At 43.1% G+C, this 236,378-nt stretch overlaps 1 protein-coding gene across 3 annotated transcripts; it reads right to left on the bottom strand.

Annotated features, from left to right (window-relative positions):
• Positions 1 to 19,737: 19,737 nt before the first annotated feature.
• On the bottom strand, positions 19,738 to 228,710 carry IL16 (interleukin 16). 3 transcript variants are annotated; one of them, XM_077472002.1, is made up of 20 exons: positions 228,445 to 228,710; positions 185,214 to 185,296; positions 150,951 to 151,334; positions 142,670 to 142,772; positions 128,666 to 128,808; positions 128,047 to 128,157; positions 125,980 to 126,094; positions 123,361 to 123,434; positions 121,550 to 121,757; positions 109,167 to 109,284; positions 102,315 to 102,447; positions 91,387 to 91,459; positions 78,027 to 78,445; positions 68,945 to 69,068; positions 52,210 to 53,272; positions 49,329 to 49,518; positions 43,709 to 43,810; positions 38,895 to 39,132; positions 32,233 to 32,364; positions 19,738 to 27,232 (listed from the first exon to the last, which is right to left on the bottom strand). In XM_077472002.1, the coding sequence occupies exons 3-20, from the start codon at positions 151,290 to 151,292 to the stop codon at positions 27,057 to 27,059; spliced, it is 3,864 nt and encodes a 1,287-aa protein (XP_077328128.1). In that variant the 5' UTR covers positions 151,293 to 151,334; positions 185,214 to 185,296; positions 228,445 to 228,710; the 3' UTR covers positions 19,738 to 27,056. The 3 variants fall into 3 exon arrangements, with proteins under 3 accessions (XP_077328128.1, XP_077328129.1, XP_077328130.1); XM_077472003.1 differs by lacking the exon at positions 228,445 to 228,710 and adding an exon at positions 188,043 to 188,242; XM_077472004.1 differs by lacking the exons at positions 185,214 to 185,296; positions 228,445 to 228,710 and adding an exon at positions 181,248 to 181,381.
• Positions 228,711 to 236,378: the final 7,668 nt, after the last annotated feature.

Genomic DNA, 236,378 nt, shown 5'->3' with positions numbered 1-236,378 from the left:
TGATGGGTCGTAAGACTTTTCACCATTTTCAAATGATTCCTGCTCCACCAGGAAATCCTTCCCAGATTTGCTAATCAATGAATGTGGCATGCGTGTGCTATAAAAAGAAATGGCTGGTCTCAAAATAAATTCCAATATGTTAGAAAATCTCTAAATTTTATTACAATATCTAATAAGGTTCCAAAGTGCTTGTTACCACTGCCTGCTTTCATCAGGTCATATTTGGCCAACCTTTGTTTATAACTTGTCCATTGCTTGTTTTCGTGAAATTCCAGTGGCAACCCAACCCATGATGTGCCTGAGAGCAAACCATTGCCTTGGCCTTGCAGGGAAAAGTAACATATTCACTCAGGTCCCCAGGTTCATACTTTTGCTATGCTCCTTTATCACGTCCTCTAAAAAAGTATACAGAAAATACCAGGTCTTCTGAGAGTGGGTTTAATGTGACTATCTCAAGAGAAGGCACTGGTGCTGAGTGATTGGACCTTGTCGGTGCTGAGAGAGTTGTCAGCCTCGTGTAACCTATGACTAGATTGAGTGGAAGCTTACACAAGCTTTCCTTTCCTCATTCCCCAGACACGAATGTAACTGTGGGACTATATGTAATGAAATAATGGGGGGCAGCAGAAGTTTGCTCTATAAGGGCACTGCTCAGGTTCAGTTCAAGGTTGATGGACAGAGCTGTGATCTTGTAGACTAGACTTGTAGACTATAGAGTTTTTTTTGTCATAATTGCCCTGCCTGCCTCCTCTTTTGGGTCAGAGCGAGTACATATCACTGTAATGTTGTTATCAACCACAGGTATAGTGGTGGATGAGTTCAATATATAGGCATTCCCTCTACGGATGAGGTTCGGGTTCTGGTCTACCATGGGTTTGATCCTGCATGTTCACACAAAGTCGCTTCGCCAAATGCTTTGTAAACATAATGCACTTTAAAGCGCTTTGAATTTAAGTCAGGTGGCTTAGAAGGCCAATAATGGGAGTTTTGTTATGTGCTCCCCCACCCCACCTCACCATAAAAGGGTGGGCACAGAACAGCCATAGTGACAGCTGGAAGCTGCTATGAAGAAAGGACAGGGAAAGCTGACAAACTGCATTATCATTATTATAATTTATTGTACAGGAGTTTTATATATCACCAACAGTTTGCACAGCAATTTACAAAGTAAAGGGAGACAAAACAGTTACAATATAATTCAAAAAGAGAGGATTTGGAGGGCTCTACCCATAATCTTACAATCTAAAAGGGAATGGGGCAAGTGATGCAAAATATAATAACTTTGAGAGATGAGCTGAGGAAGTAGAAATGCAGCTTTTAGGTTGAGTTGAAATAGTTTGCTGAGAATATTTTTTTTTTAAGGATTGCATAAAGGCAGACACAGTAGAAGATAGATCATGGAAGGTCGTTCCAAAGGATGGGAGAAGCTCTGGAGATGAGCATCGGAGGAGGTCATGATGGAGCTGAGGTCCTGGGAGTGGACAGTTTGGAAATTATTTTGAAATGAGGTTGGCGAATCAGCTGGGGGTAGAGTTGACTTATTGGTAAGGTGGGTAGGTCTAGCAGCAACATTCATGATAGACAGAAGGAGAGATTGCCTGTGTAAAAGTAGGCCTATAAGAAGGCAGTTGCAATAGTCAATGCAAGAGATAACCAGAGAATTAGTAGTGTTGTGGTCACTAATTAAGAAGGAGCAAATTTTGAAAAGCTTATGGAGGTTGGCAAGATTTGGACAGCAATTGGATATAGGGGCCTGAAAGAGAAGTCATAGTTCAGGATTACACCTAGCACTGATAGGAACGAATAGTTGTGCAATTGATTTTGATGGAGAGGTCGGGGGAGGGGATATGGGGGTGAACTATTATGTGCCCAGTTTTTGAATAAGTGGTGAGACATCCATACTGATATTAGAAAGTAATGCATAAGGAGACTCCAGAGTTGAGCTGAGGCATAGCAGATAGATTAGAGTGTTGTTGATGTAAAGTAGGGATGAGCTTGCGGTTCGAGTTGAACATAAGTTTGAGTCAAACATCGGGTGTTTGTTCTAAAACAAACAGAATATATGGGACAATAACAGGAAATTTGAGCGCCATAGAATACCCCATAATGCACTGCGGGATCGCTGTATGATGATTGGCCAAAGCATGCACCTTACCTGCATGCTTTGGCCAATCACAGCGCACTCTTCTGTGAGAGCCATAATTGGCCAATGGCAGGGTGCCTTTGGTCAATCAAGGCTCAGGAAAACTAAAGCCGCATACACACGTAGCCGTCTGTCCGACGTACTTAGTCTGGCGGACGTCCGCCAAATTGTCCGTCGGAATTTTCGAACGGGCTACTTGCCCACACACGGCACTTTTTCAGCGGACTAATACGGCGTACTAAGGCCGCGGTACTAAGTCCGCCGTACTTTAGAAATGAACGGACTCGCCCACACACGCGGAGGAAAGTCCGCTCATTTCGAGCGTGTCTCCAGGTAGACGGGGCCCGTGAAGGAGACGTCGCTGGCCCCGCCGCCTGGTATGGACTTAAAGGGGAACCCCCAACACCAAAGAAAATCGGCGTGGGGGTCCCCCCAAGTCCACAACAGACCCTTGTCCGAGCACGCTACCCGGCCGGCCAGGAAAGGGGGGCGAGCGAGCGCCCCCCCCCTCCTGAGCCGTACCAGGCCGCGTGCCCTCAACATGGGGGGTGCCTTGGGGAAGGGGGGGCCGCGCGGCCCCCCCACCCCAAAGCACCTTGTCCCCATGTTGATGAGAACAAGGGCCTCTTCCCGACAACCCTGGCCGTTGGTTGTCGGGGTCTGCGGGCGGGGGGCTTATCGGAATACGGGAGCCCCCTTTTAATAAGGGGGCCCCCGGATACCAGCCCCCCACCCTATGTGAATAAGTATGGGCTACAATGTACCCCTACCCATTCACCTGTAAAATAAAAGTACAAAAAAAAACACAACACACGAGATAAAATACTTTATTGCACAGCTCCGGGGGTCTTCCGTCTTCGGGGGGTCTTCTCGCCGGACTCCTCCGCTATCTTCTTGTAGCTCTTTTACTAGCGGAGGAGCCCGGCATTCTTCTTCGTCGCCGCGGCCTCTTCTTCCGACTTCGGGGGTCTTGTCTCCCTCTTCGGTTCTTCTGCCGGGCCACCGCGCCGGTCTTCTGTCGCCACTGCCGCCTTCCGTTCTTCTCCTTCTTCTCCTTCTTCTCCTGGAGATGTTGACTCGACGCTCTCTCCGGCCACAATGCCAGGGACGCCCTGCGCTGCCACTTATATAGGGCTTAAGGCGGCGGCGGCGACAGAAGACCGGGCCACCGCCTGTAAAAGAGCTATAAGAAGGCGCGGTGGCCCGGCAGAAGAACCGAAGAGGGGGGACAAGACCCCCGAAGTCAGAAGAAGAGGGCGGCAGCGAAGAAGAATGCCGGGCTCCTCCGCTAGTAAAAGAGCTACAAGAAGATAGCGGAGGAGTCCGGCGAGAAGACCCCCGAAGACGGAAGACCCCCGGAGCTGTGCAATAAAGTATTTTATCTCGTGTGTTGTGTTTTTTTTGGTACTTTTATTTTACAGGTGAATGGGTAGGGGTACATTGTACCCCATACTCATTCACATAGGGTGGGGGGCCGGTATACGGGGGCCGATAAGCCCCCCCGCCCGCAGACCCCGACAACCAACGGCCAGGGTTGTCGGGAAGAGGCCCTTGTCCTCATCAACATGGGGACAAGGTGCTTTGGGGTGGGGGGGCCGCGCGGCCCCCCCCTTCCCCAAGGCACCCCCCATGTTGAGGGCACGCGGCCTGGTACGGCTCAGGAGGGGGGGGCGCTCGCTCGCCCCCCTTTCCTGGCCGGCCGGGTAGCGTGCTCGGACAAGGGTCTGTTGTGGACTTGGGGGGGACCCCCACGCCGATTTTTTTTTGGCGTTGGGGTTCCCCTTTAAGTTCATGGCAGGCAACGGGGCCAGCGACGTCTCCTTCGCGGGCCCCGCCTACCTGGAGACCCGCTCGCAATGAGCGGACTTTTCTCCGGGCGGGAAAAGTCCGCTCATTTCAAAAGTACGGCGGACTTGCATACACACGGCCGGATTGTCCGCCGAAATGCGAGTACGGCGTGCAAATTTTTGTGCAAACCGAAATTCTAAGTCCGCCGTACTGTCGGGTCAAAAAAGTATGCCGGAGGCTACACACGGGGGGATTGTTTGGCGGACTTGAGTTTGCCGGACTTTTCCACCGGATTGTTTGATCGTGTGTACGTGGCATAAGTGCACGCCCCACACTATATAAGGCTGCTTAAATAGTGGCTGTTTGTAGTGTTGTTGGCATGGACAGAGAGATAGCTTGAGTTAAATTAAGCAGGCAGGTTATTCAGTTAGTGGCAGTCTATTTAATATATATATATATATATTTATATATACCCTGTGCATTTAGCATAGACTTTATATTCAGTGTTTATATTTAGTCAATAATATATCTATATCTATATGTGTGTATGTATATATATATATATATATATATATATATATATATATATATATATATATATATATATATATATATATACAGTGCCTTGCGAAAGTATTCTGCCCCCTTGAACTTTTCAACCTTTTGCCACATTTCAGGCTTCATACATAAAGATATAAAATTTTTATTTTTTGAGAAAAATCACCAACAAGTGGGACACAATTGTGAAGTGGAACAAAATCTATTGGATTTTTTAAACTTTTTTAACTAATAAAAAAATGAAAAGTGGGGCGTGCAAAATTATTCGGCCCCTTTGCGTTAATACTTTGTAGAGCCACCTTTTGCTGCGATTACAGCTGCAAGTCGTTGGGGTATGTCTCTATCAGTTTTGCACATCGAGAGACTGAAATTCTTGCCCATTCTTCCTTGCAAAACAGCTCGAGCTCAGTGAGGTTGGATGGAGAGCGTTTGTGAACAGCAGTTTTCAGCTCTTTCCACAGATTCTCGATTGGATTCAGGTCTGGACTTTGACTTGGCCATTCTAACACCTGGATACGTTTATTTGTGAACCATTCCTTTGTAGATTTTGCTGTATGTTTGGGATCATTGTCTTGTTGGAAGATAAATCTCCGTCCCAGTTTCAGGTCTTTTGCAGACTCCAACAGGTTTTCATCCAGAATGGTCCTGTATTTGGCTGCATCCATCTTCCCCTCAATTTTAACCATCTTCCCTGTCCCTGCTGAAGAAAAGCAGGCCCAAACCATGATGCTGCCACCACCATGTTTGACAGTGGGGATGGTGTGTTGAGGGCGATGAGCTGTGTTGCTTTTACGCCAAACATATCGTTTTGCATTGTGGGCAAAAAGTTTGATTTTGGTTTCATCTGACCAGAGCACCTTCTTCCACATGTTTGGTGTGTCTCCCAGGTGGCTTGTGGCAAACTTTAGATGAGACTTTTTATGGATATCGTTGAGAAATGGCTTTCTTCTTGCCACTCTTCCATAAAGGCCAGATTTGTGCAGTGTACGACTGATTGTTGTCCTATGGACAGACTCTCCCACCTCAGCTGTAGTTCTCTGCAGTTCATCCAGAGTGATCATGGGCCTCTTGGCTGCATCTCTGATCAGTCTTCTCCTTGTCTGAGCTGAAAGTTTAGAGGGACGGCCAGGTCTTGGTAGATTTGCAGTGGTCTGATACTCCTTCCATTTGAAAATGATCGCTTGCACAGTGCTCCTTGGGATGTTTAAAGCTTGGGAAATCTTTTTGTATCCAAATCCAGCTTTAAACTTCTCCACAACAGTATTACGGACCTGCCTGGTGTGTTCCTTGGTCTTCATGATGCTCTCTGCGCTTTCAACAGAACCCTGAGACTATCACAGAGCAGGTGCATTTCTACAGAGACTTGATTACACACAGGTGGATTCTATTTATCACCATCAGTCATTTAGGACAACATTGGATCATTCAGAGATCCTCGCTGAACTTCTGGAGTGAGTTTGCTGCACTGAAAGTAAAGGGGCCGAATAATTTTGCACGCACCACTTTTCAGTTTTTTATTTGCTAAAAAAGTTTAAAATATCCAATAGATTTCCTTCCACTTCACAATTGTGTCCCACTTGTTGGTGATTCTTCACAAAAAATAAAAATGTTATATCTTTATGTTTGAAGCCTGAAATGTGGCAAAAGGTTGAAAAGTTCAAGGGGGCCGAATTCTTTCGCAAGGCACTGTATATACTCTGCATCCAGTGTAGCCTATATCTACAATGCATTCGGTGGTGTATTGTTTCTAATACACTTCAGGCAGTGTATTTATATATATATAAATATATATAGTCTATCTATCTGTTATTGCTGTCACAAGTATTCCTTGTGACAGCAATAACAGTGATAAAAATAAAAAATTTAATATATACATTTTTTTTATCACTGTTATTGCTGTCACACGGAATATTAACATCCCTTGGTGACAGGTACTCTTTATGGAGAGATCTGGGGTCTCCTCTGCACTTGAAAGTATTCAAAATGGCAAGATCGTCATTTTTGAATACTTTCTATTTTTTTTTAAACCTGGCACCTTTAAGATGCCAGTAATCCGGGAAGTGATGTCATGACATCACTTCCAGGAAACTAGAGCCGAGACCCGAACGGAGCATTGGCTTTGTTCGGGTGTTCGGCCAGCCAGCGGACGTGACGGCTGGTTTCTCTGGCCTCCCTGTGGGACGGGAGAGCCCGGGTTAACGGCGGTAGGAGGGTGGGGGGGGGTCCCCTCCCACTGCTTGTAATAACAGCTGAGCCACATCAGTTGTTGTTACAAGAAAGCCGACCGTCCGCTCTAAAGAACGGTACCAGGTTGATCCCTGCAGCTGCAGGCATCACCCCAGTAAAACCCCTTGAAGCAATATCGGGTACATTTGTGACTGATGCTTCAAAAAAAGTGAATAATAATAATCGGTTGATCCCTAGTAAAAATGCATTCGTGCGAAAGCTGGAATAGGGCTTTTTCCAGAGGGGTGGTAACAAAAGCTGGCCGACCCATGCTTTTATTGCCCCCACAGCCATCCACCCAAATTAAGACATGGCAAGTCAGTCTGTACACAACCTTTGTGGCCACAGTATTTTTGACTGGGGTGCAGAGTTTGATAGGTGGCAGTACTTGTCAAACTCCACCATTGAGTTCAATAGGTCTGCATCACAACTGTAAGGTGAATGCTCGGTTCACAGTTGCAGGACACTGCATTCAACAATTTAAAAACAAAATAAACTGTTTGGGAGTATCGCCTGTAGAACAACTGTCAGCCACTGCTATATTGCTCTTTGAAAAGTAATCCATGACTCACTTTTCAGAGGGTGGTAAGCAGCACTGCAAATGTGAAAGAAGCCATATGCACTCACCCGCCACTTTATTAGGTACACCTATTCAATTGCTTGGCAACACAAATTGCTGATCAGCCAATCACATGGCAACAACGCAATGCATTTAGGCATCTAGACATGGTGAAGACGACTTGCTGAAGTTCAAACTGAGCATCAGAATGTGGAAGAAAGGGGATTTAAGTGACTTTGAAAATGGTTGTTGGTGCCAGATGGGCTGGTCTGAGTATTTAAAAAACTGCTGATCTACTGGGATATTCACACACAACCATCTCTAGGGTTTACAGGGAATTGGCCGAAAAAGAGAAAATATCCAGTGAGCGGCAGTCGTGTGGACAAAGATACCTTGTTGATGTCAGAGAAGAATGGGCAGACAAACATGTTTATTATTTTAATAAAAAAAACTTTACAGTCACTTTAAGAAGCAAGCAATTTTAAAATTTAGAATTTTACAATTATATTGGAGACTGTATGGGGGAGGGGCTTACTGGAACACCACAGAGATCGCTGTTCCTGATCACTGGGAACAGCAGATCTCCATGAGGTCATCTGACAGAATGGGGATCCACCTTATTGTAGCGTTGTATAATGGCTCATTCCTGCTATATGTGTACAGTATATGGCTCTGACATATGCCATACCATTGTACCATGGCACATTGCTGCTATACATGCATATGGCTCTGACGTATGCCATAGCATTGTACAGTAGCACATTCCTGCTATACATGTACAGGATATGGCTCTGCCGTATGCCGTACCATACCGTATGCCATACTATTGTACAATGGCACATTCCTGCTACTCACGCATATGGCTCTGACATATGTCATAGCGCTGTACAATGGCACATTCCTACTATACATGTATATGGCTGTGACATATGCTGTAGTGTTGTACACAGGCACATTCCTGCTACACATGTATATGGCTCTGACATATGCTGTAGCGGATAGGTACTTGGTTGAGAATCCTACTTCCTATGTCTGGCATCATGTAGAGAACTCGGTGTTCTGCAGTGGCAGTGTGTGGCCAGACTGGGGTACAGTGACATTGGAACGGCCTGGTAGGTGACAGTGGTCCCTAGGCTGGAAGGGGACTGTCCTCCCCTCTCTGTCCTGCAGATGGCAGAATGTAGCCAGCTTTGGTTGTGCACCCCAAGAACTCACAAATGCACATTCAGCATCATGTTCTACCCACGCATGCACAGTCCGCTTTCTCTTGCAGCTCAGCTTTCCATGAGAATGGATTGTGCATGCGTGGGTAAGGAGCAAAGCTGAGTGTACAGTTGTGAGTTTTCCGTCATTAGCAGGACAGAGAGGGGAGGACAGTCATATCAACATCTGAAGAAGTCAGAATTTATTTACAAAACAGCCCCACAATGTTAACCCCTTGCTGACTAAGTATATGGTGTGATATGGGGGGAGGGGCTGTATTGTGTGATATGGGGGGAGGGGCTGTATTGTGTGATATGGGGAGGGGCTGTATTGTGTTATATGGGGAAGGGGCTGTATTGTGGGATATGGGGGAGGGGCTGTATTGTGGGATATGGGGGAGGGGCTGTATTGTGGGATATGGGGGAGGGGCTGTATTGTGTAATATGGGGGAGGGGCTGTATTGTGTGATATGGGGAAGGGGCTGTATTGTGTGATATGGGGGGAGGGGCTGTATTGTGTGATATGGGGGAAGGGGCTGTATTGTGTGATATGGGGGGAGGGGCTGTATTTTGTGATATGGGGGGAGGGGCTGTGTTGTGTGACATGGGGAGGGGCTGTATTGTGTGATATGGGGAAGGGGCTGTATTTTGTGATATGGGGGAGGGGCTGTATTGTGTGATATGGGGGGAGGGGCTGTATTTTGTGATATGGGGGGAGGGGCTGTGTTGTGTGACATGGGGAGGGGCTGTATTGTGTGATATGGGGAAGGGGCTGTATTTTGTGATATGGGGGAGGGGCTGTATTGTGTGATATGGGGGGAGGGGCTGTATTGTGTGATATGGGGGGAGGGGCTGTATTGTGTGATATGGGGGGAGGGGCTGTATTTTGTGATATGGGGGAGGGGCTGTATTTTGTGATATGGGGGAGGGGCTGTATTGTTTTGATAGTGGAATCCTGAAAATAGTATGAAGCAGGACAAGATGAGGGTTGCTCTAATGCAGGGGAAACCCTTTGGGCATAGTGTGCCGAAAAATGTTTTCAAAGAAATTGAGAGTGCCAGATACATTAAAAAAAACAAAAACAAAAAAAAACTGTCATGTGCACACGGAAAGGAATCTTTATAAAGTAAATGTTGTAAACCACTTGAATAATAGTAAGAAATCAACTGAGCTTTGCACCTTCACACCTCGGATCGGCCTTGAGGCTGGGTTCACACTGCTGCGGTGTACGAGATCGGATGTAATTCGCACCGCACTGCAGTGCAAATCACATGCGATCTCTGTGCGATGCGATTTCAGCCATACAGATAGTATGGCTGAATTTGCATCGCAGCCGGCCCAATCTCGTACGGGACCCTTTTTTTGGGCCGCAGCAGAATCGGATTGCATGGGCGTTCACACCATGCGATCCAATTCCTGTCCGAGTTTGCAGATTGCACTGCAATATGCGAATTGATTTGGAGGTGTCATTAACTTTTCACTGACACTCTCAGCAGTTCGCATAGGGCAGTGTGAACTGCCGCTGGGAGGTATGCGATGCGGGAAGCCGCAGCAGATTCGCGGCGTTCCCGCATCGCTGCAGTGTGAACCCAGCCTGATTCCTGCACTTTCAGAATACAAAAACGGTAATGCAGCTAGACACTCACAGGTGTCAAAAACAGCAGTAGTTTAAAATTTTCCAAGTTTTGGTCGTGGCAATCATGGTAGGAGGTAAACCAAGAAATACATTGTGAACCAAATATACCACAAATATCGATCCCTATCGAATCTTTACACCATTTATCACATGACCTATCACTACAACATTGGTCTCAAAAAGGCATCAAATACATAAATCAACTTCTTATAGGTACACATACGCAACCCTTTTCTGTCCTATAAAAACAATTTAACTTACTACATTCAGACATCTCTACATATACCCTAATACAACAATGCCTCAATAAACTCAAACTTCCTTTATCCCTTTCATGACTAAGCCTATTTTTGGAATTTGGTGTTTACAAGTTAAAATCCATATTTTCTACTAGAAAATTACTTGGAACCCCCAAACATTATATATATTTTTTTAACAGAGACTCTGGAGAATAAAACGGCGATTGTTGCATTATTTTATGTCACACGGTATTTGCGCAGCGGTGTTTTAAATGCAACTTTTTGGGAAAAGGGACACTTTCATGAATTAAAAAAAAAAAAACAGTAAAATTAGCCCAATTTTTTTGCATAATGTGAAAGATAATGTTACGCCGAGTAAATAGATACCAAACATGTCACACTTTATAATTGCGCGCACTTGTGGATTGACGACAAAGTACGGTACCTAAAAATCTCAATAGGCGACGCTTTAAACATTTTTTACGGTTACCAGGTTAGCGTTATAGAGGAGGTCTAGTGCTAGAATTATTGCTCTCGCTCTGACGATCGCGGCGATACCTCACATGTGTGATTTGAACACCGTTTACATACGCGGGCGCGACTTCCATATGCGTTTTCTTTGCTTCGCGAGCTCGCGGGGACGGCGGGCGCTTTAAAAAATTTTTTTTATTTTTTTATTTATTTTATTTATTTTAAAATAACTAAATTGTTTAAAAAAAAATAATAAAATTGATCACTTTTATTGCTGTCACAAGGAATGTAAACATCCCTTGTGACAGTAATAGGTGGTGACAGGTCCTCTTTATGGAGGGATCGGGGGTCTAAAAGACCCCCCACCCCTCCTTTACACTTCAATGTATTCAGATCGCTGAAAACGGCGATTCTGAATACCGGATATTTTTTTTAAACCGGCTCCAGGTTAGCGTTATAGAGGAGGTCTAGTGCTAGAATTATTGCTCTCGCTCTGACGATCGCGGCGATACCTCACATGTGTGATTTGAACACCGTTTACATACGCGGGCGCGACTTCCATATGCATTTTCTTTGCTTCGCGAGCTCGCGGGGACGGCGGGCGCTTTAAAAAAAAATGTTTTATTTTTTTATTTATTTTAAAATGACTAAATTGTTTAAAAAAAAAAAAAAAAGTTGATCACTTTTATTGCTGTCACAAGGAATGTAAACATCCCTTGTGACAGTAATAGGCGGTGACAGGTACTCTTTATGGAGGGATCGGGGGTCTAAAAGACCCCCCACCCCTCCTTTAGACTTCAGTGTATTCAGATCGCCGAAAACGGCGATTCTGAATACCGGATATTTTTTTAAAACCGGCGCCATTGGCAGCCGAGTAAACGGGAAGTGACGTCATGACGTCGCTTCCGTGTTTACTATGAGGAGACTGGAACGAAGCCGATTACGGCTTTGTTCCAGTTCCTCCCCAGCGGCCGGAGGCATCGGATGGCGAATCGGTGCTCCCGATCGAGCGGGAGCACCGGTAACAGCGGCGGGAGGCGGCGGGAGGGGGGGACGTCCCCTCCCGCTCCTCCGGCATAACAGCCGAGCGGCTTTGTTATGCCTGGATAGCCAATCGCCCGCTGAACAAAACGGTACCGGGATGATGCCTGCAGGTGCGGGCATCATCCCGGTATACCCCCCGGAAGCCAAGTACGCACATCTGCGTACGCTCGGCGGGAAAGGGTTATACAATATCTCGCCAACAATATGGGAGTTTCTTAACTCTTCCTCACCCCACAAAAAAGGAATCTCCTTAATATATAATATCTTACAACTCAAAAGTATTTTCACAAAATCCACCTCTCATACACATTGGGAAAATGACTTACAAAAGTCCTTTACAGACCAACAATGGGAACAAGCATTAAAAAGTGTTTACAAAACTACTAAAAGTTCAGAATTATGGGAACTTACTCAAAAAATTTCACTTAGATGGTATTTGACTCCATCAAGATTAACATCCTACAATTCAACTTTATCGGACTTATGCTGGAGATGTAACTCCGCTAAAGGTGACATGTTTCATATTTTTTGGAGTTGCAATAAACTCTTCTTATATTATCAGACATAACTCAAATACAAATTCCTTTTTCAACTGGATTAGCGCTATTGAACCTGACCGTAGAAGACATACCCTACCCTTTTCGTCATGTAACGACACATGTCTTCCTGGCAGCCAGACTATCCATAACCATATTATGGAAATCAGCAACACCTCCAACTATATATCAACTTCTGGATACCGTATCCTTAGCCCTTGTACACACGATCGGAGATTCCGTCGGAATGTGTCCGATCGGAGCGTTTTGTCGGATATTCCGACTGTGTGTGGTCTGCATCGGACTGTTTCCGTCAGAATATCCGTTGGACCAACTTTTCCAACATGCCGGAAATATTTTCCAACAAAATGCTCCGATCGGACATACTCCGATCATGTGTAGCCTACTCCGACGGACAAAGTGCCACGCATGCTCAGATCAAATTCCTAGACCAAAGCTATTGGCCACTAGCCTGAACGTAGTCCCGTCGTAACAAAATAATGTCATCACGTTATGTACAATCGGATTTTCCGACAACTTAGTCCGACCGTGTGTATGCAACATCACTTCCGGACCTCTTCCGTAATTAATCCGTCGGAATAACTCCAACGGATTTGGTCGTCGGAATCTCCGATCGTGTGTACAAGGGCTTACACTACAGCTATGAATTAATGATGGCCTCCAGTGCAGGTAATTTACCAAAAGAAAAATGTAGGTGGTCACCATGGGAAGGATGGTCAAAATCCGCTGATTTTCTGAAATAATCTTAAACCATATTTTAATATACTTTTACTGTGTTTTCAATTTCTTGTTGCATTTTATTTGGATGTATTGTAGCTATAAGTGACTAAACATACTCAATTTTGGCGACATTACCCTCCCCAAAGACACAGTTGAGCACCCATCGGGGTGTCTAGGGGAGGCTAACATTTACAGTGCCTTGCGAAAGTATTCGGCCCCCTTGAACTTTTCAACCTTTTGCCACATTTCAGGCTTCAAACATAAAGATATAACATTTTAATTTTTTGTGAAGAATCACCAACAAGTGGGACACAATTGTGAAGTGGAACGAAATCTATTGGATATTTTAAACTTTTTTAGCAAATAAAAAACTGAAAAGTGGTGCGTGCAAAATTATTCGGCCCCTTTACTTTCAGTGCAGCAAACTCACTCCAGAAGTTCAGCGAGGATCTCTGAATGATCCAATGTTGTCCTAAATGACTGATGGTGATAAATAGAATCCACCTGTGTGTAATCAAGTCTCTGTATAAATGCACCTGCTCTGTGATAGTCTCAGGGCTCTGTTGAAAGCGCAGAGAGCATCATGAAGACCAAGGAACACACCAGGCAGGTCCATAATACTGTTGTGGAGAAGTTTAAAGCCGGATTTGGATACAAAAAGATTTCCCAAGCTTTAAACATCCCAATGAGCACTGTGCAAGCGATCATTTTTAAATGGAAGGAGTATCAGACCACTGCAAATCTACCAAGACCTGGCCATCCCTCTAAACTTTCAGCTCAGACAAGGAGAAGACTGATAAGAGATGCAGCCAAGAGGCCCATGATTACTCTGGATGAACTGCAGAGAACTACAGCTGAGGTGGGAGAGTCTGTCCATAGGACAACAATCAGTCGTAAACTGCACAAATCTGGCCTTTATGGAAGAGTGGCAAGAAGAAAGCCATTTCTCAAAGATATCCATAAAAAGTCTCGTCTAAAGTTTGCCACAAGCCACCGGGGAGACACACCAAACATGTGGAAGAAGGTGCTCTGGTCAGATGAAACCAAAATCAAACTTTTTGCCCACAATGCAAAACGATATGTTTGGCGTAAAAGCAACACAGCTCATCACCCTCAACACACCATCCCCACTGTCAAACATGGTGGTGGCAGCATCATGGTTTGGGCCTGCTTTTCTTCAGCAGGGACAGGGAAGATGGTTAAAATTGAGGGGAAGATGGATGCAGCCAAATACAGGACCATTCTGGATGAAAACCTGTTGGAGTCTGCAAAAGACCTGAAACTGGGACGGAGATTTATCTTCCAACAAGACAATGATCCCAAACATACAGCAAAATCTACAAAGGAATGGTTCACAAATAAACGTATCCAGGTGTTAGAATGGCCAAGTCAAAGTCCAGACCTGAATCCAATCGAGAATCTGTGGAAAGAGCTGAAAACTGCTGTTCACAAACGCTCTCCATCCAACCTCACGGAGCTCGAGCTGTTTTGCAAGGAAGAATGGGCAAGAATTTCAGTCTCTCGATGTGCAAAACTGATAGAGACATACCCCAAGCGACTTGCAGCTGTAATCGCAGCAAAAGGTGGCTCTACAAAGTATTAACGCAAGGGGGCCGAATAATTTTGCACGCCCCACTTTTCATTTTTTTATTAGTTAAAAAAGTTTCAAAAATCCAATAGATTTTGTTCCACTTCACAATTGTGTCCCACTTGTTGGTGATTCTTCACAAAAAATAAAAATTTTATATCTTTATGTTTGAAGCCTGAAATGTGGCAAAAGGTTGAAAAGTTCAAGGGGCCGAATACTTTCGCAAGGCACTGTATACAATATCATATATACCAGCTAATTTTGTACTTCTGTTTATGTACCGTATTATTGATCTATTACTTAATGGATGAACTGTACGCCTATAAGAATGTTCATATTTTTTACCGGATATCTTCTGTTCTGTTCTACTCGTTTTGTGACATTTATTGTACGATGTATATCTTATATGCATTATATATTTTTTTTTTAAATCAATAAAAATCGATTGATCAAAAAAATAAAAATAAACAGTAGTAGTAATCAGCAGATTCCTGCCCCGGCCATTTACATTGTGCCTCAACATCTGTGCAAATGTAGCCTTAGAACGGGTTGGGAGCTACTACCCAAGTTACCAAACCCTGTTATGAAGTGCCGTTCCCTTGTAAAACTTCTTAAGTAGTGCTCACAATGCCAGCTACAAAGCATGACACATAAAGCCAGATATAATGGAGTACTCACAAAGCCAGTTATTAAGCAAAACTCCTTTTATAACTGGCTCTGTGAGTAATGCTTAGTAACTGGCTTTGTGAAAACTGAAAAGCCCGTTATAAAGCGTTAAGCCTTGTACACACCACTAAACTGACAGCTCAGGTCAAAGCCGCTGTACTAATAATCTGATGTTGGTACAGCGATCTCCCCTGCTGAGCTATTGTGTTCTGACAAGGAGACGCCTGTAGGTAGCCTCTTCACATACAGTAAACTGTGACAGGACAGTCTTGCTGGCTCAGAGGAGAAGTGGGGCTACAATCGTATCATACTTACTTTCTCATGTAGAAATGTCATATTATATTCAGCATGTGTTTGTGTTTTCCTGCTGTTTTGTGAAATCCTGTTCAGGCTGTAACTGTTCTCCAAGTTGTCTCCAGCAGCCATCTTTTAGAAGCCCCTTGTTCTGATTGGTACCAAGTTATCACGATTTTGTCTACCATTTTCTGTTAGCTTCCATATAAAAGAGAGCCCAGCCACCATTTTGAGAGACATTTGTGTGGAATGAGTGAGGGAAAGGTATACTGCCTGTGAGGGAAAGCTAGGCCTTACTCAGGGAGAATGTTCTAGCCTGCAGGGACAGAACAGGGATCCTCAGGAGTCCAGCCTATCAGCACTGTGCCTGTGCTTGTGATAGAAGATTGTCTGAGACGGTGTATTTTATTGTTAAATCATCTCTGCTGCATCTGTGGAACCTGCTTATGGGCTCCAGCCTATGGCAAGTAATCGAAATGTGCCTTGTATACCACTGATGTGCCCGTGGAGAGGAATAATGACTACAGTGCCAGTAAATTCATTCTGCATCTTTGGTGAATGGACTGTGAATCTGTGCCTTATATTATAACAAGAGAATTGTTTACTCCACTTTTGTAAATATAATTTTCTACTGCTGCTTATCCAGCAATTAAAGTTACTTCATTTACAATATCATGCAGTGTGTTTCCCTCTATAAGACCCCTTTCACACTGGGGTGCTTTTCAGGTGCTACAGCGCTAAAAATGGCGCCTGCAAAGCGCCCCGAGGGCTTTCACACTGGAGCGGTGCGCTTACAGAACATTAAAAAAACTCCTGCAAGCAACCTCTTTGGAGCGGTGAAGGAGCGCCGCTCATAAACCACTCATGCCCATCGAAATCAGTGGGGCAGCGTGGCTATACCGCAGGCAAAGTGGTGCTTTGCGGGTGGTTTTAACCCTTTTCCGGCCGATAGCGGGGGTTTAAACCATCCCGCTAGCAGCCGAATAGCGACGCTAAAACAACGGTAAAGCGGCACTAAAAATAGCACAGTTTTACCGCCGACGTCGCTCCTGCCCCAGTGTGAAAGGGGCCTAATACAGCCACGCTAATATCCCCCGCTTACACGCCCCTTGCCAGAACACTCCGGTCAGTGCTCTCAGCCATTGGCTAAGAACGTTGACCTTTTTCGGTCACAAACCTTCGACAGAAGCTGGGCTGAATGCACTGAAATGCACTGTTAAGCCCAGGTTCACACTGAGCTGCGGGAATGAAGTCGTGCGAGTTCAGCTGAACTCGCACAATTTTAGCCGCAATTTCAGAGACATTTGCGCAGGTGCAAGTAGTACAGAAACTACTTTTTGAAATCGGTGCAGCACCGCAGATGCGGTGGCGCACCGATTAGGACGGTGCCATTGACACCGATTTGACATGTCAAATCACACGTCAAAACTCTCCAGTGTGAACCAGGGCTCACTGTGGGACCTTATATAGACAGGTGTGTGCCTTCACAAATCATGTCCAATCAGCTGAATTTACCACAGTTTGAAGAAACATCTCAAGGATGATCCGTGGGAACATGATGAACCTGAGCTCAATTTTCAGTGTCATGGCAAAGGCTGTGAATATATGTACATGGGATTTTTTTGTTTTTTATTTTTAATAAATTTGCAAAGATTTCAAACAAACTTTTTTCACGTTGTTATTATGGGGTATTGTTTGTAGAATTTTGAGAAAAATAATGAATTAAATCCATTTTGAAACAATGCTGTAACATGTGGAAAAAGTGAAGCGCTGTGAATACTTTCTGGATTCTCTGTATTTTTAGCTGCCCCTTGTCTATGATCTATATGGCTTGCTGGTGACATTCTCTAGGATGCTGCTGTGAGAAGTCCATGACTTATTGCTGGAAAATCCACATAGAAAAGTGTAGCGCCGGTACTCCTAACGAGTACACACTATATATTTAAATTTAGTTTTTGCTCAAAACTGTAATGAGTTTTGGGACTAATTGTGCTAAATTGTACTTTGGCATCAGTTTGGCTGGGCTGTATAGAAGTTCTGCTTGGTCATAGGTGGGGTTGTACACCTGTTGGAGGCCATAGAACGCAGTCTGGTTGGACACATTGGGTACCAATCTTTATCTCAGAACCAATGAGTGGGCGTGTTTGTCTCACTGTGTAATCCGGGAAGGGGTACTTAAGGTGCCGAAGTCACGTGGTTCTAGGTTCCGGTCCAGAAGGTGTTGCTGACTCCGTGATCCTGGTCCTCCTGACCAGCCCCCAGGGGCCTTTATGGCCTGGGGTGCGAATCCATCCGTTTCCAAGCCTCGGAACTGGCTAGTTCGAGGCGCAGTAACTGGAAGGAAGATTCTAAGGTGTTCCGGTGACGTCTCTGATTTTGGAGAGGCCCAGCAACTCTACACGCGACCAGGGGAGGACTCTTCGGTAAGAGAGCCACGCACAAGGCTGGCTGCTCGGTAAGAGCCTGGAAGCTGAGCTGCCATGGACATTGATTGAATCCACAATTCTTACGGTATTGAAAGATTCTGGTACAGTAAGAAAAGTTCCTACTTCTACCCTTCCAGTTGTAACCAAGTTTCCAACCAAGTCTGTGTGAAAGACTTTGAAAAGCTAAAATTACCTGTTGGCTGCTAAACCCAAATTTAAGGATTTATCCAACAGTTAAAGAGTCCAGTTGCGAGCGGCTGTTCCCTGGATTGTGTACATAGAGAGAGACTTTTGTTGAAGTCAACAGTTCCAAGCACCTGAGCTAAACTCTACCCTGATACTCTCTATTCCCAACTTAGAGACTGAGTTTGTTCAACTGTTTTATGCAAAATAAAAATCCTAACAAGGAATTCAACTGTCGGTCTGTACAGTTACTGGGTCATCAACCCTGGGAACCCCTAGACAAGGACAACGAGTACGAGCTGGAGGAGGTAATCGGTAAGCCCAGAAAAATTCAGCAGCTCCTTTGGGGGTTAGTGCTACAAAAGTGTACCCCGATGACGTCATACCTTTGACGAAATGATCGTCGGGTAGCCATTCTCACACCTATTGCGCATATGCGATCGCATTTTAAACTCTTGTTGAGGAGTTTTTTATTTTTATTTTGCTAGCATTTTGTTCGTTTTTAAACGGCACTTGTATGTTTTTCCTGTGACTTGTTGGAGTCGTTTCATGTGTGCTTGAGCATTTGGCTCTAATAAATTTTTCGTTGAAACTATATCACACGATTCGGCACACTTTTTTCATGGTGTTTTTTCATGGTGATACTTCATTTGAGAGCAGCTGTGTGAATCCGAAGATTGTGTAACATCCGAACAGATCGGGACAATCTCTGGCATCCGCATATCTGGACGTCTATGGTGGGATCTGAGATTCAATTTGCACAGTTTGACCTCCCCTAGCGGGGGGGGGGGGGGGGTCACTGGGGATCTGGTAAGCCTCCATCTATAAGCGGTGTTTTAGAGGTGATGGGTACACGTGGTCAAATATAATTTGATTGAACGATCAAGTCTCAGATAATACTACACATACACTGGAAAATTTATATATATTTTTTGCAATTATATTTTTTTGGAATATATACATTTTTTGCAATATATATGGACACTTGAATATATAATTTTTTATGTTTGGTTTATCTTTAATTGTATTTGTGCAGTTACTTTCACAGGTTTTTTGGCACTTTTTTTGCACTTTTTTTGCTCAATGGTCACAGTAATATTTATAGATTAAGCGTTGCACTTTTTTCTTTCATTCTTTCTACAAAAGTGTTGCTCAGTTATAATAAAAAATACTTTTTAATTTTGGCCTAAAATATCTGTCATCATTTGCTATACGCAAAACAGTCCCGATTGAAATAAATGCTTATTTGTATTTCATACTGAGTTTCCATGTTATCAGTCCAAGACCTAATACAGCTGCGAGAAATATAAGAGGAGTGAGAACACTATGAATAATACAGTAATGATAATTCGATGGCTTCCTCAGTCGCAGTGGACGTGAAAAGAGTTATGTTAGCTAAAAAAAGCAAACCTCCTATAATTTACCAAACGACAAGAGTTTGTTAGAATTTTTTTATTTGCATCTGCAAAACAAAAATACAGAATGTATTTACATATTCCTCAACGTTTTTGCACAGGAACAATGCCATATTTACAGAAACATTCTATTGCATAAATTTATGTCTGCTGTTATATAAACCTTTGCAGAGGTTATTAATTTGGCATTTTTATTTGCATTATTAATGCTATTTGACCTTGTACATTCCTTTGCTCATGTATCAAAATAAATGAGCCAATCTAGAAAATGGTCCAGCTAATTGCATTGTAAGCTTTAAGCTTCAATAGGAAAATCTCTACTCTATGTAAAGTATACATAATTACATAAAAAGACACACTGTATTGCCTGAAAAGTGGCCTATGGATTGCCATACACAAGCTGATCTCTCAATGAGAAAGCCAGAGTGACAAGTCACTTCATAATTGTTTTGAATCAGTGCAAAACCTGGATCCAATGTAATTCGTCTCTGCTTGTAAGTTAAATGCACATGGTGGGACGAGAATTTATGTGAAAACAAATTGTGTCTAGCCACTCTAAAGTACACTTGTTATGTTACAGTAGAGCTGCACGATTAATCGTCAAGAATCGTTATCGCAATTTTTTTTTCCCGTTGCGATCTTGACAAAAGTGTTTCCTGATTCTTTCAATGCAGAGAATTCTCTCTGCTCTGCTGAAGCCACAGCCATCAAAAGAAAGGGAGAAAAAAAACGGGCAGTCTGCCAAGAATCACAACATTCTTTAGCAGTGGAACTTGAGTATAAACATTGTAACAATTTGTCAAAGGAATAGACTTGTGTGTAAATGAAGGAAGTTTAACCACTTAAACACTTTTTCTGACATTTGTTGGTTTCAAGTTAAAATCATTTTTATTTATTCTTTATTTTTTGCTAGAACATCACTTAGAACCCCCAAACATTATATATATATATATATATATATATATATATATATATATATATATATATATATATATATATATATATATATATATATGTATATATATATATATATATATATATATATATATGTATATATATATATATATATATATATATATATATAATCACACTGTATTTGCGCTGCGGTCTTTCAAATGCAATTTCTTTGGAAAAAAACGACTTTAATGAATTAAAAAAAGAAAAAAAAGCTAACCAGTAAAGTTAGCCCGATTTGTTTTGTATAATGTGAAAGATTTTACGTCGCGAGAATCGTGATCTTTTTATTCTAAGCAAAAAAAACGTGATTCTCATTTTGGCCAGAATCGTGCAGCTCTATGTTACAGCTCCGATTTTGAATCTGCATTTAACATGTGCTTAAAGTTTTCATCTTCTAAATGAATACGTGTGAATACTTCAAAAAGTGTAATCATGTCATACTGGCACACAATACGCTCACCCTGCTTCTAAACCTGCTTGGACGAAAATGCCCCAATACTACCATAGAACATTAAAGAGGGATTTCACTGTAAAAAAATTATTAAAAACCAGCAGCTACAAATACTGTAGCTGCTGACTTTTAATAAATGGACACTCACCTGTCCCAGGATCCAGCGATGTCGGCAGCCGAGGCCGATCGATCGCTCGGCTCTTGGCTGCTGCCGCCGCCATTCTAGGTGAGGGAATCGGGAAGTGGAGCGCTGCGGCTTCACTTCCCGGTTCCCTACTGCGAATAGGAATGGTCCTCGCTGTCTCTGGGACCCGTATGTGTCCCAGCAGACAGCGCGCTGGGGCAGGAAGAGGCATAGACTTCCGTGGGAGTCTATGCCTGAAAGTGGGTGCAAATACCTGTCTTAGACAGGTATCTGCACTCCCCTCCCCCCTGAAAGGTGCCAACTGTGACACCGGAGGGGGGGAGGGTTCCGATGAGGGTGGAATCCCGCTTTAATAACTTTAGTAGAGCTTTATGTCCAATGTCCCTTACCAGTGATACCAATAGCACCATAGCAAAAATATAATTAGTATTATCTAATCATGGTCAAATGCCATTATGTTTTAGCCTAAACCCATTCATACTCGAGCACAGAAACTCCATGCAGATAGTACTTTAAAAGCACCTATGTTGCAAGGAAGCAGTGACAATTCCTATGCCTTCATGCTCCCTTTAAAGTGGCTTTTCACCCTTTTTGCACTCTTCCCTCCTCTCCACTCCTCCTTTCCTCCTATCCCTAAAGAGTGGAAATGTGTTTGGGCCCCCCTCCCATGTAAGTCATTCGCCTAGACAAATGGAGTGTACTGTGCACCCTTTGCCTCCTGGGATGTGCACGTGACATATTTCAGGAGGTGTTGTCTCTCCATTCAGAAAAGGAGGAGAGGGCTGGTCAATCGGCACGTCATCGGTAGACCAGCCAGCTGAACCCGGAAAAGCTGATGCCTACCAATGACCTTACAGATGAACATGGTGGCTCAGGACTGAGCAGAAGCAAAATAGACGTGGATCTCAGCAGAAAAACACCACTGGATCGGCTGGGTGGGTGAGTATCTGATTTGTGGAGAAGACAACCCATGGTAAGCAGGGGAAAAAAAAAGAAAAAATTGGGGGAGGGAAGGGGGGGGGGGCAGGGAAGGGGGGGAGGTTGAGGATCCGATTTAAGTATTCTGTATATGGTGGAGTTTGTCCAGAGTTCGAGTGATTTCACTCAACCTTAGCTGTCCTTGCAACATCTGGCTCTTACAGATAAGAGGGATGAGAGGTCCTACAGGAATAGATATATCCTGTCACTATCCTATCATGTTGAAACTGGGTACTAGATATGTTGTTAGTTAGTAGTTTTAAATGTAGTTAGATATTTTTCGTTTTGAGATACGCTGTGAGTTGTATGCTGTTATGTACATGGCTATGTGCACCAATTGGCCGGGGTATGCCCCAATGGCATTAAAGGAAACAACAGATATCCACTCACATGAGGGAGGAAGTATACAGGCACATCATAAATAGAAGGTGTTTCCGTGGTGTTGGGGAAGTTGGTACAGGGCTTGGAGAGCTTGGGAGTTGCGGCCTCTCTATGGGCTACTGCACATGCTCTGAAACACGTTGCGTCATTTCCTCCCAGTGATCCTCTTCCGAGGGGCGCTACGTGTCACGCTGCACTCCAACACTTGCAGACTGCCATCAAGTCCTCCCACCCTGGCTCCATGGGTCTGACCGCTGTTACAGTCTTTGCTGACCGCAAAATATTTATCAAAACTCCCACGGCACACCTGCAAATCTCTTGTGGCACACTGGTGTTCCACGGCACACAGTTTGAGAATCACTGCTCTAGTCAATAGTAGAGAGTGATAGGTGTCCTGGGAGCCGCACATCAAGTCAAAGCCTGCTATGTGATCATGACTGGCAGTCTCAGCATGGACCCCCGCCAAGCCTTGTCCCAATGCTTTTCACCCCATCCACTGGAGCTTACTCATGGGTAAGGTCAAATGGGCAGAGTGAAACACATTGGGGGCATGTCTTGGCAGGGGTCCAGACTGAGACTGTCATTCACTATCACGCAGCAGGCTTTGACATGCTGTGCTACTTTCAGGACACCTATCAGTCTCTACCATAATCAAAGCAAACTCCCCCATCCATTCACATCTCTGTGCTTTATTTTCTTGAGAAATTATTTTGAAAAACACCAGCATTTCTAGCTTCAACCATCTTGGGTAAGGGCAGACTATTCATGCAGCATTGGCTTTCTTCCCTTAGCTCAGGCATGCAGACAGGAGGGTGTGCTTACTTGAGAAAACCCCTCCCCCTTTTCCAGGTAAAATAAAAAATGCCCATGAAGTTTCCTGGGATGTATGACATAATTTTGGCCTAGGCCAGAAACCGGGAAGCAACTGAAGGAATGTTTAAACAATTTTAATACAAGTAAATATAATATACCTTCCTATTTATTTACTAAGGCTAGCAGCATAAGGATTAAATTGATTTAGGGTGATTGAGAGTTTAGTTCGACTTTAAAAAGCAGGTTGATGCAGCTCAGAAGAAAGTTAAATGCAGATCACATGCACCTGCCAATGAACTGTAATGATCTCAGAATGCCTCAAACTGATATCAAACATAAACAGAATGCACCTTAGAGCAATCTGAGATTTGCCCATAGACATAAGCACTTAAAATGCCTTCTCTAAATAGCATTTTTAAAGCAGAGTTCCACCCTATTTTTTCACTTTGGCCCCAGGCTTTGCTTATGCCCTCAAAGTCACATCCTCCCACCTGTTGGACCCTGGGATATACGTGTCATCAATCCCAGGAGCCAACGGGCATCCTCGGCACCCAGTGCGCCTCACTTTATTTACACTGCGCAGGTGCAAAATCGGGAGGTGCATGCTGGGTACCGTATCCTGGAAGAAAGTTTGACCAGGCTTCAGATGCCCACACTGAAGACAGAAGCTTGGGGGATCGAGAGGGGGACAGTGAATAACATTATATTTACAAGGAACACAACGATTGCATGTGCAGCTTATTCCAATTTGCATGAGATAAGCTGCAACTATCAAGGGGGTGCTTTTAAAGAAAAAAAAAAAAAAAAAGACTGAAACATAGGCTGAAAACTGTTTTTTTTTTGTTGCCCTACATTCAATCCACATCTATCCTTCATTACAAAACTATAGCTTTTTCTGATTGTATTTATTACAGACACTATTGCATACCATCTATAACACATATTATACCTACTGGCTTCCAGACAGAAAAACGATATCCCTTTATGTAATTGTACACAAAGCACAATAGTATGTGCCTAACTTGGTTTGCAGCGGAACATTCAATGGCGCCAACTGCAGCCATGTAAAAATAATTCATATAAAAACATATCCATTCCAATATTTTGGCACTCTTAAACTCGAACTCCAAGGATTTAAAAAAAAAAAAATTGGATAGAGTAAGAGAGGGTTATAACCCCTGTCAGATTTTGTTTTCCATCTGTGTCCCACTGGGAAGATTTACCTTCAATTCTGTGACAGAAAATCCCTTTAAATTAAGGGAATACCTTGGGGCCCCCAGGTCACCAAAACTTGTGTCCCAATTCAAAGTTTCTTCTCTAATAATTCTGGGGGACAACCCAAAGTTTGGGATTTTCTTTTAGTTTCACTTTCAATGAAAACAGTAAACAGGACAAACAGAGAGGGTGAATCTCCCTAAGACCCCTTTCACGTTGACACAGTTTTCAGGTGTTTTAGCGCTAGAAATAGCGCCTGTAAAGCGCCTGAAATCTAACTCCCATTCATTGCAATGAGTTCTTTCACACTGGGGCGGTGCGCTTGCTGGATGTTAGAAAAAGTCCTGCAAGCAGCATCTTTGGGGCGGTTTGAGAGCACTATATACAGAGCTTCCAAAATGCCCCTGCCCATTGCCGAAGCGCCACAACATGGGAGTTTTTACCCCTTTTTGGAGTTAAAAGCACCCTGCTAGTGGCCAAAAAGTGGTGCAAACGTCAACGCATGGGCCCTGTGTGAAAGGGGTCTAACAGGTACTCAGACAGCAATAAAAACCTAGTGGGTGTTCTAATCCCCTTCCACTCTATCCAAAACTAAAAAAAAAAAGTTTGGCCTTTAGTTATACTTTAAGTTATTATTTTATACACTCAACTCTATACAATTCAATGAAATGTGACAGCTGCTAATAAATTCTGATACATTCATTCGTTCGCTGCTTTAATTTTTATTGATTTATAATTTTTTAGCTGAAATGTTGAATAAAATATAAGCAAACTTTGCTCAACCAAGTAAATGTGTCTATGATTTTAGATCCCAATAACCCTTAGTTAAGAGTACCTACAGTATCTCATGGGGAATTATCCAAACTGGATGTGATCCATATACAGTAAACAATGTTAAATTGAGTGGAGCTGGGTTGGATTAACCATTATTTTTTTTGCATTGAAAGGATCAGAGATATTAGCAACTATTAGGTTTGTTAGTTTAGTTAGTTATCTCTTATTTACTGTAATTAAGGTGAGCCCCAATCAGCATTTGGGCCACAAGCCAGTGTATGCTTCAGAGGCCTAAGGCGGCTACCAAGTGACAAAGGCATATCCCGCTAGTGAGTTTTCTGGTCAAATGGGTTACTACTAGATTGTAGCACCAATGTCCATCCACAGTGTTTTTAGGACTGGTTCATTATGAAATCTAAATGTAGGGTGTGTAAAATTAGTATTGAAGTTAGAAAAAAAGGTTTACTATTTAAAGAGTCCCAACATGTTGTCTGATCTTACCATTTTGACCATTTTAGGCCTACCACACTAAAATAAGATGACAGACATTATAATGAAAGATGATGACTATCTAAGCCAGTCTCAAACTTTTTTACCCCAGAAGAAACATTAAAATAATTCTCAGGTCTCAGGGAACCCCTGCTGAAACCAATTTGGTAGGGGTCAGTAGGAATAAGTTCCATTACAATGGTAGAGGTGGAAAAAATGCCCTTTTTGCAGTGGTGATCAGAGTGCCACCCTTACAAACAGCTAAAAAGATCATGGGTGTCAAGCAGCTGGCCCTGCAGAGTGGCATATTAGCTCCGTAACTATGCGGGCACAATTAAATGGGAGGTCAATCAGCCACAGCTCAAAGAACCTCTACTAGCCTCTATAGGGAACCTTCCATGAAACAGTGGTGTGAATGGCTGGTCTAAGCATTGCAAAGCTCTTTGTGGTAGCATGACATTTTGCACAGTGTTTGGTCACAGAACCCTATAAAGACCTTTCTATGGTACCACAGTTTCAATTTGTAATACTAGCTACAGTAGTCTGATTTTCGATTCAAAGTAAAAGTCTACTTTTAGTAGACTTATACTTGGTGGCCTCAGGTGCCCTCCCCCAGCACCCCTGACATGGTACATACTTACTTGTACTTGGATTTGTATTCTTCTGGGACAAGAGCAGTAGTAACTCTCCTTTGGAAAAAATCAAGTGTGTGGCACCTGCATGTTCATATGGAGCAGGACCACCACCATGTGAAGATCTCAGCTAATGGAGGGCAGGTAATTATGTGCCTTCTCTTTCTTGTTAAAAATTATGTGCCTTCTCAGGGGTGCTAAGGGAAAGCATCTTTGGTCACTGAATGTGAGTCTGCTAAAAGAACACCTAGGTGGATAGGAACAGGGTCAGGACTTGTGGCAGGATGATCTTGCTGTTGCGTGCATCCGAGACATATAAGAAACCAATGGCTTTTTTTCAACCCACCTGGCTCCATATACAACCAAAATATCATTATGGGTTTAACTGGCCCCAGTCATCTTTGGGTCATGTTTGTTAAAATTCTGCACTACCACAACAACAAAATGCTAAGATGCCAGTTGAATATGGTATGTTAAGCAGAAGCTCCATCATCCTCCATGGATTCCTATTGGTTGACTAAGCCAGCATTGCTGCTCCTTCTAATAACAGCCTGAACTGGCCCACTGGGTAATGTTTTAATGGCAGTCCACGCCTCAAAGCGAGTGAGACCTTGTAAAGAAATATTTCCCAACTGCAGCAATTCATCTCCAGGCTGAACAGCATCATTCTTGTCTGACACACCTACAATACAAATATCAAGTTAGTTCTGCTGTAAATGTCGAAGTTCACGTAACAGATTCAACTATGTTTATTACTGATAGCATTGGATGAGGAAAAATGCTACTCTGCAAAACTGACATACAATAATAAAACTAAACGTAAACTTTGAACTTGGCTAATAATTCTGTTTTCTAATATCATTGATCCTATTGATCGATATATGAACATATTCATGAACAAAGTATATTTGTGTTGCCAACTGATGCAAAGCAATCAATAATATTCTGATATGATCAACTCAGTTTGATCTTATTAGATTAACATTTGAAAGTTATAGCTATTTGATTGGAATTCATAGCTACTTGATTGTTTGCAGATTTGATTGTTTTGATGAAATCACACATCGATCAAAAATTTAAGTGTGTGTGGCCACTATTAAACCGCCAGATGGCATTATTGAAAACAAATTACAGCAAACTGACTTTACTTCCTGAGCACCTATACTGTTGCAATAAATACAATTCTGTAAAGGAGAGATAGACAAAGTGATGTGAAAGTTCTTCCAGAAAGTTTTAATGTATCTTTGTGGGTCGATGCTTCAGCATGTTCTATTCCTGCCTACATCCATACTTGTGCTTTAAGCAGCTCATAGATTACTCAATTTTTCTTTCCTTCCACTATAGGGCAAGGAAAGAAAATCGCTCAATTCCTCCATCAGCACATTCAGTGTTGATGGGACAATGCCAGCAGTGCTATTGTATTCTGCCGGTGGGGACCTTCCTGGCTGGCAGAATACAATGATTAATGCTAGCAGTCATGTGATTTCTTTGGTGCCCAAGTCATTGCCTGAGTAACTTGGAAACTTCTCTTTGGGTGCCCATCGGCAAGGTCTCCAAAGGCTGCAAAAGACTGCAATGGCTTGATTAGGTCATTACAAGAGAAACAATTGGGCATGAGGCTTGGAGTGCAGTGCTTGATCACTAGTTTCCACTTTTGGAGAAGGCATTATGGTGTGATACTAGTGATCCAGCACTGCACTCCAAGCCTCATGCCCAATTTTTTCTCCATTCATACGACGTCAGAGCTTAATTCTGGGCGAAATAACCATACAATGGGTACGCCTGGGAAACTTGGATGTAAGCACTGCAGGTTTCGTCTCCAGCTCGGTGGTTGTTTTTCTGCCCCCCCCCCCCTATCTTCCTGACCATTTACTAACTGAAGCCTGGTGCTGTGTGATTTATATATAAGGCTTACTCCTAAAGGAGCCACTGGAATTTTGCCCAGGTTCTTTCCCAGTGGATTGTCCCACAGTCAGGTACAAGATCTCAGCCACATTTTCCTCAAGAACCAGTTTAGTTATTTTGTTTTGAGGACAATAAACTCCTTTCTGAAAAGGTGAAGCAGAAGTCCTCGCATGTAGCAAACTGTGGACTTGGCTTTGTAGTGGAACCAGTTAAATGTACAGCTGAAGCAAAAGTCCTTGCATGTAGCAAACTACGGACAGATAACTGTGGAGCAGATAATAGCCTTTAAAGCACTAAGAACATAGTCCCTTTACACAGAGCTTGGTAGGTTAAGCTATTCAGCAAACCAGCAATGTCCCTTTTGAACAGACACACACAGCTGACTCTCTAAAATCTCTCAGCAGTCTCTATTCACAAATTGTCCAATGAAAGCTTGCTCCCTCTTTCCAACATCCATGCAAAACCTTTTTCCCTTTATACCAGACTAGTTTTTTTTTAGCAGACAGCCCCTTAGTCAGCTCTCTGTATCTTTAGCATCCAGTCCCTCAGGTCACCCAGCTGAGGCCTCACAAACTGCCCTCCAAGCTGGACTGATCCTCTGCTGAAAAAGACCCAGAAACTCGGCTTCTCAGAATCTTTATGCAGTTTGCCAGCAGCTTTCAGGGCCCTGCTCCCTGGGATTGGCCAGGGCTGCATACATATTCATGCTGCCATCTGCATGTCTCCACCACTTTGTTCCAGAGAATTCTACAACTCTCTGGAAGGCAGAGGGATCAAACATACCAGCAGCATTGTGAGCACCGAACCAACCCAATCAACCAGCTGCACTGGTTACAGTGAGCCTAGCTAGATTTACCTAACACAGTAATTACAGCCACACTGGTTACAGTGAGGCATGCTAAATTATCCTAAGAAAAACACACCCAGCTCCACTGAACACGGTGAGCCAGCACTAAATCTAACTAATCCTAGCATCTATCTAGGAGGGTGCAACATGTATATGGCCTGGAGGAGAGGGGAAGTGGTGACATGACTACAGCACTGGGGACTATCAAACCTGCAGCACTTAATTCTGAGTGACCTGGAAGTACAGCCGAAATGCATCATCTAGCAATGTTTTACTGCTTTAACCTTGGTAAAGTTTTTGTGCTCAAAGCTATATATAAAGTGAGCAAAAATAGATTTTACATTTTTCATTTAAAAACGCAATGGTGAGTGGTGGTGGGTAAAGGGATTAGGTTCAGCTGGTGCTGGAATTATTTAAGTTATCATTCCATGTTTAGAATTTCTGTGATAAAAATTGTTTCCCGTAAACATGGGAATAAACCAACTTTACCTTTTCTTGAAACTGAATATTGGCTATAAATCGGTTTAATTATTTATAAGAATATTGTGATGGAATGCTTGCCACCCCGCTTGGGTGCTTCCTCAAAACAGTGCCTCCAAACCTTTCCAGCAGAGAGCTAATACCAGCCTTTTTACCACAAGCATCGTACACAGACAAGATGTGGAGGTATAATCCAAAGGAATGACTGCTTATTGAACAGAAATACAGGCATTTATACACTTCAAAAGTAGGTCAGTCACCACATGAAAAATAAAACCAAATATTTACCCAAAACATCACACAATGGTTAGATAAGGAGCTAAAGTTGACACAAGGCTGATCCTATCATAAGAACCTCCAAGACTTAGCCAAATTAGCCAACAGACAGAAACAATAGGTGACTCAAATAACTATAGGAATGCACACCTAGGAGGCATACAATTGGAGAGACACACTTAATAAACATATAACACTTTAATAAACAGACTATAGCAGGCGACCTCCAGCATCAGGTTGCATGAGCTGATGATATTAACATCTGCTCTGAGTATCACAATCTAAAACAGTCATTGACAGGACAAACATCTCACAAAGGGTTTTACTCCAGAAATTACCCGTGAGCAAAATAAGATAATTTAGTAATTAGTGTACTTACCCTTTGATATCTATCTATTATCACCACCTATTTTGGCCTATGGTTTACATGGATTCTTTGTCTGGCTTGGGGATGCTCTTATCAACTGTTAACTTATTTCTTACCTCAACATATTTCATCTATGGGCACTCTATCGATAACCGACAGACTACCAATTGTAAACTCACATGAGAATTATTGTATCCTGTCTTTAGTTGGCCTCTGCTCCACCGTGCTCTGCTCCCCGTATCTGCCCCCAGGGGGTCACCCCAATGGAGGGTGTCTCATTTTCTGCCGTCTTTGTTGTCAAGGGTTGATTTCGGGTGAGTCACCGAGACCTTTTTTGTAACACTCCAGATGTTAATATTTTTTAAAAATAAATAAATAGTTTTTTGCTATTGTGATGTAATTTGAATATGTAACATATTTATATATTGTTTAAAGAAATTTTCCTTTATATACTAGATATTGTAGGTGACGCCTCCTGATGAAGTGGCAATCAGCCGCGAAACCGGTCGAGGAACACGTTCACTCTATAGGATTATGTTCCCCCCATGTGAGGTCTTCCGCAATTATTGTAAACCCTATTACTATGTATGACTTATTGTCTGTCTGATTTATATATGTTTTTGTCCTTTGCTTTTTTTACAAATTATCTAATAAATGTTAATTTAAATTTCACCACTCATGATTATTTCAGTTGGGTACCGTAATAGACCTTCTTATTTTGCTCACAGGTAATTTCTGGAGTAAAACCCTTTATGAACTTTTTGTTCTGTCTATGTTAATATGGGATGAGGGTACCCCCCCCCCCCACCTTTATGCACCAATACCTACTGAGGCAATACAACTTCTAAAACAGTCATTGCTGGTTTCGGATATAGAAGCCCTAAATATGGATCTTTGTCCTCCAATTCCCAGAGCCTGTGTGTTTTGGGGAGACATGGACTTGTATCAGAAACAAGACCACTCCAAGGGTCCCCCAGGCACCCACCTCCCAATAAGTAGTGTGTTCCCTTAAAAGCCAGGGCCCATAGTCAGTAAGCAAGAGAGTAGCCTGCAGTCCCCTCCAAAAGTCCTCTGTCCTGGGTGGATCTGTCATAAACATAAACAGACTTACTATCTAAACTTCAATCAAAACTTCAAATTCAACTACAAATTTTCCCTTTTAATTTTTCTCACATAGATACTTTTGTTGTTGAGTTGTGAGTCCTGCCTGTCTCTTGGCCATCTCTTTCCACAACTTCTTGGATTCCTTGCATGCATGCTTTACAGCTTCTCCTCTGCTGTTTACTTTCAATTTCTAAGGACTACATATCCCATGGTACCTCGCTGCCTGCAAGCAGTGATTCCTGTACTGACACCACCTCCTGAAACTCCTCCACTCAGCTCCTCTTTAGTTCAGAAGGCAGACTGTGTGGAATGTGTGACACAGCAGTGCATAATCACAGGGCATAGCAATGACGTGATTTCACTTGATTAGTATGTACATTTAAGGTGTTTTAATAAATAGTATCATTACTGTAAGTATTAAACGGTTATACTCTCTCCTCCTCTAGTAATATGTTGGCTGCCAATCACAAAGCAACACCAGCACATGTGCTGTGATTGCAGTGTGCTATGGGAAAGAAATAAAGAACAGGATAGGGAGAAGGGGTGCCTTCATAGAGGACAGCATATTGGCTAGTTCCTCAGAGGAGGAAGTAAAATCATTAAATGGTACAAAATTGAAAGTAAAAAACAAAAGAAAACTCATATTCTGGAAATAATCCTTAATAGTTAATACAAAGCTTAAAAAATGTTAATGCATATTCACCTTTAAATATTCTGTTGATGACAACTGGCTTGTCTCCATGTATGGAACCTTTTCCTCCATCTAAGCTGAATCCTAAACCAGCCAAAGACTTCTCCAGAGTTACAGACATTATAAAGCCCCCCACGTCCATATCTGCCAGGAAGTTAAAACACTCGTTTTACATTAAGCAAATAAAATGCAGATAAACATGTATAATTTTTAATAAATGATTGCAGAGCTAGTAAACATAACTAACAAGGCAAGTGAGGTTTGATGGACAGAGATGGGCGTTGGATAAACTACACTCACTGTAATGTTGCTAATCCTGTACTCCACATTAACTTCTTCAGATCCGCGCTATAGCCGAATGATGGCTACAGCAGGGACCTGCTTTGCCGGGAGTACGTCTATTGACATCCTCCCATGCCCGAGCAGCCTGTGCGGCGCACGCGGCACGCTCTGTGATCAGCGAGTCTGAGACTCACTGGATCACAGATCGTAGTAAGGGTTCGATCCCGGCCCCATACCACATGATCAGCTATCAGCCAATGATCACGCTGACAGAGTGAGGAGAAAAAAAAATATGTGAGAGGGACATCAGTCCCGAGCACGGAGAGCTGCTGCCAGCTCCTCAGTGCCCACCTATGCCATCTGCCAGTGCCACCTAGCAGTAAACAGTGCCACCTACCAGTGCCCACCTGTGCCACCCATCAGTGCCCACAGTGCCACCCCTCAGTGCCCACAGTGCCAACCATCAGTGCCCACAATCAGTGCCACCTATCAGTTTCACCTACCAGTGCACATCAGTGGCATCTATCAGTGGTACCTATCAAGGCCCATAAGTGCCATCTTATCAGTGGTCATCAGTGCCGCCTTATCTGTGCCCATCAGTACCGCCTTATCTGTGCCCATCAGTACCGCCTTATCTGTCCCCATCGGTGCTGCCTTATCTGTGCCTATCAGTGCCACCTTAACTGTGCCCATCAGTGAAGGCTATCATTGCCCACCAGTGCCGCCTCATCAGCGCATATCAATGAAGGAGAAAAATTACACGTTTGCAAAATTTTATAACAAACTACGAGGCTGGGTTCACACCATAGCGATGCGGGAACGCCGCGAATCCGCGGAGTTTTCCCGCATCGCATGCCTCCCACCGGCAGTTCACACTGCCCTATGCGGACTGCTGGGAGTGTCAATGAAATGTTAATGACACCCCCAGATCCGTCCGCATATCGCAGTGCGATCTGCACACTCGCACAGGAATCAGATCGCATGGTGTGAACACCCATGCGATCCGATTCTGCTGCGGACCAAAAAAAGGGTCCCGTGCGAGTTTGCGGCGGGAGCGATGCGAATTCAGCCATACTATCTGTATGGCTGAACTCGCATCGCTACGGAGATCGGATGTGATTTGCACTGCAGTGCGGTGCGAATCACATCCGGATCTCCCACCCGCAGCAGTGTGAACCCGGCCTGAAACATGATTTTATTTTTCTTTCAAAATTTCCCATCTTTTTTTTTTTTAGCAAAAAATAAAAATACCAGCTGTGATTAAATACCACCAAAAGAAATCTCTATTTATGTGAAAAAAAAAAGATAAATATGTAATTTGGATACAGTGTAGAATGACTGCGCAATTGTTATTCAAAGTGCGTCAGCGCTGAAAGCTGAAAATTGGTCTGGGCAGGAGGGGGGTTTAAGTGCCCAGTAAGCAAGTGGTTAAAGTGGTTGTTAACCCACTGTAATGCCTTTATATTATCCTCCTTCTCTCCTAAGGATATGTGCTCCTGTGTTTTATACAAAAATGACAATTATACCTAATTTCAGAGCGCCAATCAGCACGCATGTGACCCGCCGGCTCTCTCCTCTCCCCTGCTGACATCAGTCTGGAGGGGAGGAGGAGAGAGCCGGCAGGTCACGTGAGTGCTCAATACTTTGTTGAACCACCTTTTGCTGTAATTACAGCTGCAAGACTTTTTGGGGATGTCTCTACCAGCTTCTGCACAAGAGAATGACATTTTTGACCATTCTTCTTTGCAAAATAGCTCAAGCACAGATTCTCAATTGGATTTAGGTCTGGACTTTGACTGAGCCATTCTAACACATGAATATGCTTTGATCTAAACCATTCCATTGGAGCTCTGGCTGTATGTTTAGGTTTGTTGTCCTGCTGAAGGTGAACCTCCGCTCCAGTCTCAAGTCTTTTGCAGATCGGATCGGACTTTCTGAGAACAAAACCGTGGAATTTTGTTTGAAGGGTGTTGGCTCCAACTTGTCTTGCATACACACAGTCACACAAATGTTGCCCAACAATTAAGAACATAGTGACCTACAAGACCTACGGCGAGCCGATAAAAAGGAAGTTCAATAGTCATGTGATATCTCCATTACGAATGCTAGTTTTACAAGACCAAGCGCTTCTGTCTCGTCTTCGATTCCGAGCATGTGTGTTTGTACTTTGGACTTTTGTCCGACGGACTTGTGTACACACGATCGGAAAGTCTGAAAACACATGTTTGTTGGCGGAAAATTTGAGAACATGCTAGCCAACATTTGTTGGCAGAAAGTCAGACAACAATTGTCCGATGGAGCATACACACATACATTACCGCCAACAAGTTCACATCCAACATTTGGACTCATCTGACCAGAGCACCTTCTTCCACATGTTTTCTGTGTCCCCCACATGTCTTCTCGCAAACTGTAAATGGGACTTCTTATGGTTTTCTTCTTGCCACTCTTCCATGAAGGCCAGATTTGTGGCGTGCACGACTAATAGTTGTCCTGTGGACAGATTCTCCCATTTGAGCTGTGGATCTCTGCAACTCCTCCAGAGTTACCATCGGCCGCTTGGCTGCTTCCCTGATTAAGGCTCTCCTTGCCCAGCCTGTCAGTTTAGGCAGATGGCCATGTCTTGATAGGTTTGCAGTTGTGCCATACTCTTTTCAGATGTTGGATTGAACAATGCTCCTTGTGATGTTCAAAGCTTGGGATATTTTTCTATAACCTAACCCTGCTTTAAACTTTACAACTTTACACCTGACCGGTCTGGTGTGTTCTTTGGCCTCTGTAATGCTGTTTGTTCACTAAGGTTCTCTAACAACCCTCCGGGGGGCTTCACAGAACAGCTGTATTTATACAGAAATTAAATTACACACAGGTGGACTCTATTTACTAATTATTTTGAAGGCAATTGGTTCTACTCGATTTTAGTTAGGGGCATCAGAGTAGAGGGGGCTGAATACAAATGCACACCATACTTTTCAGATATTTATTTGTAAAAAAAAATTGAAAACCATTTATCATTTCCCTTCCACTTCACAATTATGTGCCACTTTGTTGTGGTATATCTAATAAAATCCCAATCATATACATTTGTTATTGGTTGTAACATGACAAAATATGTCAAGGGGTGTGAATACTTTTTCAAGGCACTGTATTACGGTCACCAGGACAGTAAAAACCCCATGGGAGTTCTTCCTTCCCCACTTTATCCAAAACTTTTAAAAAGTTTTTTTTTTCTGGGCATACACTTTTATGTGTATTTTTAGGCAAAACTTTTTTTTTAATTTACAGAGAGTTGGGAAAGGTTAGACTCAAATGTCAAATTTTTCTTGTGGCCTGCGTCCCCACTGGGGAGACTCAACCCTCTGTTTGTCCTGGTGACCATTGCCACTGAGAAAGAAAATGAGGGTAAATCCAAAATGTTAAAATTGTCACTAGAACAATATTATAGAGGGAGTCTTCCGATGGGAACATCATTTCTAAGAGGATAACTACCATTCCTTTAACTTCCTGTTACATCTTTATGATTGGTGGTAAAGGGACATTTCCCCAATGGTACACAGACAGCAAAAAAAAAAAGAAAAAAATTACAGGGGTTTTAACCCTTCCCTACTCTATTCAAGACTAAAACAAACATTTACACAAACATGTACACTTTCATTTCTCATACAGGAAATGCATGTAAATTTCATCTCCAGTAAAAAATTCAGATTAAGCATCAATCAATGATTGCGCCCACTCGTTTCCTGTACCTCTTGTATGACTGCAGCTCTACTACTTTAGGCCCCCTTTGTTCTCCAAACAAAACCAGCTACAGAGTTAGAATATTTTTTTTTTTGGATCTTCTGATATTTCTACTGTGGTTTGTTTAGTAAAATGAGACTAGGACTGGAACTTAATGTGGAGGAGTGGGAAACTATCTTGACTAATGTAAGTCTTCCATTTGCACCTTTAACAAAGAGAATCAGTACAAAATGTTGTGCCACTGGTACCACACCTCTGAAGTGTTACATTTGTTTATCCCTTCCACCTGTTGGAGAGGGGTGTTTTTTCACATATTCTGGCCATGTCCTAATAGTCAGTCCTTCGGGCATGAAGTCCAGGATGTACTAAACCATCTCACAACATACTGTATGCTCTTCCGCTCACTCCTCGGACAGGTTTATTGGATTTATAATTTTCCATGAAAAATATCATTGTTAGACTCTATACCCATTTTCCAGAAGGTGTGGGAACCATTTGTGACTTCAAATTTCCAATGGACGTTGTTGGGTGGCTACCCTTGGAAGGAGAATTCCCTCGCCATTCCTTCCATTTCTTCCCTTCCTCTTTTTCTTCTTTAAGACCTCTTCCTCTCTTAGGCCAGGTTCACACTGGTATGACACGTCAGTTGTACTACTTAGGATCCGACTTTGCTCTGCGAATTGAAGTCCAACATGCATCCAACTTCAATGAACAGGGATCCGACTTTGATCCCCGACAATACCAGGCGCTGTGTCTGGTATGAATCTTTAGGGGGAACTCAACGCAAAATGGTAAAAAAAAAAAAAAAAACGGCATGGATTCTCCCTCCAAGAGCATACCAAGTCCTTCGGTCTGGTATGGATTTTAAGGGGAACCCCCATGCCGAAAAAACTGTGTGGGGTCCCCCCCAAAATCCATACCAGACCCTTATCCGAGCACACAGCCTGGTAGGTCAGGAAAGAGGGTGGGGATGAGCGAGTGTCCCCCCTCCTGAACCATACCAGGCTGCATGCCCTCAACATGGGAGGGCGGGTGCTTTGGGGCAGGGGGGCTCTGCCAAGCACCTTGTTCCCATGATGAGGACAAGGGCCTCTTCCCAACAACCCTGGCCATTGGTTGTCGGGGTCTGCGGGCGGGGGGCTTATCGGAATTTGGAAGCCCCTTTTAACAAGGGGGCCCCCAGATCCAAAATAAAACACATTACACGTTTTTAAAGTAATTTATTAGGCAGCTCAGTCATCTCTTCCAATCTCTTCTACCCTCTCTGGCGCTTCTGTGTCCTCTGTTGACGTCTTCTGCCTCTGTTGGTTCTTCACCCCCTCCTGTTCTTCTCTGATCTCTCTCCAGTTCTTCTCCCTCTGTACACTGTCTTCTGGAGAAGACTTTGCCTCCTCTACTTCTCATTGGTGGATCCGCTGCGGTGCAGCATTTGAATGCCACAAGCCACATTTTAATTTCTGACTTCCCACCAATTGTGCCTCATGTGTCTCTGCCTGTCTCTACCTATTATGGATTTCCTTGTTGCTGACCTTGGCCTTGAACTTGGCAGTGCCTTTTGGCTTGCCAGTGCCACAATCCTTGACCTCTGATTGCTTACTGGATTTTTTTGTGCCTGCTGCCTGACATGAATTTGGAACCATTCTATGTAACCAGCTGCAGCCTTCCCAGATCACCACCAACCTCTGGATTTTGGCATGGATGCTGCTCACACAACCACAACCCTCACCTGACTTACCCAGACTACAGCTACCCTTTTCTGTCCTCTTTGAACAATCCTGGTGCCATCTGGCCAGGCACTGTAGAGTTGTGTACTGAAACCTGGGGCCAACCAAGTACCAGAAGGCCTGCTTGAGTAAAGGGGGCTGCTGAGGGTAGAAGAAACATTCACCAGCTATAGTTCTAGACCTAGGCATCAAGCTGAGCATAAGCTGCTGGATAAAAGTGCTATTCAGGGCTGTCTTTAATATTGATTGGACCCTGGGCAAACATTTTCTTGGGCCCCCCATGCAATTTCACTCTCCACCTGCTCTGAGACATACCTGTACAATATATAGCACCTAGACTTAAAATCAGTTTACTGTATCAGATCAGGCAGCAATTGTGATTGGTTTCCAGCAGTTACAGCATATAATTACTGCTTACTGACAGGTTGCTAGAGGTTACAGCATACATTACGGCTCACTGATTAGTTGCTAGAGGTTCCAGCACATCATCTCCTCACTGCAGGGGAGCATGATATATATATCAATGCCGCCTGCCACAGCTATTTACTTAGTATTGCCACTGCTATTTACATATGAATGCCGGTTATGTACATGTAAACACAGGGTCTGCAGGTGAGTCATCTGTACCCAACAATAGGGCAGAGCTGGGCAGCATTAGTACCAGCGCTTCCCACTGAGGACACAGCACAGGACTAAAACTTCAAGGGACAAGGGGATTTAAACCTGGATAGTTGGCAAGTATCAGGCAGCTGTTTTGGGTCCCACAACAATGACAGGGCCCATGGCAGCTGCCCCTTTTGCCCTGCCTTAAAGGCGGCCTCGGTGCTATTATTTTTTAGGACACAGTATAAGACATGGGTACTAAGAAATAGTTTACAGGTCGTAATATATTTCTGTATAATTGGGCTATTATCATAACATATCACTTACTTCCAGTTGTATGTTCATCAGTCCCAGTAAAGTCTGATGAGCTGGAGCTTTGTTCACCATCCTTTTCTTTCTTTATCACTATAACAGCTTGTCTAGGTAGACGTGCCTCACGTAAAATCCCCAGTGCTTCATTGTGAGTGACACCTTTCAGCGACTTTCCATTGATTGACAAAACTTTGTCTCCTTTTTGAATGGTTCCTTCTTGAGAGGTAAGACCACTGGGGAACACTCTGTGGACCTGCAGAATTAAAAGCAAGCATTTATTAGGACAACTTCACACAAATCAATAATGCACATAATTTGTGGGATAGAAATAAACACAAATGCACCAACAGGGTGCAGGAAGATGTACTATTTGTAAATGATGTCTGTTTATAAAAATGTTGCTGTTCAAATGCAGCAAGCATTTCGCAATGCAGATACAAATAATTGCTGCTATGGGGGTTGATTTACTAAAACTGGTGAGTGCAAAATCTGGTGCAGCTCTGCACTGAAACCAATCAGCTTCCTTGTTTCATTGCCAACGCTTAATTGAACAAGCTGTAGTTGGAAGCGGATAGGGTACCATGCACAGCTGCACCAGTTTTAGTTTTACCCCACTGAGCAAAATTATAAACGCAACAATTTTGTGTTTGCCCCTACTTATCATGAGCTGAGCTTAAAGCAGAGGTCCACACAAAAATGGAACTTCCGCTGTCCAGATTCCTCCCCCCCTCCGGTTTCACATTTTGCAGCTTTCGAGGGAGGGGGGAGCAGATACCTGTCTAAGACAGGTATTTGCACCCTTTTCCGGTCATGGACCCCCCGCATTATCTGCAGGAGTCTACGCCAAGTCCCGTGCTCCCCTCCCTCCCGATGTATTTTGGGAGACACACGGGTCCCAGGAGACGGCAGGGACCAGTGGTATTGCACAGCACCAGGCACAGTAAGGAACCAGGAAGTGAAGCTGCAAGGTTCCCTTACCGAAGATGGCGGTGACAGCATCCGAGAGCCGAGGCAGAGATCAGCTTCGGGTGCCAACATCGCGGGCTCGCTGGACAGGTAAGTGTCCTTATTTTAAAAGTCAGCAGCTGCGGTATTTGTAGCTGGTGACTAAAAAGTTAAAATTTGGCAGAACGCTTTAAAGACCTACGACTTTTTCTATGTACACAAAAGGCCTGTTTCTTGCAAATATTGTTTACAAATCTGTCCAAATCTGTGTTAGGGTCCTTTCACACGGGGCGGATCAGTTCTGATCCGCCCCGTGGATATCCGTTTGCTCAGCGGGGATCACTCCGTCGATCCCCGCTGAGCAGGGAGATGACAGCTCCGTCTCTGCACACTGCGCAGGGACGGACCTGTCACAGCGCCGCTCTCCCCTATGGGAGATCGGATGACGACGGACCGCAGTGCCCGTCGTCACCCGATCCGATCCGCAGACGGATGGAAAAATAGCTTTTTCCTCCGTCACACTTTTTCGGATCGGAGCGGGTCGGATGTCAGCGGACATGTCACCGCTGACATCCGACGCTCCATAGAGCTCTATGGAGCACCCGTTCAGGTCCGCCTGAAAAACTGACAGGCGGGCCTGAACGGGACATCAGTGTGAAAGGGGCCTTAGTGAGCACTTCTCCTTTGCTGAGATAATCCATCCACCTCACAGGTGTGGCATATCAAGATGCTGATTAGACAGCATGGTTATTGCACAGGTGTGCCTTAGGCTGGCCACAATAAAAGGGCACTCTAAAATGTGCAGTTTTATCACACAGCACAATGCCACAGATGTCGCAATTTTGAGGGAGTGTGCAGTTGTCATACTGATTGCAGGAATGTCCACCAGAGCTGTTGCCCTTGAATTGAATGTTAATTTCTTTAGCATAAGCCCTCTTCCAAAGCGTTTCAGAGAATTTGGCAGCACATTCAACAGGCTTCACAACCGCAGGCCACGTGTGACCACACCAGCCCAGGACCTCCACATCCATCGTTTTCACCTCCAAGATCATCTGAGACCAACCACCCGGACACCTGCTGCAACAATCGGTTTGCATAACCAAAGAATTTCTGCACAAACTATCAGAAACCGCCTCAGGGAAGCTCATCTGCATGCTCATCGTCCTCATCGGGGTCTCTACTTGATTGCAGTTCGTTGTCGTAACCGACTTGAGTGGGTAAATGCTCACATTCAATGGCATCTGGCACTTTGGAGAGGTGTTCTCTTCACAGATGAATCCCGATTTTCACTGTACAGGGCAGATGGCAGACAGTGTGTATGGCGTTGTGTGGGTGAGCGGTTTGCTGATGTCAACGTTGTGGATTTAGTGGCCCACGGTGGTGGTGGGGTTATGTTATGGGTAGGCGTATACTATGGACAACAAACACACATGCATTTTATTTATGGCATTTTGAATGCACAGATACCATGACCAGACCCTGAAGGCCCATTGTTGTGCCATTCATCTACAACCATCACCTCATGTTGCAGCATGATAATGCTGCAAGTATCTGTACACAATTCCTGGAAGCTGATAACATCCCAGTTCACACTGAGGCATGGGGGCAGAGGCGTTAAAAGGCTGCTAGTTTTAGTGACACTTTACCATAGTTTTAGAGGTGCTTTTTGGTCGCTTTCAGGGTTAAAAGCTCCCCGATAGCAGCCAAAAAACGCCTCTAAAATGAATAAAGGGTTAATAGCGACACAAAGCGCCGCTGCCGTGGTGCTTCGGCGGCGCTGCCCATTGATTTTAATTCTAATGGGGAGGGGCTCTTTAGGAGCGCTTCTAAAGCGCCTCAAATATGCCGCTTGCAAGACTTTTTGTAACGTCGCACAAGTGCACCGCTCCAGTGTGAAAGCCCGAGAGTGACAGGAAAGCCTCTTTACAGGCACTATTTTTTAGCACTATAGCGCCTGTAAAGCGCCTCTGTGAAAGTCGCTTTAAACTGATACAATAAAGTAACTTGATGTTTGTAAAATATGATGACTTAGATTGATCCCTAGACACACCATAATACAAATTTCAACTGGTGCTTCTGACGTGTCTTTTACTTTCTCTCCAATGAGTACATCACCTCTTGAAGTCCCTTCTGAGGACCTAGTACCAGGACCCCTAAGGCATCGAGAGTGACTAGTGTATCATGTATGAAGACAGGGGTATTCACTACTTGTGCCCACGAAAAGGTTGTTCAACCCGGGCTGGGTTACCACAACCTCATTGCATACCTCTCAACTTTTTGAGGTGGAAACGAGGGACACCTATTAGCAAAAGCATGTAGACATAGGACACCCCCCCGCCACACCCCCTTAAAGGAGAATTATCCAAAAAAAAGATTAGTTAAACCCACAAGTGCCTTTTTTTTACCACTACTGTTTCTTTGTACTGGCTTTTGACATTTACAAATTTAGCAATTTAGAAATTATATGAAAGGTTTAGCACTGGGAAGTACTTTTTGAAATTTAAAAAGTGTATTTTATATACAACTATATAGACCAGACCAAAATGAGGGACAAATGAGGAGGAAAGAGGGACAGAGGGCTTTTGTTCAAAATCAGGGATAGTCCCTCAAAATCAGGGTCAGTTGGAAGCTATGTCATTGAATGTAATTTACCTTGTTCATTTTTCATATCTAAACCAGCATGTAAGTGGGGCTCAGGTTCACTGCCTGCAGGGGAAGAGAACTCACACAGAGACTAGTTGATACGGTAGAGTGAATTAACGTGGTAGTATTGAGAAGAACAACAAACTCTGTGGACAAGGCCACACAGAACCAAAACTCTTACAACAAGCCAGGTAAGGGATATATTACAACACCAGCCTTACAGGGAGGCCAAACTACACATGCCCACAAAACCGCTTGGATTTTGTAGGCTGGGTCATTAGAACATGGGAAAAACATTTCACTCCCAGGTACCACTAACAGGCCCTAATTTCACATTAGTGTGAGTCCTCTCTCCCAAATAGCTTACATTTACCAGTCCATGTACATTTCCACGCCCTACATCTCAACCCGCAACCTTCCCAATTAAGCCAGGTACTAGTTCCAGAGATGGGCCATTAGTAGCAAGAAGAGGTGAGTCCAATAGACTCGTAAGGTGAATTACCACAACTTCAAGGTAGACAACTTGAGGGTATACAGCTTCCCTCCAATTAGGATAGCAGTCATTGGCACTTTCCCAGATTGGGCCACCTATGTCCTGTTCCCAACACCCTGCTATCCAGTACTCCAGGACCTCTCAGGTATTCGCCAGCTGAGGAATTCCAATCACTGTAAGCACTACATCTTTGTAGAATAGGCCCCACTAAGTCCCAAATTTCAGCTCCAGGGTCCCAGTTCTTTTTTCTCAAGTCCTTGCCTGAATTTCTCCTACTCTCTAACGCAGTGTTTCGCAACTCCAGTCCTCAAGGCACCCCAACAGGTCATGTTTTCAGGATTTCCATCAGATGAAACAGCTGTGGTAAGAACTAAGGCAGTGAAACTGATCAAATGGCCTGTGCAAAACAATGGAAAGCCAGAAAACATGACCTGTTGGAGCACCTTGAGGACTGGAGTTGAAAAACACTGCTCTAACGTAACTTTCTATTTCTCTACAGGAAGGGTGCCACCTTGTGGCCAAACAGGAAATTTTACTTTTTTATACATATGACATGATAAGGCTCTCCCACCTCTCCTCTTATTTTTCCAGTGGACACCCCAAGTTGTTCTTTGTACCCCCACTTTGCACTCCTGGCACCACCCTGCAGACCACTGCAGACCACCACCATACGAATACTATTCTCAATAAAATATGCTTGTTTAAAAAATGATAGAACTGTATAGACATTATTGATTAACCTACTTACAGTTATTGCCTTGTTTTCCAGATCAAGTCCTCCAGCAAGGCTAAAGCCTAGGCCAGCATTCTCTTCCTTGTGCAGGACCACCACATGAATGTCATCAAATTCCTGGATTGGAGACATAGATAAAGCTGCTTTCATCAACAGACAGCCATTGATAAAGTTACAGAATGAAGCTTAAGTAAAAACGGAAGCAAAGTAATCTGGACTGCTACCTGCAGCAACAAACCAAGACTCACATTACCTATCCTTCACTGCGCATATATACAAGAGTTCCTTTTCTGTCCACAAAGTAGTGTCTTGTACCGTGTTAGCCTTGATCACAGCAGAACGTTTGGAGTTTAAGTGATATCCTCTACTCGCTAACTAGCATTTGGGACTCATTAGGTCCCTGCTTCAGGCTTTATATACTTTTGTATAAAGCCAGAAGAGCCTAATCTGATTATATTTTGCTTTTTTGCTTTTTTTCGCTCTCCCCTGCTTATCAACATACTAATAAATTTTTAAAAAGAAACCTTTTTTTATATTACATACCTTTTTTTTCCAGAGCCAAAGATGTAATCTTTGGGTCTCTGTGCTTCTCTATGCAACGCAGGCAGACCACAGATGGTTGGAGGGTTCAGCACAGCGGTGTACATAGTTTCCTGAAAACATCCCCCACCCTGCCTCACTACTCTTCTCAAGAGATCTCAGCTTTCTGAAAAAGCTAATTGCCTGTCTTTCTCTGGCTTCATCATCTACACCTATAATACTGCACTGGAAGAGCATACACCAAAGGCTATTAAAACAAATAATAATAATCTGCTTAGTAATTTGCCCTATGAATATGTCAATGAGGCAAAACATGAATGTTATTAGGATATTTCCTATGTTGTTGGAATTTTTTTCCATTGATTTAAAATTGAAAATACCATAGGTGGCCACTAGATGGTGATAAGTATCATACAGATTGCCTAACTTGTACCCAAATGCAGTATTATCCACTAATAGATTTGGCCACTAGATGGAGCTAAGTATCATGGACATTTCCTATGATGCTTTCCTAGAATACTTAAAGTAAAACTAAAGGCAATTGATTTTGCATAGAGTAGGGGAGTGTTATAACCCCTGCCAGTTTTTTGTTTTTTTGGCATCTGTGTTCCATTGGGGAGATTTACCTTCACTTCAGTTCCACAGCCAAAACAGGAAGTGAAAGGAAATCCCTCCAAAGTGAGAGAATTGCAGGGTGTCACCAGAACTATTGGAAGTTTACCCCTCTATCACTGTACTGGTGTCAACCCAAAATGTGGGTGTCCTTTTACTTTCACATATGATGGATCAAATAGAGAGGATGGATCTCCCTAACGGGAGCACAGAGAGCATTACAAACTTTACAAGTTCTAACCCCTCTCCACGCTATCCAAAACTAAAATAAAAACTTTTGCCTTTAGTTTCACTTTAATTACATGGAAAATACTGCTGTTGGACACTAGATGGAACTAAGTATATTAGGAATTTCCTATGGCACTTAGCACCATCAAGTGGCTAAATGCAGTATTTTTCATTTAAAATCAATGAAAAACTTTGAAACAGCATGGGAAAAAGTCTAATAACATTTGTTTTTTGCTCCATTCACTTGAAACATATGTCCATGGACTTTTTACTGACTGAATTCCTATGCATTTACTTTTTTTTTTTTTTTTATAAATCAGATTGAAGTTATAGCTCCTAATCTGCACACTTGTCCCTGGTCAAGCACTCTTAAATCGGTATGGAATGCAGACAGCTTGCATTTTTAGAAGGTAAGTTCATCAATAGCTGTCTACATATTTCCTTCTGCAAAGATTTCTTTAAAGCCCACAGTGCTTGTTTAGTGTAAATAAGGAAGAAAAATTGGTACAAAAAAGGTAACATTTTTTCATATGGACTTCCCATACATACTGTAATAAGCACCCAGCATTTACTTATGTGTGGCTTTTAGCAACTGTAACTAGTTTGGCAGTTTTTTGTTTTTTTAACAGTTGCCAGTTTTTTTTATTCTTCATTTTTGCACTTGACATGACCATGTGCTTTAAATATGACACTTTCATGTACACCATTTTTATGCAGCTTGTAAATCCACTATTATTTCCCCACAGTAATGCCTGTACACACAGTCGGACTTTCCGATGGAAAACGTGCGATCGGATCTTGTTGTCGGAAAATCCGATCGTGTGTGGGCTCCATCTGACTTTTTCCGGCGGAATTTCCGACACACAAAGTTTGAGAACTGGATCTAAAATATTGAAACAACAAAATCTGATCATTTAAATTCGAATCGTGTGTAGACAATTCCGTCGGACAAAGTGCCACGCATGCTCAGGATAAATTATGAGACGAAAGCTATTGGCTACTGCCTTCTTTATAGTCTGGTCATACGTGGTTTACGTCGTTCTGAACGATCGGATTTTCAGACAACTTTGTGCGACTGTGTGTATGCAAGAAAAGTTTTGGCCAAAATCCATCAGAAGAAATCCGGCGGATTTTGTTGTCGGAATCTCCAATCGTGTGTACAGGGCATTACACTGATTATGAACACTGGAGGTGCCCTAAAGACATTGGACATATGTTGAGCTTATCAGTCAGCTGATGCTACTTCAGGGTCAATTCACATCAGCAGCCTCTAGTGTGCGCTGTGAGAGGAGTGGTGCCGATGTGTCATAAATGAGGCATTGTACTGTTTCCTTTTTTTCTTTTCAACTTTTTATGATATTTAATTCATCTTATTTCACTGCAGCGGCTTGAGATTTACTAGACTGTGTCCCAAAACACTGTGCTGGAAAAAAGTCCAGCACAATAGTATGATCTTTATACATTGAACTCAAGAAAAATTGCTTTGTCTATAGGATAGCTCAGAAGCACCATCAAACTACATGGATTCAACCAACCATGAGGGTATCGCTGAACATGCATGATTGGCCAGACCCTGATGGTTGTTTGATGGTGTCCCTGATCAATCCCAGGCTGGACACAGTCCTTCGTCCATGGTAGACCATGTCCTTCTTCCTTTCTCACCCTGTCATGAGACTTGTCACATGAGCAAAGAGAGGAAGGAGGCGCTGTCAGTATCAATCTACCAGTACAAGGTGGAAAGGGAGAGGCAACAACTCAGCACCATGGGGACACCTGATGTAAAGAGGGACTCTATTAGGGAAACTTGATGTAAAGGGGAACTCTACTGAGGACACCTGATGTAAAGAGGGACTCTATTGGGAATGCCTTATGTAAAGGGGGACTCCACTGGGGACACCTGATGTAAAGGGGGACTCTATTGAGGACACTTGATGTAAATAGGGACTGTATTGGGGGCACCTGATGTAAAGGGGGACTGCATTGGGGAGACCTGATGTAAAGGGATACTCCACCCGGCGGGGGGGGGGGGGGGTCGTGCAATTCGCCATCTTCACCCTGATCTTTTTGCGCCCTCTCACTAAGACTGTTGTATACGGACTTCAGCTAATTGTTATACTGTGAGGAACGCAGTGTTTGCAGTACACACCGCTTGCATATACTTTTTATATTTATTGTCTATAGAGTGTTTCCCAACCTTTTTTGAGTCAGGGCAAATACAAATCTCAAGGTACCCCGTTCTAAAATGGAAAAAACGAAACTAATAGTTTTACATAACTTAGCAACATCCTCCCACATAGGACACCCAACGTAGGAGGTGATTTAATCTTCAAAAGTAAACACACCTTTGCACACTGGTACTGACTAGAATTCCATTGTTCCTTTTCAACCGAAGGTTCTCTCCCTCACTCAGCTAATGTGACCCCAGTGCTGATGGAGAGGGGGAGGGGGCAAACAAGGATGCCATGCAAGCACCCAACATCCTTCTTATCAGCCTAGGACATCACTGGTTGTTTCAACACTAGCGGCTAGAAGGTTGTAATAGTGTACAATGAAAACCCATGGATTAGGGTAACCAAAAGGCAGTCTTCATCTAACTGCTGACTTGTATACAATTTTTGGGCAATTTATAGGCATTTTTCCAAGGCGCCCGAAAACCCGAAGGCATCCTGGTTGAAAAAGGCTGATCTACTGGTTGATACTGTGTAGGACAAGGCACATCTAAATGCATAAGGTGTGCATGGGCCCTCTTTTTTACAGCCACAAGCTGAGGGCAAGGAGGTGACCAAGCTATAATGTTTAACTGTATTATAATAAGTGAGGACACCAAGCTTGCTGTCTTGTCTGGGAGAACTGTGTCTATGTAATGACTGGCTTGGCAAAATGATACATTTTTTGCCAAGTAAAAGAGCTCTTTATGTGTATTTCAAAGGTCTATTTCATACTTCCCTTGAAGTCCAGCATTAACCAATCCAAATGTGTTAACAACATGTATTTGTCACCATCTTATTACATTTGATATTTTGGGGCTCAGCTTCAAAAAGTGAGCATATAAAAGCATATATTTTCACTTGTCGGGCATCATCAATGCTGTGGTGTCCACTTTTATTTTGTCTAGAAGGATTAACCCAGGAGTTTATCCTATGCAAGCAGAGCCGGGCCAAAGTCATCCAGCGCCCAAGGTGAAGGTGCCAAACCTTGTAATGAAATGGGGGGGGGGGGGGGGTAAGGAGGGAAGTTCTGGAGGGAGTAAAAAGTGAGTAGATTGGATGTGGTATGAGGAGGAGATGTTTGAGTTTAGAGGTGCTATGAGAGGTAAGGTAGTTGGCAGAAAAGTACAGAGACCATGGAGGGAGGCGGGTGGTGATGTGACTGGAGGAGAAAAAGTCAGTTGGTATGGGGGATGGGGGAGGTTTAAAGTGGTAGGGAGTCTCTGTGACTATGAGAAGTGGTGTACTGTAATGAAAGGGGATTGAAGGGAGGCTCTTTGACCAGGGAACCCCGCCAATGTTGCCATTAGCTTCCAGCAGTACCAGTAGTAATGCCTGTTGTTGTTGTCTCACTTGCTGCAATATCACTCCCAGCACTGTGGCTATAGTGTGGGATAAGGACTCAGTGCATTTGCAGCGGTTTCATTTCTGAAGCCAGCAACACTGTAGTGCAAGGTGCCTGGACCGAGGTATACTGCCAATTTCAGAGATGTCACCACACCTCCAACAGGGAGCTTGCTAGTAGTAAACTGCAGCAACTAAATGTCACAAAGAACCCCTCCTCCCTCAATGCAGCAGAACAGTGCAAGGATTGATCGTGCAGCAGGCAGGCCTATGAGGTATAGTGACATGCTCTGTTACTTGCCCAGGCTGACCAGCACTTATTAAAATTGCAGGAGAGGTTGGTGGATTTCTTGACATCCGCTGTAAGGGGCAGGATCAACAGCTTTAGATTGGAGATGAGCAAAACTGTTATTGGGCTCATCTTGTCCTGCTGGTAAAGAGGGCACAGCACGCTAGGGTGGCATTCCACCCTCCTCACATGAAAACACTGCACCCAGAACACATACCCCTTTTGCCCTCCCCTTGTCTCAGCCCTGCATGCATGGATATATCAAGCAAAATGTAGGATTTCCAGGCAGCTCTCATTCTGAGCCACCCGCCTGCCTTATCTATATGGGCTTTTCTAGTGCCTGTCTCAATCTATACACTTTTTGAGGAAGATACGCAAAAGTTAAAAACGAAAATATTTTCAGACAATTTCAGACCTTAAGTGTTTCTTCATCTAGAGCTTGAACTTCCTCTATTAGTTGGCTCAGTTCTTGAATGGGAAGTAGAGATATGACAGACTGGCTGTTAGTGGCTGTAGATGAAGGCAGAAAGATGGACTGCTCACTGATGGTCTCTTCCTTCTCTCTATCTGGTTGGCCCGTTCCATAGCCCTTTAACTCAGAGAGGCTATAATAAAAAGAGTTACTTTATTAGAGGCTTCATACTGGAACTCCATTGTCTGCAAACCATTTAGTTAGTCTGTTTAAACAAGACAGGGGTATCCAACCTGCGGCCCACAGAAAACTGTAAACTTACTTAAAAATGTAGACGTTTTTTGTAAAATTTTGTTTACACTTATACTTTTATACGTTTTATCTTCCCCCCAAAAAAATATCCCGCTGTTGACAATCACGCCTTATTCATATCATCAGTTTTCGGTACCATCTATATTTGTGAGAAACTACTTTCAAGGATGAAACGTACAAAGGGCAAAATTAGAACCAAAATATCTGATGAGTGACTTGAGAATTCATTGAGAATTGCTACTCCATCCATCCAACCAGATATTGATGCGTTCGTTTATAAAAAACAGCATCAAATATCGCACTAGTTTTGTCGCCCTCTTTTACTTTTATAATAAAAAAATGACAAAAAAAATAAGTTTTATTACTCAGATAAGTACATTATCTTTATCAGCGATCGTTAAAGTGATATTAAAGTCTTCTTTGTTTTTTTGTGTAAAAATAACAAACATGTTATACTTACCTGCTCCGTGTGATGGTTTTGCACAGAACATCCCCGATCCTCCTCTTCTCGGGTCCCTTGCTGGTATTATTTGCCCCTCACTCCTGCAGAAGGTCCCCACAGCAAGAAGCTTGATATGGGGGCACTTGAGCAGAGCTGCTGCTCTGTGTGTCCATTCAGACACGGAGATGCAGCTCGGCCCCGCCCCCTCTCTCTGGTTTACTGACTTTGATTGACAGCAGCAGGCCCCAATGACGCCTGCTGCTCTCTCAGCCAATGAGGGAGAGTCCCCGCACAGCCGAGGTCCTTGTGCAACATCGCTGGATGGAGATGGGGCTCAGGTAAGTAGGGGGGGTGCTGCACATGGAAGGTTTTTTATCTTTCATAGAATACATTAAGATAAAAAAACATCTGCCTTTAGAACCTCTTTAACTTGTGATCTGCTGTACTTTTTTTTGCTCATCGGCTATCCTTATTGTTGGTGTAATTTATGTGTGGCCTGAGACAATTCCTCTTTTTCCAATGTGGCCCAGAAAGTTCAAAAGGTTGGACACCCCTGAAATAAGGCATGGCAAATTGTCATTCACTGAATATTTTGTACTCAAAGTAACTAAGAGTTCTAATCTGAATTAAAAATGGATTTAATTAAAAGTATATTTAAAAGCACGAAAGGGTGAGATTCTCTCACGCTATTTTTTCAGCGTTCTGTCCCCCAAATGACAAAGCACATGTAGTACTTTGTCCAGTGTTCCTACATGCTTTGCATGCCCAACTATGAGGTTAGACAGAGTGCCACTCATGGCCATAGGACAAGTAGAATGGCTGCTTGATAATTGGTGCTTGTCTTGGCTCCAAGCACTTACCTGAAACAAGCAGTGGCAAGAAAAAAGCAGGTGAATGGGAGGCTAACACACCCTACCCCATCCTTCTGCATTCGTCTTGGCCAAGCCATCTAGCTTCTCCAACTCACCCCCAACTGATTAAATTGTTTAAACAGTGTCTAACAATACACATATTAACTGCAGTGAAGCAGCTTATACAAATGCAATAGAAGTAATCTAACATTCCCTCTAATATGGAGGGCTAGTTGAAGGCATTGCTACATAGCCAAAGAGCAAATACAGCAATTTCAAAATGTTTGTAGGATTTTTTTTGCAGTGCAGAGACATGTTTCTCAACGTTTGTTTGGTCAAGGCTCCCTTTAAAATTATGAAAAATCTCGAGGCACCCCATTCTAAAATGTGAAAAACAAAACCAACAGTTTTACATAACACAGCAACATCCACACACGGGATACTCAATTTTACAGGTTACGTATTCTTCCAAAGCAAATACACCTTTGCACACTGGTACTGACTTGTACCCCAATGTTTCTCCTCTCACTCAGTTTCCCTCTATCTCTCATCTAATGTGACCCCATTACTGACAGAGAGGGGCAGGGAAGGGGTAAACAAGGATGCTGTGCAGGTATTTGATGCCCTCCTTATTATCTTATGATATCACTGGTTGTTAGGATGCTGGTGGCTGGAAGGCTGTAATGGTGCACAATGAAAACCTAGAGCTTTGTCTAACTAAAAGTCAGGCTTGATCCACCCACTGACTTGTATACAGTTTTTAGGCTTTTGCCAAGGCACCCCTGAAGAAGCCTGAAGGCACCCTGGTTGAAAAAGGATGGTGTACTGTAGAGTATCAAAACTTGAAGAATTATGAAGAACCAAGGCTCCTTCTTCCTTGTCCATCTCCTTCCCAGTTTGTGTTAAATGGAGTAAACTCCTCCTGTTGCCAACGTATACTTCATGTGTACCCCCTGGTCAACCTTATCTGTTTTTCTCTGATTATTAATATCTCAAAATGTAACTTTAAGTACTTTACATCTTTGCAGAACCTCCATTTGTAATATGTACAATAGCTATACAAGCACATATCGAAAGTATTTGCTACATAAAATAATTATTCTGTTGACTAATTTTCTTTTACTAAAGGGAAACCTTATTGATGTTCTTTTACAGCTGTAGTACCTTCTGTATTGTATTATATAATACATTATCTTTTGTAAATAATAGAAAATCCCATATTTATGACACTTCTTTATGCTTTCTCACTTTTTTAAAAATCATTTAAATATTGTCTTACTTTACAGAGAATCCAGTGTCCAGCAGGTGGTTTTCAGTGAAGGAGCTGCAAGGGCTTTCCTCTGTTGCAGTGGTCTCAGTCTGCTGCCATAGGTCTTTGCTTTGCGGAAGTGGAGACTGAGGAAAAGCCAGAAAGGATTTCATCAGAGCAGAGGACACTTGGTTGCTAATAGAGTATATTTTGCTGCAGTTTTCACTTTTCTTTGTAGTATCAGTTGATATATTGGAGGAAAGTGGGTAGCTCCTTGATCTTTGGCTTGGAGTCTTGTATGGCAGGGGCTCAGTGAACTCTGTATATGAAGAGCAGAGCTGTGACTCATTACTGGTACTGCTGCTTCTTCTAGCATTTAATACATTAATCTTTGGTGGAGAGCAAGAAACTCTGACTTCTGTATTGTCCACAGGTTCTGGAGATACCATTTGAGGTTCAATTACTTTTTCAACTTTACTTTCAACTGAGTTCACTGAGACCTTGTTGAAAGACACAGTAACACATTCTACTTCAATTTCCTTTTGAACTGTTTTTTCATGTTGCACTGGAGACTGAGAGCAAGGCCTATTGTTCACTTTTGTTACTGGTTGTTGGCTACTAAAAGTTTCAAATGAACTTATTCTCTGCTTTATTGATGATGTTCGGGTTGAAACCTGTGGTCTAGAAATGTAACTGGGTTCTTTGGGTTTATCAGAACCACTATGGTCCCAGGAGCGATTTACATTGTTGGTTCCTTTTAAACTCTGACGAAACCAGGTTGGCTTGGGTGCCACAGGAGGACCTTTTTTCAGGATCGTTATATCTTCACTCTCCCCTGTCTGAGAATTGCATTCACCACCATAAGTTTGCTGGTGTCTTTGTTCTGTTTGTGTAGAGGAGGAGCTATCTTCCCCTGTGCTTATATTTCCATCCATGTCCATAAGGTTATGGTCTTCAGTTATGATGGGGCTGAACAAGTTTTTAATACAATCAGAAATTCTAACCCACGGGTCTTCAGCAGTTGTATCAAAGCTGTAGTCAACGTGTGCCTGTCTTCTTAACAATGGCTTGTGATGGGACGCAACAGAATTTCCTATGGAACATGAGAAACAGTTGTTTCAGAACTACATTTTTGGTCACAGACTCTTGAGGACCAATATAGTACATCAGTGCATTAAAGTAAACTTGGTCTGGCCTAAAAAATTGTAACACAAAAGTGAAGACATCAAGTATCTAGGCTAGGCAAACTGATCCTCGTAGTTCCCCTTGGAATTCTTGGTTCAGACTGTGTGCCATGTTCTGCCAATACAATTCATATCTGATATTCAACTTCTTAGCTCCTGAACTGTAAATGTACCCTCTAGGATTTGAAAGCTGAATGTCAAGTAGTGGAGTTTACTGGCATACAGAGTGCAAGACTTAATCTTGACTTTGAGAGACCATGTGTACAGCCTGGACCTAGGGTCAAAGGGGCTACACCAGAAAAGCTTTTGCCTGCAGCTCTCCCTGTCCTCATGCCCCCATACCCCCCCTAAAATACTTACCTGAGCCTGCCCGATCTCTATCCAGAAATGTGCTTGACAGCAGCAGCTCTTTCTACTCTCTTTCATCTCATTGGATAGAAAGGTAGCAGTGGGAGCCATTGGCTTCTGATGCTGTCAATCACAGTTAGTAAATGGGGGGTAGGGCTGTGCTTTGCTCTATGTATCAATGAACACACAGAGTCAGCATGGGAGCAAGTAGAGCACACACATAGGCTTACTATGGGGTAACACGGCCGGGGGGCAGGAGAGCTGGTGCAGGACCCCAGAAGAGGAAGATTGGGGGTTGCTCCGTCCAAGCAATTGCATAAAGCAGGTAAGTATGACATGTTTATTTTTAAAAAAATAAAATTTTTGCCTATATAATCACTTTACCTGAAGGCTGACATAAGTACTTGGTGCTAATACTTAGGTACTTTTGTATTCTATGTCCAGCTTACTTTAAACGAAGATTTTTTTCCTTACAAGTTTTTATATACAGTAGTTCCCACAATTGATGTAATGCTTTACATATTTTGTGCATTCACATCATTCCCTGCTCTCCAGAAGCTTACAATCTAATATCCCTGTCTCACATGCATACATAGACTTATTGGGGCCAGTTTAAACAGGACTTAATCATGTCTTTGGATTGTGGGAGGAAACCCATGCCAGCACAGGCAGAACATGCAGCTTGTGTTGTGGTTGTGATTCAAAATGATTACACTATCGCTGTAATGCAAAGTTACTAACCACTAAGCTACTTTGTTGTCCACCAGAGAAGCAGTGTGAGGTTTTCAATCTTTGTCACTGTGCAAACTTGTGTTCCTGTCCAGCTGTTATTGCTTTTTATTCTGACTTTGTATCAGTTGATGTCTACTTCTAGGCAAGTGCAGTTAACATGCCTTCCAGTAGGTGGCTCTTTTCCCATTATGACATGGTAAAGGGAAGATCATGAGCAAGTTCTAGCTTTCCTTTTAGAAAATGCTCTCCTGTAGTGATGCCATAGGTGGATATACATATATATATATATATATATATATATATATATATATATACCAGCTGTGGGTGGGGCTCAGTAGTTCAGGGTATATGAGCAAGATATCCCTGGTGTGTCAAGATGGAGCCCTGAGCTTCAGCTGCCATTGTCAAGGCTGACCTCTCAGGGGGAGTGGTATAGAACATATGAGAGCCAACTGGAGTCACCTTGTCTACCCCTGACCTTCTTCTGCAGGTCTTATAGATTGGTGCGTATGGCCTCAGGGCCTGTGCAAGAGTCATTTAATGTGTGTGGGAACAGACAACATAGGAGCAGATAACATTGGAGAGTGTGCATGGCTGGGCTGGAATAGAAGGAGGACATTGTAACAGTAGAAGTATGTACAGGAGAGACTATGCAACCCCTGACCCTCAGCTGGGTCCTGTGGCTTGGTGTACGGTGGCCTTGGGCACAATGATTTGCATACTAATGAGGAATTGCTTCATCTCCGTGTTACTTCCTAGAAGAGGGGTAAAGGGAAGATGGCTAACCTTGATAAATAGTGTTCTGCAATGATGATAATCCACTGTCAAGATGTCGCTTTTATATTGCTGCTGTTCTGCACATAAGACTCAGTGATTCTGTGAAGATATGATGCTGTGCTGGAGTTATACAGTATATGAGACATGTTGCAGTAAAGTGTTGAAATGGCACCTGTGTGTGGACATTCCTTTATTTGACAATGGGCCTCTGGCTGGGGATGTCCTGAGGGGGCCTATGGCCGGGAGAAACGTGTCCAAGATGGTAGACCCAAAGACAGGTATGTGGTGGCTCTATCCAAGATGACGCAGAGTGGGACCTTGGGATGGCATGGCACCTATTGCTGTCCAATCCAGGGCCCCTACATACTCATTGCCACAAAACTAGAATCACTTTACAGTTGTTGCGCCAGTCTACCGCCCGCGACCTAATCTATAAGTGGTGAAAAGATGGCTCCATCATATTGGAACTGTACCTTACTCCCTAAAGCAATAACTCAAAGAACTAATGAGTGCACAAACTATAGTCACTTGTGAACTGTTCAGTGGTCTGCCTTCAGGTATGTGGTTGGAAAAGGTGACAAGTGACATTAACACCCTAAAAATTAGGAAAGCGTCTACAGAGATTGTGGACAGGTTAACCTTTGTCAAAATGAGTCAATGCTGGCTAAGTTTACATTTTCAGACTATGCTCTTGGTTTTTCCTGAAATATTCTCAGATCGAATACAGGACCACATCTTTTGAAGCTTCAGACTAATGGCATAAAGCATAAATTATATTTGGGGACCAAGAGTCGAATTATTAGTCTAATATTATGGGTTTCAGTTTGAGAAAGTCAAGCACCACTAAGCAGATGTAGAGGAAATTCATTTCCCCTTTTCTGTGTAAAGGCAATAGCATGAAGTAACCGTAAGATTAGAAATCTAAGACTATACTAGTAGTGCAAATTCCTTGTAAAGAACAAAAACTGTCACCCACATAATGATATAGAGACAAAGGGGGGTGATAGTTATATGGGGTTCGCCCAAAAATTATTTTTATCCCCTGAATCCTGTGAAACCTGACGGGTATCGATCGTCAAATCAGTCTTATAGGTAAAATGATTTGAGCTGTGAGTCACAATTTGACATCTTATACTTTTGGGGACTCCAGCACAGGCATGTACTGGCCATAGGGACTATAGGGAGTTTCCCGGTGGGCCGATGGCTCAGTGGGCCAGTTTCAGTGATAGCCAGTGGCATCGCTGGGGGGGGACTTTTGGGGCTATAGCCCCGAATCTGGGGCCCATAGCCCCGAGTCAGTCCAGGAGTCCCCAACCACAGGGTCCCAGCCCACTACCTGCCCTCTTTCTGGTGACCCTGATGTAAGGAGGGGCTCTCTGGGGACCCTGATGTAAGCCGGAGGCTCTCTGGGGAACCTGATGTAAGAGAGAGGCTCTCTGTGGACCCGGATGTAAGGGGGGGCTCTCTAGGGACCCTGATGTAAGGCGGATGATCTCTGGGGACTCTGATGTAAGAGGGGCTCTCTGGGGACCCTGATGTAAAGGGAAGGCTATATGGGGACCCTGATGTAAGGGGAGGCTCTCTGGGGACGCTGATGTAAGTGGGTGGCTCTCTGGGGACCCAGATGTAAGGGGGGCTCTCTAGGGGCTTTTTTGCCCAATTGCGTATAGTTTATATACTGTTTTTTTGCGTGTTTGCAAAATTAAAGTGGGCCGGTCTGGATGAAGTCCAGGGCCAAATTTTTGTCCCAGTCCAGCCCTGCTCCAGCAGCGATATCTTCTCACTATGATATCTAGTTCATTTGGCACAAAGATTGAAGTGTTGGAATTGTAATTGATTTCATATTATGTTGAATGGAGCATGAAAGTGGGAACACTTCAAGGTGGACAGGAACACCCAAAACTCCAAACTGAGTAACTACTGAGCTTGGCTCTCCAGTTAGGACTAATTTCCAATGGCCTAAACAGTTCTGCAAGGTCTGGGAGCTAAGATACAAAGTTATAACCACTAGAATCATGGAAAGATTTAATAAACATATGGGTTTACCAGCATCTTTCAAAAACTAAAATATATTTCAGTGGCCTTTTTTTCTTTTTTTTTTTTAATTTATAGAATCATAATGTATTGAAGCCAAGAAAAAGAACCAAACAAGCAGTGGCATATTTATACATGATTCCTAGCTGTAAAATTAGTAAAAATTTAGAAAAACGTATTTTCTAATTGGTTGTTCCAATGTGTAAAACCCTCCTTTATACCAAGCATTGAGTTCAATTAGCTAACTGCACATTATAAAGTGCACTGAAATATTTTAAAAACACATTTTAAGCTAAATTATATGAGCTCTCATAGGCTGGCCACAGATATTAAAGAATCTTTTCATGCTTTTTTGTTGCACAAGCATTTTTGTTTTGGGTAAATGATGAACAAGCTGTGTGTAGACCGGAAAAAAAAACACTGTCTAAAGCCCCGTACACACAGGCCGAATGTTGGGAGACACTCAACCTTGTGCATGCCACCCTGTCTAACAGAGGGCAAGCTGCTTGGCCAGCTTCTGTCAGATGAGCATGCTGGAAAACCAGCAGCCAACTGACTCCCAATCAGCCAACTGACTCCTGATCAGCCAATGATGGAGAGCGCTGATCTGAGTGTTCTGGCGAGAGGGGGGGGGGGCGACCCCCCTGTCAGAACACAACAGCTCAGCAGGAGAGATCACTATACTAACTTCCCATAGTTAGTACAGAGGCTCTGAAATTACACTTATGCCGCGTACACGCGGTCGTATTTTGCGATGGGAAATGTTCGATGGGAGCTTGTTGTAGGCTCCATCGGACATTTTCCATTGGAATTTCCAAAAACCAAAATTTGAGAACTGGATCTCAAATTTTCCAACAACAAAATCTGTTGTCGGAAATTCCGATCGTGTGTACATAATTCCGATGCAAAAAGTTCCACGCATGCTCGGAATCAAGCAGAAGAGCCTTACTGGCTATATGAACTGCAATTTTCTTGGCTCATCATACGTCACCACGTTCTTGACTTTTCGAAATTTCAACAATGTTTAGCTAGGTGGACCATATCAAGTAACATCTATATGAATGGCAGGGTCCAAGGTTTACCCAGCAGAACATTGCCCAAAGCCTCCGCCGGCTTGCCTCCTTCCCATTCTGCATCCTGGTGCCATCTCTTCCCCAGGCAAGTGACACACACACACACCTGGGCATCCACAAGATGTAAAAAAAATGTGATTTATCAGACCAGGCCACATTCTTCCATTGCTCTGTGGTCCAGTTCTGATGCTCACATGCCCATTGTAGGTGCTTTTGGCTGTGGACACGGGTCAGCAAGGCCACTCTAACCAGTCTGCAACTATGCTGCCCCATACACAACAAACTGTGATGCCCATTTTTTTGCTTTCAACACATCAACTTCAGGGAGAAATATGTTGACCTTTTGCTTAATATATCCACCAACTTTCAGATGCCATTGTTATGAGATAATCAATGTTATTCACTTAACCTGTTAGTGGTCATAACGTAATGGCTGATTGGCTGATTGGTGTATATTCTATGGATGATGTCACCACTCAGAATTGATGCTCTCCATCCCTTTCTTTCTTTGTTTTTTCTCAATATTGTCTTATTATATTATGAAATTAATTTTAAACTGTGGAACTATAACATTAGGATTTAGATGGAAACAGAGAATAAATTGTTTCTTTTTTTACTGATGTTCATTTGATAAATATTTTGTTAATCTGGAGAAAAAAATATATTTTTCAAACAAAAATTGAATAAATACAAAAAACGTAAAGAACAAGTTAACCACTTGCCGACCACTGCATGCCAATATACGTCGGCACAATGGCAGTGGTGGGCACATCGCGTATACAGTGTATACAGTGTGACCGTGTCTGTGGGTCCCATGGACTCGATGTCCACCTGTGTCCCGCAATTGAATCACGGAGCCGCAGAATGGGGAGATGCCTATGTAAACAAGACCTTTCCCCGTTCTGCCTAGTGACATGACAGAGATCTACTGCTCCCTGTCATTGGGAGCAGTGATCACTGTCATGTCAGTGGTAGCCCCCCCCCCCCACAGTTAGAATCACTCCCTAGGACACACTTAACCCCTTGATCACCCCCTAGTGTTTAACCCCTTCCCTGCCAATGTCATTTACACAGTAATCAGTGCATTTTTATAGCACTGATCGCTGTATAAATGACAATGGTCCCAAAATAGTGTCAAAAGTGTCCGATGTGTCCGCCATAATGTCTACGATAGAAAAGTCACGATAAAAATTGCAGATCGAAAGAAAATGTATGATAAAAATGCCATAAAACGATCCCCTATTTTGTAGACGCTATAACGTTTGCGCAAACCAATCAATATACGCTTATTAGGATTTTTTTAACAAAAATATGTAGAAGAATACATATTGGCCTAAACTGAGGAAAAAAAACATTTGTTTATATATTTTTGGGGGATATTTACTATAGCAAAAAGTAAAAAATATTGCTTTTTCTTAAAAATTGTCCCTCTTTTTTTGTTTATAGTGCAAAAAATAAAAACCGCAGAGGTGATCAAATACTACCAAAAGAAAGCTCCATTTGTGATAAAAAAAGGAGGTCAAATTGTTTTGGTGTAACATCGCACGACCATGCAATTGTCACTTAAAGCGAAGCAGTGCCGAATGGCAAAATGTGCTCTGGTCAGGAAGGGGGTAAAATCTCCCGGGGCTGAAGAGGTTAAAGTGTCTGTAAAGGCAGATGGTATTTTACCCTAATGCATTCTCTGCATTAAAGGACTTGTAAAGGCAGAAGGTTTTCTATCCTAATGCATTCTATGCATTAAGATAAAAAAAAAATGTTTGTGCGTAATAGGCCCCCCGGCACCCCTTAATATTTACCCGGAGCCCCTTCTCTATCCAGCTATGTTCACGATTCCCTCAGCCATCTGGGACTCTCCTCCTGATTGGCTGGGTCCCAGCCGTGGTGCCATTGGCTCAGGCTGAGGCTGAGTCAGTTAGCCAATCAGGGGAGAGAGGGGGCCGGGCCAGGTTGGGGCTCTGTGTCTGAATGGACACAGGGAGCTCTGACTCGGCTCGGGTGCCCCCATAGCAAGCTGCTGTTCTATGGGGGCACTAGTCAGAAGAGAGGGGCCAGGAAGCACCGAAGAGGGCCCAGAGAAGAGGAAGATCCAAGCTGCTCTATGCAAATCTACTGCAACAAAGCAGGTAAGTATAACATGTTGGTTGTTTTTTTTTTTTTTTTTTAAAGCGAGACTGTTTTTTGTTTAAAGCGAGACTGTTCAGCTCCCCCCACCCCGGGCCCCCTAAATACTTACCTGAGCCCAATCTTTTTCTAGTGTCTCTCTCAAATCTCTCTCTCCTCACTGGACATAGAGCCAGCAATGGGAGCCATTGGTAATTGTCATTCATAGCCTGTAAAGAGAAAGCAGGGGGTGGCACCGAACCATGCTGTGTGTGTCATTGGACACAAAGTGCAGCTCAGGATGGCACCAGGACAAGAGCCCCCATAGCAAGCTGTTTGCTATGGGAGCACTCAGAAGGGGGCAGGAACGCTGGCAGGGGACCCCAGAAGAGAAGGATTGGGGCTGCTTGTACAAAACCATTACACAGAGCAGGTAAGTATGACATGTTTGTTATTAAAAAAAAATAAAAAAAATTTACAATCACTTTAAAAATAGCTACTCCATTGCAGATATGCTCAAAGAGAAGCTACCCACAGCAATTAATAACATTATACCTTTCATTTTTACAACAGTAAGAATAATGAAAGATAGATCGTTACTATGGGGTTGATTTACTAAAACTGGAGAGTGCAAAATCTGGAGCAGCTGTGCATGGTAGCCAATCAGCTTCTAACTTCAGCTTGTGTAGCCTCCCTGACAGTATGATCATGTCAGATTTTTGCATCTCAAAGCGGTACATTGTTTTGCATAGAAATTTGGTGTTTTATATTGTAGGCCTGTAATTCTTAGTAATAACTCACTTAAATCTGCCCAAACAAGAGTCTAGTAGACATCCCTGGTATGATAAAATTTGAAACACGAAATCATAAATTATAATACAATAAATTACTATAAATAATTATAAATAATAATAAAATAAATTTCCCCATGATTCACTATCACTCAATTCTGCAAGTGTTCTAATTTACTATTGTTTTCTAGGTGGTCTAAAACCACTTTTGATGTAAAGGGACACTTTTTGGTTGCCATGGACAATCTCAAGTTTCCAGACAGAAAGGACAGTATATATTATTATTATTATTATTATACAGGATTTACCGTATATAGCGCCAACAGTTTGCGCAGCACTTAACAAAATGAAGGCAGACATTACAGTTAGAATTTGATACAAGAGGAATCAGAGGGCCCTGCTCGTTAGAGCTTACAATCTAAAAAGGAAGGGCCAATTGATACAAAAGGTAATAGCTGTGGGGCATGAGCTGATGGAGGAAGTAAAACAGTGTTAGTTAGAAGCAGGATAGGCTTCTTTAGCCACTTCCCGACTGGCGCACGGCGATGTACGTCGGCAGAATGGCACGGGCAGGCAAATTGGCGTACAGGTATGTCCATTTGAAATTGCCGCCCTGCCATCGCGTGCGCGCCACCGGCAGCGCGCGCACGTGCCGGTCAGGACCCCCATGAGTCCAGTTGCGGGTCCCATGGACTCGATCGCCATGGGGATACCCACGATCGTCTCACGGGGAGGCTGAATGGGAGATGCCGATGTAAACAGCATCTCCCCGTTCTGCCTAGCAACAAGTGACGCTGATCTCTGCTTGGAGCAGAGATCAGTGTTCACTAACACACAGCCCAACTCCCCACAGTTAGTAAAAAACCCCTAGGACAAACTTAACCCCTACACTGCCACCCACTGGTTAACCCCTTCACTGCCAGTGTCATTTACACAGGAATCAGTGCATTTGTATAGCACTGATTGCTGTATAAATGACAATGGTCCCAAAAATGTGTGAAAAATGTCCGATGTGTCCGCCTAATGTTGCAGTCACAATAAAAAATCGCTGATCGCCGCCAATACTAGTAAAAAATAAATGATTAATAAAAATGCCATAAAACTATCCCCTATTTTGTAAACGTTATACATTTTGTGCAAACCAATCAATTATCGCTTATTGCGATTTTGTTACCAAAAATAGGTAGAAGAATACGTATCGGCCTAAACTGAGGAAAAAATATGTTTTTTTTATATATTTTTGGGGGATATTTATTATAGCAAAAAGTAAAAAATAATGCGTTTTTTTGTCGCTCTATTTTTGTTTATAGCGAAAATAAATAAAACGCAGGGGTGATCAAATACCACCAAAAGAAAGCTCTATTTGTGGGAAAAAAGGACATCAATTTTGTTTGGGGGCCACGTTGCACAACCGCGCAATTATCAGTTAAAGCGACGCAGTGCAGAATCGCAAAAAGAAGTCTGGTCTTAAGCCAGCAAAATGGTCCGGTCTGAAAGTGGTTAAGGAGAAGGCTTTTCATTGATCGTCTAAAGATGGATAGATTAGGGGACTTGGGGTAGGGAGTTGCAAAGGATGGGAGAAGCTCTGGAGAAATCCTGGAGGCGAGCATGGGAGAAGGTGACAAGGGAGCTATAGACGGAGGTCTTGGGAGGACCGAAGAGAGTGGCTTGGTTGGTATTTTGGGACTAGGTTAGTGATGTAGCTGGGGGCAGAGTTATAGATGACTTTGTAAATTATTGTTAGTACATGGAATTTTATTCGTTGGGTGAGTGGAAGCCAGTGGAGGTATTGGCAGAGAAGGGTCGAGGACACTAAATGGTTGGTAAGGTGGATGAATCTTGCAGCAGCATTCATTATGGACTGATAGTCTATGTAAAGGTAATCCAATGAGGAGGGAGTTGCAGTAGTCGAGGCGAGAGATAACCAGGAGTGAATTAGAAGCTTGATGTTATCATTAGTTAAAAAGGGGCGTATTCTGGAAATGTTGCGGAAGCTAAGGTGGCATGATTTGGGCAGGGATTGGATGTGGGCTTGAAAAGACAGTTCAGAGTCTAAGGTTACCCCTTGCACCCTGGCATGTGGGGACAGACTGATAGATGTGCAAATGATCTTGACAGAGAAGTCAGGGGAAGGGGCACGTGGGGGGAGGAAATATTAAGAGCTCGGTTTTAGATAGATTCAGTTTGAGGAAGTGGTTTGACATTCAGGCTCATTTATCTGTTAGTAGATCAGTGATGCATGAGAAGACTGATGGGGTGAGCTGAGGGCCAGAGATATAGATTTGGGTGTCATCAGCATATAAATGGTAATGGAAGCCATGGGAGGTTATCACCTGAGCCAGGAAGGATGTGTAGATTGAGAATAGTAGAGGCCCAAGCACAGAACCTTGGGGGACCCCAATGGTAAGAGGAGTTGGAGAGGAGGAAGTGCAGTTGTAAGTGACACTGAAGGTGTTATGAGATAGGTAAGATTCAAACCAATGGAGAGTGCAGCCATGGAGACCAAGCACATTGAGTTTTTTTGAGGAGAAGGGGGTGGTCAACAGTATCAAAGGCAGCAGAAAGGTCCAAGAGTTATGCCCTGTACACATGGTCGGAAAATCCGACGGAAAAGGTCCGATCGGGTTATATTGTTGGAAAATCTGATCGTGTGTGGGCTCTATCGGACTTTTTCCGTCGGAATTTGAGAGCAGGATCTAAAATTTTCAGTCAAAAAGATCCGATCTGACTTTTTCTGATCGTTTGTAGAGAATTCCGACGGACAAAGTGCCATGCATGCTCAGATTAAATTACGAGACCAAAGCTATTGGTTACTAGCCTCTACGTAGTCCTGTCATACACAACAAACATCACCTTATTACGAACGATCGCATTTTCCAACAACTTTGTCCGACCGTGTGTATGCAACACCAGTTTAGACTAAAATCCATCAGAAGAAATCAGACGGATTTTGTGGTCGGAATGTCCGACTGTGTGTACAAGGCATAAAAGTACGAAATAATGACCATTGGTTTTGGCTATTAGTAAGCCATTTGTGAGTTTTAGGAGGGAAGTTTCTGTGGAGTGCTGTGGGCGAAATCCAGACTGAAGGGGATCAAGAAGGTTATTCTCAATGAGGTGGTCGCTCAGTCAGTTGTAGACTAAACGTTCAAGGAGTTTGAGGCAAAAGAGAGTAAAGAGATGGGTCTTAGGTTGTTAAGATTGAGGGGGTCTAGTGAGGTATTTTTTTTGGTATGGGAGTGACTAGCGCATTTTTTAGAGGGTTGGGGAAGATGCCAGTAGAGAGTGAGAGGTTGAAGATATGAGTTAAAGAGTGTAGGATAGAGCCAGATGGTGACCGTAGTATTTGAGAAGGAAAAGGGTCCAGGGGCAGGAGGTTAGGTGGGCATTACAAAAAAGTTTAGTGACTTCCTCTATAGTAGCTGGGTTAAAAGAGGGAAGTATTGATAGTGAAGGGGGACAAGTGAGGGAGATGTCTGTAGAGTGGAGATCTTGGGGCGAATTGTCTCAATCGTGTTTTTGAAGTGATTAGCAATCTCCTGGGCAGTGAGTAAGTTAGTGGGTGGAGGTAATGGAGGACGAAGTAGAGTGGTAAAGGTACAAAAGAGTTGACAGGGACTGTGTGAGTGGGTGTTAATGAGAGTGATAAAGTAGGTCTGTTTGGCAGTGTGGAGGCAGGAATGGTATTTTTGGAGGGCAGATTTATATTGTCTGAAATCTTGCTGTGACTTAATCTTACGTCACAGACGCTCAAGAACACCCCTATGTTTTTTGAGGCTTCTGTTATTGTCTGTATGGCAGGGTTGTAGCGGTCAGGGCCTGATTCTGTGTGTAGTGAGGGGGGCGAAGGTATCCAGGGTGGATGACAGTTATATATAATATAAACGCTCTCAGGGAACGGAGCCCGAAACACAGAGCATCGGACAGATGATCCAGCAGAGGACACAGCAGGGGGATATCACAGGATCCTGGTGACAAGGTAAGTAAGCTGTACCAAGCTCGGGGTTACCACTAATGGTACTGAAATTTAGCCACACTCAGGAATACAACAAGGGTATTCCCGAGTCTGGCTCGGGGTGAAAATTCAGCACCATTAGCCAGACTCAGGATCGCATCGCAGGATCCAGGATGAGTTTACTTACCTTATCCCCTGGATCCAGCGATGTCCCCCCACTGTGCGAGCGAGCCATCCTCCGCTCGATCTATCACAGAGCCAAGCTCAATTCCCTGCGAGCGTTGCGACGCCCAAATTAAAAAAGTGAAACACACAATATACATACAGTATAATGTAATCTTACAGATTACATTGCTGTGTGCAATTATTTCACATCCCCTTTGTCCCTAGTGTTCTGCCCAGTGCTCTGCATGAAGTTTTATAATATAAAAACTGTTCTTTCTGCCTGGAAACAGGAGATTGTCCATAGCAACTAAAACTGTCCCTTTACATCAAAAATGGTTTTAGATCAGCTAGAAAACAGCGATAATAAATTAGAATCACTCGCAGAATTGAGGGATAGCGATTTGTGGGGAGATCCATCATCAAATATTGAAAAGTAATGACAGTGACAATTCTGCAACTGAGCAAATTTCAGTGTTTTTGATATGATTACATTATTGAATCAATTTTATTATTATTATATTATTATTTGGTATAATTCTTTATAGTTACTTATTATATTTAAATTTATGATTTTGTTTTTCAAATTTTATCATACCCGGGATGTCTACTAGACTTGGTTTGGGCAGATTTAAGTGAGTTATTCCTAAGAATTACAGGACTACAATATAAAACACCAAATTTCCATGCAAAATAATTGTACCGCTTTCAGCACCAAAAATCTGAAATAATCATACCGCCAGGAAGGTTAAGCTTTGACAAAAAAATATGGAAGCTGATCGGTTTCTATGCAGAGCTGCAGCAAATCTTGCACTCTGGTTTTAGTAAACCAACCCAACCTTAAGTCAAGTACTTTGTTCTTCTACTATTAAAGCTGAAACTTTAGCTGAGGCTGGTATAAAAAAAAAACACCATTCAACTACATATTTTTTTTTTATCATTAAATTAATTCTACATGCAATTAGTATATGTGCCTTGATCTGTCCTGAAATCAGACTTCCACAATACTTTGCACAACAGTACTCTAGACTGGAAAAGCAAGGGACAGCACTTTGAATTAATCATAACTCCACTACTTTACAGTGTTATCAGTCTAACACAAGAACACGCTTCCAGGAGACTTTACATATTTGTGATCTCATCAGTGTGCTGCTGTTCCTGCATTGTACAGATCCAGGGTCAGATCCTGGACGAGGCTGCATTGCTTAAAGTGGGGTGCGCCCTAAAAAAAAAAATTAAAAAGTCAGCAGCTACAAATACTGCAGCTGCAGACTTTTAATAATCGGACACTTACCTGTCCCAAGGTAAAGCGATGCGGGGGAATGAAGCCCTCCCTCATTCCCCGCTCCTCTTGCGGTGCCGACATTCTTACTGTGGGCACCCAGTTGTGGCTTCACAGCCAGGCACCCACTGCGCATGCGCGCCGTGATATGCCGCACAGTCATCTGGGACACGTGACAGGTCCCAGATGACTGTGCGGCGCCGAGGGAAAGTGATGTCACCAGCCCGGGTACTGAAGGAGGCAGACTACGAGGGACCCCCTAGCAACAGGCATTTAGAGGTGAGTAAAACTTTTTTTTTTCAATTATTTAAAAAAATTTTTTTTTTAGGAATTTTAAGCTATTTTTTTTATTTCTTTTTTTGGTGGCAACACCACTTTAAATGCATTACAGTGTGCAGGTAGGTCCAAGACCTTGCCTTAGTGTCTAACGAAAGTTTATGAGTCACAAGACTTGGCGGACAGAATTACACATAATTTGACAGCTAAAACTGTAAACATATATGTACTTCAACTGCATTACCCTGAGGATTCATTTTAACTAATGGCCATTGCAATTTGACCTAAATTTAACACATAAGACTGATTCCTATTAAAGCATCCTATGGGGCTGATTTACGTAACACAAACTGGCTGTTCATTTTGCAAGGGAATTTCATACCTCCCAACTTTTTGAGATGGGAATGAGGGACACCTATCAGCAAAAGTATACAGGCATAGGACACACCCCTTTAAAGGAGAATTGTACAAAAAAAAAATATAAGTGCTTTTTTATCACTACTATTCCTTTATATTGGCTTTTGGAATTTACAAATTCAGCAATTTAGAAATCAGATGAAAGGTTTAGCACTGGGAAAAACACTTTTTGATAGATACAAAGTGCATTTTATATATATCTATATAGATCAGACCAAAATGAGGGACAGAGGGCTAATGCTCCAAATCAGGGACAATCCCTAGAAATCAGGGATAGTTGGCAGCTATGGAATTTTAACTAAGCTCAGCGCATGTACTAAAAATTCTGTTTGCAAGGAATAGCCAATGACATGCAAGGGAAGAAAAAAACAAAACAGTATTTATGCTTGCACATGATTGGTTGATGGAAGTCAGAAGAGATTTACTTCATTTACTAAGCTAAGTGAAAATGACCTTGCAAAGGGGTTTATTTACTAAAGCTAGAGAGGGCAAAATTTGTAACAATTCTGCAGAGAAACCAACCAGCTTCTAGCCTCAGGTTGTTTAATTAAGCTTTAGCAATAAAACCTGGAATCTGATTGGTATCTGCAGAATTGTGACTAATTTTGCCCTCTCTAGCTTTAGTAAATAAACCCCAAAGCGACCAGCCTATTTGACATTAGTAAATAAACCTATGCGTCTCATTTATCGGTTTAAATTAAAAACAAGCAATACAACAAACGGAAAAATACACAACATAATAAATGTTATCTACAAGAGGAATGGATCGCACATGTGAAAAGGAGCCTAAGGACGTTCAAATGTTATATACAAAAAAATATAATTTAAAAAAAATATTTTTTATTCTTGTGCAAATGATCAAAACCAAAGCAATTTTAAATATAAATGATCTTGCACGGTTGATATTCACTGATTCATATAGTAGAGCAGGTTTTTCAAAAGTGAATAGCTGGATTCTGGAGCGGGATATCTCTAAAAATAAAATAAATAATAAAGGGTAGCATTAAATGTGTAAGTAATTAATAAATGCATCCTAACCCGTGATTTCTGTAAAGAAATATCTATCTACTTGTGTATGTGCCTAACGTGCCTTAACTGCAACTTTTTTTTTTACTCATGATATATTCTTTACACCATTTCCTCTATCATGTCTAATTAACACATTCACTGAAACTATGTATTAAATTATAATGATTTCACTAAAGTTTCCCATACAGGTATATGCAGTGCACAAGTGTTTCTCTAAGAAATGGTTTCAATATAATTAAAATCATAGTTACATAGTTAGTCTGGTTGAAAAAAGACACACGTCCATCTAGTTCAACTAATAGAAGGAAAAAAGATTATACAATCCTATATATATAATCCTATACCCACAGTTGATCCAGAGGAGGGCAAAAATATATAATCAATTCAAAGTGCAATGCCAGCATGCAAACAATGGAAACCTACAGATCACAAGCAGGTGACAGGAGCCAGCACCGTTTATGTATCTTTTCTATTTAGTTGCTGTGAGTTCTTGCACTTTGAACGTCGCCATTGCCCTTTGCTTTGCCCCAACTGAATAAGTCCTGTTGCAGGGAATCATTTTGGGAGCGCATTGGCCAAGTTTGGGTCGGATGATGACATACCTGAGTCCGGAGATATCTGATCAGCAGTTGTTGTATGTGAAGAGTCAGCAGAAGATAAGGATGTATCTAGCACACTGTGGGCTGTCAATTGCTGGTTTCCCTTTAGAATCAAATTTCCTGCTTCCTGTTTAACAAAGCAGACATGTCAAAAACAACCCCGGCCACATCATTTTAGTTCAGCGTTAACCATTCATTACAGCACATCGTGGGCACAGGCGTACAGTACTACGTGCCAATTCACTATGTGTTTTCATTTGCAAGTAAAGATGCAACCAGAATTAAAGCTGAACTCCAGGCAGATACAACAACACACGTTTAGGAAGCTCTGTGTTCATAAATTAAAGTGATTATAAAAGTTATTTTTTTCTTTGTTTTTAATAACAAACATGTTATACTTACCTGCTCTGTGTAATGGTTTTGTACAGAGCAGCCCCAATCCTCTTCTTCTGAGGTGCCCCGGCGGCGCTCCAGGCTCCTCCTCTTCATCGGGTGCCCCCAGGGAGACACAGCAGGACTTGGCCCCGCCCCCACGCTCTCGTGTCACTGAATTAGATTGACCACAGCGGGAGCCAATGGCTCCTACCTATCAATCTGTCCAATGAGGACAGAGACAGTGGCTGGAGCTACTAGGCTGGTGCTCGTCACTGGAACGGACGGGATCAGGTAAGAAAAAGGGGAGCGGGAGCTCCAGGGGCAGGTGCAGCACAGAAGGTTTTTCACCTTAATGCATAGAATGCATTAACCTCCCTGGCAGTATGATTATACCTTTCTTTTTTTTTACGTTTACAGCAGTAAGAATAATGAAAGATAGATCATTAGTTACTATGGGGTCGATTTACTAAAACTGGAGAGTGCAAAATCTGGAGCAGCTCTGCATGGTAACCAATCAGCTTCTAACTTCGGCTTCCGTAACCCCCCTGGTGATATGATTATGTCAGATTTTTGAATCTCAAAGCGGTACATTGTTTTGCATGGAAATTTGGTGTTTTATATTGTAGGCCTGTAATTCTTAGTAAAAACACACTTATATCTGTTCAAAAAAAGAGTGTAGTAGACATCCCGGGTATGATAAAGTTTGAAACACAAAATCATAAATTATAATATAATAAATAACTATAAATAATTATCAAAAATAATAACATAATAATAAAATGTATTCAATAATGTAATCAAATAAAAAACACTGAAATTTTCTCAGTTGCAAAATTGCCGCTGTCGTCGCTTTCAGTGTTTGATGACAAATTTTCACGCAATCACTATCGCTCAATTCTGCAAGTGATTCCAATTTACTATCGCTGTTTTCTAGAGATCAATTTTGCTATGCTGTGATGCAAACCATCATGGCTGCTGTATTATATGTATACTTCCATACAGCTGCCTTTGCAACTTGGAATGACGGTAAAATGAACCAGTTGAGTCGCTTTTTTACTCCCTTCAACCACAAGTATAAAATTAGGCTTTACTCAATAAAATAAAATGTTGGTGTCTCCTGTACCCATCTACCACAGCCCTGTGGGTTAAAGAAATAGATGGTGGCTGAGGTTTGTGGACATGGGTCTTGGGATAATCTATCCAACAAGTTTATACATAGATAAAATGCTCTGTTACTACCAGATTTTCTACTTCTGTGCTTCATTTTCATAATAAAGAACTGGCAACGTTGTTACATTTGTATTTAGTAATACAGCTTAAGAAGGGTTGTATATTTATTGCATGTTCTGTAATTATACCCCGCCTGTCATGTCTGTAATATTTATTGTGATATGCCACACAAGCGCATACTTCCTATGCTAAACCACATCCTGTGCTGCTTCTCTCTCTCTTTACACTGACTGTGTACCATGAATAAAAGTGTCTATAGATCTTTATTATTTCATGTTTACTTCTCTCTCTAGATTAAGAGGAGCAACCATTAGAAAACAACTTCTAGAAGTTGATGTGTCCTCGATGATAAAACCCTCCTTTCCCCCAGAATGGAATTGTCTCTTGTTAGAGTTCCTCTATATAGCAGTTTATTACATATCACTCATCTGTACACTAAGGTCCAGTTCACACCGGAGTGATTTGAAGCATGTTTCCTGAAGCACTTCTAGATTCTCATTAAATTCAATGGTCCCCATTCACACCTGAGCATTGTGTCACTTGAGCAGTGGCGGGTGGTGCTCAAAATGTTTGGGGTTGGTGCAAAAAAAACATCAGTTGCAGCCTCACTGTGCCATTAATTGCAACCTCTGTACCCATCATATGCAGCCTCTGTGCCTGTCATATGCAGTCTCTGTGCCCACCATATGCAGCTTCTGTGCCCACCATATGCAGCTTCTCTGCCCATCATATGCACCTTCTGTGCCTATTATATGCAGCCTCTGTGCGCATCATATGCAGCCTCTGTGCCCATCATATGCAGCTTCTGTGCCCACCATATCCAGCTTCTGTGCCCATTATATGCAGCTTCTGTGCCCATCCTATGCAGCCTCTGTGCCCATCATATGCAGCTTCTGTGCCCATTATATGCAGCTTCTGTGCCCATCATATGCAGTCTCTGTGCCCATCATATGCAGCCATTGTGCCCATCATGTGCAGCCTCTGTGCCCACCATATGCAGCTTCTGTGCCCATTGTATGCAGCTTCTGTGCTTACCATATGCAGCTTCTGTCCCCAGCATAAGCAGCCTCTATGCCCATCATATGCAGCTTCTGTGCCCATCTTATGCAGCTTCTATGCCCATTATATGCAGCCTCTGTACCCATCTTGTGCAACTTCTGTGTCCACCATATGCAGCTTCTGTGCTCATCATATGCAGCTTCTTTGCTCACCATTTGCAGGTTCTGTGCCAAATATTTTGCAGCTTTTGGCTCACCATATTCAGTTTTTGTGCCCACCATATGCAGCTTCTGTGCCCACCATATGCAGCTTCTGTGCCCATAATATGCAGCCACTGTGACCCAACCCCCGCCCCCCCCCCAGCTTGCCATAAGACCGGCACTTACCCCATCCGGGTGATGGCAGCAAGCTGTGGGATGGGCAGGCGATGGATCCTGCATCCTCCATGGTTCCAGCGCGTCCCCTCCTCCATTCAGCGCAGTGCAGGGCACGCACATCGGCAGTACTACCCCCCTCGCGGGAAGAGGTCCGGCACTTACCTGGCTGTTGGGTCCCCTACGCCTGTGTCTCAGTGTGTGGGCAGCAGCTGCGGTGGAGGAGTCTCTCTTCCGCCAAAGCTTTGGCCAATCAGGAAACAGGTCTCACTGACCTGCCTCCTGATTGGCGGGGAGGCATTGTGGTGTAAAAATAGCGAAAATGTATTCGCTATTGTCAGACATCAGGGTGGGATCAGGGCGCACTCTCTGGGCCCCCCGAGCCCACCCTTTTTTGAAGCCTACTAGAGACTCAGGCTCTAATCAGGTGCTTCAAAAAACAAACAAAAAAAACCCCCCTCCCATGCTGCCATAGGAGTCCATGCGTCCTGACAGGGGCAGGGAGGTGGCAGGAGGGACAAGGGGGGGCGATGCCTGTGCTTCCACAATGCACGGGCCGCTCCTGCACTTGAGGCTCGTTGCTCAAAACTTGATAAAGTACATGAGCTTCTTTGAGTCATGTCTTTTTGGACTTAGACTTTAGACTTCAATAGGAATGTCTAAAATGCCTCAAAATGCATGTTTTTTGTGTGTTTTTTTTTTTTGCTTCTCTTAACCCCTTCAGCCCCGGAAGAATTTGCCCCCTTTCCTGATCAGAGCACTTTTTGCGATTCGGCACTGCGTCGCTTTAACTGACAATTAAATGCGCAGACGTGTGATGTGGCTCCCAAACAAAATTGATGTAATTTTTTCCCACAAATAGAGCTTTCTTTTGGTGGTATTTGATCACCTCTGCAGTTTTTATTTTTTGCGCTATAAACAAAAAAAGAGCGACAATTTTGAAAAAAACACATTATTTTTTACATTTTGCTATAATAAATATCCCCCAAAAATATATAAAAAACGTTTTTTTTCCCACAGTTTAGGCTGATTCTTCTACATATTTTTGTTAAAAAAAAATCACAATAAGTGTTTATTGATTGAATTGCGTAAAAGTTAGAACGTTTACAAAATAGGGAATAGTTTTATGGCATTTTTATTCATTTTATTATTTTATTTTTTTACTAGTAATGGCGGCGATCAGCGATTTTTATTGTGACTGTGACATTATGGTGGACACATTGGACATTTTTGACACATTTTTGGGACCATTGTCATTTGTACAGCAATCAGTGCAATACAAATGCACTGATTCCTGTGTAAATGACACTGGCAGTGAATGGTTTAACCGCTAGGGGATTTGTATGGGTTGTGTGCCCTGGGGAGTGTTTCTAACTGTGGGGGGGGGGTGTGGCTGTGTATGACACATCACTGATATCTGCTCCCGATCACAGGGAGCAGAGATCAGTGACACTGTCACTAGGCAGAATGGGGAGATGCTTGTTTACATTAGCATCTCCCTGCTCTTCCCCCCTGTGAGGCGATTGTGGCTATCTCTTAAGGGATCGAGTCCGTGGGACCCGCGACCTGACTCACGGAGTTTGCCGCCGGCCGGCCGCCTCTTAAAGGGCCATATACAGGTACGTTAGTTTGCCTGTACGAGCCCTTCTGCCGACGTATATCGGTGTGAGGTGGTCAGCAAGCGGTTAATAACTAGCTTTCCATTGGCAAAAATGCATAAGTCTGAAATCACCTGAAAATGCCCCCCAAAAAGAAGTGTAGAAGAATCTCTAACCTCTTCCAGTCTAATGAGAACCATTGAGGCCACGGACTGCTGACATCCTTTAATATGTAGTGGTTTGTGAGGCATAGTGGGTGCAAAGATGGTGAAAGTCATTGGGCGCCAGACACCTCTTGGATGCAAAAGAGGTTTTATTTCTTTTAACAGTCCTTTTTATATTTTGCAAGGGAAAGAGGGTTAGGGCCAGGACACCCTTAAAGTGGTTGTAAACCCTTACAACCAACTTTGACCTACAGGTAAGCCTAGATTAAGGCTTACCTGTAGGTCCAAGAAATATCTCCTAAACCTACACGGTTTAGGAGATATTTGCCGAAAGACAGGCACTGCTGTCTACGGGCGCAGGCGCACTGAGTGTGCCACGGTCAACGTCGATATGCCGCGAGTGGCGGCTCCCGTGCGCATGCGCGGGAGTGACGTCATTGCGGCTTCGCCGAATCACAGCGGCGGAGCTACGAGACCCACTGAGAAGATGGATGCGCCGGACTACAGGGGACAGCGGTGACTTCGATGGCTCCTGTGTCAGGTAAGGGACACATAATGGACTACTATGCGATGCATAGTAGTCCATTATGCTTTACCTTTGCAGGGAATGAAAGAGGAAGTAAACCCATCAGGGTTTACTTCCTCTTTAAAGTGGTGTTCCCACCAAAAAATAAAAAAGTGTTTAAAATTCTTAAAAAATAAAATAAAAAAAATTATTGGAAATTTTTTTTTTTACTCACCTCTAAATACCTGTTGCTAGGGGGTCCCTTGTAGTCTGCCTTCTTCCTTGCCCGGGCTGGTGACATCACTTTCCCTCGCGCCACACAGTCACCTGGGACCTGTCACGTGTCCCAGATGACTATGCGGCGTATCACGGCACCCATGCGCAGTGGGTGCCCGGCTGTGGAGCCACAGCCGGGTGCCCACAGTACGAATGACGGTGCCGCGAGCGGAGCGGGGAACGAGGGGGGGCTTTGTTCACCCGCATCGCTGGACCCTGGGACAGGTAAGTGTCCGATTATTAAAAGTCAGCAGCTGCAGTATTTGTAGCTGCTGACTTTAAATTTTTTTTTTTTTTAGGGGCACCCCACTTTAAGTGGTTGCAATTTCAATTGGCAGACTCTGACACTTAAACAGGAAGACAGCCATACAGGGAAGGCCTCCAGCAAGGTGCCACTTTGCACGTGCAGGTTTGCTGTCTCCTTTGGCAACAGTATTTAACCGTTCCTAAGGCACAGTTATCTCAGCTTCACTACAATGTCCACTTGTAGCTCTTCAGCCCCTTGAGCTCCTAGTCTCTCACTGGACTCTCTGATTCACTGACTCTGAATCCCATGAGCTCCTCTAGGCTTTTGCGGTGGTATCTCCCACAAGTGTCACCCACACTTCCCTGCTGGGTCCCTAGCTTGGCACTCCAGATAGCTTTCAAGCTTCACCCCTGCTGACTGGCTCAGTCTCTGACTTGACAAACAAGGCTGCTTTGCAAGAATCACCTCTGCTGGTTGGGTCTCTGCCTTGATCGCCGACTGAAGTTTCTCGATTCTCCACCTGGCCCATTCGGTAAGAATGTTACTCCGGTACTTTCTTCCTTTACTCACTGTGGTCACTGGTAAAGGTGGTTGGCACCTTAGTGGCGACAGCTTCCCCTTTACCTCCGACCATGGCAAGTTCTCCGGCCGGCAGAACCGTAAATTTTTGGTTGGACTGCAAGCCGCAGTTCCAACCCCGCGCTGCCCTCTTACTTTTGGATAGGCCCTCACGCAGCCTGGCAGCCAGATGCCCCCAGGCTAGGCCCAATCTCTGGCATAGCAGCCCAGGGCAAGTGACACACGTCCACCCAGTGCCATCTGGGTGGCACAGAACATAGATCACCTGACTCTACCCAAATATATATAGGCTTTCCAAGCAGGCCAAGGGATTCAAGAAAACCCCCCGTCCATTCCCTGAGATATCGCATATACACATAACTTGACCATGAAATGTCCTTCTTACATCTAATACCACCAAGTGCCCGGCCACCTAGTGGCAGAAGAGAGAAGTACAACAAGGCCAAACTTAGGGAGAAATCAATGGATCTCTAACAACTATTCACAGTAGCTACTCCTGACAAGGAATTTGGTGAGATGTTCCCTGGCTAAATCCCAGGGCACTACAAACATGTGCATAAAAAACACTTCAAAAAAGCTTGCAGAAATTCAAGCTCACGTGTGAACCCAACCTAAAGTATGAGGATAGTGGAGAGCCAACTGTTATTTTTCAACTCTCTTAATGTCTTGACTTTGTCTGTTGTGGTTGCATTTACACAGCAATGTATACAATATACTATTTGACTGACATCCAAATCTGCCCAGACTATGGACACTGGACAAGTTAATATCAAAGGCACCCTGAGGTCGATTTACTAAAACTGGAGAGTGCAAATTCTGGTGCAGCTGTGCATGGTAGCAGATCAGCTTCTAACTTCAGCTTGTTCAATTAACCTCCCTGGCGGTGATCCCGAGTCTGGCTTGGGCTGGGATTTCAGTACCATAAGCGGTAACCCCGAGCCAGACTCAAGATCGCATCGCTGGATACAAGGAGACTTACTTACCTTGTCCCCTGGATTCAGCGATGTCCCCCTGCTCGATTCACACAGTGCTCCGCTCGATTCACACAGTGCCCAAATGCCGCCAAGCTTCATTCCCTGCGACGTTACGGCGCACGGGAGCGGAGATCGGCGCCAAATTCAAAAAAGTAAAAACACACACAGTACTGTAATCTTACAGATTACAGTACTATATAAAAAAAAGACACACCCCCTTTGTCCCTAGTGGTCTGTGCAGTGCCCTGCATGCACTTTTATATTATAAATACTGTTTTTTCTGTCTGGAATTTGGAGATTGTCCATAGCAACCAAAAACTGTCCCTTTATGTCAAAAGTGATTTTAGACCAACTAGAAAACAGTGATAATAAATTAGAATCACTTGCAGAATTGAGCGATAGCGATTTGTGGGGAAATTCGTCATCAAACACTAAATCTAATGACAGCGACAATTCTGCAAATGAGCAAATTTCTGTGTTTTTGGATTTGATTACATTATTGAATAATTGTTATTATTATTTATTATCATTATTTATTATATTATAAATTTTATCATACCCGGGATGTTTGCTAGGTTTGAACAGATTTAAGAGAGTTATTCCTAAGAATTGCAGGCCTACAATATAAAACAGAAAATTTCCATGCAAAATAATTGTACCGCTTTCAGCACCTAAAATCAGAACTAATCATATCGCCAGGGAGGTTAAGCTTTGACAAAAAAACTGGAAGCTGATTGGTTTCCATGCAAAACTGCACCAGAGTTTGCACTCTCCAGTTTTAGTAAATCAACCCCGCTGTGACAAACTGATACAAGATTATGAGACAAAACAATGGAACAGATGTAAGGTGGGCTCTGATGAGCATTCCTGGTTGTAAAGCGGGCTCTAATGGGCACTCCTAGATGTAAGGCGGGCTCTGATGTGCATTTCTAGATGTAAGGCGGGCTCTCATAGACAATCCTGGATGTAGGGTGGGTCTCCAATGGGCACTCCTGGATGTAAGGTAGGCTCTAATGGGCACTCCTGGATATAAGGGTAACTCTGCTGGGCACACATGGATGTAAGGGGTACTTTGATGGTCACACTTAGATGTAAGGCGGGGCTCTGATGGGCATTCCTAAATGTAGGGAGGGTCTCTGATGGGTCTATTCTGCATGTAAGGGGGAAATCTGCTGGGTATACATGAATATAAGTGGGATTCTGATGGCCACAATGGATGTAAGGCAGGCTGTGATAGGCACTCTTAAATGAAGGGTGGGTTCTGATGGGCACTTCTGTATGTAAGGGGGATTCTGATGGGCACTCTTGAATATACGTGTGGTTCTGATGGGCACTCTTGGATGTAAGGCGGGCTATGATGGACACTCCTGGATGTAAGGTAGGCTCTGATGGGCACTCCTGGATGTAGGGGGGGAGTCTCTGATGGGCACTCCTTGATGTAATGTGGGCTCTAATGGGCACACATGAATGTAAGGCGGGCTCTGATGGCCACTATGTAAGAGAGAACTCTGATGAGTACTCCTGGATTGAAAGTGGGGCACTGTACTGGGCACTCATGGATGTAAGGAAGGACTTTTTTTGCACCAAAAAAATGTGGTTACCCCTGGTCTTTACAGACAGCTGTGTGTATGATTGATCAAGTAAATCATTTCTCTATTGCAAAATAGGACTCATGAGAAATAAGAACTAATGTGGCGGTAGTTGTTGCACTTTTTATAGATAACAATGACACCAATATGTTTTGTAATGATATACTGTACTTACACCATCCTTTGTGTCTTGCTTATAATATTTCCTAGGTGGTGGAGCTGGTTTTGATGTTAACTTCCTAACGATGATCTCTCCTGTGTGGTTACTAGTTTTCTTACAGAGGACCTGAGTTGAGGTTAAAGCATCACTGGCAGTAGGTGAATAATCTCCCAGCTTTACAGGAGCAGAGTAATGAGTCTGTATGGGCTCTGTTCGCACAGGCACGTCCACACTGTGCACTCTACCCTTCAGACCGTACAGTTGGCAGGAGTCTGGGTTCAGGCTCATTGACCTGGGATTATAGTTGCTGTCACTGCTGGATCGAACCATTTGCCTCTGCTCCCTCCGGCTGTAATACAGGTATGCAGCATGCTTCTCGATGCAGCTTTCACATTGATATTTCCCATGGCAGCACGAGGCCATCTTCCTATCACCTGCAAAATACATTATAAATAAATCCACAAAAATAATGTTAAAATATCAAGAGCAGAGAACACAACACAGGGCCCTAATGCAGAGAACAGAATACCCCCCTCTCCTGAGTTAGGTGGTAGTATCCCTATCCCCCGGACCAATTGTATTGCAGGTAATGCCAATGAGTTTTATTGTCTACACCAGGGGTCTCCAAACTTTTCAGTGCGGGGGCCATTTTGAATATTTTACAAATACATACAGAGTATCCTTCTTAACTCAAGGTCCCCATCTAGGTCTCCCCTTACATCAGGGTCCCCATCCAAGCCCCCCTTAGATCAGGGTCCCCATCAGAGTCCCCCTTACATCGGGGTCCTCATTAGAATTTCCCCTTGTCGGGATCCCTATTAGAGTCCTTCCTTATGTTAGGGTTCACATCTTATTTCCATTTACATCTAAATCCCCATCAGAGTCCTCCCTCACGTCTGGGTTCCCCTTATATCCAGGAGTGCCCATAAGAGTCCCCTTCTACATCTGAGTCCCCATCAGAATCCCCCTTACCCCAGAGTCCCGATTTACATCAGGGTCCCCATCATAGTCGCCCCCTCAACATCAGAATTCCCATCAGTGTCCCCATCAGAGTCTTCCCTACAGAGTCTGGGTGTGAGTTGGGGGGATTAAAGCAGAGACCATAGGCAGCCTCCGCTGACCTTAATCCTCAACTTGTGCACATTCTGGATATGCCAGTGACCCTAGCCATAGGCTGGACAAAAATTTATTTGGTTAATTTGGTTGGTCAGCAGACTGGTTGGTGAGTTGAGCTATGGAATTGTTTTTGTCTTACATGTATATGCCCTCCATGTGCTCCTTACTGTGAAGGCCAGTTATGGGTGTGGGCATTGGCCAGTTTTTTGTTACTGTTTGTATATATGGTCGGGGGACACACTGGGCACCTTCGCTACCATTGAATGAATGAATGAATGAAATACTTGTATAGCGCACAATGCGAACTGAATCGCCTCTAGGCGCTGTGGCGAGCTTTGATCATCTGCTAAAAGAGGAAGGTCTTGAGTTTTTTCCTAAAAGCCAGGTGATTTTCTTCCAGGCGGATGTTGATTGGTAGAGCATTCCATAGCCGAGGCCCTTGGACAGCGAATCTCCGATCACCCTTGGATTTATACCGGGCTTTGGGCACGAGGAGGAGGTTTTTGTTGGCTGATCGAAGACTGCGGTTTGGTGTGTAATGATTTATTTTCTCCATTAGGTATTGCGGAGCTTCTCTATGCACGCATTTGTGGGTGAGGCAAAGGGTCTTGAACGTGATCCGATTTTTTACGGTTAGCCAATGTAAGCTCCTCAGTGAAGGAGAAATGGATTCCCAGGGTTTTTTCCCTGTTATCAGCCTTGCCGCCGTGTTTTGGATCAGTTGTAATCGCGCAAGTTGATATTGTGGTAATCCTATGTAAAGCGAGTTTGCGTAGTCCAGTCGTGAATTAATGATTGTTCCAACTACCACTGCTTTGTCATTCTTTGGGATAAAAGGGATGAGTCTGTGAAGCATGCGCAGCAGATGGTGAGATCGACTGACTACAGATCCTATTTGCGCATCCATTGACATTTGTGCGTCTAAAATAACCCCGAGACTCTTCGCTTTGGTCTTTGGGGAGATAGTCTGCCCAAAGACGGTTGGTGGAGACCAGGAGGTTTTGGTTGCGGGCTTATGATTTGGGTGTAAGATAAGAAGCTCTGTCTTTGATTGGTTCAGCTGGAGGGAGTTGGTGGTCATCCAGTCCTCTATTGATTTGAGGCAGTTTTCAAGTTGTTGTTGGTGATCTTTTTTTCCATTGATCCGGAAATAAAGTTGTGTGTCGTCAGCGTAAGAGTGGAAGCAGAGATCTGAGCATCTGATGATTTGAAGCCATTGTGCTCTTGCTGGGTGTCCAGTGTGCTCCTGTTCCTTTAAGAGGGCTTGGGCAGCCTCCAGGCTCACCTGTCCCACATCTATCCATTCCATGCATGCACTTCCACTGTGGAGACACTTATAAATTTGTAGTGTTAGGACTGCAAGCAACGCAGAGTGCTGTGATGAGGCCTTACAGCTTTCACATGCGTTTGAAAATGTGTGCTAACTAAACCCCTGCTTTTAACAGACGGTTAGGCCCCTTTCACACATGTGGACATTATGTCCGTATTTCATCCATCCATTTGCGGATGAAATACGGACATACATGCATTCCTATATCCGCAGACACCCGCTATCTTCCGCCTCCACTATTGTCCGATTCTGCAGACGGAGGAAAATTCTATTTTTCTATCAGTCTGCAGAGTGGATCGGATGAACACGGACAGACAGTCCCTGCTCATCCGATCCCCCATAGAGGAGAGTGGAGAGCTGACAGGGCAGTCCCTACACAGTGTGCTGGGACCGCCCTGTCCACCGCCGGCTCAGCGGGGACAACGGAGCGATCCTCGCTGAGCAAGCGGATCATCACGGGGCGGATCATTACTGATCCATCCCGTGTGAAAGGGGCCTTAGACAGGTTCATTTTGTTGGTCAGCAGACTAGTTGTTTTTCAATAAATATATATTTTTTAAGTTTTGGATAGAGTGGAGAGGAATTGGAACAACTGCCAGTTTTTTTGTGTGTCCCCTTTAGGAAGGATCACCCTTACTACGTATCCTGTTTACCATTATCACCCAGAGTGAAAGTGAAGGAAAAAAATCACACATTTTGGGTTGCCACCAGACCAGCAATAAAGCAGACATTTTCCAATCGAAACACTTTCGGGGGATTTCGTTTTTACTTCCTGTTTGGCTATGGAACAGGAAGTGAAGGAAATCTCCCCAATGGGACAGATGGTAAAAAGAAAACCCTCCTTTACCCTATCCAAATTGAAAACAAGTTTTGCCTTCAGTCCTACTTTAAATATGAACTTTTACAACGTCATGTTGGATAAAAAAGAGGAAATGTTTAGTGAAACTTGCTGAGCCTTTAGCCTTTGTGTTAAATGTATACATGCAAATATTTAAGCGGAACTTTAACATTAACTGAAGTTTCACTAAATACCAGTATAGCCCCCTCACGTGTAGCCACTAAAGAACTATATGTGACATTATTTTATTATTGTATTCTATATATTTTTATTTTTTTTAACAATGAACAGAAAAAAAGAGGAACAAACTGCCTGAAATCTATAATAGGCTATTCTTTTTATTGTACTAGCTCTAACAGGCAGGACGCTCTGATTCCCCCCTGTATTGAATTGTATTGTAACTGTACTATCTGCCCTCATGTTGTAAAGCACTGTGCAAACTGTTGGTGCTATATAAATTCTGTATAATAATAATAATCAATCAATCCACTTTAGTACAACCAGCAGTGATAACTGTGTTCTGCCGGCAGGGAAGACTCCCTGCGACCAAATCCCCCTCCCCCAGAGCAGGACATAATAGCGCCATGGGAGGGATTCCTCCATTAATACGGACTGTGTTGATGGGAGAATTGAGCGATTTCCTTATGTGTATTGGGGTGCTTTTTAAAATGAATGCATCCATGTGCATACCCACGATGCATAGTTGTAAATCCACTCTCAAGGTAACTTTAACAGAACAAAGCCTGCCTGCATTGATGGTAGCTAATATGAACAGCACGGCTCTGCTGCAAGGTCTGACCTATTGTCTTACTTTTCCTCCGCTGGAAATATCTGACAGCAAAGGAAGGTGTGGTGGATCACAAGGGAGCAATCCTGTTGGAGTCCTAGGGCCAACAGCCTTAATGGGCTCAGTAGTGTATTTTAACTTCCACAAGAAGCAACAAAAGCTTAAGGCTGGTTTTACACTTGTGCAAATATATATATATTTATATATATATATATATATATATCTCAAATACACTGCCGCTAACTAACCTGCCTGTCTAATCTAGCTCAAACTATCTCCGTCCACACACTATACACGGCCACTATGTAGGCAGCCTAATATAGTGTGGGGGCGTTGACTTAGTCCCCCTGAGCCATGATTGGCCAAAAGCACATTGCCATTGGCCAATTATGGCTCTCTCAGCAGAGCACGCTGTGATTGGCCAACGCATGCAGGACAGGTGCATGCTTTGGCCAATCATCATATAGCAATGCACTGCAATATCACAGTGCATTATGGGGTGTTCTGCGCTGCTCAAATCCCCCACGAATGCCCCATATGTTTGGTTGGTTTGAGAACAAACGAACACCCGATATTCGAGTCAAACTTATTTCAATAGCCTAGAATAAATCATTATTCTAGCCAATGAAATTAATTAACGCCCGAGTGCTTAATACGCCTATACGAGTCTAAACGTACCTCAATGGCAAAGGGTGTTTTTGGTGCTGCTTTTCTGCTGCTAGGAGAAAGGTGTTCAGGAGAGCTGGGCAAACACCATTTCTGCATGAGGTCTTAAAAATACCATATGTTCAAAATATTTCTTGAGTTTTACAAAATCAGAAAGTCAGATGGACAAATGGACAGCCTTAGGCCCCTTTCACACATGCGGACATTATGTCCGTATTTCATCCATCCATTTGCGGATGAAATACGGACATACATGCATCCCTATGGGATAGCGGGTGTCTGCGGATGAACATCCGCAGACACCCGCTACTGTCCGCCTCCGCTACTGTCCGATTCTGCAGACGGAGGAAAATCCTATTTTTCTATCCGTTTGCAGAGCGGATCGGATGAACACGGACAGACGGTCCGTGCGCATCCGATCCCCATAGAGGAGAGCGGAGAGCTGACAGGGCGGTCCCCGCACAGTGTGCGGAAACTGCCCTGTCCGCCGCCGGCTCAGTGGGGACAATGGAGCGATCCCCACTGAGCGAATGGATCATCACGGGGCGGATCATTACTGATCCGTCCCGTGTGAAAGGGGCCTTAGGCGATGGTTATTTTACCGAATGCAAATACTGAATGCAAAACAGGGACCAAAGAGTAATCTCTTACTTTAAGCTGTCAGAGTTATATCAGAAGATACAATAATTACGAGAAAGGCTGATAAAAACAAACAAGCGATCATAAATACAAAGAAATTGGATAGAAAAAGGCAGAAGAAGAAGGCCAAAAGAAAAGGGAAGGAGAAGAGAAGTAGAGGAGATGAAAAAGACAGGAGACATAGCGATCACAGGTAATATATGCGTCTGGCAAATCCAGTTGGCAAGAAAGTAGAGGTACCTTCCAGGGACGTGCGGTGAGGTCAGTGGCTGGTGAGGCACTGGCTAGTATTAGAGCCAGATACACACAGGTTACACAGGAGAGCAATAATTCTATCTCTAGACCTCCTCTTTAACGCTAAACAAGTAGCCTGTAAAATTTGTCAAAGCGTCTCCTATGGAGATTTATAAGTACTGAAGTTTGGCGCCATTGCACAAGTGTGCGCAATTTTAAAGTGTAACATGTTAGGTATATATTGGCTCGGCGTAACATGTTTCATATTATATAAAAAAAAAAAAAATGGGCTAATGTTAGTGTTTTTTTTTTTATTCACAAAACAATTTTTCCCCCCAAAAAAACGCATTTAAAAAAATTGCTGCACAAATACCGTGTGACATAAAAAGTTGCAACAACCATCATTTTATTCTCTAGGGTGTCTGCTAAAACAATATATATATATATATATATATATATATATATATATATATATATATATATATATATATATATATATAACAAGTACTAGTATCACTGGAATGAACACACAAAACACAGAGTATTGAGAGTGTCAACCACTGATCCCAGCGCCCTACGAAGTGAGTCAAAATGCACCCTAACAAGCTGCTATCATACAAAAAGACAAATCACAAAGATATATAGTATACCATATCCGTACCCTTGTTACCCCATATATACCATATTGACAGCGCTAGAACAAAAAAAAGAAATAATCAAAAATAAATAAAATGTAATATATATATGTGCACCAAAATAATGACATATATAGAGGATAATAACTCTATGTTTAGAAAGAGTCACTAGCAAGTGTCCATAATATTTCCAAACATATAAATCTCAATTTTCAAATGAGCTATCACACTTCGGAAAAGTTCAAAAGAGAAGATCCATCTCCAAGAAAGAGAACACCAGTGTGCGAAGAGTCTGACGGCCGGTGACACCCCTTATGGTAATTCACTCACCAGAACCCAAAGGGTTAACAGGCACTTCACTACGACTGTGAAAGCAATCCCACTAGTGTCCCTCTGGAGAATCTTCTTATCACACCACCATAGGTTCCTCACTCTCGGGTTCCCTGATCTCTCATCGATAAAAGTTCACTTGATTCTCATTGACAGCACCAGATCCACATATAGAAAACAATAAAACATAGATTCCATAGTGCAAAACTGTTTTATTAATTAAAACCACTCATGTGCTTAAAACCATACGTACACAGTGTGCACAGCAAAGTTTCACATTTAAAATGTCACTGGCAGCGATATCGAGGTAGTCTCACCGCAGTCCTGAGTGTGTTCGATCTAATAACGCCTCAGCTTCCACGGCGGGTCCCGGGTAACCACTCCAATAGCCTGCTCTTTGGTGACGTGTAGCTGCCTGGTCACGCCCATACGCGTTTCGTCATCACGTCTTCGTCTGTGGACATCATCCCCTTTGGCTAAGGGGGATTCCGAAGGGACAGTTTCTCCATGTGAGGAGAAACTGTACTTCTGATGATGATTACCTGACACAAGTGTCTCTAGTCAGAGATAAATTTGTCGAAAAAGGGTATTCAGTTGAGATTCTGGATCAAGAATTACAACAGGTTCTTCGGGTACCTCAGGAACAATGTTTACGACCCAAAGAAGGCAAAACTGGAAACACACAAGAATGGGGTTTTATTAGTACGCTGCATACTCAATATAAGGAGGTGGAGGGCATTATCCAAAAACATTGGAATATTCTTAAATTGGATAAGACTCTCAGGGATGTTATTCCGGATAGACCCAGATTTATATACAGGCGGAATTCCACCTTTGGGGATAAATTAGTTAAAAAGGTTCTGGATCCTCCCTCTAAGCCTCTTATGTTTTGGGATAGAGCTGGCTTTTATGCCTGTCGCAACTGCCGAGCTTGTAAATCAGTACACAATCATTTGCGAGGGTTGGACCAGTTCACCTCTACTGGAAATGGACAAAATTTTAAAATCGACCAATTCATCACATGTGTAACTACGCATGTGGTATATGTTCTCCAGTGCCCATGTGGGCTCATGTATGTAGGACGTACTAAAAGAAAGTTATGCACTAGGGTAGCAGAACATATTTATAATATCTCTATTGGTTATAAAGAGCATAGCGTTTCCCTACATTTTAGACGTGAACATGGTAGGGATCCAACAGGACTCAAGTTTTGGGGAGTTGATAGGGTCTTTCCTGATTGGAAGGGCAGTAATTTAGTCCGGGAGATATCGAAACGAGAAACGGAGTGGATTTTTCGTACAAACACTTTGAGTCCCTACGGTTTGAACATAGAGGTAGACATTAACTGCTTTATTAGCGACTATTGATTTTATCCACTATAGAAGAGTTGAGATTTTTGTTTGAGCGCATTTTATACTATATAATGCATGGGTTCTAACATTCGGTAATTCTGATATTATTTTATTTTGTTTTTTCATTTTTAATTTTATTTTTATTTTTATTTATTTTTTATTTTTTATTTTATTTTTATTTTAATTTTCATTTTTATTTTCATTTTTATTTTTATTTTTATTTATTTTTATTGTTACTGCTATTTTTACTTTTTATTTTTATTTTCAATTTCAATTATTATTATTATTTTTATTATATTATTTCGGACTACAGTTTTGTTTGTTTTTTGTTATTATTATTTTCTTATGGTTCTTATCTCTGGTATAAAGACCGGATAATGGGGAAATTGTGCTTATTGGTTGCATATATTTTGAATATAAGTGATTTTGACATATTATAATTTGTTTTGATGCAGATTTATAATATTTGCAATAATATGCCCCGTATTTTAGACGATTATTTGGATTATAGTAATGACATGCCCTGTTTAAACTAATATAGGTGATGGGGTGGGCATATAGATATTTTAGATAGGCTATAAGGAGAAGCTTTTGTCATTTCTATATCAGTATCCTTGTCGGTACGCTGATAGCTTGCACGGCGGGACCTAATGACGTAACAACAAATGAAGCGGAAGTCTTTCTTCCTTGCCTTTTCCTTAGGCTAGCGACTGATTTGTATTAAGCTGTTGTCATGACGATCGCTTACACGGCGATGCCATGACATTTTTATATTGAATGCGGAGGTCAGGGGGCCGGACGTGGGCGTTATCTCGATCCGTCTTCCCGCCCCGCAAGGTATTTAAATGTATTAGCTGCGTTGCCTGGCCACGCCCACAGACGAAGACGTGATGACGAAACGCGTATGGGCGTGACCAGGCAGCTACACGTCACCAAAGAGCAGGCTATTGGAGTGGTTACCCGGGACCCGCCGTGGAAGCTGAGGCGTTATTAGATCGAACACACTCAGGACTGCGGTGAGACTACCTCGATATCGCTGCCAGTGACATTTTAAATGTGAAACTTTGCTGTGCACACTGTGTACGTATGGTTTTAAGCACATGAGTGGTTTTAATTAATAAAACAGTTTTGCACTATGGAATCTATGTTTTATTGTTTTCTATATGTGGATCTGGTGCTGTCAATGAGAATCAAGTGAACTTTTATCGATGAGAGATCAGGGAACCCGAGAGTGAGGAACCTATGGTGGTGTGATAAGAAGATTCTCCAGAGGGACACTAGTGGGATTGCTTTCACAGTCGTAGTGAAGTGCCTGTTAACCCTTTGGGTTCTGGTGAGTGAATTACCATAAGGGGTGTCACCGGCCGTCAGACTCTTCGCACACTGGTGTTCTCTTTCTTGGAGATGGATCTTCTCTTCTGAACTTTTCCGAAGTGTGATAGCTCATTTGAAAATTGAGATTTATATGTTTGGAAATATTATGGACACTTGCTAGTGACTCTTTCTAAACATAGAGTTATTATCCTCTATATATGTCATTATTTTGGTGCACATATATATATAACATTTTATTTATTTTTGATTATTTCTTTTTTTTGTTCTAGCGCTGTCAATATGGTATATATGGGGTAACAAGGGTACGGATATGGTATACTATATATCTTTGTGATATATATATATATATATTATATATATAATGTTTGGAGGTTCTGAGTAATTTTCTAGCAAAAAGAATTATGATTTTTACATGTAGGAGAGAAGTGTCAAGCCGCGTACACACGTGGCGGACTGTCTGGCCAACTTAGTCCGTCAGACAATCCGACGGACAGTCCGTCATACTTTCGAATGAACGGACTTGCCCACACACAGCACTTTTTGAGCGGACTAATACGGCGGACTAAGTCCGCCATACTATCCGCCCTACTTTTGAAATGAACGGACTCGCCCACACACGCGGAGGAAAGTCCGCTCATTTCGAGCGCGTCTCCAGGTAGGCGGGGCCCGCGAAGGAGACGTCGCTGACCCCGCCGACTGGTATGGACTTAAAGGGGAACCCCAACGCCGAAAAAAATCTGCGTGGGGGTCCCCCCCAAGTCCACAACAGACCCTTGTCCGAGCACGCTACCCGGCCGGCCAGGAAAGGGGGGCGAGCGAGCGCCCCCCTCCTGAGCCGTACCAGGCCGCGTGCCCTCAACATGGGGGGTGCCTTGGGGAAGGGGGGGCCGCGCGGCCCCCCCACCCCAAAGCACCTTGTCCCCATGTTGATGAGGACAAGGGTCTCTTCCCGACAACCCTGGCCGTTGGTTGTCGGGGTCTGCGGGCGGGGGGCTTATCGGAATCCGGGAGCCCCCTTTAATAAGGGGGCCCCCGGATACCGGCCCCCCACCCTATGTGAATGAGTATGGGGTACAATGTACCCCTACCCATTCACCTGTGAAAAAAAAGTACAAAAAAAACACAACACAGGGTTAAAATATTTTATTGCACAGCTCCGGGGGTCTTCCGTCTTCGGGGGTCTTCTCGCCGGACTCCTCCGCTATCTTCTTGTAGCTCTTTTGCTAGCGGAGGAGTCCGGCTTTCTTCCTCGCCGCCGGCCTCTTCTCCCGACTTCGGGGGTCTTGTCCCCCTCTTCGGTTCTTCTGCCGGGCCACCGCGCCTTCTTATAGCTCTTTTACAGGCGGTGGACAGGTCTTCTGTCGCCGCCGCCGCCGCCGTCGCCGCCGCCTTCCGTTCTTCTTCTTCTCCAGGAGATGTTGCCTCGACAATCTCTCCGGCCGGAATGCCAGGGACGCACTGCGCGGCCACTTATATAGGGACAATGGGGCGGTGTCACATGGCTTTATGTCACATGGGTTGGTCACATGGGTTGATGTCACATGGGGACTATGACATCATAAGGGGGCGGGGTCACCATGTGACCAACCCATGTGACATAAAGCCATGTGACACCGCCCCATTGTCCCTATATAAGTGGCCGCGCAGTGCGTCCCTGGCATTCTGGCCGGAGAGAAGAGCTACAAGAAGATAGCGGAGGAGTCCGGCGAGAAGACCCCCGAAGACGGAAGACCCCCGGAGCTGTGCAATAAAATATTTTAACCCTGTGTTGTGTTTTTTTGTACTTTTTTTCACAGGTGAATGGGTAGGGGTACATTGTACCCCATACTCATTCCCATAGGGTGGGGGGCCGGTATCCGGGGGCCCCCTTATTAAAGGGGGCTCCCGGATTCCGATAAGCCCCCCGCCCGCAGATCCCGACAACCAACGGCCAGGGTTGTCGGGAAGAGGCCCTTGTCCTCATCAACATGGGGACAAGGCACCCCCCCATGTTGAGGGCACGCGGCCTGGTACGGCTCAGGAGGGGGGGCGCTCGCTCGCCCCCCTTTCCTGGCCAGCCGGGTAGCGTGCTCGGACAAGGGTCTGTTATGGACTTGGGGGGGACCCCCACGCCGATTTTTTTCGGCGTTGGGGTTCCCCTTTAAGTCCATACCAGGCGGCGGGGCCAGCGACGTCTCCGTCGCGGGCCCCGCCTACCTGGATACCCGCTCAAAATGAGCGGACTTTTCTCCGGGCGGGAAAAGTCCGCTCATTTCAAAAGTACGGCGCACACACGGGCGGATTGTCCGCTGAAATGCGAGTCCGACGGACTGTATTACGGAAATTCCGAAATACTTAGTCCGCCAGACTGTACGCTGAAAAAGTCCGCTGAAGCCCACACACGAGCGGACTGTCCGCTGAAATGTGTTTCGGTGGACTAAGTAGGCCAGACAGTCCGCCCGTGTGTACGCGGCTTCAGAATTGGCCTGGGTGGCAAGTGGTAAATTACCATAAGTAATATACAAATAATTATTATGTATTGTTTTTAAGGTAATTTACTATATTTTCAAAATCTGTACTCAATCTGTACTCAAGCAGGTGGCTTAACTGACAAATTACTGAAGTTTTTAAGTTATAATTTCCAACCAGTAATTTCACAGTAAATAGATAAATAATAAATTATTATGTTATAACATATACATATATGATTTAGCTTGATTATAACAGTACCTTTTCAGCAGGCAGCAGATTCTCATTCTCCCTCTTAAAGGGGTTGTAAGGGTTCGTTTTTTATTTTCTACATAGGTTCCTCTAAGCTAGTGCATTGTTGGTTCACTTACCTTTTCCTTCAATTTCCCTTCTAAATGTTTTTTTTCTTTGTCTGAATATCTCACTTCCTGTTTCTCCTCAGTAAACTTCTCACCATCATCTGAGCTGGTGGTTAGTCAGCCAGAACAGCTTACTGAACAGCTTACTGAGGAGGAACAGGAAGTGAGAAATTCAGACAAAGAAAACAAAGAAAAAAAACATTTATAAGGGAAATCGAAGGAAAAGGTAAGTGAACCAACAATGCACTAGCTTAGAGGAACCTATGTAGAAAAAAAAAGAACCTTTACAACCCCTTTAACTGTGTTAGAAAAACATGGGATTGTGGGTAAATCTTATACCCATAAACTCATGCTTTTTCCTTGTAGTTAAGAGGGCTGGGCTGGAGGGAACATTTGTCTTTTAGACACATGCCCCTTCTATGACACTGCAGTGAGAGGCGTGCCTCCACTGCAGAATTTTTATTGGACAGCTGGGACCAATGATACTTTACCATTGGTCCAAGACTCCAAGCTGTTTATTGAGCTCATTGCCTCTGACAAGATGTGGGGAGAGGCACTGTGAGCTCATCCTCTCAGTCTGCTGCAGAGTGTTCCAGCTTGTATTTAAAGTGGCCGATCTGTATTTCGTTTCTGACAGGCTGTGCAAGAAGCCCCGTATCTCTGGAACCATAGATCGTAGCTACCCCAGAGGGGGTAGGACTTAGGCTACATACTCCCAAAATTTGGGGTCTCTATGACCCCAGGTCACTGAGCTATGACCCTCGAAGCCTCGATTTTGTTTCTTTTAAATGTTCATGGCCCTGCCTCCCCTGACAGCACATCCCTGGTACCTTCGTATAGGACGCCCATTGTTCCAAAGTTTGGTTGAACAAAGCTTGTTTATCATCACACTAGCAACCCGCTCATGGACCATAATCCAGGAAACCTTGTGTATGAAACGGCAAATTGATACAGAAGATGACTTCCTTAAAACACCTTAATTGTGCTTTCCCCTTTGATTGTGAGCTTTCTATATTTTTGGTGAAATTTCCAGGAAATGAAAACTCTTACTTTCTTTAATTGGTAGAGTAGAAGGACCACCAATTAGGTGTACATTTTGCATTCAATTCCCAGTGGATAGATGTGTCCTGAAAATGGGACATCATGTTGTGACAGATGTCCTTCAATCAAACATGGGATGCCAAATAGGGCAAGGTGATAAATGCCCTTTGCACCACCAGTTATCAAACATAATAATCCATATCTATTTATTTACAGTGCAAGAATATCGTGGCACAACCTCCATTAAAATGTTGTCAGACATTACCTTCCGAATTCCAGTGTGGAAATTCTTTTTCCATAGCTTCAGCCATAGCTTGCTGGAGCTGCTGCTCAGAGACCTGTAAATGAAGAATGATGGTAACAATAAAGATTACTGCAATTTCTATATGAAATACAAACAAATATATGTTTCCATTTCTCTAAATCAGCCTTTCTCAACCTTTTCATCATGGAGGAACCTTTGAAATAACTGTAGTGCTACCCCCGAAGGAGCCATTGGAATTTGCCCTCGGCATTTGCCTCTCTGCCAGGAACAAGGAAGTTGCAGGTTTTTATGCGATTTGTTGTATTTCCATCTTGTGAGGTCCTATGGTGGTGTCTTCCCTATTTTCTCTCATTCAAGACTTTCATACCCAGGAAATTGTCATGGGGGGGGGGGCTGTTTGCCCTAACCGACTGTGGGGAGCCATCCCATTCCCATGTGGGCTCTGATGGTGGGCCTATATGGCCTTCTGGGGTTTTTAAAAGTGAACATTGAACAATTTCACCTGTTACACTGAGTTTGGTGTACTCCTTTTACCCCCTGATGAAGATTGTATATACTAATCGAAATGCGTTAGGTAGCTGTGGCAAAAAAGTGTTTTAGAATTTTTTTTTGTACTTTTCAGTACATGCCTAGAAATTAGGGGTATATATTCTTTCGGATGTACTGTACATCATAGTATCCCTGTGTATAAGCATTTATTATGTGATTTTTATGAACATAATGTTTGCACAATAAAAAATGATTTCTTTTTAAATATTATTGTGACTTTTGGCTGCATTAAAGTTCCATGGGAGACCATTTTCTTTGCAAGTGTATATGCTATGTTATTTTTTTTTTATTTGCTATTTTTTTCTCAAGTTAAAGAGGTTGTATACCCAAATTTGAAATTTTTACCTACAGGTAAGCCTATAATAAGGCTTACCTGTAGGTAAAATTAATATCTCCTAAACCTGTATGATTTAGGAGATAATCCCTTTGCATGCAGCCGCTGACGTCAGTATGCGCTGCATATTAGCTCATTATGCCTTTGCCTTGCAGGTTTTTTTTTTAATGTGTAGTTATACGACTGCTTTAGGCTGGGTTCACACTGCAGCGGTTTATGAGAACGGATGTGATTCGCACCGCACTGCAGTGCAAATCACATCCGATCTCTGTGCGATGCGAGTTCAGCCATACAGATAGTATGGCGGAATTCGCTTTGCACGCGGCCCAAACTCGCACAGGACCCTTTTTTTGGTCCGCAGCAGAATCGGATCGCATGGGTGTTCACACCATGCGATCCGATTCCTGTCCGAGTTTGCAAATCGCACTGCGATATGCGAACTGATCTGGGGGTGTCATTAACGTTTCACTGACACTCCCAGCAGTTCGCATAGGGCAGTGTGAACTGCCGCCGGGAGGTATGTGATACACACTGCCCTATGAATTCAGCCATACTATCTGTATGGCTGAACTCGCATCGCACAGAGATCGGATGTGATTTGCACTGCAGTGCGGTGTGAATCACATCCGTTCTCATAAACCGCTGCAGTGTGAACCCAGCCTAAAGGTGGAGTCCAGCTAACATTTTCTAAACAATAAAATGTTTTGCTTTTGGGATAAAAGTTTTACATAAATATATAAAGCCTGACCATTGTAACTATCCCGTTCAGTGATAAATAGTTTGTCTCACTCCTCTAAATGCTACTTTTGATGGACAGCTTTTTCTGTTAAAGGAACTTGAAAAATCCACATCTTCTGGGAGTGCGCAGTGCTGACACCCTTCTGGAGTCAGGTACTAGGAATCATCCATAAACTCACTGATATTGATCTGAAAGACAACTCAGCGGCATTACTATTGAATTTGACCCCAATGTCCAGTATGCGTTATCGTAAATCTTTGTTGAAGCACCTCCTCAATGCGGCCAGGGCATGTATTCCCAGTATGTGGAAGCAGAGGTCCCCTCCGACAGTGATGCAGTGGTTTGCCAGGATTAGCAATATACAGCATATGGAACGACTAACGGCTGCTATAGGGGAAAGAGAGTGCGCGGTGGTCACACTGGGATCTGTTTCGATATTCAGACGACTACAAATCTTACACATAAACAGGCAGTCCCTTAGGGGCAATGGGGCCTTGGGTCAGCGGCCTCGCCGGGGCCTCACCTTATCCTCCTCCCCTCCTCCCTCCCCATCCTTATTCTTTCCTATAAGCTACCCCCTCTTTTCTCTCGCGACACCATGGGTGTCGTTCATCTTTCCTCCTCATAAAAACGAAAATCCTCCCGAATGCGATACCCCAGCTTGGTGCCGCCCCCAGCCTCATGAATGCGAGTTCCATAGCCTAACTAAGACGACAGTGACTTGCTCCAGTCAATTATACTAAGTAACCTGGTCACCGTAATGCGAGGGGCACGATAGTCCTCCCCTTGGGGGGGCCCTACTACACGTGACCGTCCAGAGCACGAAGGCAGCACAGATATATGTGCACCATGTTTAGGGTACCTAGATATTCCCTCCCGGTCAGTAGATAGCATTATTGGTTAGATTGGAGCTCTTGGATACATATAGTTGATATCGGCTAATCGAATCACTCCATAACAGTATGTCTGGATAGATTTCAGTAGTTTAATTTTAACAGTATATTTGGACTGGTGTGAGTTCTCATACTCCATTATTGTAAGTCCCAGCTGATTGTCATGTCGTTTTTTATATGTTTGTTTGTATAATCTGCATTCTTTAAATAAAAAAAAAAAAAGGAACTTGAAAAATAACAGACCTGGATTCAACCTGGACCTCCATCTGTCTGAACATGGATTCAGATGTTGAATCGGGTTTTGCCTTTTGAAAAACTAGTGTACAAACAGAGGTTGCCCTAAGAAATATAATAAAATATGGGATGTATGGTGTTCCTCCACTCTTACTATTCCAGTAAAATGGAATTTCCACTTTTTGGACTCCTCCCCCCCTCCGGTGTCACATTTGGCACCTTTCAGGGGGGAGGAGGGAGCAGATACCTGTGTAATACAGGTATTTTGCTCCCACTTCCATGCATAGATACCCGAGCCATCCGCGGGTTTCTGGCGCCTTCTCCGTCCCCCCCCGCTGTCTTCTGGGAGACACACAGATCCCAGAAGACAGCAGGGACCAGTGGGATCACACAGCACGAGTCACACATGTGCAGTAGGGAACCAGGAAGTGAAGCCGCAAGGCTGATTCCCTTACCAAAGATGGTGACTCCACCCGAGAGCCGAGGGACAGATCGGGCACCCTGGACAGGTAAGTGTACTTATTTTGAAAGTCAGCAGCTGCAGTATTTGTAGCTGCTGACTTAAAAAAAAAAAAAAGATTAGGCGGAACTCCACTTTAAGAACACATATGTTGCCAAGTCTATTGGTCCAGAGGTATGGTGCATTGAACTTTCTGGAAACTAGTCCTTTAAAATCAGTTTCTAGGTACCCAGGGGTAAAATGTTGGCTTGATTTATGTTTCCATTTTTTTTAAGATCCAAGTGCAGCTGTATCTGTATTTCCAGCAACTTGTTATATGATGGCTTACTTGTATTACGTATACCATGGTGCTCATAACATAATTGCTGAATATGTCTAATGTTTTGCACACTTGTCAATAAAAAAATGAAAATAAAATGGAAAACAATCTAAAACAAAAAAGAAAACAAATGCAGCCAACATATCTGGGAGTTGGTAAGCTGGGTTTCTTAATTGATCAGTGCCGGCGCATTGATCGGAGGGTCCCCGCCATCAGAACACAATAGCACAGCGGGGAGGATTCCCCATCAACATCGAATGCGCGGATGTGGGAATATCTTTTTTTTTCTCTCGTTCAACCAGCTGGTTGAATGAATAAAAAAGATGAATATTTGGGCTCCCTAGGCTGACAATGTCTCCGTTGCTCCTTCAACCAGAGTGGAAACACCCTAAGGGTCCTTTCACATGGCCGGTCCGCCCGATGGACTCTGCTTGGCTCAGCAGGGATCGATCCGCTGGTTCCAGCTGAGCAGGCGGATGACAGGTCCATGTCCCCTCACTGTGCTGAGATGGACCTGTCAGAGTTCCGCTCTCCTCTATGGGGAGATCGGATGAAAACGGACCACCCGCTCTTCCCATCCGATCCCCCAGATGGATGGAAAAAAGGACCACCAGCCATTTGGTTTTGGCAGACAGGATTGGATCAGATATCGGTGGATGTCAGCGGACACATCACGCTGACATCCGCTGCTCCATAGAGGTGAATGGAGCGTCTGATCGGGTCCTCCTGAAAAACTGACAGTCGAACCTGATCGGACAGCCTGTGTGAAAAGGGGCCTAAAGCCTCATACACACGATTGGATTGTTGGCCAACAAACCCATGGAATTTTGTCCAAAGGGCGTTGGCCCAAACTTGTCTTGTATACACACGGCACACAACTGTTGGCCAGCAAACATGAACGTAGTGATGACGTACTACGTGGTTTTTCAGCTCTTTAGCGCCACCCTTTGGGCTCCTTCTACTAATTTCATGTTAGTAGAAGTTTGGTGAGTGTTGATTTGCGCTTTTCATTTTGTGCTTTTCAGTTCGTTTCTGAACAGCCGTTCGTCAACCAGACATGTTGCGGAATCGGAGGAGATAACGTGTTATTTATTATTGGCCTTGCAGTTATTTCTTTGACATTATTTTTTTGGTTGAATAATGATTTGATTTGTTACATTGTCTATATTTTTTGGAATGAATAGAATGCACTTTTTGGTTAAGTTCTATTGGCAGATAGCATGTCTAATTTAATTTGTTTTCTTTTTTTTTAATGCACAATAAAAAAAATTGTGGAGAATAATACTTGGCTATGTGTTTTACTTCAAATGACAGTTTGGGAGTAGGCAGTTACATTTAAAAAAATACAATGTAAAATTAACAACGGACACCAACATAGTTGTATCTTTGTTCTTAAAAACTACGGATAATGGTGTTGTGGTAACTTGCCCAAATAAATAAATAAAAAAACATAATAATATTATTCTTGATATCACTAGAAAAAAAATCTTTTGAAAATTTGTTTGCAATAACTCCATCAGTATCACCAGCAAAGCAGCTTTATTATTATGCCATTAAAGAAGAAGAGAATGTGCGCTGTATTTGGAGATTTCATAATTTGCCACGTCACGAATGTTAATTCTCCATTACGAGCGCTAGTTTACAAGACCAACCGCTTCTGACTCGTCCTTGCTTCCGAGCAAATCCGACAACACACATTTGTCCGTGGAAAATTTTAGAACCTGCCATCCAACATTTGTCCACAGAAAATCCAACAACAATTGTTCGATGGAGCATACGAACGGTTGGATTTTCCATCAACAGCCTGTCATAACACATTTCACATCAGAAAATATGATTGTGTGTACGAGGCTTAAGGCTTCCTGCACACGGTATTGATGTATGAGCATGAGAGATTTCTGGCAGAAAAAAGCGTGAGGGTGGGCTGTATATCAATTGTGTGTATTCTGTATGCACATACAGACAGAAAACATGGGATTTGCCCGTATTTGCAAGTAAACACACAAATATACTGACCAGCAAGTCAGATTTGTATTTTTTATAATCAGTATGCAGCATGTTGTAGGCCCCTGTGTGTACACACATCAAAAACAATGGACTACAGTTGGATCAATAAAAATAAATAAAAATGCCTGTATGCCTGAAAACTGAGCATTTCCAGGCAGCAGTGTGCAAGAGGCCTAAGACAAGAGGTGTGTCACTGGCCAGACCACCAGGTGATAATAAAGGGGGGAAAAAAAAACTAAAAAGGAAAGCTAATGCAGCCACCAAATTTAAGGTCTGGTAAGCTGCAATACATTATTTTGTTTGGGGCTAAAACCACTTTAATAAAAATCTGTGTGGGCTTTATGCAGCATAATCACTTCTGGACTAATGACATAGTGACATACCGGTGTAGCGCTGGACTTCGGGTGATGATATCAGGATGATGCCCCGGTACCGTTTTTTTTTAGAGCCAGCGGTTAGCTCTATTGTAAAATAAGGTGACCAGATTTTTTTAATGAAATCCGGGGACATATTTATTTTTTTACTAGTAATGGCGGCAATTAGCGACTCTCTGTCCATCGCCACTGCCGCCCTGCTCACAGCCTGTCAAGACTTGCTCTCCGATCCCCGGCTACTACTGGGTGGGGAGCGGAGGAAGATCACTCCGCCAGGGAAGGCAAGGAGATGGGCAGGTGGCTGGCTAGGACTTGAGCCAAGGCATAAGAACATGCAAGCAGGAGCGTGCACCTGAAACTGAAGAAATATTCTCCCCACTCTGACCAGCACATGATCATCAGAAAGGGGCATAGAATAACTACCATAATTCTAGTAGTACTAAAGCTATTAGGAGCGGCAGAGCATGGGGGTGGGGGGGGGATCTGGGGTTGGGGGTGTAATTCAGATAATTATTTTTTTTATTCTGCACTGACTGTTTTTGAAATTGCCCTAGCCCCTGCCCAAATTCAATCTGGGGAAAAAAAACAGGGACAGACTTGGTTCAGGGACAGTGTCCTCAATCTGGGGACTGTCCCCAGAAACCGGGGATGTCTGGTCACCTTATTGTAAAAGCAATCTGGACTAGCTGGACTGCTTTTACACGCAGTGGGAGGGGACAACCCCCCTCCTGCCGCCTTCTGCGGCTTTCTCAAGCTCCCCCCGCCCCACCGGAAGACCCGAGCAACCAGCCCACGTGTCCACCGGCTGGTTGGACAGCCAAACAAAGCCGGGGCTGCGATGGTAAACCAGAAGCGTTGACCTGACATCACTTTCGGTTTACCCAGATGTCAATGGTGCAATTTTAAAAAAAAAGGAAAGCATTCAAAAACATTGATCTTGGTGTTTTGAATGCTTTTATGGGAGGGATTTGGGGTCTTATAGACCACAGATCTCTCCATAAAGAGTATTTGCCACATACCTATTGCTGTAACTAGGATGATTCCATTTCATGAGACAGCAATAAAAGTGATAAAAAGAACATTTAAAGCAGCAGTGTAAAAAAATAAAAATAAAAATAAAACAATAATAAAAAAATAAATAATTAAAGTGCCCTTGTCCCCCCATGGTCGAGCACAAAGGCAAAGGCGTGTGTCGGTCCCATGCGCATGCAAACAGCAGTAATTCTAGCACTAGACCTTCTCTGTACATCTATAATGGTAACCTGTAAAGGCTTTTAAAGTGTCGCCTATGGATAGTAAAATATACCTAATTTCTCGCCATTGCACGGGAATGTGCAATTTTAAAGCGTGAGATGTTTGATATCTATTTACATGGTGTAACATCATCTTTTATATTTTACAAAAAAATTGGGTTATGTACTGTATTGTGTTTGAAACACCGCTGTGTAAAAATCATTTGACATAAAAAATTGCAAAGACTGTAATTTTATTGTCTAGGTATATATTATATAATGTTTAGGGGTTCTAAGTAATAATCTAGCAAAAAATACTGGACTGGAAGTGGATAAAAGTAGTCTGGCTATAGTTTAGTACAATAACACTATGCTCGGATATATACAAACCTCTCTTATCAAAGACCACCCCCTCGATTGCTTCCTCATCTGTGGCAAACTGGGGGAAAGACTTTCCTGACCCAGACTTAGTGGCTAAGATCCTTCAAGGATATAAAAATTCCCTCCAGCTGACCCCCAAAGAGGTCTGGAGAGTGACAAATCTTAAGATCATGCTCCGCGCTCAAATTCCCTTCCTATCGGATAAGAAGGTCCAAGGCGCAGGCAGCTGCCCCATGTGTCGCCAGCCAAAACCATCCCTCTCTCACCGATTCCGGGCTTGTGCCTCTATCTCCACCTTTTGGGACCAAGTTATCTCCTTCATTTTCGACATAACACTGCTTAAACTACCTAAAGACCCCTTACTTCTCATCTTTGTATACTGGGGTGATATGCTTCTACCGTGGCCCTCAACCACCCACCCCCTCTATAAGGATTGGGCATTGATCTGTCTCTTACTAGCCAGAAGACTTATTTTAAAAAACTGGACTTCATCGCATAGCCCACGGATCTCACAACTCAAACGGGAGCTCCTAAACTTGCTTCATAAGGATAAATTGAATACTGACTTCAAACAAGGAAACTCCCATACTCATTTCTCTTCCAGATGGTGGGCTTTTATGCAAGCGACCCTGACTCAAACAGAGCTGCAGTCTTTCGAAAGCTTCTCATTCTCCTACTATGGGACTTTCACTACTATTACCCCTGAGGATGATGACATATCCAGCTTTGACCCCACAAACACGGATCTAGAGGCTCCAACTCCCATCCAACCTGTCCACCCTCTCGTATCTCCAGCTACTCCAACAGCCTCTGCCCCATACGTGGCCATTCGACACATATCGTCCCATTAACTCTAGATGGTATCTTTATATTTATGGTCTTACTTATTTTCTTTTCATTGGTGCACAACGTACTGGTGTTTGATCCCCCCCCCCCCCCCTTTATCATCCTCTTTTCTTCTCCCACACCCCCACTTTTCTCTCTCCCTCCCCTCCCTTCCTTCCTTCCCTATCCCCCTGGTTACCGCCAGTAGTCTGTTTTTCTAGGGACCCTACGTGTTGATCCATCCAGTTACCTCGTTATGGTAAATGTATCTGTGATACCTGTTTTACCCTACACTTGTTATTTGTTTCTTTTTTACCCATGTAAGTAAGAGCCTAGACTACGGCTTTTGTTTTACACATTATTTCCTTTTTGAGAAGACTTATGCAACCTCTGTTTTCTACTTTGTAACGTTTTCGCCTTCAGTAAAATCTATTGAAAAAAAATAATAATAACACTATGCTCTGGAATAAAGGCTGTTTTATATTTTGCATTTTACATTATTACATAAAAAATTTAATATAATAATAGTTCATTGGTGTTAAACACCACAACAACAATCCTAACTATAAATCTGTTATAAATACAAAAAGAATTCACTGCGTATGTGAGAAGATTATTTAGAGTGAAAAAAAAAACCACACCACAAATGTGAGATATTACCACAAAAAACAAGAAACAAAATAAAAGTGTGTTGCATTACAGTGATTGATATTAAAAATACTGAAAAAAAACACAACATTTTATAGATAATTAAACAGTCCAGAAAAATCAGGCTCTTAACCGCTTCAGCCCCGGAAGATTTTACCCCCTTCCTGACCAGAGCACTTTTTGCGATTCGACACTGCATCGCTTTAACTGACAATTGCGTGGTCATGCGATGTTGCACACAAACAAAATTGACTTCCTTTTTACCCCACAAATAGAGCTTTCTTTTGGTGGTATTTGATCACCTCTGCGTTTTTTATTTTTTGCGCTATAAACTAAAAAAGAGCGTAAATTTTTTAAAAAAACACAATATTTTTAACTTTTTACTATAATAAATATCCCCCAAAAATATGTAAAAATATTTTTTTTTCCTCAGTTTAGGCCGATACGTATTCTTCTACATATTTTTGGTAAAAAAATCGCAATAAGCCTATATTGATTGCTTTGCGCCAAAGTGATAGCATCTACAAAATAGGGGATAGTTTTATGGCATTTTTAGGGTTAATTTTTTTTTACTAATAATGGCGGCGATCTGCGATTTTTATCAGGACTGCGACATTATGGCGGACACATCAGACACTTTTGACACATTTTTGGGACCATTGGCATTTATACAGCGATCAGTGCTATAAAAATGCACTGATTACTGTAAAAATGCCACTGGCAAGGAAGGGGCTAACACTAATGGGCGATCAAGGGGTTAATTGTGTTCCCTCTCTGTATTCTAACTGAAGGGGGGAGGGGACTGTCTAGGGGAGATGACAGATCTCTATTCATACTCTATGAACAGATGATCAGTCTTTTCTCCCCTCAGAGAACCAGAAACTGTGTGTTTACACACTCAGATCCCGGTTCTCATGTGTCACAAACGATCGCGTGAGGTGAAAGGATCGCGTGATCCGTTCACCAAGTGACTATGCCACCACCACAATAGGTTGGACTCTTACCAGAGAGCCTGGACCCTTTATTATGAAGGGTCAAACAGGCTTGATGAATATGTCCCGGTAGGGGTCATCAGCAGGGGATGAACAAAGGAACCAAGTCAGGAACAGCTCCAGAGCATCCAAGGGACTCCACCCAAACGACAATCGTGTAGTCAGATCCAAAAAAAACATAAAACGCTGGATAGTATAAAACCTCTTTAGGGCTGCATTTCATATAAAGTATGAACTTACACATATCCATAGTAAAAACAGCATGGCCACCTTCCTTTTTACCATGCAATGCTGTTTTTATTATGGATACGTGTAAGTGCAATAATTTATATTAAATGCAACCCTTAAGAGGTTTTACACTGACATGGTTCCTTTGTACATCCCCTTCTGATGACCCCTGCTGGGCCACATTCATCAAGCCTGTTTGACCCTTCGTAATAAAGGGTCCAGGCTCTCTGGTAAGAGTCCAACCTATTGTGGTGGTGGCGTGTTCACTTGGTGAAGGGATTAGATAACCTTATCCACAGTTGAATCATGGAGTTTACCATTATGGTCCATTTGAGAGACTGATTTTTCTGGAATGTTTATTTATATATAATTTTTATTTTTTTCAGTATTTTTAATATTAGTCACTGTAGTGCAACACACTTTTATTTTGTTTCTATAAATCTGTTATAGTGACACTAATAGAAAGTATGCCATACAGTTACAATTGGTTATGACGCACTAGTATAGAGTCGGTTGATGTCCATATTTATAAAGTGTTTGTGTATAGAGTTCAGCAGGTGTAAAGTTCTCAGATGGAAACTCCAGGGTGAATTCTTTGCTGATCTCCAGTCTGTGCAGTCTGCAGCACCTTTATGAGACTGAAAGACCTCTAGGAGTACAAATAAAAACGGCAGAGGGCGCTATCTGAGTGTACTTCATAAGGTTACAGTTACCTGGGGGTCTGGGTGTCTACTAATCAGGATAATGACCGCTCCAGGGTTACAGTGGCTTAGAAGAGCATAGACTTCATTCAGTGGCTTGTTGGTGACAGTGTGTTCATTTACTTCCACAAGTTCATCGCCTTTTCTGTAGATAAAGCAAAAAAAATACTTTTAGCTGATGTAAAAAAAATGACTTGAATCGTTTCAGCCTTCCATTGTTCTACACAATGTTTTTTGTTAGGATCGCCTCTTTTCCTATTAACCTAACAGGCAGGTCAGCTCATGTTCCATGCTTCTGCAATCTCACATAATGAGCTTTCACATCACACAGGGCGAAGATAGCAGAGAGAACTTGGCAACGGCTAATGAGAAGTCACCTTTTATCAGTCTTACTATAATAATATGTTCTCTGCTATGAATGATCACACTTCAATACACACATTTAGGGCTACTTTACACTAACGGTTAAGCATGCCGCTAAGCTGCGTTTTTACCACCATTCTATTGCTCTCTCTTTAGCTGCAAAGACAGCGGGCAGGGGTGTACACATACCAGGGCCATGATGCTCTGCGGCAGCAATTACACCTCCTGTCATGTTTGTCAGTCCCCACCATCTACTGAACATGACCCATTTAAATGACTAAGCTTGTGCTGCAACAACTCTGGAAATGCACGTAGTCGCGGCGTGGTAGTGTGGCGCCTCCTCACCACCTGTCAAATGCTCTCTGGAGAGTGATCCAAATGGGGATCTCTGTTTGGAGTGCAACACTAGTATAAACTAGCCCTTAGGAGTCTATATATGAAAAAAAAAAACTCTATGCTAAAGGGGAGGTCCACCCTAAAAAAAAAAAATGCATAAAAAGGCTCCAAAAAAATAATAAATAAAAATAAATACATATTTTTTGTCACTTACCAGAAATGGCTGTTGCTAGGCAGATGGTCCTAATCTGCCTCTTCATATTCCGTGGTGATCTTCGGTCTTCTCCTCCTCACGTTGTTTTCTGGTGAATGGGGTGCAGGGTGTTGTGGGAACTGTGTGTGTCCCACAACACAGCGCGCCCCATTCATAAAGCGCTGCGCTATTCAACCATGCGCAGTAGGAAATGGGCAGTGAAGGCTCTACTGCGTGTTTCCCTTATTTTGAATGGTGGCGCCGGGACCCGAGAGCTGAGGGATAGGTTGGCCTCGGGCGGCCGATATCGCGGGAACCCTAGAAAGGTAAGTGCTTATTAAAAGTCAGCAACCACAGTGTTTGTAGCTGCTGACTTTTAATTTTTTTTTTTTCGCTGGCCCACCCCTTTAAGTATCCGCACAGCTGCCATAAATAGTCCCTGTAATTTGTCTTATATCATATTCCCTATTATTGTCAGTTCCATCTAGTGGCTATCTAGTACCTCAATCAAGAAAATATTACATTATGATCATTAGTTGGAGCTAAAACAAGAAGAGGTGGAACAAATCTGTCCCTCAAGGAATAATGGGATTTTCACGGATGCATATTTCTGTCACAAGGTAAGCACACCCACAAAGGGATAATTCAAAAAAATATAGAATTTATTACATAAAATAGTAACAGTGTTCAGTCATATCAAAAATGACCAAGAATGATACTTAGTTTCACAAAATTTGTACAGATACTTGTGTATATTGGATAGCCGACGCGTTTCACAGACTAGATTGCTGCTTCTTCTGCGCTGTTCACCATGCATCTGCATTGTCCAGGTTATAGAAAAATAACATTAGTATCAAAAATAAACAACAATTTTTAACAATCATTTTAGCAAAATGTAAACAACATTGTTATTATTAACTACTTTCTGACCGCCGGCAGTTAAATGACGGCCAGGCGGCGCACCTATTGTGGCGGGAGGCCGTCATATGACGGCCTCCCGTTTAAACCGATCGTGTGTGAGGAGGAGATTGCGGTAACATCTCGTTACCGCCTACAGTGTACACCAATCATACTGATTGCCCCCCCAATAAAGAGGACCTGTCACCACCCCTCATAGTACCTGTCAATCACAGTCCATCAGAGTATTTGAGTACCTGTCACAGTCCATCAGAGTACCAGAGTACCTGTCACAGTCCATCAAAAGACCCGAGTACCTGTCACAGTCCATCAGAGTACCCGAGTATCTGTCACAGCCCATCAGAGTACCTGAGTACCTGTCACGGCACATTAGAGTACCCGAGTACCTGTCACGACCCATCAGAGTACCTGAGTACCTGTCACGGTCCATCAGAGTACCCGAGTACCTGTCACGGTCCATCAGAGTACCCGAGTACCTGTCACGGTCCATCAGAGTACCCGAGTACCTGTCACGGTCCATTAGAGTACCCGAGTACCTGTCACGGCCCATCAGGGTACCCGAGTACCTGTCACGGTCCATCAGGGTACCCAAGTACCTGTCACGGTCCATCATGGTACCCGAGTATCTGTCACGGTCCATCAGAGTACCTGAGTTCCTGTCATGGTCCATCAAAGTACCCGAGTACCATCATGGTTCATCAAAGGACCCGAGTACCGTCATGGTTCATCCGAGTACCCGAGTAGCTGTTACAGCCCATCAAAGTACCCGAGTACCGTCATGGTTCATCCAAGTACCCGAGTAGCTGTTACAGCCCATCAAAGTACCCGAGTACCTGTCACGGTTCATCCGAGTACCCGGGTACCTGTCACAGCCCATCAGAGTACCAGAGTACCTGTCACAGCCCATCTGAGTACACGAGTACCTGTCCCAGTCCATCTGAGTACCTGAGTACCTGTCCCAGTCCATCTGAGTACCCGTCACAGTTCATCTGAGTACCTGAGTACCTGTCACAGTTCATCTTAGTACCCGAGTACCTGTCACAGTCCATATGAGTACCCAAATACCTGTCACCAGGCCATCAGAGTACCTGAGTACCTGTCACCAGGCCATCAGAGTACCCGAGTACCTGTCACCAGGCCATCAGAGTACCCGAGTACCGGTTACCAGGCCATCAGAGTACCCGAGTACTTGTCACCAGGCCATCAGAGTACCCGAGTACCTGTCACCAGGCCATCAGAGTACCCGAGTACCTGTCACCAGGCCATCAGAGTACCCGAGTACTTATTTCCAGCCCATCAGAGTACCCGAGTACCTATTTTCAGCCCATGTCTCATAGAATATACATTGGGGTGTTTGCTTTCCAAAATGGGGTCATTTTGTGGGTAATTTCACTGTCCTGGTGGTCCAGGACCTTCAAAAGTGTGATGGGTAGGAATGAAATGAGATGTGTCATTTATGCTCCTAGAACGCCTGAATGTACTACTTCAATGTTCGGCCTCTCTATGTGACCAGGCTGTGTAAAAGTCTCACACATGTGGTATCCCCATACTCGGGAGGAGTAGCAGAATGTGTTTTGGGGTGTCATTTTTGCTATATACATGCTATGTGTTAGAAATATCTTATAAATTGACAACTTTGTGTAAAAAAAAAAAATGCGTTTTCATTTTTTTCCACATATTCCAAAAACTTCTGGAAAAAAGTAAACCCGTTCAAAAGACTCATTATGCCTCACAGATTATACGTTGGGGTGTTTGCTTTCCAAAATTGGGTCATTTTATGGGAAATTCCATTGTCCTGGTACTCCAGGGCCTTCAAAAGTGTAATAGGTGGTTGAGAATTGAGATGCGTCATTTTTGCTCGTAGAACGTCTGAAGGTACTACATCAATGTTGGTGCTCTGCATGTGGCCAGGCTGTGTAAAAGTCTCACATGTGGTATCGCCGTACTCGGGAAGAGTAGCAGAATGTATTTTGGGGTGTAATTTGTTGTATGCATATGCTGTGTGTGAGAAATAACCTGATAATATGACAATTTTGTAAAAAAAAATAATAATAAAAAAATCTTCATTTTGCAAAGAATTGCGGGAAAAAATTACAACTTAAAAAAACTCATCATGCTACTTACTTAACCCCCCTGACGGTATTCCCGAGTCTGACTCGGGGTGGATTTTTTATACCAAGAGCGGTATCCCCGAGTCAGACTCGGGACTGCATCGCTGGATCCAGGAGGAGGTTTACTTACCTTCTCCCTCGGATCCAGCGTTGTCTCCCCGCTGTACGAGCGAGCCGTGTCTCGCTCGATGCATTACATCGCCGATCTCCGTGCCCTGCGAGCGTTGCGACGCACGGGGACGGAGATCGGCGCCAAATTCAAAAAGTGAAACAAACAGTAAACATACAGTATAATGTAATCTTACAGATTACATTGCTGTATGTAAATATTTCACATCCCCGTTGTCCCTAGTGGTCTGCCCAGTGTCCTGCATGCAGTTTTATATAATAAAAACTGTTCTTTATGCCTGGAAACTGGAGATTGTCCATAGCAACCAAAACTGTCACTGTACATCAAAAATGATTTTAGACCAGCTAGAAAACAGTGATAATAAATTAGAATCACTCGCAGAATTGAGCGATAGCGATTTGTGGGGAGATCCGTCATCAAATACTGAAAAGTAATGACAGTGACAATTCTGCAACTGAGCAAATTTCAGTGTTTTTGATTTGATTACATTATTGAATAATTTTTATTATTGTTATATTATTATTTGGTACAATTATTTATAATTATTTATTATATTATAATTTATGATTTAATTTTTCAAGCTTTATCATACCCGGGATGTCTGCTAGACTCTAGTTTGGACAGATTTAAGAGAGTTATTCCTAAGAATTACAGGACTACAATATAAAACGCCAAATTTTCATGCAAAATAATGGTACCGCTTTTAGCACCTAAAATCCGAAATAATCGTACCGCCAGGGAGGTTAATACCTTGGAATGTCTACTTTGTAAAAAGGGGTCATTTGGGGGGTATTTGTACTTTCCTGACTTGTTAGTGTCTCAAGAAATGAGGTACACCTGATGTACTGAAGGCCTGATCAGATGTGATCAATTTTCAGCGATTGGCACCATAGTTTGTAGACTCTATAACTTTCACAAAGACCAAATAATATATACTAATGTGGGTTATTTTTTTACCAAAGATATGTAGCAGTATAAATTTTGGCCAAAATCTACGAAGAAAAATTACTAATTAGCAAAAATTTATGACAGAAACAAACAAAATGGCATTTTTTTCACAAAATTTACGTTTTATTTTATTTATAGCACAAAAAATAAAATACCTACTAGTGATTAAATACCACTAAAAGAAAGCTCTATTTGTGTGGAAAAAAGGACGCAAGTTTCATATGGGTACAGTGTTGCATGACTGAGTAATTGTCATTCAAACTGTGAGAGCGCTGAAGGCTGAAAATTGGTCTGGTCAGGAAGGGGGTGTAAGTGCACTGTATTGAGGTGGTTAAAGTGCTCACTGAAATGTCCTGACATTGATCCAGAGAAAAATCTTTGATTTTTCTCTGGATCAATGTCAGGACATTTTGGTGAGAACTTTAATATAAAAACGTTGTTTAAATTTTGATAAAATGATTGATTGTTTAAAATTGTTATTTATTTTTGATACTTATTTTTCTATAACTTGGACAATGCAGATGCATGGAGAACAGCCCTGAAGAAGCAGCAATCTAGTCTGTGAAACGAGTCGGCTATCCGATATACACAAGCATCTGTTCAAGTTTTTTTAAGTATAAATCTTCGTCATTGTTGATATATACATTTTGCAATAAATAAAGAAATATCCATCCGTGAAAATTCCATTATTACTCGGGGGACAGATTCATTCCCCTTCTTACCTCTTCTTGTTTTACTATACATCAGGGATGTGGATGCAATACTCTGTCTCTAGAATCTGTCCAAAAACGACTTACATATATTCCATTGGTTGGAGCTAATCGTCATAGCTCTTATTTACTTATCTCCCACTAAGTGTTATGTGAATGGGGCCTAATACATACAAGCACGGACTGTGCAGAACATAAATGTAAGTGCTCTGGGCATAGTTACTAAAGCAGAACCTAACTGTTTTTATTTATTTTTAATATTCAAAGGAAACTCCCCCACCCATGTCTCCATGCTTTATTTTGTTGAGAAATCACTTTAAAAAACACCCCCCTTACATTTCTGGTAGCGGCCATCTTGAGTAAGGGCAGATGATTCATGTAACATTTACTTCCTGGAATCCATCTGCCCCACGCAGGAGGGTGTGCTTAGCTCAGAAAGCCCCTCGCATTTTCCAAATAAAAGAAGAAAAAACAATGAAGACTCCAGGGATGTATGCCATCAATTTGGCCTAGGCCAAGAAGAAATGTAAAACAAAATATTAAAGTGGTTGTAAAGGCAGAAGTTTTTTTTTATTTCAATGTATTCTATACATTAAGATAAAAAAAAACCCTTATGTATGAAGCAGCGCCCCTCAGCCCCCCTGATACTTACCTGATCCCCATCTTGATCCAGCGATGTTACACAAGAGACTCGGCTGTCCAGGACTCCTTCTCTTTATTGGCGGAGACACTCAGCGGGCATCATTGGCTCCTGCTGCTGTCAATCAAAATGAGCGAGCCAATGAAGAAAGAGAGGGGGTGGGGCTGGGCCACAGCTCCATGCCTGAATGGACACACAGAGCAGCAGCTCGGCATGCATGCCCCCATAGGAAGCTGCTTGCTGTGGGGGCACTCGACAAGAGGGAGGGGCCAGGAGCGCCAAGGAGGGGCCAGAGAAGAGGCGGATCCGGGATGCTCTGTGCAAAATCACTGCACAGGGCAGGTAAGTATAACATGTTTCTTATTTTTAAACAAAAACAAAATCAAAACTTTAGTATTACTTTAAAACAAGTAAATATGATACACGTTCCGATTTACTAAGGGTATCAACATAAGGATTAAAAAAATAGTTGATTGAGAGAGTTTAGCTTTTTGGTAAGATATCAATATTCCTACCTGAGCCGTCCATCCATGTGGGCCACAGAGCCCGGGGAAAGAGTATGGATGAATATCCCAGAAATGCCTCCACAGTTTGGAACACTGCACAAGCCGATTCCCAGACCAACGCCGGACTCTAGGAAAAAAGATTAAACAATAGGGTTGTAAATTGACATAAATCGGGGTTAATTTACTGAATGAGTAGACTATTTTCACACTGCAGAGCCAATGTTAACCTAGCTTAGTAAATACAATGAAGCTGTGTTCAGCTCAATCATTCAATTATGTGGAAGAATTTTTTTTTTTTTTTTATTGAATTTCCCTTGCAGATAATTGGGTTTTCACAGTGAGCGCAACTGCTACTTCATTTACAAGTCAATGCCATTGGGGTTGATTTACTACAGGCATATAGGCTGTTCACTTTGCAAGGGAATGTTCCCTTAGTTTAGTGGATGAGGTGAAGCTCTGCTGACTTCTATTCATATGGAGACTCTAATTGGTCAATGAGTCAGAGAGGTGGGCTGATGATATCACATCTCTGATTCAGCCAATCAGAGGAAGCTTTGTATTCATTGCTCCCTCTGAACAGCCAATCATGGCTGCTGTAGACTCTCCTGTGTTGCGAATATGAGACAGAAAGTCTTGGTTCGCACCCAGAGCAACCTGAGCGATATGCTGCATGTGGCCGCGGCTACCTACAGTTTATACCGCACATCCAGCACACTCACAGGTTAGTGAGGGACATAGTTTGTCTGTGCCAGCTTGGCCCAAACAAACAATGTAAATTGCGTGAAAACCTGGAGTTCTTCTTTAACCCTTTCATACCTCAGCCTATTTCTAACATTTGTTGCTTACAAGTTAAAATCCCTATGTTTTGCTAGAAAATTATTTACAACCCCCAAACATTTTATATATATATATATATATATATATATATATATATATATATATACACACACACACACACATATACATACATACATACATATATATATATATATATATATATATATATATATATATATATATATGTATGTGTGTGTGTGTGTATATATATGTGTGTATGTATATATATATATATACACACACACACATACATATATATATATATATATATATATATATATATATATATATATATATATATATATATATATATATATATATTAGCAGAATCCCTAGAGAATAAAATCGGCGATCGCAATATTTTATGTCACACAGTATTTGCACAGCGGTCTTTCAAACACAATTTTGGGGGAAAAAAGACTTTCATGAATTAAAAAAAAAAAAAAAAAGCTAAACAGTAAAGTTAGCCCAATTTTTTTGTATAATGTGAAAGATGATGTTACGCTGAGTAAATAGATACCTAACATGTCATGCTTTGCAATTGCGCACACTCATGGGATGGCAACAAAGTACCATACAATATAAATCTCCATAGGTGACACTTTAAAAAATGTAATGATTACCAGGTTAGAGAATTATTGTTCTCACTCTGATGATCGTGGCGATACCTCACATGTGTGATTTGAACAACGTTTACATTTGCAGGCGTGACTTACGTATGCGTTTTCTTTGCTGCACAAGCACGCGGGACAGGGGCGCTTTAACACCCCTTTCACACCAGGGCGTTTTGCAGGTGCTATAGCGTTAGAAATAGCGCCTGCAATCCGCCCTAAAGAAGCTGTACCATTGTGTGTAGTGTGAAAGCCCCAAGGGCTTTCACACTACAGTGGTGCGTTGGCAGGACGTCAGAAAAAAGTCCTGCCAGCAGCTTCTTTGAAGCGGTGAAGGAGCGGTGTGTTTACCGCTCCTCCACTGCTGCTGCCCATTGAAATCAATGGGGCAGTGCTGTAATGCCGCCGGCAAAACGTCGCTATTGCGGCGTATTGCCGGCGGTTTTAACCCTTTCGCGGCCGCTAGCGGGGGTAAAAGCGTCCCGCTAGCAGGTGAAATGCCCCGCAAATCCACCGCAAATCAGGAGGTGAAACACCGCTAAAAATAGCGGCGTTTTACCGCCGAAGCAAAGGGAGGTGTGGTGTGAAAGGGGTCTTAACATTTTTCTTTTTTTTCTTATTTTTTATTTTTTTGCATCGTCCCTTTAAAAAAAAAAATTCTGGGAGTGCGCATGCGCGGCGCCCTGTGATGGCCGCCTGAACACAGGGCTCCGCAACGTCCCAGCCCTTCCGCTCGCCCAGCAGCTGAACGCCGCCGAATAACGCGGCGAAACGAACGGCGGAGGTTCCCACCGACACCAGGGCACTAGCGGATGCCTAAAGGGAAAGCGAGGAGAGGGCTGAACACCCGTCTCGCTGTCCTCCCCGGAGCGGCCGAAATAGCTAAGATGGCGGCGGAGCAGCCGCCTCACGAGGCCCTCACTGGAGTGACAGGCTCTTCTCCCTGGAGGGACATACTTCATGCAGAGGTATGTGGAGGGGGCCTCCCACAACAGCCCCAGGGATGTCCACAGTCCCCTGCCTCCACAATATCGCTCATCCAGCACACACTAGAAGACTTTCCTATCCTAGCTTCTGAAGGGGAACACAGATCACCACATACAGATGGTTTTTTAAATGCAGCACAGCTCATACCTCAGCCATCCCAGTCCCCTCAGTCACAGGACATGGCTGCTATGTTCTCCAAATTTGCAGAGCTACTTGATAAGGGACTAGCGCAAACGGCTTCAAGAATTACCTCTGATATTAAATCTGATCTCCACATGCTAGGCTCCCGCATTGAAAGTATTGAACTTAAGATGGATGCCACGATCGATCGAGTGAACCAGAATTCCGATCGTTTCCAGGAACTTCACGATCAACTTGAGGGGGCTTACGCCAAAATCGACGATTTGGAAAATAGATCCCGCAGACTTAATTTCCGCATCAGGGGGCTCCCTGAATCGGTAACAGATGTACAAGAAGCTGTTCATTCACTCATTAAGACCCTAATCCCTGATATCAGATCACACCGATTAGAGCTGGATCGCGCTCATAGAGCATTGGGCCCCACTCGCCAAGATGGGCTCCCACGCGATATAGTGGTTAAACCGCACTACTACAGCGTCAAGGAAGAGGTGATGAAGAGAGCTCGGTCATCACCCCAACTACAAATTCTGGGTCACCAAATTCAATTATATGCTGACATTTCTCCCTTTACTATCCAAAAAAGGCGATCACTCAAACCATTGCTGACGATCCTGACTCAGAAGAACATTAAGTACTGGTGGTTATTCCCATTCGGCTTGAAATTTGATTTTAACGGAAAACCTCACCGCTTCACCTCATTCCATGAAGGAGAACTGCTGCTCCGCAAGCTAGGCCTCCTCCAGGTGGATCCACCGTCCCCCATGCAGACTGCCTCTTCTGGGATGGCCAAACGCCCGCCACCCTCCAGCCCTCTCACCTCTCTCTGGATCTCCCCCAAACACAAGAAAGCGAAAGACGGTCTTCCTCCTTGATAAGGACATAGTCCTATTTTTGGCTCAAAAATTTTCTTTTTATATGGGACTCCATGTGGTTTTTTCCTCTCTTTTTATGGAGTCTGAACCTTGTTAGGTTCTTTGGTTGCTGGACCTTCAGTTTATTGTTTTATATCGTTTTCCAACCTTTACAACGCCTCAGTGGTGTCCAAGTCATACATCACAGTCTTTAGTTATGCTTTGCTACAGGTGTTCAGTTTTTTTTGCTGATTTTGTACTGATTGTTTTTCAAAGGGTGTTGTGGGGGCTGGGACGTTCCTACTGCGCACTCTTTCCTTTCTGGGTGGGACAGTCCCTGAGGGGCCTGTTGCATCTAGTCTGGACGTCTCCTCCGTTGTGAGGATAGAAATGACAACTTCCTTCGGTGGGAGGAGCCGATATTATCCCCCACCAGGGAAAATTGTGTCTGTTTATTTTTTTTTTATTGTCTGTTTCATTTTCTTCTTTTTCCTTCTTTCTCTCCATGAAATAGCCCCTGAAGCGGTCTCTCTTTCCCTTATGGTTCCTAGGAAAGCATGGTGGTTGTCCCCGGCGTTTCGCAGTCTGCAGCTGGTAACAAGCGAGAAGGTAGGTCATATGGGTATCCCTACCTTCTATACCTTTCTGCTCCATGGCTAACATTCCCCACCACAAACCAATATTGCGACTAGCCTCCCACAATGTGCAAGGTCTTAATTCACCAATCAAACGTAAAAAGATTTTCCAGCATTGTCACTCCCTAAAAATTGATATCCTCTTTCTTCAAGAAACACATTTCCCGATATCTTATCAACCCTCTTTCATTCACGCAAAATTCCCCAAATTTTACTTAGCTAATTCTGACAACAAAACCAAGGGAGTTGGCCTCTTCTTTTCCGGAAGGGTACAATTTTCTCTAATTTCCGAATTTAAAGACCCAGAGGGTAGATTTCTTCTTCTTAAAATTGTTATCGATGATCAAATTTACTCTCTTATTTCATACTATGCTCCCAACAAGGGGCAAGCAAAGTTTTTCCAATCCATGCTTAGCACCTTATCTCCACTAACCGAAGGAACCGTTGTTTTCGGTGGTGATTCTAATTTAGCTTTTGACTCTGGGGTGGACAAATCACGACCCCACGGAAGGGATAGGGTTCGTCCGACTAAGCAGAGCCTTAAGGTAGCCAGACAATTATATCACTATGGTCTGATCGATGCCTGGAGGGAGCTTAATCCCAAGGTTCGGGATTATACTCACTACTCTAGTCCTCACCAAACTTTTGCAAGAATTGATCATTTCTTTATCCTCCAACAACATATCCCACTAGTGAGTCGGTCTTACATCAGGGACTCTGCTTACTCGGACCATTCCATGGTCCTGCTCTCCATTCAGGGAGGCTCGATCCCTCGTTCAGAGTTTCATTGGCGCTTAAATGCCTCCATTCTCAGCAACCCTGTACATGTTACGGAAATAGAACAACATATCCAAGACTACTTCCGTCTAAATGATGTGGCAGACATTTCCCCCTCAATGCTATGGGCAGCTCATAAGGCCACCATAAGGGGAGTCCTCATCCAAATTTCTTCTAGGTTACGCAAGGCTCGTAAAACAGAAATTCACAATCTTGAAAGGGAATTTTCTTCCCTTAGCAGAAGTCATAAAGCTAACCCAACACAACTCTCGTTAAATAGGATGGAAGTAGCCCGTAACGCTTTAAATCTTGCACTTACTGCGGTGGCTGAAAAAGAACTCAGATGGGAGGGAGGTCGCCATTACCAACATAATAATAGTATTGGTACCCGTCTGGCTAAACGTCTTACCCCTAAAACCAAAATGTTTTCACTTCCCAAAATCCGAATGAAGGATGGTTCACTAACCCAGAATCCCCCTAAAATTTTGGATGCATTTCATGATTTTTATCTATCCCTCTATGGCAAGGCAGATAGTGGCTCGCATTCCGACGCCATTCATTCTTTCTTACAGTCTATTCAAATCCCCACATTGAAGGATCACCACAGGGACGATTTGGAAGCTCCAATTTCTGCAGAAGAAATAGAAGGGGTCATTAAGGACCTTAAGTCAACTTCGGCACCAGGGCCAGACGGATTCTCGGTGCCTTACTATAAACACTTCTCGCAAACCCTTGCCCCATATCTAGCATGCTTCTTTAATCACCTCAGATCTGGCTCTCCCTTGGATAAAGCCCTCAATTCAGCTTTTGTCACGGTTATTCCCAAACCTGGGAAGGACCCCAGTTGCGTTTCTAATTATAGACCCATATCTTTGATCAACAACGATCTTAAAATCTTAACTAAGCTCTTGGCGAATCGTCTCTCTAAATTCATTAGCCTTTATATACATGCTGACCAAGTGGGCTTTATCCCGGGGAGACAAGGCCCAGATCAAATAAGGAGGGCCGTGGACATAATCTCACTGATGCAGTCCCAGTGGGACGGGGGTCCTTCTCAACAGGGTTGTCTCCTATCACTGGATCTAATGAAGGCGTTTGACTCAGTTTCCTGGTCGTTCCTGTTCCCCACTCTTGAAAAGTGGGGTTTTGGACATTCTTTTTTGAACATCATCCACGCACTTTACTCGACTCCAGAGGCTCGAATAAAGATGCAGGGATATTTCTCGAACCCCTTCTCGATCCTCAGGGGCACAAGACAGGGATGCCCCTTGTCTCCATTGATTTTCGCCATGATCATTGAAACATTAGCCATATCAATTAGAGCGAACCCTGATATTAAGGGTATAAGCTGTGGACCAAAAACTCACAAGTGTGCTTTATTTGCTGATGATGTTTTACTATTCATTTCCTCTCCGGCCACCTCGCTCCCTGTGATATGCAAACTCCTTAAAGATTTTGGCGATATCTCTGGGTTAAGGGTCAACTATGCCAAGTCCTTAGTGCTTAATGTCAACCTACCACCTACTCTAGTTTCTCACCTTAAACATTCTTTCCGCTTTGATTGGTCGGAATCGAACCTCCCTTATTTAGGGATATACCTTACGGCTTCCATTGACAAATTGTACTCAGCTAATTTTCCACAGACATTCCGAAAGTTGGAGGAAGATCTGGCCTTCTGGGATACCCTTAAGTTATCCTGGCTGGGAAGAGTCAATTCAGTTAAAATGACGCTTCTTCCAAGGATATTGTATCTCTTTCGGTCGTTACCTATCCCTGTCCCTAAGGACCGCATTCGTAGTTTTCAGTCTAGAATCCTGAAATTTATTTGGGGATCCAAGGGTCACAGAATCTCAAAAAATACGCTTTTCCGCCATAAAAAACAAGGGGGTCTAGGGGTCCCAAACATCCTCGCATACTATCAAGCGGCGCAGCTTTCACAATTATCTACTATTTACTTTAAAACTTCTGTGCCAGATTGGGTACACATGGAGAGACAGGCGGTTCCTAATCATACTTTAGATTACCTCCTCTGGAGCACACCTAAGTCCAGACCAGCAGTGATGGCACCTACCCTTTCCCACTCCATAGCACTTTGGGACTCTTTGAAAAATAATCATAATATCACTTCACACTGGAAACCACTCTCCCACATTTTTAGGAATCCACTTTTCCTTCCGGGGCAGGATATTAGGGCCTTCCGTTGGTGGCTAGATAAAGGTTTATATAGGATTGGCCACTTTATTTCTCCCTCTGGTCCTTTCTCTTTGAATCACTATATTAAAAAGCATCACCTGCCCGTTACTGAAAGATTCCGATTCAATCAAATTTACCATTTTCTAAAGTCGTTACGGTCTTCATCTGACCCCCCTCTTTCTATCACTGAATACGAACTTTGGTGTGGACAAGCCATGGAGCAGAAGGGAGGGATATCGGTGATCTATCGTGCTCTTGCCAGGGCGGAAGGTAAAACACTTTTCATGCGGGCATGGGAAACAGATCTACAACAACAATGGTCCTTAGAGGAGTGGCATTCGGCGTCTCTTATGGCCTCCAAAGGCTTTCTGAATGTAACTCTCATGGAAGCTAACTTGAAGGTTCTTATGAGATGGTATATGGTGCCTTTGAGACTAGCCACAATCTATCCGAATGCCTCTCCCCTTTGTTTCAGAAATTGTGGCCATATAGGTTCTATGTTACATATCTGGTGGGATTGTCCGAAAATTAGGCATACATGGAACAAGGTTTTCCAAATCATACGGAAGATCACGACCTTCCCAGTTCTTCAAACACCTCAAATAGCTTTACTCAATTTCCCCTTGCATGGGGTCCCGAAATTAACTCAACAACTCATTAGATTTATTCTGGTCGGAACTAAAATCACGATTGCCAGGGCTTGGAAAAAAACGTCGGTTTCCCTGAGAATGGTCAAAAGGAAAATTTCTTGGATCATGGTACAAGAAAAAACAGTAAGCATATTCCTAGATACGGTGGACAAACATACAGCGATATGGGATCCTTGGATAAATTATACCTCCAAGTGTCTATCTTGACCAGGGACTACAGGTTGCTGTAGGGAGAGAGAGACCCGCTTCCCTTTTTTTTTTTACTATCTTTTTCCTGTCTCCTTTTCTTTTCCTTTCTTTTATTCTTCTCTTTCTCTTTTCTTTCTTTTGGTTATATTTTACCTATGATTTAGTGCCTCTTATCAGGACTAGTATACGTACATCAAGAGGTTTAAACCCTCAATAAGATCATAAACCGCTAGCTTCAGTTATGTTTCTTGATTTTTATTATCATATCTGGTTCACTGGGATTAGTTATATTTAGATTATTTTTATTCATTGTCCTCAATTTCGGAGCATTTATTTTCCGATTCTTCTTTTACAGTAGGAGGTTTCATGGAACCCAGAGCCTGGATTGGGTGGGGTCTCGGGGGTCCCGACACAGCAGTGTTCCCATTTGGGGTGTTGGATCCACGAGACTCGTTCTTAAATTTCATTTATGGGTTCTCTGGAACCATGGGCTCTAATGCTAGGAAAATGTTGCTATGGAAAAACTCTGTGTCTATTCCAAGTTTTGCCTGATTCTTAACAGATATTTTTTATTGCTCTGTCTCGATCAATCACTATCAGGGTTTATTTTCTGTCGATTCGGTTCTCTTTTGACTGTTTTAATACAAGAGTGCACTGTATTAAATTATAAGTTGTTATTGTTTTTAAAACTTTCAATAAAAATCTATTGAAATAAAAAAAAAAATTCTGATCACTTTTATTGTTCATCCCTGGTGAACGTAAACATCCCTGGTGAATGTAAACATCCCTGGTGAATGTAAACATCCCTGGTGACAGTAATAGGTGGTGACAGGTACTCTTTATGGAGGGATGAAAGAACCCAAATCCCTTCTTTGCACTTAAAAGTATTCGGATCACCAAAATCGGCAATTCTGAATACTGTAATTTAAAAAAAAATCTGCGCAATTGGCAGCCGAGTATTTTACATCAGAGACACCGATCAAAGCTGAATCTGGCTTTGTTTGGGTCTCAGCCTAGGAGGCGGATGCGCTGGCTGGTGGCTCGCGTCTTCCGGTGGCACGGGAGGCCAGGGGAGAGCGGCAGAAGGTGGCAGGAGGGGGGCCTCCGCTCCCACTCCTTTAGGATAACAGCTGAGCGGCTTTAGCCAAATCGATTGTTACCACTTAAAAGCCAACCGCTGGCTCTAAAAAATGGTACCGGGTTGACGCTTGCAGCTACAGGCATCACCCCGGTTTAACCTCTTCAAGCCATAAACACAAATTTGCGAACGGTCAGCAGGAAGGGGTTGAAGATTGAAAGACACAATGAGGGAGATTTACTTAAGCTGGTGCACACAGAATCTGGTGAAGCAGTGCATAGTAACCTAACCATCAGCTTCTAACTTCAGCTCGTTCAATTAAGCTTTGACAGTAAGCCTAGGTTCACACTGGTGCGTGGAAAACACTGCATGTGATTCGCACAGGAATCACACTGCATTCCTATACACATCACATGCGATGTCTGTGCGGTACGATTTGCACCATACATTTTGTATGGCTCAAATCGCATCGCATCTGTACCAAAATGTTGCAGGACCCTTTTCTTCCCGCACCTGAATCGTGTTCACACCCATGTGATGCGATTCTGGCAATTGCACTGCGCTTTGCGATCTGTTTTGGTGTGTTGTTATGCTAACATTGACACAGATTGCATGGATGCCATGCGATTGTCAAGCAGTGCGATGCAATGCAGGTAACACAGCAAATGTTGTGCGTCTCCCACATCGCATCCGTGTGAACCAGGGCTTAAACCTAGAAGCTGGTTACAATGCAGAGCTGCATTGGATTCTGTGTGCACCAGTTTTAGTAAATATCCTCCAATATCTCTGGTGAACAATTATTTAACAATGCAATAGTTTGTTTATATTGTAAGCTCTCACAAGCATGGCCCCCTTAACCCTCCTGTGTCTCACTGTCTGCCGGTCCACTGGCACTTACCCCATCTAGGAGGCGAGCACATCGGTCAGCATTGGGGATCGGGCATCGGCGGGCACATCAGGCAGCGGCGGGGATCGGGCATCAGTGGGCACAGCGGGCAGCAGCAGGGAATCGGGCACCAGGGGCCACGTCGGGCTGTGGCGAGCATCAGCTCTTGTGTCTTCTCCTCCTCGCTTTAGCAGTGAGTCTCCTTCCCTCCTCCTGGGTGTCCAATAGGATTGCATGTCCTTTCAGTCAATCGGGTGATGGGTATTAGACCCGTTTCCCGATTGGCCAGGAGGAGGATCATTGTTGCAACAGCGAATATTTATTGGCTGTTGCAACACAACTGGGTGGGCTCCAGAAGCAATGCCCTGTGCCGTGAGACCACCCTATTTTGAAGCCCATTAGAGCCTCTGGCTCTAATCAGGTGCTTCAAAAAACACCCCCGCCCACCCCACCATAGGAATTTATGCACTCGGCCTCCTGAAAGGGGTCAGGCACAAGGATAGGGAGGGCCGCGGTGGACAAGGGAGGCAGCACCTGTGTGCCCACAATCGACGGGCTTCCCCTGGTTGTAACTGTACTGTCTCCTTTAATTTTGTAAAGTGCTGTACAAACTCTTTGCGCTATATAAATCCTGTATAAGAATATTAATAATTTCTTGGTTTAGGCAAGATCAGTAAACCCATGAATAACATAATAAACAATGGACACATACAGTCCAGACTTCTTATAAGGCAAAGAAAAGTGCTACATCTAACGAAGATCTGTGAAGACGGTACAGACAGGCATAATTATGTTAAACTTAATTCCACAGCCCCTTCTAAACATTACAAAGCAGGGAGAGCTTGTACAAAGCAAGTAAAAAAGCACTTAAAAAGAAATTTGTAAATATTACTACTATAAGGGGAACATGTAACAAATATAAAGTAGGTGTTATTCCAAATTGCCAGCAAATTTGGAAATACACATTATATAATACTGAAGCTAAAGTGTAAGCAAAAAAGCCAGGTGTCTAGCATTTTTAGAGGCTATCAATGGCTCTCTCGTGACAGGTTTAAATATAAGAATATTTGTGACATCTGACATGTGTAATACACATATGTAATTTGTTATACAATAAATATTAAGGGGAAGGGAACAGATGTGGCCCCTGTAGTTCTGCTTTCTGGCCACAAGATGGCACTACAGTTTATAGAGTAGGCTCCATTTGAATTGATAAGCAGAGTAGGAGCCTAAAGCCTAGTATTGTACATGCTAGAAGTTTTCCGTTCAAACCAGCAGGCTGAACAAAAAAACCCTGAAAAGCTCAGGAGTTATTGTGTTTTGACAGGGGGATACCGCCGCCCCCGCCAAGACGCACTGGTCATTGGCTGAGAGCACTGATCGGGTGCCAGTCGGCAGACACTTTTCGGTCATGCCCCTTCGACAAAACCCAGCTTCTGTCGGACTGGGCGCCATACACATGGGCTGAACATTAGCCAGTTTCTATTGAACCAGCCGACATTGCCCAATATTCAGGCCACGTCTACGGGGCTTTAGAAGCATCTAGAGGTCCCCATTACCAGTAGTAGGTAGGCGTCACTACTAAGCCCTTGTACACACGGTCGGAGATTCAGTCGGAATGTTTCCTATCGGAGCGTTTTGTCTGATATTCAGACTGTGTGTGGTCTGCATCGGACTGTTTCTGTCGGAATATCCGTCAGACCAACTTTTCCAACTTGCCGGAAATATTTTCCGACAAAATGCTCTGATCGGACATACTCCAATCATGTGTAGCCTACTCCGACGGACAAAGTGCCACGCATGCTCAGATCAAATTCCTAGACCAAAGCTATTGGCTACTAGCCTGAACGTAGTCCCGTTGTAACAAAATAACATCATCACGTTATGTACAATCGGATTTTCCGACAACTTAATCCGACCGTGTGTATGCAACATCACTTCCGGACCTGGACCGGAATTAATCCGTCCGAATAACTCAGACGGATTTGGTTGTCGGAATCTCCGACCGTGTGTACAAGGGCTATGAGTCCAACTTAAGGTGACTTGAAATTTCCCCCTTACAGTGGGTGCACCCGCACTGCATGGGTTACCTGCTTGTTTGGGTATAAGATGATCCTCCATGCTGCTAGACTTGTCATCACACCGTCTTCTCCCACACACCCTAGTGGTCTAAGGTCCTGGCATCATCAAAACCAATGGAGGGTCTTTAGCTCTGCATTGGATGTGATGATGCTGAGGGAAAGTCCATTGGCGAAGCAATGGGTGGTGCCAAGTGTTTCTACTGTCCTTAAGTCCCAGTTAACCCCTGCAAGGGAGGATTTTCAGATATCCTGGAGTTGGGCTTTAATGCCAGCCCTGCCTCTGCCACCACTAGCTGTATAAATGGCATACTGGCTACGGATGCAGGATTCTGGGCAACCCCTGTAAGGTTGGGCTTCTCCTCAACAAACATACATACATATACCAGATTGGTTTACTATCATATATGTTTTCCTGACCAGTTATATAGTGTTCCATTGCTTCTGATTGGCCAGTACATAGATAATCTTGTCAATACCTTTTTGTAATGACACCTCAATAAGGACTCTGTCATTGGGCTTGGAGCTGAATAAAGCTGAGGGATTCTCAGGATGAAGAGGACTATGATCTCTCATGGCACAGGTGCTGGAGCTTTTAGATCGGACCATCTGAGAATTGCATCCTTTATAATCTGGAGGGCTGAGTCCAGTCCGGACTGTTAGGGTCAGAACTCCTTTCTTCACTTGCTGAGGGAAAAGCACAGAAGATTATTATTAAAAAAAAGTGCTGCAGAAATGATAAAAGGCAACAAGTTAAAATAGAACTTTACCTTCTCAATCAACATTGACTATTTTTAATCCTTATGCTGCTAACATTAATAAATAGATGGGATATATTATATGCACCTTTTTACTAACATTTCTTCAGTTGCTTGCTGGTTTCTGGCCTAGGCTAAAATTATATCATATATCCCACATTCTAGGAAACTTCGGGAGTGGAAGAGGAAGATAGGAAGGGTTTACTCAGCTAAGCACACTCCCCCAACTGCATGCTTGAGCTAAGGGCAGATGGATTCCGGGAAGTAAATTCTACATGAACCATCTGCACTTACTCAAGATGGCAATGGGCAAAAATTCTGTGGGAGGGGGGGGGGGGGATCAAAGTGATTTCTCAGTAGAGTAAAGCATGGAGACATGGATGGATGGGGGAGTTTGCTTTGAATATAAAAAAAAAATATTAAATAGGGTTTTTGGTGCTCAGATGCAGTGTACTTCCAATTTAATTGTACAGCATTTTTGTATGGTGCTTCACCTTATCTTCCCCTTAGTGTCGTTATGCCTCATTAGGTATCATGATGGAGCCCTGGTTCACATTGGAGCATTTTGACATGTCAAATTGCATGTCAAATCAGCAGCAATTGCTGTCAATGGCCCCGCCCTAATCAGTGCAATGCCGCATCTGCGGCGCTGCACCGATTTCAAAAAGTAATTTCTGTACTACATTTTGCGATTTCAGGCTGCGATTTAAATTGACATCTGTCTTTGAAATCGCGTCCGAAATCGGGACTGACATGCGGGAGTGAAATCTCTGAACTGGCACAGCTTCATTCCCGCAGCTCGGTGTGAACCTGGTCTTACTGAGGTTTTTCTGGAGTTGAATCAATACATTGGTGCCATGGTATGGAGATAACGGTAATATTTTAGCTTCTGCACACGTAAATATATATATATATATATATATATATATATATATATATATATATATATATATATATGTATCGTGTAAAACCTGTAAAGTAGGTTGGGTCCTTGAATTAATTTAGTGGTGGGTTCTGCATACTGCACTCTGCATTGCTATATACCAGTGGTCTCCAAACTGTGGAGTGGAGGCCGGATTGTTTACTTTTATCCAGCTCTTGGGGACCATTCATCCACTGATACCAACAATGGGGGATAATCCCCCCCACTGACACCAATATAGAAAAATTCCTCACAATGAGACCAACGATGGGGCACAATGCCTCCCAGTTACATCAAAGCTGGGAGACAATTCCTCCCAATGATACCAACAATGGGGCCCAATGACACCATCACTGGGGTGCTGTTCCTCCTACTGACACCAAAGATGGGGCATTGTTTATTCCCACCAATATCCAGACCTTTTCTACTCCCAACAACCACAGTCCGCCCCCCCCCCCCCCCTTAAGTCTGAAGGATAATAAACAAATGGCTTTCTCCATTTGAATAGTCATTACCACTCACCACAGGAAAACACCTCCCAAAGCTTTATCAGGGCTCACAAAATAACAAAAGAACAACAATAGTAACAATAACATGCATGAATTCTCACCTTAAATTTTTGCAGTGCCTCGTTATGCATTAAGCCGTACATCGACTCTCCATTCAGTTCTAGAATTTCATCTCCTGCAATAAAATAAAAGTTAGTTGTCTGATCTACAAGACTTGTCATAGCTTGATTACTTTTACAACTTTTACAACAACAACAACATCACATTTAAATCATTGATGATATATTTTAGTAGCATTCCCGATTTTCAGTGTAGGGCACTGCTTGACATGTTATGCTGTGGGGCTGATTCTTTAAATCCAGAGAGAGGGGAAAATAAGCGCGCACACAGGTCGGGTGGCCTTTCACCTTTGCTATTTTATAGAAACAAAACACTCTGATTATTGCTATTTACAACAATCAAATTTTTGCTCTCATTATGTCTTTTCAAGTTGTAACCACTTGACCTTCGGAAGAGTTACCCCCTTCATGACCCGGACATTTTTTGTGATATGGCACTGCGTTATTTTAACTGACAATTGCTCCAGTCGTTCAACGCTGTACCCAAATAAAATGTATGTCGTCCCCCCCCTGCAAATTTCTTTTGGTGGTATTTGATCTCTAATGTTTATTTTTTATTTTTTGCAAAATGAACAAAAAAAAGGCTGACAGTTTTTTTTTTTTAAAAACAATATTTTTAACTTTCTGCCATAAAACACATCCAATAAAAAAATTTAAAAACAAATGTCTTTGTCAATTTAGGTCAATGTGTATTCTGCTACATATTTTTGGTAAAAAAAATAAATGCTAATAAGCGTATATTGATTGATTTGTGCAAAAGTTATACCGTCTACAAACTATGGGGTATATATTTATTTCTTTATTTTTTTTTACTTATAGTGGGACTGCGATATTGTGGTGGACAGTCAGGACACTAACTGACACTTTTGACACTTTTTTGGGGACCAGTGACACTAAAACCCAGTGCTTTACTACTGTGGGGGAGGTGCTTGTACTAGGAGAAGGCATGAATAGGTGCTCCTGCTTAGCAAAGACACAAGATGCATGTCTTCTGTAGTGACAGAGCAGCAATCTGCCTTGTTTACATAGGCAGGCCACCGTTCTGTCTGTATACTGAAGCATTGGCCAGTGCCAGTGGACAGTAAGTCAGCTCCTGCTGTGTCTAATCACAGCGGAAGCAAGCTGCCGGCAGTGTGTGCGCACACCCCAGAACCGCAAGTGCTGGATCACGTAATGGGTTACACAGGTTATTGACCAACGATTTAATAATCAAAAGCTGATATTTCTGGGCTACCAAAGTGAAATCTGGTTACTTCTTATGGAAGGTACAAAGCATAACAGCAGGTTAAATAGATGTAATGCAAACCCGGCGGGAGCCGCTGATGAGTTGAGCCTATTTCCCTCAGTCACAGGATATACAACCAGGCACACAGCATTTTCAGCATTCTTCCTTCGACTCAAAGATCAATCTGCGGTTTGTTTTTGGCTTTCGATTGGAACAGTAACTTGAATAGGGATGGGCAGAATGGAATAACCCAGAATGGAGGAAATACACAACTTGAGGACTACTAGGCTATATTGCACAACCTCTGGCTGCACTGTACTCTCTTGGCTGTCTTGTACATCTCCTGGCAGTACTGAGAAAACCATTAGCATCATTCCACACTCCTGGCTATTTTGCACAACTCCTGGCTGCACTGCATTTGCTTGGGAGAACAAACCACCCCACAGTCACTTCTCCTCTGTACAGCAGGATCAGGTACTCACTCAGTCTCAGAATGGTTGGGCTTCCTCCCAACAACTCCCTTCTGGCTCTGCTCAGTCACTGGAAAACTCTCTTCCTTAGGCCCTTTAGCAAAACCTTGCTGGGACCTTGATGTCTTCAAAGGCTCCTCTAGCTCCCTCTCTGGCTCTCTCTCCACCCCAAGGGCAGAGCACCCAGGCAGGGGTCTCCTCCTGTAGGACTAGGCCCAGAAACTCTTGCTGCCAGGCCTCTGAATATTTATGAGCTCTTCCTTCACCTTCTGGGCACATCTCCCAGGGATTGACCAGAATTCCATAAACATTCAGGCTGCTTGTCAGTGCTCTCCAGCCTAATATACTTCTAGAAGTCTCTAGAAGACAGGGGGAGTCGCAGAACAGCAGCATGTGAAACACTGAACAGCCCTAAGTAATCAACCCCTGCTCCACTTTTTACAGAGAAGCTAACAAAATTTACCTAGCAGCCTACTCTGAACTAGGAGGGTGCTACATAACTAAAGGCAAATAGGCTTTTTACTTTGCGCTGTGCAAGGGGATTTTCCCCAGAGCTTAGTGGATGCGGTGCAGTTTCACTTTGCATAGAAATACCCAGTCACCTGTATGTAAAATAAACATTTTTGCATCATTGACTGATGGAAGTCAGCAGAGCTTCACCCTAATCCACTAAACTCTGGGGAAAATCTCCTTGCAAAGTAGAACTTCCCTTGTAAAGTAAGAAGATTATTTGCTTTTCGTAAATCAAGCCCAGTGTTTTAAAATTCGGATTCTTGTAGCGCATTTTTATTTATTTTCCTTACTCAAAGCACCCAAAAAATTACATACAAACTTCTAAAAACAGGTTCCTCACTGCTATCCTAAACCCAATGCACATACAATGAAATAGTCTGTGGACAAGGTTACCTTCTTGCAGTCTTCCATCAGCTGCAGCTGCTCCATCTGGAAATATTGTCTTCACATAAATGCCAACTGGTCCATAAATGCTGTCCTTCCCACCGACAATACTGAATCCAAGTCCCTGAGAAACAGGATGACAGGCAATTTTTGTTTTGTTTTCCTTTTTGTAATGGTTGATGACATGAGTATTTTATTTATGAGTATGACATTGTCAGACAATCTACCTGAGCAGACCTGAGTACAGAGAGATACTCCAAGCTTCTTCCCACCTTTATAGTTAGAGTGCCTCCCCAATTAAGACCCCTTCGATGCTTATTGAAATTGGTTGTGTTATATGCCGCTCTTGCTTTTTTTAGTTTATCTCTAACTTTGTTCTACCTATGTATAATATACTTTGTGTTTATGTAGATGTGGCACCCTGATGTTTAGGCAGTGTTGCCCCTAAATTTACCTACCAGGTATAGTTGCCTTGGCCAATTGTTAGGGATCAATTGATTTCACCCTAAGTCTGCACTTCTAAGTCTGCACTTCTCTCTTCTCTCAATGGGTGGCCGGATACCTTGTGACATTAGATAAGATATGGGCAATGCAAGGATGGATTAGGAGTATATGGGGTGTCTCAGCCAATTTCCAGGGGTTTTCTTGGCCCCTTAGATTGCTGGGAGAACCTATATATTTGGGTGGAGTCAGGTGATCTGGGTTCTGTGCCACCTGGACGGCTGTCTGGGGTGGACATGTGTTGTGCTGCTCGGGCTGAGTTTAGGCCTATACTGGGCACATCTGGATGCTAAGCTGTCTGAGGGCCTATCCAGAAGCAAGGGTTGGGATTGCAGCTTGCAGTCCAACCAGAAGTGACGGTTCTGCTGGCCGGAGAACCTGACGTGGACAGAGGTAGATGGGAAGCTGTTGCCATTAAGGGACCATCCACCTTGTTATCAGTGACCACAGTGAGTAGCTGAAGCAAGTACCGGAGCAGTATTCTCACCAACCGGGGACGGTAAAGAATTGGGGAACTTCAGCAGGTGCCAAGCCAGGGACCCAGCCAGTATGGTGACGCTTGAGGAGTATCTGGTGTGCCAAGCATGGGACCCAGCAGCGAAGCGGGGGTGACTCTTGAGTAAGATACTAAAGTAAGAAGATTAGAAGAGCTCATGGGATTTAGTGGCAGTGAATCAGCCAGTCTAGTGAGAGTGACTGGGAGCTCAGTGGGCTGAGAATCTACAATGTGTGTTAGAAACTGTTCTAAGATGGTTGCCATAGGAAACAGCACTCCTACACATGCAGATGTGTTGCCCTGCTGGGTGCCCTTCCCTGCATGGCTGTCTATCTGTAGAAGTCTCAGAGTCTGCCAATTGACATTTCAACTATCTAAGGGTGTCCTGGCCTTAAACCCTCTCTCCCACAGTTCTGTTCAAGAGAAAATAAAATTCTTTGCATTCAAGAAGTCTTTATTCTTTAACCTTCAAGCTTCAGCTCTGGATGATTTATCCTCCTTCCTTACCAGACCTTTTTTTTGCTTTTTGCCACTACGTTACTTTAACCGCATGCCGACCAGCCACCGCAGTTGTACTGCGGGAACATGGCTCAGCTGCACGAATCACCGTCATGTTACGTCAGTAACATAGATGGCACCCCCTGCTCGCCCACAGAGCAGATGTAAGTGCCCGGCAGTTGCGATCACCGCCAGGCTCCCGCGATCGCTTGGAGCACACCGAGACTCAGGAACTGTGTGTGTAAATTATTATTAAATTATTCATTCGGGCTCTCGGGTGCTGCCGCCACTACTTCTTGTAAGGGAAACCGGCAGTGAAGCCTTGCGACTTTACAGCCGGTTCCCTACTGTGCATGTGCCAAGTGTGCTGCACTTTCTGAATGGCCCGGCAGCAGGGCAAGAAGAAGGGGGGCCAAACTTTCAGCGGGGTCTCCCGGAAGTAGGGACGGGTACCTTTCAAGAACAAAAAGGTGCCTGAGGGGAGAGGACGCAAACAAGCGAAGCTTCCTGTTTTGGGTGGAGCTCCGCTTTAAGTTGATCCAGAGGAAGGCAAAAAATATGAAATAAAACAAAACACTTACCTTGCCTTGGCCTTTCATTAAAATAATATTGGAAATAACAGACACTTGTGAAGAACCTCTCATGGTTGCTAGGTGTGCAGAACTCAATGACCGTGAAGAACGGGAAACACCCTAGAAACATGCAGGATTAATGAGACAATATCAATGTATCCATCCTTTATACATACAACTGTAATCTGTGCAAAGCTATTGAGAACAGAGCATGAGTATACAATAATGTAATAATAATGTATATAACATATTTAGATTACTTGACTGAATATGTTTTTCTGGTAAAATGTTTCCCAAAGTGGGGTATATAGAAACTTTAGAACATGTATTATAGACTGTGTATATTGCATCCAAAATACTTTTCTAATGTTAAACTGATTTTTGTGTGTTTTTTTTTTATTGTAGTGGAAATTTTACTGTATTACAAAAATTACCCAAGTGTGCTTAGATTGCTCTGCTCATATGTCATCTCCTGTTATTGTTATCCAGTGTGTATACAAACTGCTACCAAACACATCTGTATGGCAGTGCCCAAAGCATACAGACCACCCAAGGTTTTATGTAACGCTAATACCCTTATGTTTTTTTTTTTTTTTTATAATTGGAGTATACTAGCATTGCTTCTCACCTGTACAATTCCTGAAGGACAGTCTAATTGCTGAGACAAAGACTTTCTGTTGCTACACAAATTGGGGGGTTGTCGGTCTCTGAACAGTAAAGGCTTCTTACTTGCAGGTGCATCGATTTCACCAATCCAGTACGGGTTTACACCTAAATTAAAATAAATGTATGAATTCAAGAAATTGACCTAGACATTGCTATTGATTATTTGTTCAGACATTATGTTACACATATAAAACAGTATAATAGTAAAAATAGTAAAAATAAAATCACAAAATCACAGCACTGACATTTTCAACTACTTACATTAATGTCAATTATGTAGCTGGGTTAAAAGGGCCACACACTATATGGCAGTTAAACAAAAACATTTTTATTTTAGACCAACAATTTTTTAACAAATTTTAGACTATTCGTCCCTGTACCATTAAAAATAAGAAAAAAGTAGGATGATGAACTGTTTCGGCGTTGTTGGCCCTGAAAGGCCCCTTTCACACCAGTGGACCAATTAGGTGTGCCTTTCCGTTTTTTTCAGGCAGACATGATCAGGCCACCCATTTTTGTCTATGGGGCAGCGGATGTCAGCAGGCATGTGTCCACCGGTCCGCTAAAAACAGACGGATGGGGATACGCTCGCGGATCAGATGCCAATCGGATGGAAACTGCCCCATAGAGAACAGGGGGTTGTGTCTGTGTCTCCTCTGCAAAGAACAGGTGGATCCGCTTGGACAGATTCTATTCTGTCTGAAAGGGCCTTTATTTATGTAGCCATGCCCCTGTAGGGGTTGCTGAATGTAGTGGTTCACCTGTCACCCTGCCCAGCCAGACATCTCTCTCACAGATACTCAGAGACACAGAACAGTCCATAAGCTTTTTTTTTTATTTCTGAGGGGCACTGGGGGGGAGCAAACAAACTGAAAAATATTAACCCCCCCCCCATCAATTGCAGCCTCACTGTCCCCATCAAACGCAGCCACTGTGCCCTTTCATATGCAGTCATGTGTACACACCATATGCAGCCACGTGTGACTATCATATACAGCCACTTGTGCCCATCATATGCAGCCACTGTGCCCCATCATATGCAGCCACTTGTGCCCCATCATATGCAGCCACTTGTTCCAAACAATTGCTGCCACTGTGCCCCATCAAAAGCAGCCACTGTGCAATATCAAATGCTGCCAGTGTTCCCCCTGCCGGCCTGCCGCCTACACTTACCTGTCTCGGTGGGACAGCTCCTCGATGTCATTCACCCATCCTCTCTTCCCGTCCACCGCTATGATTGGACGCCTGCTGTCCAATCACAGCGCCTGTCCTTTCAGCCAATCAGGTGACAGGTAACAGATCCGAGCACCTGATTGGCGGAGAGGCGGTTTAGTGTTAGGACAGTAAATATTCATTCACTTTTCTAACATAGCTGTGTGACCTTTTTTGATGCCTATTAGAGCCTATAGCTCTAATCAGGTGCTTCAAAACCAACCCCGCCCCTGTAATTCAGACAACCTGCGCCCAAAAGGGGGCTGGGCGTCTGAATAGGGGGTGGCAGTGGCGACCATAGACAGATTCATGCAATGCATGAATCTATATATTGGTGCTAGAGGGGTGGCAGGAGAGAGGGGATGGCGCCCATGCGCCCTTATGGATGCACCACCACTGCAGAGGGGATTAAACTTGGATGGGAAATGGGGAATTATGGGATGCCCCTGAAATTCAGTACAGCTTGTTCAGGACTTCTATATACACTCCAGTCTTCTCTCCAGCACAAACTCTTGCGTAAGATCTCTTATCCTTCCCTCCTCCAGCACTTCGCTTGCTGCAGACTGTTACTTCACCAGCACTTCCCTTGCTCCAGACTAGCTAGTACTGCATGGTAGGCCTGACATTAACTCAGCCTCAGTGAACTGCCTTTTGCAGACAGGGACTGCGGGCCCCTGTGGTGTAGAAATAGTTCAGGTGCTAACTGTCCTCTGTTCGGCTATGACTCCCAGATAGCTCTCTTCAGCCAGCATGGCTGCAAACACCTATTTCCACTGTCCTTCTCACAGTCGTCTCCTCTGTTTCTGCATCCATCTCAACCTGCAATCTCCCAGTTCTCTCAGGCGTGCCTCTCCAGTCTTCCCAACTGTACTCACTCACCAGCCCTCCTGGCTGCGACCAGTTGTCCTCCCTGGAGACTCTTAGCAGTGTTCTCTACGGCTGTCCTCTCCTTGCTCGCTCATGTGCCTCTCCTCCAGGATCTCTTCTCTCCTCCTGGAGGAACCTGACCCCCAGGCCCAGGGTCACCCCCCCCCCCTCCAAGACTGGGGAGCTTCCTGTGGGCACCCCGACAGCTTCCACACTCTCACACTCCAGCTCTTCCTCCTGACAACTCCTCCACACCTGGGCTGACCCCAGGTATTTAACCACTACAATACAGGGCACTTTCACCCCCTTCCTTCCCAGCCCAATTTTCAGCTTTCATCGCTCTAGCGCTTTCAATAACAATTGCGCGGTCATGCTACACTGTACCCAAATGAAATGGTTATCATTTTGTTCGCATAAATAGAGCTTTATTATGGTGTTATTTATTCACGACTCCGTTTTTTTTTTGCGATATAAGCGCAAAAAAGCGGAAATTTGGAAAAAAAACAATATTTTCTTTTTTCTATTTGAAAATAAATCCAATAAAATCAAATTTTGTCATAAATTTAAGCCAAAATGTATTCTGCTACATGTTTTTGGTAAAAAAAAATCCGTTAAGTGTATAATAATTGGTTTGTGTGATCAGGGACATATGTACGCAAATGATCATGTACATATGTGTGCAAGTGATCACGTACATATGTGTGCAGATAATCATTGGGACATGTGATTTTAGTGGGACATATGTGGTGGACATGTTTTTATTATTGGGGACATGTGTTTTTATTATTTGGGGACATGTATGTTTTGGGGACATGTGTGTTTTGGGGACATATGTGGGGACTGTGTTTGTACTGTGTGGTGTGTTGTGTGTTGACACTAGACTGATGATCAGTGAGTAAAAAGCTGTAAAAAACAGCTCATACTCACTGATCATCAGCCGGCTGCAGCGTTCTGCTCTCCTCTCCTCAGCGATGACTTCCGTGTGAGGAGAGGAGAGCCGATTGCCTAGCAACCGGCTGTTTGTTTACATCACATGACGGCCGTGATTGGACACGGCCGTCATGTGATCAGGAGGGCCAATCACAGAGCCCTCCTGCCGATCTGAGATGTGCCGTGTCCGGGTGACACGAGCACATCGGGATCGCGCCGCTGCGCGGGCACGCGCACGCGCGATCCCACTACTTCTGAAGGACGTTCCTGAACGGCCTATCAGGAGTAGACGGCTCCCACCCGGCCGTATATATGCATTGGCCGGGTGGGAAGTGGTTAAGGAGGTCTTCCCCCTGGCAATCCAAGTTGGGGATTGGTCAAGGCTCCTCAAGGTACCCCAGGCAGCCTGCTCTGTCCCTCATGCAACCTCTGCTGTCTGTCTTTTTGGTCTGATGTGTACATCTCTATGTACTATTTCACTACCAAAAGTGTTATGCTGCACTAAACATTTTATCCAACCTCTAAATTGCTGCATTTGTTATTTTGAAAAAACAATCAGCCAATCAGCTTCTAACTTCAGCTTGTTCAATTAAGCTTTGACAATAAAACCTGGAAGCTGATTGGTTTCTATGAAGAGCTGCACCAGATTTTGCACTCTCCAGTTTTAGTAAATTAACCCATGAGTGCTAAAATATGTATTTCTTTTTCATTCAGAAAGTTGGGAGGTATCAGTAAATGAGCAGTTATAATGCCAAATATTGGTTTTATTCACTATTTTATTCACTCTTTAAACTATTGATTATTTATTAGTTTATCACCAGTTTTTATGTTATGCACGTTTGACATGTACTTTTTTTTATTTCAAATGTTTTCCAGCTTATTAAATGGTTTGGAAAATATTATATCTATTAGCTTATTTACTATATATTTTGCATAGGCTTTACTTTTTTTAAATGAACTTTTTAGCAGTGAAAGACATTTAGGAAACAAAATTTGCTTAAAATAGTAAGCTGAAGAACCAGGGTTATTATTGCAAAGCACCTATTGCTGAACTACAAGGTTAATGTAGAAGGTGAACCACATACTGTATGTTTAAACAAGTTAAATAAGTTAAAATGTATCAACATAAAATGATTTACAATTGTTTAGTATGAGAGTGTGATAGTCTTGTGCATACACTAGATGGCACTGTGCTTAACATAATCTTTTATGATTATGATATCTGTGCAAAGCCAAATAGAGGAACAGTCAAGTGTAACTATCCATACCATATGATATCATCCAAGTGTTATGGAAATTGGCAGAACAAGGGTTGTTAGCGTGTTTAGCAGTATAATAGCTCATCATGTTGTAGAATCATGGTGGAAAAATGTAAATTTTTTATTTTTTCAGCCACCTCTATAATATTTCAAGCAAGGAATGTTTCAAAGTTACTATTTTGAAAGGTCAGTGACAGATATGAATTGGTTTAGTTCATAGCTGTTAGTTTTTCTCTAAAGACAAAACAAAATTTTAAAGTATAACTAAAGACTTTTGGATAAACCAGAAAGGTATTAGAACACCTGTAAGGTTTTTATGGCTGTGTCCCCATTAGGGAGATTGTTCCTCTCTATTTGTCCCATTGACTGTTATCACCAAGAGTAGGGATGAGCTTCGTGTTCGAGTCGAACATACGTTCGACTCGAACATTGGCTGTTCGGCTGTTCGGCCGTTCGGCGAATTCCGAACGTTTGGGCCGTTCGCGTCAAAATTCGAGTGACGCGCGCGCGGACCACAATGCACTGCCGTGGCGCAGTGCATTGCTGCCCCATGATTGGCCAAGCATGCACTGTGACCCCGCATGCTTGGCCAATCGCAGCGCCGGCAGCGAGGAGAGCCATGATTGGCCACAGGCATCCTGCCTGTGGCCAATCATAGCTCAGGCTGTGTAGTGCACGCCCCACACTATATAAGGCCGCCTTTGAGGCGGCCTCGTGTAGTGTGTTACTTAGCATCTGAAGCAGTGGGTGTTCTGTGTACCTTCAACACAGTACACACCAATCGTTTTTGGCTGATTTCCTATCTTGCTGCTGTGTAGTGGTTGTTGTCTGTGCCCTGACTGCAGTATACACCACTATATTCACCTCACCTATATAGCTAGTGATCTAGCTTTAACCACTTAACAACTGCCCATTGCAGATTAACGGCTTCAGGGGGGTTGTTTAACTCTGAGAGGCCGTTAATTAACGGCCTCCCAGAATTCTGCTCTCGCGTGCCCCGAGGTGTGCGCACTCGAGAGCATCCGTGACCGCCGGGTCGCATCACGGATCACGGTAAACGGCCGCTCATAGCGGCCGTTTACCACGTGATTGCTCCGTCAAATGACGGAGTGATCACTTGGAAACAAACCGGCGTCATGTTATGACGCCTGTTCCTCCCTCCCCTCTCTGTACCGATCGGTACAGCGGAGGGGAAAGAGATCGGTGTCAGCAGCGATGTGGGCTGCATCTGCAGTGCCCACATCGCTGCTCAACGAATTTAACCCCTCAATTCCCTGCCAATACTCTGCAATACCAGTGCATACTCTGCAGTACCCTGCCATTACTCTGCAGTACCCCGCCATTACTCTGCAGTGCAGTACCCTGCCATTACTCTGCAGTGCAGCACCCTGCCATTACTCTGCAGTACCCCCCATTACTCTGCAGTAACCCCCATTACTCTGCAGTACCCGCCATTACTCTGTAGTACCCGCCATTACTCTGCAGTACCCCCAATACTCTGCAGTACCCTGCCATTACTCTGCAGTGCAGTACCCTGCCATTACTCTGCAGTATCCCCCATTACTCTGCAGTAACCCCCATTACTCTGCAGTACCCCCCAATACTCTGCAGTACCCGCCATTACTCTGCAGTGCCCGCCATTACTCTGCAGTACCCCCAATACTCTGCAGTGCCCTGCCATTACTCTGTAGTACCCCCCAATACTCTGCAGTACCCTGCTATTACTCTGTAGTACCCCGCCAATACCCCGCCAATACTCTGTAATACCCTGCCATAAATTGCCATACCCAGCCATACTCAGAGATACCCAGCCATACTCGGTGATACCCTGAAATACCCAGCCATAGACGCCCCCCACCCCTCACCGCCCTCCGGTGCTTCTACCAACTCGCCAGTACGATCAAAGCCAGAATCTTTTTTTTATTTTTTATTTCAGGCTTCCCAGCCTAGAGGTGAGATGTGGGGTCATATTGACCCCCCAGATTTCACTGTAAAGAGGACCTGTCACCCCATATTCCTATTACAAGGGATGTTTACATTTCTTGTAATAGGAATAAAAGTGATCAAAAATATATTTTTGGGGAAAAAAATGTCAAACTAAAATAAATAAAGTAAAATGAACAATAAAAAAATAAAATAAAAATTAAAGCGCCCATGTCCCCATGTGCTCGCATGTGCCACACATGTGAGGTATCGCCGAGAATGTTAGAGCGAGAGCAATAATTCTAGTCCTAGACCTCCTCTGCAACTCAAAACATGTAACCAGTAAAAAAAAAATTAAAGCGTCGCCTATGGGGATTTTTTAAGTAGCGACGTTTGGCGCCATTCCACGGGCATGTGCAATTTTGAAGAGTGACATGTTTGATATCTATTTACTCAGCATAACTTCATCTTTCACTTTATGCAAACATTGGGCTAACAAGTGGTTAATAATAGAGCTTGCAGTCAGTAGTGTTAGGAGATAGTGCGTGCTGTCTGCGTGCTCTGTACCCAGTACATACCGCTATAATATAGGGCAAGCCCCTACTTTCAAACATCCAACTTACAAACATCTCCTACTTGCAAACGCAAGGAGACAGCAGCAAGTGAGATGAAAAAAGATGGACGACAAAACAAATTATACAGGGGTGATAACCCTTCCCTATGTTTTCCAAAAAGCTTAAAGATAGTTTTTTTGACTGGAGCTACACTTTAAAAATGTACCGGTTGAAAATGACAAACAGATTCAACTTAACACAACAAACCTACACAGTCCCTGTCTTGTTTGCACCGCCTGTATACTGCTGTTCTGAGTATATAGGGCCTGGGGGCCATACGCATTTCCTTTTTTTAATATGAGTACGGGGTTCCCCTTAATATGCGTACAAGACCCAAATAGGCTGGTAATGGGCAGGGAGGGCTACCCATGCCATGTTTCTCAATGATTTTCAACCATATTGCAGGAACCAGATATAACATTAAAACCGCAAGCAGTTTTAAATGGTGTTATTTCCATTTAATGTCATTTTGTGCAGGGACTGTTCCAAACACGGGAAACACGTGGCACTTCACAGGCATACTACAGACACCCCCCAGGCACCATATTTAAAGGAATTATTTCACTTTTTTTTTTTCACTTTAATCGTCATTAAAATCAGTGCTCCCGCCAAAACGGCAGTTTTTAAAACTTTTTTTTGCAGTGACCCATGTCCCCTGAGGCAGGAGGCAGGTCCCCAAACCCTTTTTAGGACACTATCTTGCATATTAGCCGTTATAATTAGCACTTTCCAATTCAAACGTTCGAGTCCCATAGACTTCAATGGGGTTCTAACGTTCGTACCGAACGCGGGGGTCGTTCGCAAGTTCTGGTGCGAACCAAACCGGGGGGTGTTCGGCTCATCCCTAACCAAGAGTGGAAGTGAAATAAAACCCCACACCAAAACAGGAGTAGAGGGGAAATCTTCCAATGGGAACACTAGCTCTGGTGACCACCAGGGATTCCCTCACGTTTGAGGTATTCCCTCTCACTTCCTGATTTGGCTATAAGACAGGAAGTGAATGAAAATCTCACCAATGGGGCACAGATGGCTGAAAAAAAAAACTGTGATGCCGGGTACACACGACTGGACTTTCCAGCAGAAAAGGTCAGACGGTCTTCTCGATGGACTTTTGACAGAGTTACGACGGACTTCCGAACGAACGGACTTGCCCACACGAACGGACTATAGTCCGTTCGAACGTCCCTTCATTTTGAATGCGATGACGTACGACAAGACTAGAAAAGGAAGTTCAATAGCCAGTAGCCAATAGCTTCCCTTGCGTCGTATTTGATTAAATGATTCCATCGGTCCTATTCTGCCCAAAAGTCTGGTCGTGTGTACGTGGCATAAGAGGTCATAGCATTCCCTTATGCTGTCAAAAGTGAAAAAAAGTTTAGCCTTTAGCTCTACTTTATTAACATGTTTTCAATTATACAAAAGGGCTGAAACTAACTTACAAAAGTGAATACACCCCTCACATTTTTGAAAATATTTTATTTTATCTTTTCATGACAACACTGAAGAAATTACACTTACACTACAATGTACAGTAGTGAGTGTACAGCTTGTATAACAGTGTAAATTTGCTGTCCCCTCAAAATAACTCAACAAACAGCCATTAATGTCTAAACCGCTGGCAACAAAAGTGAGTACACCCCTAAGTGAAAATGTCCAAATTAGGCCAAATGTCTGGCCACCATTATTTTCCAGCACTGCCTTAACCCTCTTGGGCATTGAGTTCACTAGAGCTTCACAGGTTGCCACTGGAGTCCTCTTCCACTCCTCCATGACGTCATCATGGAGCTGGTGGATGTTAGAGATCTTGTGCTCCTCCACATTCCGTTTGAGGATGCCCCACAGACGCTCAACAGTGTTTAGGTCTGGAGGCCTGCTTGGCCAGTCCATCACCTTTACCCTCAGCTTCTTTATCAAGGCAGTGGTCATCTTGGAGGTGTGTTTGGGGTTATTATCATGTTGGAATACTGCCCTTTTTGGTGTGAACCTCCAAAACTCAGAATTTTCAAATTGAAAGTTCTATGAAGTCAATTAAAAGCGCAAACTTGTGCAGAATAATTTGGGAAGCTAGAAATGAGATGATGGCGCCAACAAAAACAACTCATGCTGTTCCTTCAGAGCTCTGTGCCGTGGCCGAGACTCCCACGCACATGTACACTCACTCACACTCACTACTTTACATTTTAACAAAGTAGTGATGAAAAGGCGCTGCAGGTGGCAGTGATGGGCACTGATTGCTTACACTGATAGGCAGCACTGCTAGGTGGCACTGATTGGCACCACTGGTGGGCACTGATAGGTGGTACTCATGGGCATTGATAGGTGGTACTGTGGGCACTATGGGCACAATGACAGGTGGCACTGGCAGGGGGTACTAAATGGCACAGAGGAGGCAGATGCTGCGCGAGTTGGATCTCAGATCCCACCATAGATGTCCAGATGCCAGAGATTGTCCTGATCTTTCAGATGTTTCACAATCTTCGGACTCACACGGCTACCCAGAGCAAGCTTCCAAAAGATGTATCACCATGTAAAAAATAAAGGTGTGCCAAATCGTGTGATATGGTTTCAACAAAGGGGTTATTAGAGCCTGACGCTCAAGCACATATAAAACGACTCCAACGAGTCACAAAAAAATACAGGTGCCGTTTAAAAAAACGAACGAAATTGCTAGCAAATGCAGTCATGCAGTTTGACTTCCCCTAGCAGGGGGGTTACTGGGGATCTGGTAAGCCTCCATCTTTAAGTGGTGTTTAGAGGTGACGGGTCCACGTGGTCAAACACAATTGGATTAAGCAATCAAGCTTCAGCTATTTTTATATACACATTGGAAAATACTCTTTTGCCTTTGCAATATGTATGGACACTTGAATATATAATTTTTCATATATAATTTTCTAAACACTTGATTTATTCCTATAACATTTGTGGATTGATTTTCACATGTTTTTTTTTAGCACTTTTGCACTTTAATTATTCAATTGTTTTCGTAATATTTATTGGTTAAGCGCTGCACTTTTTTTCTTTTCTTCTACTGTTCAAGCTTCAACCCCCGCTGATACTCTAGGTCTCTGGCTTGGCACTTTCTGATGCTCCACAAGCTTCACTTCTGTTGTCCCACTGGGTCCATGACTTGGCAATTGCTCAAGTTTTTCCACTTCTTCACCGCAGGGCCATCTTTAACCACTTAACAATGGTCCATAGCCGAATGACGGCTACAGGGCGGTTTTTTAACTCTGGGAGACCGTCATATGACGTCCTCCCAGAATTTGGGGCGCACACTCGAGAGCATCCGTGACCGCCGGGTCCTGTGCATCACGGATCACGGTAAACGGCCGCTCATCACGGCCGTTTACCACGTGATCGCTCCATCAAATGACGGAGTGATCACTTGTAAACAAACCGGCGTCATGTTATGACGCCGGTTCCTCCCTCCCCCTCTCTGTACCGATCGGTACAGCGGAGGGGGAAGAGATCAGTGTCAGCAGCGCTGTGGGCTGCATCTGCAGTGCCCACATCTCTGCTCACCGAAAATTAACCCCATCATACCCTGCCATTACTCTGCAATACTCTGCTGCAATACTCTGCAATACCCTGCCATTACTCTGCAATACTCTGCTGCAATACTCTGCTGCAATACTCTGCTGCAATACTCTGCCGCAGTACTCTGCCGCAGTACTCTGCAATACCCAGCAACAACACTCTGAAATACCCGGCAACAACCCTCTGCAATGCTCTGCAACACCCACCAATACCCTGCAACACCCGCCAATACCCTGCAACACTCTGCAATACCCTGCAACACTCTGCAACACCCTGCAACACTTTGCAATGCTCTGCAACACCCTGCAACACTCTGCAATGCTCTGCAACACCCGCCAATACCCTGTAACACTCTGCAATGCTCTGCAACACCCGCCAATACCCTGCAACACTCTGCAACACCCGCCAATACCCTGCAACACCCTGCAATACTCTGCAACACTCTGCAATACCCTGCAACACTCTGCAATGCTCTGCAACACCCGCCAATACCCTGCAACACTCTGCAATGCTCTGCAACACCCACCAATACCCTGCAATGCTCTGCAACGCAATACTCTGCAACGCCATACTCTGAGATATCCAGTCATACTCAGAGATACCCAGTCATACTCAGAGATACCCAGTCATACTCGGAGATACCCAGCCATACCCGGAGATACCCAGACATACTCAGAGATACCTAGCTATACCCAGCCATAGTCGGTGATACCCTGCAATACCCAGCCATAGACACCCCCCCTCCCGCCGCCCTCCGGTGCTTCTACTGACTCGCCAATACGATCAAAGCCAGAATTTTTTTTTTTCCAGGCTTCCCAGCTTAGAGGTGAGATGCGGGGTCTTATTGACCCCATATCTCACTGTAAAGAGGACCTGTCATGGCAGATTCCTATTACAAGGGATGTTTACATTCCTTGTAATAGGAATAAAAGTGATCAAAAAATGTATTGTCAAACTAAAATAAATAAAGTAAAATGAACAATAAAAAAAATATTTTTTTTAAAGCGCCCCTGTCCCCATGTGCTCGCATGCAGAAGCGAACTCATACGTAAGTCCCGCCCACATATGAAAACGCTGTTCAAACCACACATGTGAGGTATCGCTGGGAACGTTAGAGGGAGAGCAATAATTCTAGCCCTAGACCTCCTCTGTAACTCAAAACATATAACCAGTAAAAAAAATTTAAATCATCGCCTATGGGGATTTTTAAGTAGCGATGTTTGGCGCCATTCCACGAGCGTGTGCAATTTTGAAGAGTGACATGTTAGGTATCTATTTACTCAGCGTAACTTCATCTTTCACATTATGCAAAAATTGGGCTAACTTTAATGTTTTGTTTTTTTTAGCATTTAGCACAAAACTGTTTTTTTTCCAATAAAAAGCATTCGAAAAAAAAGCTACGCAATTACCGTGCGAGATAAAAAGTTGCAACGACCACCATTGTATTCTCCAGGGTGTTTGCTAAAAAAACATATATAATGTTTTGGGATTCTATGTAATTTTCTAGCAAATAAATTATGATTTTTACATGTAGGAGAGAAATGTCAGAATTGTCCTGGGTGCTCCAGAACGCCTGATGGCGCTCCCTGGATGTTGGGCCTCTGTATGTGGCCACATTGTGTAAAAGTCTCACACATGTGGTATCGCCGTACTCGGGAGTAATAGCAGAATGTGTTTTGGGGTGTAATTTGTGGTATGCATATGCTGTGTGTGAGAAATAAACTGATAATATGACAATTTAAAAAAAAAAAAGTTAAAAAAATCTTGATTTTGCAAAGAATTGTGGGAAAAAATGACAACTTAAAAAAACTCATCATGCCTCTTACTAAATACCTTGGAATGTCTTCTTTCCAAAAAGGGGTCATTTGGGGGGTATTTGTACTTTTCTGGCATGTTAGGGTCTCAAGAATTGAAATAGGCCGTCAGTACTTCAGGTGTGATCAATTTTCAGATATTGGCACCATAGCTTGTGGACTCTATAACTTTCACAAAGACCAAATAATATCCACCAATTTGTACTTATTTTTACCAAAGATATGTAGTAGTATAAATTTTGGCCAAAATTTATGAAGAAAAAATTACTAATCTGCTAAATTTTATAACAGAAACAAAGAAAAATTCATTTTTTTACAGAATTTTCTGTATTTTTTCTTTTATAGCAAAAAAATAAAAAACCCAACGGTGATTAAATACCACCAAAAGAAAGCTCTATTTGTGTGAAAAAAAGGACAAAAATTTCATATAGGTCCAGTGTTGCATGACTGAGTAATTGTCATTCAAAATGTGAGAGCACCGAAAGCTGAAAATTGGTCTGGTTATTAAGGGTGTTTAAGTGCCCAGTGGTCAAGTGGTTAATATTGATTGGACCCTGGGCAAAATTTTTCTTGGGGCCCCCCCATTCAATTTCACTCTCTGCCTGCTCTGAGACATACAATAAATAGCAGCTAGACTTAAAATCAGTTGGTTGCCAGCAGTTACAGCATATCATTACTGCTTACTGACTGGTTGCTAGAGGTTACAGCACACATTACAGTTCACTGATTAAGTACTAGAGGTTACAGCAAATGATTTCTGCTTGTTAATTGGTTGCTAGATATTACTGTATGGTATTACTGCTCACTGATTGGTTGCTAGAGGATACAGCACATCATCTCCTCACTGCAGGGGGGCATGATATACATACTAATTCCACCTTTATTTACATATCAATGCCGCTGGCCGACACTATTTACATATGAATGCCAGTTATTTACAGGGTCTACATGTGAGTCATCTGTGCACAACAACAGGGCAGAACTCTGGCAGCATTAGTACCAGCACTTCACACTGAGATATCGGGACACAGCACATGACTAAAACTTCAAAGGACAAGGGAATTTAAACTGGGATAGTTGGTAAGTATGAGGCAGCTGTTTTGGGCCCCACATCAATGACAGGGCCCAGGGCAGCTGCCCCTTTTGCCCTGCCTTAAAGACGGCCCTGCTTCACCGTCCCCGGCTGGTGAGAAGTCTGCTCTGGTACTGGCCTCAGCTTACTCACAGTAGTCTCCGTGAACAAGGTGGATGGTCCCTTAGTGGAGACAGCTTCCCCTCTACCTCTGACCATGGCTGGTTTCCTGGCTGGCAGAACCGTCCCTTCTGGTTGGTCTACAGTCCCACTCCAACACTGCTCTCCTGCTTCTGGATAGGCCTCAGACAGCCTAGCAGCCAGATGTCCCCGGTATAGGCCTAAGGCTTGCGGCTTAGCAGCCTGGGGCAACATAACACACGTCCACCCAGAAAGTCACCTGACTCCACCCAAATAAACAGGCTCTCCCAGCAGGCCAAAGGACCCAAGAATATCCCTGCCCATTAGCTGAGACACCCCATTCATTCATAATCTCGCTATGCCCTTGTTTTATCCAATGTCACCAGCTACCAGGCCACCTAGTGACAGGAGAGAGAAGTGCAGAAATTCCAGAATTAGGGGGAAATCAATTGATCTCCTAATAATTGATCAAAAGGCAACTATCGCCTGGCAACTAAATTTACTTGCCCTGCCTAAACATCAGAGTGCAACATAGATTAAATTAAAACTATTTGTCACTTGATTTAGTAAGTAAGATAAGAAGAAAAAGCATACTTGTTGAGTTGCTCCTTGTCCTCACACATGGAACCTTCATTTGCAGTAGGGAATGGTTTTCCAGTTTTGCTTGACTTTCTACAAATGCATTCAGAGCTGCTTCCTGTAAAATGGAATAACATGATATATATATTTTTTTTATTTAGCTTTTTTCTTTGTAAGCATAAGGAATACACACAAAAAAAGTAAGCAGCAGAAAAATATTTTCCACCCGGAGAGGGTTAAGGCAGTTTGCAATGGTTAATCTGTATACAGCAGTTTTGTAGACATGGGTCTCTGAAATCCAAGTTGGGGCCATGAAAGAAGCCATGTGCCAAATGTGATAAAGTGTTGGCAGCCTGTAGCTCAGTTATAGGAAACAGTTGCTGTATATAGATCCAGTTCAACAAACATTACTGTTTTCCACATAGCAAAAGAAAAGCATTCATGACAATCATACACATGACATAGAAATGTGTTTATTTTATTGTAAGTTATAAATGTAAGAAACGTTTTATTGCACTAGTGATTGATTGCGTACACTTATCTGTTCATAAGCAAGCAATTTTATTTTCATATAAGGCTCGGTTCACACAGGGGCGACTTGTCCAGGCGACTTCGCCGCCTGACAAGTTGCTCCCCGTTCTGTACTACGGAACCGTTCTAATAGGAGCGACTCAAGTCGCTCCGACTTAGAAAAAAGGTTCCTGTACTACTTTTGCGGCGACTTCGGGCGACTTGCATTGACTTCTATACAGAAGTCGTTTTGCGAGTCGCCGCTGAGGTCGCGGCAGGTCACGGCGCTGCAAGTCGTGCCTGGTACTGTGTGAACCGAGCCTTATTGTATCCTTTCAATGTATCAAAAAACATTTAGAAACTGGCACAGGCAAATCTGCCTGGGGCTCCATTTGCTGGGGGTTTGTCGAATCCTGATTAAAATCAATGAAACCCAAACTCAACAGTGAATTCGACTGAAGTCTATAGGGGCAAAGCTTATAAAACAATTCTGGTTATTTTCAAGGCTAATAGGCAAGATATTTTTTAAAAAAGGGAAGGGAAAGACAGCCCAACCACCAGCTGATGAAGAGGTAGACACCTTGAAACAAGCACAACGCATGCTCCAAGATGTGACATCACACAGGGTGCTGGACTTCGGGATGAGATTGTTTTCAGTGAGGTCTATGTACTGCTGAGTGCAGAAGCCAGGCACATCTGCAATTCCTCAGCTATGGCAATACATATATATATATATATACAGTGGATATAAAAAGTCTACACACCCCTGTTAAAATGTCAGGTTTCTGTGCTCTAAAAAAATGAGACAAAGATAAATAATTTTAGAACTTTTTTCACCTTTAATGTGACCTATAAACTGTACAACTCAATTGAAATACAAACTGAAATCTTTTAGGATGTGGAAGTAAAAATGAAAAAATAAAATAATATGGTTGCATAAGTGTGCAAACCCTGTTATAAATGGGGATGTAGCTGTGTTCAGAATTATACAATCGCATTCAAACTTATGTTAAATAGGAGTCAGTACACACCTGCCATCATTTAAAGTGCCTCTTAATAACCCCAAATAAAGTTCAGCTGTTCTAGTAGGTCTTTCCTGACATTTTCTCAGTCGCATCCTACAGCAAAAGCCATCGTCCGCAGAGAGCTTCCAAAGCATCGGAGGGATCTCATTTTTAAAAGGTATCAGTCAGAAGAAGGGTACAAAAGCATTTCCAAGGCATTAGATATACCATGGAACACAGTGAAGACAGTCATCATCACGGTGGAGAAAATATGGCACACCAGTGACATTACCAAGAACTGGATGTCCCTCCAAAATTAATGAAAAGACAAGAAGAAAAATGGTCAGGGAGGCTGCCAAGAGGCCTACAGCAACATTAAAGGAGCTATAGGAATATCTGACACCTTCTGAATGTGTGGCACATGTGATAACAATCTCCTGTATTCTTCATACAGGGGCCTTAGTGAAGGTATAGAGAATTATGAACAGTTCCATATACCAGTCAATATTGGCACAACACCTTCAGGCTTCTGCTAGAAAGCTGAACATGAAGAGGAACTTCATCTTTCAGCATGACAACGACCCAAAGCATACATCCAAATCAACAAAGGAATGGCTTCACCAGAAGAAGATTCAAGTTTTGGAATGGCCCAGCCAGAGCTCAGACCCAAATCCAATTGAAAATCTGAAGAGGGCTGTGCACAGGAGATGTCCTCGCAATCTGACAGATTTGGAGTCTTTTTGCAAAGATGAGTGGGCAAATATTGCCAAGTCAAGATGTGCCATGCTGACTCGTACCCAAAAAGACTGAGTGCTGCAATAAAATCAAAAGGTGCTTCAACAAAGTATTAGTATAAGTGTTATAAGGGTGTGCACACTTATGCAACCATATTTTTTTTTTTTTTTTTTTACTTCCCTTCACCTAAAAGATTTCAGTTTGTTGAGTTGTACAGTTTATAGGTCACATTAAAGTGGTTGTAATCCCGCCCCAACAACTTTGTCCCATGTAAATCAGCATAAAAAATCCTAATGAACACTGCTTGTAGATATCTCCTTACTTGCTTAGTATTGTTGTAATCCTTTTTGTTCTGTACAATGAAGTCACTGAGCATGCCCAGATCTCCCCTGATTTACAGCACACTCTATCTGTTATCAGGACTTCCTACAGCATAACAGTGAACTCCCAGGAGGCTGCTAATCACGCAGAGCCTCCTCTTACAAACCATGTGACCTCACATACAGTCTAAACTTGGCCATTACTGCAGTCTTATCAGCTGAAGCTGATAAGTCTGACAAAGGCAAACATTAGACATCTGCACAAGTAAATACTATGAAATAAACAAGTCAGCTATGAACAGGGAAGCAGGGTTGCCATAGAAACGTTGGATTGAGAAGGAGGCTTGGTTAACAGTACAGGAAGTGCTCAATGTATAAACTCCACTGTGGACTCAGAAAATAATACTTAAAAATGGTGCTTCCTAACCCCTGGAAACAAGTTTTTTAAAGTTTCTTTAAACAGTAAGTAATATGTGATTTGGGCTGGATTACAGATGCTATAGTCTGATAATTACTTATTATAATGGGCTAAATGAAAAGAAGCATCAGAGTGGGAGAGTTTACTTCCTCTAGGTGGAAAAAGTTCTGAAATTATTTAACTTTGTCTCATTTTTTACATCACAGAAATCTGACATTTTAACAAGGGCGTGTAAACTTTTTATATCCCATTTGTGTTCCTTGAAGGGTGCACACTTTGGGGTTGATTTACTAAAACTGGAGAGTGCAAAATCTGGTGCAGCTGTGCATAGGACTAACAAACACCCAATGAAGATAGTACCGATAAAACCAATACATATATTTTGTATGTTTTAAGCTAAGAAGAGACCAAAGCTGTTTTGGCAAGGGGTTGCACTGGGTTAAAGGTATGTGGTGTTTTGGGCACACAGTGTTTTTACATTTTTTTGTCAAAGGAAACAATGGGGAAAATAGACTGTGCATTTTGCAAAGTGCAATTGCACTCTGCAAGTGCAGTTGCTTCAGAGCTTAATAAATAAGGGGGAGCCTTGCTGACTTCCATCATCCAATCATGTGCAAGCAAAATGCATTTTTTTTCCCTGCACATGATTGGGTATTCTTTGCAAACTGAACCTCATTTACCAAGCTCTGGAGCAACTGCACTTGCAAAGCGCACAGTCTAGTTGCCTTTAGTAAATCAACCCCTATGAGTATTATGGGAATGGCACACTTTTTTGTTATAATAATAAATATGAACCCACTTTCACTGACCTCTCATTTACCATAATTAAAAATTTTTGTTTTTTTTAAAACAAATTGTGGTAAATAAAGTATTCTTTAACATCTGCCACTTTAAACATTGTGAAAGTGTGGTAAATGCTGACAGCCAATGGCAATTGTGCGGCAAATTCAAGTTGGTTCACCTTGGCAAAAATGTGATTTTTCTAGGGCCTGTATAAATGTAACTTGTAGTATGTTTTGTGCCAAAAATGTAAATTTTCGAAAGATATTAAAGAATATGTAAACCCAACATTTCATATTCCTGATGTGTGTCTGATGTACCATGTACTTTTATGAAAACGTATCCTGTTCTCTTTGTATTGCTTCCTTTGTGTTTCCTGGTGTTCCTGCCAGTCCCTCTTCTTTCCTATTTAAAAAAACTGACCACACTAGGCAAGAGAGCACACCATGGTCAATTTCTCTAGCTGTGCTGGGAACTCAGTCTGCTCTCCTCCAATGATCAGACCTGTCCAGTAGTCTCTCCAACCAGGGATGGTGAAGAATCGGGAAACTTCAGTGGGTATCAAGCACAGCCAGCAGAGGTGAGTCTTGCAGAGCAGCCTTGTGTGTCAAGCCAGGGACTGAGCGGGCCAGCGGGGTGAATCTGGAGAAGTATCTTGAGTGCCAAGCTAGGGACCCAGCAGAGAGGAGGGGGTGACGCTTGAGGAAGATACTACAGTGAAGATTGGAGGAGCTCAAGGGATTCAGTGGCAGTGGATTATATAGTCTGGTGAGAGACTGGGAGCTCAGTGGGCTAAAGAACTACAAGAAGTGATTGTAGTGGAAGTGAAGGAACTGTAATGCCACGTACACACGAGCGGACTTTTCAACATCCAAAGTCCGACGGACTGAGTCCGTCAGACTATTTGATCGTGTGTGGGCTGCAACGGACTTTTGACTCGCCAAAGTCCGAAGGACTTTAGAATATGGAACATGCTTCAAATTTTTCCGAAGGAACTCCGCCGGACCCGGTCCCTTCGAAAAATTCGCTCGTGTGTATGCTACTCCGACGGACTAAAACCGACGCTAGGGCAGCTATTGGCTACTGGCTATGAACTTCCTTATTCAAATCCAGTCGTACGTCATCACGTTCGAATCCGTCAGAGTTTAGTGTGATCGTGTGTGGCCAAGTCCGCTCAGCCGAAAAGTCTGTCAGAACTCCTTCGGAAGTCTGTCGGACATAAGTCCTCTCGTGTGTACGGGGCTTTACGCTTTGTGTTAGAAACTGTTAAAGACTGTTGCTGTAGGAGACAGCATTCCTGCACATGCAGATGTGGCGTCTTGCTGGATGCCTTTCCCTGGTTCTGCATTGTACGTGATCACATAGGAGTGCAATAGATGGGGATGGGAATATTTTTATTTTAATATGCATAGAGTTCCTCTTTAATTGTTTTACAACCCAAAAATGACTTTTGATACATTTTAAGGGTTAACATTATGCTCACAGTCTGTGTGTTTCATTTATTAGTGCCCATTATATTGCTGGTTATACACTTTAAGGTGCATGTTAGATACCTAGGACTTGCATACTCCTTTCAATTTCAGTTTTTCATTTCTGTGTACACTGGCTTACTGGGTAAGAAGAGGGTATGGACTACGTAAAGACCCATTAACACCAGTAAATGAAATAAATAAATAAATAACAAAGCTTAGCAAGGGATAACAAGGCTTATGGACATTTAAATACTTAAATAGGCTTTAGAATAAAAATTCACTGAACTCTCTAGCTGCAAACACTGCGGACTAATTCAAACTCAAGTAGAAGTAGAAGGTATTTTCAGCTGCATTTCAGTAGGTCAGTTCATTTTTTTCCCACTTTCCAGCAGTGACTTGGCAGCCTTTCATCCTTCTAATCTCTAATGTAAACAAAAAGCAAGTGCATACCTCCCAACTTTTTGAGAAGGGAGCAAGGGACACATATTAGCAAAAGTATGTAAGCATAGGACACGCCCCCTTAACCGCTTCCGGACTGCCCAGTGCATATATACTGCGGCAGGGCGGCCCGGCTGCACAAAATCACGCACCAGTACATGATTTTGTGGGGGGTGCATGGTCCTGGAGAGACGTACCAGCTGTGATTGGACACAGCAGAAGCCAATCAGCAGGTCCGGTGGCCACGATGGCCCACTGGGACCCACCAGTTGCTCGGAGGAAAGGCAGAACGGTGGTCCCCCGTATGTAAACAAGGATGACCACTGTTCTGTCAGGGAGTAAAAGAGAGATCTTGTGTTTCAGCTAAGCTGAAAGATGGATCTCTGTGTTCTTCCAGTCTTTCCAGTTAGAAAGCACTCCCTAGGAACATACATAACCCCTTGATTGCCCCTGGTGTTAACCCCTTCCCTGACAGTGTTATTTATGCAGTGACAGTGCATTTTTTTTTTTTGGCACTGATCATTGTATTGGTGTCACTGGTCCCCAAAAAGGGTCACTTAGTGTCAGATTTGTCCGCTTCAATGTCGCAGTCCTGCTAAAAATTTCTGATCATTGCCATCACTAGTAAAAAAAAAAATATATATATATATATATATATATATATATATATATATATATATATATATATATATATAAAGTTAAAAAGTCCCTAAATCAGCCTCTCTCAACCTTTTCAACACAGAGGAACCCTTGAAATAGTTCTCCGGTCTTGGGGAACCCCTGCTAAAAATTAGAAATCTACAACTCATGACACCATAGTGTGATGGTCAGTGAGAAGAATGGTCCTTACACTTGTGGTTATTGGGAAGAATTACCTCCTTACAGATAGCTAAAAAGATCAATGGTGTCAGTGGGAACTTCTCTGAGAGGCAGAAATGGCCCAATGTTGAAGGAACCCCTAGCAACCTTTGGAGGAACCCTAGGATTCCACGGAACCCTGGTTGAGAATCACTGCCCTAAATCTATCCCATAGTTTGTAGGTGCTATAACTTTTGCACAAACCAATCAATATACACTTATTGGGATTTTTTTTACCAAAAATATGTATCAGAATTTTTTTTATTGGGAATATTTTATAGTAGAAAGTAAAAAATATAGTTATTTTTTTTTCAAAATTGTCGGTCTTTTTTGTTTATAGCGCAAAAAATATGTAGCAGAATACATATTGGCCTAAATTGATGAAGAAATTTGATTTCAACATTTTTTTATTGGGAATGTTTTTATAGCAGAAAGTACAAAATATAGTTATTTTTTTCAAAATTGTCACTCTTTTTTTGTTTATAGCTCAAAAAATAAAAACCACATTGGTGATCAAATACCAAAGAAAGCTCCACCTGTAAGAAAAAAGGACATCAATTTTATTTGGGTACAGCGTTGCACACCGCGTAATTGTCAGTTAACGAAACGCAGTGCTGCAACACAAAAAATGGCCTGGTCGGGAAGGTGGCAAAACCTTCCGGAGCTGAAGTGGTTAAAAGAGAATTTTATTTTTACCACTACTATTTCTTTATACTGGCTTCTGGAATTTACAAATGCACCAATTTAGAAATTGAATGAAAGGCTTAGCACTGAGAAACACTTTTTGAAAGATAAAAAGTACTTTTTTATATACAACTACGGTATATTGGTCAGAACAAATGAGGAGGAAAGAGAGAGGGATTTTGTTTCAAATCAGGGACATTCCTTTAAAAATAGGGAGAGTTGGGAGCAGGGGCGGACTGACAACTCATGGGGCAGTAGGAGATTATGGGGCCCCCAGGCAAGCAGAGATTATGGGGCCACACAGTATACACAAACACACACACACAGTATACAATCACACAGGTTACACATACATGTACACACAGTATACACAGATATGTTTCTATTGGCTGAGAAGGTACTATAGAGGTGGGGCGGCTATAATCTCGTGATTTTTAGACCAAAAGGATGTCGGCAAGGGACATTTCAGAGACAGATGTAAAAAAAATCACAGATTTTTACATACTGTCCCTAGTTTTACTGAGGCTAGCAACCCTGATGGGGTCCCCTAGTGGCCCGGGGCCCTTGGGCAGTGCCCGAGTGGCTGAATGGTCAGTCCGCCCCTGGTTGGGAGCTATGCAAGTGCACAAGAAGAATGGAGAGAACAGAAAGGGTTATTTATAAAAGTCAACTCCACTTTGCACTACAAGTGCACTTTGAAGTGCAGTCACTGTAAATCCGAGGGGGATATGCAAGGAAAGTTAAAAAAACTGCATTTTACCTTGCACATGATTGGATGATAAAATCAGCAGAGCTTCCCCTCATTTCAGATCTACCCCTCAGATTTACAGCGACTGCACTTCCAAGTGCACTTGTAGTGCAAAGTGGATTTGCCTTTCGTAAATAACCCCCAGAGTGTCGAAACCAGACTTAAACAACTTAACTGCTTTTATTGTGTAGTTTGAGGATGAACTATTCCACAATGTCTGCTGCTACAAAGGTCAGTGAAGGCTTGTTTTATTTATTTACTGCTTAAAAAATATGCAAATATTTGAATGCTGATAGCCCTGCCCCGATTTAAATTAAAATGAAATTTACCTTAAGAGATGATTTGTTCAGACTTTTGTCACTAGAGGTGCTTCTCGATAAAATCATTTTCTTACTTGTAGGCTCTGGTATCATGTTATTATTTTGTGGAACGCCAGAAAAAGGTGATTCCCAGTCTTGCACGCCGCATCCTGATATCTCAGTGATTTCAGAGTATTTCTCCTCCAGGCTGGACCCATCATCGCTGTTCTTAGTGTTGCACAGAATAAGTGACTTGGATATGGAACGGAAGTTTTTGCCTTTCTTGATTTTTTTCCCTGTGCTGTTCTGCCTGTCCATCTTCAGAGAGGACTTAAGAATGCTCCCTCTCTCACAACCATATTTGTTTGGCATGTCAGGATGTCTTCCTACATCACCGGGAGTGTAAAATTATTTCTGGAAATGCAATGGAAATCATATTGTAGCACTGAGTTGGTTGGTAACCAAGGTTGAAGACAAGAATTCACAGTAATTGTTTCATAAGATGTTTCATAACCGCTCTACTGACAGCACATGTTCACTCATGATCAGGCATCATTCCCTAATGGTCATTGCTTATGCATGTAATGGTCTCTCTCTAGTAATGTTATACCCAATTAGTTATTTGCAAATCCAATTACCCCACAGTGAACTTTCAGTTCAGGAGTGCAGGGCTATTGAATATATCAGATGACAGATTTTACGACCTATGAAGAACTCTGAATTGGAATTACAGTTGTTCTTCTAGTAGAAGGAAAAACATCTTTGACATGTTTCCTTATTTAAATTACAGGAATACTGTGGAAAATGCCTACTTTTTAAGGAGTAGTTTCCATTTATTACTGCCAAAGCTCAGTTTACAAGACGTCATTAAAATAGCAACATTTCTACACATCATAAGAAAGAGAATTCTGAAAAAATATCCTACATAGCATTTATCATTCCCAAATACCAATGTTTGTTGGGTATTGGGCGGGTAATAGGCTTCCTATTCTAAAACAAAATTAGAAACCCTAACAGAAGAGAACGGAAATGTAAAAAATGTCAAGTATTCCAAACTGCTGTTTTATGATACATCATGTTTAATATATGTACATCATAGCCTTCTGTACGGACACATGTGTAATGTAAATTGATCCGGATCTATTAATGGAATATTTGTGACTAGACTGGGAAGTAATATTAGGTTACTAGGTCTTGTTTACATCTGATTCGGACTAAATTTCTAACATTCAAAAACGCTCCTATAGCTTTGTATGATGTTAGTATTATTATACAGGATTTTTCTTGATCATACATCACGGGACACAGGAGCTTCATTACATAGTGGGTTATATAGGCACCTCTGGTGATTGGACACTGGTTGACCCTAATTAAAGAGAATTCCTCCCCTATATAACCCCTCCCATCTGGGAGGCACCTCAGTTTTTTCGCCAGTGTCTGGTTGATGGTCACGTAAAACTTAGCTCTATGCAGGTCCCTGCGAGGGCCGAAGGGCTACAACAAACCGGATCCATACCTCGGGCCGATATTTGACTCCCATGATGGTATGGTACCCGGGCCTCGTCTGCCGAAGAAACGAGGTTTTGCCTGTAAGTCCTCTCCATTGGAAGACTGGGCTCTGGGAAAACCAGACTTGGGGTACTGTTTACTCAGAGCGCCCATAAGTTTCTGGCAGAGCTTTCTACATGGCCCAGGTGGGAGGATCTTTTCGTAAGAGCCCCAGATATACCTAAAGGTTGGCTAACAATACCCGCCGTGATGGGTGAAGGCTGGAATTGGTCTGATATCAGCAATTCCTGTGGCGGGGACAGGTAAGGGAAGTCATCCTATATATTTAAATATATGAATGGATTTCTTCATTGTGAGTAGTTGTATGTCTTACCTGGTTTCCACCACTAGAGGGAGTAAGAGCAGCCTGATGCATACTTACATGCCTTTCAATACAAACACGCTCAGTGAAAGCCTGGTTCTCCAGCTACTCACGTCTCCTTACAGTTCCTGCCACAGTTAAAGGTAAAAAGGGGTCCCACGCAGGTCAGGGGTCCCACGTTGCTCCCTTTGGGTTCTCCTTCCCCCCGGGATTCCGCGGTCCTCGTGCACGCGCGCGGGCGCATGCACGCACGCCGGGCACGCTCCCGGCCTAATGGAGGAGGGGGGGGTGGTTGCGAGCCGTGCATGTTAGTGTGCACGGCGCTGTACTGCGCAGGCGCCAGGCGGCAGTTTTAAAAAGCCCAGAGCGTCAGGGGACTGTAACTGGAGACACAGGAGCTGTGGGCTGTAAGCATCCATGGGGATTGGATCCAGACAAACTTTAAGACACCTACTCAGCATCAGGTTGTGCAGTTTAAGCATATATTGATTTATTGTGAGACTTTAAGCGCAACAGTGATCGCATTTGTACTAGTACCTCTGCTTTGTAGCTTGGTACTATGTCTCCTCGTAAGAGGGTCTCAGGGGGAGGTAATTAGAGCACTGGCAAGTCACCGCCTAGGTCCAGGGGTTCCAAAAGTGCCTGTAAATTACCATCCCCCTCTGCAAGACTGGAGCCAGCCTCTCATAACGAGTCAGTGCACCTGTCAGGTTTTGCAGCCTCTCCTAATGTCGCAGCCCCGGTTTATGTCACTGAGGACTCCCTTAGGACTACATTGGAGGGTTTTGAAGGGAGGATCATGAATTTTATTTCTGCTTCCCTAAAAGATAGCAGGAAAAGGGGTAGATCCCCTCCCTCTGCTGAAATCCCTCTCTCAGATAGTTGTTCTGAAAATGAGGAGGGATCCCTATCTTTGGATAGGGATCATGAGCAGTCGGATGAGTCAGAGGTAGAGGAGATAGTCCCCTCCTCCCAGGCACTCAGAAAGCAGGTGCAGTATTATACTGAATTGGTGCGTACCACATTCAGAATGCCGGCTGCTGAAGTCGCTACATCCTCTGTCTCTTCCCTGGGAGTCAGGAAAGCCCCACAGACTGCTTGTTCCTTCCCAATTCATCCTTTAATGGATAAATTGATGTATGAGGATTGGGGACATCCCGATAAACTGTTTACTCCTCCCAAAAGGTTTTCTATGCATTATCCTGTGGAGGAAAGTTTCACCAAGGAATGGGGGGTCCCATCTGTCGATGCGGCTGTTTCTTGTGTGAATAAAAACCTAACTTGTCCTTTGGATAATGCGCAGGTATTTAAGGATCCAGCTGACAAAAGGCTGGAAACCTTATTAAAAGCCTCCTTTTCCATGGCTGGCGCTGTGGTGCAACCTACAGTCGCAGCCGTGGGGTTGTGTCAGTTCCTCAAGGAACAGGTTAAACAGATGTTTGGACTCCTTCCCAGTGAGGAAGTAGAGAATTATGCAGAATTGCCTCACATCTTGTGTTTCATAATTGATGCGATTTTGGATTCTGTCCAACAAGCATCGCGTTTGTCCCTCATGTTGGTTCACATGCGAAGGACCCTATGGCTAAAAAATTGGGCTGCTGAGATGTCATGCAAAAAGCATTTGACTGGGTTCCCGTTTAAAGGGGAGCGTTTGTTTGGGAAGAATTAGATAGATTCAGGAGGTAAGTCTACTCTCCTTCCAGTCAAAAAGAGCAAACGTCCTTCATTCAGGCGTGCTCTCTCTCCCGAAGCATCAAGCTCTAAACAGTGGCGACGGCCTTCCCAGCCCTCCTCTGCTAGAAAGCCTCAGGGCCGAGCCCAGGGACAGAAAAGGACTTGGGGGCGAAAGCCTGCCAAGCAGAACCCCAAGACCTCCTTGTGAAGGAGCCTTCCCCCCGCTCGGCAGAGTGGGGGGAAGGCTCCTGCAGTTTGCAGGCGCCTGGCGGGAAGAGATTCAGGACAAGTGGGTGATCTCTTCGGTATCTCTGGGCTACAGGCTAGAGTTTCAGGAGATTCCACCTTATCGTTTCCTAAGGTCAAGGGTCCCCAAGGATCCAGTAAAGCAGAAGCCGCTATTCCTGGCCTTAGATCAGTTACTATCCCAGGGTGTGATAGTAGAAGTGAGCCCGAAAGAGCAGGGTTCAGGTTTTTATTCAAATCTCTTCACCGTTCCAAAGCCAAACGGAAGTGTCAGACCTATCCTGGATCTGAGAGACCTAAACCCGTTTTTACATATCCAGACCTTCCGGATGCAGTCAATGCGCACTGTGGTCTCCTCCCTGCAAGGGGGAGAATTCATGGCATCAATAGATATCAAAGACGCATATCTCCAGGTGCCAATATTTCCCGCACACCAGAAGTTTCTAAGGTTCGCGGTAGAGCGGCGCCATTTTCAATTTGTGGCCTTGCCGTTCGGGCTGGCTACGGCCCCTCGAGTCTTCACGAAGATTCTGGACCCTCTCTTAGCAATCTTAAGAGTTCAGGGCATAGCCGTCAGGGCTTATCTAGACGACTTGCTTCTCGTAGAGAGAACTGCAGCGTGCCTAAGTCGCAGCGTCACCAAGACGCTAGAACATCTAGAGCGCCTAGGTTGGATTATAAACCTAGAAAAGTCATCCTTGCAACCGACCACCAGGTTGGATTACCTGGGTTTGATTATCGACACCGCTCAGGGCAGGGTGTTTCTTCCAAGGCCAATAGCCTTGGCCATTGGAGATCTGGTGCGCCTGATTCTGGGCAGAAGATCTTCCTCCATTCGGTTATGTATGAGACTTTTGGGAAAGATGGTCGCCTCATTCGAGGCCGTCCCATTCGCCCAGTTCCACTCAAGGCCTCTGCAAAGATGCATCCTTGCGGTTTGGAACAGGAAGCCCCAATCCCTGGATCTTCCTATGCGTTTATCCCCCGGGACACGCAAAAGTCTTGTCTGGTGGTTACAAACCAGGAATTTGCTGAAGGGCAAAACTTTTCTTCCCCTCTCATGGAAGATTGTCACAACGGATGCCAGCCTGACAGGCTGGGGAGCCGTATTAGAGGGAACGTGCTCGCAGGGGAAATGGTCTGCGACCGAAAGTCTGCTGCCCATAAATATCTTGGAGATTCGGGCAGTTTACATGGCACTCATAGAGTGGTCTTACAGACTGCGAGGTTTCCCAGTTCGCATTCAGTCCGACAATGCCACCGCAGTGGCTTACATCAATCACCAGGGCGGTACCAGAAGTCTGGTGGCCCAAAAGGAGGTGAATCGCATACTTGTCTGGGCAGAAGAGCATGTTCCGTGTCTTTCTGCAGTCTTCATCCCAGGAGTGGAGAATTGGCAGGCGGATTTTCTCAGCCGCCAGCAGTTATGCCCAGGAGAATGGGCTCTGCACCCCGACGTGTTTCAGAACATATGTCACAAGTGGGGCACTCCAGACGTGGATCTGTTTGCATCCAGATTCAACAGGAAACTGGACAGGTTTGTGTCAAGGACAAGAGATGCGCTTGCCCAGGGGTCAGATGCTCTGACGGTTCCCTGGGATCAGTACTATCTGATCTATGCCTTCCCCCCGAGCCCGCTGCTATCGCGGTTCCTGGGAAGGGTCAAGAGGGAGTCGAAGTCGGTCCTTTTGGTGGCCTCAGCTTGGCCCAGGCGACCATGGTTTGCAGAAATCATGAAGTTGGCAGTGGGCAGGCCATGGACCCTCCCTCTCCGGCCAGATCTGCTCTCACAGGGTCCAATCTACCATCCTGCTTTACGCAGTCTGAATTTGACGGTCTGGCTGCTGAGACCCACATTCTGAGAGACCGTGGCCTTTCGGGGCCAGTCCTTTCTACTCTGGTCAATGCCAGAAAGCCGGCCTCCAGGCGTATCTATTACAAGATCTGGAGGACATATGTTTCCTGGTGTGAACTCAGGAGATGGCATCCTAGAAAGTATGTCATTAACAGAATCTTGGCCTTTCTCCAGTCAGGCCTAGAAATGAATTTGGCCATAAGCACCATCAAGGTGCAGATTTCGGCCCTGTCGGTATTTTTTTTTTCAAAAACCTCTTGCATCACACTCCCTAGTACGGGCTTTTATCCAGGGGGCTATGCGGATAAAACCGCCAGTTAAACCTCCGGTATGCCCATGGGATCTGAATTTGGTTCTCTCGGCCTTACAGGGCCAACCATTTGAACCTTTGCATCTGGCTTCTTTAGCCCTCTTGACTAAAAAGCTGGTCTTCTTAGTAGCCATATCCACGGCTAGAAGAGTATCAGAATTGGCAGCTCTTTCCAGTAAAGAGCCGTATTTAATTATCCACAAGGACCAGGTGGTTATGCGTCCCAGCGGGTCCTTTCTACCTAAGGTGGTTTCGGGTTTCCATCTGAATCAGGATATAATCCTACCATCCTTTTTCCGAATCCTCAGTCCATAGAGGAAGAATCTTTACACACTTTAGATGTGGTTAGAGCAATCAGTCTTTATCTTCAAGCAACTGCTCAGATAAGGAAAACTGACTGTTTATTTATTCTGCCGGAAGGCCCTAGAAGGGGTCAGGCAGCGTCAAAGTCCACTCTCTCAAGGTGGATCAGACAAGTTATTTCTCAGGCCTATAGCTTAAAGGGGAAGATTCCTCCTTTTCAGGTGAAAGCGCACTTTACTAGGGCTGTCAGTGCCTCTTGGGCAGTGCATCACCAGGCCTCCCTGGCTCAGATCTGTAAGGCTGCGACTTGGTCATCAGTCCACACATTCACCAGATTCTATCAGGTGGATGTCAGAGGGCAAGAGGATATCGCCTTCGGGCGCAGTGTACTGCAGGCTGCAGTTTAGGTCCTCAGGTCCCTGGCGGCCTATTTTTTATGATCTGTGTCTCTCTCCCCTCAACCTGAGCATTGCTATGGGACATCCCACTATGTAATGAAGCTCCTGTGTCCCGTGATGTATGATCAAGAAAATGGGATTTTTATATACAGCTTACCTGTAAAATCCTTTTCTTGAGAGTACATCACGGGACACAGGGCTCCCGCCCCTCTTGGGTTTTACGTGGTTTCTTATTGCTTTGCTACAAAACTGAGGTGCCTCCCAGATGGGAGGGGTTATATAGGGGAGGAATTCTCTTTAATTAGGGTCAACCAGTGTCCAATCACCAGAGGTGCCTATATAACCCACTATGTAATGAAGCTCCTGTGTCCCGTGATGTACTCTCAAGAAAAGGATTTTACAGGTAAGCTGTATATAAAAATCCCATTATATTGCAGTTTGCGCAGCACTTAACAAAATAAAGGCAGACATTACAGTTATATTACAATCTGGTACAGGAGGAATCATAGGGCCCTGCTCATTAGAGCTTACAATCTAAAAAGGAAGGTTCAATTGATACAAAAGTTAATAGCTGTGGGGGGATGAGCTGATGGAGGAAGTAAAACAGTGTTAGTTAGAAGCAGGATAGGCTTCTTTAAAGAGAAGGGTTTTTCAGGGATCGTCTAAAGATGGATAGATTAGGGGACAGTCAGACAGATTGGGGTAGGGAGTTCCAAAGGATGGGAGAAGCTCTGGAGAAATGGACGTAAAACAGGCATCAATGAGTTTTAGTATGGGCATTAGACAGGTGATTTACAAGCCTTAATAAGGAGTTAAAAATGCTCACCAAACGCCCTATGGACAGTTTTGAAGTGTTTGACGAGCGTTAAAACTGCTCCACAAATGCCTATTCCATTACAGTAAGAGCTGGTTCACACTGCGGGCGATGCGAGGCGACACGACTTGCCTCGCCTCGATCTGACAAGTCGCCCCCGTTCTGTACAATGGAACCGTTCTGAGAGGAGCGACTCGAGTCGCTCCGACTCAGAAAAAAGGTTCCTGTACTACTTTCGGGCGACCTCCGGGCGACTTGCATTGACTTCTATACAGAAGTCATCTGCAAGTTGCCGCTGAGGCCGCGGCAGGTCGCGGCGAGGCAAGTCGGTGTCGCCTCGCATCGCCTGCAGTGTGAACCGGCCCTTAATGAATGAATTTGAACACCCCGCAACCGCTCCACAATTGCCTGCCAGAGCATTTGCAAGGCGTTACCATAGAATTGAATGGGAGGCGTTGAAAGGCTTCAAACGCCTCCTGATTCGACATGGGGCTTCAATTTTGAAGCAACACAACGCTAACGCTTAGTGTGAGCTAAACAGCACTATGTTCTGTTTATTGAATCTTGTGCATAGGTGTTTGTGGGGCCTTTTTAACGCCTCTCAAATGCCTGCTCTTAATGCCAGTATGAACTCAGCCTTACTGGAGCAGCTCTGTCCTTTCATATGACTGTAAAGTGATTGTGTTGATCAATTTCATTGGTCACTGGAGTACTAACGATTATGGTAATGGTTTATTGACAATGGAGAAGCATATGTTTTCAGTGTAAAGCAGTATTGTAGGTTTGGACATAATGGCTACTTTTAGAGTAACTTAAATGTCAGCAGGTTTCAATAATTGGAGTCTGGTCTTAAAGCATGTTTTAGGGTCCTGACCAGGAGCGGCCAGTCCACCTATGAGTTAGGCACCCCCCGCATGCATCCCTGCATGCAAACTGAGGGGCGCTCAGTTTGCATGCAGGGATGCATGCGGGGGTGCCTAACTCATAGGTTTCTATGAAGGTTTTTTTTTTTCAAGCCACATGATTAGAGCCTTGAAGGAGGTTGGGCTCGGGGCGCACTGCACCCACCTCGAACCCACCTACTTGTGACACTAGCAAATGAATATTCGCTATTGTCTTCCAGCTTCTCCTCCTGGCCAATCAGCACAGGAGGCGGATCGGGTTGGCCGGGGGGGAAGCTGAGGAAGCCACTGAGGTGCTGAGTGCGGGGGACCATGGAGGAGTGCGTGTGGACCTGATGGGGTTGTTTGCCCCATCCACACCCCAAAAGTTTAGCACCAGCCACCACTGTGACTTGTGGGCACGAGGCATCTGCTGCCCACAGGAACACTCCTCTGCTAGAATCACTTTTTTACTGATTTACTGGTCCTAACCTGGCTCATACTATTGTAATAATGTGTAAATAAACATATATTCAAGGACGGAATTTCTACTGATGATTGTAAAAAAACTATGCAGGGAAAAGCTGCCTTTCAGACTTTCATATGTAATAGTAAACCCACCTGTATCAAAAGATTCATGGTAAATGTCTCTACATTATCATGAGTGGTATTGAATACAGACCTGGGCACCCACAGTCTCCTGCATGATATCCAGGGTCTATTATCACTTCTTTCAAGAATCATGTAATTCCATCCTGATCATAGGTGTGCACAGCCTATTGTATTAGAGTGTGCACCCCAAAGCTCAAACACATATGTGCATGCATGTGTATACAGTATATAATGTATATACTGCCGGTGTCAGTAGAGAAGTGGATAAGGATGTCAATGGGGCAGAGTTTGGTGTGAGTGGGGAAGTGGACGGTGTCAGTAGTTTTTTATTTTTACTATTTGTTTTATTATTTTTTTTACAATTTTATTATTTTTTTTTACTATTTTTTTATTATTATTTACAATTTAAGTTTTTTCATTTGTTTTTTACTATTTTTTTAGGTAAAATATCGCAGGTCTAAACAAGGGGCATCTGCAGCACACAAGGTGATTAGGGTGTGCCCAGGCACACCTGGCATACCCTGTGCGCGCACCTGTGATCCTGATAATACCTGCATATTTTAATGTAAAAGTCACTCAGCAGAGACCCAGAAGACAGAAGGCAGCAGTGTGTGACATCTTCAGCTGTTCTCAAGTAGGCAACCATTGCAACTCTCTCTGACAATGACCACTAATGAATGGGGGTCCTCACCACTTAACACTATTGTTTAAGGGGTCACTTATTACTAAACGCCATTTTATTGTGTATATGTTCAACGTTTAAGCACACAATGACCACTGGCCACCACTATGCAAGGGGAAAAGATCACTGACCACCAATGTAAAGGACACTCCACACTGACCACCAGAATTTAAGGGGAGACTGATAACTTAACATTAACATAAGTGGCATCTCCCCACTGATAACCAAAATTTCAAGCAGTACTGATCAGTTATCCCAAATGTAAAGGAACACTTAACCCTGACCACTAATCTCTGCAAACTGTGCTGTTCTTTACCACTTCACTCTGACTGCTGCATTGTGTACAATATGTGGTAGGTCACGTCATTCTGACCACTGCATTGTATACGCTATGATGTATGCTATATAATTCAGACTTCTGCACTCTATATGATATGTTGTACATTACATAGTCATGACTGCTGCACTCTATATGATATGTTGTACATTACATAGTCATGACTGCTGCACTCTATATGCTATGTTGTATATTGCATAATCCTTACTTCTGCACTGTATATGCTCTGTTGTATGTTGCATACCCTTGATAATTGCAGTCTATAAGCTACCTGTATCTTCTACATTGCAAAATTCTGGCTGCTGCACTGAATACCCTATGTTTTACATAACATAGGAATGGTCACTGTACACCATGCTTTATATTGTTTGTTACTTAATCCTGGCTAATGTTAAAATAACAGGATTTTTGCTCACACAAGATTGGATGGTTGAAGTCAGCAAAGCTTCTAAACAATGTACAATGACTATGAAGCTTATGCAACAGAAACAGTTTGTAGGTTTTATTTCATTAAAACATCTATGCTTTACATGCTCCAGTGAGGAGAATTGGTGTACACTTGCAAAAAAGCTGCCACAACAATGAGGACATTGATTTATTATAGCAGCACAGTGGTTTAGTGCAGGATCTCTGAACTTCAGACTTTAGGAGGCCAGAATGTTTGTTGGCAATTGGAGTAGAAAATGTTCAGGCTTCACTGGAAGTAAGCAGTGTGCCATTATTAGTGTCAGGCCGCGTACACACGCGGGGACTGTTCGCTCAACTTTGTCCGCTGAACAGTGTTTCGGCGGACAGTCCGCTCGTGTGTGGGCTTTCAGCGGACAGTTTCAGCGGACAGTCTGCTGAACAAAGTTTTTCGGAAATTCCGAAAAACTGTCCGCTGAAACTCTGTTTCAGCGAACAGTCCCCTCGTGTGTAGGCTTGTTCGTCAAACTAAGTTCCGCGCATGCTCAGAAAGGATTTACACGCCGAAGTTTGCATTGCAGTGTATAGGACGTCGTATTTTTCGTCCCGTCGTACGTGCCGTTCACGTCATCGCGCATGGTTTCAGCGGACTGTTCGTTCGTCGTGTGTGGGCAAGTCCGTCCATGCTAATTTTGAGCGGACTGTCCGCTGAAACTGTTTGACGGACAAAGTTGAGCGAACAGTCCCCGCGTGTGTACGCGGCCTCAGTGAGAGGAATAGTGTTGCATTTCTTGGCATCAGTGGGAGAAATAGTGCCCCGCTATTGGTGTCAGTGGTAGGAATCATGTCCTAATGTTGGATTCAGTGGGCTGAATAGTGTCTCTTATCAGTGGGATGAATAGTGTTTCTTATCAGTGGGATGATTGGTGTCTCTTATCAGTGGGAGGATTGGTGTCTCTTATCAGTGGGAAGAATAGTGTCTCTTATCAGTGGGATGATTGGTGTCTCTTATCAGTGGGATGATTGGTGTCTCTTATCAGTGGGATGATTGGTGTCTCTTATCAGTGGGAGGAATACTGTCTCTTATTAGTGGGATGATTGGTGTCTCTTATCAGTGGGAGGAATAGTGTGTTTTATCATTGGGATGAATAGTGTCTCTTATCATTGGGATGAATAGTGTCTCTTATCAGTGGGAGGAATAGTGTCTCTTATCAGTGGGATGAATAGTGTCTCTTATCAGTGGGAGGAATAGTGTTTCTTATAAGTGGGAGGAATAGTGTCTCTTATCAGTGGGATGAATAGTGTCTCTTATCAGTGGGATGAATAGTGTCTCTTATCAGTGGGAGGAATAGTGTTTCTTATAAGTGGGAGGAATAGTGTCTCTTATCAGTGGGAGGAATAGTGTCTTTTATCAGTGGGAGGAATAATGTTTCTTATAAGTGGTAGGAATAGTGTCTCTTATCAGTGGGAGAAATAGTGTCTCCTATAAGTGGGGGGAATAGTGTCTCTTATCAGTGGGAGGAATAGTGTCTCTTATCAGTGGGATGAATGGTGTCTCTTATCAGTGGGAGGAATAGTGTCTCCTATCAGTGGGAGGAATGGTGTCTCTTATCAGTGGGAGGAATAGTGTCTCTTATCAGTGGGAGGAATAGTGTCTCTTATCAGTGGGAGGAATAGTGTCTCTTATCAGTGGAGGGAATAGTGTCTGTTATCAGTGGGAGGAATGGTGTCTCTTATCAGTGGGAGGAATAGTGTCTCTTATCAGTGGGAGGAATGGTGTCTCTTATCAGTGGTAGGAATAGTGTCTCTTATCAGTGGGAGGAATAGTGTCTGTTATCAGTGGGAGGAATAGTGTCTCTTATCAGTGGGAGGAATAGTGTCTCTTATCAGTGGGATGATTGGTGTCTCTTATCAGTGGGAAGAATAGTGTCTCTTATAAGTGGGCTGCATTGTGTCTGTTATCAGTGGGATGAATAATGTCTCTTATAAGTGGGGTGCATTGTGTCTGTTATCAGTGGGATGAATAGTGTCTCTTATCAGTGTTCATGCCTTATACAAGCTATTGGTTGGAATTATGTGGACTGGGTGTTTAATGTCCTCACTTTTCAAAAGTTTTGGATACCTGCAATTAAGCTCTGAATGATTCCCCTTAAGAACCTTCCACTGCTCTTTCCTTGGTTCTGAATCAAAGGCCTTCTACGTGTTTAATAAAAACGAATAGGCTTTTATTTTGTGCCCTGATATCTTCCCTGATGTTCTGCATTACTCAATCAGCTGTAAACCCCCACCTCATACCATATTAGCAGTTGTTCTACCTGTCTTCAAAGCTTAGTTTCCAAAGCTCTTTAATAAATTCTGCTTCTAACACTGAGATGTTAGATGCCATAGTGGCGAAGACATTCTCCAATGTCTCTCCTAAATAACTTTAATTCTCTGTCTCTTATCAGTAGGAGGAATAGTGTCTCTTATAAGTGGGAGGAATAGTGTCTCTTATATGTGGGAGGAATAGTGTCTCTTATAAGTGGTAATTTTCTTAATTACGTCTGTCAGTTTTACATGTATACATAAAGCGCAAAATCTGTAAGGCCCCTTTCACACTGCTGCAACTTGAAAGTCATGCAAATTTACCGCAATTTTGCGGCTGGGATTTTGGTGCGATTTCAAGGAATGCCTGTGTAAACTTCAGGTCTATGGACCTCAACTTGCATCAAAGTCGGACCAAAGTAGTACAGGGCCTACTTTGAAGTCGGTGTGACTTGAAGTTGCACAGATATAAATGGTAACCATTGGGAATCATGGGGTACGACTTGTCATGCGACTCTGATTTCCAAAGTTACAGGAAAAGTCGACCAAATGTGAAAGGGTCCCAAAGTGGAATTGAAGCTTATTAAAAAAAAAAATTGGCATTTTTCCTGTATTGTTAGCATATGTCCCCCACAAGATCTAGAAAGATAAAAACATCCAACCCCTTAGTCATTTATACCATCGCTTGGGCCATAAAGTAATCACTCATCAAGGAATCCAATGAAGTGACTGCCTAATTCGACTTACTGTACAAGTTGCATGCAATGTTCAGGCCAATGCATGTCCATGTGTTATGTACACATGGACATGCATTGGCCTGAACATTGCATGTGTGTTTTTATCCTTCTAGATCTTGTGGGGGACATATGCTAACAATACAGGAAAAATGCCAAATACCTAAATAAAATCCATTACATAAAATGGATTATGTTTATTCTGAATTTGGTGCAATCCTGATTCCCTAAGGTTTTTTTTCAGCTATCCATTACTACTACCTTTTCCCATTGAAAGAATAATTTTAAGGCCCTTTCACATTGATGTTCAGTCTGGATCCATCTGTTTTTCAGACAGATCCAGACTGAACCACAGTGTATTTATACAAATTACATAATGTCTATAAATTATATAAATTCTTGTGACTGGTGAAGCTTGTGTAAAAATACCCAGTTCGGATGTAGCATTATGAACTCATTACAGCCTTAAGGTGGCCATAAATTAATTAATATATTTTATTCAGCCAGCAGGCTGAACAAACAAGGTAGATGGTGGAATCCTCCCATGTCGGGACATTGTATTCTGATAGCTGGGCTTGGTGTTAATGGTATTAACCGATCAGTAGCAGTAACCACATTTTCTCAACTTGTTCATTGTTTATTTAAGAATCAACTTCTGCCATACAGAGAAGTTCATACATAAGCTGGCCATAGATGGGTCACAATTCGGCCAGTTCAGCAGGTACCGGCAACATTTTTTTCCAACTATGGACATCTTTAGTATTCTTTCAAATGGGATTTCTGATCAGGTCTGTGTGTCATTTGTTCAAGCAGACCTGATCGGAAGCTCTATTCAAGTCTGTGAACAAGGGGATGTAAACAGACATCTCCAAGTCAATCCAGGTGTGGAAAAATTTTCCAGACCTAAACAAGATGGATCAGAGGTATCCTGATGTACAATGTAAATGCAAGCAAGTCTGTTTACATTCAGCTGCCATAAATCCATACCAGGTCCCCAAACATCCACCATCAAAATGTGGACATAAACTGAACAGGGAAGTCTCGTTCTGCCCTAATTCAAGTGAGGATCTGTTCATGGATCACAGATCCCCTGCTGAACTGAGGGGACCTAAGCAGGATTGATCAGAGGTATCTTGAAGTAAATGGAAGCAAGTCTGTTTATATCCAGCTGCCATAAATCCACCATGGATCCCCAAACATCCACCATCAAAATGTGGGCATAAACTGAGCAGGGCAGTCCTGCTCTGCCTGGATTCAATGGGAGATCTTTTTACAGTTTACGGATCTCCTGCTGAACTAAGCGGAGCACGCCCATGTGAAAGGACCCTTATTCTAATCTGAATAAAAAGGGCAAGTGATAACTACGTACACCATTGTCCCTCTCTGACCTTTGGAGTATGTGGGTGGTATGTAGTTATCATAAAATGTTACTGTGCTTAGTATTTTTTTCAGAACTATTTTGTAGGATCTCAGAAATACTTACGATCCTTGTAGTCCCAAGATAGCTTGTTTACTAAAGCTTTAACTTTCCTTGGCTTACAGACATATTTTAGTTTCAATTTTTTTTTTTTTAAACCTTGAATAAGAATGGGGGATTTCATATAACATTCTCCTGATTCATTATGACTGTTGTCATACTAGTAAAAACTTAATATGATTCAAACATACTTTATAACTTATTTAGGTTTCCTAGACAGCCAGTTTATGGTTAAATATGCTTTCTCATTGTATTTATATCTTGTGGTTATACGTAATGACTGTGTATATGCTTTGATTGGAAGGTTGCTTATATCTTCATGCTTCCCTGCTGTAAATAATTACAAAAAGATTGCACAACCATTTGTCATCATCTTTTAATATTGTGTCATGGTATGACAAGTTAGTTTTAGCAATTATAACATTATTGTTTTCGAAGGATGCGGCTCATCAAATGAAGTACATATTCAGTTTCTATTTAATTTGTCTGATATGACTGTGCATGCAGAAAATTTAAAATAAAAGAAGTCAGCCTTTTTACCCAAGAGAGCTCAGTAAGAAATGTTTTGGTTGTCCATAGACACCAATCTGATTTAAAATTGTATTTTCCAACTGTTATTTAACTAGTGAACATTTGAAAGGTATTCAGTCTCACTGCAGGCCTCCATGAAGCCCACTCTCAAGCAATAGAGTAAAAGTAAGCTGCTCTCCATTAAAAGCCTTGTGTATGTTTAATGAAGTATTTCATGCACAAGCTGATCCACCTGTCCCCGGAGCTCCAAAGCATTTCACCCCATTCAGAGCTTATTCGCGCTTGTGAGCTTGTGAGACAGGTGAATAAGCTTATGCATGGCATAATTCAATAAACATACTCAAGGCTTTTATTGGAGAAGACTTAATTTTTCCTCTTGCTTAAGAGTAGCAAAGGTTTGAAATTGATTGTTTGCTTTTTGGGCAATGTTGGTAGCAGTGGGTTGTATGAATGATTTGGTGTTATTACCTTTTATTGAGTTAAAACATCAGTCAATATATGTACTCTTAACGTATGACACCTGAACTCATTAGTGTGAAGTCTGTTATCAGCTGCATCCACCCTGAGGGTCACACAGGGGCAACACGACTTTCAACACGACTTTTGAAGGCAACTTGGATACGACCTGAACACGACTTGGGGCGACTTACAACACGACTTTAAGTCGCCCCAGGCCAGGTGAATTTTGCCGCGGCCAATCAGAGAATGAGCTCTTAAGGGGGAACTCCACGCCAAATTTATGAAAAAGAATTTGGCGTGGGTTCCCCCTCCGAGAGCATACCAGGCCCTTAGGTCTGGTATGGATTTTAAGGGGAACCCCCTACGCCGAAAAAACGGCGTGGGGGTCCCCCCAGATCCATACCAGACCCTTATCCGAGCACGCTACCTGGCCGGCCAGGAAAGGGGGTGGGGACGAGTGAGTGCCCTCCCTCCTGAGCGCACCAGGCGACGGCGATGGCAACGGCGACGGCAGCGGCGGCAGAAAACCGGGCCACCGCTTGTAAAAGAGCTAGAAGAAGGCGCGGTAGCCCGGCAAGAAGAACCGAAGAGGGGGACAAGACCCCCGAAGTCGGAAAAGAAGAGAGCGGCGGCGAAGAAGAATGCCGGGCTCCTCCGCTAGTAAAAGAACTGGCAGAAGATAGCGGAGGAGTCTGGCGAGAAGCTCTGCCGGAGCTGTGCAATAAACTATTTTAACCCTGTGTTGTGTTTTTTTTGTACTTTTTTTTCACAGGTTAATGGGTATGGGTACGTTGTACCCCATACTCATTCACATAGGGTGGGGGGCCGGGATCCGGGGGCCCCCTTATTAAAGGGGGCTCCTGGATTCCGATAAGCCCCCCGCCCGCAGACCCCGACAACCAACGGCCAGGGTTGTCGGGAAGAGGCCCTTGTCCTCATCAACATGGGGACAAGGTGCTTTGGGGTGGGGGGGCCGCGCGGCCCCCCTTCCCCAAGGCACCCCCCCATGTTTTTTTTTTTGTTTATTGCTACGTCAGCGAGTTTTTCACGAGGCCCCAATCAACTTTACGTTCATTTACAACTTCCTCGTCTTCACATCATTGTAGCATTATAATTTTACATTTAATAATCTTTATTCCATTTTTTCTTTTTTTTTTTTTTTTTCCCCTTACGTCTTAGTGTACATAACACTTTAAAACGACAATAATATGTCACAATTACAAAAATAATTCCTCATGCAATTTACTATTATCCTTATCTTCTATAAATTATCATCCTTTTTATCATTAACCCATCCCTCCTCTCCCTTTCCCTTTAACATTACTAAACTACTGCAATCTTCTCTTTTTCCTTCCTTATTCTTTCCCCTTCCTCTCCTCTCCTCCCCTTCTTCTTCGACTCCCTACCCCCCTTTTTTCCTTCCCCTCCCTCCTTCTCACTACCTTCACCTTTATTACCTCATCTTTATATTACTTTTTGGGAGGTTTACTCATAGCATAAATTAGAGTCTACATCCCCTTTCTTAATTTTGATCTTAATTCTCCGACGCGTTTCTAATCTAATATCTCCATATTTTTTCAAACTCTCTCAAATTCCCACTTTTTACATATATTGTCTTCTCCTTCCAAATTAGTTCACAGATGTCTTGGATCCATTCACTCACCAATGGGGCCCTCTCCACCTGCCATCATTGTGCTATTATTCTACGTGCTTGGAACAGGCAGCGCACAACTGCCACCGTAGTGCATTTTTGTTCTCCCCGCGCCTCCCTGTATCCCAGCACGCAGATTATCAGGTCCATTTCTAATTTTACCTCAAAAACTTTATTTATAGTTTCCACCACTCCCCGCCAGTATCGAAACAGTTTCGGACAACGCCACACCATGTGCACAAGATCTCCCTGTCTTTGGCACCTGGGGCATCTATCATCATCTCTCCTACCGAACTGATATGGTCTCTTAGGGGTATAGTAAGCCCTTTGCACCAGCATCAGATGTGAGATTTTTTGTGAGGGGGAGACTGATGTCATTGGCCCTAATTCCATTATTCTCCTCCACTGCTCATCTGATATTTCCACTGAAAATAAAACCTTTTGAAAAATCTGCACCCAGAGGCGCCCCTCTCTCTCTTTTTTCTCCTTTATCTGCAGCAATCCAGGAGCTTAAGTTTCAGCTCTTTTAAGGTGGCAGCCCTGCATGCGGATCCATCCCCCCTCTCCATTCCTCTCCTCCCCCCCTCTCCTCACGAACTAAAGAACATTTTATTTTTCCTTTTTTGGACTTGACAAAGTAGTGCATTTCCTGCACTCACTACTATATGTAATTTTATAGACTTTTTTTCTAGTGGGAACCAAATATCTTTGATTTGCGCCAAATACTTGTCTTAGGCCGCGTACACACGGGCGGACTGTTCGCCCAACTTTGTTCGTCAAACAATCCGACAAACAGTCCGCTCAAAATTTGCATGAACGGACTTGACCACACACGATGAACGAACAGTCCGCTGAAAACGAGCGTGATGACGTGTACAGCACGTACGACGGGACTAGAAAAACGACGTCCTATACACTGCAATGCAACCTTCGGCCGTGTAAACCCTTTCTGAGTATGCGCGATACTTAGTCCGTCCAACTTGCCTACACACGGGCGGACTGTCCGCTGAAACCAAGTTTGGACGGACAAAACCAAGTTTCAGCGGACTGTCTTACGGAAATTCCGAAAAACTTTGTTTGTCAGACTGTCCGCTGAAACTGTCCGCTGAAGCCCACACACGAGCAGACTGTCCGCTGAAACACTGTTCAGCGGACAAAGTTGGGCGAACAGTCCGCCCGTGTGTACGCGGCCTTACATCTGATATTTCCCCCAAATCCTCTTCCCATTTCCTCTTCTGTTTCGAGTGGTCCCCTTCCTGGTTGACATTTAAACATAATTGTTTATATATTGCCGATATACACCCGCTGGCCTTATCCATTGTAGGTAACTCCTGAAGTAGAAGTATTTTCTCCCACACTGGCATGTGTGCCCCAAACTGGGCTGCCAGCGCGTGTCTCAGCTGAAGGTATCTAAAAAAGGATTGTTGTGGTAAGTTATATTCCTCCTTTAGGTCCGAAAATGACCTTAGGGTATTGCCGTCATAGAGTTGGATCAGCCTCGTTATACCCTGGCTTTCCCAATTTTTAATCTTTCCTATTGAGATTAGTTCCGAGAGATTTTTATTATCCCATAGCGGCGTAGATTCTGACAAACCCGTATACCCCATTAATGTTTTTACTGTTTTCCACACTTTACCCATCATAAGAGTTACGGAATTTTTATGCCGAAAGGAATCAGCCTCTAATACCTCAGCCACTGTTTTGTGAGGGGCGCCTATCATCATAATCCCTTTTACTAAATTACTTCCAGATTCCAAGTCACAACCTGCCAGGTGCTGCAGCTGCGCTGCCAGATAATAATTCCTAGGCTGCGGCACCGCTAGGCCCCCTCTATCTATTGGAAGCTGTAGCGTCTGGAGCCGGATCCTAGCTGTGCCCTTCTTCCAGATAAGTTCCCGAAAGAGGGTTTCCAGTTTCTTAAACCATTTTTTACATATCCATACTGGAGCGTTGTGCAAAATGTACAGCAGTTGAGGCAGCCATATCATCTTAATCAGGCTACACCGACCCGCCACCGATAAAGGAAGCCGGCTCTAGACGTCACACTTTTGTTTAAATTTATTTAATAGAGGCAATACGTTTTTATTAATATACTGATCGGGATTTACTGTCAAGTATATACCTAAATATTTCATAGCTTCCACCACCTTTACCTGGGGAGCTCCTGGCGCAGTCACATCAACTAGGGGATCAACTTGGAGCAGTTCTGATTTCCCCCAGTTTATAACAAGCCCCGTAAACCTTCCGAAACCTTCTACTAATTTAACTGCCTGCCCCAGGGATTGATCGGGATCCCCCAAAAAAAGGAGGACATCGTCCGCATATAGAGCGATCTTTTCCTGTCTCTCTCCCTTTATTTGAAACCCTGTTATCCCCGGGTCCGACCTAACAGCTATTGCCAATGGCTCCAAAACAAGCGCAAAGAGCAAAGGAGACAATGGGCAGCCTTGCCTTGTCCCCCTGCTCTTTTCGATCTATTCGGAAAGCTTGTTATTAACCCTTACCCTTGCACTAGGGGCGTAATACATCATTTTGATCCATCCTACAAAGGAGGGTCCGAATCCTATTTTCTCCAGTACACACCATAAATACTCCCACTCTATGCTGTCGAATGTCTTAGTTACATCCAATGACATTATAGCTCTTGCCCCTATGTTCTCTGACGGAGTCTGCATATTCAAGAAGGCCCTTCTGATATTCATACCGGTAGTTCTTCCCTGAATGAATCCCGTTTGATCTGGATGAACCAATTTAGTAATAAATTGATTCAGTCTATTTGATAGAACCTTGGCTAGTATTTTAACGTCCGAATTCAATAGCGAAATCGGCTTAATGTCTTATACAATTCTGGGAGCAGCGTCTCTCCATAGTATCTATATATCTCGCCCGGTAACTCGTCAGGTCCTGGGGCCTTTTGACTAGCCATCCCGGACGCTGCTTGTTGTAGTTTACTGAGGGTTATCGGGGTGTCTAACACTTCCCTCTCCTCTTGGGTAAGGGTCACCAACTCCACTCCCTCCAAGAAACCATCCATCTCCCTTTTCTCCCGCATCCCTTGTGATTGATACAGTTCTTGATAATAAGCTCTAAAGGTTTCTACTATGTCTTCACCACTTAAGGACAGTGCCCCCATCCTAGTTCTAATTCTAGTAACAACTGACGGCGGTGAGTTTGTTTTCACCAGCTTGGCCAACATTCTACCCACCCCCTCCCCAAAATAACGCTGCCTCTGACACATACGCTTACTCTCTTCCTTTTTTGTAACTGCTATCTTATACCCTTGTTGTTTAGTTAGCCATATTTTTAGATTTTCTGGGGTTGGGTCTTTTACATAGTTATTTTCAGCCTTGATCAGTTCCTTCCTGATACATTCCTCCCAGACCCTTGCTTTTCGCTTGACTCTTGCTACCTGCTGGATCAGGATGCCCCTAAGAAAAGCCTTTAGGGCATCCCATGTTACGCTAATTGGAGCAGTACCCGTATTAAACCCTATAAACTCTTGAATTTTTGACGAGATCTCCTCTACGTCTTTTATTAATTCAAGCCAGAATGGGCTGATTTTCCATCCTCCTTGTGTGCTATTTTCCCCGGTGTTTAAGGTCACCACCAACAGTGAATGGTCAGAAACTCCTCTGGGCATATATGCTATGTTCCTTATATTTTGTACTGATTCTGCCTTTCCTAAGACCAGGTCTATTCTAGAGAGGGTAAGATACGATCCTGAAAAACAGGAGTATTGTTTGACTCTCAGGTTTCTCTCTCTCCATACATCCATTAATCCCATTTCCTTCAAAAAACAACTCAACCTGGTTACTCCCGTATTCCTGGTTCGCATCCTGGGGGGAAACCTATCAATCTCTTCATCAAGGACTTCGTTAAAGTCACCCAGCGCTATAATTGGAATATCTTCCTTGTCCCCGATAAATTCCATTAATCTATACATAACCTCCATTTTAAACGTTGGGGGGATATATATATTTGCCAAAATACAACATCTACCCTCCAATACGCCATATAGGAAAATATAATGGCCCATTTCATCAATACTGGCCTGCCTGCAGGAGAAGCTCACTCCGTCTTTTATTATCACACTCACTCCTCTTGAATAAGAAGTATATACTGAGTGATACTGCTGTTGAAATTTCCTATTTTTTATTTGCGATATAGACAACTTTGTCAAGTGTGTCTCCTGCAAGCAGGCCAGTCCCACATTGAACCTCTCTAACATAGAAAAAACAGCCGCTTTCTTAATCGTACTACCCAGGCCCCTCACATTCCATGACCCAATATTAAGTGTTTTAACCTGTATCATCTATCGGAGAAAAAAGAAAAAAACAAAAGGGAGAAAACTGGCCCAAGGAGAAGAGAGCGGAGCGGGCAAACAAAGCAAATACACATAACAACAGAGAAAAAAAAAATCCTGCAAATATCACCATAATCCAAGTGCACCCGTATACATTTCTCCTCCTTTTGATAATTCAGTGCTCTATTTACTTGTAAATTAACTTTAACCCTTGGGTGTATATATTTATCAACGTGCAAACTAGTGTTTATCTCCTTCTTCTGATCATGTATCGTGCAGTATTCATTTTTTACCTTCTCATGATATTTTACAAACATTTTACCCTTCCCACCTCCCCCCCACATCCCCCTCCCCCATCCCGTCTCACCCCTACCACCCTCCCCTTCCACCACCTACCTAGGTGCTCCCTAGGGGGATTATACGTGACCTTACCCTCCATACACCTTCTTTTTTTCCCAATCACCCATATACCGCCCCCACTGTCTCCCTTCCAACGTTCCTCAAATTTACCTCCCACTTCCCATTATTTTTAATCAAACCACTGTTCCCCTCCCCTTTTTCTTATATACATTTTTGCCCCTCTTCCCCTATTCTCTCTCCCTTCTCCCCTCCCACTCTCCCCCTCCCACCCCCTCTCGCTGATTTCCCTCTCTTTCCCCCTGGTTTCTCTGCAGGGTCTCCTTATTAGCTTCCAACCATAGTGATGCCCCAGTTGGGGAGTCAAATATCTGAGTCCCATTCGGCGTCATCACCCGCAGTCTCGCTGGGTATAAAAGTGCATATGGTACTCTATACATCTGTAATGTAGATTTAATTCCACGGAATTCCGCCCTGCGTCTCTGCAGTTCAGGAGAATAATCTGGATAAAGTGTGATCTTCGTGCCTTTATAAGAGATGTCCCCCATCTCTCTCGCTTTACGCATCAATGTCACCTTGTCTTTGTAATTAAAGAATTTCAGCAGCATAGGTCTAGGACGGCCTCCTGGAGGCGGAGCTCTAAAGGGAACCCGATGGGCCCGTTCTAGCAAAAAAAAGGGTGAGAAGCTTTCCCTACCAAAAAGTTCAATAAACCAGTCTTCCAGGAATTTTATGGGATCAGGGCCTTCAATTTTTCTTAGGTAACCCCATCATCCTGATATTATCTCGTCGGGACCTATTTTCTATTTCATCCATTTTAAGGGCATAGCTGCCCAGTCGCTTTCCCATACTCTTAATCTCTAATTGTATTGGATAAACGTCGTCTTCCAACTGGCTTATCCTTGTTTCCAAAGCAGTAGTTCTCTCCACTACTTTTTGAATATCTTGGCGGACCATTACCAATTCCTCCTTCATTCCTGTTAATTGAGCGGCCATTTCACCCCCCATGTTGAGGGCGCGTGGCCTGGCACGCTCAGGAGGGGGGCGCTCGCTTGTCCCCACCCCCTTTCCTGGCCGGCCGTGTAGCGTGCTCGGATAAGGGTCTGGTATGGATCTGGGGGGGACCCCACGCCGTTTTTTCGGCGTAGGGGGTTCCCCTTAAAATCCATACCAGACCTAAGGGCCTGGTATGCTCTCGGAGGGGGAACCCACACCAATTTTTTTTTCATAAATTTGGCGTGGAGTTCCCTCTTGAGAGCTGATAATTCTGTCAGAGTCGCCTCCGTATAGACGGAGATCCGACTTGGAGGCGACCTCCATTGAAATCAATGGGTACCTGTCGCCTACAATTTGGATTGAAGTAGTACAGGAACCTTTTCTGAAGTCGGAGCGACTTCAGTAGTGTGCATTAAGACGGCTCTCATTCACTTACATCGATTTTTAAATGTTGTCCGACCTGAGGCGACTAGGGGCGACCTGAAGTTGGATCTGAGTTGCCCCTGTGTGAACGGATCCTGAAGGGGGATTCCGTGCTGCTGTAGGAGCCTTTACTAAACATAGTCCATAGAAGCACTAACAGAAGTAGACATCGCTCCAGCTACATCTTCTTTGGCGGTCCAGTGCTCAAACTAGGGAATGGATGGTCCCTCAAGACCTTAAAATTACTTTAAGGGTTCCTTTTAGATAAAAAGGTTAAGAAAGGCTCTATAAATATAAAAGCATTAAAACACTGCTCAAATGTGCCAGTATCTTTGCCCAATTTTGCTAAGTTTCTTCCTTGGGACCCAAAAGAAAATGAATAATTGGTTTATGTTGACATGGTTTTGTATGGTCTCACAGCTTTGGATAAGAGACATCCATCAGTGCTATGAGTCTTAACAGTAATAGTCTCCATGCCTTATAAAAGCTATTGCTTGGAATTATGTGGACTGGGTGTTTAATGTCCTCACACAGTTATCACATACTTTACAGAAGTTTTGGATACCTGCAATTAACCTCTGAACGATTCCCCTTGAGAACCTTCCACTGCTCTTTCCTTGGTTCTGAATCAAAGGCCTTCTACATGTTTAAGAAACATGAATAGGCTTTTATTTTGTGCCCTGATATATTCCCTGATGTTCTGCATTACTCAAACATCTGTAAACCCCCCACCTCATACCATATTAGCAGTTGTTCTACCTGTCTTCAAAGCTTAGTTTTCAAAGCTCTTTAGTAAATTCTGCGTGTAACAATGAGATGTTAGATGCCATAGTGGCGAGGACATTATCCAATGTCTCTCCTAAATAACTTTAATTATGATAGAAACATCATGGTCTTTTGTAAATGTGTTCTGTTGCCTAAACCAGCAATAGTAATTCTCTTTGCTGTTCAACATTTATGCTGAGAATTTATCGTGCTCAATAATCCTTTTGAGCTTTATTTTTGTTCATAATTTCTTCTCTCATTTTACTTTTTTCTTATTCCATTGCAGCCACAACACCCTCATAGGGTTCACCAGTCTAATCTTTACTGAATTTCAAAAGGAATTTGTTGCCCCATCTTATGTTTAAACACTTCCTGCCCAAGGTAGGTCATATGTTGTCATAGACGTTGAGTGGGGATATCTGGATAATGTCCGCTGCTACAGGCATCTTCCATATATAATTTTTTTTCACAGGCGATTCTGTGCACCGTAAGAACAATCAAAGTGGCAGTTCAGCAATTTGATAATTCTTCCAGGCGGCGGGAGGGGACGTGCTTCTCCTAGCTCACCTGTACGGTCGGTGAGCCGTCTTGCATACACACAGTCACAAAAAGTTGGTCGGAAATTGCGAATGTCAAGAACACGGTTACGTACAACGCATATGATAAGCCGAGAAAAATGAAGTTAAATAGCCAGTGCTGCTCTTCTGCTTGATTCTGGGCATGCATGGAGCTTTGTGTGTCAGAATTGTGTACACACGATCGTAATTTCCGACAATGGATTTTGTTTTCTGAAAATTTGAGAACCAGATCTCAAATTTTGTGCGACGGAAATTCCGATGGAAAATGTCCGATGGAGCCTACACACGGTTGGAATTTCTGACAAAAAGCTCCCAACGAACACTTTCCGTCGGAAAATCCGACAGTGTGTACAGGGCATTAAAGTCTGCAAGAGATCAAAGCATATTCATGTGTTAGAACGGCCCAGTCAAAGTCCAGACCTAGATCCAATTGAGAATTCGTGGCAAGACAGCAAGAAAATTGCTGTTCACAGACGCTCTCCATCTGACTGAGCTTGAGCTATTTTGGAAAGAAGAATGGGCAAAAATGTCACTCTTTAGATGTGCAAAGCTGGTAGAGACATATCCAAAAAGACTGGGCTGAATACAAATGCACGCCATACTTTTCACATATTTATTTGTAAAAAAAATTGAAAACCATTTATCATTTTCCTTCCACTTCACAATTATGTGCCACTTTGTTTTGGTCTATCACATAAAATCCCAATAAAATACATTCACGTTTTTTGGTTGTAACATGGCAAAATGTGGAAAATGTCAAGGGGTATGAATACTTTTTCAAGGCACTGTACATGTAGGAGCGAAGTGCTAGAACCGGCCCAGATGGGACGTGGTTAAGGAAACATAGCATTTTTTCTCAATAAAGATTTCCCTTAATAATTCCCTTAAATTGTCCTTTATATTTGATTTATACAGCTTTTACTATATCTTTTTTGATGGCCTCTTTGTTCCAGATCACAAAAATGTTTATTCCATTGATTTCTTTATTACAGCTTCTCTTGATGTACTTGCCCAACACAGAGTCTCTTTCTGTTGGTCACTGATATTCTTTTCGAAATTTTGTTTTAGCCTGTGTAATAATAACCTAAAACATCCTTTAATGTTGCCCAAATTCCTCTACTTCATTTGAATCTTCTGTTGTGTCCAAATATTCTGCATCTCTAACTCCTTCTTTGTATTTGTGAGCCTTTCAGTTAATATTGTTGATGTGTGTGTCAGCTTTTCTTGTGGAGAGGGTGCAGTGTGATGTGTCAGCGAGCATAGATCCCACGGAGGCTGAGATGAAAGAGAACAATGTATTAAGAAAGCCCCAACAATGCATGGCTAGGCCTGGTGGGTAGGCACAGCCGACCGGAGCCACCTACGAAACTGTAGTAGAAGAGCATATCCTGAGATGATGCCGACAGCTTCTGCAACAAGGAGCGGGAATGCAGCTTAACCGCTCCACACCCAAATGGGAGGCTTCCTAAGTGAAGATAGCATAGACCCTTCACTTTCCCTACTCCTCTGCAACCGCTCCCTGCTACTAATTGCTGTCCCTGCCAGACAGAAAACCTGTCGCTACGCTAGCCACATGCACAAAGGGGGCCAAACTCATGAGCTTACCCAAGATGGTCTCCAAGGTCATGTAGGGCGCCATCATCCAACCGGACAGCTATCCCCCTGGTGACTGCAGGAAATCAAAGGGGAACCAAGTTCCTAATGACTTACAGATCGCATTGCATTAGACGCTTCCGGGTCTGTAACAAGAAGGGGAGGAGAGCGGTTGCATAATCACTCAGTTCCCTCTCCCCCAACTAGCAGCACCTGCTATACAATCCCGGCCTGCAGATGGGCAAGTGGAGCCCGGGATACATGGCGTGGGGCGTGCGTGGGGGGAGGCGACCATTACCGGGGAGGGGGGTGTAAGTATCTGATGGCTTGACAGATTTACATACAATTTGCAGCCACTGGGATTAAACCTCTTGCTGTCCGGTATGTACAATGTACAAACCTGGCAGCAAAAGGGTTACATTCTTGTTTTACATTTCTTCAGTTTCTTCCTGGTTTTTAGCCTAGGTCAAAATGATGTCCTATGTTAGGAATCTTTGTAAGAACTTTTTTTCATTATCTGGAGGAGTGGAGGAGAGGCTTTCTCAGTTAAGCACACCTTCCTGCTTGCATGCCTGAGCTAAGCACAGATGAATACCAAGAAGTACTGTATTTATTGGCATATAACACGCACGTTTTCACCCTGAAAATCGGGTGCAAATAGTGTGAGCATGTTATACGCTGATACTGCAATTTGGGCTGCCTAGGAGGGAACCGGGAGGGGGGGGGGGGGGGGTGATGAGCGCCGTCAGATTACATACAGCGAGAATCTCCTGTTTACTCAGTGGCCTCTGTAATAGGAAGTCCCATCTCCTGGGTCGGCATTGGACCAGTTGTTCTGCCTATCATAGAAGCCAGTCCAGGAGGCGGGATTTTGTATTAAAGAAGCTGCCGATTAAACAGGAGATTCTCGCTGTATGTAATCCGACGACGCTCATCCCCCTCCCCTCCCTATCCCCTTCGATGCAGCAGTAATCTGAGGGAAGGCTGAAGATGTGTATTGATCAGGCTACAGTCATGTCAATGGTGAGGCTGCATATGGGCATCGATCAGGCTGCATTGATGGCAGTGGTGAGGCTGCAGATGGGCAATGATGGGCAATTGTGAGGCTGTAGATGGGCATTGATCAGGTTGCATTGATGGGCAATTACGAGGCTGTAGATGGGCATTGATCAGGCTGCATTGATGGGCAATTGTGAGGCTGTAGATGGGCATTGATCAGGCTGCATTGATGGGCAATTGTGAGGCTGTAGATAGGCACTGATCAGGCTGCATTGATGGGCAATTGGGAGGCTGTAGATGGGCATTGATCAGGCTGCATTGATGGGCAATTGTGAGGCTGTAGATGGGCATTGATCAGGCTGCAGATCGGCAATGGTGACGAGGCTGCATTGATGGGCACTAACCCTTATTTTGCTTCAAAGTTCTTTACAGGCATATCCCACTTTTAAGTACATAATGGGGTTTATTTACTAAAGCTAGAAAGTGCAAAATCAGGCTCACTTCTGAATTGAAACCAATGAGCTTCCATGTTTAATTACCAAAGTTTAATTGAACAAGCTGGGGTTAGTAGCTCATTGGTTTCTATGCAGAAGTGAGCCTGATTTTGCACGTTCTAGCTTTAGTAAATAAACCCCATTACTTTAGTAAATTACCCCATACTTAAAAGTGGGGTATGCCTGTATTTAATTTTTTTTTCCTGAAACTTCCCTCCTAAAATGAAGGTACGTGTTATATACTGATAAATACGAATGCTACATGAATCATCTGCACTTACTCAGGATGGCTGAAGAAATGCTAGAGGGGTATTTTAAGTTTAAGTGATTTCTCAACAAAACTAAGAATGGTCAAATGGATGGGTGAGTTTGCTTTGGATATTAAAACTGAATTAAATAGCGTTTTCATTTTGTGGTGCCCAGGTATGGTTATGGTAGGTTCCGATTTCATGCATTTTTATAAATGTTTATTTATGTTTTTAAATTTGCTTTGTATATTACCTGAAGAAATAATAATAATAATAAATCAAGAACTTTATCACAAATTCAGGATAAAAAATGCAAGTACATTTTAGATTACATGTTCTTAGTATTTTTATGAGATACAGCAGCCCTGGGGGAAATGGGCAGCTCTGCAACTTTGTCTTGCCAACACACCCGAATCCTATTGCAGGCCCATACCTTTGTTATTTATTATTTTCTGTATGGAGAACTGGAGATATTGTCAATGAAAAAGCATGTGATGCAGACATATTTTTCTAACATATTCCTGATTTTCAGTATAAACAAACTCGATTGGGGCTCACATCATAGGAATCTTTTATTACTTTCATTAGTTTTGATTCTTGCCTCTGATCTGATTCCAGTTCCAGCGCATACTGGAGCCAAAATATAATACATATGTAAGGTGATCTCTTGCTGCAGTAAATCAGCCATCTATAACTTTATTTGTCACATTTATTAATGTTTTAAAAAGCAATCTGTTGCTAATTATTTTATTTTTTATTTTAATTCTTCATATGTTTAGCTGCAATGGGATTACTAAATTGCGCCACATGGTTAAATAAATACTCTAGCATTTATCTAGTTTTATTTGTATTAGTTTGTATTAATTACAGACAATGTGTGTAAACTGCTAGTAAAATGCTGCCCAGAGAACTCTGTAGCACTGTTTAAAAAGACACGATCACTTGTACAGCCAGCGATTGCTTTGTATTACACGGCAGCATGGGCGTCCGCAGAACTTTTTTCAAGGGGGGGCATAATTTTAGGGTCACCCATGCGCCGCCCCTTTTCGACAATGTCATTATCAGATTATCATGGTCAGAGACTGCAGACTTAGTACAATCCCTAGGATAGGTAATGGATAATGGCCAACAGGCCCTCTTACCAGACCCAGCGAAACAACACCAGTGATCCATCCGGCTGGAAGATCGCTCACGCGCCACGGGGGCGACTCTGGTCAGTAGTGTAGCATGTATGTACCCTGGCAGTGACTCAGTCTTTCTCTCTCTCTGGTGGTGCTGGGTAGCATGGCTCTCTCTGGTGGTGCTGGACAGCATGTTTCGCTCTGGTGGCATGGGGCAGTGTAGTTCTCTCTCTGGTGGCGCTGGGCAGCGTGGCTCTCTCTCTCTGGCTTCTGCCCAGCACAATCCTTGTTCTTTTTCCTGTAGCACCCTCTCCCTCAGCTTTTTTCTCAGGCTACAGTCTCTCAATCTCTCGATCAAGCTGTATCCTCCTCCCTGTGGAAAATGGGGCCACCAATCTTTGGGACTACATGTCCTATGATTCTCTCCTCTCCTAGTCTCTTTTGATTGTCCCTCAGTTATGGCCAATAGGGAAGGAACAGTGCGGGCAGGAACAGTTATGGCCAATAGGGAAGGAACAGAGCGGGCAGGAAGCTGGGCGAGGAACCTGGTGAGAGCCGTCGTCTCTTCTCCCTGACAGGAGAAAGGAGGGGGTGACCGGGGTAAACCTGATAGCACCGCTGCCGAGTTCTCTACTGGACTGAGCACGGAAAAGAGCCTGCAGTCACGCTACACTGATAGGGGGGCTTGGTGTCACCCCACTGGCAGGTTGCACATGGGTGTGGGCTGCCTGCACCCCGATAGGGATGGAACTGTGTTGAATTTAAGATCTCATCCCTGATTCCAGGGGGGGGCACTTGACCCCCCTTGCCCCTACCTGTGGACGCCCATGCATGGCAGTGGAAAGTTACACTTCCAGATAGTCTGTTTCAATAAAATAGTTCCAAACTAAAAAAAAAGTATTTTTACCTTAATGCATTCTATATATTAGGGTAGAAAACCTTCCGTGCTGCAGAAGCCTCCCAGCCACTGTCTCCTCCTTATTGGATCAGCTCACGCTGTTGTCAATTAAAGGCTGCGACGAGAGAGTGAGTTTCCCTGTTTGTGTTAATAAAAGAATGGGTACCCCTAAGTGGACTATAAAGGCATTGATATCTACACAACAAAAATAGATTAGAAGATATACAAGAGATGTTGCAAAAATATATTTATTATACAAAACACAACATCAACCACTTCAGCGCTGGAAGATTTGGCGGCTGAATGACTTGGCCATTTTTTTGCAATTCGGCACTGCGTCACTTTCAACTGACAATTGCGCGGTCTATACCCAAACAAAATTGATGTGCTTTTTTTCCCCACAAATAGAGCTTTCTTTTGGTGGTATTTGATCGCCTCTGTGGTTTTTATTTTTTGCGCTATAAACAAAAAACTGTGAAAATTTTGAAAAAAACACAATATTTTGTACTTTTTGCTATAATAAATATGCCAAATTTTCTTTTAAAAAAGAGATTTTTTTTGCTCAGTTTAGGCCGATATGTAGAGGAATACATATTGGCCTAAACTGAGAAAAAATTTGCTTTTTTAAAAGAAGAGAGAATTTTTTCTCAGTTTAGGCCAATATGTATTCCTCTACATATTTTTGGTTAAAAAAAAAAATCGCAATAAGCGTTTATTCATTGGTTAGTGCAAAGGTTATAGCGTCTACAAAATAGGGGATAGTTTTATGGCATTTTTATTATTTAGTTTTTTTACTAGTAATGGCGGCGATCTGCAATTTTTATCGGGACTGTGACATTATGACGGACACATCGGACACTTTTAACACATTTTTGGGACCATTGCCATTGGATACAGCGATCAGTGCTATAAAAAAAGCACTGATTACTGTAAAAATGTCACAGACAGGGAAGGGGTTAAGACTGGAGGGCGATCAAGGGGTTAAATGTGTTCCCTAGTGTGTGTTTCTAACTGAAGGGGGAGGGGACTGACTAGAGGAAGTGACGTATCATGGTTCCTAGTTAATAGGAACACACGATCTGTCACTTCTCTCAGAACAGAACAGGGAAGTGTGTGTTTACACACACTCGTCCCTGTTCTGCCATTCGTGCTCGCGATCGCGGCACCGCTGCTGTGCATATAGCTACAAAGATACACGGGATTGTGCCAACCTGCCACAGTATAATGACAGCGACTGGTCGGCAAGCGGTTAAAAACATGGTCATTGAAGACTAAATAGTGGATAGGAATTTATACAAATATGTAATTAAAACACCAAAATGGCAGCGCAAGATCAAATGTGGTCCTTCACCTGACACGCTTCAATTACATTCTTTCCTCAGGGGTGTTCTTCAAGAACTTACAACTGTGCATCTATAGTATTGTTTGAAACTATACAGTATGAGTACATGAATCCATAAACATATATTCAATTTATATATAATGGATGCACTTACATGTGCTGAAATGGTGTCACAGATGAAACGTTCCAAAGTAAAAAGAAAAAAAGAAGTTTTGGAATGTTTTTACTTTAGAATTTTTCATCTGTGACACCATTTCAGCACATGTAAGTGCATCCATTATATATAAATTTAATATATGTTTATGGATTCATATGCATGTACTCATAATGTATACTATAGATGCACAGTTGTGTTTTCTAGAAGAACACCCCTAAGGTAAGAATGTAATTGAAACGCATCGGGTAAAGGACCACATTTGACCGTGCGCTGCCATTTTTGTGTTTCCTTTACAGATTTGTATACATTCCTATCCACTTTTTGGTCTTCAGTGACCATGTTTTTAATGATGTGTTTTGTATAATATATTTTTGCAACATCTCTTGTATATCTCCTAATCTATTTTTGTTGTGTAGATATCAATGCCTTTAAAGTGCACTTAGGGGTACCCATTCTTTTATTTAAAATTTTTGGATGTGGCATTATATCTAAGTGAGCACTTTGCTGACCTCCCCATTTTTTCTATGTCCGTGTTAATAGGTGCAGACTGGTCGGCTCAGGAGTGAGCCCTCAGGAGTGCCCCCATGGAAACTGGCTGTGCACGGGGGCACTCACCAAAAAGGAGGAGCCTGGAGCACTGGTGTGGGACCACAGAGAAGGAAGATCAGGGCACAGAATCCAGGCACAAAAACAATATTTTAAATACATTAATCAATGGCCAGAAAGGTTTTAAACAGTGGCGGAACATCCGCCATAGCGACCCACGCGGGCGCTATGGGGCCTGCAGCCAAGTGGGGCCCAGTAAGTCGGCGTGCAAGTGAGTGTGCGGCGCGGTGGGTGAGCCACCGAGCTGCCCATCCACTTGGCGCTCACACAGTCAGTGTAACTGTTAAGCACCCCGGGTGCAGCGAGTCCAGCCCTGTCCCGACACATGCAGCTGCATACAGCAGGAGCAGAGAGCAGAGTGGGCAGAGCAGAGCGCTCGAGCGCGCCTGTGAAAGGACATTGTTTTTGGCACTGGGTCACTGTTCATCATTGCTGTCTTATTTCTCCCCTATTTGTCTTGTATTTACACATAGGTTTAATCAGAACAGAAATTGGTTAGAAGGCATGGAGGTCAGCAATATTTGTCCTTCAGGGGCTGCAGACAGTGTACTGCATACTTTGTTGTTCGAAATGAATATAAGCTGTTGCCTGGGTACTGTGCCACATGGGTGTGGTAATCTGTTGTTCAATGGCATTAGTTCATTTTTTTTTCGGGGGGGGGGGGGGGGGGGGGCATACAACATTTTGCTATGGGGCCCTGTGATTTCTAGTTACGCCCCTGGCTGTAAATCCAGTTTATGTACAAAATGCCTTTGCAAATCCAGTTTTTAGCTTGTTAAAGAAGTGGTAGAAACATCACTGTGCTGAACATAACTTATGCAGAGAGCAGGGCTGTGGGAGGGGCCTAGCAAACTCCACCTGTTACAGGCTGCCTGCAGAAAACGACAGGAGGGGGCGGAGACAAAACCAGTCCCTCTGCACAAGGAAAGAGGGCAGCAGTGACCGGTCTTTATTACAGGAAACTCCTACACAGAGGTAAAGTTTAACTCTGGATTACTCCACAGATCTAGACTAAAAAAGCACTCCAAGATTAAAGTAAGAATACACATGACTCTTATCTTTACACATTATTCAAAACCTGGATGGTTCTCACTGCTTGTGAACTTGTACCCATCATGCACAATAATACAAATATAGGCTCCATGCACACTGAAGCTCAAAAAAGCTATTTCTGGACGCCAGATTGCTGGCAGAAAACGCTGGTTGAAAAACCTGCTTTTAACAGCGTTTTATACTAGCGTTAATGAGCGTTTTACAGCGTTAGCGTTAATGGGCGTTTTTTATAAAAATACACAGAGGACACTCCAAAAATCCCACAATGCATTGAAAAATAGAATGCCGAACACTAATGAACGAGCGTTAATGAGCGTTAATGAGCGCTAATGAGCGTTTGTCGTTTTTTGCCGCTGAAAAACGGCACTTTGAACGCGAATTTCTGGCGTTCAGAAAAAAGCCCATAAACTCCACTGCTCATTAAAGCTGAAAAACGTCCATGTGTGCATGGACACATAGGCTAACATAGAGTGGAGTTTATGGGCTTTTACAAAAAAACGCCCAAACGCCAATAAACTGCAGTTTATCAGCTTCAGTGTGCATGGAGCCATAAAAACTTCATTTACTTTTTATTAATTATCATTTGACTTGATTTGAGCTGTGTCTTGGTGTCACCTTATATCCAGATAAGTCACCAACAGTTTGCCAGCTGTAAAGTGGTCCCAAGAGAATAAAGATTCTGTACTATGACTTCCTATCCCCGTAGACTCCTGTCTCCCAACTTATATTGTCAGAAAATATTTAAAAATATATTATTCAGATTGTTCTATACATCATTCTGTACATTGTTTATATCAGCAAGGAACTATGAACTCACCTTTTGATCATCGTAACTGCAAAGTAATCATGTGTGTGAAGTCTTTGATACCCATTGCCTGTTTCAACTTCATTATTATTTGCCTGGAAAAAAATGATAATGGTCTTGGGTCACGTTTTTTTAACTTTTTATTATTATTTACAAGACTGTAAACGGGTTGCTCTATCATATTTGCAATAGTTGCAGAAAATCTTTATTTTTGAAATAAACATTTAAGGTGAAGTGCTTCCATGTAATTGTTTTTACAGAACATGCTGGTCTGATTATAGAATTCCGGTTATGTGATCTGATTTTTTCAATACCTCTGTCTAGTTAAAGATCTCTTCAGGGCTGTGTGAGTTGTTAGAGTTGTATCTCCTCCTGATCTATTCAGCGAAAGACATGAAGGGCATATTTGTCAATCAGTCAGGCTGACATTTACCAAATGTTCACAGTAAGTGACTCAATCACTGTAATTTAAAGTGGTACTAAACCCAGGACCCTGCATTATATCTGGTCTCCCACAGTACACAGAACATGGAAATGCAATAATTTTAGTAAATATAAACTACTAAAATACCTTTTTTCATCAGCAGTATATAGCAGTCCTATGACTTTCTGTGTCCGGCCGAGCACTGGTTAAAGCTTGTAAGAGGAGTTTTCATTCTCCTCTGGCTGTCCTATGAGGCTGCCTGTCCCTCTGTCTGGACAGTGCTGATTGGCCCTATGCTGATCACATGCACCCTCCCAAAAAAAAAACTCTCTAGCAACACACACCAAACTGAGCATGTGCAGAGCACCTCCTAGGGCTTTGTGCTATCAACAAATGAATTGGGGATAGTAAAAGAAGGGGGGGGGGGGTCAGAGAGGACAGGATAAAACAACCGTTTTACACAATGCAGAGGATTAGCTTCTTAGGTTCCACAGTGAGTATAACAAGCATGCTTTACTGCACATATACAGACTGATTTTACTGTTGTGGGTTTAATAACACTTTAAAACACATAAACCAGGAAGATACACTTGCAGTCGAAGGTGTAACTTGAAGCTTGTGGGCCTGATGCAAAAGTTGACCTGGATACTTGACCTGGCTACTACTTCCAACATGCATACAGATACATAAACCGAACGCCAAGATACTCAAAGTGGCTTAAGAGTTTTGAGTTCCCAGAGTTCCTCTTTACATCAGAGGACAGGGATCACCCTTGGAGAATCAGTGGACAGGGATTACCGCTGGAGAATCAGAGGACAGGGATTACCGCTGGAGAATCAGAGGACAGGGATTACCGCTGGAGAATCAGAGGACAGGGATCACCCCTGGAGAATCAGAGGACAGGGATTACCACTGGAGAATCAGAGGACAGGGATTACCGCTGGAGAATTAGAGGACAGGGATTACCGCTGGAGAATCAGAGGACAGGGATCACCCCTGAAGAATCAGAGGACAGGGATCACCGCTGGAGAATCAAAGGACAGGGACCTCTGGCAGGTCACTTGGCAGAGCTCCTTTCCCATCCTAGCAATGTATACAGCTCCCCCCACACACTACACAGGGCTGAAATCACATTCCTTTACACACAGTCTATCAGTCTTCACAGGGTGTATCTGGCTTTTATGTTTCCCTTCTGACTTGTAAAATTCTCTGGTCAGAACAGCAGTGTAGTTGCAGTAGGCAGATACACCCTGTGCAGATCATGGCTAACTGGCTGTGTTGTAAAGGAATGTGATTTCCAGAGGAGGAACAATATAGAGTGCTGTAATGCGAAAGGAGCTCAGAAGCCAGGTAATAGCATGCAGGGTGGAGGGGGTGGTCAGGGGGCTTTGGGGGGGCAACTTAGATCTGGGGGGGGCAAAGCCATGTGACACAAAATCTGAAGCCTGCAGTACTTCAGGGCCCCCCCGGGGAGGTGTTAAGGGATTTGTTTTAGCAATTTCTGAAGGTTTCTCTATCAGTGTTGGCAGGTGTTGGGGGAAAGTCACCTCCTGGAGATGTGTATCTTTTACCAAGTTGTCAGGGAAGTGGGGTAAGTAGATATCCCCGGGTGGGGGAGTACAGAGAATCCCAGATGGTGACTAGGAGACACTGAGCAGTGCCATAACTCACCAGTGACATGATTCCCATCATGGCTACAGGACGGCACTCTCCTCCTCTTGCTGAGCTTGGTTACCATTCCATGTTGCCAGCACACAGCACAGACACTTCTACATCCTGGGCTGCTCTCTCCTTGTTCTCCTCTTCATTTAGGAAATGGCTCACAGTTTCTCCCCAGCCAATGGGAACAGAGGGTCGTGGACTGTGGAAGGCAAAGTAGAAGCCCAGTACTAGAGCATGGCTGTGGGGCCCTAAGGCAGATCGGAGCTGGATTTTGTGGAGGATATGATAATATGACAGGGAGGCTGCAGGGGCCCCCTAGAGCTAGGGGCAGGGTTGCGATTGTGACGCCTGCAACCCCTTATGCTACGTCCATGCTTGCAGTAATGTTTGGTGAACATCACATTCGCTGGTTTATAAATATAGCGAAAGGATTGCAAGCTTGTATGCATTTCTGAAAATCTAGGTTCTGGAAACCCAATGCAAAATGAGACACTGGATCTGTTATGATGATACTGTTATGTAGACTGACAACAGAAAAATGATTAGGCTATGTGCAGAAGATTACAAGCGAGAAGAAATGCAAAAGGCTCCAGCAACTAACTGACCCAACAAAAACATGACTCATATGTAGGGCCCAAGGAGTCAAGCTTGCCTAGATTTCAAAGTGTCAGATCAATATAGCATATACTTTGGTTCATCTACTTTCTTTAGTATGAACTAGACCAGTAAAAAAGGGAAAGTATAAATAGCATTACCCCCTAAGGGCTGCTGAAGACCAGGTTCTTTCCCAAACAGCGTAGAGGCAGCCAGGCACGCAGCAATAACTGTCCATTCACTCCAGCTCATTAATCATTATCTTTTGGAAGTTTATTTGCTAGTAGAAACTTAGGAAGGGATTTGGGGTGATGCAGGATACTCCAAAATGGAACATCTTGTTGGCAGAGGACATTTCTTGCTTAGCAGAAAAAAGGAAGGAGAAAGTAGATTAGACTTTCTCAAAAAATAACAGATTTTGTGGGCACAACATGAGGCAGTATGTGTAAAAACAAAATAATCTTTATTACAATTATTGTTAAAAACCACACACAATAAAATCACAAAAAACACCCGTTACTCAATAGTAGCTCAACGGATACCCAATTCCAAACATGGAGGCATGGATCCAATCATGTAGGTGTTACAAGTCCATCGATATATAGAATAGTATGAGTAGATATCAAAAAGTCAGGTCCACAACTCCTCTGTGTGCTTGACGTGTTTGAAAAAAGATTTGCTTCCTCGGGACAGAAGTGATACTGATTGACCTCGAAAAGACAGGCACCGGGTAGGGGCAGATCCGTGGAAAAGACAAATGGGGCGACAAATGGGGCGACAAATGGGAACCCTTAGTGGCAGATGGCAAATGCATCCAAATCCCAATGCTGGGCTGGCGAAGACTCATCTTTCAGGGTGGCCAATAAATTGTATTATCTGGCCACTCTATCAGGGCACGGATGTAGACATGGGTTCAAAGGTGGTCAGAAAGAAAATAAGAGAGTGAGCCAAGTTATACTTCCAGTTGTCTAAAGATATGGAGGAGCCCTAGATAGTGGATGCACATAGAAAGTACTATGGTACTTGAGGCATGTATGCCCAAGTTTGAGATTTATCCTAACTGCTGCGGCCACAATATAAAAGAGCGCTCCTCCCAAGTTATTGTCTACTCGAAACAGTCACAGATTAAGCTAGTTGGTAACCAGACAGAAATGAAGATTCCTTATTGAGATGGAATACACCCCAGGAGAAGAAATATCCCCACTTAGGTAAAGCTTAGCCAATCACCCGGTAGGGAGGGGGAGCCTCACTTGGAAAATGTGTGCTTCTACAGTGGCCCACTACCTATACTTGTGCTTAGCAGCTGCAGCACAAGTATAGATAGAATGGAACAATCCACAGTTCACAGTTGGGGACCATGAAGTTGTATATACCACAAGCAGAGGTTTTACTCACTGGATCCTGGTACATGGACAGTCCATAGGTGCAGTCTCTTGTAAAGTAATTGAGCTTTCAGTTCAAAGAGCTCCAGGGGCACACAGCTCATTAATCCATCCTCACAGGGATCAACTCCTCAGGGCTCCAGACTATTCAACAGAAACCCAGCTCCATCTGGGTATAACTCCCCAGGGACTAGAATGTAAGCTCTAACGAGCAGGACCCCCTGACCCCCTGACCCCTCCTGTATTGATTTGTATTGTAAGTGTACTGTCTGCCCTCATATTGTAAAGCGTTGCGCAAACTGTTGGCGCTATATAAATCCTGAATAATAATAATAATGTGTGTATGTATGTATGTATATATATGTATATATATATATATATATATATATGTGTGTGTGTGTGTGTGTGTGTGTGTGTGTGTGTATATATATATATATATATATATATATATATATATATATATATATATATATATATCAAATAAAGAAAGGGGCACAGTAATGGCCTATTGACACTATTGACACACAGTGCAGACAATGGGACACATATTATTATTTAACAGATGGGATGGGATGAATATAATATAATTTTTTTAGCAGCAGGAGGGCAGTGTCTCTAGCTGACAGGCAGGGAGGGAGGGGGAGAGGAGGACAGAGGAGAGAGCAGATGACAGAGGGACATAAACTGTGGTCAGTTTACAGGGGGAGGGCTGAACCAGGCAGGATCAGCCAAGTATTTCAGGCTAAACAGGGGACCAAATTACACAGCATGTTTTAAGGGAACAGGATCCATTTTTTTTTTCAGGGTAATAAGTACCATTAAGTAATAATACGCAACGTTAATTAAAATTAAATCCAAATATGTGAAAAGCAAATTCTTATTCACTTTGAATACCCAATAATGTGCAGGTGGCTTTCACATGATTAATAAAGGATAAATAAATTCAACATTTACACATTTTTGTGAGTGAAGAATCTCAACTCCATTAGTAAATAAGCCCTTGTGTCTGCACCTTACATTTCTGTATCCTCCCAAACCCATCCAATAGTAACAAGCAGTAGTGGGAAGCACTCTCTCACTTCTCATGATTACAACCCCGTCACACAAAAATACATTGTGCATCTCTCAATTTTTTTTGCAACAAATGTGTTGCACAGTCTGGATAATCATTGTGCATTGTTTAATGCATTACATTATTAAGCTCATTGGGTTATCATTATATTTAAGTATTTTAAGGATATCATTGACTATGATTAATTAAGTTTTCCTGTGTTTTAACAAAAAGTCCTTTGGGTTGGAAGCTTGTACCATAGCAAATAATTTGTTCTTAGCATGTACTGGATTTTCTTGGCAGTCCAGTTATAAATACAGTGTTTGTTGAAAAGATGGATCAATTAAAGCTTTTATGAGCCTTTTTTCTTCTGCAATCTGGATACTCAAGAGTCACATAACATCTGAAAATTGTTTTTATTTGCCAAGAACTGAAATAAATAACATTTTAAAAAGTTGATGCAAACTGATCAAATACTTTAAAATGGCATACTGCTGCGCTTGTTAAATGGCACAATGAGTCAGTTTCCCGGTTAATTGTTAAAATAATAACTGTAGGGTCTTGTAAAGGGAATGTGCATTTTACTTTTGAATCTGAGAACACAAAGCAGAAGTTTCATAATATAAATTTGTCCTTGGCATTGAACAAAAAATAAAGCCATCCAAGTCAATTCCCCATCCATGTTACGCCATAACGATATTCAAAAAGGTCCGCTAATGACAGGCCTAATCAAGAGGGTTTTGGTTTAGCAGGAGATGAGGCATCTGAGGAAAACTATATCAGGGTCTATCTTCACCATATGCTAATAGTCTAAAGTATTCCAGAGTGCAAGTACCTTGGCATGGATATATTTTCTACCCACACCAATGTAAATAACAGAGAGACTGGTGAGATGGAGGCTAAAGTTAAAAACTGTGCAGGGGTTTGTCCATTTGCTAATAATGGTACTCTGTTGGCCATACACTATTACATTTTTTGCCAGACTTGCTGAACAAACAACAAAATCTAACAGCTTCCTCCATCCACTCTATTAATTGGCAACAGCTGTCAGAATACCCGAGACAGGAACACCCTCTATGCAAATTTCAAGCAGTTCACCAAGAACTGGTTGAAATGTGAACAGTGTTTGGCTGGCTTTAGTATTTAACAAGGTCAAATTTAGTGCATCCCAATTTAAGCATGTTGGGAGGTTTCCCCTTGGGGGCCACAAATCTTACTACAAGCCATTAAAGCAGCACTCTAACTCACTGTTCTGTGCAGACATTAACACCTTCAGGCCGGAGGCCCCCTTTTACACCTTCACCATGTATGCAAACCTTTACAGAAGGACCTTGTCCCATCTTCTCTTCAGCCGGTGGCTACATCTTTTTCTATCTGCCCTGACATTGGTTTCTGTAGCATTTTGAGCAGGTAATACTGAGTATATCCTAAACTCCAATAGCCCTTCACAATGTACACATAAGCCCTAGGGTACACATGGAAGCTACCATACTTCTGTTTATCAAGGCCTTGCACTCGTGACCCAAGGCTAGGCTTTTCGATGAGTTCAGTACTACAGCCGGCCGGCTCCAAGATGGAGACCAAGCCACTAGGTGGGGAACACGGAGTACACCTTCACGAAGAATGCTCCCATCACTCACTTCCACTGCTGGCTGCTGCTACTCCTTCTTCACCTTCTACTTCCACAATCATAAAGGTTCACTCAGTGTTTGCTTGGTACACATTATTTTATTCGGGAAGTCAAAGCTATGATAAACCATTGGGTCACAAAGCACAGAGCTTATGCAAGTCATGTGTACCAAGTTAAGGGTTAACTTGGTACACATGACTTGCATAAGCTCTGTGCTTTGTGACCCAATGGGTTATCATAGCTTTGACTTCCCGAATAAAATAATTTTCTATACACCATAGTTACACAGATTCCTGCATGTTAGGTACTCTTCCTCAGTAAATGACACTGACACTTCTGGTAGTAACGTAAGTCTCTTTTACGTGTAGACTTGCAAGTTGTACATTCAGTTCAGAATTAAAACATAATCTTCTTCCCATACTATACATCCGATAACATAAGTATTAATTGCTGTGATATTTGGCTGTGCTGCTGTTTAGTTACGTGTAGTGATGAATACAATAAACTCAGAGTCTAGGATTACACCCAGCACCTTGGCATAAAGGGATGGATATTTGCACTATGATCTCAATGGAAAAGTCTGGGGGTGATGCATGGAAAGTTGGAAAATTATTAACTAAATTTTTGAAAGATTGTGCGCTAGGAAGTGATGTGACATCCATACTGATATGTAATTTAGTAGATTAGTGAAGCACAAGGAGACTAAAGAGGTGAGCTGAAAAGTAGAGAGATAGAGTTTGCAAGTCATCCGGAGACAGATGATTTTGGAAGGACTGGGAGGTTGGTAAATAACCAAGAAAAGAGGCGTAGAAATAGAACAGAAGGGACCAGGATAGAGCATTGGCGGACATCTACGGAAAGGGGGAGAGGAGGAGATAAAGTTATATATAACACTGAAGGAGTGCTTAGAAAGTTAAGAGCAGAGCCGGGAATAAGGAGTTTGAGGAGTAGGTGGTCAACTGGCCATTGGTTCTAGAAGTACAGCTTCTTTGGAGTGTTGCAGGCAAAAGCCAGACTTTAAAGTCAATAAGGGTATTATCAGTGAAACCAGTAGGAAATGTTGTTCGATAATGATACAATGCAATGTATTGGCTGAATCTATTAGCCTCTCTAATTTTTTTAATTTACCACAAAGGGTATAACGGTCAGATCTACTAAGCTTAGAAGAGTTACAAAATAACTCGGGAGGAAGACTTATATATAAATTATCAAGCACATCATATTTATGAAATTCAACGTCATTAATAAAATCCATAACAGAAAAAAAAATTAAATTAAATTATTAATTCACCAAAAATCTCTATATAACATAGATTAATTAATAAATCAATATAATAGATGTAAAGTGTTAACAACAATAATAAAAGACAGAGATACAACCAGCTGCCAGTCCAGACTTCACTAAAAGCACATAATAGAGACAACGCAGGGTGCTAGAGCTTGAAGATCAGATGTCTAACTAACAATATAATTAAAATAAGTCTAATGTTTAAAAGTTCATTCAAAGATTCAAAAGTACTTGAACACTGTGACTGATCCAATTGAGGTCACTTGCTGGCTGTAATGGATGGATGGACCGATGGTACATTTGCAAGATCAAAGGCGACAGCTCCTCTCCAGAGTGAAGTCAGCTCATAAGCAGGAGAAAATATAAGACATAGAGGAGCGCCACTTCAGTAAAATTGCTTTTATTTCATATACAACAAGTAAAAGTCTCACTTACAAAAAGAATCAATGGTATGCAGATAGACGACCAGCCGTTCCCTCAAGCAGGTAAATGTCTCTGAATAAAGGTCACAACATTATCCGCAGAGCGCTGGGGGGAAGCTCAGCTGTGCTCTGCACACAGAAGAGACACAGACCGTTCGTGAGAACAGCGTATGACGTCAGCGGAAGACACCAGGGTCATAGCGCGTTTCTGAGCATGCGCCAAGTCCAGAACGGACATGCGCGCTCCTTTATCAAGTGTAGGTGTAGAGAAAACAACAGTGAACGGCATTTAAATAAGGATATGAGAGGACAACAGAATTAACCCAATAATGTATGCTAACAGGCTGAAGTAACAACCCCATTAAAAGGTACTGATCACAATGACTGGAATATATATATATATATATATATATATATATATATATATATATATATATATATATATATATATATAAAGTTAATGGTGAAATTAAAAAAAATAGACAACAAATCTAAATGAAAATAAATATAAATAAATGAATGAAAAAAAAAAAAAAATGTAAATAAATAAATATAAAAATAAATAGAACAATTAAAAATAAAAATAAATTTAAATGAAAAATATAAATAAAATATAAATAAAAGTAAAAATAAGAAAAAAAGTAAGAATTATTGGAAAAAATATATGAACTATAAAAAAATATATATGATGATGAATAATTCCCCGAAAATATATTCAAAGAGCTATACAAAACTATAAGGGAGAAAATTCATTAATTAATTAATTAATGAAAAAAATGATTAATGAAAAAATCTTAATAAATAACAAATGAATGAATGACAAAATATTTTTAAATAAATCAATGATGAATGAAAAAAGAATAATAAATAAGTGAATGAGCTAACAATAAAAAATAAAAGTAATAAAAATAATTAGTATAAGACGATACTGATGTGTGATAACTGTAAAAAATAATAATAAAAATAGAAATAAAAGTAATACTATATTATTATATTCACTAAGCTTGTATCTATGCCCAGGAGGATGCTCAGATATAAATGCATGTAGATCCAACTTTAACGTACCCATGAGTACACAACAAATTTCTTATAAAGATAAACATTCCCAATAATGTGAATATAAAATCAATTACATATAAAAAAGGATCAAAGAAAAAAAAAAGGGAGGACAAAAGGAGAGGAAGTGTCTATATTCTCAGATGTTTAAAGAATTGTGTGTATCTCGATTTCCTCATTAAGGACATTAGGGGCAAGAGTGTCCAAAGAAAAAATCCAAAAAGTTTTGCGCTCACATAATTTGTAGAAACTTTCTGCCTCGGATACTCCTGCAGGTATGGATTCAATAACCCAGACCTGGAGGCCTGTAGTAGACCGGTCATGAAACTCTAAAAAGTGCAGAGGCACACTATGTTTATCAGAACCCAATTCGATCAATCAACGGTGCTTACCAAAGCGCTGTCTAAGTGGGCATATTGTGCGGCCTATGTACAGCATTCTGCATGGACAAGTAAGGCCATAAACAACGTAATTACTAAAGCAGTTGTGGAATTGGGTAGCTGGGTACGTAACTCCTTAATGAACAAAACTCTTCTGGCCGTGATTAACAAAATCACAAGTCTTACAAAGGGATTTGTTACACCTGTACATCCCTACAAGTGGAATAAAACAAAGAGGATTGGGGTCATATTTACACTTCAGCTTACTAGGTGCTGTTTTGTTTTTAAGGGTAGGTGCCCTCCTGTAAGTGACCTTAGGTCTATCGCTCAAGGAGTAACTCAGATGTGGGTCCTGTTTTAGAATACTCCAATGTTTTCCTAAGATGTGTTCCATTTTCTTGTACTGTCTATGGAACCCAGTAATAAAGCGTACAACAGGTTCTTCCGGAGGTTTAGCCATCCTTGTTTTTTTTCCGGAAAGATAAGCGTTGTATACTTGTTCCACCAAATCTGGGGGATAACCCTTCTCAATAAACTTTTCTTTAAGTAGAGAACTCTGTGTTATGTAATCGCAATCTCTAGTGCAATTCTGTCTAAGTCTACAGAACTGTCCCTTAGGGATGTTTTTCACCCACAAGGGGTGGTGGCAACTATCATAATGTAGATGTGAATTGCCTGCAGTGGGTTTAATGTAATTGCGAGCAAAGTTTTTATTTCCTTCATGGTTAAGCTCTAAATCGAGGAAAGCCAAGCTCTCCTTATTCCACACTGCAGAGAAAGAAAGGCCCAGATCATTACCATTACAATAGGTGACAAACTCATCTACCTGGGATGGAGCGCCATTCCCAGATAATGACAATATCATCGATGTATCGACCAAAAAATACCCCCCGTTGAGCAAAGGGATTGTTGTTACAAATATACCGATTTTCCCACAGACCCATGGTTAGATTAGCATAGGAGGGCTCAAAATTAGCGCCCATTGCTGTGCCATGGGTCTGTAGGTAAAACTGGGCCTCAAATTGGAAGTAGTTATGGGTTAGACAATAAACCGTGGCTTCCAAGATAAATGAAGCTTGTCTAGTATTGAGGTTAGAGTCAAGCATTAGAAAATATTGCACTGCTGATAGGCCTACATCGCGTGGAATTGAAGTATATAGAGAATTAACATCCAGGGATAACCAAGAGTAATTCTCATTCCAAGTATAAGGGGACAAGAGATCCAGAAGATGTATGGAATCTCATATGTATGATGGCAGGTCCTGAGCCAAGGGTTGCAAGAAAGAATCAATGTACAAAGAGAAGCCGCTACTAATACTATTCATAGATGCCGCAATGGGTCTACCTGGTGGATGAGATGCATCCCTATGTACTTTCGGTAAGTGATAGAAGTAGGGCGTACTGTAAAAATCTTTCCGTAAGAAAAGAGCTTCTTTTTTGTCTATGATTTGATCCAAAATGGCTTTTTGGATAAGAGCCTCTGCTTTGTGACCTTTATTCTGAGACATTTACCTGCTTGAGGGAACGGCTTCAATACGGAAAGAGGGTAAGGCATCATTAGATCATTTTTTGTAAGTTTTTTTATCAGAAAGCAATCTCATCGCCTCTGCCACATAAGATGGTCTGCCTTGTATGACGATCCCACCCCCTTTATCTGCTGATTGATGACGAGATCAGGGTTATCTAAAAATCGTTTGAGTGATGTCTTCTTTCCAGGCGTTAAATTGTTAATACAATATTTCTGTTTTTTGTCAGATTGTTGGCACAATTTTTGTAGGTCGGCCATAACTACTCTATAAAACGACTCTACATAAGGTCCCTTAGACTTAGTGGGGAAAAAGGAGGATTTTGGTTTAAAGCCAGTATGTAATACTGGAGGTGATGTCTGGACGTGTTGTGTAAAGAGTTCCCAATCAGGGTCCATAATATTTTCCTCAGGATCTGGACAATCATTATAAACACTAAAAATACTAGTGGGGCTGTCAGCACAATCCTCTGAATCAGAACCTATAAGGGCTGCGTTAGACTGAGGTGTGACTGAACTAGAAGCTTGATCTTTAACGGTTTGCAGATGAAAGTATCTTTTCAGAGTAAGATTTCTAATAAATGTATTCAGATCTTTAAATAATTGGAAAGAATTAGGCTGTACAGTAGGAGAGAAGGTCAGGCCTCTGCTCAGCAGGGAAATATCCTCCTGGGTCAGCTCATGAGATGATAGATTGAATATTTTTATCGTTTCTGAAGTTTAGCGCTGATGTTTATGTTTTCTCCGTCCGCCTCTACACCTTCGTCTGTGAATTTTCTTTTTATTCAATGTTTTTGGTGCAGGTCCTTCTCTAAAAAAGGCGAGAAGGACAAGGCGGCCGAGTGAGAGGGAATCTCACCTTTATCAAAGTCACCTACAAGCAAATCAGGGGGTGACATAGTCACAACAGGTTTTTCTCCATTATCAATGACAGCTTTAGTCTTATCTACACTAATAGAGGGAATTAAATTAAGGGAAATAGATTCTTTGGAAGCCACAGTAGGCACGACACATGACTTAGAGGCAGGCTCAAGGGTTGTGGATATATTACTTATATGTCCCACAGAAGAAGTAATTTTTGGTCTGTTGTTCTTACTGGTCTGTTTGTGCATGCGTCTATCTCTAGACCCATGTATAGGCTGTGTCCTGGGAGGTAATGGACTTGCTCTATGTATATTACAGTCACTAATTATTCCACTACCTTTGCAAGAAGAGAGATAATCTATATTATTTTTAGAAGCTGAATAGTTTCTATTTTGATTGATCATCTTTTGATTATTTGGTATTCTAGAAAAGGGTTGCAATGCCATTAGTGATTGTATGATTTTCTTTTCTTTCCAGCAGAATATCCTATCATGGGAATAATCCTCTATGTCTCTATAGAACTTTTTTAATTTAGTCTCAATAAGACTATTTTCTTTGGTTTTGGTGTTCTTTTTAAGTGTTTCTAGCCAAGTGGGCGGGACTTTTAGATGATAGGCAACAATCTCTGAGGAGAGCATCTGTACATGAGTCGATTCATCAAATTTTATACGTCTCTGGCTAGCGAGAACCTCCAGCCACTTGGCCGTGCAAAATTCCGCTATGCCCTCCCATTCTTTGATGTGGGAGGCATCCAAGAAAGAACAATTTTTAAGGATCCTTAAACCCCTAGGGGAAAATTTTTGTTGTAAATATTTTTTTGTAAAGAATTCTTTCCACCATTGAGTATTGGCTGAATGTATTAGCCTCTCTAATTTTTTAATTTTGCCACAAAGGGTATAACGGTCAGATCTACTAAGCTTAGAAGAGTTACAAAATAACTTGGGAGGAAGACTTGTATATAAATTATCAACCACATCATATTTATGAAATTCAATGTCATTAATAAAATCCATAACAGAAAAAAAAAAATTAAATTAAATTATTAATTGACCAAAAATCTCTATATAACATAGATTAATTAATAAATCAATATAATAGATGTAAAGTGTTAACAACAATAATAAAAGACACTGATACAATCAGCTGCCAGTCCAGACTTCACTAAAAGCACATAATAAAGACAACACAGGGTGCTGGCGCTTGAAGATCAGATGTCTAACAATATAATAATGTTTATTTAAAAAGTATAATGTTTAAAAGTTCATTCAAAGATTCAAAAGTACTTGAACACTGTGACTGATCCAATTGAGGTCACTTGCTGGCTGTAATGGATGGATGGACCGATGGTACATCTGCAAGATCAAAGGCGGCAGCTCCTCTCCAGAGTGAAGTCAGCTCATAAGCAGGAGAAAATATAAGACATAGAGGAGCGCCACTTCAGTAAAATTGCTTTTATTTCATATAAAACAAGTAAAAGTCTCACTTACATAAAGAATCAATGGTATGCAGATAAACGACCAGCCGTTCCCTCAAGCAGGTAAATGTCTCAGAATAAAGGTCACAAAGCAGAGGCTCTTATCCAAAAAGCCATTTCGGATCAAATCATTGACAAAAAAGAAGCTCTTTTCTTACGGAAAGATTTTTACAGTACGCCCTACTTCTATCACTTGCCGAAAGTACATAAAGATGCATCTCATCCACCAGGTAGACCCATTGTGGCATCTATGAATAGTGTTAGTAGCGGCTTCTCTGTGTACATTGATTTTTTCTTGCAACCCTTGGCTCACGACCTGCCATCATACATATGAGATTCCATACATCTTCTGGATTTCTTGTCCCCTTATACTTGGAATGAGAATTATTCTTGGTTATCCCTGGATGTTAATTCTCTATATACTTCAATTCCACACGATGTAGGCCTATCAGCAGTGCAATATTTTCTAACGCTTGACTCTAACCTCAATACTAGACAAGCTTTATTTATCTTGGAAGCCACGGCTTATTGTCTAACCCATAACTACTTCCAATTTGAGGCCCAGTTTTACCTACAGACCCATGGCACAGCGATGGGCGCTAATTATGCGCCCTCCTATGCTAATCTAACCATGGTTCTATGGGAAAATCTGTATATTTGTAACAACAATCGCTTTGTTCAACAGGTGGTATTTCTTGGTTGATACATCGACGATATCGTGATTATCTGGGATGGCACTGCATCCCAGGTAGACGAGTTTGTCACCTATTGTAATGGTAATGATCTGGGCCTTTCTTTCTCTGCAGTGTGGAATAAGGAGAGCTTGGCTTTCCTCGATTTAGAGCTTAACCATGAAGGAAATAAAATCTTTGCTCGCAATTACATTAAACCCACTGCAGGCACTTCATATCTACATTATGCTAGTTGCCACCACCCCTTGTGGGTGAAAAACATCCCTAAGGGACAGTTCTGTAGACTTAGACAGAATTGCACTAGAGATTGCGATTACATAACACAGAGCTCTCTACTTAAAGAAAAGTTTATTGAGAAGGGTTATCCCCCAGATTTGGTGGAACAAGCATACGCTTATCTTCCTGGAAAAAAAACAAAGATTGCTAAACCTCCGGAAGAACCTGTTGTACGCTTCATTACTGGGTTCCATAGACAGTACAAGAAAATGGAACACATCTTAGGAAAACATTGGAGTATTCTAAAACAGGACCCGCATCTGAGTTCCTCCTTGAGCGATAGACCTAAGGTCACTTACAGGAGGGCACCTACCCTTAAAAACAAGATAGCACCTAGTAAGCTGAAGTGTAAATATGACCCCAATCCTCTTTGTTTTATTCCACTTGTAGGGATGTACAGGTGTAACAAATCCCTTTGTAAGACTTGTGATTTTGTTAATCACGGCCAGAAGAGTTTTGTTCATAAAAGAGTTACGTACCCAGCTACCCAATTCCACAACTGCTCTAGTAATTACGTTGTTTATGGCCTTACTTGTCCATGCAGAATGCTGTACATAGGCCGCACAATATGCCCACTTAGACAGCGCTTTGGTAAGCACCGTCGATTGATCGAATTGTGTTCTGATAAACATAGTGTGCCTCGGCGCTTTTTAGAGTTTCATGACCGGTCTACTACAGGCCTCCAGGTCTGGGTTATTGAATCCATACCTGCAGGATTGTCCGAGGCAGAACGTTTCTCCAAATTATGTGGGCGCAGAACTTTTTGGATTTTTTCTTTGGACACTCTTGCCCCTAATGGCCTTAATGAGGAAATCGAGATACACACCATTCTTTTAACCTCTGAGAATATAGACACTTCCTCTCCTTTTGTCCTCCCTTTTTTCTTTATTTGATCCTTTATTATATGTAATTGATTTTATATTCCAACTTTTGGGAATGTTTATCTTTATAAGAGATTTTATGTGTACTCATGGGTACGTTAAAGTTGGATCTACATGCATTTATATCTGAGCACCCTCCTGGGCATAGATACAAGCTTAGTGAATATAATAATATATTATTACTTTTATTTTTATTTCTATTTCTATTTTTATTATTATTTTTTACAGTTATCGCACATCAGTATCGTCTTATACTAATTATTTGTATTATTTTTTTATTGTTAGCTCATTCACTTATTTATTATTATTTTTTCTTTCATCATTGATTTATTTAAAAATCTTTTGTCATTCATTCATTTGTTATTTATTAAGATTTTTTCATTAATCATTTTTTTCATGTATTTATTTATTAATTTTCTCCCTTATAGTTTTTTATAATTGTTCGAATATATTTTCGGGGAATTATTCATCATCATATATATTTTTTTCTAGTTAATATATTTTTTCAATTATTCTTACTTTTTTTCTTATTTTTATTTTATTTCTATTTTTCATTTAAATAAATTTTTATTTTCAATTTTCTATTTATTTTTATATTTATTTATTTTTATTTTCATTCATTTATTTATATTTATTTTCATTTATATTTTTTGTCTATTCTTATTAATTTCACCATTAGCTTTATTTATATTATATATATTCCAGTCATTGTGATCAGTACCTTTTAATGGGGTTGTTACTTCATCCTGTTAGCATACATTGTTGGGTTAATTCTGTTGTCCTCTCATATCCTTATTTAAATGCCGTTCACTGTTGTTTTCTCTACACCTACACTTGATAAAGGAGCGCGCATGTCCGTTCTGGACTTGGCGCATGCTCAGAAACGCGTTGTGTCTCCTGGTGTCTTCCGCTGACGTCATACGCTGTTCTCACAAGCCGGTCTGTGTCTCTGCTGTGTGCAGAGCACAACTGAGCTTCCCCCCAGCGATCTGCGGATAATGTTGTGACCTTTATTCCGAGACATTTACCTGCTTGAGGGAACGGCTGGTCGTTTATCTGCATACCATTGATTCTTTATGTAAGTGAGACTTTTACTAGTTTTATATGAAATAAAAGCAATTTTACTGAAGTGGCTCTCCTCTATGTCTTATAGTGTGACACGGGACACTTTGGGGGCAACAGTATCTTTATTCTCTTCCCTTGTAGCCATGGCTCACTGGGTGTATTGCATGTTAGCATTCTGAATGAAAAATCCAGAAACAGGCAGTGTGCAGCTGTTGGGAACCTTCAAAGGGATTGATATATCAGGAATCAGCAGTCATCTTTTTTCAACCCTTTCTATACTTCATCAAGCACAAAATAACATGCCAAAATTTTTTTTTTGTGATTCGCAGTTCATTGGAAATAAAGGTTAAAGACTTAAACCACTCGTTTGTCAGTAATGCAGTGTCTTTTTTTCTCTTTTATTGAGCCCACAATGCGGTGAACATAAACTAAACACCAAAAGTGAACAAAAAATATGCACTAAGCATGTGTCTGTAAAGGAAGGAACCCTTCAGGGTGCATGACTCTTGACAGGGGTAGGGTCCACCTAGCCAAAAGACCCAATGGACCCCTTATCTCATGATCAGCCGAATCCAACTAATGAGCACTAAAGAGAGCCCCCCAAAGCAGGGGAGGAAGGAACCTCATGGGCTTTCGCAGAACTTTTTTTTTGGGGGGGGGCATTATTTTAAGGTCATCCATGCTCCACCCCTTTTTGACAATGTCATGAATGGGAGGGGCTTAGTATAGCCCATATAACCATATAGATCCTCCTTTAGAGCAGGCCAGGCCAGGGCAGGTCCCCCATAGAACAGATCTCCCTTTACTTATGCCCCGTACACACGATGAGATTGTCGGTCGAATCGTCCGGTTTTTTTGCTTGCTAATCTCACACTGAATCTGATGAATTTACTAATGTCACGAAAATTCTCGTACGACAGAATAAAAATAATAATGTGTTGTAATGCATTTGTATTGCATTTTCGAGCAACAGCTGTACTGATTAAACGAAAATCATACGATCTGGCATCGCATGAAGAAAATTTCAATGCATGTCCGATAGAATAATATCGGATGTACTGTCCTGATTGACTCTCAAAAGCTCTATACCAGTGATGGCGAACCTTGGCACCCCAGATGTTTTGGAACTACATTTCCCATGATGCTCATGCACTCTGCAGTGTAGTGGAGCATCATGGGAAATGTAGTTCCAAAACATCAGGAGTGCCAAGGTTCGCCATCACTGCTCTATACCAATGATCTGATTATCACACGATCGATTCAAATGTGTTATTTTTCGTACGATTTTCAGATCGTGTGTATGGGGCATTAGTCTTCTTAATTTTACCTTTTTTTTCACCTGTATATAGAATAGAATCCCCAGGTTTTCCTGCAACACCACACTCCAGGCTCTCTGGTCTCTATTATATATATGTATTTTCCACTCCACGAGTCCTCCTTGCTTCCTCCTCCTCCTCGGCTCAGGCTGCCTGCCTGTTCTCCAGTTCTCTCTCTCCTGAGCTGGTTGGCCACTGCACAACACAGACAGTCCCATGAGATCACTCCACCACCACTCCACTTGAGTGGGTGGCGCCGGCGGCACATCTCTGTCTACACAGTACACAGGAAGGACTGGAGCCAAGGCCCAAGCCATCGCATGGGGGGGTGAGGGAGGGACAATCTCAGTGAGTCAGAGAGCAGCAGCCTCGGTGGACCCTGCAAGGACTGCTCACAGACACCAGTGTCCGTGTGCGGACACCTTGTCGATCCTTGATAGAATAAAAATAAATACAAAAATATAAAATAAAAAAGGTGCCGATATAGGTCCTAGTGCATTGACTAGGCCTTGTTGCCTGTAACAAAAATCTCCCTCATCTCAGTCAAAAAGCCTAGCCCATGAGGCATATTGTAGAAAAAAGCAAAGATGTCATGGCCTAGTGCACACAGTGGGGTCCCAAATCCATAGTATTACTCCAGCACTCCCAGGACCCCACTCCCAGGGGCACTTGACAGCACAGGATCTCTGTCCTCCAGCCCCCGGCCAGACCTGGTAGCAATGCTCAAATCAGTTGGCAATGGGCCCCTTGGAAGCCTCCACCAGGAAATTACTCCTGGTCTACACTGCCCAGGGACACTAAGGTTTCAGTTCTCAAGCGAAGATCCCTCAGGGCCCCCTGTCATACTAACTGGGATACTATACAACCAGCTGTCTCAGCCAGGAGGCCAGAATGATGGCAGTGCACCCCTGCTCAACACCGTTAAGGACCACACTTGATCTTAGCCAAAAGGCAAAGAATGCCATGTCTTGTAGGACCACAATTAGCCTTTCTCTTACACAAGTGAAAACTTGAAAACCTACAACATATTCCCTACTCCACTGGCCCCATATTCATTATAACAATAAGTGGGAAGATAAGTGATTTGGAAGCATCCCATGCTTTCCATGCTTTTCACTTCTCAATGGTGCAAGGGGGTAGGGTAGATTGGAATGTCTCTTTTGGTGACTGGCTTGCAATGCTTGTAAAGTGGGGTACACACTATAAGAAAATTGGGCGAATGATCGTCCAATTTTCCTCGTTGTTTCACTGCAAATCGAAACTGATGAACAACAAAAATTCTTATACGAAAAAGGCTTTTTTTTTTTTTTTTGATCATGCGCAATCTTTCTTTTGTGATTTTTATTGTATAAAAATCATTACGAAAACAGTACACATTAAACAAAAATCATTCATTCTGTTTACATATGAGAAATATTTTAGTATTTGTTCCTTTGGGAATTTTCATACGAAAAGTCAGAATCGGCTGTTGAAAGTTGTGTACACACTATACGATGTGAAAATGCTCACCTGGTTTTCTAACAGTGTGTATGAGCCTTAACACTTTGTCACATAATACTTCATCTGCATGTTCATTAGCCCTGGAGACTACCTGGGTAGGCAGCCAAGCTGTCTTGGTCTCTACGCTATCCTCTTCACTGCAGCATAGAAGGAAAAACACAAAAGTGGCAAGATGCCAGGAATAAATGTCGCAAAACATCTTTACAAAATTCCAGAATGGTCTTTTATGGATTCTTTCCCTAATTGTAACAACCTAAGCAGATATGGCAGGTGAGACAAAACAGTTATTTTATGTATTATAAACTATGCTTTATATTATAAACGCAAGGAGCTTTCCAGGTGAAAACCTTCACCTAGAAAGCTCCTTGGTGAAAACAGTAGACATACCAAACCCATACGTAAAACATTCATCCAGTTAATGGCTCTGGGATTTTTGCAAAGCATGCTCTGCATTGTTTTAAGTTCAGAATGTGACTTTGTGATGGAACAAGAATATGGGGGCTTATAACCAGGGACTATCTCTGAGACAATTATTGCAGTATTTTGCAATATATACAATATAGACAATGTGTATGACTACTTGGATGACTCAACAGTCAAAACCTGGAATAACATACTGTAACATAGTTAACACTGGTAAATAATACATAAATGTTCATAAACATAAATGTGGGAATGTTCAAAGAGTTGACCAAAAGTTTTGAAACTTAGGTCCAGTGATAAAAATATAGTGTAACATATAGGTCTCAAGTAAATTTGCACTGTGATGATGTGCATTTATTAACCAATATGAAATAAGCTTGCAGTTAACTAGTTTTGTGACTAAAGCGATTTACGATTTGGTTCTAACTTGATGTATTTGTGGATGACACTAAGCAAAGCAGGGCAATAACTTCTCTGCAGGATGTAGAAAATCTACTCACTAGCGGGTGAGCCTCTGGGGGAATCTAGGATGGAAAAGGACCTGGGGTCCTAGTAGATGATAGGCTCAGCAATGGCATGCAATGACAAGCTGCTGCGAACAAAGCAAACAGAATATTGGCATGCATTAAAAAGGGGATTAACACCAGAGATAAAATGATAATTCTCCCACTCTACAAGACTCTGGTCTGCCCTCACCCGGAGTATGCTGTCCAGTTCTAGGCACCAGTTCTCAGGAAGGATGTACTGGAAATGGAGTGAGTACAAAGAAGGGCAACTGAGCTAATAAAGGGTCTGGAGGATGTTAGTTATGAAGAAACGTTACAAGCACTGAACTTATTCTCTCTGAAGAAGAGACACTTGAGAGGGGATATGATTTCAATTTACAAATACAATACTGGTGACCCCACAGTAAGGATAAAACTTTTTTGCAGAAGGGAGTTTAACAAGACACGTGGCCACTCATTAAAATTAGAGCAAAAGAGGTTTAACCTTAAACTGCATAGAGGGTCTTTACTGTAAGAGCGGCAAGGATGTGGAATTCCCTTCCACAGGCGGTGGTTTCAGTGGGAGCATCAATAGTTTAAAAAAACTATTAGATAAGCACCTGAAAGACCGCAACATACAGGGGTATACAATGTAATACTGACATATAATCACACACATAGGTTGGACTTGATGGACTTGTGTCTTTTTTCAACCTCACCTACTATGTAGCTGTGTAACTATGTAACAACACTACCCCCACCATAAATACAGTATGGTGAGTAAACAAAGCCACCCTAAGGCAGGAATTGGATTACTTAAAAGACACTTAAAAAATAAAACTGAATACACACCATCCTACCAGTACCACCTCTACCACATCTAAGGACTGATAAGCTGCAATATATTATATGTTTACTCTTAGGTTGAGACTCTCTTGAAATAACCCTATAAATTAAAATTGCTATATAATAAAGTTTTATGATTCCATGGTGTTTAAAATAGATACAGTATGTTGAATAAATGTAAGAATGTCATGGCTTCTCATCTACTAAAGCCATTAGGATTGGAATCCATTGCAGCAACATGTCTGTTTTCTTTCTCCATTTTCCGACATAACGAACCAGAGATAACTGAGATATTTCAGGATAAAGTTCCTGGATTGATCGGAAAACTCCAACAATTTCCCTGCAAAACAAAATAAAACTGACCTTGTCAAGAGGCACTATTCTGAATGTTCTTTAATCTCTCACAGGCTGTCATATGGCCCAAACGCACATGGTCTGATTAACAAAGAAAGTCCTTTGTATAAGAAGGCAGGCATTCTAAATATGACTTGTGGAGACCACAGGCTGTGGGAGGCTGAATGCCGTCCCTTGTGTAGTAGTAGGCTGCAGCGTACAGGGCAGGCCATTTCAATACTGCACTTCATAACTCACAAATAAAAGTTTTGTTTAATAAGTTGTTTATCTAAAATGAGCCTACAATAACTGTGGGTCTATGCTAATCAGCTTTAAAGGCCCAGCAGCAAAGTGGCTGTTCAAAACCATCATCCGTTTTTAAATTGTAGATTCGTGGGTATCTGGATACTCCTAAATCTGTCTTGATCTAGCAGGCAAACAGGTTGGTTCCACCGTGGTTTAAATTGGTAAAGAGGTCTTATGGACCTAAATTATCTTAATTAATGACAGGACAAGAAAATATAAGACATGATTCCCCTGTGGCCATCCCAAACTTTTTCACATAACCTATAGGAAGTAATGTAATGATAGCATTTATTTGTTATAGTGAAACTATGAGCAAAAGCAAAAATGACATGATACAGGCTGTCAAAGTCATTAAATTGGCTTTGAGCTCAAAAAGTGAAGATTCGCTATGTTAAAGAAAACATCTAGAATTCCTAAATTTCCAATGAGCAGCAGTTTTGTGGACAAAAATGCATTGTCGATGTCAGAGGAGAATCGACAGACCAGTTTGAGATGATAGAAAGGCAACAGTTACTTAATTAAGCACTCATTACAACCAAGGTACGTAGAATACCATCTCTGAAAGCACAACACATCAAACCTCAAAGCCGATGGTTTACAGCAGCAAAAGACCACAACGGGTGCCACTTCTGTCAGCTAAGAACAGGAAACAAAGGCTACAATTCGCACAGGCTCACCAAAATTGGACAATTGAAGATTGAAAAAAATGTGGCCTGAATGTTGACCTGAAGGTCCTGGGAAAGGTTCTGAGCACGCGAGTCAACAGATATCTTCAGGCCCTCATTCACAGGGATCAGGTGGGCTTTGTGCCCGGTCGCCAGGCGGTGGACAATGTCCGCAAGGGGGTCCATCTCCTTCATATACTTCGTCAGCGTAAAATACCAGGACTTTTGCTATCCCTAGATATCTATAAAGCGTTTGATTCGCTTTCCTGGGACTACCTTTACTTTGTTCTAACCAAATGGGGATTTGGACCACATTTCCTTCAATGGATCCAGGCCCTCTATTCCGCACCGTCGGCATCGGTGAAATATGCGGGCTTCCTTTCTGAACCTTTCCCGATACTCTGGGGGACTAGACAGGGATGCCCCCTGTCCCCGGCACTATTTATCCTGGCATTGGAGCCGCTGGCGGCGGCGATCAGGGCCAATGGTGATATCTCGGGAATCCCTTACGCGGGCACTCAATACAAAGTGAACCTCTTTGCGGATGACGCCCTATTGACCCTGTCCAACCCGCTTATCTCCCTGCCCAACCTGCAACTAGTATTAGACCGATTTTCGGCCTTCTCAGGTCTTCAAATTAACCTCTCCAAGACCACAGCGATGAATGTTAACCTCCTTCTGGAACTGGTGCAGCGCCTCCAGGACCATTTTCCATACCGTTGGGTATCCCACTCGATTAATTATTTAGGTGTCAAATTGGCGCCGTCTTATTCCTCCCTTTTCTCAGCCAATTATTATCCCCTGTTGCGAACGGTGTCCACCCTTATGCAAGCCTGGCAATTCCCCACACTCTCATGGGTAGGCAGGATCTCGGCGGCGAAGATGACCATCCTCCCTAAAGTCCTTTATTATTTTCGTACTTTGCCTGTCCGGGTACCCACTTTTTTTCTTCGACTCCTGCAGAATAGGATACTCCAATTTATATGGGCGCGCAAACGCCCCAGGGTATCTAGAGCAACCCTTTATACCCATAGGCTCCGGGGAGGCTTGGGGGTCCCCAATATCTCTAAATACTACACGGCGGCCCAGATCGCTCCGTTGACTATGCTCCATGCAACCATGGATGTTCCTCTGTGGGTGCTCCTGGAGGTGCCTGGCTGTGACCCTTGTGCACTTCAGGCACTCCTCTGGCTCCCCAGAAATCTGCGCCCTCCCTCCCTAAGCCCCATGCTCCTACATAGTCTGCAGGTGTGGGACTCAGTTCGCTTTTCCAGCAATCTGATGTCCCCCTTTCTACCCCTACTTCCCATCACCCATAACCCTCTTTTCCCCCCGGGACTGGCATTTTCCTGGTGGTCCTCACATGGCTACCCACAAGTCCAAAATTTTCTTTCCTCACGCTTATTCCCCTCCTGGGAGAGTATCCGGGAAACACACGGGGCGCCGGCTAATGAGCATTATCACTTTATCCAATTAAAGCACTGGATTGCAGCGTTGCGCCGCAGGTCCACCTACCCCTTCCAAAAAACTTTTTTTGAACATTCATGCCAATATGCCCCAGGGTCCCCAGGCCTTATTTCGGCCATTTATGCCTCTCTGAATAGCCGTCCGCCATCAGCACCCCTCTCTTATATGACTCAATGGGAAAAGGACCTTCGGACCCCAGTAAACCCAGAGGACTGGAGCAGGGCCTGGAAAACAATCACCAAATGCTCGTTTAACACGAATACCCTGGAGGCTGCATATAAAGTAATGCTCCGATGGTATTGGGTACCTGCCCGCACAGCTCTGGCTTTCCCTGGGAGTACGGACAGATGCTTCCGCAATTGTGGACAGCGAGGTGATGTTATGCATACATGGTGGGCTTGCCCAAGGCTGGTGGGGTTCTGGTCTAGAATTTTTGGTTTGCTGCAGACACTTTTCCACCTAACCATCCGAAGGGACGCTAAGCTAGCTCTCCTACATTGCCCGGTACCTGGTTTGCGGGGCCCTCAACAGAAGTTGGCTACTTACCTATTTATAGTGGCCAAGCGGACCATTGCCCAAGCCTGGAAGTCCCAACGGGTAGACTTTCAAGGTGTTAAAACCCGCATGACTGCAATGTTACTTCAGGAACGTATGTCTAGTATTGTTCACGATTCTCATGCAAAATTTCTAAAAATCTGGGAACCGTGGATCTCCTATGAGTTCCCCGCACTCCAAGCAGCATGCCTAGGCTTGGTCTAACTCCCCTTGGCAAAGCACCCACGCCCGAACTTTCCCCCTCCTTCCTTCCCCCTCTTTTCTCTCTATCTTTTCTTCTTTTGTTCCCTATCTCTCTTCACTCTTCTTTGTAATCTCTCCCATTGCTAATGAATTCTGCTGCCCCCCGTAGGAGGGGGTAGTGGAAGAAGGGCCTGCCCTCCGGAAACGACGAGGGAACGAGTTGCCTGGTTCTGGAACCAGCCTCGATACCATCCCCTACTCATATTCCCTCCTTTTCTTCTGTTTATTACAAGTATAATGTGATGGCTGGCCCTTTGGTTTCATATTCATGTTTTGTAGCCCCTGCGAGGGCGCACAAGGAGCAGATTGTAGACTCTTGTTTATTCCTGTTTATTCAACTTTCCAATAAACATATTGAAACAGAAAAAAATGTGGCCTGGTCTGATGAGTCTCGATTTCAGCTGTGACATTCAGATGGCAGAATTTGGTGTAAACAACATGAAAGCATGGATCCATCCTGCCCAGGAGATTCCCTTCATGGATGTGCAGCTGACAAATCTGCAGCAACTGCGTGATGCTATTATGTCAGTATGAAACAAAATCTGAGGAATCTTTCCAACACCTTGTTAAATCGATGCCACGAAGAATTAAGACAGTTCTGAAGACAAAAGGGGGTCCAACTCAGCACTAGCAAGGTGTACCTAATAAAGTGGCCAGTGAATGTATATCTGCAGTTTAGGACCTCTTTGCCCCAATCTGCTAGTCTCAAGAGATTTGTAATGAGATTTGGTAATGTCACTACTGTGCTGCTGACTGTACTCCTTACAGGAGGTGCTGACATGAGGAAGCAAAGCTCTGCCTCTACCAAGCTGGCCACCTACACACATAGACACACTGCAGCAGGGCCGCTGATAGGGCAGTACACATGGTCCTGTTGTACTGGGCCCCAGCCTAAATAGCTCAATAGGGGGGGCCAGGCGGCTTTAAAGTTAATTCCTCCCAAATAAAAAATAGGGCTTACTAAATTATACCCCTGCTCCTACTTGCTCAAGGCTGTGTATTATTATATTTTCCTGGACCCCAAGTCAACAGAGGGGCCCAGAAGGTGAGAGCATTCAGGGGACTTTTTCTTCATTTTTGGATTATGTACCTGCGCCGTTCCGTATGCTCAATAGTTCTGGCTGGCTGCTCTTTTCCTTCCCTGGCACCTGGTGGAGCGATCTGTAATATACTGTACCTTCTCCACTCTCTTAGGTGCTGGGACTGAGCTGCTGACTTTTTATGAGGACACTTATCTGTCCAGGGAGCCCACGATGTTGGCCCCCCGTTGGATCGGGTGCAGGCACCGCCATTGTAGCTAAGGGAAACCAGCAGTGGAGCCTTCAAGCTTCACAGCTGGTTTCCTACTGTGCATGCGAGAGTTGCGCAGCGCTTTCTGAATGACCCCGCCGTCTTCTGGGACACGCAGAAGGCAGCGGGGGGGGGGGGGGGTATGAGGAAATTATGTACTGGTCCATGGCCGAGCTGCTAGGGTGGAAGTGCATTATGTACTTCAGAAAAGGTAGGAATGAAAAAAAAAATCACTATCCAAAAACGAGGAGTGGAGAGGTGATCTTTCATTTAAGATCGAGTTGTAAAAGTGGGTGGAACTCCGCTTTAAAGACAAAACAGCATTTTGTTTTGGGGAAGAGGTGGGGTCGAGGGTGGGGTAGAAGGGGACCCCATCAGTTAGGCTGTACAGGGCCCCATGATTTCTAACAGCAGCCCTATGCTGCAGAACAAGGCATGGTAAATCAGTGATGGGGAAAATATCTGCCTACATTTTTGTGCACATCTTCCAAAGTTCAGTTCCTCAATAAGACAGCAATTTATGGGGGGGTTTTCAGCCCCCCTCAGGGGTGTACCTAGAGCACTTGGCACCCAGGGCCGATCCTTTATCTAGCACCCCCCCCCCCCCCCCCCATCTGGTATCACCACCTGGGAAGTGTGTGACCATACCTGGCAAATGCAATACCCCTCCTGGGAAGAGTGTGACCATTCCAGGTATCCCCCCTCCTGGGAATAGTATGATAAAAGCAGGTATCACCACCCCTGAGAAGAATGTGCCCATGCCAGATATCCCCCTTCTTGGGAAGAGAGTGACCATAGAAGGTATCACCACCTGAGAAGAAAGTGCCCATGCCAGATACACCCCTTCCTGGGAATAGTGTGGCAATAGCAGGTATCACCTCCCTGGGAAAAGTGTGCCCATGCCAGGTATCCCCCCTCCTGGGAATAGTATGACAAATGCAGGTATCACCACTCCTGAGAAGAATGTCAGATATCCCCCTTCCTGGGAAGAGGGTGACCATAGCAGATGTCACCACCTAGGAAGAGTGTGACCATAGCAGATATCGCCTCTCTCTCCCCAGAAGAACGTACCTATGCCCTGATCCCCCTCCTGGGAAGAGTGTGACCATAGCAGATGTCACCACCTAAGCATGCCAAAACCTAAAGCATAGGTGGGTGAGCAGAAAAGCTTTTATTAATGAATGCATATATGCAAGTAGGCTTAGGTTCTTCTTTCCAGGTATGGTATATTTTTACATAACTACATATGTACATTTTTTGCTTTGCACCCTGAAATTAAAACAGACACCTTTTTTGTTTTATCCAGCTGTACTTATTAGCACAACTTACAGTATAATATCCAAGTGAAAGATATAACACCAACATGTCAGAAAACATTAAGATAAAATCAAAAACAGAATCACTGAGTTGGAAAATAGATCACTCCCTTGTGTCAGTATTTTGTTGGACCACATTATGCTTTAATTACAGCCTTAAGTCAGTTGGGATATGTCTCTACGAACTTTGCACATCTATACTTTACAATATTTGTCCACTCTTCTTTGCAGAACTGCTCAAGTTCAGTTAAATTTGATAGTGACCATTTGTAGACTGCAGTCTTTAGGTCATTCCACAGATTTTCAATGGGGTTTAAATCTAGGCCATGCAAGTACATTCACCCTTTTTCTCTTTCAACTACTGTGTTGTAATTTTTGCTGTGTGCTTTGGGTCATTGTCATGTTGGAAGATGGTTCAGCATGATTTTTTTTATTTTTTTCTGACATGTTGGTGTTATATCTTTCACTTGGATGTTATAAGCTGCACTGAGTAAATACAGCTGGATAAAACAAAAACTGTATCTGCCTTCATTTCAGGCTGAAAATGTGATTATTTTAACCACTTGCCGACCAGCTCACGCCGATATACATTGGCAAAATGGCTCTGCTGGGCGAAACCCCGTATTGGTACATTGTTACTTTAAGAACCGCACACACCTGCTGCATGGCGGGGGACCCGACGTGCGTGGCCGCCGGCCACGCGTGATCGCGAGCAAGAGAGTCAGCACGGGGATTTGTGAGTGTGAACACACAGATCTCTTTTCTGTCAGGGGAGAGGAGACAAATCGTGTGTTCCTAGTAAGTAGGAACAACAATATATCTCCTCCCCTAGTCAGTCCTATCCATTCGCAGTTAGAAACACTAACTAGGGAACATAATTAACCCCTTGATCACCCCCTAGTGTTAACCCCTTTCCTACCAGTGACATTTACACAGTAATCAGTGCTTTTTTTTATAGCACTGATCGCTGCATAAATGTCAATGGTCCCAAAAATGTGTCAAAAGTGTCCGATCTGTCCACTGCAACGTCACAGTACCACTAAAAATCGCACATCACTGCCATTACTAGTAAAAAAAAAAAATAATAATAATAAAAATACCATAAATCTTTCCCATAGTTTGTATACGTTATAACTTTTGCGCAAGCCAATCAATATATGCTTATTGCGATTTTTTTACCAAAAAAGATGTAGAAGAATATATATTGGCCTAAGCTGATGAAGATTTTTTTTTATTTTTTTTTAAATTGGGGGATATTTATTATAGCAAAAAGTGAAACTTTATTTTTTTTTCAAAATTTTCGCTCTTTTTTTACTTATAGCACAAAGAATAAAAAGCGCAGAGATGATCAAATACCACCAAAAGAAAGCGCTATTTATGTGAAAAAAATTATGCAAATTTTGTTTGGATACAGCATTGCATGACAGCACAATTGTAAATGAAAGTGACGCAGTGCCAAATTGTAAAAAGTGCTCTGGTCAGAAAGGGTGTAAAATCTTCCTGGGCTGAAGTGGTTAAAGGGGGGGGGGGTGATTCTTTTCTATACTCACTGTATATGTCAGCACACCTGCTTCAGAAACCTTATACTAGTGTTCCTAGAGAGATTTCCAATCAAATTGTTTAGGCATCATACACAGACGTAATTGACAAAAGGGAGTACTTCATACTCCATGAGTTCCAACTCCTACTTCACTGCAAGTTAAACCTGCCATAGATATACAGGTTCAGGATGCACATGTAATGCTACTGCTCTGTTACTTATGTAGCACAATCTGTGTACATAGTTAGTGTAGGTAAATTTAGTTAGGCTCCACTGTAGCCAGTAGGGCTGGGGTTAATCTCACCTATCCATCAGAATGCATGTGCCTCCACTGTGAGGACACCCATAAGTTAGTGTTAGGTACCACAGATATAGGGGTGCCTTGGCGGGGCTCTGTGGCTTACGCATGCATTTGCAAATGTGTGCAGACTAAACCCCTGTTTTAACGCATATTGTTAGACAGGTTAATTGGTTGTCTGCAGGCTGGTGGTAAGTAAAGCTTGGTTTTTTCCTCGGTTTATCCTTGGGTTTGTTTGTATCTATTAATTTGTTGTTAGTTAGCTGGCAGGTTCTGAGAACTGAGTCTCCATCACCTCCCGCTGGTTTCTGGAACCTTCCTTTAAGACTTCTGCCAAGCCTCTCCCATCCGCTGGAATTCCCTACCCCAAACTGTCAAACTATCTCCAAATCTATCCACTTTTAGGCGATCCCTGAAAACGTTTCTCTGAAGCCTGTCCTGCTTCCACCTAACAACCATACTTTCCCTGATTCCTCCTGCATTGAATTGTATTGTAATTGTACTGTCTGCCCTAACATTCTAAAGTGTAGCGCAAACTGTTGGAGCTATATAAATCCTGTATAATAATAAATAACAATATGTCCCGTGCACGGTAAGAAAAATGGAGGGGGAATCCCAATTAATAAAGCTTCCAGTCAAATTAAACTATCCAATATCACAGAACAACGGACAAATGAAGGTGTTCAAATATACAGCATATCCCTGTCTCTATCGTAAAAATACAAACCTTATGTAGCATACCCCACGCTTAGTTGGGTGATCAGAATGTTTTTTTTGTAAAGATAGGTTAGATGTAAGTAAATTTCCTAGGCTTGGTTGTTTTTTTCCTAGGCCTGGTTGTTTATTTGGGGATGGGAGTGTTAGTGTAGAATGGGGTGTGACCGCCTACAATTGGACTCAGGGATACCCCTCTGCTGGAAAGTGGGCAGGACTGGACAGAGAGGAAGGACTGAGGTCTGAGTGTCAGGAAACCCATGTGAGAGAATGGACCAATGGTTGGTTTCTGTGGTCACTGGGTGTCTCTCATATAAAAAGGAGGGTCCCATGCTCAACGGGGGCTGAAAGTACTAAGAAAGGAGAGGAGGAGGGCCGGAGGGCTGGGGGTTCAGAGACCCCGGAGCCTCCGGGCGGAGACCCCAGAGCTGGATAACCAGAGGAGTAGGAGTCCAGTGGACCCACAACTGGTCCCTGGAGGAACATCAACCATGAAGAGATTGAACAGAGACTGGGCGTCCCATGAGGGGATGTACCAGACATCAAAGGAGGAGAAAGTAGGAGTCAAGAGGATGGAAGAAACTGGGAATTGGCTTTCTATGAGTAACATGGACTGTTGATTGGGAGTGAGCAAAGGGAGTGCAACCCAGTAGTGCTATTACAAGAACACACTGTGCGTCCAAGGACTGCGGTGATATGCAAATTCCAGGACTTGATGGAGGGATGACAACAAGGGTCATGGAAATAGGCAGTGTGGCCTGTGACATTGTAGTCTAACTCAACGCATTATTCAGAGTGATGCTGGTCAGTCCATATTGGATGTGTTAAGTTCTAACCGAGCAAAAGTTAAGTCACCAGGAGTGAAGTGTAACGTGCCAATAACATAAAATAATGGGGCATCTCATATCATCAACTTCAGCATTTTTTGATTTACCCCAGAACAAAGCATTATCAATTTTAAAGTCGTCTGGTGTGTGAAACTGCATGGGACAGGAACATAACTGGGCTAACTGACAAAAAGGTAATGAACAACATTATAGCTCCCAAGGGAGTAGTGTGCTACACTTATATACACTAAAAGCAGGGATGTCTAACTCAATTTAATTGTGGGCTACACAGCAGTGTGTTCGCCCTCAAAGGGCCAGTTGTATCTGAGGCAGCCTATGTACAGAGTGCAGGGTTCAGGAGCGCATTAAACACAGAGTGCAGAGTTCAGGATTACACTACGTACAGAGTGTAGGGTTCATTGGCACCCTATGTACAGAGTGCAGGGTTCAGTGGTGCACTATGTGCAAAGTTCAGGAGTGTGCTATGCACAGAGTGCAGGGTTTAGGGTATGCACACTGTGAAACCCCAACTCCCCCTCCCCCCCAAAGCTTACCCACATCTCTCCTATATTGCCCAGCTCTAATACCTCCCTGTGTAGTCAGCTCTGCATCACTGTGCAGGGAGAACATGGAGATCCGTCCCTGCCATGCCTCACCATGAGTGGGGAATCCGTTAGTTACAAAAGCTGCTGAGAGCACAGTTGTCTCTTGTAACGCAAAGAAGGCTTCTTTTAACTAGTGACAGCGGGCAGCATGAGCAAAAGGTGAGAGCCATGTTCAGGCTGCAAAGTGAGGGCCAGATTCGGCTTGCAGGCCTTATGTTTGCCATATGTGCACAAAAGTATAGTAACCATAAAGAAAATTAAGGGGAAATTCTGAACATTTTTGTCCTGAAGGCAAAAAGTGCCTTCAATAGATGAAAATTCTATAGTATTATGACACCAGAACTACATTGGAGAGGATAGAAAAGCGGCAAGCGCATGCAGGCACTATGGAAATTCTTATGCCGTGTACACACAACCGGACTTTTTGACAGCAAAGGTCCGGCATAACGAGTCCGTCTGACAATTCGATTGTGTGTGGGCTCCATCGGACCTTTGCTTAGCAAAAATCCAGTGGACTTCATTAATAGAACATGTTTTAAATTTTCCTGCCGGAACTCCGCCGGACCAGGAAATCCATTTGTGTGTATGCTAGCCTGACGGACAAAAACTGACGCTAGCGCTGCTATTTGCTACTCAATATGAACTTCCTAATTCTAGTCCGGTCGTAAGTCATCAAGTTCGAATCCATCAGACTTTGGTGTGATTGTGTGTGTCCAAGTCCGTTCATTCATAAAGTACGCCGGAACTCCACCGAAAGTTCGTCGGAAGGACTCTCGGACCTAGTCCGTCAAAAAGTCTGGTCGTGTGTACGTGGCATTAGAAGGAATTCTGAAAAGATCACTTCTAGGAAAGTTGTCTTTCAGGGTTCATTATTTCTTCAGAAAATCGCATCCAAAGGTTTTTCTGCTTTGGAAAGAATTCTCTTTTAGTCTGTGTTTTATTGTCCCAAAGGATTGCCTGGATGATCTATGCAACTCCTATTTGGCGTAAACAAGAAACCTAATGTTAAAAGAAAACCAAACAATCCATTCCATCAAACAACCTCATCCCCTCCAGAACAGTGGGGAATAGTGGCAACATCCTGACTTTGGATGGCTAGGCAATTATTATGGGGCTGACTGTACCAGCAAATTCTATGTAAGACATCCAAGAATTAATTCATAAGCTAATGTTCTTCAGTTTATTTGGATTATGCAAACAATATTGGCTCCTTAAAAAGTATAACAGGATGACTGAAGGAATAAAAGTATAATTTTAGAGTAGGCTGGCTGAAAGACTATTCTATAAACAGAAAATGTTTAAAATAACAAAAACTAATGCTTGAAATTGGTTGATGGGCAAAACCTTTTTGGAGCAATATAGCCAGTTATCAGGACTAAAAATGTACATTTTCCATTAGTTAATATTTAGTTTAATCAAATTTAGAAAAAATCTTTTTTTCTAAACCAAAAACAACTTGTTTTATGAATTGCAGCTGACCAATCCTTAGATGTAGTGGCTGCATTGGTTTTCTTTTTTTTCATGCTCTTGGCCTTCTTCCTATCACCTGGTGATCCTATGTGGCAACACCCATTTAATGTACTGTAGCTATGGAGGAGCAGCCTTGTCACCTAAAACAGGACTATGGAATACCACCCCCCATCTCATTCCTATTAAATATGATGGAGATGTTCTGTAACCCACAGAGAAGTTGATCAATAAGGTAGGCAGATACTTGGAAAGAGCATGTGGGTAGGTGCAGCATGGTGGAGCAACAGAAAACAGAACTCTATTGAAATTGAAATCCAATAATGAACAGCAATCCTGATGGGAAGACAACCTGACCGGGAACACTCTCAGAATATACAGTGCTGAGCAGTAGCAGTATGTTTCAGATGTGCTGACAGCGTCTATCGTGCGGGGGGGGGGAGGGGCAGAGTGTGGCCTGGCTGGTCCGTATCCAAGTGGGGAGGCTTCCAGGAAGGATAGCGTGTCCCCGCACTTTCCCTATTTATCTAGAACCTCTCCCTGACACTAAGCACTGTCCAATACAGAGAAGTGACCTGTCCCTACTCTAGCCACATGGGAAATATGCGTCAAACCTGGGAGCCAGGATCTTACATAGACTCTGCCTGACCCAAGATGGCTGCCAAAGCCATATGGGACACCAGCATCCAATTGGATGCTGCCTCTTTGTGACCGAGGAGATCATAGAGAAACTAGGTTCCTCTTAATTTCCTCCTCCACTAGCACTGCTGCTGCAGATGGCAGATGAGTGCCACCCGCCATAGAGAAAATAAACTGCACCTGCCTACAAGCATGTTTACTTTGCAAGAGGATTTTCACTTAAATGTGGGGAACCTGTGCTGACTTCAATCTTCAAAAAAGCTGTCAGTAAGGTTACTGCGCTCTAAATCTAAATGCAGCCTGTAAAATATTTGGGTATGAGTGTACAGAAAAATATCAGGATTGCATTTTAGACATCAATGTCTATCATGATGGACCCTGCCTTCTTTACATATTCAATGGAATTCTGAATTTGGTCTATGAACTGACACATGGCTGAGGACCCCAACTTTGTGCAATATTGCACAAGTTTAAAATATAACTAAAGAAAACTAGTTTTGGATGGAGTGGAGAGGGATTAGAACACCTGTCTGTTTTTGTTGCTGTCTGTGACCACATTAGGCAGATTCACCCTCTCTATTTGTCTTGATTACCATTATCTTCGAAAGTGATAGTAAAAGAAAATCCCAAAAACGTAATAAAGGGGAAATCTTCCAATGGTGACCTGGGGGCCCCAAGGGATTCCCTTCATTTGTAGGGATTTCCTCTCACTTCCTGGTTTAGCTATGGCACAGGAAGTAAGAGAAATCTCTCCAATAGAACATAGATGGTAAAAAAGGAGATTTCCCTTATCTTATCCAAAATGAAAACGTTTCCATTGTTACATACAGGGGCGGACTGACCATTCGGGCACTCGGGCACGGACCGAGGGCCCCATGCCACTAGGGGGCCCCGTCAGGGTGGCCATCCTCAGTAAAACCAGGGACAGTATGGAAAAATCTGCCCAGTTCAGAGCCTGCAACAAGTGGATTTTTTTTTCGAATTTAATGGCCTTTTCCTGCCAGCTGCCCGCCACACCAAGCACTAAGGTGCAAAGTTGTGTGTAAGGGGACACTGATAGAAGGTGACACATTGGGAGGGCTCTGCCATAAGGTAGGACTCTGTGGACTGGGATGTATAGGGAGAATGTTGGGACTTTGGTGTAAGGGAGGACTGTGATGTGACCGTGGCACTCATCCTGACTGCTGTACTCTATATGTTGTTTTGTTTGTTACTTTCTCCTGGCATGGCAGCCACCTGCAAGCCTGGGGGCCCCATAATATTCTATTGCCCGGGGGCCCCATGAGTTGTCAGTCCACCCCTGGTTATATAGTTACATAGTTAGTCAGGTTGAAAAAAGACACAAGTCCATCCAGTTCAACCACCAAAAAAAAAAAAAAAATACCATTATTTTTACGAGTACCAATATTTTTTTAACCACTTTAAAGCGGTAGTAAACCCAGTTTCAAAAAACACTTACATTCCCGGCATGCTGGAAATGCTAATTTTTCACATTGGTTGTTCTCTCAACCAAACTTTCAAACCATCCAATGGCTGGTTTCATAACTGATCACATGTGCAGCATTATGGCAGTTGAAGAATCATTAGAGGCCAAGATGGCAGCTTCCTTGACTGAAAACAATAGAAGGGTTTACTTCCACTTTAAGAACCGAGCCTCTTTCTGAGATTTGGTGTTTACAGTTAAAAAAAGTTAAAAACAGTTTTTTTTTGCTAGAAAATTACATATATATTTTTTCTAACACCCTAGAGAATAAAATGACGGTCGTTGCAATACATTCTGTCACACCGTATTTGCGCAGCGGTCTTACAAGCACACTTTTTTGGGGAAAAAAAAACTTTTTTGAATTAAAAAATAATATAACAGTAACGTTAGCCCAATTTTTTATATTGTGAAAGATAATGTTACGCCAAGTAAATTGATACCCAACATGTCACGCTTCAAAATTGTGCCGTGGAATGGTGACAAACTTTTACCCTTAAAAATCTCCATAGGCGATGTTTAAAAAATTCTACAGGTTGCATGTTTTGAGTTACAGAGGAGGTCTAAGGCTAGAATTATTGCTCTCACTCTAATGATCATGGTAATACCTCACATGTATGGTTTGAGTACCGTTTTCATATGCGAGCGCTGCTCACATATGCATTCGCTTCTGCAGGTGAGCTCGAAGGGACGGGGCACATTTAAAATTTCTTTAAAATTTTTAAAAGTTTTTTTCTTATTTATTTTACCTTTTATTTTTACACTGTTCATTTAAAAAAAATGGTGTCACTTATATTCCTATTACAAAGAATGGAACATAACGTAATAGAAAAAAAAGCATGACAGAACCTCTTAAATATGAGATCTGGGGACAGGTGTCCAATCATAGCAAAGGATGGGAAGAGAGGACGGGAGAAGACATCGAGGAGCTGTCCCACTGAGTCAGGTAAGTGCAGCCAGCGGGGGGGGCACACTGGCAACATTTGACATGGCACAGTGGCTGCGTTTGATGGGGCACAGTGGGAGCAATTGATGGGCACAGTGGGAGCAATTGATGGGCACAGTGGTGGCAATTGATGGGCACAGTGGCTACATTTTATGGGACACAGTGGCTGCATTTGATGGCACAGTGGCTGTGTTTGATGGCACAGTGGTGGAAATTGATGGGCACAGTGGTTGCATTTTATGGTACAGTGGCGGCATTTGATGGGTGCAGTGGCTACGTTTGATGCCACAATGGCGGAAATTGATGGGCACAGTGGCTGCATTTGATGCGCACAGTGGCGGCAATTGATAAGCACAGTGGCTGCGTTTGATGGGTACAGTGGCTGCGACTGATGGATACAGTGGCTGCGATTGATGGTACAGTGAGGCTGCAATTGATGGGCACAGTGGCGGCAATTGTTGGGCACAGTGAGAGCAATTGATGGGCACAGTGGCTGCATTTTATGGGGCACAGTGGCTGTGTTTGATGGCACAGTGGCGGCATTTGATGAGCACAGTGGCTGCATTTTATGTGGCACAGTGGCTGCATTTGATGGCACAGTGGTGGCATTTGATGGGCTCAGTGGTTGCGCTTGATGGGCACAGTGGCGGCAATTGATGGGTACAGTGGCTGCGTTTGATGGGCACAAGGGCTGTGATTGATGGGTACAGTGAGACTGCAATTTATGTTATTTTTTTCAGAACTTTTTAGTTTGTTTGCACCCTCCAAAAATTTTGAGCACCAGCTGCCACTGATTTGCACGAGTACCGATATCGGCACTGATACCGATATCAGTGCAACCCTATCAAGAACTGTTCCTAACCAGTATATGGCAAAAATATATATGGAGAAAATACAATATAAAAGTTGAATTCATTACTTCACTACTATCAGTTGCTATAAGATGACCCCTCTATATTCCCTCTTCTGACCCCTCTATATTCCTAGGCGAAAGCTTAGCAGGAAATGCACCTTCATTTTTTCAGCTATGGAATTACAGAATTTGAAGAATTAAAGTTAAATAGCCTGCATATACATTTTAGGAAATATATATTATAATTATTTATTTATTTTTAAAGAAAAAGGTTCAATTGATTCATTACATTCTCTGCCTTTCAGATGTGCATTTGGAAGCTGAAAGTTGATTTTTTTCAATGAAGATTGAATTTTCCGTTAGAACCAGTGGCGATCCATCCATTATGGGCACCGGAGCGCTGCCCCTCTATCCGTGGCCCCTATTCTGACAGAACACTGCCACCCCCTATTCATGCATCCTGCCCCTTTCAGGACGCCGGACGCGTGAATTACAGCGGCGGGGGTGTTTTTTTGAAGCATGATGAATATTAACTATTGAAACACTGATCCTAAATCCGGGCCAATCAGAAGCAGGTCTGAAATCCATTTTCTGATTGGCTAAAAAGAGAAGAGTCCCGATTGGCCACTGAGAAAGGAGGAAACAGAAGCCTCCACAATGACCGTGGAGAGCAGGGGAAGAAAAAGCCGTCACAGCCACAGAGCAAGGGAAGCCCAGGAGAAGCACTGCCCACCATAGATGGGTAAGTGCACCAGACCCACCCGACCGACCAGGGAGGTGTGTTACTGTTTGCCGCCCCCCCGCCCCCAAATAAATATTACCACCGGTCGCCACTGGTTAGAACCTTTTATACATAAGGCCCAATGTGCCATGCATGTCATGTGGTGGTGTAGTCACAGCACAAAGCTCTAAATTAGCTGCATTAACACTGTAATCTATGAGGATGGCTGAGGATATATGGATGTTTCATGGCCGATTAACCTCCCTGGCGGTACCATTATTTCGGATTTTAGGTGCTAAAAGCGGTACCATTATTTTGCATGAAAATTTGGCGTTTTATATTGTAGTCCTGTAATTCTTAGGAATAACTCTCTTAAATCTGTCCAAACCAGAGTCTAGCAGACATCCCAGGTATGATAAAGTTTGAAAAATTAAATCATAAATTATAATATAATAAATAATTATAAATAATTGTACCAAATAATAATATAACAATAATAAAAATTATTCAATAATGTAATCTAATCAAAAACACTGAAATTTGCCGAGTTGCAGAATTGTCACTGTCATTACTTTTCAGTATTTGATGACGGATCTCCCCACAAATCACTATCGCTCAATTCTGCGAGTCATTCTAATTTATTATCGCTGTTTTCTAGCTGGTCTAAAATCATTTTTGATGTACAGTGACAGTTTTGGTTGCTATGGACAATCTCCAGTTTCCAGGCATAAAGAACAGTTTTTACAATATAAAACTGCATGCAGGACACTGGGCAGACCACTAGGGACAAAGGGGATGTGAAATATTTACATACAGCAATGTAATCTGTAAGATTACATTATACTGTATGTATACTGTTTATTTCACTTTTTGAATTTGGCGCCGATCTCCGTGCCCGTGCGTCGCAACTCTCGCAGGGCACGGAGATCGCCGATGTGATAGATCGAGCGAGGCACGGCTCGCTCGTACAGCGGGGAGACATCGCTGGATTCGAAGGAGAAGGTAAGGAAACCTCCTCCTGGATCCAGCGACGCTGTCCCGAGTCTGACTCGGGGATACCGCTTTTGGTATAAAAAATCCACCCCGAGTCAGACTCGGGAATACCGTCAGGGGGGTTAAAAGCTCCTATGTTTTTTCAGTCATGAATAAAAAAGGGGATCTCTAGGATGGGATATGCAACATACTTTATTTATTAAAATATCTAGAGTTAGAACTGCTTTGCTATAAAGCTACATTTTTTGTTTCACTTTCAGTCTTGCATTAGAAAATGAGAGACTTGATAAATGATGCTACCATTTTTTTTTGTAAGTAAAGAGAGAGGACTTTTTTTAGGCACCCAGGAAAGACACAAGAAAAATAATAAAAAAATATTATTTACGAACTTTATTACAGAAACCATAAAATGAAGTTTTGCAATGTTTGATCATGTAATGTTGGGTTAGAAATGGACCGTCCATCTCTGGCCCAACATTTCATGATCAGCCATTGCACAATTTTTAATTATTTTTAGGGTTTTTGTAATAAAGTTTGTAAAAAATCTTTTATACCGTATCTATAATTCTTGTGTCTTTCTTAGGTGCCTAAAAAGTCTGTATTTACTCCAAAAAATGTTTATATGATTCATTTGGACATGGCACCATTGAATCAGATCATGTTGTTTTTCTGTCTCATTGATAAATAATGCCTTCAATTCCATGACACTTGATTTAAAACAAAGACAGTTCCCTTTGCTTTGGTCCTTACTTCCAGATAAACTCCATTGCCAATAACATTTCAGAATTCCATGAGAGACAATTTCAGAACAAGTCATGTGACACAATTGATATCATCATTTTCTATGCTTTATTCAAATACATGGCAGACACCCGTACTGGTCATAAACAGGGCTGGATCAACCGTTAAAGTGGTTGCAAACTCAGATATTAAGTATGAACCAAGCTATAGTGTGTAAGCCCCTGTACACACGGTCGGAGATTTCCACAACCAAATCCGTCGGATTTTGCCCGTCGGATCTTGTCCGAAACTGTTGCATACACACGGTCGGGCCAAGTTGGCGAAAAATCCGATCTTTCAGAACGTGATGACGTAATTTCGTTACAATGGGACTACGTTCAGGCTAGTAGCCAATAGCTTTGAAGTAGGAATAAGCTCTGCATGCGTGGCACTTGGCTTGATCAAAATTCTCTATACATGATCGGAATATGTCCGACCGGCCCAGTTGGTCGGGAAATATTTCCAACATGTTGGAAAATTGGGTCCGACGGAGATTCGGACGGAATCAATCCGATGCATACCACACACAGTCGGATTATCTGACGACACGGTCCGATAAGACGCATTCCGACAGATTATCCGACCGTGTGTACAAGGGCTAAGTGTCTCAGTTAAGAGTACTTTCTGTCTGCTTCTTCTTTACTATCAGCATGAGTCACTTCTAACAACTTTTCCTGACACCAAGAGAAAAATGGTGACATGGGAGAGAGCTCCAGCAGATTGACAGCCTCAGCTCTGTTCCTCTGTGCTGTGCGAAGGGGGGGGGGGTGTACCTTCTCTCCAATCAGCTCTCAGAGCTCTCCTCATTGAGCTCTGCAGAGTGGTGTAATTTCAACTTTCTGGGCCCCTTTTTTTTAACTCTCATGCCCCGTACACACGACCGGACTTTCCGGCAGAAAAGGTCCAATGGTCTTCCTCGACAGAATTACGACTTCTGAATGAACGGACTTGCCCACACACGAATGGACTAAGCTCGTTTGAAAGTCTGTTTGTTTTGAACGTGATGACGTACGACGGGAATAGAAAAGGAAGTTCAATAGCCAGTAGCCAATAGCTGCCCTTGCGTAGTATTTGGTCCGTCGGAACAGCATACAGAATGATGAACGGTTTTCCCGACAGGAATTGAGTCCATCGGACAGATTTGAAACATGTTCTATTTCTAGGTCCATCTGAATTTTTTTTCGAAAAACGATCGGATTATCCCACACACGATCGGAATATCCGACGGAATGATTCCGCTGGAAAGACTGGTTGTGTGTACGCAGCATTAGACAAGCTATATAAATTCAGCACTTTAAATGGATGTGGAGAAGAAAGGTGTGAGAGGCAGGTACAATTTATGTAGAAGGATTTGACTAATCTCTGTGTATCACCTGAGGCCAGTCACTTTACTGGGCATATGTGAGGGTTTACAACCACTTTAAGCAAAATAAGCACATGCTTAGGGCACTAAGGAAAGAGGGCACCACTGAAATTGTTCTCCTCGCTATCATGCATCCAAAGTATTGGTCTCTAAACTGTAGCCCATGGGCTGGATGCTGGCCTTAGCTTGCCTTTATCAGGCCTTTGGGGCACTATTCTTTCCACTGATACGAGGAACTATTCCTCCCAATGACATCAATGATGGGGCACTATTTCTTCCACTGCCAGCAATGATGGGGAGCTTTTTCTTCCACTGACACCCACAATGGGGTACTTTTCTTCTGCTAACATCAACGATGGGACACTATTTCTTTGACTGACATCCAATGAGGCAATATTTTTTCCACTGAGACCAATGATTGGGCTCTTCTCCACTGACACCATCGATGGATTATACCTCCCATTGACACCAGGAATGGGGCACTATTCCTCCTATTAACACTAATTATGGGGCACTATTTCTTATACTGGCACCAAAGATGGGGCACTATTCCTACCACTGATGACAACAATTGCCACTATTCCTCCTCCTGCAGGCACGTAGTGCAGGCATGTAATTTTCTTACTCTCATTAACAATCAAGCCAGAGGCATTATTAACTTCCACTGACGCTGGGGCATTTTCTACTCCAACTATCCCCCCCTTAATTCTGAAGGACAGAAAATAAGGTCCTTTGTTTAGAACATTTGAAGACCCCTGCTCTAAAGCATAAGTGCACTTTAAAACAAAGTGCAATAATCCTTTTTGCCCCAAGTTAACTGATCCCATCCTCCCCCTCCACAGATGTAAAGTTAGTGAAATCCAATTACTACAGCATAGATCAGGGGTAGGCAACCTCGGCCCTCCAGCTGTGGTGAAACTACAAGTCCCAGGAGACATTGCAAGACCCTGACAATCACAGGTATGACTCCCAGAGGCAGAGGCATGATGAGATTTGTAGTTTCACCACAGCTGGAGTGCCGAGGTTGCCTACCCCTGGCATAGATTGTATTATCACATGCTGCACCCAAGTCCTATCTCTCCTGGCACACCACTGCATTAAAGCCCCATCAACTTATATGGGGCTGCAGTGTGCCTGCATGGCCAAGAGAGAATGTATAGAGCAGGGGTCTCAAACTGGTAGCCCTCCAGCTGTTCAGAAGCTACAAGTCCCATCATGCCACTGCCTGTGGGAGTCATGCTTGGAACTGTCATTGCCGTGCAATGCCTCATGGGACTTGTAGTTTTGTAACAGCTGGAGGGCCGCCAGTTTGAGACCCCTGGTATAGAGTGTGACAGCTGCCACTGTTTACACACAAGGGGGTGGATTTACTAAAGGCAGATAAACTGCACTTTGCAAGTGCAGTTGCTCTAGAGCAGTGATGATTGACAATCCCAGATGTTTTGGAACTACATTTCCCATGATGCTCACCTACACTGCTGAGTGCATGAGCATCATGGGAAATGTAGTTCTAAAACATCTGGGGTGCCAAGATCCACCATCACTGCTCTAGAGCCTAGTAAATGAGGTAAAGCTTCACTCTGCAAAGAATACCCAATAACATGCAAGGAAAATAAAGAAAGCATTTTTCATATGTGAACACACATAAAAAAATATATTTTGGGTAACCTATGCTTTAATCCAGCCCTGGCCATAACATCTAATGATATTCCAACTATTTAAAAATAAAAAAAGCATAGATTGATATGGTGTTCTACATTAATCATGAGCAACACAGAGGGGGTTATTTATGAAAGGCGAATCCACTTTGCACTACAAGTGCACTTGGAAGTGCAGTCACTCTAAATCTAAGGGGTAGATCTGAAATGAGTGGAAGCTCTGCTGATTTTATCATCCAATCATGTGCAAGCTAAAATACTGTTTTTTATTTTCCTTGCATGTCCCCCTCCGATCTACAGCGACTTTATTTCCAAGTGCACTTTCACTGCAATTTCAAGTGCACTTGCAGTGCAAAGTGGATTTGCCTTTAGTAAATAACCCCCAGAAAGTTGTAACTTCAGAAAAGCCGATGAATGAGACGTCTTCTGTTTTCCTAATGTGAGTGACATCACACTAATATATATTTCCAGGATCATTAGCATGTATTCAGTTCACATGTTTGTTAGAAATACATTATAGAGGTCATTTTTAATCTAAAGGCTTAGCGTTAAATGCGATCTTGACAGTAATAAAGATGATGATCTTGATCTTTGACAATAATTTCTTTCCTTATTACAAGTCCGATCATTGTTTCTATGCACGATTAACTGTTCAAAACAAACTTTAACGTAATTGTCAAACTATCTTCTTTGCAAAGCCACCAAATGTCTAAATACACGTTATCCAATGCTAAGTCACAGCCAGAGCCCCTTAGCCTATGCTAAATCTCTACTACCATGCCTACGTTTCTGCACTTACATAAAAGAGCTCTTTCTTTGGTTAGTCTTAATTAAAAATAACCCAGGACAAGCTGCGCTACTGTTAAATCAAAAACATCTGGAAAAGTTTTCCACTTTACAAGTCACTAAAAGTTTAGTTGAAAAAAAAAAAATAATCTTTTGACTTACCATTGCCAAGAATACAGAATATCTTCTTTACAGATTCATTAAGGCGAAGTGAGCGTCCTGATTGAGAATGAGCGACTGGTCCATGCTCCTGACGGCTGGTCCTGTGTGGATTTCCCTCCTCTGCAAGACTTTCATACGACTTCTTTTTTTTTTTTTTTCCTCCCTCTGCTCTTGCTCTGCAGTGACTGAGTGGCTTGCCAGTAAATCATAATTGCCTGAGTCTACGCATTTTAAATACCGCCCAGTGAGACAGATGTGCATAAAAGAGATGCTATTTCACTGAATAAAACCACTTTAGGCTTAACCTTTTTCTCCTGCACCGCAAGTCAACGACGAGGAACCTCAGACTTTTCCTTTTGCCAAGCCGGGCCAGTCAGACCGAAAACCAGATTGCTGCAAGTCGACGGCAAATTAGTGGTGGGCTACACACACCTCGTGCCGCCGGAGGTGAAAGAGTTAAATCACTGCGGCCCTCAGCTCCACTTTCTTTTTTTTGGTTGTTCAGGGTGTTCTGTTAGCTGGCTCCCTTTTTGTTTATATAGTTCAGCGGTGCTAAACATTACCTACACTTCATGCCTGAATTTAAAAATTGTTTAATGCCTTATGTCAAGAAGGAAAAAAAAAAAAAAAAAAGAACTTCTCTGCTCACTTACCAGGAAGAAAACGCCTTTCATAAAGTGTTCTCAGGCTGCTGGAGGGTGAATAATGTCTGTAGTGACTGCGTATGGAAGGAAAAATGAAACATCAAAATGACATGACGGGGACAGCAGGTTTTACTATCCATCATAAAAACAGAAAGCAGAGCACGAGCTGTAAAGTGTATGACTGACAAATAAGAGTCATAGAGAATATAGGTTTCCTTTACAAAGTTTGTATAGAGCCATAGAGCTTTAAAGGAGAACACCTTTTGCAAAAAAAAAGAATGGCCCCATTTTGCAAAAAGCACAAAATGTGCATTTATATATTTTTTGTATGTGAGCCTGCAAATCATTTCTGTCAAAATCAATGGATCTTAGGTGCAATGCTCTGGCTCCTCAAACCGATGGTTCATACAGAGGTACCGGCCTTCAGCTATGACGCTAGAGGAGGGATCAATGGGCTACAAGGGTGGTGACGTCACTGTATATGTGCTCCATTGAGATCTACACCCCCTTTGCTATGGTGACAGATGGGACATACACTATATTACAGGCCAGTCGGGTTCCTCCATGTGTTTATGGACTTTATTTGTGCACTGGTGCGCAATCATGTTGCAACAGGAAGAGGCCATCCGCAAACTGTTCCCACAAGGTTGGCAGCATGGAATTGTCCAAAATGTCTTGGTATGCTGATTTCTTATGAGTTCCCTTCACTGGAACTAAGGGTCCAAGCCCAACACGATTCAGTTCGCATTGTGCGCTATACAAGTATTTCATTCATTCATTCATTCATTCATTCATTCAACACCTGAAAAACAACCCCACACCATAATCCCCCCTCCACCAAATGATTTGGACCAGTGCACAAAGCAAAGTCCATAAAGACATGGATGAGTGAGCTTGGGATGGAGGAACTTGACTGGCCTGCACAAAGTTCTGACCTCAACCCAGTAGAACACCTTTTGGGATGAATTAGAGCAGAGACTGCAAGTCAGGCCTTCTTGTTCACAGCAGTGCCTGACCTCACAAATGCGCTTCTGGCAGAATGGTCAAACATTCCCATAGACACACTCCTAAACCTTGTGGGCCAAGTCAATATTGAACCATACGGACTAAGACTAGGATGCCATTAACATTCATGTGCGTGTATAGGCAGGTGTCCCAATACCTTTGGCAATATAGTGTATGTAGCGGCGACTCCTGAAGAGCACGCGCTATGCGTTTTACAAAGTTAAAGTTATGCCTGAACTGCAGTTTGGTTTGGGTACAATTGTCTAAATTAGACTTCGGCATCAGTCTGACTGGACTGTAAGATGTTCAGCCTGGCCACAGGGGGCACTGCCTCTTCTGGTAGGCATGGAACTATGGTCTGGTTAGGTGCTAAAAATACTCTTGGAGCTCGCCCAGTGGGAGTGGCACTCTCGCTGTCCTTTCTGGGAGAGGGTATTTAAGATGCGGATGTCACATGATTCTGGGTTCCTGTCCAGACTGATGAACTGACTTCATGGTCCTGGTCCTCCTGACCAGCCCCCAGGAAGGCTATGGCCTGGGGTGCGGATCCACCCGATCATGATGTCTTGGGGCTGGCTAGCCCGAGGCAAGGAAACTAAAGGAGGATTCTGAGGTGGTTGGATGCCGTCTCCGGTTTGGGAGAGACCCAGTAACTTCAAGCATTCCAGGGGAGGACTCTTCAGAAGAAGACCACGTATGGGTTGGTTTCTTAGTAAGAGCCTGGAAGGGCTGAAGTACCCAAGAGAATCTGGTCTTGTGGATACCGCCAAGTTGGCTGAAAGATCCAGGTATCCTACGAGTGTTCTTCAAGTTTAGTTTCCCTACACGTTCTACAAAAATGTCTGTGGCAGAGACATTATCTTGTATGTTCTACAACAACGTCTGTGGCAGAGACTTGTTCCTGAGTAAGCACCTTGTTGGCTGCTAGACCTTGTGAGAGAAGGACTGTCCAAATTGAGTGAACATCCAGTTGCAAATGGCTAGTCTCTGGATGCAGTCAAAATAAGCAAGTTCTTCAACATTTTGACTTTGACACTAAGAGTACCTGAACTTCCTTTCCAACTCTCTGATCCCAATTTAAGAGACTGTTCATTGTCTATGTTTTGCAAATAAAATCCATTCAAGTGGATCTGTTTTCAGTCTCTCAAGTTACTGGGCTATCTACCACAGGACACCTCTAGACGTGAAGACGTGTATATTTATTAGACACTGGCTGGCAGGACTGGTGTAAATATGTTGCCTTGCATGTTTAGGGGCCCTTAGCCAATCCCCAGGAAGTGGGCCTGGCAGGGAACTAAGGAGCCCTTAAACACACATGGGCCATGCCAGCCGGGGAGTCAGGTGGAAGATGGAGAAGCAGTGCTGAGGGAGTCTTCAGTGGCCTTTGAGGGACCTCTGCTGTGGAGGGGTTTTAACTGGGGTCAGAGCTTGGGAGGCTGGTCTGGAAGGATCCTATAACAGGAGGCAGTTGGAGGAAAACTTTCTGGAGAGGCAGCAGGAGCAAAGAGAGACAGAGTGAATTGATAAGCACAGTGCAGGGACAGACAAGGGAAGGATTTTCAAGCTGTAGCAGATGTCTCTTGAAGACAGCAGTGTGCTTAAGCCTTCCAACGTTGTCCTGGGGAATCTCCATGTGTGTCAGCCGGGTAGACTGGTAAGAAAAAGCAGCCAGGTGGGCTGGAGAAGTGGCAGCCAGGTGGGCCTGCATTTCTGCGTCGATAAGAGCTGGGACAAGTGTCTACAGGGAAGCAGAAGGAGTTGCAGGATGCAGTTCACTCCACATGTGCTCCTTTTACAAGGGACCATGAGTTCCTAGCCTGTACGGGGCTGTTGCTGAACTAACTAAAAGATTGTTAGTTCCAAAGGAGTGAACTCAGCAGAGCTGGGCAAAGGATCAAGTTTCATGCAGAAGAAAGAAGTGGACTCTGTAAATAGGGAGGAAATTGTCCCTGAATCTGTTGTTTTTTGTCAAGTTGGGCATCCCATAATCTTTACCCCATCCAAGTTATCATCCCCTAATAAAACAACAAAAACAAGCCAAAAATACTGTTTTCTGTGTCTAGAAGCAAGAAAGAAATGCTGTGTGACTGGCTGTGCAGCAGTGAGGAATCCTGACATCTGCCAGTCCTATGGGGGTAGTGCTACACAAATATATAAATAATGGCTAATACGGGTGTACAATTGGCAATAAGCAAGCAGACCAGATAGTGACCCCTAAAGAAGGTCCTGTCTAAGGGGCAATGCTATGACAATGATCTAGCAGTCTTTATCAAACCCTTCCCTACTGGCCAGGATGTTGGGGCCCATATCTGGCATTTGATTGCTCAAAAAGTAAGTCCTTCCTAACCCAGATATTAGTGTCAGAACAAAATCCCAGAAAGCATTACTGTTACTTAAGTAGAGTGTGGTAGGGTAGGGCCAGTGGCCTCTCACTGACTCCTAGAGTGATGACTCTAGCTGCAGTGGCGTTCTCTCCAGCGATCAGGCAGCAACACCAGGATCAACAGTAGTGTTCTTGCAAACAAGGAGATGTCCGCTACTTGATCTCTTTGCACCCCAACACAGCAGAAAAACTTCCTGATAGCAGCCTGCAACATAATTTGTCTCCCACAATGTTCTTCTGCTGACTGCCTCAAGTCCAGGAACAGTTCTCCCCTTGCCTTCTCTGCCGAGATCTGGTAATGCTGGGATTTGTAGTTCAAGAAAAAACTGCAGCCCAGGCTAATGCCCTGTACACATGGTTAGAATTTCTGACAGAAAAAGTCAGACGGGACTTCCGATCGTATATTCCGATCGTGTGTATGCCCCACTGGACTTTTTACATAAAAAATTCTGATGGACCTAGAAAGAGAAAATTTTTCAGACGGAACCAATTCCTATTGGGAAACCCACTCTTCTGTATGCTGTTCTGAAGTACCAAAAAAAGATGCATGCTCTGAAGCAAGTACGAGATGGAAGCTATTGGCTACTGACTATTGAACTTCCCTTTTCTAGTCCCCTCGTACGTGTTGTACGTCACTGCGTTCTTGGCGGTTGGAATTTGGTGTGATCGTGTGTACGCAAGACAGCTTCAGCGTAATTCTGTAGGAGAAACCTTCAGAGTTTATTCCAACGGGAAAACCGGTCGTGTGTACAGGGCATAAGTCTCTCTAGGGCAGGGATATGCAATTAGCGGACCTCCAGCTGTTTCAAAACTACAAGTCCCATCATGCCCCTGCCTCTGGGTGTCATGCTTGTGGCTGTCAGAGTCTTGCTATGCCTCATGGGACTTGTAGTTCTGCAACAGCTGGAGGTCCGCTAATTGCATATCCCTGCTCTAGGGACTACATCTCCCAAAAGTCCTTGCTCCTCCCAGCAGGCTTTGTCCTTTCCCAGGATGCACAGCAACAGTACTACTGCTTCCTTTGTTTTCTCAGGTGATGGCCTGGGCTTTCCTCTGGCTGCAGAACTCTAGTGATGTTCAGAATTTTGTGTCTCTCCTCACGGGCAGGCAAGAAGAGGGAGAAGCACTGCAGCACTGGCTGTGTATGAACGAATGAAGCATGTGTCACACTGTCAGTGACAACCTGGTCTGAGCCGCTATAGTCCAGTCCTTAACCAGGCCTACACTGTAAACAAATTCTTCCTAAGCCAATGGTAATTAAAGTGACTGTAAAAAAACATCCTTGCAATATAAGACATTTAATACTTATCTCTCCAGCTAGTGGTGGGCATGTCAGATATAGCTCCCTGCAGTCGCAATATGACTACCATATCCTGTAGTAACATAGAAAACAGTGGATAGAACCACAAGACGCACCTGGAAGAGTTGGATGCTGTCAATTCTGACTTAGGCCACGTACACACGGGCGGATTGTCTGCCCAACTAAGTTCGTCAGACAATCCGACAGACAGTCCGTTCAACTTTTGAATGAACGGACTTGACCACACACGATGAACAGACAGTCCGCTGAAAACTTGCGCGATGACGTGTACAGCACGTACGACGGGACTAGAAAAACTACGTCCAATACACTGCAATGCAACCTTCGGCCGTGTAAATCCTTTCTGAGCATGCGCCATACTTAGTCCGTCCAACTTGCCTACACACGAGCGGACTGTCCGCTGAAACCAAGTTTGGACGGACAAAACCAAGTTTGGACGGACAAAATTACGGAAATTCCGAAAGACAAAGTCCGTCAGACTGTCCGCTGAAAAAGTCCGCTGAAGCCCACACACGAGCGGATTGTCCGCTGAAACACGGTTCAGCGGACTAAGTTGGGCAGACAATCCGCCCGTGTGTACGCGGCCTAAGGCATTAGCTCTCAGCCCCCATTTACATCTGAGCATTTTGTAGTGTCTTTCTCTATGCCCGACTAGGCTCAACATGCAGAATCCCATTATAATTGTACAACTTCACATTTTAATTCTCAGTCGCTTGTAGCTCAATGTCCAACACTCAAAAAGTATATGAGCTTTTTTTTTTGTAAAAAATCAGCCATTTTTAGTTCTATAGCCATCAAAGAGAGCACCTGTAAATGCAAGACACATGCATTTTTGTGCATTTTTGTACTTGATTGACTGTCCTCCTCTTCCTCAAGAACTGCTCCCATTTACTTGCCCAGCCCCCAGGAAGCAAATGGCTAAAGCTTGATATACATGCCAAAATGCTTGAACAAAGTTTGTAAAAATTCAAATTTCCTGAAATAAACTACTGGAGAGGTAAGCATAAGGTAGTGTAGAAGTGGGCCACTGCACATGTTTATAGGCATATTGGCCCAGGTGCAATTGAATAAGAATATGAAGCCAACAGGTACACTCAGAGAGACTTGCAACAGGAGGAATTTCCAACATGGTCTTATCAATGTCAATGTTTTGGCAGGGAACAACCCAACTTTCTCAAGCAAGAGGTGAGTACTGATAGTCTTCTTTTGCAGGGAGGTTGTTTTAGATTTTTTTTTCTTTCAAGTGATGGTCAAATTTCAATAATCACTTTTATCTTCTTTCCCTACAATGGAAAAGATTCAGCCAAGGACCTTCAATATGGTGGTTTACCGTCCATCTTGTACATCAGTGACAATACAGCTGTCAAGAACCTCATGTCAGCTATTAGATAGATCATGCTTATTTTCATACAAAAGCAAGCACAACAGGATGTTTGTGGATGCACCACAGAGCCCACGCCTAGAGGATTATTTAAACCTGAGGCCTGCATGGGATCATTGCTGGATAGTCTTTCAGCTTGTATCTCTGTTATCCTCCAACCTGAATCCTGCTTGATTTTGTTACTGATTTGGCCTTCATCTGAGCTGCCTCTGAATTACCTCTGCCAGTTTGTGTCTGCTGTCAACCTGTGTTACAGACCTCGCCCTGGACTCTTGATAAAGATTTCGCCTATCGATTCTGTACTTCACTGCTTGCACATTGCCAATCTCTGCTCCTCTCTGACCTTGATCCTGCTTGTGATTTGGTGCCTTTCTGCTTGGCTGATATCTTGTGAGTTTGTGCTCTGTTCTTTACTGGTCTGAATGAAGTCATGGTGTCCTTATGCTTACCTGACACCAGTACTCCCAAGTTCAAATTCACTGTTCCAGTTTTCTGGCACCTGCACCCTTCCTCTGCCCTAGAAGTCCTAACTTCCAGAGGTGCTCGGATAGGAATTGTGCAAGGCGACCCTCATCATCTCAAACTCCTCATACAGGAATGTGACAACAGCTTACAAAGTACAAAACAGGGAAGGTAAGTAGAACAAGGCATGCCCGATGTCCAGTAAGATTTGGATGGTATGTTAGAAGATGTTCAATATGAATAGCAATCAATACATTGAGCCAACATGTTTTGGGGGAACAAGGACTCCCTCTTTCTTCAGGACAGAGGGAAAACTGTTAGCCCACGTACACACGGTCGGAGATTTTGCCAACCAAATCCATCGGATTTTGCCCGTCGGATTTAGTCCGACGGATTGTGTCCGAAACTGTTGCATACACACGGTCGGGCCAAGTTGGCGAAAAATCCGATCTTTCAGAACGTTATGACGTAATTTCGTTACGATGGGACTACATTCAGGCTAGTAGCCAATAGCTTTGATGTAGGAATTTGATCTGAGCATGCGTGGCACTTGGTCCGATGAAAATGCTCTACACATGATCGGATTAGGTCCGTCCGGCCCAGTTGGTCGGGAAATATTTCCAACATGTTGGAAAATTGGGTCAGACGGAGATTCGGATGGAATCAGTCCGATGCATACCACACACACTCGGATTATCTGACGACACGGTCCGATAAGACTCATTCCGACAGATTCTC

The sequence above is a fragment of the Lithobates pipiens genome, unplaced genomic scaffold, assembly GCF_037356315.1.
Source record: "Lithobates pipiens isolate NorthernLeopardFrog02 unplaced genomic scaffold, aLitPip1_a1.2 Scaffold_8, whole genome shotgun sequence".
NCBI lineage: Eukaryota > Metazoa > Chordata > Amphibia > Anura > Ranidae > Lithobates > Lithobates pipiens.
This window is presented reverse-complemented; position numbering and strand designations above follow the sequence as displayed.

Excerpts from the sequence above, each read along its gene's own strand:
- IL16 (XM_077472002.1), bottom strand. The coding sequence starts at position 151,292 with ATGCCAAACAAATATGGTTGTGAGAGAGGGAGCATTCTTAAGTCCTCT. Across the intron at positions 123,435-125,979 it reads TGATGGAAGACTGCAAGAAG|GAGATGAAATTCTAGAACTG; the intron begins GTAACCTTGTCC and ends ATTTTATTGCAG. Across the intron at positions 109,285-121,549 it reads TGAGGTGTCATTACAAAAAG|AGTCCGGCGTTGGTCTGGGA; the intron begins GTATTGACAAGA and ends CTTTTTTCCTAG.